Source organism: Gorilla gorilla, chromosome 15 (genome assembly GCF_029281585.2).
Source record: "Gorilla gorilla gorilla isolate KB3781 chromosome 15, NHGRI_mGorGor1-v2.1_pri, whole genome shotgun sequence".
In the NCBI taxonomy this organism is placed as follows: Eukaryota; Metazoa; Chordata; class Mammalia; order Primates; family Hominidae; genus Gorilla; species Gorilla gorilla.
The window spans coordinates 77,664,883-77,909,280 of NC_073239.2; the positions used below are offsets into that span (position 1 = coordinate 77,664,883).

General features: G+C 36.7%; 1 protein-coding gene and 1 pseudogene across 3 annotated transcripts; both read left to right on the plus strand.

Moving 5' to 3' along the window:
* Window positions 1–4,824: 4,824 nt before the first annotated feature.
* MNAT1 (MNAT1 component of CDK activating kinase) lies at window positions 4,825–241,101 on the plus strand. Of its 3 annotated transcripts, XM_019010011.3 has the most exons (8): window positions 4,825–5,136; window positions 66,487–66,639; window positions 68,361–68,434; window positions 79,635–79,738; window positions 83,296–83,436; window positions 90,034–90,159; window positions 151,091–151,212; window positions 239,443–241,101. In XM_019010011.3, the coding sequence occupies exons 1-8, from the start codon at window positions 5,048–5,050 to the stop codon at window positions 239,561–239,563; spliced, it is 930 nt and encodes a 309-aa protein (XP_018865556.2). In that variant the 5' UTR covers window positions 4,825–5,047; the 3' UTR covers window positions 239,564–241,101. The 3 variants fall into 3 exon arrangements, with proteins under 3 accessions (XP_018865556.2, XP_055217767.1, XP_018865557.1); XM_055361792.2 differs by lacking the exon at window positions 90,034–90,159 and having other exon boundaries at window positions 4,924–5,136; XM_019010012.3 differs by lacking the exon at window positions 151,091–151,212 and having other exon boundaries at window positions 4,927–5,136.
* LOC129526715 (mitotic spindle assembly checkpoint protein MAD2A-like) lies at window positions 39,772–51,931 on the plus strand (annotated as a pseudogene).
* Window positions 241,102–244,398: the final 3,297 nt, after the last annotated feature.

Below are 244,398 nucleotides of genomic sequence, written 5' to 3' on the forward strand. Positions count from 1 at the left end.
AACTGGCCTAGGGAAGAATTGTTCAAATTGGCAGTAAGGGAAAAGTAGCAGAGCCTCTTTGATGAAAATGTAAAATGTGAGCTTGGAGCTACTGGGAGCCATGTTTCTAAGGTTTTGGAGAAAGCTCCTTTGAAAACTAACCTGATGAGAAAGACAGAGGCAAGTGAAATGGGATAGCAGGTCTTCAAGTCCAGCCAGCTGCACTCCTGCTCTTCACATTGTTTGATATTGTGATCCAATAAATTCAACTTTTTGCCTAGGCCAGTTCAATTGGAGTTTCTGGTTCCTGAGGAAGTTCACAGCCAATAAAGGTGTCATGCCAACCCCTGTGCCAGGGGGCAAGCATTGTGATCAACAGACCTAGTAGAACCACATACATGTGGGGTGAGGGACTAAGGACTCTTTCCCAAAAGAAGTGGAGTAGAGATGCTGTCCTTAGTAAAGGGAGAAAACAGTAAGTATCCTCTTCCGATGAGGAAAGCCCAACCTGGGTCCATAGCCTTGGGGCTGGAAAAGAAGGTCTGCATTTGAGAAACACTGTCCCATTCCCATAAAATCTACTGTTAACTGAGGTAGGAATGCTAGAGGATGAGCAGACTTGGGAAGAGAAATAAGGGCCTCAATTTTTCCACTTTTGGGATTCAGCTGTCTTCAGAAATGTATAGACCGATGGAACAGAACAGAGGCCTCAGAAATAACACCACACATCTACAACCATCTGATCTTTGACAAACCTGACAAAAACAAGAAATTGGGAAAGGATTCCCTATTTAATAAATGCTACTGGGAAAACTGGCTAGCCATATGTAGAAAGCTGAAACTTGATCCTTTCCTTACACCTTATACAAAAATTAATTCAAGATGGATTAAAGACTTAAATGTTAGACCTAAAATTATAAAAACCCTAGAAGAAAACCTAGGCAATACCATTCAGGACATAGGCATGGGCAAGGACTTCATGACTAAAACACCAAAAGCAATGGCAACAAAAGCTAAAATAGACAAATGGGATCTAATGAAACTAAAGAGCTTCTGCACAGCAAAAGAAGCTACCATCAGAATGAACAGGCAACCTACAGAATGGGAGAAAATTTTTGGAATCTACCCATCTGACAAAGGGCTAGTATCCAAAATCTACAAAGAACTTAAACAAATTTGCAAGAAAAAAGTCAAACAACCCCATCAAAAAGTGGGCAAAGGATATGAACAGACACTTTTCCAAAGAAGAGACTTATGCAGCCAACAGACACATGAAACAATGCTCATCATCACTGGTCATCAGAGAAATGCAAATCAAAACCACAATGAGATACCACCTCACACCAGTTAGAATGGTGATCATTAAAAAGTCAGGAAACAACAGGTGCTGGAGAGGATATGGAGAAATAGGAACGCTTTTACACTGTTCGTGGGAGTGTAAATAGTTCAGCCATTGTGGAAGACAGTGTGGCGATTCCTCAAAGATCTAGAACTAGAAATACCATTTGACCCAGCCATCCCATGACTGGGCATATACCCAAAGAATTATAAATCATGCTACTATAAAGACACATGCACACGTATGTTTATTGCAGCACTATTCACAATAGCAAAGACTTGGAACCAACCCAAATGTCCATCAGTGATAGACTGGATTAAGAAAATGTGGCACATATACACCATGGAATACTATGCAGCCATGAAAAAGGATGAGTTCATGTTCTTTGTAGCGACATGGATGAAACTGGAAACCATCATTCTGAGCAAACTATCACAGGGACAGAAAACCAAACACTGCATGTTCTCACTCATAGGTAGGAGTTGAACACTGAGAACACTTGGACATAGGGCAGGGAACATCACACACCGGGGCCTGACGTGGGGTGGGGAGATGGGGGAGGGATAGCATTAGGAGAAATACCTAATGTAAATGACGAGTTAATGGGTGCAGCAAACCAACACAACACATGTATACATATGTAACAAACCTGCATGTTGTGCACATGTACCCTATAACTTAAAGTATAATAATAAAAAACCTAAAAAAAAAAATAGTAAAACAAAAACAATACATAGGAAGCATAAGTTTCATATGTATAGCATATAGAAAAATGCATAATTTTGAAGTTCAGAAAATGAAAAAAATTTGTTCTTAGTCAAGAAAAATTCATAAAGAAAAAGAATTTGTAAACATATGAAGGTTCACCTTGGATGAACACGTTGGAAGGAACTTAAGCATGACTGAATTTTTGTGTTGAGATGAATGTGTTTTTAATCTTTCAAAATTATATGTTATGGTTGATAAATTATTTTCTCCTAAAAAAAAAAAAGAAATGTAGGAAACTTGAGTTTGGTGGTTTTCTACATAGGCTGAGGTTCCATTTGAATTAGGAACCTGGTGCCGTCAGTGCTTTCCTCCTCAAAGCTCTCTGACCAGTCCATGTTATTCATCCCCACCAGTGATAATGATGTACCTTTCAGAGCTTCTGTAATGTATGAGGCATTGTATTAGGGCCTTTATATATGTCTATATCATGTAATTTAATCATTACAGCAATTTTATGAAGTGTATTATATGCAAGAAGGAAACTGAGGAACGGGAGGATTGGAAATTTGCTTCAAACACAGGTCTGACTGATGTAAAAGAAGGTTGGGCTCTTATTATTATATTGTCCTGCCTCTTTTAGATAATACTACTGCCAGTATCCTAATGCTACCATTAATAATGGCCAGCAGTTACTAAGCTCTTACTCTATGCTAGGTGCTTTAAATGAAGTATCTTTCATTCTTTACAAGTACTATCCTGAACTTAGAATTGGGAAAACTGAGGCTCAAGGTCATATAAATCATGTGATGAAGCCAGCACTTGAATTCAGCTCTCTTGGTACTAGAGACCAAATCTATAAGTGCTATTTTCTACTGTCTTTAGGTCCATAAGTAAAGCTTATCTGACAGATTTCCAAGTCAGCTGTTGCTACCATGCTTCCAAGTTAGTAGTTTCCCACCTAGGAAAAGGATAGAGCTTGTAGCAATGCTGCTTCTCACCATCTTTAGTGCTTTCTTTGCCTTAATCTTAAGTTTTGGGAGAAAGGAAAAGCAATTCACTTCACAACGTGGTTGGGGTCTCATCTTCAAAGACATAATTAAAACTGTCCTGGATAGCTGGGCATCATTACAGGCTCATGCCTGTAATCCCAGCACTTTGGGAGCCTGAGTTGGGAGGACTGCTTGAGCCCAGGAATTCAAGACCAGCCTGGGCAACATAGTGAGATCCCATTTCTTAAAAAAATAAAATAAAAAATTAGCTGGGACTGGTGGCTAGTGCCTGAGGTCCCAGCTACTTAGAAGGCTGAGGTGGGAGGATGACTTGAGCCCAGGAGTTCAAGGCTGCAATGAATTGTGATCGGGCCACTGCACTCTAGCCTGGGCAACAGAAGGAGATCCTGTTTCAAAACAAACAAACAAACACACAAAAATTGTCCTAGTGGCAATAAACTATAATGCCATCTGAGTGGATGACCTCAATGTAGTATTGGCTAAAAATTTTATTTGCACATATGACATATTCATTCTTTCACCAGAAGTTTCTTGTATGTTATCAGCTGAGCTTACATGACTATGCAGTTATAAAGAAGTATAAAGCACAGGCTATTAAATGGTCCAAAATATAAAGTACTAGAGTTGCCTTTGTTCTTGAAGAGCTTCACTCTGAATCATGTAACTGGTCTGGATGTGGTCTTTCAATAAGACAATAGCAGCAGCATAATAAGCCTCCGGGTCAGCATAGTAGCATAGTATTTGGTGTTACCTATTTTAGTAAATTTATGTTTGGTTAACTCCTGTTGAGGAACAATATTATGATCAAAGAGATGATATGGTTTATTAGATGAATCCTTGATGTCTTCATACTAATGTAAAGCTCTGTCACAGCCTGCTTTGATCTGCTGGTTCCTGGGTGTGGTATCCAGCTGTTTGTCAGCATCCCTCTCTATACCCATGGAAATCCCAACTGTATTTTTGGGTTTTGGGTTCCCTACCAGGTTCACTGTCTAAAAATGTGAATTGGAATGTTCCTTTTTATTGAAAAGAACACAAGTTCTATGATGAGTTAAAATTACTATAAATGTTTATAGCTTATACTCATTGTATCAGATTATTTGAAAAATCTTGTTTGCATGTTTCCTTCTGATGGAGTTTGGGTCAGATGAAGGTGGTTACAAAAAATGTTTGACACTAAAAATTTTCACATTACACTATTGTTTGATAGTCATTCATTAATTCTTCACTTAGTCTACTTACTCATTAAGTATCAACAAATCTTTATTTTGGAGATGAATAAGATGTGTCCTTTACAGTGGGAAAGCTTATTATTTAATAGAGCTGTTTACAGACTTCAATTTGCCTTCTTGATAAATGTGATGAACATGGTTTACAATTTACAAAGATATTCAGGCTATCAGATCTTGGAATTGCTGAACTAAATTTTTCTGTATGTATTCTTATATGATTTTTTCCTAGGTATTTGGGGAAATAAATACTGTCTGATGGTGGAGTAGATAGCTTTTTCATATTTTGTATCTGCGAATGCATATTGTCAGCTGAGCTGACATGACTATGCAATTATAAAGAAGTATAAAGCACAGGCTATTAAATGGTCCAAAAGAAAGTAAGTACACCGCTCATAAATCTTTGAAATCATCGGAATGTTTCCAGACAGAACAAGATGGAATTTATCTTCCTAATTGTGACACAGTACCTTGAAAAATGCAACTGGGTGCGTGGAGATAAGGCTTTGTATAATTTGCCATTTTAAAAGTTCCCCTGTCAAATTCAAGGTATTAAGTTGCTTTATGGAAGGCTAAGACCAAGCCCTAGATGCAAGACCGGGGGAACTGACTGCCGGAACGTTTGTATTGCAGCGCCTCGCCCCTTGCCGGTGCTCTTTCGCGAAGGGACCGTCTCTGCCAAGCGCCTGTTGGTAGGAACCTGCTTGGTCGCGTCTGAGGGGGCTTGTAGGTGGCTCTGGCTGAAACAGGCGCCTGGGAGAGTCTGTAGGAGGGAAACCGCCATGGACGATCAGGGTTGCCCTCGGTGTAAGACCACCAAATATCGGAACCCCTCCTTGAAGCTGATGGTGAATGTGTGCGGACACACTCTGTGAGTTGGGCGGCAGTGGATTCCCTGGGGGAGAGACGCGTTGGGTGGGAGGAGAGGGCCGGGAGATGCTAGGCCTCGTCTTGGGAGCAAAGGGCGTTGTTAGTTTCAACACTGGGGAGGAAAATGGGAAAAGAAGGCGTTGTGACTTTAAATAGACTGTAGCCGCTAGCCCCGAGCGGCTCTGGCCTGCTTTGAACTGCGGGTTCTCAGTGTGGCACCCAGCAGTTTGTCAGGTTCCCCCTTCCATAGCCAATGAGTATCCCGACTGTATTTCCAGGCTTTGTGTTGTTTACTGGGCTCTGGACATCGCTGATTAAAAGCGTGGGGGATTGGAGTGTTTATTTCATATGAAATGTTTTTATTGAAAAAGTGCGAAAGTGCTATGAAAACTTCAAATTTGCTTGAGTATATACTGCTGCTATTTATTGTATGAGTTAATTAAAAAACCCTGTGTGTATGCCCACTTGTCCTGATGGAGTTCGGTTAGACTCCCATCACTAAAATGAAGAAAACCCGGACTGTAGGTAGTTAATTTTGAAGATATAATAATGGCTGGCATTTGAGTGCACATTTTGTGCCAGACACTGTTCTAAGCGCCTTACCATGAATTATCTCAGTTCATTCCTACAACAGTCCCATGAAGTAGATACTGGTATTTCCATTTCACAGGGAAGGAAATCGAGACTGCTCAAGGTCCCTTATTAAGTGGGCCTTGAGAGAATTGGAACCCAGGAAGTCTGACTTTAGAACTCCCATTTTCAGGAGAAGGGGGCAGAAGGAGGGAGGTTGAGTTTGCGTATTTTGAAACAGGGATTGGTCAAAGTGTTTCTTGCCAGATTTCTTGTCAGATGTGGTTTAGTGAAGGTGGTTCTAGAAAGCACTTTGGGATAAAAAGGTGCCATGTAATGGCGAGCTTATATTCCTGTAGTTTCTTTCAGGTTTATTGGAGGCAAAAAATAATGGATAATCTACAGTGTGTAGACAAGGTCTCCTCCCAACCCCCCAAGTGCTGACAAAAATGTAGAGCAATGACAGGGTCTTTAGGTAAGCATAAATTACATAATTAGCTGTAGCTATAATTATTATATGGAATTTATTAGCTTACTTAACTTTTCTAATCTTTATTTTCCTTTGCTTTACTGTGCAAAGAAGTATAGTAGAGCTGTGATTGAATGATTTAAGATTAGAAGTAAGGTAAAAGTAATCAAGAAGAATGCATGGAAAAGGGAATTCTACATGGAAAAACACTGTAGATAGACTGTTTTTAGAGAGATTTCGTTCAATTTCTCTCCATTTTTCTTTATCAGGTTTGTTATGGTGGAACAGGAAAGAGAGTTTGTTTTTTTTTTGGGAAGGATACTAACTAAATGTAATTTACCAGAAGGATGCTAAATGTAATTTTCTGGCCTAGCAGCAATTAGCCATTCAGGGAAGATTATACGATTTCAGTAACATAAATGGCATTTTAATTGGGCAATTATAAAATATTTATTTTAATTGAAATTGCTTTTGTTGTATCCTCAGCCCTTTTTGTTAAGATCTAAGAGTTAAGACTTTTGTCTAATTCATTCTGGTGTTGCATTTAATGTGGTTAATTTGCTAACCTGTTAGATAACAGGCTACATTTTACAGTCCTTTTTTGACTTGAAATGTGAACAAAATGAGTGAAAAGCTGTAGCGTACTGGCTGAGAGAACAAGCTTTGGAATGAGCCTGTCTGATTTCACATTCTTTACTCTTACGGGCTCTGTGGCCTTAGGGAAATGACTAACTCTTTGTTAGCCGTTCTTGTTGGTACAATAGAGAAAATAGTGCTGCTTGTATCACGGTCCTTAAGTATTAAATAATATATGGAAAATATTTAGAGGTATTTAGTAGAGTTTCTGTCACATAATATTTGTTTACTATATATTGGCTATTTTATTATTATTATTATTCTTTGTGTGGCATGGGTGATAAGCAGAAATAAAATTAAAACAGGACTTATTTGGCCTGCTATGAAATACTTGCACAATAATGATTAGCTTTAAATGATTTCAGTACACTATGAAATGTGAAAATACAGCTTTAATTATAAGGACTCTGTTGTAATTTTCTTAATATGAACTCTTTAGCATGTTGTCTAATTAATCATCCTTTTAAAGAAGTACTTTAATCTAGGCTAACACACTGCTGTTTCTGAATGGAGGAGAGAACTCACTGATTTTTTTGGCAATCATTTTAAAAATTTAAAATTATATAAGCTATTAATAATAAAAGCAACGTAAGTTATTAAGTGAAAGGTAAAAATTTTTGTGGTTCACTTCTCCAGAGGTGACACCTTTTAGGTTGTTTGTGTATATTTTCGGATATTTTCTATGCATATACAAACATGAGTGTGTTTGGGTAGAAAACTTTTTCTTCCTTTAGCATAAACAGGAATATAGCATAAACATATATATATGTGTATATATATATATATTTCCTTGCTTTTTTCATTATGTATATTGGATAATCTCTCTAGATCAATATGCATATGTTTTCCTCTTTTAACAATTTGATAGTAGTCCATTGTTCAAATATAATTTATTTACCCCAATTTTTAAAATTAGTATTTGTTTATCCAGTTTTTCCTTGGAGTAAGCATCCATAAATATGCATATATATGTACATATATGTCTTTGAGCATTTAGGCCAGTATATCATAAGATATAACAGGTAAAAATCACAAGGTAATGTCCAGTAGTGGAATTGTTGGGTCAGAGTTTGTGGCTTTTAAATTTGATAAATATGGCCCAGTTGTTCTCAAAAAAGATTATGTCAAGACAGGCATGGTGGTGCCTACCTGTAATCCTAGCTACTTGGGAGGCTGAGGAGGGAGGATTCGAGACCAACTTGGACAACATAGGGAAACCCTATCCTTTTTTTTTTTTTTTTTTGAGAAGGATTGTCGCTCTGTCGCCCAGGCTAGAGTGCAGTGGCGCAATCTCGGCTCACTGCAAGCTCCGCCTCCCGGGTTCACGCCATTCTCCTGCCTCAGCCTCCCGAGTAGCTGGGACTACAGGCGCCCGCTACCACGCCCGGCTAATTTTTTTGTATTTTTAGTAGAGTCGGCGTTTCACCGTGTTAGCCAGGAGGGAAACCCTATCTTACAAAAAAAAAAAAAAAGATCTTGTCAATTATGTTACCAACAACTGTATGGAGATTCCTATTGCCACACAACTTTGCCTATATTGGCTAATATTATTTTTTAAAATCTTGCATTTTAAAAGATGTTTAAAAGCATCTGATAAGATGCATCTTATCAGATGCTTTTCTGATAAGAAAAACATCTTGGATTTTTTTTTTTTTTTTTTTTTTGAGACGAAGTCTTGCTCTGTCACACAAGCTGGAGTGCAGTGGCATGATCTAGGCTCACTGCAACCTCCACCTCCCAGGTTCAAGTGATTCTCCTGCCTCAGACTCCCGAGTAGCTGGGACTACAGTCGCATGCCACCATGCCCGGCTAATTTTTGTATTTTTAGTAGAGACGGGGTTTCACTATGTTGGCCAGGCTGGTCTCGAACTACTGACTTCATGATCCAGCCGCCTCGATCCTCCCAGAGTGCTGGGATTACAGGTGTGAGCCACTGCGCCCGGCCTGAGATGGAGTTTTGCTCTTGTTGCCCAGGCTGGAGTGCAATGACGTGATAGCTCACCACAACCTCTGCCTCCCGGGTTCAAGCAGTTCTCCTGTCTCAGCCTTCCGAGTAGCTGGGATTACAGACATGCGCCACTACGTCTGGGTAATTTTGTAGTTTTAGTAGAGATGGGGTTTCTCCATGTTGGTCAGGCTGGTCTTGAACTCCCGACCTCAGGTGATCCACCCGCTTTGGCCTCTCAAAGTGCTGAGATTACAGGCGTGAGCCACCGTGCCCAGCCTCATTTTGGCTCTTAATGAAAATTTTTTTGATAGTTTGTTGAGTTTTTATGGCATATATTTCATGGGATTGAATATAGGCATTTTTATAATATGCTTGTTAGTCTGAGAGGAGCAGGTATTATTTTGCTGAATGATTCTGGCTCGGTCTTGGGATGTTGTAATCAAGTTGTTGGCTAGGACTGCAGTCTAGATTTGACTGGGCCTGGAGTATCTGTTTCCAAGGTCACTCATGTGGCTCTTGTCAGGAGGCTTCAGTTCCTCCCCATGGACTCTTCCATAGGGCTACTTATGACGTGGCTTCTCCCAGAACTAGTGATATGAGCGGAGGTAAGGAAGATTGGGGAGATGGAGGGGAGAAGAGAGAAAGGGAGGGAGGAAGGGAACTGGAAGCTGTAGAGCCTTTTAAAACCTAATGATAGAAGTGATATACCATCACCTCTGGTGTTTTGTAGTGTTATAATGTGGGAGAGTACACACAAGAGTGTGAATACCAAGAGTGTGAATATCATTGGGCTATCTTGAAGGCTGGCTTCCGCAGGATTTTATTAACTTTTTTTTTTTTTTCATGTCCTCAAGTAGCAAAGACTTTTTGGAGGCAAGTGATAAAGTGAGTAGGAGTAGTGCTTCATAAAAGAGGAACTATAGGGTTATGGAAAAATTAACTAGGAGTTTTACTTATGGGAGAAAATACAGGAGCAGAGAGGAGAGAAAAGAGGTGAAACATTATTAAATACCTTTCTCTCTTAGCTGCTAGCAATTGAAGAAGCATATTTCCCTACTTATCAATTTAATCTAGCAAATGCACAAATGAATTGATTGTATGCATATAGAAGAAGATTGGATTTCATGTTCTTTTTTTAATTTTTTCTGTTCAAGGATGAACATTGTCTCAATTACAGAAAATGGTAATTTTTTTTCTTTATCAGGCCACCTATTTCAAGAAATGGGCCTTCCATTCTGAAGGCATATAGAATTAGATGGAGGCAGTGGTATCTAATTCTCATTTAACTACAGCCTTTAATAATTTAATTTCTGTCTGGGTGCAGTGGCTTACGCCTGTAATCCCAGCACTTTGGGAGGCTGAGGTGGGTGGATCACCTGAGGTCAGGAGTTTGAGACCATCCTGGCCAACATAGTGAAACCCCGTCTCTACTAAAAATACAGTAATTAGCTGGGTGTGGTGGCATGGGCCTGTAATCTAAGGTACTTGGGAGGCTAAGGCAGGAGAATCACTTGAACCTGGGAGGCAGAGGTTGCAGTGAGCCGAGATCACACCACTGCACTCCAGCCTAGGCTACAGAGCAAGACTCCATCTTAAAAAAAAAATTAATTTCTATCCCAACCATTCTTGGCAAAACCTGTCTCTGGAAATTTTACGTGCTAAATCTACTTTTTTCATCACGCACGAGATGCAAAGTACAAGATAAGCAAAATCAAGTACCTACCATCTTGATATATAAAGGCAGTGTTTTGTGATAGTTACTTAACATCTTTCTCTTTCTTTTTTTCCCTTTTTTTTTCTGTTCTCCTATTTCTCTCTCATTTACTGATGTTACTGGATAGTTTATCCTGAAGAGTCTGAATTTTGCTTATTGCATCTCTGTGATATTGTTAAATATGTTCTTCTGTTCTCAGTATTTCCTCTAAATTGTTAGTTATGTTTAAAAGTTTTATCAGATTAAGTTTGAATTTATTTGTTGATAAGAATAATAAGTGGTGTTAACTCATTTTATATACTGATCTTATTCAGTACCTTTGTGCAAATTGGGAAACAGAGCCCCCTCTGGGTAGAAAATTAGGAAAAGGCACTTATTTTAGGTGGAAGATTTAGAAAAGGAACATTCTAGATATATTAATTTATAATTTTCTGTTGTGATAAGAGGATATACTCTATAAAATTTCAGTTTTTTGAAGTTTTCTGAAAGCTTGCTTATGGTCCAGCATATGGCCTGTCTTTGTGAACAATCATTGTACATTTGAAAAGAAAATACATTCTGTGGTTGTTGGGTGTAGTGTAGTATAAGTTATAAACGTGGTACATACTACTATACCCGTCTTGGTTGATAGCATTACCAGATCTTCTGTATCTTTATTAATTTATTTTATCTACTCATCTTATGAATTACTTCACTATGATTATAGATTTGTCAGTTTTTCTTGTAAGTTTTGTCATACTTTATGCATTTTGGAACTCTCTTGTTAGGTACATATTTGGGATTGTTATGCCTTCCTAATACATTTCTCCTTTTATCATTATGAAATGGCCCTCTTTGTCTCTTGTAATACGCTTTTTCCTGAAGATTCTGTCTGATAATAATTTGGCACTGTCAGCTTTCTTGTGCTTACTATTTGATAGTGTGCATTTTTCCGTTCATTTACTTAAAAAAATTTTTTTAACCCGTGTAATATCAGTGGCACAATCATAAACTCCTGGGCTCAAATGATCCTCCTGCCTCAGCCTCTTGAGTAGCTAGGACTACAGGTGCATGGCACCACACCTGGCTTATTTATTTATTTATTTATTTATTTATTATTTTTTATTTTTTTGAGATGGAATCTCGCTCTGTTGCCCAGGCTGGAGTGCAGTGGCGCTATCTCAGCTCCCGGCAAGCTCCGCCTCCCAGGTTCATACCATTCTCCTGCCTCAGCCTTCTGAGTAGCTGGGATTACAGGCACGGGCCACCACGTCTGGCTAATTTTTTGTATTTTTAATAGAGACAGGGTTTCACTGTGTTAGCCAGGATGGTCTCGATCTCCTGACTTCGTGATCATCCCGCCTCAGCCTCCCAAAGTGCTGGGATTACAGGCGTGAGCCACTGCGCCTGGGCTTTTTTTTTTTTTTTTTTTTTTAATTTTTAGTAGAGATGGGGTCTTGCTATGTTTCCCAAGCTGGTCTCAAACTCCTGAGCTCAAGTGATCCTCCTGCCTGGGTCTCCCAAAATGTAGGTATTACAGGAGTGAGCCGCTGTACCTGGCCCCCATCCATTTACTTTCAATCAATTTGTGTCTATCTCTGGGAGACTCTACTTCATTGGGTCTTGCCATTTTATCTGGATTGACAATCTCTGCCTTTTAATTGGTATACTAGTCCATTATATCTAATTATTGATATCATTGGGTTTAAGTCTACATGTTTCCTTGTATTCCTTTGGTTTTTTTGTTGTTCTTTTGCTCCTTTCCTGCCTTATTTTGAAATAATTGGATTTTTTAAAGTATTGGCCTATTAGCAGGTAGCTTTTTATTTTTTATTTATTTTTATTTTTTTTAAAATAAGAGACAGGATCTCACTCTATCACCCAGGCTGGAGTGTGGTGGCTTGATCACAGGTCACTGCAACCTTGAACTCAGGGGTTCAAGGGATCCTTCCACTTCAGCCACCCCAGAATTTGGGACTACAGGTGTGCACTGACACAGCCAGCTAATTTTTAATTTTTTTTTGTAGAGCTAGGCTCTGACTGTGTTGCCCAGGCTGGTCTCAAACTCCTGGCCTCAAGTGATCTACCCACCTCAGCCTCCCAAAGTGCTGGGATTACAGTCACCTTTTATGGCCAACAATTAACTCCTTATTGTTATTATTATTATTAGTGGTTTCTTTCAGCATATCTTTTATTTGTATTTGTGATTTGTTGTTATTTTTGCTTTAAACAGTCAGTTGTCTTTAAGGAAAGGTAAGTTTTTAAAAAACAACTTCACTGAATATAATTCACGTACCATAAAATTCACACATTTAAAGTGTACGTTTCAATGGCTTTTAGTATATTCTCAGAGATGTACATATTACCCCACAAAGAAACCTCTCACCACCTAGCCGTCACACTCCTCAACTCCCCCCTCCCATAGCACTAGGCAACCAGTTACCTACTTTCTGACTATGTAGATTTTCCTATTCTGGACCTTTCATATAAATGGAATCATACAGTATGTGGTTCTCTGGACTGGCTTCTTTTACATAGTATAATATTTTCTAGGTTCATCCATGTTGTAGCATGTGTGAGTACCACATTTCTTTTTATTGCTGAATATTATTCCATTGTATGGCTATACTACATTTTATCCATTCATCAGCTGAAGAACATTTGAGTCATTTCTACTTTTTGGCTATTATGAATAATGCTGCTGTGAACATTCATGTACAAGTTTTCGTATGGACAAATGTTTTTGTTTCTCTCATGTATATATTTAGGAGTAGAATTATTGGATCATATGGTAACTCTTTGTTTAGTTTGTTTTCCAATGTGGCTGTACCATCTTATAGCAGTGAATGAGGGCTCTAGTCTATATAGTTGCCAATGCTTGTTATAGTTGTCTTTTGATTATAGCCATTCTAGTGGGTATGAAGTGGTGAAATATAGTCTCTTATTTTCACCTATTTACTATCTTTGATATTGTCCTTCTTCCTTTGGATCTGATTTTATAGTCATATTGATTTCCATCTGCCTAAAGAACATTCTTTAGCATTTCTTTTTTTTTTTGAGACGGAGTCTTGCTCTGTCGCCCAGGCTGGAGTACAATGGCACGATCTCGGCTCACTGCAGCCTCCGCCTCCCAGGTTCAAGCGATTCTCCTGCCTCAGCCTCTTGAGTAACTGGGATTACAGGTGTGTGCCACCATGCCCGGCTAATTTTTGTATTTTCAGTAGAGATGGAGTTTCACCATGTTGGCCAGGCTGGCCTTGAACTCCTGACCTCAGGTGATTCGCCTGCCTCAGCCTCTCAAAGTGCTGAGATGACAGGCGTGAGCCACTGCGCCCAGCTCCTTAGCATTTCTTATAGTGTAGGTCTGTTGGTGAAGAATATACTCTGATTTTGTTTATAAGAAAGTGTTTTTATTTCACCCTAGTGTTTGAAGGATATTTTTGCTGAATATAGAATTATGGGTTGGCATTTCTTTGACCATACAAAAGATATCATTTCATTGTTCTCTAGTGTTTCTGTTGAGAAGTTAACTTTACTCATATCTCTTTCTCCCTGTTCTTTAGATTATATATTTTCTATTGATCTATCTTCAAGTTCACTGTTGCCTGTCTGCCATTTCTAATCTCATCCAACTATGTTAAGCCCTTTGCATTCAATAGATTTTTCATTTCTTATTGTATTGTTTTGGTCGTAGAGTTTTCATTTTTATCTTTTTTATAGTTTTCATTTCTCTGATACTTCCCATCTATATACTCATCAAGAATATATTTTTCTTTAGTTCATTGAATGTATTTTCCTTTAATTTTTTGAACATATTTTCCATTAATTCCTTTAAAATATTTATAATAGTCAATCTTAAGGTTTCTGTCTGTAAGAGTTAACTCCTTGGCTATCTCAGGGTTGGTTTCTTTTTTGTTTGTGTTTTTGAGAGAGCCTCACTCTGTTGCCCATGCTGGAGTGCAGTGGCACGATCTTGGCTCACTGCAACCTCCACCTCTTAGGTTCAAGTGATTCTCCTGCCTCAGCCTCCCAAGTAGCTGGGATTACAGGTGCCTGCTACCATGCCTGGCTAATTTTTGTATTTTTAGTAGAGATGGGGTTTTGCCCTGTTGGCCAGGCTGGTCCCAAGCTCTTGACCTCAAGTGATCTGCGTGCCTCGGCCTCCCAAAGTGCGGGGATTACAGGTGTGAGCCATCACACCCAGCCATCTCAGGGTTGGTTTCTATTGACTGCTTTTATTTGACTGTAGGTTACAGTTTTCTGCTTATTTATTTTTGCATGTTTACTACTTTTTAATTGTAGGTGGTATATTATAGAGATTCTGGATTTTGTATTTTTGTGAAAAGTGTTGATTTTAAAAATTCTTGGAGGTAGTTCAGTTACTGGCAGATAACTTTGAACTTGTGTAGGCTTGGTTTTACTCTTTGCTAGAATGATATGTGGAGAACCCATTGTTTCCTTACTTTAGTGTAACTCAACCTCACATTTTTAATCCCTTCAAAAACTTGTTGGGGCTTGATTTTAGTCTTTGTTAGGGTGCACCTAGAATATGCCTTATTCTAGGATGTAGTTCTTACTCTTAGTTGAGGCATTTTTGATATCTCAGCTGGATATCTGAGATGTTAATAAGGTGTTAATGTGATTTCTCTGCTGTGGCTGGTGGGAACTCTAGGTATACCCAGTACTCCTCAACTCTAGTGTATTTTCCTCTCTTAACCACTCTCTTTTAAGCCTTGATTGGTTTTGCCCTACACATGTGCAGCCTATTTCTTGGCCAAGGATTTATGGGGGAATCCTACATGTCTTCTAGCCTCTCTGCCTTGTGGATTTCAGCCACATCAACTACCCTGCATTCTGATCTCTGCCTATTTGGCTTAGCACAATCACTATTCCCTTCTTAAACTCTTGCTTGCTGGGCCATGGTCATGGCAATTGTTGCCAGATAGAAAGCTGAGGCATTTGTAGGGCTCACCTTGTGAGTTTCCCATCTCTCAGGGATGTCCTGTCCTGCCTGTTGTCTAATGCCTGTAAACAGTTGTATTATGCACTTTATTTTATGGTTGCTCATGGTGGGAAGGCTAGTCTGGCATCAGTTACTCCATCATATTTGTTAGCAAAAGCTGGCCTTACTGTTGTTAAGCATTTACTTCCTCCTGTAGTCTTGCAGATTTTCTCAGTTCTATATGTACCTCTTGCTTTTCTTTTTTGTTTGAGACAGTCTCACTCTGTTGCCTAGGTTGGAATGCAGTGGTGCGATCTTGGCTCATTGCAACCTTTGCCTCCCGGGTTCAAGCAATTCTCATGCCTCAGCCTCCTGAGTAGATGGGATTACAGGTGTGTGCCACCACGCCTGGCTAATTTTTTGTATTTTTAATAGAGATGGGGTTTGGCCATGTTGCCCAGGCTGGTCTTGAACTCCTGGACTCAAGAGATCTGCCCACCTTGGCCTCCCACCTTGGTCTCCCAAAGTGCTGGGATTACAGGTGTGAGCTGTTGCGCCCGGCCCCTGTTTATTTTCTTTACCTCAAAATTGGCAGTACCCTGTTAACATTTTCTTTTTTGTTGTATAGTTCTGATTACTTTTTTGTTTTTACTACCTCAGCTCCTTCCCTAATACTTTTGTAAGCCTTCTTTTCTTTTAATGGAGTGTTTTGAGGTTGATTAGCAGTATAGTGCTGCAGAACAGCGCTTAGAGAATTGGTGCCTCCTGTCTTCTGACTGGTAATTACAGTGAAGATCTCAAGATTCTTCTGAAGGGGAGGTAGTTTGTGCTTTCACACTTATGTAAGAGTTGGTGTTGTATGTATCTTAATTATCCAGAGACAGGTTGAGGAGTAGAAAGAACACCAAATCTCAAGTTAGAAAATCTAGGCTCTAGTTTCATCATAGACTAGCGAGTTATAGACCAGCCATTTAACTTTGGTTTGTTCACTTGTTTATAATAGGTAACATCCAGCCCCCTGAAGCTCTTAAAATTTGGGTAATTTAATAGTTAATTAGAAAATTATTGACTGGGTGCGGTAGCTCACACCTGTAATCCCAGCGCTTTGGGAGGCCGAGGCGGGTAGATTACGAGATCAGGAGTTTGAGACCAGCCTGACCAACATGGTGAAACCCCATCTCTACTAAAAATACAAAAAATTAGCCAGGCGTGCTGGGTCATGCCTGTAATTCCAGCTACTCGGGAGGATGAGGCCGGAGAATCGCTTGAACCTGGGAGGTGGAGGTTGCAGTGAGCCGAGACCGCACCACTGCACTCCAGCTTAGGTGACAGAGTGAGACTCTGTCTCAAAAAAAAAAAAAAAAGAAGAAAAAATCAGTGTAGTCTGTAGTCTTTTCTTTGACCTTACAACATTAATAAAACTATTTGTATTAGCTGTAATTGTTTTTTCCCAGTATGAGGGATGGTGCTGATCACTCTGCAGAATATGAATACTTCATTACGGATTGCTTATTATATGGCTCTAACATATATTTTTTGCTTGATCAAAAATGACTATTAGTGTACTTTAGTCTTTAAGATGCAGTGTGCTAATATACTTAGTTACTTACTGAGCGTAACTTATAGTTCTTTAAAACTATGTTTACAAGATATTTACTAATTATATTATTTGTAATGTTTCTACTCTCCTCTAATTCCCTTCTATACTGGGAATCCTTTTTAAAGATTCATTTCATATATATATATATATACACACACACACACACACACACACACACACACACACACAAAATTATGTCTTTTTTTTTTTTTGAGACAGAGTCTCGCTCTGTCGCCCAGACTGGAGTACAGTGGTGCGATCTCGGCTCACTGCAAGCTCTGCCTCCCAGGTTCATGCCATTCTCCTGCCTCAGCCTCCTGAGTAGCTGGACTACAGGTGCCCGCCACCATGCCTGGCTAATTTTTTGTATTTTTAGTAGAGATGGGGTTTCACCATGTTAGCCAGGATGGTCTTGATCTCCTGACCTTGTGATCTGCCCGCCCTGGCCTCCCAAAGTGCTGGGATTACAGGCATGAGCCAATGCGCCCTGCCCAAAATTATGTCTTAATGATGGGTATCCATTCTGAGAAACTCATGTTAGGCAGTTTTACTGTGTGAACATCATACAGTGTGCTTATGGTATAGTACCTGGTATAGTCTATTATATACCTAAGCTATATGGTGTAGCTTATTGCTCCTAGGCTACAGGTCTGTATAGCGTGTTACTGTACTGAATACCGCAGGCAGCTGTAACACAATGGTAAGTTTTCGTGTATCTAATTATATATAAACACAGAAAAGTTACAGTAAAAAAGGATAAAAAATGATACGCCTATATAGGGCAGTTACCCTGAAAGGAGTTTGTGGGACTGGAAGTTGTTCTGGGTGAGTCAGTAAGTAGTGAGTGAATGTTAAGGCCTAGGATATTACTATACACTACTGTAGACATTATAAGCCCTGTACACTTAGGCTACACTAAATTTATAAAAAAATTTTCTTTCTTCAATAATAAACCCCAGCTTATGGTAACAATTTTACTTTATAAATTTTTATTTTCTTTTGAACTGTTTGACTGTTTTGTAATACCTAGCTTAAAACACAAATTATGCAGGTATACAAAAGTATTTTATTTATGTCCTTATTCTATAAGACTTAAGCTTTTTTTCTATTGAAAACATTTTAAGGCCAGGCGTGGTGGCTCACACCTGTAATCCTAGCACTATGGGAGGCCGAGGTCGGCGGATCATGAGGTCAGGAGATCGAGACCCTCCTGGCTAACACAGTGAAACACCGTCTCTACTGAAAATACCAAAAATTAGCCGAGTGTGGTGGCACCCACCTGTAGTCCCAAGCTACTTGGGAGGCTGAGGCAGGAGAATAGCTTGAACCTGGGAGGCAGAGGTTGCAGTGAGCTAAGATTGCGCTACTGCACTCCAGCCTGGGCAACAGAGCGAGACTCTGTCTCAGAAAAAAAAAAAAAAAGAAAATATTTTAAATTTAGGTTTTCCTTTTTTTTGAGACAGGGTCTTGCTCTGTCACCCAGGCTGGAGTGCAGGGGCATGATCACGGCTCACTGCAGTCTTGACATCCCTGGCTTAAGCAATCCTTCAGCTGTAGCCTTCTGAATAGCTGCGACTCCAGGTTGGCGCCACCGTGCCCAGTTAGTTTTTTGATTTTTAGTAGGGATGAGGTGTCATTATGTTGCCCAGGCTGGTCTTGAACTCCTGGGCTCAAGTGATCCTCTCACCTTGGCCTCCCAAAGTGCTGGGATTGCAGGCGTGAGCCACTGCACGTGGCCCTATTTTTGTTTTTACTTTTTAAGCTTTTTCATTAAAAATGAAGATACAAACATACACATTAGCACATACATTAGCCTAGACCTACACAGGGTCAGGATCATCAATATCACTGTGTTCCCTCTCCACGTTTTTTCTCATTGGAAAGTCTTCGAGAGCAATAACATGCATGAAGTTGTCATCTTCTGTGATAACAATGCCTTCTTCTAGAATACTTCCTGAATGATCTGCTGAGGCTGTTTCACAATTAACTTTTTTTTTTATTAGTAGAAGGAGTACACTATAAAATAACAATTAAGAAGTCACAGTATCGTAAATGCATAAACCAGTATCGTAGTCATTTATTATCATTATTAACTATTATGCACTGTGCATAATTGCATATGCTATATTTTCATACGACTGGTGGTGCAGTAGGTTTGTTTACCCCAGTATCACCACAAATAGGTGAGTAATGTGTTATGCTAAGATGTTAGGATGGCTACGAAGTCATTAGGTGATAGGAATTTTTCAGCTGTATTATAATCTTAAGGAACAGACATCATTGTATATGTGGTCTGTCTTTGACCAAAATGTCCTTGTGTAGTGCATGACTATATATAGTTTTGAATTTTGGAGGAAATCTATCCAGATTTGTACCTGCAGGTATCAGAAAGTTTCATAGCATCTTTGGCTTTGTGAACATTCTCTTTCCATGGAAGTTATGTTCTCAAACTTGTATTCCAAGAGTCAAACAGGTGAAGCTATCTATTGGACATTCAAACTTATTTGTTAAAATGCAAGTTATTTTATTCTGTAAGGATCTAAAGTAGTAGTTCATTAGTTTCCTTTAGGGATACAAATAGAAATAGAAATGGAATTAATTTTTTCTCATTGCTTTTTTTCTGCTGTGGGCATAAAAATATTATGTCTAACAAATATATACTGATAGTATGATTGCCTGGGTTGGAATCCTAGGTTTGCTACTTATTATTAGCTATGAGATTTAGGGAAAATTAGTGATTCTTATTAAAACTTTTTCTCATCTGTACAATGGGTTCACTAGCAGTGATACCTTACAGTTACTATGAAGATTAGATGAGGCACAGTTCGAGTAAATTTAAGAATTCAAGTAAATCTATGAAGTCAAGTAAATTTACTCTATAATCTATAAAGAGTTATTTTCAGTATTCTATGTGCAAAAAATATATAGTTTTTCAGCTTACGTTTCAGGAATCTTTTGGCAATTTATTTTCAGTTTACTTAGCAACTTGTTCCTGAGACAGCAAATAGAATGAGAATAATTGAGTGAAAATTAAATGAGATTTTAATGATTTTCTTCAGGTTTCAAATGTCTTAAGCCTATTTTCCAAGAAAAAAATAAGACAACAGTAATTTACTAGTTGTTGGTGTTTACTAATAAACGTATTTGCAGTCTTTCTCAGACACTCAATACATTTTCCAGGCCAGTGATTCCAAAACTTACCTCATCCTAAGAATCATCTGGGGTGCTTCTTTAAAGTACAGATTTCTGGGCCCTACCATAGTCTTTCGAGGTGGGGACCAGTATTTTATACTATCTAGGTAAATTTTGTGGTCTAAGAGGGTTGAAAACACAGTTTTGGGGAAACAACAGTGAATGTGGCAGACATGGTTTCTGCCCCCATTACTTTTATAGTGTCTTAGTTCTTCTTTTGAGCCATTAAAAATAAATTCGTTTTTCTTTCTTTCTTTTTTTTTTTTTTTGAGATGGAATCTCGTTCTGTCGCCCAGGCTGAAGTGCAGTGGCGCGATCTCGGCTCACTGCAAGCTTCGCCTCCTGGGTTCACAGCATTCTCCTGCCTCAGCCTCCCGAGTAGCTGGGACTACAGGCGTCTGCCACCACGCCCGGCCAATCTTTTTTGTATTTTATTAGTAGAGATAGGGTTTCACCATGTTAGCCAGGATCGTCTCGATCTCCTGACCTCGTGATCCGCTTGCCTCGGCCTCCCAAAGTGCTGGGATTACAGGCGTGAGCCACCGCGCCCAGCCTTTTTTTTTTTTTTTTAAAACAAGGAAGAAAAGGAAAGTTTATAGTTATAGAAATATTCTTTGTAGTTAAGATGTGAAAGTGGGCTTTATTGTTAAATAAGCTATTTTTTTAAAAAATTACTATTTGCTAAAGAAACATAAACCTGAAATCTTGCAGCCTAATTTTAGCTGTTCTGCTGATTTAGGAAAAGGTCCTTTGGGGAAGCAAATCATTTTGGTTGGTTGGGTACAGGTTTTGCAAAGTTAGTATCAAGGGAACAAAAATGTTTGGGTGATACCAAATATACAAATGTTGTACGTGGTTCCAAATATGGAAATGGTTTTGTCTAAAGCAGCCACTGGAGAGAAATTATCTAAATATTAGCCCCTTTAGGAAAGTGGAATGTGTTGTCTGATTTGGCTCTCAGGCTTAGTATGAAAGTTTGTGCAAAAGTACAGCTTACAAAATGCTATTCGTTTTATTAAAAGGATTGATAGGAAGTTGACATACTTAGTTAATTTAAATTTGGAAGGAGCTTAGCAAACATCTTTCTAGTTGTATTTTATGTCTCCCTCCACCTTCTTTTTTTTTTAATCAAATGGGGAAACTGAAGCCTAAGAAAGGATATATGGTTGCATAGCCCACCTGGACAGCTCCAGTCTCTTTTTTTGTGTGTAAATCCCATTCAGAAATTAAATTTCAAAATTAATTTTCAATTACATTTTGATTACCTGTTGGCTAAATACATTTTTTTTTACTGTAATGCAACTGGATTGTAACTCAAACTCATGCATAAGATGAAAAAACTACAATATTAAAAATCATTTTGATCTACTTAGAACAATTTTCTCTTTATATTTTATTCTAGGGTGCTAGCTTACGATAAAAAGCATCTTTAAATATTCAATAATGATATTTTTCCTGATATTGTATTTGCCACATCTTTATTTTTCATTGATGATATATAAGCAGTGACATAGTATTTGGTTTTTGAGGTATAATCAGATGTCAACTAGGAAGCCTAAATGAATTGTATTGTTGATGCGATGAAATAATTTGTAGGATAACTTATTTTATAGTATTTTTATTTTTCATATTTATTTTTAAAGAAATATATTTACATGTACAAACATATATATTCTCTACAAAAAGATAAGAAAATGTAAAATTTAACAGACTTTATCAGAAATGTTTGGAGTGTTAGGTTTTCTTTTCGTTTACTAAGTTGGAATATGTAAAAAAAAAAAGAATTTTGAGATGAGGACAAGTGATTGTATACCTCACTCAGTTTTTTTAGAACACAAATATGATAGTGGTTATATCATTGAAAATCAATGAAGCCTCCATCAATATGGTGCAGTGCCTCTGCACCACTGATTTATATATATTTAATGAACTTGCTGTTCTAATTTCAGGTAACTGAAGCAAACTGCATCTAGCACTAACTGGTTTACTTATAAACAATTCATCTCATTAAAATATAAATATCTTGAAATTTACCAATATTAAATATAATTTCTTTATAAATAGTTCTACTGTGTTTACTTCCTGGTGTTAACTGACATGTTTCTAAAAAAATCATCATATTTTGGTACTGTTTCAGATAATGTTACCAAAATATGTCGTTTTATTTGATCTTATTTCTTGCTACTGATCTAGAATGGATTTGGAATAGAAGATATGGGACAAAAAAGCTTTCAAAAGTGATGGGATTTATGAAGTATGACATGCCAGATGCTGTATTTTTGAGATCTATTGGAGCGTAAGTGAGGACCAGTTAAGGATCTATTTCTATATTCTTTGGGATTAGGAATATAATTTTTAATATTTGCATTTTTTAAAAAATTTATTTTAAAATAGATTTATTTTAAGCATGTCTATTATGTTTTATTGAAAAAATGCCACAAGATAATATTAAAAAATGTTTTGACAAAAGAAAAAAATTATACATAATACTTTCACAGAGGAGTTCTTTTAATTTTTATCTTCTTATTTGTATGTGTGTGTGCTGTGTAGTCTCAGCTGCTCTGGAGGCTGGGGTAGGAGAATTGCTTGAGCCCAGGAGGTCAAGGCTGCAGTGAGCTATGAGTGTGCCACTATATTCCAGCCTGGGTGACAGAGTGAGGCTCTGTCTCAAAGCAAACAAACAAAAAACACTTTGGAGAATGCTGTTTTAAGTTTTGACTCAGTAACTAATTTTGTAAGAAATTTCATATTACTCTACCATTGTACTACTTATTATTATTATTTTTTGAGATTCAGTCTCACTCTGTTGCCCAGGCTGGAGTGCAGTGGTGCGATCTTGGCTCACTGCAACCTCTGCCTCCTGGGTTGGAGCAGTTCTCCTGCCTCAGCTTCCCGAGTAACTGGGATTACAGGTGCGCACCACCATGCCTGACTAATTTTTGTATTTTTAGTAGAGACAGGGTTTTGCCATGTTGGCCAGACTAGTCTTGAACTCTTGACCTCAGGTGACCCACCCACCTTGGCCTCCCAGAGTGCTGGGATTACAGGCGTGAGCCACCGCACCTGGCTTGCACTAGTTATTTATTGCCGTCTAACAAATTATCCTAAAACTAAATGGCTTAAAATAACAAACATTTATTTTCTCACGGTTCTTGTGCATCAGGAATTTGGGCATGGCTGAGCTGGGTAGTTTCGGCTCAGGTTGTCTCATGAGATTGCAATCAAGTTTCAGCTGGGGCTCTATTCATTTGAAGGCTTGACTGGAGTTGGAGGATAGACAGTTGACCATTAAACAACATGAGTTAGAAGTGTGTGTCCACTTATATGTGGATTTCAAAAAACAAAACAAATAAGAATTGAAAATACAGTATTCACAGTATGCAAAACCCCATGTATATGGAGGGCTGACTGTATTAAGCTCACTCATGTGGTTTTTGTCAGGAGTCCTCAGTTCTTTACTGTTATTTTTTGGCTAGAGGTGTCAGTTCTTTGTCACATGGGCCTCTCCTAAGGATTTCTTCAGTGTTCGCACAACATAGTAGCTTTCTTCTCCTCGGGTGGATGATTCAAGAGAGAGACAAACAGAAGCCACGATGTCTTCTATGAACATCATTCCGACACCATCGTTTCTGCTGCATTCTGTTTGTTCAGAGTCCTAAATACAGCTCACATTCAGAGGAAGGGGAATTGGGCTTCACCTTTTGATGAAAGAAGTATAAAGAATTTGTGGCCATATGTAAAACCACACCAACCACATATGTATATTTATCACTGGAATACCTTGAATCCAAGAGGGCTCCCAATGATTTTTGTCTCCTACTTTTTATGTCCTTGCTTAGTTTCTGCCTGATTGTATCAGGGTTGCTTGTATAACCAATTGAATATGGTAGAAGTTTCTCATTTCCAAGGCTAGGTCTTTAACAAAGACTCTGTGGCTTTCCATGTGGTTACTGTCTATGTTCTTGGGCAACTTGCTTTCATGAAAGACAGTTTATGTGTCGTCAGCAGCCTTATGAAGTTCCATGTGGTTAAGAACTGAGACCTTCTACTAACCGCCAAGTGAGTGAGCCATCTTAGTCTTCAGTCCCAGTCCTGTCTTCAGATGACTGCAGCCCCAGCTGATATCTTGACAAATAAGCTGCTCCTGGATTCCTGACACTGAGAAATTTTGTGAGATAATAAATTGTTTATTGTTTTAAGCTGTCAAGCTTGGTGGTGTTTTGTTATGCAGCAACAGATAACTAATAGAATCCCTTCATCTTTATTAAAACAAAAGGCACATTGCCAAAAGCTGTACACATATTAGGGATTTTTTTAAAAAAAATAATAGGGAGAAATTTATTCTTCTTCTTTTTTTTTTTTTTTTGAGACCGAGTCTCGCTCTGTCGCCCAAGCTGGAGTTGGAGTGCAGCGGCACGATCTTGGCTCACTGCAACCTCCGCCTCCCAGGTTCAAGCGATTCTGCTGTCTCGCTCTCCTGAGTAGCAGGGACTACAGGCGTGTGCCACCACACCTGGTTGATTTTTTTTTTTTATTTTTAGTAGAGACGGGGTTTCACCGTGTTAGCCACGATGGTCTCGATCTCCTGACCTTGTGATCTGCCCGCCTCGGCCTCCCAAAGTGCTGGGATTACAGGCGTGAGCCACCGCGGCTGGCAATAGGGAGAAATTTCTAAGGGCCCATGTTCAACAAGCCATTGTCATTAGAGAAGTGGCTTTTGTTCAGAGGCATATGAACTACTTTTATTCAGAAGTAATCAAGGGGGAATCTAGTAGTATTGTAAAGGTAAACATTTTAATATCATGTAAGATGTGATAATAGTTTAGTGTTTTTAGTGAGAATCCTGTAAGCTTCCTGTCATTGACTAAGGTCTGGATTACATTCTATAACGCATGAAATAGCAATTTGAGGAACTAATTTTTATAAAAATACTTTCACCTTGTTAATAGATTTGTTTCTGTAAGTAAGAAATACAGTGGAGTTGAATCTTATGTGGAATTTGTATATATGTATTTTTTTTTTCCAGAGACAAAATCTCACTCTGTTGCCTGGGCTAGAGTGCAGTGGCATGATCATGGCTCACTGTAACTTCAAACCTCTGGGCTCAGGAACCCTTCTGCCTCAACCTCCCAAGTAGCTAGGACTATAGGTGTGTGCCACCATGCCTACCTAATTTTTTTTTTTTTAGATGCCCAGGCTGGAATGCAGTGAAGTGATCTCAGCTCACTGCAACCTCTGCCTCCCAGGTTCAAATGATTCTTCTGCCTCAGCCTCCAGAATAGCTGGGACTGCAGGCACGTGCCACCACACCTGGCTACTTTTTGTATTTTTAGTGGAGACGGGGTTTCACCACGTTGGCCAGGATGTTCTTGATCTCCTGACTTCATGATCCACCCGCCCTGGCCTCCCAAAGTGCTGGTATTACAGGCATGAGCCACTGTGCCTGGCCTAATTTTTTATTTTTTGTAGAGACAGGGTCAGGCTTTGTTGTCCATACTGGTCTTGAACTCTTAGGCTCAAGCCATCCTCCTGCCTCGTCCTCCCAAAGTGTTGGGATTATAGGCTAGTCACTGCACACAGCCTGGAATTTGTATTCTAAAGTCAGGTAAAGCAGAAAATATAGTGAAGATTACCCTTAATATTAAGGGTCAGAAATTGTCCATATGGGTAAATAATTTTTCATTAAACCTAGCGCAGCCAGTTTTCCTTCCAGCATAGTAATAAATCAGTATTCCTCACCTGAACAGCAGATGAAGTAATTGGCTCTTGTTTTGGCATTATACTGAAAAGACTTACCTTTAAACACTGTCATATATAGTCCAATAAGATGCTTGTCCTAGGAGAGGCATTGAAACTGAGTGCAACAGAGGGAACAGCAGAGTGACATCTCTCATTTTATGATTACTCTGGGGTATAGAGATAGTCACTGAGAGGAGAGGCTGGGGAAATGGGACCGCTTTCTAAAAACGTATCTCTGTCTCTTTTTGCTGAACATATATAAGTGAATTTGTGTAAGTATGCCCATGATGTGATGCCATTGTGTAATGCTTCTGACGTAAATACTTGTCTTTTTTTGGGAAATGTAGACTTTTTATTTCTTTCATTATGATGCTTAGATTATTTGATAGCCTATTTAATGGACTATGGGATAAGAAAGGTTGAGTTTTGTTAACTTACATATAGCACAATGTGGGAACCTCTGTTCATAACGAGCTGTCTATGTCATTAAGGAAAGTTTCAGTGATAGTACACAACAACCATACACATTTGTTGAACATATGCATTAAAGACAGAGTTATATTGAAAAAAGTTTAGAATAGAACTTCTGCATTTTGGAGTATGCTACACTTGTCTGGAAAAGTTACTGTCAGATAATGTTTTGTTACTCTTGGAACATGCGTTATTGTACATGAAATTCTGAACTTTTATAGAGTATGAGCTAAGAAGTGCTTTTCCCATTACTAAGGAGGCTGAATATTCAAGAGTGATCATGGAAGAATTTTTAAAAATAGTATATTTTTATACTTCACAGTGTCTTATGGATTGCTTACCATTTAACAGTTAAGCTGGAGGATGGAAAAATCTTGATGTAAGTGGTAGGAACTTCTGCCAACTGGAAATCAATTAAAATGAAAATAAAGCAAGTATAAAGTTTTAGTGTTACTGGGAAGATACCATTTGACTCACAAAGGTGTCATTCATGTGCTCTTTCTGGCTATATACCTGTGGCCTAAAGCTGTGGTCTTTTGGGGATTTAATTATTAATACAGAAATGTGTTTTACAAAATAGAGCCATGTCTATTTTGATGCCATATAGTTTCTTTTTAAAATGTATAAATGCCCTTGCGTTTTTTTGGGCAAAATCAATCATGCTGTCTTGTATTTGGAGGTAAATGACAACAGGATATTCACTTCCAGTTTAAGTAGTAGCCTACAGTTTCTCTTGAATTTAGTTTTTGGCTTGGTTAAACCATTAGTGTATTTGACCTAGACTAGAACTTGATTTTAAGATGTCATCAGCTGTGAGTTCCCAAGTGACTGGCTCTCAAATTTCACTGAGAGAGAACAGGCTATTTGACTTGTTAGTTTTAAGAAATCATATGCAACTTTCTGGTACTGCAGAAGTTGTTCAGAAACATAACAGAGTTCTAAGAAGCTAAAAATTTCCTGTTTAAAACTAATGGTGTATGGAGTAATTTATTTTGTGGAATCTGGAGGGATTGGTGTTTGAGATGGAAATACATACTGATCTGACAGTTTCTTAGTCTTATTTACCTCTTTCCTCAGTTTTTGGTGATAATTCCAAGTTATATTAATATATAGACTGTATTCAAGCCACTATGAAAATTTTATCTAAATGCAGTTCCAGATTTTGCAGTATTTTAGTGCATTTTTTTTTTATTGTCCACACACACACACACACACACACACACACACACACACAGGCTAGAATGTTTGACATTTTCTGGTCATCAATTGAGACACTGAAATGTCTTGTTTGATAAAGTTATAGTTTGTTTCAAAGATATTTTTAATAGACTGTTCCTAAGCATTTGAACCAAACAGCAGCTATGAGCTTAGGGCTTTAGGGCAAGATTTCCTAGAATATCATTCATGTTACTCCTAGTTTACATCAGAAGAACATAGGAGACAAACTATAATTTAGTTTCAGTTAATACTTTCCAAATTTTTACCCCTGTGGCATTTGTCTGAGAAATACTGATGAGTCACAGAGATTCCCTTTCTGTCCTCAACTAGAACATATGTAGAATAGGAAATAGGAGAAAACTGTTCATGCATTTCCGTGCTTTTAGGTTTTTTTCTGCTCTTGGCAGTGTATTGATTCTGATGCTTTACTTATTTTGTAATTTTTATTTTATGACTTCTTGTGTACAAGGAGTTGATGATGCAAAGTTGAATCAGAGGTAATTTTTGCCCTGAGGTCTCATAGCTAAGTGTGGAAGATAGACAAACAAAATGTTACAGTACACTACAATAATTGTTGTGATGAGTGTTGTTGGAACCATCTAAGGAGCATAATTTAGATGGTAGAGGGCAGTGGGACCAACAAATATACCAGATATTCAAATAAGAAATCTGAGGTCATACTATATGTACTAGGCTTATTTCTAAGCACTACGAAGTTGTGCCCATAACTGTCTCCTTAATAACTTCCAAATTACAGATTTTATCCTATTCCCCTTGTAGTCTATGTCTTCCTTATCTCTACTTGGACTTTTTTTTTTTTTCTTTTTGAGGTAGGGTTTTGCTTTGTTGCCCAGGTGAGAGTGCAGTGGCAAGATCATGGCTTCTTGCGGCCTTGACTTCCAGGGCTCAGGCAATCCTCTCATGTCAGCCTCTTCAGTAGCAGGAACTACAAGTGTGTGCCACTACACCTGGCTAATTTATCTTTTTGTAGAGACAGAGTCTTACTGTGTTGCCCAGGTTGGTCTCGAACTCCTGGGCTCAAGTGATCCTCCCACCTCAGCCTCCCAAAGTGCTGGGATTACAGGTGTGAGCCACGTTGCCTGGTCCACTTGGACTATTTCAACTGTCTCCTGGCCGAGGACTGCTTCAAGCTTAATAACATGGATACTGCTTACTACTGCCCACTCCTCCCAACCCTCCAAAAAAAAAAACCCAAATTCAGAAAACAAAACAAAAAATAGTCTTCCCCTTTAACCATGATACTTCCTGCTTAAACTTCTTTGGTGGTTTCTTGTGTCTTCCACCAATGCTTCTCACATTTTAAAAAGTAACATTAACAATGGAGGAAAACAAATTTGTACCCCTAGTTTGTCTGGAGGTGCAACTAGAAGTGTCGCTTTGAAAGTCCCTTTGAAGTTTTGGTTGACCTTAAAAATGCAAGTAAGATTTTAATTTTTTAATATTTTCTTTTAGTATTAAAACAAAAAGTATATGCCTTCCTAATTTTTTATCTCATACCCCTAACCTTTGCATAAAATTGATGTTTTAGGAAGACGCACCACGTTTTCCTCTGGCTTTATGTAATCCCTGACACACAGACCCCACATCATCCTGTAGTTCAGTATTTTCAAACTGTGTTGCCTGAGAGATTTCAAACTGAAACTCTGAGAGATTGTTTGAGGCAGCTGCTCATTGTCATCCCTTAAACTAGAGCAGTCTCCATTAAATGTTTACATATTAGGTTTCTGGGTAACATTTAGTATGAAGAAAGAGTTCTGTTATTAAAGAAATATAAGCCTGAAAAATGCTACTGTAATATATGCTAAAAATCCAAATTCCTTAGCTTATCATGTAAAGGTTTTTCTGGTCTGGTCTCTGCCTATTTTACTTTTCTTTCTTCTCTCTCTCTTCAGCTTCCAGCACCTTTCCTAGAGATTGAAACTTGAAACCTGAGGGTGAAATTAATTTTGTTTGGCCCTGAAGTGTTGGCTTGCACAGCATTTAAATTAAAACAAAACAAAAAATGAATTAGTTGCCAACATGTAAAAATGAGGAGACATCATGTAAAAATTTGGATCTCTCAGTTTTGTTGAAAAACTGCTAGATCTGGTAACATTTTGGCTCCATATTCTCAACAGCATGGAGTTGATGAGTAGCCATCATTAACATGCGGTGCATTCTTTAGTTGGCCAGTTTGATGAATGTTGGAAATTGTTGATGCTTTGAATAGAAGGTATACCAATAACCTTCTCAAAAGGAGACTTTTCCTGTTGTTGTTTAAAAAGTAACTTTCTACATGCCATACTATTTATTGCAGGTATACTGTACTTAATCTTTGCTTTGTAAGTGTTAGTTAGGCCTAAGTTAAAGAAATTAGACTTATAAGTAAAACTGCTTTATGCATAATAATTCTCTAGTGGATGATTGGTTAATAAAATCATATCTAGCCTTAGGTCAAATATTTATAATCATTCTATTATTTAAAAGAATTTTTTTTAGATTAAAAGAACAGTTTTTACTTATTTAGAGTTCTGTTCTGCCCAGAGAGCATAGTACAATATGGAAGTAGGTCTTCTGATTAGAATTTATTTAAGTAGTAGAAAATTCAAGCCAGCTTGGGTAGGGAGAATATGAAGTGAGAGAAACTGAAATGTGAAAGATTAAAGTTGCAAACAGTTTTGGTACAATTAAATATATCTATTCCAAGTGGACAATATAAACTTATGCATTAATGAAATGATATGGTCATATTATTTGAAATTTGCAGAAATGGAATCATACTACACCTTTACCTTTTTTTTTCAGTTAGTGGTAGATTTTGAGTATCAGCATATGCTTTACCTCCTTTTTAGCAGGTAATATTTCTTTATATGGATATTGCTTCTGTTGATGGAAATTTAGAAATATAAAATTTTGATAGCTGTTTCTAATTTTTTTTTAAAGTGCGCTGGTTAATTCCCTGCAACAGTGTATAAAAGTGCCTTTCCCCCACCACACTTGCGTAACATGCAGGATTTCATAAAGGCTCTATTAGTTTTAACTCACTGGGGTTACAGTTAACACCTCACTGCCTTTTATCTTTGTGTTTAGCAGGAAGTCTCCAATATGATTGTAAGAATACAGACATAAAGCATTTTTTTCTTAATGTTTGTGCTTTAAGCAAACACACAGGTTAAAGTTTTCGTTTAACATTATTTAACTTTCTGAGCAATAAAAGTCTGAAAGAAAATTTAGAAATACAATTGTATGAAATAGCTATTGTTTGTAAGCACTTTATCCACCTCTTATTTCTGCAAAAGAGTCATATTACAATTACTATGAGATCTATTCTTTGGGCAGCTGGAAAGCAGGACAAGGAAAAATCGTTCTCCTCTTGTCTGGTAGAAAGTACATTGTGCCCTCTGGTACCAGACTTGGGCTTATTCAAAGGCTAATGGATTCCACACAGGTGAGTCAGTCTTTTGTGTTCTTACCAGGTGCATTATTGATTTTCATGATGGTAGCCTAGGTGTTCTCATTCAACAGCAGCTTTAGCAAAGTCTCCAAAATATCACAAAGAAAACCAAAGATTTTGCACATTTTGGGTGCAAGAAAATGAATTTTTCTCAACTCTTTTGGCCATTGTACTTTTTTTCTTGCTAGACGCTTATGAGTAACTCCTTTGGAAAATGTATTAATATGTAATGTGTTTACTTCTTTGTTTTTGGGCATGGATTGTGTGTCATGATCTATTTATTTAATTTAGAATGTGAAGCAACGTGTACTGGCTTGTGGTACTTTTTTTTGCCCACAGACTGAGTTAAGTTAGGGTTGGAAGGGTTCCCTGTTGTAGAAGGTTATCCACATACCAGATTCTAGGAATAGTCAAGTTCAGATAGTCATCTGGGGTCACCAATCATTTGATATTCACTTGGCCCTTAAATCACAATACCACAATACATTTGAGTTTTAACTAAGACAAACATTTCAGGGTAACCTTCAAGTAGGAACTCTTTGAACAGTGTTCTCTAAGTGAAAACTATAATTTACCTGAGAGCCCTTAATAATTGAGGAGAAGAAAGTGACTTTTAAAGTTTGGGATTATCTAATTTTCAGGTTTTCAAATTGTTTATTTTTCAATCCTTAGCACTAAGGTAGTAGCTTAAACTATGACAGCACTGAAAATTTTATGTTGATGCTTATGAAATTTAGATATTTTCAAAAAGTTGCAAAGCAGCTCTCTTTGTTTAGGTTATATTTCCTTTATTGCATGTTTCTTTTTAGGGTTATGTTTTCCTTTTACAGTCTTCACTGCTGCTTTTATTCAACAAATATTTGGGTAAGACTATGTGCCAAACATATTCATAGTTACAGAATGATCTTATCTTTTGCCCTGGTAATTAGGTTTCTTCCCTTATCAAGTGTAACACTAATTAAATGTGTTATGAGCTGCTTTCCCTTTCTTATATCTTGTTTTGTAAATAATGGTTTTGTTTAAATGTGTTATTTAGTTATTTAACCTATTTTGTGTGGTTTGACAGTTTTTAGCACATATAAATTAATGTCCCGGCTGTAAGTGGGATCAAACTGTCTAGATCTGTGAACTGGTAAGTTCTAATTCTAGTGCTTTATACATTGCAACATTAAAAAATCAGATATTCATTTTTTCTTTTTCCCATGTTTTACTGATTCTATTTGTCTTCAAGTTTCTTCCTTCTTTTCCTATTACATCAATCATCTGCTCTTTTAACACAGCAAATTGCTGCTTTGATTTGAGTCAGTGACTTGAAGTTTGGGACACCATAATCATCTCTCTTTGTTTAGAAATCTCATCCCAAAATCTCAGGAGGAAAAAACCCTAAAGAATTATTTGATGTATTTATTGCTTTCTGGGCAAGACTCAGCTTCATGAAAAAATTTTTAGTGAATTCTTTTCTGTAATATCTTATGATGGATTATAGGTGGTTTCAAATAGATTATCAGGAGAGTGAATGATGGGAAGTATGTAAAGACACTGTGGCCAGGCACAGTTGCTCACACCTGTAATCCCAGCAATTTGGGAGGTGGAGGTGGGTGGATCACCTGAGGTTAGGAGTTCGAGACCAGCCTGGCCCACTAATGTCATCTCTACTAAATGACATCTCTACTAAATGTCATCTCTACTAAAAATACAAAAATTAGCCAGGCATGGTGGTGGTTGCCTGTAATCCCAGCTACCCGGGAGGCTGAGGCAGGAGAATCGCTTGAACTTGGGAGGCGGAGGCTGCAGTGAGCGGAGATCACACCACTGCACTCCATTCTGGGCAACAGAGCGAGACTCTGTCTCAAAAAAAAAAAAAAAAAAAAGACATTGTGTGGTAAAATGATTATGATATTCTTTTTTTTTCCTTCCCTTACATTATGGTATTTTGTCAGTAATTTTTCTATGATTTTTCTGTATGCTAAACCAAAAACTAAATTGTGACTACCACTTGGCCAGAAATTTTTACCGAGCTCAGTGGTAAATTTATATAAACAAAATAAAGAAAACATAATTTCTTGTAGCTCAGTTTGCAGTTTGGTTTATCAGTTGTTGTATAGAGATAGCTTATTATCATGTATGGACTTTAAAGCCAAAAGGAACCTTGTAAATCATCTAGTACAACTTCTTAATTTTAATAATAAATAATAGATTTATAAATAATAAATAATAATAAATAAATAAATAAATAATAGATAAAAGAATAGATTTTTCTTTTAAAGCTGTTTCAGCATTGAAACACTGCAGATTCATACCTGGCTTTTTCTCCAGTTAAACTAAATTAGGGAAGTTAAGAAAAAAGTCATGCGTAGGGAGTTAATTTACACAATTTTCATTGGTGCTAATGGAAATTTCTTACTGAGGTTCAGAATGATCACACTTATCTTTATCATTTATCTTTAGTTAATTTATAGATGAAATGGCCATTGCTGCATTTCTGGTTAGGACTTTTTAATAAATGCAACAGCTACAACCTATATCATTTTAAATGAATAATTAAAGTGGAGTGGTTTATTATTTTCCAGCATAGGTACATATAATAATTCCTTTGAATCATATGCTCTTTATGCTGGAAGAGATCTCAGAGAATATCTAGTCCATATTTTTATTTTATAGATGAATAAAATAGGGTACAGAGTGATTAAGTGACTTGTCTAATTTTCCCTGACTAAAGCATTTTATGTATTGGACTCCACTGTAATTTAGTAAGGTTAGAGACCTTAATGTTCTTTCGCTTCAATTTTCACTTGGTTAAATCCCAGTTTATGAATGTGCTGTGTGTATCGTCTGCCTTCCTACTCTAGTGTAAGTCATCAAGCAGTGAAAACTCAGAATTTTTGGTGAGTAATAATTGAGCAGAATTATTTCTCTAACCCTATCATTATCTTTAATTTGGAACTACAATGACCAGGAAGCAGTGTTAGTCTAAGCATAGTTTAATAAATCCATATTAATCCACCTGGCGGAGTATAACATTTTAACATACCTTTTAGATCCACAGTGATGGAAAAATGATCAAATTACTTATTGTCAAAACAAAGGGCTGCTTTAGATATGGTTATTTAATAAACTGTTTTGCTTCATGTAAACTAGTTTTGCTTAAGCTTCAGAGATATAGTCACATGGATTTATCTTTCCATGACAATTGCTTACTGTCTGGGTTTATGTTTAATGCAGGTATTGGTGACAGTTTGTAATTCTTGAGTCATTGCCTAGCATGGAAAATAGTTGATTTTGCTAGCTATACACAGTACTGTCTTTTAATGATCACTTTTTAATGCGGTTAAGCCTGACTTAATTGTTCTCTTTTTAGAGTGTTATGTAATAGTTGTTAATGGTATGATATATCTGTTAAACTACTTATATATGTAAAGTGAAAAGTTTATGTGTACATGTTATTTTCTGCAATAATGTTGAAGCTCAAAAATAAAAGGGGTTATATACTTATGTACTTAAAATACATAATCCTGGTGTAGCCCTCTTTTTCTGGAAGATCAATGCCATTTTTCTTCAGTACATTCTTTCTTTTCTCTTGTTTATGATTTTGTGTCTGCAATACCAGTGACTGTTTTTGTCTATCAGATAGTGAAGCTAATTGTCTTAAAGCTTATCACAAACAGCTAGAAGTTAATGGGCTATTTGGGTTTGGAACCCATACTTTTGGCACCTTGTTTTACCTTAAGTATGAAGAAGACATTAAGGCATTAGAGTTGAATTGAAGAAAGTAGGGAAGATTTGAGACAGATTTAGATGGTAAATTGAGAGGATTTGGTGATTCTGTGGCTGTGAGGGTAAGAAGAAGCGGTCTAAGATAATTCTCACATTCTGGATTTTGATGCCCAGGTGAAGAATGTAATTTTCAAGATTCAGTGAAATCTCTTCTGGAACAAGGCAAGGAATGTGTATACGTAAATAAATAGGCAAATAAATAAATTAGCAAATGGTAGTAGCTGAAATGGTAGGTCTTTGGAGTCTGGCCTGATTATAAAAGGAAGCGTAAGTAGGAGTAAGTTGTAATTAGGAGAAAAAGGAAATATAAAGGATTGGAGATCTGGATGAGATCAAAGGGGCAGTGTGTATAATGAGGGACTGAGAGCTCCCAGTTCAGAAGGTTGTGACCAGAGTTTGGAATATAGGCCAGGTGCGGTTGCTCATGCCTGTAATCTCAGCACTTTGGGAGGCCGAGGCGGGTGGATCACCTGAGGTCAGGAGTTCGAGACCAGCCCGGCCAACATGGCGAAACCCCTGTCTCTACTAAAAATACAAAAATTAGCCGGGCTTGGCGGCGCATGCCTGTAATTCCAGCTACTTGGGAGGCTGAGACATGAGAATCACTTGAACCTGGGAGGCGGAGGTTGCAGTGAGCCAAGATCGTGCCACTGCACTCCAGCTTGGGCAAGTGAGCCAAGATCGTGCCACTGCACTCCAGCTTGGGCAACAGAGACTCCATCTCAAACAAACGTCTCACTCATAAGTGGGAGCTGAATAATGAGAACACATGGACACAGGGAGGGAAACATCACACACTGGGGCCTGTCCGTGGGTTGGGGGCTAGTGGAGGGATAGCATTAGGAGAAATACCTGATGTAGATGACAGGTTGATGGGTGCAGCAAACCACCATGGCATGTGTATACTTATGTAACAAACCTGCACGTTCTGCACATGTATCCCAGAACTCAAAGTATAATTTAAAAAATTAAAAACAAAGTTTGGAATATAACTAAACAGTCTGATGCTATGTCTAGTGCTGGAGAAGCTAGTGGCAAGAAAGCTGTATAACACACACAAAAAATGTTTGGAAAATTAAAAAACAATAGAGCTTTCATAAGATTAAAATAATCATTGGAAAACAGAGGCCTACCCAGACTAGATTATTGATGATGGCTTCTATTTATGGTTAGACTGAATATAAAAATCTTATACCTCTAGGCAATCTAAGACATACAGTACTGTGTTAAAAATTTTGAGCTTTTATTTGTCATATGGTTGTGACTCTAGCGGAGGTTGGATATATTCTTAATTAAAGTGTAGAATCCTCAAAATCTGCCTCTATAAATTTAAAACCTATAATCTTAGAAATATATAAAATCTTGACTTATAAAAGTAAATGTATAACTTAAAGATGATTAATTCTTTTAAAATGAAAATTTTAACTTTCTAATTTCTCTTTTAAGTGATTTTTAAGAAGATGATACAGATAATGTAAAAGGATTGCATCTGTTAAATAACAAACTCCACTGGGTGCGGTGGCTCACACCTATAATCTCAGCACTTTGGGAGGCCTAGGTGGGTAGATCACAAGGTCAGGAGTTTGAGACCGGCTTGGCCAAGGTGGTGAAACCCTGTCTCTACTAAAAATACAAAAATTAGCCAGGCTTGGTGGTGGGCGCCCATAATCCCAGCTACTTGGGAGGCGTAGACAGAGAATTGCTTGAACCCGGGAGGCGGAGGTTACAGTGAGTTGAGATCACGCCACTGCACTCCAGCCTGGGTGACAGAGCGAGACTCTGTCAAAAAAAAAAAAAAAAAAAGAAAAAGAAAAAAAAGAAATACAAACTACTCTCCCTTACTCCTTTTTTGGGTATTCGTCTTGTTTTAAAAATCTTTTTGTGGCCTGGCGTGGTGGCTCAGGCCTGTAATCCCAGCACTTTGGGAGGCCAAGGCTGGTGGATCATGACATCAGGAGATCGAGACCATCCTGGCCAACATGGTGAAACTCCATTTCTATTAAAAATACAAAAATTAGCTGGGTGTGGTGGCGCATGCCTGTAATCCCAGCTACTCGGGAGGCTGAGGCACAAGAATTAGTTGAACCCGGGAGGCAGAGGTTGCAGTGAGCTGATTGTGCCACTGCACTCCAGCCTGGCGACAGAGCAAGACTCTGTCTCAAAAAAAAAACCAAAAATCTTTTTGAGAAACTTTTAGATATGGGACAATTAATTAATGAATATCTAATACTATTCATTGTATGACTAGATTTCATTTTGGGGAGGCTTATTAATATAATTTAATTATTTTGAACAACAAGATGAATTGGGTAGGTGTTTGTTAGAACTTCAAATACATTATAGTTGAAAACTTGAAACAGTAATACAAATGCAAGAATAAATATTATTTTAGAAATAGGAAATGGTTTCAGATAATATGGAGAAAATGTAAGGAAACAATTCAATAATAAAAACTATTCGTAAGTAAATCAAGTTTGAGAGTTTCTGCTTTAATAAGTTGTTAAGGTTTGGATTCAGAGATCTGTTTCTCTTATAGTAAACATTTTTAATATAGGAACAGCTCAGGGAAATGGTTTCCATATGCTTCTTGAGGTGTTAACAATACACTTTTGGATTGGAAATGCAATATAAACCTAAACTACATTCTGGAAGGCAAAGTGGAGGAGCATTTCAATGGTAATATGTACAAGAAACCCTTGTGCTTTGTAGATTTGTGACTTATGGTTTTGTGAGTTCCTGGAACATTCAGGTTACTCTGCAAACCTGTAGTCTAACATACCTTGCTTTGTCTGGCCAGCTTACTGCCTTAGTCTGGCTCAGTATTTCTTTTTACTACAATTTGTCCATCTGGGATCTTTTTTGGATACTCTACACTTGTGGGGAGAAGTGAGGCCAGTTTTGGGGCCTATTTTAAGGGACTTAAGATACATAGAGGATGGCTGAAGAAAGTAAATAAAATCCAAGTGGTAATTATATCTGTGAGACCCTTCTGGGTTTTCTAATTGATCTTGGAGGCAAGAACAGTTCAGTTTTTTTTTAAATTTAAATTTAAATTTTATTTATTTATTTATTTTGAGACGGAGTCTTGCTCTGTTGCTCAGGCTAGAGTGCAATGGCGTGATCTTGGCTCATTGCAACCTCTGCCTGCTAGGTTCAATTGATTCTTCTGCCTCAGCCTCCTGAGTAGCTGGGATTACAGGCGCATGCCACCACGCCTGGCTATTTTTTTTGTTTGTTTTGAGATGGAGTCTCACTCTGTCACCAGGCTGGAGAGTAGTGGCACAATCTCGGCTCACTGCAGCCTCCGCTCCCTGGTTCAAGTGATTCCCCTGCCTCAGCCTCCCGAGTAGCTGGGACTATAGGCACACGCCACCACACCCAGCTAATTTTTTTTTGTGTTTTAGTAGAGACGGGGTTTCACCATGTTGGTCAGATTGGTCTCGATCTCCTGAACTTATGCTGCCTCGGCCTCCCAAAGTGCTGGGATTACAGGTGTGAGCCACCATGACTGGCCTTATTTTTTGTATTTTTAGTAGAGTCAGTGTTTCGCCACATTGGCCAGGATGGTTTCAAACTGCTGACCTCAGGTGATCCACCGGGTTCGACCTCCCAAAGTGCTGGGTTTATAGGTGTGAGCCACCGCGCCTGGCCCAGTTTAGTTTTTTGAATTATGGCTAACTTCATTCCTGCTTGAGGTTGAGTGTATAATATTATTGTATTACTCATTTATTAAGAGCTCCAGAATGTGTCTGCTCATAAATAGGTGGCTGTCTTCAATAGTATTTGTAATTTTGAAGAGTTACATGTTTAATAACTTTCTCCCTGATTGACTTTTAAAGGTCTTGGTTGACTTCTTAAAAGTTTTGTTTTGGTTTTAAATGATATGTTCTACAGAAACACAAGGACAAATTACAAAGGTTTTAAGAGTTATATCTCTGAACAGGATTTTTCTAACCTTTCTTTCAGGTAATATCAAAATCTTTCAAATGGAGGTGGAGAAGAGGGAGATGAGAATAACCTGGGAGGGTTTTAAAAATTACTACTACTTATACAGAAATGTTTACTGTGTCCTAGGCATAATGCTGAATGCTCTTTATTTGTTATCTCATTTAATCTTTATAATAACTCTAATTGGTAGGTATTGTAAATATCCACTTTTTATGGATGAGGGAATTGAGGCTTAGAGATTCTAAGTAACTTGCCTAAGGAGACAAACTAGTAAATGGCTCAGCCTAGATTCAGCTAGGCCTCATTGATGACAAACCTTTGCTTCTGAATCACCATGCCATAATACACTTTGTATAAACCCTTTTTGTTTTTCTCCTTTATATCAGAATGTGGATGATGGCAACGCTATGTGCATTTTCAAAAAGTTACCCTACTCCTAAGATTATAATGTCGAGTTTACATTTTTAAGTTATTTTTTTGCATACAAAAAGTGTATATATAATATGTATAGTTTAATGAATAATGAAAACAAATCAAATGCTTGTGCACTAACCCCCTGGGTTGAGAAATAGGGTATTACTGGTAAGTTTGAACCCTCTATCTTTTTTCTATTATATTTTCTCCTCCTCCCATAGAAATGACTACTTCTTTGAATTTTGTCATTCTTTTTCTTTTCTTCATAGATTGGCCAGATATTGTTGGATCTCTAAACAGTATACTATTTAGTTGTGGATTCTATATAAGTGTATACATTATATATTTGTGTTCTTTTTTAAGATATATTTAAAAAATTTGAAACAGGATCTTGCTGTGTTACCCAGGGTAGAGTGCAGTGGGACAAACATAACTCACTGCAGCTTTGTTCTCCTGGGCTCAAGTGATCTTCCTGCCTCAGCCTCCCATGTAGCTGGGACCACAGGCATATGCCATCAGGCCTGGCCAATTTTTTAATTTAATTTTATTTTTTTTCAGATATGGTGGTCTAACTTTGTTGCACAGGCTGATCTTGAACTCCTGGGCTCAAGTGAGCCTTCTGCTTTGGCCTCCCTAAGTGTTGCGATTATAGGTGTGAGCCACTGCTCCTGGCTAAGAATTTTTTTACTGTGGTAAAAAACACACAACATTAAATTTACCATTTTAACTGCTTTAAAAATTAAAAAAATTTTTTTTTTTTTTTAGAGACAGGGCCTTACTCCATTGGCCGACTGGAGTGCAGTGGCACCATCAAGGCTCACTGCAACCTTGAATTCCTGGGGTCAAATGATCCTCCCGTCTCAGCCTTCTGAGTAGCTAGGACTGCAGGCACATACATGGCTAGTTTTTAAGATTTTTTTTTTGTAGAGACAGAGTCTTGATATGTTGCCCAGGCTAGTCTTGAACTCCTGAGGTCAAGCAATCCTCCTTCCTTGGCCTCCCAAAGCACTGGGGTTATAGGAGTGAGGCACCATTCCTGGCCACCATCTTAACCTTTATTTTTAAGTGTATAGTTCAGTAGTAAGTATATTTACATTGTTGTGCAATGAATCTCTAGAACTTTTTCATCTTGTAAAACTGAAATTCTATACCCATTAAACTAATTTTCCCTTCTTTTCTGCCCTTTGCCTTTGACAATCACTTTTTAACTTTCTGTTTCTGTGATTTTGACTGGATACTTCATACAAGTGGAATTATGTAGTATTTGTCTTTTTGTGACTGCCTTATTCACTTTGCGTAATATTCTTGAGGTTCATCCATGTTTTAGCATGTGACAGGATTTCCTTTTTTAAAAGGTGCATAATATTTCATTATATGTATATAGTATCCTTATCTATTCATCCATCAGTGGATATTTGGGTTGCTTCTGCCTCTTGACTGTTGTGTTAATGCTTCAATGAACATGGGTATGCAAATATCTCTTTGAGATCCTGCTTTGAATTCTTTGGAATATTTACCCAGAGGTGCTGGATCCTATGGTAGTTTTATTTTAAAGTTTTTTTTAGGAATCTTTATACTGTTTTCCATAATGATTGCACCATTTTATATTCCCATCAAAATGCACAAGAGTTCTTAATTTATATATTTGTTATTTTCATATATTCTGTTCCTTTCACATATTCTTTTCAAATATTCTGTTCTGCTCAAATATTTTTTGAAATATTAACCCAGCAGTGGGATTGTGGGATCATATGGTAGTTTTATTTTCAATTTTTTTTAGGAATCTTCATACTGCTTTCCAAAATGGTTGCGTTATTTTATATTTCTACCAAAAGGCACAAGGGTTCTTAATTTGTATATTTGTTCTTTTCAACTTACTTTGTTCATTCAGCATTGTGTTTATGAGTTATATTTTTGATATTCACAATGTTAATGCACATAGTTGTAATTTGTTCATTTCCACTGTTATATAGTATTCCATTGTAGGACTGTACTGCATTTTATTTATCCATTCTGCTGTTAATGGACATAGGTATTGTTTCCAAATTTCTTTTTTGCTATAGGAAATTATACTGCTGTAACATTCTTGTATATGTCCACTGGTGTATATGAGTTATGGTTTCTCTAGTATATATACATAGAATAAAACTGTTAGGTAATAAGGCATGTCCATTTTTAACTTTACTAGGAAATGCCATTTTGTTCTTCAAAGAGGTTGTACAGTTTACACTCCTATCAGCAGTATGGAGGTTTTTTTTGTTTGTTTGTTTTGTTTTTTACATCTTTGCCAGCATTTGGTATTGTCAGACTTTAAAATTAAAAAAATTCAGATGTGAAGTGGCATTTTACTGTGGTTTTAAAATGCATTTCCCTGATTGTTTCCCCTTTTCATGCTTTTTGGTAGTTTCTGTTTCCTCTTCTGTTAATGCCTGTAGAAGGTGAGAATTTGTCCACTTTTTACTCTCCCTTCTGTTACTTCTTTTTCACGAATTTATGGTAGTGGCTCATACATTAGTTTGCCTGCTTTTGGCTTTGTCCCTATAGTCTGCTTTCACACACAGTGGCCAAGAATGAGCCCTAAAATAAGTAATTTATGTTCTGTCACTTCTGTATTCTAAACTCTATAGTGGCTCCTCATTTCATGCAGAGTAGAAGCCAAAGTCCTTATAGTGTCCCTTCTGTCTTACATGATCATTCTCCAGCTTCTCTGATCTTATTACAATCCTTGCCTACCTCACTCTCCCTACTATCCTGAGCACTTTTCACCCTGCCCTACATTTTCTTCTTTCCCTAGCTCTTCTCTTCTAACACTACGTAATTTATCTGTCCATGTTAGTATATAGGCTCTATGAGGGCAGGGATCATTGTTTTGCTTATTGAAGTATTCCTAATGCCTCAAACAGTGCCTGCTACATGGTGGGCACCTAATGAATATTTATTGAATTGCTTTGAATTCGGTGAATAAGTGTCCATTTTCTACGATGGGTAAATTTTCTTTGAAGGTATTTTAGTTCTCTGAATAATAGGAGTTTTCTGTAAAACTAAACAATAATGGAGAGCAATTTTATGCTTGCTTTCAGTTGTACTGGAAGGTTTCATTTTCCCTTGTTGAACACTTGTTTAGATGAATTAAAGAGTGCATTTTTAAGGGCTCTAAGATTATTTTTTATTATGAGTTTTATTACAGGGTAATCACTAGGGAATTTAAAATTAAGATCAAAATCATACTCAGGAGGCTGAGGCAGGAGCATTGCTTGAGGCTAGGAGCTCAAGGCTGCATTGTGCTCTGATTGTACCACTGCCTCCAGACTGGGCAACGGAGTGAGACCCACACATCTCTAAAGAAATTGACATAAATAAATTAAAAGATGATGAATTGGCCGGGTGCGGTGGCTTACGCCTGTAATCCCAGCACTTTGGGAGGCGGAGGCAGGTGGATCACCTGAGGTCAGGAGTTTGAGACCAGCCTGACCAACATGGTAAAACCCTGTCTCTACTAAAAATACATAAATTAGCCCGGTGTGGTGGCAGGTGCCTGTACTCTACTACTGTAATCAGCTACTCTGGAGGCTGACACGGGAGAATTGCTTGAACCAGGAGGCGGAGTTTACAGTGAGCCAAGATTTGTGCCATTGCACACCAGCCTGGACAAGAGTGAAACTCCCCGTTTCAAAAAAAAAAAAAAAAAAAAAGGCCAATTCTTGGTTTTCCAAAAAAAAAATCAAAATCAGATATTTAGATTAGAAACTCAGATTGCATTAGTGGTTTCATCACAGGATAACCTCATTTCTTGTTAATCACGAAGTATACAATCTTATACGTCTAAAAGTAAAAAGCTAGTCTGAGATTTCTTGATTGTGTTGTAGTGAAAGAGGAAGAGTTCCAGAGTGCTAGGTAGAAATGAAGAGTAATCCCAAGGCTTTGAGGTGTCTGAATAAGCAAATGAAGTAAGGAAGGCAAAGTCCAAGAGCTGCTGTTTTTTTTTTTTAATTTTTTAAAACATTTATTTATTTATTTATTTATTTGAGACAGAGTCTCTCTCTGTCGCCGGGTTGGAGTGCAGTGGTGTGATCTCGGCTCACTGCAACCTCTGACTCCCTGGTTCAAGCGATTCTCCTACCTCAGCCTCCTGAGTAGCTGGGATTACAGGCACACGCCACCACATCCAGCTAATTTTTGTATTTTTAGTAGAGATGGGGGTTTCACCATGTTGGCCAGGATGGTCTCGATCTCCTAACCTTGTGACCTGCCTGCCTTTGCCTCCCAAAGTGTTGGGATTACAGGCGTGAGCCACCACGCCTGGCCTGTTTTTTATTTTAATAAATTGAAATTGTGATAGACTGTAGAGAAACTTTGAGAGTTGGAGTTGTTATGTTTGATGTAGTGAGTGGAAGTATTTTACTAAGGTGTTACATTCATTCAACCACTATTTGCACCAAAACACAGGGCTTGAGATACCGATAATGAGCATAACAAATGTGATCACTGTGTTCATGGAATAATATATTTGGGGAGACAGATATTAAACACAAAAATTAAGAAATATAAGATTCTTGATTTTGATAAGTGGGCCATAAAAAGCAGGATATATATCAATTGGGGTTTAGTCAGGAAAGCAAAAACCACCCTAGATATTTCAAGCCATGAAGAATTTACTTCAGGCAATTACAGGCTTACAGACCTGTTAGGAAGGGCTAGACAGTAATGTAAGAGAAACTGCCCCATTCAGAAAGTCAGAAAGAATAGGAATTGTTGAAAAACTGCTGCTGCTGATTCCACTTGTCTCTTATCTTTGAAGCAGGTACCTGAAAGTACCTGAAAAGCTGTGAGTGAAACCTAATGTGTCATATGCTGATGCCCATGTGCTGTCCTTTGCTGTTGAAGGAGCAGTAATGCTTCTGTTGTCTTTTTGCCTTCCAAAGCTTTTCAGATGTTTCTCAAGATGTTCTCAAGAGGTAGAAGCAAAACTGGAGCTTTGCTCTTAGGGATTTTGGAAAATGAATGTAGTTTTCAGATTTCTAGTCCCTGGGAAGAGCACAGAATGATGAAAGTGGTTTTAAGTTGCCAAGAGACAATCTGGCATAATTAGCTATGAGAGAAAATAACAGGGTCATCAATTTTAGATTGGATGGTAAAAAAGTCCTCTTTAAGGAGGAGATATTGTCTGATGGATAAGATCTTTTAAAAGACAGATCAATTTCTAACAAGAATTTTGGCTGTTTTGTGGCACAAGTGGAGGAGGACTTAGGAGTAGGGATAATTTTTCCAGTAAGAGTCTTTCTAAAGAGGTGACATTTGATTTGATACTTGAGTGATGAGAGGAGGCAGCCATAGGAAGATTGGGAAGAACAGAATGTATGGCTGAGAAGACAAATGCAGTTGCCCTAAGGCTTGAATAACCTTGGCATGTTGGAAGGAAAGAAAGAAGAGAGGGGTAGAATGATAGGAATGAAGCTGGAGAGTTAGGTAGGGGTCAGGTCATGTAGTATCTTCAGTGGTGTGGTAAGTCATTTGTATTTTATGCTAGTTAATATGAGACATCATTGGGTCATGAACAAGGGTAAGAAATGAGCTAATTTTCATTTTAAAGATATGATTTTGGCTGTTCTGTAGAGACTACATTTGGAGGAAGAAGGTGGGTAAGTGTTGGGGATAAGTAGTGGAAGTAAGGAGAGCAGTTGGGAAACCTTAGCAGTACTTTAAGTAATAAGTGATAGTGGCATATAACAGTGCAAATGGCCAAAAGCAGATGTATTTTAGATTGTATTTTAGATGTGGAGTCATCAGTCTTGGTATTAATTAGATGTGGGTAATTAGGAAGTGGAAAAATCAAGGAAGCCTCCTAGGTTTTTGGCATTAGCAACTATGTGGATTGTGTGACATTTAGTGAAATAGGAATAACTGGGGGAGGAGCAGATAGAGCAGCATGAAATAATCAAGTATCTGCTTTGGACTTGTTATGTTTTGTCATTGTTTAGGAGTCAAAACTTGTCATGTTTTGTCATTGATTAGGAGTCATTGATTAGGTGGTTGGTTGAGCTGAGGGATGAGATCAGGGCTGTAATCAGATTTGGGAGGCACATTTACAGCTGTTTAGACTGGATATGATCATTTGTAGGGGGAGAAGAATGCCCACGACATAACTCTGGAACGCTTCAACTTTTAGGTGGTTTACAGAGGAGAAGCAGCCAGAAAAAGAAACAGAGAAAGAGAGACAGGTAATAGGAAAACTAGTTAAGTGTGAGGTCACAGAAGTCTAGAGAATAAAGTGTTCCCAGATGGAGGAAGTGGTCAGTTAATGCTGCTAAGAGGTGGTATTGGATGAGGACAGAAAATTCTTCTCTGTTCATTAACTATTGGCTTTGGCAAGATTGAGGATATTGGTAAAATTCATGAGAATTGTTTCAGTGGAAGGTCAGGAATAAAAGACTAATCAGAATGAGTTAAAGAGAATGGGACATAGCAGTATAGACAACTCTTGTTTCAGGAATTTTGCTGTGAATGGGAACGGGGAAATTGGGTAGTAGCTGCAAAGGAATGTAGAGTCAATTTTAAAAGATGGTTGTTGATATTAAGGTATGCTTGCATTCCAATAAGAATGATTCAGAAGAGGAAGAAACTCATAATGCAGGAGAAAGGGGAGATAATTATAAAAGTAAAATACTTGAGTAGGGATTAGGAAGTGGGATATAGAGCATAACTGGAGGGGAGGTATTGACTTGTAGATAACAACAGAGATATTTTTTTCATTTTAACCTGAAGGAATGCAGTTAATATGGTTATAGAAACAGGTAGATTGATGGCATTGGTGTTTAGAAATGAGATTATTTTTGTCTCTATAGTATGAGGCTAGGTCACTAGCTATGATTGAGGTGAGAATGGGAAATGTGAGAAGTCTGAGGAGAGAGAAGAAAGTATGAAATGGTTCATTCAGGGAATGGGAAAATGACTTTAATTAAAAATTGTAGAAGGAATGTCTGGCAGTGTTGAGTGTTCATCTGAGATCTGTGGTGTTAATTTTAGTGTGAATAATTTTAGTGTGAACTTCAGTAAGGTTATGAGATATTTTTCTTCAGCAAAATTTAGCTGCTCAGATATAGTCATGGACTGGTAGATAGATGGCTTCAACCATAGATGGATCAGGTGGAACAACAGTGGAGAGGAGCAAGTGAGTTAAATGCATTTGCAAAGGATTGGTTTTAATTCTAGATGCTGTAATGTATGCTTGTGTAAGGATGAGGTTAGGACCTTGAGAGGGGTGATAAATAGGGAAAAGTAGTAGTGTCAGTAGATGGGAGCTCCTTGTGAGGTCAAAGGATAGAGTAGTGGTATTTAATGCAAGTCATCTGAAAGGAGAGGAAAAGGTGTTCAGAGAGTGAGATGCTAGAAACAGACAACCCAGCAGAGAGATATATATATATTGATAATGACAAGATTGCAGGCTGAAGGTATGAGAGTGAGTGACTTAAGTGGGATGGGGCAAGAGATCATTGGAGTGAGGCAGTCCAAGGAATTAAATGTCTAGGATAATGCCTGGCTTATTTATGAGGATGTTCAAGTTGCCAAAAATGATGATAGGTATAGTGGTGAACAGGGAGACCAGACCATATAAGCCAGACACTGAAAACTGTACTGGGTGGGGGGAGGAGCAGATACTGTTAGGGGAGGCCATAACTGAGGATAAAGATGGTGGGATTCCAGAACTAGTATCACTGGTTGAAGTGTCTGCAATATGAGTATGTATTACGTATTGAGAATACTTTGGATCATATTCACTATAAGTGGTTCCAGAGGGTGATGGGGAGGACATGAGAATAGAGTGATTGTGATCATGGCAGGAAAAAGGTGTACAACATTTAAATTTAAATGGACTTGTATAGTGTTGTGTTTTTTGTTGTTGTTTGTTTGTTTGTTTTGGTTTTTGTTTTTTTTGAGACAGAGTCTCACTCTCTTTGCCTAGGCTGGAGTGCAGTGGCATGATCATTGCCTGATGCAGCCTTGACTTCCCAGGCTCAGGTGTTTCTCCTACCCCAGCCTCCTGAGTAGCTGGGATTACAGGTGCACACCACCACTCCCGGCTAATTTTTTTGTATTTTTAGTAGAGACAAGGTTTCGCCATGTTGCCCAGGTTGGTATGGAACTCCTGGGCTCAAGCAATCCACCTGCCTCAGCCTCCTAAAGTCCTGGGATTACAGGCGTGAGCCACCATGCCCAGCCTTTGAATAGTGTTTTAGGAAGTTAATTTGAGTAGTTGGGGGAAGGGGAAATATGCTTAAATAGCTTTAGGAAACTAGCTCTCTAGGTAAGGTATGTGTTTCTCTTTGTATAATCCCATTATTGACACTCTACTACATATAAGATTTTGTTTTTGGATGGGTGCAGTGGCTCATGCCTGTAATCTCAGCATTTTGGGAGGCTGAGTTGGGAGGATCGCTTAAGGCCAGGAATCTGAGACCAGCTTGGACAACACAGCAAGACCTCGTCTTTACTTGTACCCCACCTCTCCCCCCCCAAAAAAATTTTTGTTTTTAAGTCTATTTTAAAATTTTGATGTAGCATAAGCAGTCCAAATAAAGGTATTTGATTTAATCTCATGCATTTTCTGCATACTTTTAAATTTACAATTGTTTTCTTTACCTTTATATTGGATGTTTTTTTAAATTGCTTGTATGGCTAACCTGTTGAGGTCCTCTTTTTGCTTAGTCCCCACATTCTCATTCCATAATACATATTGGGAAAAGATTATAATAAATATTGGGAAAAGGTTATCTCTATACTGATACCTTTCATGTTTACCTCCTTGTTTACCATAGAGTCTGCTCTTGTGCCATCAAAGTATCTAACTGAATATAAAACATAGCATTAGGAGTATCTATCTTCTATAGATGCTATCTATAGAAGCATCTTCTAGTGGAAAGATTAGGATGAGAACAAAGTAGACCATAACAAGTATAATAGCCATACAAATAGCTAGATGGTTATGCTTAGTTGGCTGAATTTAATAGGCTGGGTTCTGGAGCAAACCAGAGCAGTCTGAGAATTCATTTCTATTGGCAACAACTGAAGGAATGCCAGGCAGACTTTGAAATCTGTGCTGGGTCTAACTTGGTGATAGTGGGTTTGTTTTGATTCTTTGTAAGATTCTGAGTCACTATTCAGCCCAGTTACTACTTGGTGCTTGCTCTGCCTAGTCATCTTCAGTGATTCAGTTTTGGCTGCAAACCTATGAAGAACTATTGGTCAGAGTGAAATGACATTGAAATCTGGGGACCTAAAGTGCTATGACCTCCTCTTGTTAGAATGGGGAGGGGTGTATGAGACTGAGATAATTATAATAAATAGAGTTCTGGCCCAGATTTAACTCACAGTGTGTCTCTGTTATCAGAGTCCTTTCTCTGGTTCCTAGTTTTGTAATTGGAATCAACATACATGGTAGTTGGCAGAATTCTCAACTTGGCTCCTTGACCAGTTTGGTTAAGTGCTTTCCTAGTGGGGGAAGATCAAGTGGAAGCCTCTAAAACTGTACCTTCCCTCACCTTGGAAGGGACAGCATTTCTTCTAGTTTGGGATTAACACATATTCTGGGTCCACATGTTTGCTTTTTCTGCTCATAAGTCCACAGCCAGCACCACTATCTGAGGACTTACAGAGTGTTTGATCCACTAATACGGGATCTTGAGTAATATTGTCTCTTACCAAGAGTCGCACTTTACAGGAAAGATGTGTAGCAGTGGGCCAAAGTTCATGAATCCACTGGTCTTAACTCACACTGCTCCACCTATAATCCTCTGGATTGATAGAACAGTTGTAATGGGCTCATAAAGGTACAGCTGAGATGCCAGATTGGAGGTGATCCTCTGCAAGGATGGGTACCATCCCTCCAGAATGCTTGGCCATCATATGGATATTCATTATATTAAGTATCCTCAACAGGTAATATGTACACGGGTTCAACAACCAAGGGATGGAATAGGAGTGGTCTCATTTACTATCATACCCAATCCTTACTTGAGGAATTTATGCTTTCCATTCATATAGCTTTAGACCCTGTGGGCTTAGAGGTTCTTGTCTCCAGAAGTAGAAATGCCCTACTAGGGAACAGACACAATGAGAGTTCCATTAAATTTTAAGCCATGCCTGCTGTCTGGTCACTTTGGGCTCCTCTTGCCAAAATCACTAGGGAAGAAAAGGAGTCACCATCCTGGCAAGGGTAATTGACTCTGATCATTATCAAGGTATGGACAGAGAAGAATATGTCTGGCATTCAGGGGATCCACTGATATGTCTCATGGTGTTCCTAAGCCCATTATTTTAATAAATGTACAAATACAATAGCCATTGCCTAAAAAGGGCATGGTAACCAGAGTTTCAAACCTCTTAGATAAAAGGATCTGGATCGCTTTACTGGCAAGCTGCTTACCCCAGCATAAGTGCTAGCAGAGGATGAGGGGACTCTAAAGAGGGATGATGATCTGGTATGGCCAGGAAATCAACTACAGCATTGGGACTATAGTTTGTCTTCTTCTCTTGAAAGTTTCCCATGGAAACAAAATAAGTAGAATCCTTAAGAAGCTGTTTCCGGCTGGGCGCGGTGGCCCACACCTGTAATCCCACCACTTTGGGAGGCTGAGCAGGAGGATCATGAGGTCAAGAGATCAAGACCATCCTGGCCAACATGGTGAGACCCCGTCTCCACTAAAATACAAAAAATTAGCTGGGTGTTGTGGTGCACGCCTGTAATCCCAGCTACTCAGGAGGCTGAGGCAGGGGAATCGCTTGAACCCGGGAGGTGGAGATTGCAGTGAGCCGAGATCGCACCACTGCACTCCAGCCTGGCAACAAAGTGAGACTCCGTCTCAAAGAAAAAAAAAAAAGAAAAGAAAGAAAAAAGAAGCTGTTTCCTGCTAGAGTGAACTTACTCTAAGAAGCAAGTGGATGGTCGTTACTTTTGAAACTCTTGGCGGGGATGTGCTGTTGGAGCCGCTGTGGTTGCTGTCCGTGTAGTGAAAGCGCGTGCCTTTGTTTGTGTCCCTGGCCATGTGTCCCTGGCCATGGCGCTGCAGCTCTCCTGGGAGCAGGGAATCACCCTGCGTGGGAGTGCCGAAATCGTGGCCGAGTTCTTCTCATTCGGCATCAACAGCATTTTATATCAGCGTGGCATTTATCCATCTGAAACCTTTACTCGAGTGCAGAAATACGGACTCACCTTGCTTGTAACTACTGATCTGGAGCTCATAAAATACCTAAATAATGTGGTGGAACAACTAAAAGATTGGTTATACAAGTGTTCAGTTCAGAAACTGGTTGTAGTTATCTCAAATATTGAAAGTGGTGAGGTCCTGGAAAGATGACAGTTTGATATTGAGTGTGACAAGACTGCAAAAGATGACAGTGCACCCAGAGAAAAGTCTCAGAAAGCTATCCAGGATGAAATCCGTTCAGTCATCAGACAGATCACAGCTACAGTGACATTTCTGCCACTGTTGGAAGTTTCTTGTTCATTTGATCTGCTGATTTACACAAAGATTTGGTTGTACCTGAAAAATGGAAGAGTCGGGACCACAGTTTATTACCAATTCTGAGGAAGTCTGCCTTTGTTCATTTACTAGTACAATCCACAAAGTAAATAGCATGGTGGCCTACAAAATTCCTGTCAATGACTGAAGATGACATGAGGAAATAATGTAATTGTAATTTTGAAATGTGGTTTTCCTGAAATCAAGTCATCTATAGTTGATATGTTTTATTTCATTGGTTAATTTATACATGGAGAAAACCAAAATGATACTTACTGAACTGTGTGTAATTGTTCCTTTTATTTTTTGGTACCTATTTGACTCACCATGGAGTTAACATCATGAATTTATTGTGCATTATTCAAAAGGAACCAGGAGGTTTTTTTTTTGTCAACATTGTGATGTATATTCCTTTGAAGATAGTAACTGTAGATGGAAAAACTTGTGCTATAAAGCTAAATGCTTTCCTAAATCAGATGTTTTGGTCAAGTAGCTTGACTCAGTATAGGTAGGAAGATATTTAATTATAAAATACAGCAAAGGAAGTCTAAATATTCAGAATCTTTGTTAAAGTCCTGAAAGTAACTAATAATCTATAAACAATGAAATATTGCTGTGTAGCTCCTTTTGACCTTCATTTCATGTATAGTTTTCCCTATCGAATCAGTTTCCAATTATTTGACTTTAATTTATGTAACTTGAACCTATGAAGCGATGGATATTTGTACTGCTTAATGTTCTGTGATACAGAACTCTTAAAAATTTTTTTGTGTGTTTTATAAAATCAAGTTTTAAGTGAGGAAATAAGTTTGTTAAAAACAAAAAAAGAAGCAAGTGGATTTGTGTGGTGTAATTTGCCTGTTCATATAATCCACTCATTTTTCTATAGCATCATTTATTGATTTGTAGAACCTCTTTATATAGTATGAATATTATCTTTTACGTATGACGAAAAAATTGTTTTCTAGTTTGTGGCAAGTCTTTTAATAGTATTGTGTGTCCCCTCTCACTTACGAGAAGTTTTAAATTTAAAATTGTTGTTTTTAGAGATGGGGTCTTGCTGATCTCAAACTCCTGACCTCAAGTGCTTCTTCAGCCTTGGCCCCCACAAAGTGCTGGGACTACAGATGTGAGCCACCACACCTGGACTTAAATTTTGATAAAATGAAATTTATCAATTTCCTTTACATGGTTTAAATTTTTTTAGTTACTTTTAAGAAATTTCTGCCCTGATCTCGTAATTATATTCTCCTATAATTTGATAAAAGTTTAAAGTTTTCTCTTTGATCTTTAGTCATTTGTTCATAGGGGATTTCTTTTTGTGTATAGGGTGAAAGATAGGGATCTAGTTTTTTTCTCTCCTTATCTAGAAGCATCTCTCCTTATCTAGAAAGCATTTATTTAGTGTCTCAAGCATTTATTTAGTAGTCATTTCTTTCCACATTGATTTGTAATACTACCTCTTTCCTATGCCATATTTCCATGTATGCATGGATTTTGTGTGTGTGTGTGTGTGTGTGTGTGTGTGTGTGTGTGTGATTTTTTTTTTTTTAACAGAAGTATACTTGTTCCTTACAGTGTGCTGTTATGTTGGTGGTATGTGAATCCATAGACATCTTCCTGGAATGTCAATTTTACCTAAAGAATATGAAAAAGATTGAGTAATTTAATAACTGGTAACTATTTGAGGACATTTTTCAATGAAATAAGGCTGTTTGAATTATGGAGTCAAATAGAACTTTCATGAAGTTTTAGCTTTTTAAGCTAAAACGTGATACAATTTGAAGACATGTTGAGCTTATGGGGGACCATTTGAGGCCATTTCCCCAATTTTCCAGGAAGTTCATTCTTTATCATTTAAGAGTACTGTGGTAGAAAAGGGTGAGAAGGACTACCTTACATGGACTGTTTTTATTTTTTGTCAAAACGTTGTGTTTATTGTTCCATGTATACATTGTGTGTATTGATACCTTTATTTTTTTTGTGATCTCTGCTGGAATGTCATCCTTCTTTCGTATTTCAAGGCCGGCACATTTTTCATGGCCCAGCTCAATTCAACCTATTTCTTGAATCCTTTAACAGTTGTAATCCTTGTTACTGGCTCCTTTGAAATCTGGTCCTTACTGGGTATTCCTTGTATTAAGTAATATTTCTAATGGCTAATGTTTATTGAGAGTGTACTATGTGTCTGGTATATTTCTAAGCATTTTACCTGTATTAACTAATGTAAATCTCATCAGCTCTGAAAGCTAGGTTTTTACCCCTATGCAGGTATTATTTTTATTTCTCACAAGGAAGGAAACAGAGGCACAGAGAGGTTTAATAATTTAAATAAGGAAAAGCAGGCAAACTGGCTTCAGAGTCTGTGCCCTTAACCAGTATGCTCTGCTCCCTCTCAGTTGCTCAATAAATAATTGCTCAGGAATGAATTTACCACTTGTATTAACACTTAGCAGACATAACTTTGTTCTGTTGCTTTATGGGTGTGTTCTTTCCTAACTATATAATACATCCCTGAAGGCAGGGATAAAATCTTATACTTCTTTATAGTATGGCTTTATATTTCATACTTTCATTAGATGGATTTACTACTTATAACAAATCCCTAGTAGATGTTCGTCGGTGATAATAATGAATTTGGTATGACCTTTAGATTTGCCATAGAGTAACATAAACCTAATCATTCATTGTCAAGTGGGTCTAAGCTTTCTAATAAGACCTGTTGGTTTGAATACTCCAGAACCACAGATAAATAACACTATGAGATCTCCTGGTTCTGAAGCTGTGGGGTTTGGCTAGACCTGTAACATTCTATTCAGTTGGTAGAGAGATCCCCAGAGATTAGGTGACAGATTTCTGGCCTGCACTTAAACTATGACCTGGACAGGTCATTTTGTCTTGCTATCTGTAAAAGGAGAAAATCATATTTAGTGCAGCTTTTATTTTTAAATCATGGTCTTTATGTAGACCATGCTTTTTAGAAGCAAAGTTATGTACCTTCAAAGTAGCATATTCTCTTACTTTGTTATAATAATACATACCATTATGTTGGTACAAATTTGGAAGAATGTATTATTACCAGCAAAGCTGTGCTCTAGCCCAGGCTGGAGTGCAGTGGTGCGATCTTGGCTCACTGCAAGCTCTGCCTCCCAGATTCACGCCATTCTCCTGCCTCAGGCTCCCGAGTAGCTGGGACTACAGGCGCCTGCCACCACGCTCGGCTAATTTTTTGTATTTTCAGTAGAGACAGGGTTTCACCGTGTTAGCCAGGATGGTCTCGATCTCCTGACCTCGTGATCTGCCCGCCTTGGCCTCGACCTCCCAAAGTGCTGGGATTACAGGCGTGAGCCACCGCGCCCAGCCTTTAGTTTTACTTTTAAATAAAGAGCAAAATATTTACATATTTTTTGAGATAGGGTCTTACTGTGTCACCCAGGGTGTAATGCAGTAGTGCGATCACAGCTAACTGCATCTCCAACTTCCTGGGCTCAAGCAATCCTTGCACTTCAGCCTCCGAAGTAGCTGGGACTACAGACCACTATGCCCAGCTAATTTACTTTTATTTTTTATTTTATTTATTTAATTTGAGATGGAGTCTTGCTCTGTCGCCCAAGCTGGAGTGCAGTGACACAATCTCGGCTCACTGCAACCTCTGCCTCCGCCTCCTGGGTTCAAGCCATTCTCCTGCCTCAGCCTCTCTAGTAGCTGGGATTATAGGTACGTGCCACCATGCCTGGCTAATTTTTTTTTTTTTTTTTTTTTTTAGTAGAGGCGAGGTTTTGCCATGTTGGCCAGGCTGGTCTCAAACTCCTGACCTCAGGTGATCCACCCGCCTCTGCCTCCCAAAGTGCTGGGATTACAGGCATGAGCCACTGCGCCCAGCCACCCAGCTAACTAAAAACATTTTTTTTTTTTTAATAGAGATGAGGGTCTTGCTGTGTTGCTCAGGCTGGTCTTGAACTCCTGGACTTAAATGATCCTCCTGCTGCGGCCTTCCAAAGTGTTGGGATTATAGATGTGAGCCACTACACAAGGCTGAAAATATTTTTTCCCCCACAAGACAGAGTCTTGCTCTGTCACCCAGGCTGGAGTGCAGTGGTGCGATCTCAGCTCACGGCAACCTCCGCCTCCCGGGTTCAAGCAGGTCTCCTGCCCCAGCCTCCCGGGATTACAGTTGCCCGCCACTGTGCCTGGCTAATTTTTAGTAGAGATGGGGTTTCTACATGTTGGCCAGGCTGGTCTCGAACTCCTGACTTTGTGATCCGCCCACCTCGGCCTCCCAAAGTGCTGGGATTACAGGCATGAGCCACCATGCCAGGCAACGAAAATACTCTTTTTACAGTTAGTTTCTGGAAAGTGTAAGAATTCTTTGGTCAAGTGGAAAGGACTTGATAAATGTGTAGCTATAGCTAACACTTTTTTTTTTTTTGAGACCGAGTCTCAACTCTGTTGCCTAGGCTGGAGTACAGTGGTGTGATCTCAGCTCACTGCAACCTCTGGCTCCCAGGTTCAAGCAATTCTTGTGTCTCAGCCTCCTGAGTAGCTGGGACTACAGGTGTGTACCACCATGCCCAGCTAATTTTTGTGTTTTTAGTAGAGATGGGATTTCACTATGTTGGACAGGCTGGTCTCAAACCCCTGACCTCAGGAGGCCTCAGCCTCCCCAAATGCTGGGATTATAGGCATGAGCCACCACTCCCAGCCAGCTAGCACTCAGTGAACATTTACTATGTATCAGGAACTGATTTAAGTTCTTTTACATATAATAACTCATTTAATTAAGTTGATTGTTGGGTGGCCATTTGATTTTTTAAAAGGTTTCCATTTCCCCCTCTTTATTAGTGTAATTCAAAAATAATTGTCAATACTAATCAGAAAAATAAAAAATTACAAATATAAAATATGACTTAGGTTTTGAAACAATCTGGGGAATGGGTCTCAAACTTGTCAGTTATTTTATTAATTGATTTTCCCTAGTGTTTATTAGGGATTTAAATGATTAATTAAAAATGTTAGCAAATGTTGAGCAAACATTGATATACTTTGCTTTCAAGAAAACAAAAATGAGAACATTGTATTTTTAGAACTATTTCATCTTGAGTTAAGCATTGCTTGTCATAAACCAAATACAGTTCTTGCCTTCATAGCCCCACATTCTCTGTATGGATCTTCTGGAATTTTCTGTTGTTGAGGTAGGAGATGATAGTTTATTCTCACACATCTGCTTTATATAGCTTATATAATTTAGTCTATAATTATTTGCTAGTATCAACTGTTTTTTAATTGATTCACAAGAATGTATATTCTTGTACTCATCAAACATTTGAGGGTTCAGCTTTGCATTTGACAAGGCACCTGGCATAGTACTGAGATGGTAGCCAACTGTTTAGCTTAAATATTTGAGGACCTAATGAATAGAAATAGCATCTTGACTAGTTGTTATATTTTATTCTATTTAAAAGGTCATAATAATGGATGCTTGATAAATATTGACCTAGAAGAAATAGTTAAAAAAATGAATTATATATATTTTTTCATGGCCTCTTAAAAATAGTAGAAAAGTACAAACTGTTGTGGATGTGAAGAGTGAAATAATGAAAATAAACCCAGTGTTAAACTCTAAGAAATAGAAACAAAATATAATTAAGAAAAATTGAATAAAATAAATAATAGAAAAGTAGAAATTAGTAAATTGGAAAGCACACAAAAAAATTGTGAAATTCAAGTTTCTTTATAGTGATTCTTTAAAAGGGCCTTTATACAACTTAGACAAACATGTAGCATTTCTAATCAAGAGAAAGAGGTAGAAAAACAAAATAAGAAATGAAGAGAGAGCTAGAACAATAGAAACAGTGGAAAATTTAAAAAATATTTTACTCAGTACTAATAAATGAGAAAATCTTAATGGCTTGGGTAGTTTGGGGAACACTTAAATTATGATTGCATTCCTTTGAGTTCATTTGTTCATTATAAGCAATCTTTTATTGGTCACATGTAACAGTGGTTCTCAGACTTTTTGGTGTTAGTAACTTTTATAATTTTAAAAGTTACTGATGACCCTCAAGACCTCTTATTTATGAAAGTTATATCTGTTAACATTTATCATATTAGGAATTAAAATTTGGAAACTTTGAAATGTTCATTTATTCATCAAAAATTATAAACCTATTACATGTTACCACAATGTATTTTTATGAAACATAACTATATTTTCCAAAACAAAAAAATTTTGTGAGATGAGTAGCATTGTTTTACATTTTTGCAAATCTTTCAAAAATGCTTGGCTTAAGAGAAGAAAACTAGATTCTCACATCTGCTTCTGTGTTGAGTCTGTTGTATGTTTTGGTTGAAATAAATGAAGACTATCTGGCATCTGTAGATACCTATTTGGAAAAGGGATAAGCATTTTAATAATAGCCTTTTCAGGTAATTGCTGACATTGTTTTTGGACATACTTAGGTACATGTATTTTTAGCTCCTTTGAATCATGGTGGAAGTAAAGATATACCTTATTTAGTGCAGGACCTGCATTAATGGAAATCAGAGTATTAGTTGAATTTGCCCTTCCTTTCCCCGAAGTAGAATTATAGTAAAGGTCTCTATGCAAATGCTAGCTTGGTTTAGTGGGACATCGTTCTTTCAAGTCTCCAAAGTCCTGAATGCTCCTGTGGCCATGGTGCTTTCCCTTATTACTCGTATACAGACATACCTCAGAGATATTGCTGGTTTGGTTTCTGACCACCACAGTAAAGCAAATATCATAATAAAACAAATAGCACAATAAAGTGACTAGCACAATAAAGTGTGTCACACAAACTTTTTGATTTCTTAGTGCATATGAAAGTTATGTTTACACTATACTGTAGTATATTAAGTGTACAATATCAATATGACTAAAAAACAGTGTGCATACCTTAATTAAAATATTCTTTACTGCTAAAAATTGCTAACAATCATCTGAGCCTTCGAAAGTGACTATAATCTTTGTGCTAGTAGAAGGTCTTGCCCAGATGTTGATGGCTCCTGACTGATCAGGATGGTGATTGCTGAAGGTTGGGGTGGCCTTGGCGATTTCTTAAAATGAGACAACAATGAAGTTCGTTGCATTTATTGACTCTTCCTTTCATGAAAGATTTCCCTGGAGCATGTGATGCTGTTTGATAACATTTACTTACTGGAAAATTCCTTTCAAAATTGGAATCAATTCTCAAACCTTGCCACAGCTTTATCAACTAACTGTATATGTTATTTCTGAATCTCTTGTCATTTCAACAGTGTTCACAGCATCTTCACCAGGAGTAGATTCCATATCAAGAATCATCCCTAAGAAGCCCAAACTCCTCATTTGTTCAAGTTTGATCATGAGATTGCAGCAATTCAGTCACATCTTCAGGCTCCACTTCTAATTCTAGTTCTCTCGCTGTTTCTGCCATATCTGCAGTTATTTTCTCCACTGAAGTCAGACCCTGAAAGTCATCTGTGAGGATTGGAATCAACTTCTTCCAAATGCCTTTTAATGTTAATATTTTTTATCTTTTCACATGAATCACACATGTTCTTAATGGCATCTAGAATGGTGAATCCTTTCAAAAAGGTTTTGAATTTGCTTTGCCCAGATCTATCAGAGGAATCATTGTCTGTAGCAGCTACAGCATTATGACATATATTACTTAAATAACAATACTTCAGTGTCAAAATTACTCCTTGACCCATGGGCTTTTGAATGGATGTTGTGTTAGCAGGCATGAAAACAACATTCATGTCCTTGCACATATCCATCAGAGGTCTTAGGTGACCAGATTCATTGTCAATGGGCAGTAACATTTTGGAAGGAATCTTTTTTTCTGAGCAATAGGTCTCAACAGTGGGTTCAAATATTAAGCAAACCATGCTGTAAATAGATGCGCCATCATTCAGGCTTTATTCTTCCATTTATAGAGCACAGGCAGTATAGATTTAGCATAATATTTAAGGGCTTTATGATTTTTCAAAATGACAAGTGAACATTGGTTTCAATTTAGTCATCAGCTGCACTAGCTCCTGAAAAGACACCCTTGCCTTTGAAGCTTTGAAACCAGGCATTGGCTTCTCCTCTGTAGCTATGGAAGTCCTAGACGGCATCTTCCAATAGAAGGATGTTTCATCTGCATTGAAAAGTCTGTTTTTCAGTGTAGCCACCTTCATCATTATCTTAGATAGATATTATGGATAACTTGCTGAAGCTTCCATATCAGCACTTGCTGCTTCACCTTGCACTTTTATGTTATGGAAACAGCATCTTTCCTTGAATTTCATGAACCAACCTCTGCTAGCTTCAGACTTTTCTTCTGCAACTTCCTCACCTTTCTCAACCTTTATAGGATTGAAGAGAGTTAGGTATTAGGATCTGGATTAGGTTTTGGTTTAAGGGAATGTTGTGGCTGGTTTGATCTTTTATCCAGACCACTGAGACTTTCTCTGTATAAACGATAAGACTGTTTTGCTTTCTTAACATTGTGTGTCATTGGCGCAGTGCTTTTAATTTCCTTCGAGGACTTTTCCTTTGCATTCATGACTTGGCTAACTGGTGCAGTTGGCCTAGCTTTTGGGCTATCTCAGCTTATGATACACCCTCTTCAGGAAGCTTGGTCATTTCTGTCTTTTGATTTAAAGTGAGAAACCTGTGACTGTTTTTTTCACTTGAACATCTAGGAGTCCATTATAGGGTTATTAATTGGCCTAATTTAAATATTATTGTGTCTCAAGGAATGGGAGGTCTGAGAAGAGGGAGAGAGTTAGAGGAACAGTCAGTTGGTGAAGCAGTTGGAGTACATACAACATTTATTAAGTTTGCTGTCTTATATGGGTGCTTTTCATGGTGCCCTGAAACAATTAAAATGGTAACACCAAAGATCACTGATCACATAACACCATGTCAGATATAACGATAATGAAAATGTTTGAAATATTGTGAGAATTACCAAAATGTGAAACAGAGACATGAAGTAAGCACATGCTGTTGGAAAAATGGCGCCGATAGACTCATTCCATGGCAGCGTTGCCACAAATCTTGAATTTGTAAAAAATGAAATATCTACAAAGCCCAATAAGGCAATTCGCAATAAAATGAGGCATGCCTGTAATTGTCAGTTCTCTCAGTCTGCAGTATTATTTCTGAAGCCCTTCATAAAGTTAGACAGACTTTTCCCTCCAATTTCTAACTTAGCTTTTACCTTGTTTCCTCAACCATATCCCTGAAGGGGCTTTGAGCCTCTAATGTCTTAAATCTTAACATCTAGCACTATCACATGCACACCCTTTTTAGCTATCAGGATGAAACTATTCATCAGTGGCAGAAAGAATGGCTACAGAATAGTCCACATATTTCAGAAAATGTTCTTGGCTTAGAGTATTTGGAATATGATGTGTTATTAACACATGCTGGCTAGGAATATGTAGTATAATTTGTTGAGCTGTTGCTCATTGGCTGAAAGCTTACGATAGTATTCAAAGTATACTTTTGTAATAGAGTTACTTTTTCTTTCTTTTTTTTTCTATTTTCACCATAGTATATGAATGTTTATGCACAAAGTTGGTGTATCTGACAGACAGAAGAATATTGGTTTTGAGTATGTTGAGTTTGAGGTAACTTGTGGGATATCAAAGAATAATTGTGCAATAGGCAGTGTGTAATAGGAATTTAGGAGAGATTTTTAGGCTAGAAATAGATACTTAGGATGATTATTTTCATAGGTCATTGTAAAAATTGTAAGAATAAGATAGAAGGAGAAAGTGTAGAGTATGAAGAGGACTGTAAAAGGGAAATAAATCTTGGGACCCCCAAAATCACTAAGCTAAAGGGAAAAGTCAAGCTGGGAACTGCTTAGTGCAAACCTGCCTCCCATTCTATTGAAAGTCATTCCTCTGAGGCTCATCTGAGACAAATGAATCTCTGATTGCTTCCTCTGCCCTATTGTTTATGTAAAAATGCAGATTCACTGAGCCAGACTAAATTGTGTATTCAGTGGAAGGCTGATCAAGGACTCAAAATAATCCAACCTTTTGTCTCTCATCTACTTCTAACCTGGAAGCCCCCACTTCGACTTGTCCCACCTTACTGGACCAAACCGATGTACATCTTACACATATTGATTATTAATATAAAATGTATGTCATGATTATCAATATAAAATGTATAAAAGCAAGCTGTACTCGACCACTTTGGGAACATGTCATCAGGACCTCCTGAGGGTGTGTCCTTAACTTTAGCAAAATAAACTTCCTAAATTGACTGAGTCCTGTCTCAGAAATATGGGATTCACAGGGTAATGGTGAATTCTTACTAGTTATATGATTTTAAGCCAGTTATTCGACATCTCCATGCTTAGTGCCCTCATCTATGTAGTAAGGAAAATAATATCTACATCATATCACAAAAGCCCTAATGAATGTTATTTTCTTTTTATGTTCCTTCATATATTTCCAACCTCTTTGTAGAAAATATTTATAGTGTTATTCCATAAAGGATTTAAATTTGGCTTAGGAGTTTTCTGGCAAAGGGGCAAAAAGGAAAACTGGATAGATTCCATGGTCCTTGCTGTCTGTCAGGAGGATACAAACCCATTTTTTTGAAAGTGAGTTTTTCTGGCACAGCTTTATTTAATTATTAACTCTTTCCTTTTCCATTGAGTACAAATATTTGTTTTTACACAGCTCCGTTTTTCTGGCTCAGAATGGACTTAAATATACTATTTGAATTTGTACCTTATATTATTTGCTTGTTAGTTGAAAATTGCTATGCTAAATGATAATAGCCAACAGAAGATTGATTAGACACTAATTTTGAGTTCTAAGATAATGAAAAAATGGGTAAACATGCTTTTTTTAAATTTTGAGGGCAATATCTTTTCTTCTGAAAGTCTACTATCTCTTCATAATGTTTTAATACCTGCTCCCAGGCCATCACTTCTCTACCTGTGGATGAATTCTTTTGCATCATATTCCAAAAGCACTTCGTTGAGGTAGTTTATAAATTTTTTCTCAGGATTTGGAATACATAGATTCTGAGTTCCCTTTTAGGTATCAAGTGATTCATAGCAATTTAGCCTAAAGGTATGAAAGGACTGATGAGGAAATTTAACAGCAAATATTCCAAAGTTTAAATTGAGAATGCCACATAAGTAAATGTAACACATTCCTATTTTAGTTGCTGAGATAAGTGAGAAATGATTATCGTAGACAAAGTTAACTGGATCCCGTGGCTAATTGGCTTGAAATCCATGTATGCAAATAAGTAAGTCTCTACTTTTATTAAGATTGTATACCCCTTCTATCAAAGGTTATTCATTTTGAGGTCATAAGTGTTTTAAAATTACAAATATCTGGGCTTTAAGAAAATGTGAAACCTTTTTAAGGTGAAGATTTCAATTGGTTACTTTCTGGGGACTAAAACTTGTAGAATATTCTTTTAAAATTCCAGTTTAATTCCCACTTGAAAGCTGATATCATCAACTCATGGTGAAGGTTAGGAAGGAGAGAAAAATAAGAAAATGTCTAATATTTTGTTCATCTTCTTTGGGCCAGTTTAGTTGAAAACCCTAACCATCACATATAAGTAGTTTATTTGGGAAAAATGTATTTTGAGTTCCAAGCAGCTAATTTGTAAGCAAACTATTGGAACAAAGTCTATTTGTAAATTGACTGCCTTTTCTAAAATGCACCAGGTGTTATTTTTTTCATATGTTTTCCATGAATCCTTAAACGCATTTCATTATTGGATGTTGATAATATTTTAATTAACTGGTGATCATTTAGGTCATTTCTACCTCTAAAATTTCTATGATTCAGTTAGAGCAGAGATTTTTGTCAAATGATTTAGTTGAATTAAGGTTTCTAAAGTTTTAATGTTCAAAGATAAGGCACTTCAATCAATATTTTCTTGTATAGACAAGTTAGGTTTATTTTGGGAGGAAATTTTTTTAAAAATAATATCCTGCTTCTTTCTTACAGAATTTAGTACACATGGGCTTAAGGAAGAATTTATTGTAAAAATAAAATTTTTCTTTTACAATGTTATTACTTGTTTTTTAGCTTTCAAGACCATAGGTTTCTGTTTCATTTTTAAAAGCCAAGGGGCTAACGAAGAATGGAAAGTGCTGATAAAACTAGGTTACTTCACAGAAAGTCTTAAGTATAGAGTTTTTGACAAACTATGAATATTTATTTTAGTCCAGTATGTTTTAATAATATTTGAAATTTGACATGGAATATAGTTGCTCTTTATAAAGTGAACAATTGACTAAAATTTTGACGAGAATATTCTTGATAAAATAAAATCTGCTAAAAATATGTCATTCAGAGAGAAAAAGGATGAGCACCATTCTGATTTTTAAAAACAAAAACCATAAAAATATTTTTGGAAATGGATAATGACTGAAAATTTGGGCTTCTTCAGCAGATTTTTCTGTTTTCTGCAGAATGTAAAGTTTTATTTGAAAAAATTCCTAGCACTCCTAGAGGCAAAAGATTTCCCATATACTGCTGTTTTGGTTGCTCTGTTGCCAGATAAAATGAACTAGCAATTATCAACTACTACTTCTTCTTCTTTTTTTTTTTTTGAAACAGGGTCTTGCTCTGTCGCCCAGACTGGAGTTCACTGGCATGATCACAGCACACTGCAGCCTCCTGAATAGCTCCCATCTCAGCCTCCTGAGTAGCTGGGACTCAAGCGTGTGCCACCATGCCCAGCTAATTTTTTGTTGTTGTTGTTGTTGTTTTTTGCTTGTTTGTTTGTTTGTAGGAATGAGGTTTTGCCATGTTGCCCAGGCCAGTCTCAAACTCCTGGGCCCAAGTGACCTGCCTGCCTTGGCCTCCCAAAGTGATGGGATTACATGTGTGAGCCACTGCACCCAGCCTATTTTCCCTGTTATTTTATTTATTTATTTATTTATTTATTTTTGGATATAGGTCTTGCTTTCTCACGCAGGCTGGAGTGCAGTGGCCAATCACAGCTGACAGTAACCTTGAACTCCTGGGCTCAAGTGATTGTCCTGCCTCAGCCTCCTGAGTAGCTAGGACTACAGGCATGCACCACCACATCTAGCTAATTTTTTTTTAATTTTTATATTTTGTAGAGGGAGGGATCTAGCCATGTTGTCTAGGCTGGTCTTATATTCTTGGCCTCAAGCTATCTTCCTGCTTTGCCCTCCCAAAGCACTGGGATTATAGGCGTAAGCAACTAGGCCTGGCCTGTTCTTTTTTTTAATGATTAGTTTTTATATATGTATTTTGTAAATATGTAGAAAAAGATGTGGCCACACAAACACTAAACTCAACAGTAGCATATTACCCGTGGGAAGTGAGATACAGAACACAATGAAGTAGAACTTTGAATTATTTTTCTATATAATTCTATATTTTATAAGCTTTAAAGAAAAAATATTCTTTTCACAGTTAAAATTAGAAATGGAAAATGTTACATAGGAAAATAAACTGCAATAAAAAATTTTAATACTGTTTAAATTATTATGACAAGGCAGATTATAAAAAGTGGAGATGTACAATTGATTTTGGAAACAATATATTATGTCTAATATACAATATAACTTTTAGAAATATTAATGTTCTATATTACCTTGCTGACTGAACTATTGATTGAGTCTAATCTCCAAGACCTTGAGATATATAATGTTATTTGTGGCTCTGTAATTTTGAATATTTTGGATAGATGCTTGCTTATAAATATCTTTAGTTAGTATAGTTGTAAAGTGTGCCTGTTTTCACCTTCCATGGATGGGTTTAATTTCCTCTAACCACAAAGAACAGTGGAAATGCACCACTCTGAAACTTCCTAAGTCCAGAGTGGTTTATCTGGGGTTTAGTTGATCTTGCTAATGACACTATGATCTTTGGAATTTTTCCCTGTTATTTTTTAGTGACACTATTAAGATAGAAATATAGGCCAGGAGTGGTGGCTCATGCCTATAATCCCAGAACCTTGGGAGGTCAAGGCAGGAGGATTGCTTGAGCCCAGGAGTTCGAGACCAGCCTGAGCAACATGGGGAGTCCCAGTCTCTACAAAAAAATTAAAAAATTAGCAGAGCGTGACGGTGTGTGCTTGTTATCCCAGCTACTGAGGAGGCTGATGTAGGACGATTGCCTGAATCTGGGAGGGCAAGGCTGCAGAGAGCTGCAACAACTTCACTGCATTCTCAAAAAAAAAAAAAAAAATATATATATATATATATATGAAATATGTATGTATATATACATATGTGTGTATATATATGTCTGTGTGTGTATATATATATTTAAAGATCAATGTTAGTATTTTACTAATAACCTTAAAAATTCTTATTTTTCTTATTACTTTTCTTATTTAGCTTATTCTGTAAGTTAAATACACACTTGGAAGAAATCAGCTCTTCCCTATTCATTAGAATTTCTCTTTTTCCCTTTGTCTTGTATTCATTTTTTTGTTTTGTGAAGTTTACTTAGTGAGTACTTAGCGTTAGGCACTGCGGATAGAGAACAAGATAGGCAACATTCTGTCTTTATGAAATATACTGTACTTCCTTGTCTAGGAGACAGAACACAGAAATAAATAAGATGATGTCAGATATTGCCAACAAAAGGAGTGATTAGGACTGTGTGGTCCTAACACATATGGAGTTGGGCAAGATTACACCTGGAGGACTACAAATGTTTAAATATTTATCAAAATATTTGAATATTTAAAAGTTATAAATCAAGCCACATCCTTGGCCCAGCCTGATTTCCTACACAGCATGTTGAGTTGCCAGCAGCCTATACCCTCAAGACTCAGAGGCTAAAGGAACTGCTCTCTTCTCCCATCCATCATTGTAACCTGCCTGACTGAGTGGTAGTATGGATCTGTTGGGGTAGGGCAGGGATGATTGGGGTGGTACCTAGACCCATCTAAAACAGTATATTAACAGATCCCACCAAGTCCCCAGGAATCTGGTTATAGAGAGGTTTGCCTCTCCAGTTCATTGTTTTTTCAACTCAAGTCTTCTAGGAAGTTGTAAGCCCTTCTTAATGTTGCACTACCAGAAAAGGGGATGCAGGTATCTGGGAAACCTGGCTTGCCTGGGAATTCGGTTTGCTTTATTTGGGGCAATGAACTTTAACTGAATAAAGCTTTTATAAGCAGCCACTCTTTCTGGGATTTCTCATGGCAGAAGTTGTGTTCATTTTCTCCCTCACACATACTGGAGCACTCAAAGTTCTTTATCCTCTGGCCAGTGAGGCCTCATTCAGCTAGCACCTCTTTCTTGTAATTGTCATTTGCTCAGTTGATTACTGAACTTTCAAAAGACATTCTTACAAGGAAAGGAAGAAAAAAACATCTGTTTTAGTGCTTGGGGTATACAGGGCTCTCTAAAGAGCAGGCCCCTGGCAGAGGCTTCTCTTGCCCAGGTCTACGGATGATATTGGGACTGGGGATGGAGGTGACCATACACTAGCCTTTTACATGCTCTTTGACTTCTCCCTATCCTGCTCTTCTTCCTAGTCTCTCACTCAATTTGTTTTAATTTATAAATTTCTTTGATCTGTAAAACTAAACTGGTATCACTTGGGATACCTATATCTGAAAAGTAAGCTCCAAATGAAAATGAACATTTTCCAGAAAGTTTTTTGGTAAGATTTTAAATAGAAGTGATTAGTTTTCAAGTCTCACTCTCCTTATCCCATAGGGGCAAACTATTCAGATGTGTTGTAGATTTGAACATTGGCTTAAATGTTATGTTTTATTTCTGTCCTTACAGCTGTGAAAGTTGTGTAGATTTACTGTTTGTGAGAGGAGCTGGAAACTGCCCTGAGTGTGGTACTCCACTCAGAAAGAGCAACTTCAGGGTACAACTCTTTGAAGATCCCACTGTTGACAAGGAGGTTGAGATCAGGAAAAAAGTGCTAAAGATGTAAGTATTCCTGCTCGAATGATTCAGTCAACAAAGAGGACTTTAACAATTATGTCAGTAATTGATTATTATTTGCTCATAAATGTGGACAGATTAGCAAGTAAATAACTATAAATTCATTTAAGTTCTTAGAGAACCGAGTAATATTATTTATCTTTGTTAAAGAAGAGCCTCTTGATTGATGGCTTCATTATTCATTTGTATTTATTCTTTGATTAATAAACATGTATTGAGTACCTACTATGTATTGAGTACCTACTATGTGTAAACACTACTGTGTGTAAACATGTTATGCATGTTAAGCAGTAGTTATGAAGTGATGAGTAAAACAGCTATGAACTCTGTCCTCATGAGACTTACCATACGGTAGCATAGGATAGCAAAATGACAAAAAACAGGTAAACCAAAACAAATGTTATTTATTATAGATTGAGAATAGTGCTATATAGTTAGTGACTCAGTGTTGCTGTGGTCAATGATGTCAGGTGTGGGCAGAGGAGGTAACATTAAGTTGAAGTTTGAAGGCTATTAGAGAAAATTACGTGTTAGCTATAGTTTATTTTGGTATGTGTATTTTTGTGTATATAGACATACACACATGGGCATAGTATATATATGTGTGTATATATGTATATATATACCTATATATTATTAATCTGTCTTTTTCATTTACAATTTAGGCTTTACTCTTTACTCTTTGTTAATAGTTTTGGGTTTCCTTTTATCTATTATTTTATTTGAGAAATAATTGATATGTTTATTTTTATTTTTGGTGGTATACATTTCAACCCAGGTAACCAGTGTTTTAGCAGCATCCTTCTAGGTACATAACCAATAATACTTTATCAATCCGCCTAGCGGCTCTTTTATTGTTTGTATAACTTCTGCAAGGTAGTCTCTTAGATTTTGATCTTTCATTGGTAATTCCTTGCAATTTACTGATTCTTCACAGGTACATTACAATATTTACAGATTTTCTTGATCTAGTATTTTTTAGACTATGTCATGAAAAATGGAGGAGTCGCTTCAATTTTTTTGTGTTTTGGAAATTAGTGAATCCCTTAGAAGTAAATAATACCATAATTTCCAATGTTATGCCTTGCTTAAGCTCATTTCCCAATCTTTCAAGCTCCCAATTTATCTTTCCCTGAAGTCTTAACAAGGATTTTGCATATTGTACCATTTTCTCCTGATCCTACTTCTTCTCCATAGTCATAAGAATTTAAGAATTGCATTTTTGGTCTGGTTACAAACCTGGTGTCAAGAAAAACAGTGTTTTAGGCTGGGCGTGGTGGCTCATGCTTGTAATCCCAGCACTTTGGGAGGCCGAGGTGGTGGATCACTTGAGGTCAGAGTTCGAGACCAGCCTGGCCAACATGGTGAAGTCCCATCTCTACTAAATACAAAAAACATTAAGTGGGTGTGGTGGTGTGCGCCTGTAATAATCCCAGCTACTCGGGGGGCTGAGGCAGGAGAATTGCTTGAACCAGGGAGGTGGAGGTAGCAGTGAGCCAAGATTGTGCCACTGCACTCCAGCCTGGACAACAGAGCAAGACTCCATCTCAAAAAATAAAAATAAAAAAATAGAGAACGATGTTTTACACAGTAAGCAATTCTTTTCCATGTATCATATATGAATTAGGTCAGAACAAGCAAACCAGTTAGATAATATTAAAAGCAATGATATGTAATATGTAGATTTCTTTTTTCTTTTCTTAAAGATACAATAAAAGGGAAGAAGATTTTCCTAGTCTAAGAGAATACAATGACTTCTTGGAAGAAGTGGAAGAAATTGGTACGTTTTTAATTTGATGTATGCTAGCCTATAAGACCATGTGCTTTTATCTTTTAAATGCTTAGGAGAACATCTCACATAAAAACCTCTTAACAGGTTTTGTTGTGATAGCTAACATTTACCTGATTACTTTCTTTTGCACTTGAGTCATGTTTGTCAAATTGAAGGCATACTTAAGTAAAGAACCTATTTAATATTGTCTTTTAGGAAAAATATGTTTAATAGAGATAGTAACACTTTATAGCTGGGAGGAAGACTATATGGGTACATGCATCTGTGTGTTGATAACATATTAGAGTAGTTTAAATGAATGGAAAACATATTCTGATTTTTCAAAAATGGGGTTCCTATTAACCATATTTATAGTGACTAAAGCCATATGTTTATCATTATTTGTGCTTCTGTGGATATAGTAGTCTTAAAGTACTTTGAAGCAGTTGACTGTTGAAGTGGCATTCTATTAATCAGTATTATTCTGGAATCAGAGGTTGGAGTAATCTTTGTGCCTTTTCTTTCTGATGTGTTTAGTCAAAAGGAAGATTTTATCAAGAAAAAATGATTTCAGTTTTCTTAAATAAAATTTCAGAGATGTTAAAAACTTTGGAAGTTGTTATATGTTGATTTAAAAAATAATGCTGCTTTTTAAACTTGCAATAATTATTACTAAGTGCGGGTTTGGAAATGACACAAAGGTTATATACTGTGAACATTAGAATGAGACTATGAGGATCAAACAGCAATCATTTTTATTCTTTCAAACTTGATAGGTAACTGTACTCAATATTTACTATTAAAAATAAGATTATAATAAAATGGATCATTCTTTAGAAGATTTATATATGATAAACTTAAAAATTCAGATTCCTGAGGAATAATAAATATTCTAATTCCTTTCTTTACTAGAAAATCCAGAAAATCTTTTTGATTCAACTGTTACCTGAAACTTTTCTCATATATCTAAGTTCATTTGTTATGCCATAGCAAAAGCATGTGGAAAACATAATTTAGGGTTTCTCTGGGATCTTTCAGTGCCATAAGAGCCACTGCTTTTCCATTCTGCATCTACTCATCGCACTTTGTATGTTATCTTAGCAATCATGAGTGACTATGGATTTTAGCTGAAAAGATGGTAGAATTGGGAGTGACAAGGCAAAGTGGAAAAGTTAGAATGTAGACTGAGAAGAAAAACCAGAAAGAAATCTACAAGAACTGGGCAAGTATGAAGGTATGTAAAATCTGGCTCTACATAGATACTAAGTATAGGATAAGCTGTTGGATAGCAATTGGGAAGAAAAGTAGCTTACATATATTCTAAAGGTAATGTGATTAGTCAAAAGTCTGGTCAAGCAATAAAGGGAAAGGAAATTATAGGTGTTGCAGTACAAGTTGAATACATGGTCACAATTACAAGCAGGCAGTCAGGATAACTAAAAGAAACATATACAGAGAAGGTGAGGAATAGGTTTAGGGGATGAACTACAAGGAGATCTTGATTCTGGGATTAAGATTCTGACTGAGCTATGATTAAAAAAAAATATATATATATACACACACACACACACACTGCATATATGTGTGTGTGTGTGTGTGTGTGTGTGTGTGTGTGTGTGTGTGTGTGTATTGCTCCAAGATAAAGTAATTTGAAGGTGTGGACAACATGGGGCCCATAATTGGTACTAGAATTGATAGGCAAGAGCAAGTCTGGATATTGGGGGTATACAACGTGTAATGCTTTCTTTACCAAAATATAGAAGCTGTGGCTCAGACCATTTAATTTGAAAGTGATTCTGCTATTATGTGTATTCATGAAGGACTGTCTTCAGTTGCAGTATCGGGAAACTCTCTTAAGCAACCTCCACTTAATTGTCTCATTGAAGTAACTGTCATTCCCCAGTTCTTCCATAAAATGTACTCACTGATACCCACAGCATAATGAATGCATTGTGAATGCCATCAACCTTCTTATGCCAGTTGTACTTGTTATTGTAGTTATGTAGTTATGTAATTAAATACATATTTAATATTATATGTAATTTAAATATTTAAAGTGTGTAAGGTTGGGGAAAAAATTGTAAAACTCTAGAAGGATTCTGCTTCTCAGGTTTTTAAGTCACTTCTTAAAAAATGGAAATTGGCCAGGTGCAGTGACTCGCGCCTGTAATCACAGCACTTTGGGAGGCCAAGGCAAGAGGATTGCTTGAGCCCAGGAGTTTGAGATCAGCCTGGACAACATAATGAGATCTATACCAAAATTTTAAAAAGTAGCTGGGTGTAGTGGCACACGTTTGTAGTCCCAGCTACTTGGGAGGCTGAGGTGGATCTCTGAAGTCTAGGAGTCCAAGGCTACGGTGAACCATGGTTGCGCCACTGCACTACAACCTAGGCAACAGAGCATGCCCATGTCTCAAAAAACCAGAAAACAGAAAAGGAAACTGAACAATATAGATGACAGTTACGGCCTATATAAGGAAGAAGCAAAACTCTAAAAACTAGAATTTGCTCTATGTCATTAAGTTAGAGAATGACTATATACTTCCTATATATGTTTTAAGTTAAAGTATTTGAAGAGAGAGACAGGTGTATGTGTGTGTTTTTCTCCTTTAACAAACTTATTTAAATGGTCAACTATAAATCCTCATTGTGTTTATTAAAGAGTGGTTCTACTCTATTTAAAGATATTGATGCTTTTTGGGAAGTAACCTCTTGGATTTATAGTTTATTTTCTGAACTTCAGTTCAATTCAGCAAGTTTTTAAATTATGTTATGTGAACTGCTTTATGGATGGGGATATGTGGTATTTGCCCTCAATAAGCTCAGACTCTAAAGGGGGAGATAATTATGTTAACTAATAACTATAACGTAATGTGATAAGTCTTATAAATAGGCATTTATAAAATGCTATGGGAATACAGATAAAGCAATTAACCTAGCACTGGGAAATAGAGATGTGGTTTGGTGACATTCAGAGAAGAGATGACATGTGAGTTTGATCTTAAAAGAAGAAGAAGAGTTAACCAGATAGAAAGGGCTTGGAAAAACATTTGTAACAAAAGAAAAAGGCACTGAGTAGAAAAATGTTGAGCATGTTGGAGAATGAGCAAGTAGTCTGTTATAGGTAGGTAAAACATGAGGGATGACTAAAAATGGGGCCTGAAAAACAGGCTGGATTAAGAAGGCCTCAGTACCATAGACAACAAAAGCAAAAATAGACAAATGGGATTGTATCAAACTAAAATACTTCCTCACAGCAAAGGAAACAACAGAGTGAAGAAGTAATCTACAGAGTGGGAGAAAATATTTGCAAGCCAGAAATCTGATAAAGGGTTAATCTCCAAAATATATAAGGAACTCAACTCAGTAGCAAGAAAATACTTGATTAAAAAATGGGCAAAGGACCTGAATAGACATTTCTCAAAAGAAGACATACGTATGGTATATGAAAATGTGTTAAACACCACTAATCATAAAAGAAATGCAAATTAAAATCACAATGAGATATCATTTCACATCTGTTAGAATGGGTACTATCAAAAACATGAGATAAGTGTTGATGAGGATATGGAGAAAAGGGAATCCTTGTATGCTGTTGGTTGGAATGTGAATTAGTACAGCCATTTTGGAGAACAGTATGGAAGTTCCTCAAATACTAAAAACAGAACTACCATAAGATCCAGTAATCCCACTTCTGGGTCTATAACCTATAGCCCTATTCACAGTAGCTAAGATATGGAATCAACCTAAGTGTCCATCATTGGATGAATGGATAAAGAAAATGTGGTACATATGCACCATGGAATACTTCAGCCTTAAAAAAGAAGGTAATTCTGTAATATGCAACAACATGGATCAACCTGGAGGACATTATGCTAAGTGAAATAAGTCAGTCACAGAAAGACAAATATGGCATCGTCTCACTTATATCTGGAATCTAAAAAAGTTGAACTTATACCATCAGAGTGAACAGGCAACCTACAACATGGGAGAAAATTTTCGCAACCTACTCATCTGACAAAGGGCTAATATCCAGAATCTACAATGAACTCAAACAAATTTACAAGAAAAAAACAAACAACCCCATCAAAAAGTGGGCGAAGGACATGAACAGACACTTCTCAAAAGAAGACATTTATGCAGCCAAAAAACACATGAAAAAATGCTCATCATCACTGGCCATCAGAGAAATGCAAATCAAAACCGCTATGAGATATCATCTCACACCAGTTAGAATGGCAATCATTAAAAAGTCAGGAAACAACAGGTGCTGGAGAGGATGTGGAGAAATAGGAACACTTTTACACTGTTGGTGGGACTGTAAACTAGTTCAACCATTGTGGAAGTCAGTGTGGCGATTCCTCAGGGATCTAGAACTAGAAATACCATTTGACCCAGCCATCCCATTACTGGGTATATACCCAAAGGACTATAAATCATGCTGCTATAAAGACACATGCACACGTATGTTTATTGCGGCATTATTCACAATAGCAAAGACTTGGAACCAACCCAAATGTCCAACAATGATAGACTGGATTAAGAAAATGTGGCACATATACACCATGGAATACTATGCAGCCATAAAAAATGATGAGTTCATGTCCTTTGTAGGGACATGGATGAAATTGGAAACCATCATTCTCAGTAAACTATCGCAAGAACAAAAAACCAAACACCGCATATTCTCACTCATAGGTGGGAATTGAACAATGAGATCACATGGACACAGGAAGGGGAATATCACACTCTGGGGACTGTTGTGGGGTGGGGGGAGGGGGGAGGGATAGCATTGGGAGATATACCTAATGCTAGATGACGAGTTAGTGGGTGCAGCGCACCAGAATGGCACATGTATACATATGTAACTAACCTGCACAATGTGCACATGTACCCTAAAACTTAAAGTATAATAAGAAAAAAAAAAAAAGAAGTATCTTCCAAAAAAAAAAAAAAAAAAGTTGAACTTAGAGAAGTAAAGAGTAGAATGGTGGTTACCAGAGACTGTGGGATGGATGGTGGGTGGGGAAAGGGGAGCTGTATGGAGTTAATCAGGTAAACGTTGGAGAATAGGCAGTATTTTTTATTATTTTGTTGCCTAAGGATATGAAATTTCAATTAGGAGGAATAAGTTTTTGAGGTCTATTGCAAAATTATGGTGACCATAATTAATAATAATGTATTGTATATTTCAGAATTGCTAAAAGAGTAGATTTTCAATGTCCTTGCTACAAAAAAATAAGCATGTCAGGTGATGGATATGTTAATTAATTAGATAAAATAGTTCCACAGTGAATACATATATCAAAACATCACATTGTACCCCATAGATATATACAATTATTATTTGTCAACTGAAAAAAAAAGAGGGCTTTGTAAACTGGGCTGTCAGTTAAGATTTTATCTTGTGGCTAAGAGGAGATACTAAAGAGTGAGAAATGACTTTTCAAGGGGCCATTACAGTAATTTGGATGAGAAATAATGAGGGCTTGGAGTAGATAGTCACAGTGGGGATAGATAAAGAGGATATTTTAGACATAGAATATTCAAGTGGTTGATTCGATGTAGGAAGTGTGTTAGAGTAGGCAAAGATAAATTCAAATATTATGACCCGACCCCATGCAGTTGTATGGTGTTAATCAGGTAAACACGGGAGAATAGGCAGTATTTTCTATTATTTTGTTTTGTTGGGTGAAGCGTTGCAGAAATGAGAGATAAAGTGAAAACTTTAGTTTTAGACCTTTTAAGTTTTGTTAGAGTGTGGCTCCACCACTTAGTTGTATGGCATTGTTCTGTTTGTCATCATATAAATAAAACTTTTTTTTTTTTTTTTGAGACGGAGTTTCGCTCTGTCGCCCAGGCTGGAGTGTAGTGGCACGATCTCGGCTCACTGCATCCTCCGCCTCCCGGGTTTAAGCAATTATCTGCCTCAGCCTCCCGAGTAGCTGGGATTACAGGCGCCCACCACCATGCCTGGCTAATTTTTTTTTGTATTTTTAGTAGAAACGGGATTTCACCATCTTGGCCAGGCTGATCTTGAACTCCTGACCTTGTGATCCACTCGCCTTTGGCCTCTCAAAGTGCTGGGATTACAGGCGTGAGCCACCGCACCCAGCCAAAACTTCCTTTAAAAATCTTGTTTCAATAGCTTTCTATTTTGTGTTTTATTCATATTTTTAAAGATAGATGTCTGTGATATCTGTATTATTTGTGTTAATCAGAAGTATAAAATGTTAATTTAATGGACATTTACTAAGTACCAGACTGAGCTGTACACACATTATCTCATAATTTTTGAAACTCTAAGAGACAGGCATTTTTATTCCTATTTTGCATCTGGAGAAGAGGCACAGAGAGCTTAAGTATTGTGCCCAAGATTGCATTGCTAGTAAAGAATGGAGCCAAATTGTAAATATAGGATTTTCTTACTTTCTGAGTCTAGAACATGGAGTTCTATGGAATTATTAGAGATGAGAGAAAAAAAGTAGTTTGGGGCCATATTTTGAAGGATATTAAAGACATTTGAACTCGATCTTATAGGTAGAAGGGTGCTGTTGAAGATAAACGTTTAAATCTGGAGTAAGAAAACTAGAATTATTAGGGTGCCTCAGAGGGTCAGTGTTTGAGGATTCATAAATTGGAGATTGAAGTAATTTTGTTGTATAAATTTCATTATGAATCTTTTGAATATGAATATAAAAATGAAAACATTATAATTTTAATAATAGCATCAAACATTTTCAATAGAAGGGGCACACATGAAGATGGACTTTCTTATGGCATTAACAATAGACTCTTTTCTGTGGTTATGACAATCTATACATAAAATTCTTGTTCCTTATGGCTCCAGGGATTATCTCAAAGGTTTATTCTTAGTTTCATAATGAACAGATTATTCTTTTGGTGCAAAACAGATTATTCTTTTGGTGCAGAGAATACTTATCTTAAAAGGGTGAGAAAGTCCTAAGGGCTTTAATTATAAATTCTGGATGTCAAAAAGACTTCAAAATTGTACGTGAATAACATTAAATCTTTCAGAAAATACAATAGGCTTTTTGTTTGCTTTTAATACTTGACTCAAGGCAGGTCAACATCTAAGCTAAACCAGTAAACAGATAAAGGGTCAAATGATTGTTATAGCAAATTAGCTTCTATTCCTTTTTCTTCACGGCTATTGTACCAACCTGATTAACTGGGTATGAATGAGACCTGCTTCATCTGAAAACTTTTAAAATAGTAATTCACTTTTATGGTTCTTTTCTTACTTTTTAAAGGAAGAGATTTGTATTATCTGATTATGATTTGCATTTATTATTGCTGTTACCTTTGCTTCTAAATTAAAATACGAAACAAATTATTTTACTTTTTTTGGAATTCATAAAGTTTTCTTTTTTAAATTTTTATTTATTCATTTATTTTTTAGAGATAGGGTCTCACTCTGTCTCCCAGGCTAAAGTGCAGTGGTACTATCATAGCTCGCTGTAGCTTGAAACTCCTGGGCTCAAATGATCCTCTTGCCTCTACCTCCCAAGTAGCTAGTACTACAGGTGTGTACCACCACACTTGGTTAATTTAATTTTAAAAGTTTTTAATTTTATTTTTTTGGTAGGGATGGGGCCTCATTATGTTGACCAGGCTGGTCTCAAACTCCTGGCCTCAAGTGATCCAGAACTCATAAAGTTTTTGATAAGCATAAAAGAAATTGTTTATATAAAAACAGATTAATTTCACTTAGGATTTAAGTTTACCTATTTCTGGGCTCTATTTAATGGAAAAGTTAAAATCAGTAGTAAACTGTCTAGTTTGCTAATAAACAGTGTTTTTTTAAACTGTTTTGAACATACTAGTAGAGCTCTACATGGGATATCAATTTGACTGCTTACTTTTCAGTAGATTCATACTATAAGAAACCAAGATAATTTAGTCCTGTCCTTTTGAACCTTCCTCCTTTGCCATGTTCAAATCAGTAATTATAAAGGTTATTTTAATTAAATCTATAATTATAAAAGTAATTATAAATGTTGGGTATTAGTTTATTTTTTCTCTCATGATAATTCAACAAGTATTTCTTGAGCCCTTACCAGATGAGAAGTTTTTTCTTTTTTTCTTTTTTTTAAAAGCAGACTTTTTTTTAGTGAAGTTTTAGATTCACAGCAAAATTGAGCAAAAAGTATAGAGAGTTCCTATATATCTCTTCCCCTCTACATGTGCACAGTGCACAGCCTCCCTCACTATTAACATCCTGCACCAGAGTGGTACATTGTTACAATCAATGAACCTACATTGAGATATCATTATCACACAAAGTCTGTAGTTTACACTAGGATTCATTTTTGGTGCTGTGTACCCTATGAGTTTTGACAAATGTATAATAATGTGTATCTGCCATTATATCATACAGAGTCATGTTAACTGTCCTAAAAATCCTTTGTGTTTTTCTGTGTGTTTATTCCTCCCTACCCCAACCCCGACAAACACTGTTCTTTTTAGTTTTTATAGTTTTGACTTTTCCAGAATGTTATATAGTTGGAATCGTACAGTATGTAGCCTTTTCAGATTGGCTTCTTTCACTTAGCAATATGCATTTAAAGCTCCTCTGTGTCTTGGCTTTATAGCTGATTTCCTTTTAGTGCTGAATAATATTACATTTTTTTTTTTAATCTGCTGAAGGATGTCTTGGTTGCTTCCAAGTTTTGGCACTGATTAATAAAGCTGCTGTTACCATTCATGTGTGGGTTTTTGTGTGAACATGTGTTTTCAATTCATTCGGATAAATACCTAGGTGCTTGATTGCCAGATTATATGATAGAGTATGTTTAGTTTTGTTAGAAACTAGGAAGCTGTCTTCCAAAGTGGCTATACCATTTCACATTCCCACCAGCAAGGAATGAGAGTCCCTGTTGCTCCAGATCTGCACCAGCATTTTATGTTGTCATTGGAGTTTTGCCATTCTAATAGGAGTGCCTTAGAAGTAGTGGAAGTGATAATAAAGATGAATCAGACCTAGAAACTGCCCTCAAGGAACATTCTAATAGGTCAGACAAGATGTGCACATTGAAAATAATTATACAGGGTAGAAAGTGGGTAAATGCCAGCAGAGTGATATTAGACAATGTATTGTAAGCATTCAGGGATGGAGAGATTGTAACTGCAAAGTGTCTCATAAGGAGGAGCTGGTCATTAAAATGGGTATAGAAGGGTGAGTCATATGTGGATATTCACTGTTGTTCTGGGTTGAGGTTGGTACTGAGATGAGCCCTATGGGTAGGGAACAGTTTAATCACAGGTATGGAAATGGGAAAGTGTAGGGGCATACAGATGCAGAGGACTGCTAGGTAGCAGTGTTTTTCAGGCATTGAGAGAAATGACACAACTAGTTTTGTAGGCATTGTAGATAAAAGTTCAGGTTTGGAATCAGATAGTCTAGGTTAATGGCTGGGCATGGTGGCTCACGCCAGTAATCCCAGCACTTTGGGAGGCCCACACGGGTGGATCACTTGAGGTCAGGAGTTCAAGACCAGCCTGGCCAACATGGTGAAACCCTGTCTCTACTGAAATATACAAAAATTAGCCAGGCATGGTGGTGTATGTCTGTAATCCAAGCTACTTGGGAGGCTGAGGTTGGATCTGGTAGATGTTGAGGATGGTGAGAGTTGTGAAAGATCATTGGATTTGGTTGCTTAGAGGATGGCCTATTTAATACAAGGGGTAGATTGTGAGTGGTTGGTAAAGATAGTGGAATCTCCATTTTAACTAAGGATCAGAGGTACCTTTTTGAGAGTGCTGCTTGTCTGGAGCCTCCCTCTGACTGTTTTGTGTCAGGACTAGAGTGTGATTTATGAAGATTGTCCCACATTGCATCCTAGCCAGATTCCCTGACTTATTTTCTTTCCCACTTTATGTTAAAAAACTGGAGAAGTTGCTAGAGGATAATTGCTTCTCATTTTCTCTCAATTCTTCCAGATTTAAAATTGTGTATGATAAAACTGAATAGACTTTTGCCTTTATACCTAAAGGAGCCTGGATTTTCAACAGTGATTATGATAAATTGATGTTCTGAAATAAGTTGGCCTTTTGAGAAGAAAAAAATGAAATTATAGATCAAACTGGTCATTTGAGTCTGTTTGATGGCTTTACTCAACAAAACAAGCAACTCTGTGTTGGTCCTCCAGTGTTACTTTTCAACTCTTATAAGCTATTAAAGGAAAGAGTGAGATGGGGAAGCAATCTGTAGAAACCCAAGGGATAGAGCAGAGTTATTTAGGGTAGATCCGTCTTGTTGTAGGGCAAGAAGCAGGAAGCAGTGGTAAGTAATTGGAGAAGGGGTGGAAGGGCTAATAATGGATGTAGAAAGATTACAAGGGAAGCTAAAGGAGGCTTGAATTGAATTATGGAACAGGAGAGTCTTACTGATATGGATTCCTCCATATGAGTTTATATATAGCAAGAAGGTCTTTTTTTAATTGTTCAGAGTATTATAGTAACTTTGATTTACATATGGAAAATTAGAAGGGAATATGGCATTCATAATTCAAATTATTTTGAGTTGGAATTATAAAAAGAGAGTTCTAATTTACAGAAAATTTAGTAGTATCTAAAAATGTCTCAGTGGTTCTCTTAAGAAATTCTTTTACTTTAAGTTTTGGTGCCAGTTTATCCTTTATTTTTCTTCTTAAGTTCCAACTCGTTTATTTCATACGTTTCTAGAGCTAGACTACAAGGGAAGTAATTCAAGCCTGTGTCTACTCATGTTGGAGACAATTGGAACGGGGATAAAACCTGTCTTTTGTTTGATATAAATTATAAAAATATATGAATTTTTAACTCTTTTTTTTAAATTCTGATTCTTGTAGTAGATTCCAGACTTACTCTTTATATTAAAAAAATTTAAACAATTTTTTTATGCTTTTAAAGCTAGAGAGGGGACTATAAAAATCAGATCTAAGCACATATCTTAGGTTTTCTGGAGTGATCCTGACATTTAGGTATTTTGTGCGAGTCAGACAGTCTGTCCTTGTGTTTGGCTTGGAAAACATGTTTGCCGTAACTAGAGCTAGTCTCTAAAATAGGTAGCTGATTAAAAGGTCACAAATAGAGCTATAAAGAATGACAACCTAACAAATGAGTCACTGTGGTATTTGTTTTTTATTGTCTACTCAAGATTTATATTAAAAATATTTTTCATGTCATTGTTTCCTTTCTAATGCAGTTTTCAACTTGACCAACAATGTGGATTTGGACAACACCAAAAAGAAAATGGAGATATACCAAAAGGAAAACAAAGATGTTATTCAGAAAAATAAATTAAAGCTGGTCAGTTGCTAAGTATTTTCTTCTTCTTTTGTCTTAGAAACAAATGTTTCCACATGATACTTTAAAAAGCCATCTTCCTTTAAACCAGTTACATTTATAGAAAATTTAGCTGAAATTTAGACCAGAAATATGAATATATGCTGTATAGGTATGTAGGTAGGCAGGCACACATTACTGTAGCAAAAACCACTTTGACAGCATTATGTTAGACTGTGCTTTCTTAAGGAAGTGGATCCGTAAGATAGGTGATTGTTAACGCTAGTTTTATCTGCCCGTATAATCTTCTGGTAAGTGAGCATTTGGACAGTGGTCACAAAACACTGGAGGCTCATTTTTATCCTTGGACGTTAATTTCTCTAAAGGAGAGAGAAAACCCAGACAGATGGTGATGGAGCTACTAAGAGGGAGATAAAACAAAAACACTATTTATTAGAAACTAAAATGAATTCATGATTAGATCAGAGGAATACATTTGTAAACTAAGGTTAACTTTGGTTTCTCAGTTAGTTACTTTTTTTGTTTTACCGAAAGAGTAACATTGCTAGATATAAATATGATTTTGGTTTGTTTTAGTTGATCTCATGTTGAAGTTTGTTTTGAAAATATCTCAGGAGTCATTATTATTATATGTATTAGAATGTATTCTATAAAGAAAAAAGAATTGTATGCATGCAAAGGAGCAATTGTCTAATTTATACACTTTAGCTATCATTTCTATAGTACAGTTTGGCTTTCTAGTTGTAGGGGAAAGCAGAGGTAATTATGTTTGAGATACTTTATCAGGATTTTGTAATAATCAGTGGAAAGGATACAAGTATATTTGGATCACATAGCTTATATTTTCATTTTGTATTTAGAAGAGACTTCCTCCTTATAGTCTTATAGTGCTTTATATCAGCATTTCTTTCCTGCTGTAAAACTCTCAATGAATTGATACTACATTTTCATTCCATTCATAGCTAGCCTAGCTTTCTTTTAAAAGTATCTTATTTCTGAGAGCATCAGTATGTCATTAATGTTACTCTCTTTGCCTAGTAACCTTCTCTGGGAACATCAGAAGATACATGCAAAATAGGTATGCGTAGGTAAAATGTTTCATTAACCCCAGGTGTTGGGATTACAGATGTGAGCCACCACTTTTATCATGAAAGGGCGTTACATTTTATCAAAGCCTTTTCCTGCATGTATTGATATGATTATGTGATTTTAATTCTTTATTTTGTTAATGTATATTAATTGATTTTGTATGTCAAACCATCTTTCCATCCCAAGGATAATTCCTGCTTGGTTATGTTGTATGATCCTTTTAATGTGCAGTTGGATTCAGTTTATAAGTATTTTGTTGAGAATTTTTGCATTTTTGTTCATCAGGGATATTGGCTCACAGTTTTCTTTCCTTGTGGTACCTTTGTCTGGTTTTAGTATCAGGGTAATAATGCTGGCTTCATAAAATGAGTTTGGAAGTGTCTCCCTCTTCAATTTTTTAGAAAGGTTTGAGAAGGATTGATATTAATTCTTCTTTAAATGTTTGGCAGAATTCACCACTGCAGCTTTTTCTCTGTTAGGAGGTGTGATTACTGATTCAGTGGCCATACTAGTTCTAGGTCTTTTCAGGTTTCCTGTTTCTTCATAATTTGGTCTTGGTAGGTTGTATGTTTCTAGGAATTTGTCCATTTCTTCTAGATTAACTGAAGCGTAATATAATTAAGTGTTGGTGTATAATTGTTCATAGTAGTCTCTTATGATCCTTTTATTTCTGTGGCATCAGTTGTAATGTCTCCTCTTTCATTTCTGATTTTGAGTCTTCTCTCTCTTTCATAGTCTTGCAAAGAGTTTGTCAATTTTATATTTTGAAAAAACTTAATTTTGTTGATTTTTTCTGTCCTTTTTCTGTTTTCTATTTCATTTATTTTTGCTCTAATCTTTGTTATTTATTTTAATCCTTTGTTCTGCTTACTTTGAGCTCAGTTTGTTATTAAATTTCTACTCCTTGAGATGTAAAGCCAGGTTGTTATTTGAGATCTTTCTTCTCTTTTAAAGTAGGTGTTTATCACAAGAAACTTCCTTCTTAGTACTGCTTTTTCTGTATCCCTCAAGTTTTGGTATGCTATGTTTTTGTTTGTGTTTGTCCTGAGGTATTTTCTAATTTCCTTTTTGATTTCTTCTTTGACCCAATGATTATTTGAGTGTATTGTTTAATTTTCACATATGTGCATATTTGTGAATTTTCCAGTTTTCCTTCTGCTATTGATTCCTGGTTTTATTCCATTGTGGTCAGGAAAGATACTTGGTATGATTTCAGTCTTCTTAAATTTGTTAAGACTTGTTTTGTGACCTAACTTGTGACCTATCCTGTAGAAAGTTCTGTGTGTGCTTGGGAAGATCGTGTATTCTGCTGCTGTTGAGTAGAATGTTCTGTATATTTCTGTTAGTTGTTATAACAGAAATACACAGAATTATAAAGTTGTTTAAGACTCCTATTTCCTTATTGATCTTCTTTCTGAAAGTTCCATCCATTACTGAATGTGAGTTAAGTCTCCTACTGTTACTATATTGCTGTCTATTTCTCCCTTCAGTTGTCAATGTTTGCTTTACATATTTAGTTGTTTATAATTGTTATATCTTTCTATATGTTGATCCTTTTATCATTATATAATGTTCTTTGTCTCTTTTGACAGTTTTTTAATTAAAGTCTATTTTGTCTCTTATTATGCTCTTTGTTTCAGTGAATGGTGCCAGCATTCATCCAAGTGTTCAATCCATATTTGGTCAGTCTTTATATTCTGTTGATGATCACTCCTTATCATTTTTAAGCCTCATCCCCACTCTAATTAGATTATTACTTTATTTAGGGCTCTTATTTCTATTCTTTCTTTTTTTTTTTTTTTTTTGAGATGGAATCTCGCCCTGTTGCCCAGGCTGGAGTGCAATGGTGTGAACTTGGCTCACTGCAACCTTCATCTCCTGGGTTCAAGCGATTCTCCTGCCTCAGCCTCCCGAGTAGCTGGGATTACAGGCATGTGCCACCATGCCTGACTAATTTTTTGTATCTTTAGTAGAGACAGGGTTTCACCATGTTGGCCAAGCTGGTCTCGAACTCCTGACCTTGTGATCCACCCGCCGTGGCCTCCCAAAGTGCTGGGATTACAGGTGTGAGCCGCTGCGTAGGGCTCTTATTTCTTATCTGGGTTATTGGAATATACTTCTAACTAGTCCTCCTATTGTCGGTCTTGAACCCAATTGATCTTTATGTATACCTTACTGCCTCTAGTCATCTTTCTAAACTCATCCCTCAAATTCCCTTAATATGTTCCCAGCGACCTTAGTATAGCAAAATTCCACTAGTATGGTATAACAGAATAGTTGTTTTCTTTAATAGTAACGTGTCTACATGAAATAAAGTAAATTCTATTTCCTTCAATATGGAATTGCTACGTTATTAAATAATAAGTGACTAGTGTGTTTTATGCTTCCAATAAAGAAAGTATTAGAGTGTGGTATATGATTGCTCTTGGCTCCTAAATTTATTCCACGCCATATATAAATTTTTGTTTTAGACTCGAGAACAGGAAGAACTGGAAGAAGCTTTAGAAGTGGAACGACAGGAAAATGAACAAAGAAGATTATTTATACAAAAAGAAGAACAACTGCAGCAGATTCTAAAAAGGAAGAATAAGCAGGCTTTTTTAGATGAGCTGGTATGTATTAATGCTAATTGTGATTGTAAAAAACGTTCTTCAGGATTTACCTTTCCTAGTAGGCTGGTTGATGGCATTTAAAGGGCTTTTCCACAGTGTTTGTAATCTGGTTCACCTTTAGTTTTGTTGGTTATGTATTGATATCAGTGTATTTATTGCTGAATAAGAGGTTGCCCTCCATCCACACTGAACAATATGTTTTTATGCTCACAATTCTGTGGGTTAGGAATTTAAGTGGTTCTTTTGGGCTTTTCTGCTTCCCTAATGTATTCTCAGGACACCTCTCCATGTGGTTTTGATAGCGACAGGAGGCAGCCAAATGCCTAGGCAGATAGCGACGGGTACCCGGAGAAACCCCATCTCCATGTTGAAGACAGTTTAAAACCTGAAAGCCAAGCTACAAGTTAAATCCTTGGACCAGATTGAGAACTTGTCCTCCTGTTTGGTGTGCTTTCCTCTGATTGATCCCCACTCTTCACCTATTTTATGTATATCTACCCTTTCCTAATTGGTTTTCTACACTGTCATGCCCATCTGTGAGTAGTGTCTTCACTTCAACCTTTTTTGCTTACTCATAAGCTAATTCAGCACATTCTCCTCATCCTGTGCCTATAAAGACCCCAGACTCAGTAAGTAGAGGAAGAGACAACCTGACTTCAGGGAAGACGACTTGCTCTTCCTGTCCCTTCTCCAGCTCCCCTCTCTGCTAAGAGCTGTTTTCATCGCTCAATAAAATTATCGCCTTTGCCACCTTTTAACCATCCCTGTGACCTCATTCTTCTTGGATGCCAGACAAGAGCTTGGGACCCACCAAGTGTGGGTACCCAGAAAGGCTGTCACACTGGCACTTTGCCCTTCCTGGTGGAGAGCAGCTGCCCTAGGCAACAAGGCCAGAAGCCAACTGAGCTGCCAACACACTGCTGTCTGATGGCAGAACTAAAGGAGCACTTTAACACTTCCCCTGGGGCTTTGGGGTTGTGGGCCCCCTCACCTGGGCACTGCCATGTTCCCCTTGAAGCAACATGCCTGGTCTGGCTGTGGGCCCCATGTAGAGTTTGCTTCTGTGTCCGTGCCTGGGGCGGATGGCTGGGTCCTGCACTTGCTTGCTTGTGCCTGGTCTGACTGCGGGCCCCATGCAAAACTTGTTCCTGTATTGGTGCTTAGAGCAGCTGGCTAGATCTGCGCTGACTCACCCACGTGCTCCCTCTCACATAGGGTTGAGTGCAGTGGGTCTAGTAGAGGGGAGTCCTTACCGTGAATCTAGTGAAGGGGCTGACTACATCAGAAACTGCATCAATTTCTGTAACAGTGTGATTGTACTTCTCACGTGTTGGCTCAGGGTTACAAGAGAGAATATTCCAAGAATAAGGAGGTAGAAGATGCTAACATTTTAGGGCTTGGGCTAGGAAACTGGCACAGCACTGATTCCACCATATTAGTAAAAGAGCCCACTCAGTTACAAAGGGAATGGATATAGATCTCACCTCCTAATGGGAGGGTGATGGCCATCTTTAGTCCACACAGTATGTACTGGGGAAAAGTTTGTTTTTCTAGAATTTGGCATAATATAAATTCATTTGGGATACTCAGTCTCTATCCCAATGTAAGTTTAGTGATAAGAATTATGAAAATGACTTTCATTTTTATATTGTAGTTTGTCTTACCCTTATGCCTATTTATTTATATCATGCCAACTACTATGAAGGATTTAAAGTGATTTCCTAGATAAGAGTATTGTTTGTGGACATGGCACTACTTACTTTGTGTAACTCTAAGAACGATGTTAAAATGAGGTTCTAGTATATTTTACTTCTATATTTTTAAAAAGATTTTTGTTTAATATCCATTTTATTTTCAGATGAGAGAGTGACATTATAACTGAGATGAGCCAGTATATTCTTGATAGATTGTTTATATGGCTTTAAGCTAACTGACTAAAATACATTGTTTATGAAGCACTTTTCTCCTGATTAATACTATTTTTCTAATAATGAGCTCATTTTGGCTCCATGCTGAAGTTTATATTGACTGTTTACTTTGTGACAATATATTTTATATTTTTGCATAAAAAATAGTGTATTTTTGCTTGAAAGAAATAGCGGGGTTTTTGCAAATTATTGTTTTCCAGCAATTAGCTTCCTAGGTAGTCAACCTTGTTAGATAATGACAGTAATAATAACTAAGGTTTATGAAGTGTTTCATGGATTTGTTACTATATTATTTGATACTTATAACCCTGTATGATATTGATGACTTCACAAACCAGAAAATCTTCCTCTCCAGGAAAGTCTTTTTGCATTCTTCTCTTTCCCTTTATGTTCATATAATTTATTTCCCTGAGGCTTTTGTGTTTGTGTGTGTGTGTGTGTGTGCAGTGTTAATACACTTAACTTTCTTGTCTAGTTGATAATGCTATTATCCTATGATTGGGGAAAATATGTGTATATGTGTTCTTCTACTGTGCTTTTGCCAAAAAAGCATTTAAGTCAGTTAACCAGGAGTAAAAAAAGAGAAAGCAAGATTACTTAAATTATAAGGAGGTGAGAAACTAAAGGAAAAATAAGGGTAAGGGCATTAATGAGGCTTAGATAGAAAACACTGTCATAAAACTCTATTTTCTATGACTGGAATGTGAATTTGGCTCTAAAAATGAGGACATCAGCATATTAAATAGAATAATGACGCCTTCCCTAGCAACTTTCATTAGTTCTTTCTTGAAACTATTAAGTGGCAGGTATGGCTTTAACAGTGAAATGACATGTTGTATTTTATATTTTTGTAGCTGTTTGGTGAGAAATTAAAAACTTTAAAAATGAATTAGTAAATTGATGTTACTAATTATTAGTATATAGTTACTAATTATAATTGTTTTATTGAAAGATTCTTCCCCTTATCATTTTATACAAAGAGTTACAGGCTCTTTTTTGGATAATGCTTCTCTTCTATATAATTAATTGAATTAATCCCAAATATAGAACTTTGATAGAAAATATGCTTTTAACATTTTATGTTCCATCTAATAAAAAAAGTTTTTAGATTTTATTTTGAGGTTAGCCAGCTTTGCATAACAATTATTCTTGCATATTCTTTTTCCTTTTTTTTTTCTGAGATGGAGTCTTGCTGTGTGCCCCAGCTGGAGTGCAGTGGCGTGATCTTGGCTCACTGCAACCTCTGCCTCCCCGGTTCAAGCAATTCTTTGCCTTAGCCTCCCGAGTAGCTAGGATTACAGGTGCCTGCCACCATGCCCAGCTAATTTTTTTGTATTTTTGGTAGAAATGGGGTTTCACCATCTTGGCCAGGCTGGTCATGAACTACTGACCTTGTGATCCACCCGCCTTGGCCTCCCAAAGTGCTGGGGTTACTGGTGTGAGCCACCGCGCCCAGCCGCATATTCTTTTAGTCTTTAAAGTACTGTTGTGCTACCTCATTGAGCTGCTATTGGCATGAAGCTCCCCTTTGATTCAGTGAGGCATGAAGCAAGATGTGAAACTACCATTGTTGTACATTGTGTGTAATCTGGAGTTAATATTGATTTTTGTGAGTTCTTTCTCCCACTTCCTGTTTTCTTCACCTGCAAGTCATTACTGCACATACTTTCCTCACTGTTTAGATCATATAACATGATGATTAAATAATTCTTAGTAATTTACTGTATTCATTAGTGCAATTAATTACAACAGATTGGTTTAGAATACCACTGCAGTTTGAATTTCTGGTTTTCATTTTTAAACTTATTTTTAAAGATTTTGTTGTGTTTATTTTTCAGTCTTTATACAATGTTATAAATGTTAAAATACTTTAAATTTTTATGACTAATGAATTCATTAAATTTATTTTTATCCTCTTGAATCCTTATTAACTAAGTAAAAGAACATATTTCTTTTTCTGTATATGTTCATGTGTGAGATTTTGTTTAAAAAACAATAGCATTTGTAAATATGTCTAGAAGCTTAATTCTTATAATTAATCTCTGGACCTAATTTACACAAGTACTACTTATTAGAATTTTTTTCCTCCTGTTTTTGGCTCTGGTCTTTGTGCCAAAAGTCACTTTTTAACCTTTTAAAGAGTATTTGCATTATACTATACTGTATGTGACGGGATTTTAATGTTATGGTCTTAATGTTTATGGCTTAGTATTTGCAGTAATGTTGGCTAAAAGGTCCATTTATTTAATCCTAACTGTAAATTCAATTTTAAAAAACAGTTTGGAAAAAGATTTTTAAACAGGTCCTGGCTTATTAAATCTTTTTATATTCCTGTTTGAAAATTCGCTTCAGTTTATGTCTTAAATTTTGTATGGGCTAATATTGTTGTCAAACGCAGTAGGTGATTTTTATTAGAAATATTGTTTGCCAGATGGCTTGCTTAAAGTCAGTTAAAATAATCTTTTAAAAATGGTCATTATAAAGCTTTTAATGAGTATTACAGGCAGTTCTTATTAAAATTTCTTTAAATATTAAACAGTGTGCCTTCAGGCAATTAATACAGGTTAGGGAACCTTTTAAGGTAAAATGTAATGTAAAGAATGAAATAACTTGAAAGGCTAAATCTGCATGTTAGATATTCCCCAGAGCATGCATGTTTCACATAGTTTAATTTACTCCATTAATATTTTTTGTTGTTGGAACTCCTACTTAATTCTAGTTTAACACTTAGTAAGGCTTCCAGGCTTCAAAATTTGAGTGCTAAAATAGAATAAAGTAGGTTGGAACTAAATTCTGTGCTTCAGTATCAAAAGTGTTTTAGATCCTTAGAATGTTTGTTTTTATTAGATTTCAGCTGTTTACCAAGACACTTTAACATTCAGTTCCTTTTATGTGAATGTGAAACCAGGATTAAAACAAGCTAAAGTCTTGACTAGCAACTTTTTTTTTGAAGTTAATACATTGCTTTTATGTAAGAATTTTTGCTTTTTAAAGGAAATACCAGTTAAAGAAGAGCACTTGAATTGATTTAGAGTATAAATTGAAAAGCAATACTTTTAACTTTTTAGCTAAGGAAATTTATTTTTCTTTTGTTAGTTTCTACATGTGAAAAGATAGAATAGCTTTTAAAAGATTTTTTTTGGTCACAGCCCATTAAAAATGTTCTTTAATTTTATATTTTATTATAAAATTCTTAATGTAAATCTAGAATAGCTGCAAGAAATCTTAGCAATACAGTTACTCATGCATTACTAATGCTTTGGTGTAGAATATAAAAGGTATTCTAGTATATTCTCCTCGTACTATATTTCATCACTTTTCCTTCATTATTGTTAAAGCCAGGTCTTAATGATTTTGCTCCTTAATAAGTTTACATCTTGTAAATAAATAAAATTTGTGTTCTTCCATTTACTGTTAAAAGTTTTAATCTTTGTAACATTGCTCTTGCAAAACACTTCTATTATAAAATCTTGATGTGCAACTTTATTCTAGGACAATTCTATTGAATTAAGTTGCTTATTTGAGTTATTTCTATACTGTAACCTTAAACCAATTCCTTTAAGTCTATTAATTAACCATATTTGTGCCTAAAAAATTATTAAGTTTCTAGATTTGGAAAGAAAATTAAAATCTGTATGTTTGCTTTGTGCTGTGAAATGTTAACAATAGAGTTTCTTCAGGATCAAATTCTGTGTAGTCACTATTTTAACATCTATAGCCTCTTTGAACAATATGTTTTAGCACATTATCCTGGTATAGGAGATAAAAATGTATTTGACCTTCATCTCTGTTTATAGATACAGAAAATTCTCAATCTCTCTCTCTGCTTGTGTGTTTGTGTGTGTGTGTTTGTATGTGTGTGTAGGAAAGAGAGAGAGAGATCTCTTCTTCCTCCTGGTACGTCCTTCTGCATATGTTTTTGGATTCTTATTTAACTGAAAACTCAGAAAGGAAAATGTCTGGATATCATTTAGTTTAGACCTTAGCTCCACAGCACTTTAAAGATGTAAGAGGACTCCTTGTTAAACAGAATAAATAACAGTCTACATATAAAAATTAGTGATTTGCTTATGGTATTAAAATGTGTCTGTGTGCTTAGAATTAATATATTAAAATGTTTAACTGTCATTTTGCCACTTAAGTTAGAAAACATAGACTTAAATTTTAAAAGTAAGTTAGTAAAGGAGAAAATGAATATACTTTTGGTTGTCCTTACAATAGTTTCATTGTGCAAAATAGAACAAGGATCATTTCCAAACGGTCTCAGGTGAAATCTAATGGGAAACAATTTCAAACTGGTCTAAATTTACTGGTAAAAAGAATGCATCTTAGATAAACATCTGATCTAAGTTATAGTACTTTGTACTACTCTTTTTGTGATTAGCTTATTTTTTTCATTTTAATAAATGTGGTTGGTTTGCTAGTTGAAATAGGAACTTTTAATGTGGATTTTATAAAAGTACTTGTTTGCAGGTTATTTTGATTTATGAGTCTACAACAGCCTTTTCTTATTATGGAATGTTAATATTTTTTGTAAAGTGTCCTCCATAATGTGAATATTTAGTTTGACATGAAATGCTTATGGAAAAGACATAATTTAAAGTAAAAGTCTTGTTGTTTTTAGTTTTCCCTTTTTACATTTCTTATTGAACTTGAACTATTCTTACAGGAGAGTTCTGATCTCCCTGTTGCTCTGCTTTTGGCTCAGCATAAAGATAGATCTACCCAATTAGAAATGCAACTTGAGAAACCCAAACCTGTAAAACCAGTGACGTTTTCCACAGGCATCAAAATGGTAAGGCTTATTTTAATTGCTTGTTTGAAAGATATTTTTTCAAGGATTATGCTTTATAATTTTACACGATTTCTATAGTAAACCGAAATGTTCAGATGTTTAAGAACAGTGTCTGATCTAGTTTTAGGTGTCTGGAAATATGGATGGGTGCAGTATGAAGAAAGTGAAACAAATAATTTTCAGAGTATACAACACAATTTTTTTGTATGTGAATTGGGTTTGTATGACTTTCTTACTCTACTTACATTTTTAAGCTTGTAGTGTAGAAAAAAATTTATAAATATTGTTTGGAGAGTAGTTACCATCTGCAGATATGAAATGGGAAAGCAAATGTATCAATTAGTGTTTTCTTCTAAACAGTCTTCTTCACATATATATTTTTAAAAACTCTGAAAGCCATTTTTAGTTTCTAGACTGATGAATAGATTAATTTGGGTTTCAAAAAATTTATTTTATATTGTATTGTTATATTTTATTGTTTATTTTAGCGTTCGAGGGAAAGATTTTATAAGCCAATGATGTTTTTGTATACTTTTACAGGTTTTTTTTTCTTTAGAAAATATATACTTTGGCATATTAACTTTAATATGTGTTTAATATTTAGATGTTTGAGATGTAGCCACTCTAAATATGTAGCATTCAAATTCCTAATTATCTTTTAAAATAGTCTCATTAGAGTGGTATAAAATGTGGTTAGAAAAGATAAATGCTTGAGGTGATGGATATCTCAATTACCCTGTTTTGGTTATTACATATTGTATGCATACAGGTATCAAAAGTACCACAAAATATATGCAACTACTCTGTATCAATTAAAAACTGGTTTTAAAAAAGTTGCGGCAGCACTACAAAGTCATGGTTACGGATTTGAACTTTGAATCCAAACAGACCTGAGTTCAACTCTCAACAACCCATTTATCCAGCTGCTTGACATGAACAAATTACTTTGCCTTTCCAATAAGCCTTTTTTTCCCATCTGTGGAATGGTGATGATAATACTGATCTCATAAACGTGTTGGGAAATAATGTGAACAAAGTACACAGTATAGTACTTGGCTTATTGTAAGCTCTCAATAATTGAGGTTAGTTTTTATTGATAATAACGAGTTGATAACACAGATGGCTATACTAATTCCTTAAATCTTTACCTAGTTTTTATATACATAAAATTCATTTTTATACATAGTTTTAAAATTCAAGATGATGGAGGTTGCAGAATCTTTGTTTGGCTTTTATCATTGTATGCCTGCATTTCAAAGTCAGTGTTAATGACATGCAATATTGAAGTGGTGGGAGTTTACTGGTAAAAGACCAGTAAACTCAGTAATTTTCAAGAATAAAGTCTAGTATTCAGATGACACAATGTAGCTACAAGCCTCAGGAATGTATCCCTATTGTAAATTGAGCATGATGAGTATGCAAGAACGAATGCCTCAAAACATTATCAAAGTATATTTTAAATTAGAGATAATACTCTAATTTTAAGAGGCAAAGGACCGTTTCTTTCCTTTGACCCCAGTGGATAAAGTCATATTTAATTTTACTGTTGCTTCCACTTTAGCAAATGTGTAGCAGCTGCTCCTATTTTCTAGTTCTCTTCCTTTTATAGTATATATAATATTAAAATAAGATCTGGCTTACAGTCTAGGTAGAAGATACAAGAACTCATCTTAAGTCTTTTGCAACTGTTTTTTTTTTTTTCAGTTGCTGACTATAGAATTTGAAAATCTAGATACTTTGGTATTAAGTTGGCTCTACTTTTAACATTTATCTTGAATTTACCCACTTCTCTCCACCTTTTATCATCCTAGGATAATTGCCATCATTTCTTTACTGGACTATCACAGTAACATTCCACCTGGTGTCTCTATTCATCTGTGTACCCCATAATCTAGTCTATAAGCCTTTGGGTGGTTTCCTAAATAAATGAATGATGGTAAATAAACAATATTAAAAAAATCAGCTCATCACCTCCTTGCTTACTATCTTCCTATGTCTTCCCAGTACACTTAGAATAAAATTCAGAATATTATCTACTTTCTCACCTCTGAGAAAGTGACATTTGTACTAAGAAGTCAATGGTAAAATGGAGTTAGCCATGCAAAAATACAGGCAGAGAAAAGAGCAGTAAAGAAGGCCTAAGGTAAGAAACAGCATTTTCTAGAAACGGACAAAAGATACTGTTAAGAGAATACTTTCCCTACTCTGCCTTGCTCCTTATGCTCAATTCACACTGACCGTTTGACTATTCTATCTAAAGTATCTTTCTTCTGCCCCCATCCACATTAAGTTATGCTTTTTAAAATTTTAATATAGAGACAGGGTCTCACTATGTTGCCCAGGCTGGCCTCAAACTCCTGAGCTCAAGTGATCCTCCTGCCTTGGCCTCCAAAAGTGTTAGGATTACAGGCATGGGCTACCACGCCTGGCCCATGTTATGCTTTTTAACCCTTTATAACATATATCACTATCAGAAAGTGTCTTATGGGTACACCGTTTAATGTTTATCTTTACCACTGGAATATAAATTCTGTGTACCTAGAATGATGTTTGTCTCTAGTACCTATTTAATGAATGTTCACTGTGGACCTTCATTAAATATTTTTAAATGAATGACTGAATCTTACATATTAGGCTCACATTTAATAGAATGGAGATCCTGAAGTACTTTCAAGTTTCTGTGACTTTATGGTGTTTACTCTGTTTGGAATATACTTAACTGCTTATGAAAACTTTACTTATAATTTATGCATCGATCAAGTGTGATTTTCATGAACCCTCTTTTGTGTGGAATTTAATTGCATATTCTGATGCTTCCCCTAACATTTTATATGTACTTTTATTATATATTGTAGCTCCTGCCTTGTATTGCAATTGGCTATTTTCCATGCCGGTCTCATTTTAGATAAGCTTCCTTAAGGACACAATGTGTTCTGTGACATAACTTTATGTGTTCTTGTGGGGACTAAATATTGTACTATGTAATTATTCAAAACATTTTTTTGAATAAATTATTCTCATTTTTCTTAACTTCAGAGCATTTTGCTTTGCCATTGGGAGATTCACATTTGGGTCAAGAAGAATTTGATGCAATGTACAGCCAAAATAAAAAAATTATTTTTATAGATATATCTAAATTTCTATCACTCTATCACATTTTTACATTCCATTACCAATGAGAATTACAGATTATGTATTTCTCTTCTTCTGTGTTCTTATCTTTTAATTTTTACCTGTGATACGTTTTGAAATTTATATAACCTGGCTAGACCTCTTAGATAGTCTTAGTGCTTTTCTTTGGCCTAAAGAGAGGCAGCATCAGATCTACAACCTTTTTTCAACTAGACAGAATAGTTGCTGGTGGTCTTTCTGTGTTTCGTAATGTTCTATTTATTTAAAAATGAAATGAATTGGAATGGCCAGATGTAAAAGTTTTTGAAGATCACTGATTAATAAATCTGCTAACCTGAACATGATATGAACAAAATACTCTGCAATGTATTTCCTTGAGGAGATTAGGAAATATATCCATTGTGGCAAAGTTGCTTCAGCAGCATACTTTTTAAATTATTTATTTATTTTAAATTTATTTTTAGAGACAGGATCTTGTTCTGTTACTTCAAGCTGGAGTGCAGTGGTGAGAGCCTAGCTCACTGTAGCCTACTTCTGGGCTCAAGCCATCCTCCTATTGCAGCCTCCCAAGTAACTGGGTTTACAGGCTCACACCACCACTCCGGGCTAGTTTTTAAGAATTTTTTTTTTTTTTTTGTAGAGGAGGCAGGGTATGGTTATGTTGGCCAGGCTGGTCTTGAATTCCTGGTCTCAAGCAATCTTGGAACGCCTCAGCCTTTGAAAGTGCTAGGATTATAGGTGTGAGCCAGTGTGCTCAGGCAGGAGCCTACTTTATTTTTTTATTTTTTTTTTGAGATGGAGTCTTGGTCTATCGACCAGGCTGGAGTGCAGTGACGCAATCTGGACTCACTGCAACCTCTGCCCCCTGGGCTCAAGCGATTCTCCCACCTCATCCTCCCCAGTAGCTGGGACTACAGGTGTGTGCCACCACACCCGGCTATTTTTTGTAATTTTGGTAGCAATGGGGTTTCACCATGTTGCCCAGGCTGGTCTGGAACTCTTGAGCTCAAGCCACCTGCCTGCCTTGGCCTCCCAGAGTGTTGGGATTACACTGTGCCCAACTGAGGAGCACACTTTTAATGATGAAAGAAGTTTCAATCTCAGCTCGTCTTGGAGCAAATTTAATAAACCTCCCTCTACTCTGCCTTTTAAAGTATTGGATGAAGAGGTGGGTCTTACACCCTGGCTTTAAGGTCAACAACCTTGAAGACTGACAAAGGGATCAAATTCTAAAACTGAAAACTCACTACTTGGAGTACTCTCCCTTTAGCTATCCCTGAATTCTGTGAGAGCTTGTTAGCAGCAGTGCTCTCTGTTTATCTGATTACTTTTGAGTGGGGATTGGGGAGGGGTAATGTGTTGCACAGATTTTCTTTTTGCCTGAAGGGGTATCTTACCCTGAGTTTGTTTGTAATAATGTTTAACATTCTGCTGCAAGGCATATAGATTTGGAGAGGAAAAAAAATTTCTATCTTTACATTGCCTTTATGTTCTTCTGAATGTCTTTCTCTGAGTGGTATTTAAGACTTCTATTACCTTTACTTTTCTTTCTTGCATCATTACCTTTTATAGCTAAGAAATCATTGTACTTGTGGGCTGGGCATGGTGGCTCACGCCTATAATCCCAGCACTTTGGGAGGCTGAGGTGGGCGGATCACCTGAGGTCAGGAGTTTGAGACCAACCAGCCTGGGCAACATGGCAAAACCCCATCTCTACTAAAAATACAAAAATTAGCCAGGCTTGGTGGCAGGCGTTTGTAATCCCAGCTACTTGGGAGACTGAGGCAGGAGAATTGCTTGAACTAAGGCGGCAGAGGTTGCAGTGAGCTGAGATTGTGCCACTGCACCCTAGCCTGGGCAACAAAGTGACACTCCATTTCAAAAAAAAAACAAAAACAAGGCTGGGCGCGGTGGCTCATGCCTGTAATCCCAGCACTTTGGAAGGGTGAGGCGGGTGGATCACGAGATCAGGAGTTGAAGACCAGTGTGGCCAAGATGGTGAAACCCTGTCTGTACTAAAAATACAAAAATTAGCTGGGCACGGTGGCAGGAACCTGTAATTCCAGCTACTTGGGAGGCTGAGGCAGAAGAATCGCTTGAACCAGGGCGGCAGAGGTTGCAGTAAGCTGAGATCAAGCCACAGCACTCCAGCCTGGGCGACAGAGTGAGACTCCATCTCAAAAAAAAAATAATAAATCACCATTCTTATGAGATTGTGATAAATATAAAAATGCCAAGCTTTGATTTGTAATGTATGAATATTTTTCTTTTCCTTTTATGTATCTATTCATTTTTCTCCCCAACTGCCCATCCAGCTACTTTCTTTGAATTCTAAAATTGCCTACCTTGTTTGTCATATGTGTACTAGATATTAGGTTATAAACATCTTGAGGGCAGAGGCTTCATATTTTAACATAGTTTTATATGATCGTGGCTATGTAGGTACTTAAATAATATCAGATATTCATGATCAGTTTCAAACTTTCAAATGTTGGAAGTATTAACACATCTTGAAATAATGTAAAGACAAATACTACTCAATAAAGAACTACCAAAGTATTTGAATTAGGGGGCAATAAAGTATAGAAGAAAGAAAATGGGCATAACGGGATTAAATCTCAGATTTAACCGTTATTAGATATGTTTCCATGGGTAAGATATTGCTTTACTCTTCTGAGTTTGTTTTCTCATTTGGGAAGATGAGAAATGTTAACTTCATATGATTGTTTAGAATATTGAAATCTATACATAAAATGCTAAAGCTGGTGCCCAATGTATGCTAGCCATGTGGTAAATAGTAATAATTAGCAACCATAATGTTACCATTAATGTTTATTATTTTTCGTAGTTAGATATATAAATGAATTATTTTATAATGCCCTTGAACCAAATGCTGAATATTGTTATAAGTATTCTGTCACATACTTAAGTTATATTACTCTCAATGTGTGTTAAAATATTGGATCACTTACCCCCACCCCATTGGATCAATTCCAGATGGATAATAGAAAAGTAAAACAATAAAAACATCCTTAAGATAGTGGGAAAAAAACAAGCCACAAAGTGACAGAAGTTATTTACAACATATGTAACTAATAAAAGGCTTAGATCCAGAAGGTATAAATAACTCATATATGTGATCTAGAGTCTTGAACAGGCATTTCTAAAAATAGGATAGCCAATCCTCAGCCTCATTAGTGACTGGTGAAAGAATATGTAGATTAAAATCACAACACGGCACTAAATACCCACTAGAATGGCTAGACTGGAAATAAAAATCACAGTTGGTTCAAGGGAAAGGTAAAATTTAGAATGGCATAGTATTTACGTGAATTCATTAGTGTCAATTTTTTACTGAATGTGGAGACTGACACAGAATACAGATGAAAGTCTAAATGTTTATGAAGTTAAGTATTTTTATAGTCTTTAGAAAAATCAATCCTGAATGAAGGATGAAAAGTAACATTAAGCAACTATATCCCAGGGGTTGATTTTGTTGAATGCCTGCTATAAGCCAGCATAGTCTGGCTGCTGGATATGCAAGAATACAAGACATTACTTAAGAATTTGTGACCTATGATAGTTCTTTTTTATAGTAAGTATTACTTTCTGTTTTTATATCTTCATAAAATAGATGGTATTCCTATTTTTACAAATGTGAAAACTGAGTCTTTGAGAGGTTAGGTCACATTTAAAAGATGACACTGAAACTCATTCTCTTTCTATTACATCTCATATTTAATTAATGAAAATATTAATAAACTTACGCATTCTGATTCAGGTGTCCTCTGAGAGCTAAGATTTGAACTCTTGTTTCTAATAGTGGGCTGATTGTATGAACTAGGTAATTTAAGGGTCAGGAGTCAGCATAATAACTTTCTTTTCCTGATCTGCTCTACTTAAAAAAAGTCAAAACACAAAATGAAGTCGGATGTGCTCAACTTGGAGAGGAACCAAGGAAAGATATATAAATATGATTAAGGTTTCTGGAAATAGATCCTTTGAGATGTGACAGAAAAGACTGAATTTATTTGTTTAATAAACCTAGAGAAAGTTGAAGGGTTCAAAATGGGCATAAAATAATGACTAAGAAATGAGGATTTTATTATTATATATTCGCATAGGTAGGGTTCAGTCAGTCAGTGAACATATTTTGATTAGGAATATTATGAAGGTTGTGCCAGATTTATTATTTGAAGTATATTTTCTAGGAATTAAACTGTCAGGGGGTGGAGGAATGTTAGGCATAGGGTCTTAGAGAAATTAATGTAATCTGTGACTTCAGAATTTAAGAAGGTTCTACTTATCACTATTTTATGCATGAATAGGAGAAACTTTTTTTTTTTTTTTTTTTTTTTTTTGAGATGGAGTCTCACTCTGTCGCCCAGGCTGGAGTGCAGTGGTGTGATCTTGGCTCACTGCCACCTCTGCCTCCTGGGTTCAAGTGATTCTTCTGCCTCAGCCTCCTGCTTAGCTGGAACTACAGGTGCATGCCACCATGCCCGGCTAATTTTTTTTTGTATTTTCAGTAGAGACGGGGTTTCACCATACTGACCAGGCTGGTCTTGAATTCCTGACCTCATGATCCACCTGCCTCAGCCTCCCAAAGTGCTGGGATTATAGGCATGAGCCACCGCACCCGGCCAGAAACTTCATTTTGTAGATAATTGTGCCCTCTGTGTGGTGATAGCTTTTGAACTCTTAAAGTGAGAGCTACAACTTTGTTTCTTGGCCAGGTGTTAGTTATTTTGATCTATTCGGTTCAAATCCTGTCAATATAATTATGCAGCCTTCTATTTATCATTTTTCAAATAATTCTAATTATTTTTACTTAGCTTATCGTTATGGTTACTATTCTTCATTACATCATTCTTAGCTGAACCAGTGAACAGACCTCAAAGTTTTTTTTTTTCCCCTGATTCATTAGTAGATAATTTGTGTCAATAAATATCCATGCAAGTAAATCTTAGTCTTTTGGAAACAAGCGAAGCACATTGGTCATCTCATAAATTAGGAATGAGGTTCTACGGCTGAGGATCTGGTGCTTCTTCATTCTATTTTGTTTGTTTGCAAACTGAAAATAAACTGAGTCACAAAGATAACCTATGGATGTCAAAAGATAATTGTTTTTATGTCAAAAGATAATTGTTTTATGGATCACAAAGATAACCTATGGATGTCAAAAGATAAAAGTACTTGAAAACAAAAGAATTGTTTTTAAGTGCTTTTGATAGTCTGTGGTTGGTTTGGGGAGTAGTATGGAGAAACATACCATGCATTAACAAAGGGGAAAACTTTTTAAGTATTTTAACCCTGATGTTTGAAGAGTTTGAAAAAATGTTATCTATGGGTGAGCCAGAAGGGAGCAGAGTACTCATTTGTGATATAAATTGCCTTTTCTGAGTGCAACAGATAGTATTTAGCTGTTCGCTTTCAAGCATTGCATATTCTTCTGAACTCATTGGAAGATCTAACCTTGATAAAATATGTGAGTTATAGAAAATTAATACCCGTTCGTATCTGAAAAAGAAAATAAAAATTACATTGAGCAGTCAGTTATGTCCTATAAAGCCATAAGTTTGTGCCAAACAGCTTAGGTGCTTTACCATTTTGCCAAAGAACAAAAAACAAAACTTGACCAAGTGTTATTAATTTATTCTATTTTTAATGTATAATTTGCACTTAGGTAGTAAATCAAAGTATAACAGCTAAAGAAGTCATGTGCCCTTTCTCAAGTCTTGTGATATGCACGTAGCATTAATTTGAATCTATAAAGGTATTTTGAAATGTAAATCAAATTAATAATAGTCTTATCAGATCTTATTATGGCATATAATTAACTAGGTGAGTATCAGGTGATTACTTTCTCTTAGCTTTTAAATGTCTCCAGTTATGTTATTTCACTAAAGTTAGCAGTATATTCTAATTTTCACATGGATATCCCTGAAGAGTTACATGTAAGTAAATAGAAATTTGGTTAATTCCATTCTATTTTAAAGAAAATGGAGGTTCTTAAAACTTAAGATAATCCTTGGTGAGTATTTTAATGTGACCTAAACAAAATTTTTATGAAATGAATAGCTTCATGATTAAAACTGTAAATTTGAATTTTGTTATTTCAGAATTGTTTAAAACAGGTCGTCCTTATTATATTATTAGAAGTTTGAATTGTGGCTTCTCTACTGTATATACTAATTGTTTGGTCTTGGGCAAATCACTTTACCTCTTTAAGCCTTAATTACTCAACTCTTAAAAAAGAGATTATGCCTACATTATAGAGTTCCTGAGTATTTTGTGAAGTAATTTTATAAAACTCCCAGGATGCCTGTCTCGTTGTAAAGATACTAAGTATAGATAGGTATAGATACAAATAAAAACTATAATAGACCAGTAAATTGTGATTGAAGGTAGGGTTTGTGACTTATAACTATTAATTTTGTACCGTGTAGTTTTTACTAGTTATTTTATCTATAGACTCCTATATAGTAGGAAAAAAACAACTCATTTTCCCCTGCTGCACATACTCAGCACAGAACACTTTTGGTCACCAAAATGTTTTTTTTTTTGGTTGTTATTTTGTTTTCTTTTCTGTACCACACCAACCAGTTCTGCAGCAGACACCAATAGGATTTCCTACAGTTTAACCCAATTCTGACACTAATCGGAATTAGTGCAAACCCCACTGGGTAAGATCCCAGTACCACACAACTGCTCCCAACTTCAGACATCAATCGAAAGCTCCAGGTGGTAACCTGTGCTGTTGACTAACTGGCTATAAATTGAAGTTTCCCACGATCCCTTCCTGTGGTTCAGTTATTTGCTGGAGTGGCTCATGGAACTTTGGGAAACACTTATGTCTACTGATTTATTATAAAGAATATTACAAAGAATACAGATGGACAGCTGGATGGAAAAGATGCAAAGGGCAAGGTATGTGGGAAGGGACGTGCATCTTCCATGCCCTCTCAGGGTGGGCTACCATCGTAGCACCTCCATGTGTTCAGCAACCTGGAGGCTCCATGAATCCTGTCCTTTTGGGTTTTTATGGAGGCTTCTTTGTTATAGCCAAGATTGATAAATCACTGGCCACTGGTGATTAACTCAACCTGCCCCTCACCTCTTCCCAGAGGTTGGTGGAACTGAAAGTTCCCAACACTCTAATTACAAAGTTGGTTCCCTTTGCAATAAGCCCCTGTCCTGAGGCTATCCAGGACCACCCAGCCATCTTATTAGCATACAAAAAGACACCATTTTGGAGACTACAAACGTTTTAGGAGATGAGTACCAGGAAATGGGATGAAAACCATTTCTATTTCTTATCATAAATCACAATATTACAAGCCCCAAATGCCTAGTAACTCTTTCTTATATATTCCTATATTTCTAGGTAACAATTCAATTGTTCTATGGATATTTAAATGAAAAAACTGAAATATTTAGTGTCAATAGTTGGGAAAATTCACAAATAATGAATTATACTCTATGAGTTTTATGTAATATTCTTTCCTTTACCACGGTAAAGGAAAAATTGTTAATGGTCAAACTGTTGGCTTCAGAATTTATGGCAGTGGTTGAATTTATTCCAGAAAATTTGTCTCATGATCTGTCTAGACATGAGCATAGGCAGAAATAATGAGTCTGGATTTTCAGTTGTATCAGTTACTTTGTAATGAGGACAAGGTAAAATCGGTATTCTATGAGTGGTGGGAAGCTTTGATTCCTTTAGTCCCACTGAGGGTAACATTAAAGGTGCTTGCAAATGCAGAAATATTCTTAGCCTAGGATGTAGAAATAATGGTTTTCTGTTTAATTTATGAAACAAACATTTTCCTACAAAGTATTCTACATACTGTATACTGCATTGCTTAATGTAATGAGGCAGATTTTCAGCTTTATAGATAATTATATTGAGTGCCAATCTGTTTATCAGTAGAGTTTTATCAAGTTCCTATAACATTTGCAAAGCAGTGGTTGCTGTTGGTGTTGCGGATATAGTAATTTTACAAGAATTAGAATTAGGGAAAAAGAAGGAAGATGTGTTTCAATCAGTCTCTGAACATTAACTCACTTAATCGTGAAAACTATCCTGTAGGGTTGATAGTGGTATTCTCATTTATGAGGAGTGGAGTATGGAAGACTTAAATTAAACCTAGAGAAAAGTAGAGTTTCAGAAAAATGGAAAGGACGAAGGCATTTCACATTTAAAAATGAGTATGTGGGAGAATTGTTAGCAAAAGAATGGAGTGTATGAATTTAGCCAAGTTTATTCCATAGTTTTCAGTCAGGAATTTTCTTCTGATGAACTTGCACACTAATTTCAAAACACACATTCATTCTTTGGTTCCTAGAAGGTTATATGAAATTCAGATACATAGATTCACTTTGATGTGTTAGAGCTTTTTACTAGTTAGCGATCTGTTGAATAAGTTAAGGGACACTAAAATTTAGTATTTGTAAATGTTGAAATAAATTTTCTTTTTTTGGTGATTGCTTAGAGCTGTGATTCAGTATTTTCCTGAGAAGTCCGGCTGCCACAAATGTTTGGGAATCTTATAAGGCTCCATCTGCAAATGCTCATGACCAGATATTTCCTGCGATGATTTTTAATGTAATATTTTAATTTTTCAGCTAAGCAGACTTAGTTTTCCTTTGGAATTTTATCAATGCACCATCAGTATTGCCTTGAGTTAACTGCGGTTTTTGTGTTACTATTATGTAGGAAATAATATTAGGTTTTTCTTTGGTTGATCATTTTGTTATATAATTCCTATACAATTTTTATTGCTATTTATTTTGGTCCTCACCACTTCTTCTGCCTTTTTTTTTTTTTTTAAATCACAGATTGTTTATGTATCAGAATACAATTTGCCACAACTTCAGGGGCTGTGGTTAAGTTTGAAAACCAAGGATTACATTCAGTTATTTTTGCATACTCTCTAACTTTCTTAAACATACTCAACTGAATGGATACATTCCCATTCTGTCAGTGCCATGCCTCCTGTTAACATTTTTCTACACTAGAAGCTCTTCCCATTTTTGCTGAGAGAGTGTCTGGCATCTTCTCCCAGCCTCCATTCCTAATGGTGGCTAGAGCTAAGAATGTATTGCTGCTTTCTTTTGTTCCTTTTTTTTTTTTCAATACTTTTAAGTTCTGGGATACATGTGGAGGTTTGTTCTTGGGATACATGTGGAGGTACATGGAGATACATATGGGATACATGTGGAGGTAAGTTCTTGGGATACATGTGGAGGTAAGTTCTTGGGATACATGTGGAGGTTTGTTACATAGATATACACGAGCCACGGTGGTTTGCTGTACCCATCAACCCATCATCTACATTAGGTATTTCTTCTAATGCTATCCCTCCCCTAGCTCCCTGCCCCCAGCAGGCCCTGGTGTGTGATGTTCCCCTCCCTGTGTCCATGTGTTCTCATTGTTCAACTCCCACTTATGAGTGAGAACATGTGGTGTTTAGTTTTCTGTTCCTGTGTTAGTTTGCTGAGAATGATGGTTTCCAGCTTCATCCACGTCCTTGCAAAGGACATGACCTCATCCTTTTTTATGGCTACATAGTATTTCATGGTGTATATGTGCCACATTTTCTTCATCCAGTCTATCATTGATGGGCATTTGGGTTGGTTCCAAGTCTTTGCTATTGTGAATAGTGCTGCAATAAACATATGTGTGCATGTGTCTTTATAGTAGAATGATTTATAATCCTTTGGGTATATACCCAGTAATGGGATTGCTGGGTCAAATGGTATTTCTGATTCTAGATCCTTGAGGAATTGCCACACTGTCTTCCATAATGGTTGAATTAATTTATACTCCCACCAACAGTGTAAAAGCATTCCTATTTCTCCACACCCTCTCTAGCATCTATTGTTTCCTGACTTTTTAATGATCGCCATTCTAACTGGCATGAGATGGTATCTCATTGTGGTTTTGATTTGCATTTCTCTAATGACCAGTGATGATGAGCTTTTTTTCATGTGTTTGTTGGCTGCATAAATGTCTTGTTTTGAGAAGTGTCTGTTCATATCCTTTGCCCACTTTTTGATGGGATTGTTTGTTTTTTTCTTGTAAATTTGTATAAGTTCCTTGTGGATTCCAGATATTAGCCCTTTGTCAGATAGATAGATTGCAAAAATTTTCTCCCATTCTGTAGGTTGCCTATTCACTCTGATGACAGTTTCTTTTGCTGTGCAGAAGCTCTTTAGTTTGATTAGATCCCAATTTGTCAGTTTTGGCTGTTGCCATTACTTTTGGTGTTTTAGTCATGAAGTCTTTGCCCATGCCTATGTCCTAAGTGATATTACCTAAGTTTTCTTTCAGGGTTTTTATGGTTTTAGGTCTTACGTTTAAGTCTTTAATCCTTCTTGAGTTAATTTTTGTATAAGTTGTAAGGAAGGGATCCAGTTTCAGTTTTCTGCATATGGCTAGCCAGTTTTCCTGGCACCATTTATTAAGTAGGGAATCCTTTCCCTATTGCTTGTTTTTGTCAGGTTTGTCAAAGATCAGATGGTTGTAGATGTGTGGCGTTATTTTTGAGGCCTCTTTTATGTTCCATTGGTCTATATATCTGTTTTGGTACCAGTACCATGTTGTTTTAGTTACTGTAGCCTTGTAGTATAGTTTGAAGACAGGTAGCATGATGGCTCCAGCTTTGTTCTTTTTGCTTAGGATTGTCTTGGCTATACAGACTTTTTTTTTTGGTTCCATATGAAATGTAAGTAGTTTTTTCTAATTCTTTGAAGAAAGTTAATGGTACCTTGATAGGGATAGGATTGACTCTGTGAATTTCTTTGGGCAGTATGGCCTTTTTCATGACATTGACTCTTCCCATCCATGAGTATGGAATTTCTTTCCATTTGTTTGTGTCCTCTCTTATTTCCTTGAGCAGTGATTTGTAGTTCTCCTTGAAAAGGTCCTTCACATCCCTTGTAAGTTATGTTCCTAGGTATTTTATTCTATTTGTAGCAATTGTGAATGGGAGTTCACTCATGATTTGGCTCTCTGCTTGTCTATTGTTGCTGTATAGGAACGCTTGTGACTTTTGCACATTGATTTTGTATCCTGAGACTTTGCTGAAGTTGCTTATCAGCTTAAGGAGTTTTTGGGGTGAGATGATGGGGTTTTCTAAATATACAATCATGTCATCTGCAAACAGAGACAATTTGACTTCCTCTCTTCCTATTTGAATACTCTTTATTTCTTTCTGTTGCCTGATTGTCCTGGCCAGAACTACCAGTACTATGTTGAATAGGAGTGGTGAGAGAGGGCATCCTTGTCTTGTGCCAGTTTTCAAAGGGAATGCTTCCAGCTTTTGCCCATTCAGTATGATATTGGCTATGGGTTTGTCATAAATAGCTCTTGTTATTTTGAGATACATTCCATCAGTACCTAGTTTATTGAGAGCTTTTAGCATGAAGGGGTATTGAATTTTGTTGAAGGCCTTTTCTGCATCTATTGAGAAAATCATGTGTTTTTTGTCATTGGTTCTGTTTATGTGATTATGTTTTTTGATTTGCATATGTTGAACCAGCCTTGCATCCCAGGGATGAAGCTGACTGGATTGTGGTGGATAAGCTTTTGGATGTGCTGGTGGATTCAGTTTGCCAGTATTTTATTGAGAATTTTTGCATCAATGTTCATTGGGGATATTGGCCTGAAATTTTCTTATTTTGTTGTGTCTCTGCCAGATTTTGGTATCAGGTTACTGGCCTCATAAAATGGGTTAGGGAGGAGTGCCTCATTTTCTATTGTTTGGTATAGTTTCAGGAGGAAGGGTACCAGCTCCCCTTTGTACCTCTGGTAGTATTCAGCTGTGAATCTGTATGTTCCTGGGCTTTTTTTGGTTGGTAGGCTATTAATTACTGCCTCCATTTCAGAACTTGTTATTGGTCTATTCAGGGAATTGACTTCTTCCTGGTTTAGTCTTGGGAGGATGTATGTGTCCAGGAATTTATCCATTTCTTGTAGACTTTCTAGTTTATCTTCGTAGAGGTGTTTATAGTGTTTTCTGATGGTAGTTTGTATTTCTGTGGGATCAGTGGTGACATTCTCTTCATCATTTTTTATTGTGTCTATTTGATTCTTCTCTCTTGTTTATTAGTCTGGATAATGGTCTATCTTTTTCGTTAATCTTTTCAAAAAACCAGCTCCTGTATTCATTGATTTTTTTGAAGGGTTTTTCGTGTCTCTATCTCCTTTAGTTCTGCTCTGATCTTAGTTATTTCCTGTCTTCTGCTAGCTTTTGAATTTCTTTGGTCTTTCTTCTCTAGTTCTTTTAATTGTGATGTTAGTGTGTTGATTTTAGATGTTTCCCACTTCGTACTGCCATAAATTTCCCTTTTAACATTGCTTTAGCTGTGTCCCAGAGATTCTGGTACGTTGTGTCTTTGTTCTCATTGGTTCAAAGAACTTCTTTATTTCTGTATTAATTTCGTTATTTACCCAGTAGTCATTCAGGAGCAGGTTGTTCAATTTCCATGTAGTTTGGCAGTTTTGAGTGAGTTTCTTAATCCTGAGTTCTAATTTGATTGCACTGGTGTGTGAGAGACCATTTGTTATGATTTTTGTTCTTTTGCATTTGCTGAGGAGTGTTTAACTTCCAATTATGCAGTCAGTTTTAGAATAAGTGCTATGTGTCACTGAGAAGGATGTAGATTCTGTTAACTTGAGGTGGAGAGTTCTGTAGATGTCTGTTAGGTCCGCTTTCTCTAGAGCTAGTTCAAGTCCTGTATATCCTTCTTAATTTTTTGTGTTGTTGATCAGTCTAAAATTGACAGTGGGGTGTTAAAGTCTCCCACTATTGGGAGGGAGTTTGTGTGGCAGTCTAAGTCTCTTTGTAAGTCTCTAAGAACTTGCTTTATGAATCTGGGTGCTCCTATATTGGGTGCATATATATTTAGGATAGTTAGCTCTTCTTGTTGCGTTGATCCCTTTACCATTATGTAGTGCCCTTCCTTCCTTCCTTCCTTCCTTCCTTCCTTCCTTCCTTCCTTCCTTCCTTCCTTCCTACCTTCCCCCCGCCCTCCCTCCCTCCCTCCCTCCCTCCCTCCCTCCCTCCCTCCCTCTCCTCTCATTCATTCGTTCATTCGTTCAAAGTCAGTTATATCAGAGTCTAAGATTTCAAGCCTGGCTTTTTTTTGCTTTCCATTTGCTTGATAAATATTCCACTATCCCTTTATTTTGAGCCTGTGTTTCTTTGCACGTGAGATGGATCTCCTGAATACAGCACACTGATGGTTCTTGACTCTTTATCCAATTTGCCAGCCTGTGTCTTTTAATTGAGGCATTTAGCCTGTTTACATTTACGATTAACATTGTTATGTGTGAATTTGATCCTGTCATCATGATGCTAGCTGGTTATTTTGCCCGTTAGTTGAGCAGTTTCTTCATAGTGTTGATGGTCTTTACAGTTTGCTTTGTTTTTGCCTGTACCAGTGTTTTCTTTCCATATTTAGTGCTTCCTTCAGGAGCTCTTGTAAGGCAGGCTTGGTGATGACAAAATCTCTCAGCATTTGCTTCTCTGTAAAGGATTTTATTTCCTCTTCGCTTATGAAGCTTAGTTTGTCTGGATATAAAATTCTGGGTTGAAATTTCTTTTCTTTAAGAATGTTGCATATTGGCCCCCACTCTCTTCTGGCTTGTAGGGTTTCTGCAGAGATCCGCTGTTAGTCTGATGGGCTTCAAGTGTAACCTGACCTTTCTTTCTGGCCGCCGTTAGCATTTTTCCTTCATTTCAACCTTGGTGAATCTGATGATTATGTATTTTGGGGTTGCTCTTTTCGAGGATTATCTTTGTGGTGATCTCTGTATTTTCTGAATTTGAATGTTGGCCTGCCTTGCTAGGTTGGGGAAGTTCTCCTGAATAATATCCTGAGGAGTGTTTTCCAGCTTGGTTCCGTTCTCTCCGTCACTTTCAGGTACACCAGTCAAACGTAGGTTTGGTCCTTTCACATAGTCCCATATTTCTTGGAGGCTTTGTTCATTCCTTTTCATTATTTTTTTCTCTAATCTCGTCTTCACACTTTGTTTCATTAAATTGATCTTCTATCTCTGATATCCTTTCTTCCCCTTGATCAGTTTGGCTATTGATACTTTTGTATGCCTCACGAAGTTCTTGTGCTGTGTTTTTCAGCTCCATCAGGTCATTTATGTTCTTCTTTAAACTGCTTATTCTGGTTAGCAATTCCTCTAACCTTTTTTCAAGGTTCTTAGCTTCCTTGCATTGGGTTATATCATGCTCCTTTAGCTCAGAGGAGTTTGTTATTACCCACCTTGTGAAGCCTACTTCTGTCGATTCATCAAACTCATTCTCTGTCCAGTTTGTTCCCTTGCTGGTGAGGAGTTGTGATCCTTTGGAGGAGAAGAGGCGTTATGCTTTTTGGAATTTTCAGCCTTTTTGCACTGGTTTTTCCTCATCTTTGTGGATTTATCTACCTTTGGTCTTTGATGTTGGTGACCTTTGGATGGGGTTTTTGTGTGGACATCCTTTTCGGTGATGTTGATGCTATTCTTTTCTGTTTGTTAATTTTCCCTCTAACAGACAAACCCCTCTGCTGCAGGTCTGCTGGAGTTTGTTGGAGGTCCACTCCAGGCCCTGTTTGCCTGGGTATCCCCAGCAGAGGCTGCAGAACAGCGAAGATTGCCGGCTCTTCCTTCCTTTGGAAGCTTCGTCCCAGAGGGGCACTGGCTAGATGCCAGACAGAGCTCTCCTGTATGCCAGACAGAGCTCTCCTGTATGAGGTGTTGTTAAACCCCTGTTGGGAGGTGTCTCCCAATCAGGAGGCACAGAGGTCAGGGACCCACTTAAGGAGGCAGTCTTTTCCTTAGTAGAGCTTGAGTGTTGTGCCAGGAGATCTGCTGCTCTCTTCAGAGCTGGCAGGCAGGAACGTTTATGTCTGCTGAAGCTGCACCCATAGACTCCCCTTCCCCCAGATGCTCTGTCCTAGGGAGATGGGAGTTTTACCTATAAGCCCCTTACTGGGGCTGCTGCCTTTCTTTCAGAGATACCCTGCCAAGAGAGGAGGAATCTAGAGAGGCAGTCAGGCTACAGCAGCTTTGTGGCACCGCCAAACTTCCCTGATGCTTTGTTTACACTGTGAGGGGAAAATCACCTACTCAAGCCTAAGTAATGATGGATGCCCCTACCCCCACCAAGCCCAAGTGTCCCAGTTCGACTTCAGACTGTTGTGCTGGCAGTGAGAATTTCAAGCCAGTGTTTCTTAGCTTGCTGGGCTCCGTGGGGGTGGGATCCGCTGAGCTAGACCACTTGGCTCCCTGGCTTCAGCCCCCTTTCCAGGGGAGTGAATGGTTCTGTCTCGCTGTCATTCCAGGCACCACTGGGTTATGAAAAAAGAAACTGCAGCTAGCTCAGTGTCTGCCCAAATGGCTGCTCAGTTTTGTGCTTGAAACCTAGGGCCCTGGTGGCGTAGGCACCTGAGGGAATCTCTTGGTCTGTGGGTTGCAAAGACAGTGGGGAAAGCATAGTATCTTGGCTGGAGGGCACCGTTCCTCACGGTGCAGTCCCTCATGGCTTCCTTTGGCTAGGGGAGGGAGTTCCCTGACCCCATGCGCTTCCTGGGTGAGGCGATGCCCCATCCTGCTTTGGCTCACCCTCCATGGGCTGCACTCACTGTCTAACCAGGCCCAATGAGATGAACCAGGTACCTCAGTTGGAAATACAGAAATCACCCGCCTTCTGCATTGATCTTGCTCCAAGCTGCAGACAGGAGCTGTTCCTATTTGGCCATCTTGCCCTCTTTTGTTACTTTTAATCAGAGCCTCTCCTAGATGCTGCCATGGTAGTTTGGAGCCTCCACTGAGTCCCTACTTTGCTGTCTGTTTCCTTTTGGTCTCAGAGTGGTCTAGGACTTATGACTCTTAGGATATTGAGCTCAGAGGTGTTAAATATTCTTAAAAGGAATAAGAGCTTTTAGCTATACTGTTTAAGATTCTGTGGGTTAACAAAGCATTATAAGACGGTTCTTGAGATTGAGAATTTTTAGTAATAGGCTTCTAATGAACACATGAAAGACCTGTAGCCTTTGTAAGTTGGGAAATTCCTATAGGAATCTCTAGTAATGCTTCTCTTTTATTCCTGATATTAGTAATTTATGACCTCTCACTTTTTTTTCCCTCTGATCAGCCTGGCTAGAGGTTTATCAGTTTTCTTGATCTGTTCAGAGAACCAGTTTCCAGTTTTTGCTTTCATTGATTTTTTTTTTTTTCTTTTTTTTAGACAGGATCTCACTTTGTCACCCAGGCTGGAAGGCAGTGGGGGCAATCACTGCTCAATGCAGGTTCCACTTCCTGGGCTCAAGCAGTTACCCTTCCTCAGCCTCCTGAGTTGCTGGGACTACAGGAGGGCACCACCACACCTGGCGAATTTCTTTTGTTTTTAGGAGAGACAGGATCTCCTTATGTTGCTCAGGCTAGTCTCGAACTCCTGAGATCAAGCAATCTTCCCACCTGTCAAAGTGCTGGGATTACAGGCATAAGCCACTACACTGAGCCCTGATTTTTTTTTCCTATTAGTCTGTTTTCCATTCCATTGATATTTGGTTTTTATTATTTCTTTTCTTCTCTTTAATTAAGATTTAATTTGCTTTATTTTTCTAGTCTTTAAAGGTGGAAGGGATGGCAGCAGCAGTCACTGCAAAGACACCAGCTGCAGTGGGGAAGGTATGGCTGGCGCTGCCCTGTACATGGAGCCAGTGGGAGCTGGGAACAGGTGGGAGTCCCGCCCCATTCTGAGATGGTGGGGCAGGAGCCCTGTGCTCCTGCTGGTAGCTGCAGCTGCCCACCTGTGGTTGTGGATCTGGGCATCCCTGCACTCTCAGGGGTCTGGGAAGCCCCACTGCCCCTCCAGGCTTGGAAGCACCTGCTCCTGCTGCCTGGCCTTTTCCTGCTCTCCGTTCCAGGGTAGAGCAAGTTGGGCCAAGCCTAGGTGTGGTGGCAGCCCAGTGGGGTGTGCCCGTGCTTGGGGCAGCACTGACCTGCCAGCCCCCTGTCGCCTCAGCCCCCTCTGGACTTTGGGGAATGAGGAGCATGAGAGGGAGGCCGATGGGTCCCTCTGTGTGACCTTGCAGGTGCCCCTCCCACAAGCAGAGTGGGTACCCTGGACAACATGATTGATTGTGGCAGGAGGAGGAGGCAGATGGGCTTCTGGGTGGAAAGGGGTGAGTCCCTGATGAAGTCCTACATTCAAGCCAGGAACAGTCTGAAGCCTGGGGGCGGGCCTGTCAGTTCTGAGTGGAATCAGCAGCCACAGAGTGAGAACTTACTGTGCTCTTTATGAGCCTGCCCGTGGCCACCCATGGACCAATTAGCATGCACTTACTTCCTTTTGAGCCCATAAAAATCCCAGACCCAGCCAGACTCACACAGACACTGGGACTACCAGCGGTGGAAAGGAGCTCTCCACTCTGCTGAGAGCTGGACACTTGTCTAGATGACCTGCAGAGAGGAGCTACCCCCTTCCAGTCTCCTCAGAGCTGTTCTTTTGTTCAGTAAAGCTCCTCTCTGCCTTGCTCACCTTCCAGTTGTCCACATACCTCATTCTTCCTAGATGTGGGCTAAAAACTCTGGACCAGGTGAATGGCGGGACTGAAAGAGCTGTAACACAAACAGGACTGAAATATGTCCCCCTGCTCACCATGTTTGGGGGTGATGAGAAGGAGAGAAGAGCTGCAGCCCTGCAGGAAACCCAAACCTAGGAGCTCCCAGAGCCAGAGCTATGACACCCTCTTTGGGGCTCTGTGGTTTCTGTTATCTCCAAGCTTTCCAGTGTCACCATATTCCTCTTGTCCAGACGTGGGTGCCTGCAGTGGAAGCCACTTGCGGTGCATCTGATCCAGCCTCAGGGTTGCATGGAGAAAGTGCCTGGAGCTGCCCACCCTGCTGCAGCAGCTGGCATGCCTGGCTGTGCGCTCTTGCCAGACTCTGCACTCACTCATGCACCCGTCACTGCTCTGTGCCAGACTCGCCTTTGGCAGGTGTGGGATCTGGGCTGATGGCATGAGCCATGCACAGCGTATCAGGCCGAGGGGGTGGAATGAGCCCAGTGGGCCCAAGAAAACTTGGACAAAATGTGCCACAAGCCACAGAGGTTTCCACCTGGAAAAGCAGCATCCTGCGGATCCCTAGAAGGAAACTTAGATTATTGATTTGAGGTTTTTCCAAGTTTTAAATTACAGATATTAAATGTTATACATTTTCTTTTCCGCGTTTCTTTAGTTACATCTGCAAAATTTTGACATCTTGCAACAGTTTGAGTCCTCTGAGAAGCAGATGCCAACATGGGTTTAAATGTGCAAAAAATCTATTAGGGAAAAATGCCTGTGTGAGAAAATGAAAAGGGAGCTGTAGGAGACTAAGAGAGTCATCAGATTCTGATGTAGATTTGACCCCAAGTTAAGAAAGAACGAGGGTGGATAAAAGCATCTCATACTACAGTGTATTTCTAAGGAAAGTGGTAAGTTGACTGGGGAGTTCTTGTGCCAGAGTTTTCTGTCAGAGAAGTCTCATATCACCCAATCAGGGAACTACATTAGTATTCCTGCCTTACTCAGTCATTGGCTGGAAGCAGCCCATGGGAATCATGGCCTTGGTGTAAATGCAGAGATGGATTGCAGAGTGCAGCAGCTGGGACCCTTGATCCCAGTCCTTATACTCCATCATAGTTGTTATTGAGTTCTAGTTACTTTCATTATAGTCAAAGACCATATGTTAAAGGATTTCAAAAATCTTTTATTAAGATTTTTTTTTTGAGTCGGAGTTTCATTCTTGTTGCCCAGGCTGGAGTGCAAATGGCATGATCTCTGCTCACCACAACCTCTGCCTCCTGGGTTCAAGCGATTCTCCTGCCTCAGCCTCACGAGTAGCTGGGATTACAGGCATGTGCCACCATACCCGGCTAATTCTTTGTATTTTTAGTAGAGACGGGATTTCACTGTGTTAGCCAGGATGGTTTTGATTTCCTGACCTCAGGTGATCCGCCCACCTCAGTCTCCCAAGGTGCTGGGATTACAGGCATGAGCCACCGCACTTGGCCCAGATTTTTAAAAATTGCTCAGAGTGTGGTCTGTCTTGGTGAATATTGTTTTGTGAACTTGAAGATAATTTCTATTTGGCTCTTAGGCAGAATGTTTTGTAAATGTCAGTTAGGTCAAGTTACTTGATGTTAAAATTTCCTGTTTTCTTACGGATTCTCTGTCTCTTTCTCTCTCTCCCTCTCTCCCTTTCCATTTCCTTTTCCCTTCTCCTCCCTTTGTATCTCCCCTTTCTGTCCTCCCTCTCTCACACCTCTCTCTCTCACTCTCTGTCTCTCCTTTGTCTATTATTTTTCTAGTCTATATTTTATGTGTGTACTTTAGGTGGCTGCTATTATTAAGCCTTCAATTTCAGTGATCTTCTGTAGTGTCTAAGCTGTTATTTATCTTATTTGTTATGTTTTTCATTTTAAAATTGTGTGTGTTTTTAACACATACAGCACATAAAGTTGTGTGTGTTTTTAATCTTTAGATGTTCTGTTTGGGTCTTTTTTGCACCTTCGATTTCTCTCATCATATTCATATTTCTTCTCTACCTTCACGAACATGTGGAATGTATTTATGCTAGCTGTATTAATATCCTTGTCCTGCTAATTTCACATTTCTGTCCCTTCTGAGTCTGCTTCTATTGACTGATTTTTTTTTCCTGAGGTGTGTTATATATTTCTGTCTTTTTGGAATACCTGGTAATTTTTGGTATTCCATTAAATATTATAAGACTTTGGGCATGCAGTTAAGTTAGCTATAATCTATTATATCCTTGCAAGTCTTGCTTTTAAACATTGTTAGCATGTACAAGAACAGATTTTAATGTTAGGCTAATTTAGCTCCACTTTCATGGTGATACTATTCTGAAGACCCTATCTGATGCCATATGTATTTATTGAGAAGTCTTTTTACCTTGTTTATTGGGAATATATGAACTGTTTCTGTATGAGCTTTGAGAATTGTTTAATACGTTGCTTTCCAGGTTCATTTCTTGGTGTTCAGTAGTTTCCACTCATGTGCAGCTCAAAACCCAGGCAAAAGTTGAGGACATCACTGTGAAGTTCTCTAGAGCAGAGGTGGACAAACGGCAGCTAACTGACTAAATCCCACCTGCTACTTGTTACTGTAATTAAAGTTTTATTGTAACATAGCCATTCTCATTCATTTACATATATTTTTCTGCTTTTACATTATAATAGCATCATTGGATAGTTATGATGCAGATCATATGGCCTGCAAAGCCTAAAATACTTATCTGCTCCTTACAGAAAATATTTGTTAACTCCCACTTTAGAGTTTGTTCTCTGTGTGGCATTTTCCTCTCTGGTAATCTGCCCTGCAAATTATAGCTACCCTGGGATCCCTGAAGTCTGATTTTCATCTCCTTGATTCCTAGGCTCTGTTTGGGTTACTTCTCTATGTATTATAGCCTGGAAATGGCCCCCATGCAGGAAGCCAGGGCAATCAAAGGGTTCATTTCATTTGTTTTTCTTCCCTTGGGGCTCACAGTTCTGTACTGGCTGTTACTCAATTTCTGGAAACCATTGATTCTTATTTTGTTCAGTTTTCTAGTTGCTTAAGTGGGGAATGGTCAATCTGGTCTTGTTATTGTATAATGGTCATATGCAGGAGAAGCAGCAGAATATTTTGAGACTTGTTTTTGTTGCTTTGTATATCAAGAATTAGTTGCTTTATATTGCTATGTAATATTCCATTTGTTTGAATATAAATGCTCCTCAATTTATTTGATGGGGCATGTCTAGATAAACCCATCATAAGTTGAAAATACCAGAAGTCAAAAATTCATTTAATATACCTAACCTGCTGAACATCATAATTTAGTATAGGTTTCCTTAATACAAGTACTCAGAACACTTACATTAGCCCAGCATCATGAGAGAGCATCCTATTGCATGTTGCTAGCCCAGGAAAAGATCAAAATTCGAATTACAGTTTCTACTGAATGCCTGTTGATTTTGCGTCATCATGAAGTCAAAAACTTGTAAGTCAAACCGTCATAAGTCAGGGAATGTCTGTATATCTGTTTAGCAATTCTCTTCTTGGGGAATACCTGAGCTGTTTATAGTTTTTGACTATTACTAGTAAAGCAGCTGGCTGGGCACAGTGGCTCATGCCTGTAATCCTAGCACTTTCAGTCATATTTAATGTTGTCAATCTTTTTAATTTTAGTTATTTTGGTGATGATTGATAGTATCTCATTGTAATTTAGATTTTTATTTCCTGGAGAACTAATGGTTTTCAGCATTTTTTATTCATTCATTTGCCTTTTTTCTTTTCTTTTGGGATGGAGTCTCGCTCTGTCGCCCAGGCTGGAGTACAGTGGCACGACCTCAGCTCACTGCAAGCTCCGCCTCTCGGGTTCACGCTTTTCTCCTGCCTCAGCCTCCCAAGCAGCTGGGATTACAGGCACCCACCACCATGCCCGGCTAATTTTAGGTATTTTTAGTAGAGACGGGGTTTCACCGTGTTGTCCAGGCTGGTCTCAATCTCCTGACCTCGTGATCCGCCTGTCTTGGCCTCCCAAAGTGCTGGGATTACAGGCATGAGCCACCGCGTCCGGCCTCGTTTGCCTTTTTTATATCTCTTTTTGTGATGACTCTATTAAAATCTTATGTCCATTAAAAAAATTGAGTTGTTTGTGCTTTTACTATTGATTTGTAAAATGTTTTACAATGTGTTGACCACAAGTCCTTTGTCAGACATCTGTTTTATGAATAATTTCTCTTGTCTGTGGCTCACTTTTTCTTTTTCTTAATAATGTTTTTTGATGAACTGAAGTTATAAATTTTGATGAAGTCAGATTTATGAATGTTTTTCTTTTAAGGTAATTTTTGTGTCCTATCTAAGGAACCTTTTCCTTCCCCCAAGTCACAAAGATAATTCTCCTGTTTAGAAACTTTGTAGTTTTTGCATTTATAGTTGGGTTCCTGATCCATCTTGTATTAATTTTTATGTATGGTATACAGTACCTGTTTGGGTTTCTTTTTTGCATATGAACATTTAGTTGTATTTGTAGAGAATACTTTTCTTCATTGGATTGCTTTCACATATTTGGTGCCTTTGTTGAAAATCAATTGACTGCATATAAGTTTAGGTCTATTTCTGTTTTCTTTATTCTGTTTCAATAACTTATTATCTTGATTACTATAGTAATTCTTGAATTAAGGTAGTATAAGTATTCCAATTTTTTTCTTTTTCAAGATTGCTTTTTGCATATCCTTAACATTTTAGATTCAGTTTGTCAGTTTTTACAAAAATTCTTGGTAAAAGTATAATTGATATTCTGATTGGATCTATAGATCAATGTGGGGAGAATTAAGATCTAAAATACTGAGTCTTCCACTACATGTACATGGTATGCTTCATTTATTTAAGGCCTCTTTGTCTCAGCAATGTTTTGTAGTTTTCAGTGGTTTGTGTTAGACTTATTGTCATTTTTTTCCCTAAGTATTTTATGTGTGGGATGCTCTTTTCAAGGAAATAGTTATTTCAAATCTCATTTCCTATTGCTTAATCCTGGTATGTATATTTTTACATTGGGCTTGCGTGCAATGAGCTTTTCTATTTTACTTATTGAGTAGTCATTTTTAGATTTTTTAGGATTGTTTATATAAACAATTATGTTAACTGCATTTAGAGACAGTTTTACTTCTCTGCCTTTTATTTCTGTTACTTGCCCTATTGCAGTGCCTTATTCCCCACCTAAGGGAGAAATCATTTAGTCTTTTGACATTATATGTCATACTAGCTGTAGAATTTTCATGAATGTCTTTCATCAGATTGAGGAAAGTTCCTTCCATTTCTAGAGTACTGAAATTTTTGAAAAGTTATGAGTAGGTGTTGAATTCTGTCAAGTGCTTTTTCTGTGTTTATTAAATATCATTTTTCTTCTTTATACTGTTAGTGATTTAAATTGATTCATTTTTATATATTAACTTTGCATTCTTGTGATAAATTCTACATGGTTATGATATATGTGAATTCAATTTGATAATATTTTTATTAAGGATTTTTGTGTCTGTATTCATCAGGGATATTGCTCTATACTTTTCCTGTAGATGTCTTTGTTTAGCTTTGGAGTAATATAATGTTTTTATCAGTAATGCTAGCAATGGTTTTGTTAGGGTCATTGGCTTCACTTGAAAGTGGGGTCTACTACCTTATGTTTGAAAGAGTTTGTATGAAATTAATGTTTTTTTTAATGTGTTTCTATAGGGTTCAGTAGTGAAACCATCTGGGACTCTAATTTGTTTGTATATAGGTTTTTTATAAACTCAGTTAAAAAATATAATCTACTCAGCTTTTCTCTATTTTTTTTAGTAAGTTGTATTTTTCAAAGAATTTGAGAATTTCATCTAAAGTGTATTTGTTGACATAAAGTTGTTTATAATATTTTCTTAATTCTTTAAATGCCTATAAGAGTTACACTGCTAATTTTTAGCAAATTCCCAGCACTCTGCCTTTAATCATGATTAGTCTAGGTAGATGTTGTTGATCTAGTCACTGAACCGGTTTTTTCTTAAACAGTTATTGAAGTATAATTTACATACAATAAAATCCACTCACATTTAGTATATGATTTAATTATTTTTTAGTAATATTAAAGAGATCTGCAACCATAATCTTGTTTTAGAATATTTTATCACCTGCAGAAGATGCCTTGTGATAGTTGATAGTTAATTCTGCTTTCACTCCGAGCCCTAGGCAACCACTTCTCTACTTTCTGTTTCTGTATAGTTGTCTTTTTTGACATTTTCTATAAATGGAATAATACAAAATGTAGTCTTTTGAGCCTAGCTTCTTTGACTTAGTGTAAAGTTTTTGTGCTTCATCCTTGTTATAGTGTGGCTTTGTTAGACTTTAGTATGAGGATAATATTGACCCCATGAAATGTTTTGGAAAATATTCCCTTGTCCTCTGCTTTCTAGAAGAGTTTCTGAAGCATTGGTATTATTTCTTCTTGAAATATTTGATGGAATTTACCAGTGAACCATCTGGTTTTGGCTTTATTAATGAGAGGATTTCCAAATACTGTTTCAATTTCTTTACTAATAATAAGCCTATTCACACTTCCTTTTTCTATCCCCGTTTCTTTTTCGTTCCTCTCTTTTCCCTCCCTCTCTTCCTTTCCTCCCCTTGCCTCCCCTTCCCCATTCTCCTATTCCTTTTTCTTTTTCCTTCATTCCTTGTCTTGATATTTTGAGTATTCATATAAATTGGTCAGTTTCATCTAAGTTGAATTTCTGTAGGGTCAGGATCACGTTCACTCTTTTATTTCTTATTTTGGTAGTTTTGTTCCTTCTCTTTTTTTTCCCTTGGCACATCAACCTAGCGGTGTGACAGTCTTGTTGATCTTTTCAAAGAATCAACCTTGGTTTTAAGAATTTTTGAAAAATTTTTTTTGATTTCCATTTCATTGATTTCCATTCTAATATTTATGGTTGTCCTTCTGCTTATAAGCTTTGCTCTTCTTTTCCTAATTTCTTAAGGTGGAAACTTGGGTTATTTATTTGAGGTCTTTCTTCTTTTCTAAAAATAGGCATTTAAAGCTATAATACCTCTACATACTGCTTTTGCTACAATAATATGTTGTATTTTCATATTCATACAATTGGATACATTTTTAAATTTTTTCTTGTGATTTCTTGTTTGAACATGGATTATTTAGAGGTTGTTGTTCTAATTTAATTCCACTTTGGGTTTGAGGACATGCTTTGTATGATCCCAATTTTTAAAATTTACTGTTACTTATGTTATGGCCAAATATATTTTTTATTGTGGAAAATGTTCCACAAGTACTTGAAATTTTATTCTATATTTGGGAAGAATGTGTTAGATGTTAGTTACATCATGTTGCTTGATGGTTATGTTGAAGTCTTCTGTGTCCTTACAGATTTTCTGTCTAGTTTGTCTATCAATTATTGAGTGGAGTTTTGAAATCTCTGACTATTATTGTTGAATTGTTTATTTCTCTCTCAATTCTGTCCAGCGTTGCTTCATGTATTTTGAGACTCCTTTTGTATGTTTATAATTTTTATATCTTCATGATATTGACCCTTTTATCATTATGAAATGCTTTTGTCTCTAGTAACAGTTTTTGTCTTAAAGACTTGTTTTATTTGCTGGGCGCAGTGGCTCACGCCTGTAATCCCAGCACTTTGGGAGGCCGAGGCGGGTGGATCATGAGGTCAGGAGATTGAGACCATCCTGGCTAACACGGTGAAATCCCATCTCTACTAAAAATACAAAAAATTAGCTGGGTGTGTTGGCAGGCACCTGTAGTTCCAGCTACTCAGGAGGCTGAGGCAGGAGAATGGCATGAACCCAGGAGGTGGAGGTTGCAGTGAGCCAAGATCGCACCACTGCAGTCTGGCCTGGGCGAAAGAGCGAGACAACGTCTCAAAAAAAAAAAAAAAAAAGACTTGTTTTATTTTAGTACAGCTACTTCAGCTCTCTTATGGTTATTGTTTACATTGTTTATCTTGTTTCACACTTTTGCTTTCAACCTATTTTATATCTTTGATTCTAATGTGTGCTGGATCTTTTTCATTTGGATAGTCTTTGTTTTTATAGTGTTCAAGCTATTTACATTTAATGTTTGTTTTGTATATTTCTCATGGTGCTTTTTGTTCTTCTCTTCCTCATTTATTGCCCTTTTTTGTGTTAAATAGATATTTTCTTGTGCACATTTAAATTATTTTCTTTTTACTATGCATATTTTTAAGTGTTTTTGTATTGGTTGACCTAGGGTTACAATATGCATATTGACTTATTACAATTGACTTCATATTAATACTAATTCAGTGTTAGTAATATGTAGAATATTTAATTCTGTATAGCTTCATTCCTTTTCCTCTCCTGGAGAGTGCCATTGTCATATGTATTATATTTTATATGCTGTAAGATTAACCATACAGTTTTACAGGTTTTTTTTGTAGCTGTTTTGTAAATTCGTTAAGAGGAATAAAGAGAGAAAAGTTTTTATTCAGTCTTTTAGATTTGTCTATGTAATTACCTCTTGAGTATTCTTCATTTCTTTGTGAGAATTTGAGTTACTGCTTGGTATCATTTCCTTTTAGCCTGCAGGACATCTTTACTATTTTTACAGATTCCTCAGTCTTTACCTGGGAATGTCTTTATTCTGCCTCGGTTTTGTAGGGTAGTTTATTTGGATAAAGAATTCTTGGTTTAGTGTTTTTCTTTTAGCTGTTTGAATATATCGTTCCACTACCTTCTGACTTCTATGGTCTCTGATGCTAAGTCAGCTGTTAGTCTTATTGGGTCCATTGTGTGTAATAAGTATTTTCTCTTTTGCTGCTTTTAAGATTTTCTCTTTGTGTTCGTCTTTCTATATTTTTAGGGCCCAGCAGGGCTTTAACTTTACTAATTTTGTCACCCTTTTTGGACTTTAGCCTGAACTGGTAGTTTAGATTTTCATTGTGTTTTAAAAATAGTTACAGCCTGAATTTATTTTTATATGATTCCCTCAAGTTTTATATAATTTTCCTCAAGCTTTTATTGCCATGTAATTCAATAATACCTCTCTGAGGAATGACTACTTAAGCATCTTTGTTATAAGAAATGGTGATACCGTGTTAATTTTTTTGTTTTACTTCATGTTGTGGCGTTATGTACTGTTGCTTTCAGATTTTTTTCTTGCTTCATGGGATTTCATAAACATATCCCCTATAGATGTATTTTCTCTATATATGTCACATAAAAACACATATATAAAAATAAGGCTTATAATAATTAAAGTATTGACTTTTCTTGAGGACTATATAATCTTAAGATGTTTTCATTTTGATAAATATTGAATGATAATCTTTAAGACTAGGTAAAAGATACCATAGTATATTTAGTATTTGCATTGAGACATGTATTAGTCTCTTTAAGAGTTAATATCTATAAATATTTAACTCTGGACTATGTCACTGTCAAGTAATATTTTGGGCTAGAGTTCCCCACTGGGTATCTAATTTTGTTGCCTTATTCTTTTAGAAGTGTTACTGTGAGCAATAGCCAGGCAACTGAAAGAAAGAAGGTGAGTGGGACCCAAAAAAAGGGACAAAAACAGATGGAAAGGAAATAAAATAATAAGAAATTTCTTAAACAGTGTTTGTTTTGGATAGTTTTCTTGTTAAGCACATGGAAATACTTTGCACATTTGAGAATCATTGACTTACATGCTATTTTGGAGAAACAGCAAATCACTCATGTAATATAAACACAATTATAGATTTCTTTGCTGTAATTTTTTTATTTCTGGGGCTTACTTTTCCGTCAGATGCAAAATGTTCCTTCTTACAGATCATTGCTTAACAATATGTTTGGAGGGTTGTAAATTTAAATTGAATGGTACAATTAATGCAATAAATGATAGATATTCAAAATTTCTGAATCCTCATAGTCTTGTTGAGTTATAGTCTGCTCTAAAGATGAATGTTACTAATGAGAATGGACTTTTTAGTATACGCCTAAAGTCAATATAATGAAGTGTTTTGAACTGCCTGTGGTCCTAGATTTCTAATATGTCTGTTATTATACTAATAAGATCTTAAGACTGAAGAGCATTTTATAGTATTCAGTGAACTTGCATGTAAATATGCACTGTGGATATTATTAATTCCCTTCTTTTTTTTTACAGATATGATCACTAAGCACAGGTGGACAGTGGAAATCAGAGTGAGAGTATATGGCTGTAGATTCTATAATTCTTTTTCCATTGTACCACCAGTAAGGAATTTGATACAGAAAATAATGTTAGATACTGAACAAATAATTTTTTCTTCGGTAGGAGGTCCTATATTGCTGTTGTGTATCCTTAGTTTCTTTCTTTCTTTTTTTTTTTTTTTTAATGGGGTGTCACTCTGTCACCCAGAGTGGAGTGAAGTGGCATGATCTCAGCTCACTGCAACCTCCCCATCTCAGGTTCAACTGGTTCTCCCGCCTCAGCCTCCTGAGTGGCTGGGATTACAGGTGCCTGGCACCACACGAGGCTAGTTGTCGTATTTTTAGTAGAGATGGGATTTCACCATTTTGACCATGCTGGTATCAAACTCCTGACCTCAGGTGATGCACCTGCCTCAGCCTCCTAAAGTACTGGAATTATAGGTGTGGGCCACCTCACCTGGCCTTATTTAGTTTCTTTAATGAGGATTATTGATATGATATGGCTGTGTAAAATAGTCTTTTTATTTCTGTATTATTGATTTTCATTTTAGAAATTAGATCCATAAATGTAATTACTTCTGATGCATGGCCTTTTATCCTTGAAATGGTAAATAACACATACTTTTTCATTGCTGTTACCCATTCTAGCAAAGTTCCACTGTTTTATCAAAGGTATTCAAGTTCTTTTCCATGTTCTGCATAGTAGTAACATGTACTTTTCCACTAGGAGCATTTCAGTTGAGAATGAGAACTAATGGGGAGTAATTGTAGCCTCCTGTTACTATGTTTCATGGCACAACCAAGAGACTTTTTTTCTTGCCTTTATACAGAAGATAGGCAGAATAGCAGTGAGATAGGTGTTGGGTTTTAATGTTTGAGAGCTTCAAATTCTGGCTCTGTGAGTTATGCTTTTGGGACTTGGGCAAATAACCTTATTCATGCTTGGAATAACCTTACAGTGTATTGTTTGTGAGAATAAGATAATATAATGAAATGCTCAATCTTTGAGCAGCTTTCTTAGATGTTGTCAAATGCAGTGAGTTCCTCCACAGATAACATGGTAGATTAACTTAAAAACAAGCAAATAAAAAGAAACCAAGAACAGCAACAAAGTAAAAGAAAGAGAGTGATTAGGTGACTGGCTCCAAATATAAGATAAACATTTCTTAAATCTGGATGTAGAATCTGCCAAAATGTTAAGTTGTCGAAAAACAAAGGGAAAATGATCTGTTTTAAGCCATAAATAGGCTAATCAGAAATAATGACATGGTCTGGTAAGAAATATTAATGACTTTTTTAAAGTCATTAAAGGATTACTTAAAGGATAATTGCATTTTCCAGGTAACAGGGAACCTAAAACTAACTTTATTCTTTTTTGGGTTCATATTTTATGGGAATTTCTATTAAGCAGATTATCATCTAGTGAATACATGAAAAGACAAACATTGGTCTGGTCATCAAGTAGAATTACTGGGAGCAGTAGAATGTAAAGTAAGTCAAAGCCTTGGATGAACTCATCCAAGTTAAGAAACAATCTGGTGAGATCTTGATTAAAATTCTGCTGTTAAAGAAGCTGCTTAAGTACTTATGAATTTGTACTTCTTTGTACTACCATGGTGATTAATGTCAATGCATTTTTCTCAGCAAGGATACACAGGCATATCTGGTTTTCTTGTGCTTTTCTTTATTGTGCTCTGCAGATACTGCATTTTTAAACAAATTGAAGGTTTCTGGCAACCCTGTATGGGGCAAGTTTATCAGCACCATTTTTCCAACAGCATATTCTCACTTTGTGTCTCTGTGTCACACTTTGGTAATTCTCACAATATTTCCAACTTTTAAATTATTATTATTAATATTTTTATTTTACTTTAAGTTCCGGCATACATTTACAGAACAATGCAGGTTTGTTACGTAGGTACACATGTGCCATGGTGGTTTGCTGCACGTATCAACCAATCATCTAGGTTTTAAGCTCTGCATGCATTAGGTATTTGTCCTAATGCTCTCCTTCCCCTTGCCTGCCACCCACCAACAGGCCCCGGTGTGTGATGTTCCCCTCCCTGTGTCCATGTGTTTTCACTGTTCCGTTCCCACTTATGAGTGAGAACATGCGGTGTTTGGTTTTGTGATCCTGTGTTAGTTTGCTGAGAATGATGGCTTTCAGCTTCAACCATGTCCCTGCAAAGGACATGAACTCTTTCTTTTTTATGGCTGCATAGTATTCCATGGTGTATATGTGCCACATTTTCTTTATCCAGTCTATCATTAGTGGGCATTTGGGTTGGTTCCAAGTCTTTGCTGTTGTGAATAGTGCTGCAATAAACATACGTGTGCATGTGTCTTTATAGTAGAAGGATTTATAATCCTTTGGGATTGCTGGGTCAAATGGTATTTCTGGTTCTAGTTCCTTGAGGAATTGCCACACTGTCTTCCACAATGGTTAAGCTAATTTACACTCCTACCAACAGTGTAAAAGTGTTCCTATTTCTCCACATCCTCTCCAGCATCTATTGTTTCCTGACTTTTTAATGATTGCCATTCTCACTGGTGTGAGATGGTATCTCATTGTGGTTTTGATTTGCATTTCTCTAATGACCAGTGATAATGAGCCTTTTTTAATGTTTGTTGGCTGCATAAATGTCTTGTTTTGAGAAGTGTCTGTTCATATCCTTTGCCCACTTTTTGATGGGGTTTTTTGTTGTTGTTGTTGCTGTTTTTTCTTGTAAATTTGTTTAAGTTCCTTATAGATTCTGGATATTAGACCTTTGTCAGATGGGTAGATTACAAAAATTTTCTCCCATTCTGTAGGTTACCTGTTCATTCTGATGATAGTTTCTTTTGCCATGCAGAAGCTCTTTAGTTTGATTAGATCCCATTTGTCAGTTTTGGCTTTTGTTGCCATTGCTTTTGGTGTTTTATTCATGAAGCCTTTGCCTATGCCTATATGATGAATGGTATTACCTAGGTTTTCTTCTAGGGTTTTTATGGTTTTGGGTTTTACCTTTAAGTGTTTAATCCATCTTGAGTTAATTTTTGTATAAGGTGTAAGGAAGGGGTCCAGTTTCAGTTTTCTGCATATGGCTAGCCAGTTTTCCCAGCACCATTTATTAAATAGGGAATCCTTTCCCCATTTCTTGTTTTTGTCAGGTTTGTCAAAGATCAGATGGTTGTAGATGTGTGGTGTTACTTCTGAGGTCTCTGTTGTGTTCCATTGGTCTATATATCTGTTTTGTTACCAGTATCATGCTGTTTTGGTTACTGTAGCCTTGTAGTATAGTTTGAAGTCAGGTAGCATGATGGCCCCAGCTTTGTTCTTTTTGCTTAGGATTGTCTTGGCTATACAGGCTCTTTTTTGGTTCCATATGAAATATAAGTAGTGTTTTCTAACTCTGGGAAGAAAGTCACTGGTAGCTCGATGGGAATAGCATTGACTCTATGAATTTCTTTGGGCAGTATGGCGTTTTTCATGATATTGACTCTTCCTATCCATGAGCATGGAATTTCTTCCCATTTGTTTGTGTCCTCTCTTATTTCCTTGAGCAGTGATTTGTAGTTCTCCTTGAAGAGGTCCTTCGTGTCCCCCTTAAGTTATATTCCTAGGTATTTTATTCTATTTGTAGCAATTGTGAATGGGAGTTCACTCATGATTTGGTTCTCTGCTTGTCTATTGTTGCTGTATAGGAATACTTGTGATTTTTGCCCATTGATTTTGTATCCTGAGACTTTGCTGAAGTTGCTTATCAGCTTAAGGAGTTTTTGGGGTGAGATGATGGGATTTTTTAAATATACAATCATGTCATCTGCAAACAGAGACAATTTGACTTCCTCTCTTCCTATTTGAATACTTTTTATTTCTTTCTGTTGCCTGATTGTCCTGGCCAGAACTACCAGTACTATGTTGAATAGGAGTGGTGAGAGAGGGCATCCTTGTCTTGTGCCAGTTTTCAAAGGGAATGCTTCCAGCTTTTTCCCATTCAGTATGATATTGGCTATGGGTTTGTCATAAATAGCTCTTGTTATTTTGAGATACATTCCATCAGTACCTAGTTTATTGAGAGCTTTTAGCATGAAGAGCTTTTAGTATTGAATTTTGTTGAAGGCCTTTTCTGCATCTATTGAGAAAATCATGTGTTTTTTGTCATTGGTTCTGTTTATGTGATTGATTATGTTTTTTGATTTGCATATGTTGAACCAGCCTTGCATCGCAGGGATGAAGCCAACTTGATCGTGGTGGATAAGCTTTTGGATGTGCTTTTGAATCTGTATATTCCTGGGCTTTTTTCACATAGTCCCATGTGTCTTTGAGGCTTTGTTTGTTTCTTTTCATTCTTTTTTTCTAATCTTGTCTTCATGCCTCATTTCAGTAAGTTGATCCTCAATCTCTGATACCGTTTCTTCCACTTTACAGATTCAGCTATTGATACTTGTGTATGCTTCACGAAGTTCTCATGCTGTGTTTTTCAGCTCCATCATGTCATTTATATTCGTCTCTAAACTGAGTATTCTAGTTAGCAGTTCTTGTAACCTTTCGTCAAGGTTTTTAACTTTCTTGCATTGAGTTAGAACGTGCTTCTTTAGCTCAGAGGAGTTTCTTATTTCCCAGCTTCTGAAGCCTACTTCTGTCAGTTCATCAATCTCATTCTCCATCCAGTTTTGTGCCCTTGCTTGAGAGGAGTTGTAATCATTTGGAGAAGAAGAGGCATTCTGGTTTTTGGAATTTTCAGCATTTTTACGCAGGTTTTTCCTCATCGTCGTGGATTTATCTACCTTTGATCTTTGAAGCTGATGACCTTTGGATGGGGTTTTTGTGTGTGGGTCCTTTATGTTGATGTTGATGTTGTTGCTTTCTATTTGTTAGTGCTTCTAACAGTCAGTCCCTTCTTCGGCAGGTCTGCTGCAGTTTGCTGGAGGTCCACTCCAGACCCTGTTCGCTTGGGTATCACCAGTGAAGCCCGCAGAATAGCAAAGATTGCTGCCTGCTCCTTCCTCTGGAAGCTTTGTCCCAGAGGGGCACCGGCCTGATGCCAGCCTGAGCTCTCCTGTATGAGGTGTCTGTTGACCTCTGTTGGGAGGTGTCTCCCAGTCAGGAGGCACGGGGGTCAGGGACCCACTTGAGCAGGCAGTCTGTCCCTTAGCAGAGCTGGTGCACTGTGCTGGGAGAATTCCTCTTGTCAGGATCAGCTGCCCTCTTCAGAGCTGGCAGGCAGGAACGATTCAATCTGATGAAGCTGGGCCCATGGCCACCCCTTCCATCAGGTGCTCTGTCCCAGAGAGATGGGGGTTTTGTCTGTAAGCCCCTGACTGGGCTGTTACCTTTCTTTCAGATATGCCCTGCTCAGTGAAGAGGAATGTAGAGAAGCAGTCTAGCCACAGCTGTTTTGCTGTGCTGTGGTGAATTCTGCCCAGTTCAGACCTCCCAGTCTCCTTAACACTGTCAGGGAAAACCGCCTACTAAAGCCACAGTAATGGCGGATGCCTCTCCCCGCACCAAGCTCGATTGACCTAGGTTGACTTCACACTGCTGTGCTGGCAGCGAGAATTTCAAGCCAGTGGTTCTTAGCTTCCTAGGCTCTGTGGGAGTGGGACTTGCTGAATGAGACCACTTGGCTCTCTGGCTTCAGCCCCCTTTCCAGGGGAGTGAATGGTTCTGTCTTGGTGGGGTTCCAGGTGCCACTGGGGTATGAAAAAAACCTCCTGCAGCTAGCTTGGTGTCTGTCTGCTCAAACAGCTGCCCCGTTTTGTGCCTGAAACCCAGGGCCCTGGTGGTGTAGGCACATGAAGGAATCTCCTGATTTGCACATTGCAAAAACCGTGGGAAAAGTGTAGTATCTGGGCTGGATAGCACAGTCTCTCACAGCTTCCCTTGGCTGCGGGAGGGAGGTCCCCCAGCTCCTTGCACTTCCTGGGTGGAGCGACGCCCCACCCTTGCTTCTGTTCACCCTCCATGGGTTGGACCCACTGCCTAACCAGTCCCAGTGAGATGAACTGGGTACCTCAGTTGGAAATGCAGAAATTACCTTCCTTCTGCATTGGTCTCACTGAGAGATGCAGACTGTAGCTGTTCCTGTTCAGCCATCTTGGCCCCTCCCCCCAACTTTTTTATTATTATCATATCTGTTGTGCTGAAATATGATCAATGATCTTTGATGTTACCATTGTAATTGTTTTAGGCTGCCAGGAACCACACCCATATAAGATAGGAGACTTAATCAATAAATGTTGCGTGTGTTCTACTCCACAAATTGCCCCATCTCTCATCTCTCTCCTTCTCCTCAGGCCTCCCTATTCCTTTAGACACAACAATATTTAAAATAGACCAATTAACAACCCTACAGTGTCCTCTAAGTGTTCAAGTGAAGAGAACAGTCACATATGTCTGGCTTTAAATCAAAAGCTAGAAACGATTAGCTTCCTAAGGAAGGCATGTGGAAAGCCAAGATAGCCAAAAGCTAGTCTTCTTGTGCTGAACACTGAGACAAATTGTGAATGCAAAGGAAAAGTTAAAAGTGCTACTCCGAAAGAAACGTTCTTGAAGGAAATTAAAAGTGCTGCTCTAGTGAACACATGAATGATAAGAAAATGAAACAGGCTCATTGTTCACATGGAGAAAGTTTCAGTGGTCTGGGTAAAAGAGCAAACCAGTCACACCATATTCCCTTAAGTCAAAGTCTAATCCAGGTTGTAATCCCTAACTCTCTTCAGTCCTATGAAGACTGAGAGAGGTGAGAAAGCTGCAGAAGAAAAGTCTGAAGCTAGCAGAAGTTAATTCATGGAATTTAAGGAAAGATGCCATTTCTATAACATAAAAGTGGCTACCCGGAACAACATACTTTTCAGTGTAGATTAAACATCCTTCTATTGAAAGAAGATGCCATCTAGGATTTTTATCGCTAAAGAGGAGAAGTCATTGCCTGGTTTCAAAGTTTCAAAAGGCAAGGCTGCTGACTCTTTTTAGAGGCTAATGCAGCTGGTGACTTTAAGTTGAAACCAGTGCTCATTTGCTTTTTTCTTTTTTTTGAGATGGAGTCTCACTCTGTCACCAGGCTGGAGTGCCGTGGCACAATCTCAGCTCGTGGCAACGTCCGCCTCCTGGTTTCAAGCGTTTCCTCTGCCTCAGCCTCCTGAGTAGCTGGGACTACAGGTGCTCACCACCACGCCCAGCTAATTTTTTGTATTTTAGTAGAGATGGGGTTTCACCATATTGGCCAGGCTGGTCTCGAACTCCTGACCTCGTGATCCGCCCGCCTCGGCCTCCCAAAGTGCTGGGATTACAGGCTTGAGCCACTGTGCCCGGCCTCATTTGCCATTTTGAAAATCCTAGGGTCTTTAAGAATTTTGCTAAATTTACTCCACCTGTGCTCTAAAATGGGCACAACCAAGTCTAGGTGACAGCGTATCTGCTTACAGCATGGCTTGCTGAATATTTGAAGCCCAGTGTTGAGACCTACTCTTCAGAAAAGATTTCTTTCAAAATATTACTATTCATTGACAATGCATCTGATCACTCAAGAGCTCTGACAGAGATGTACGAGGAGATGAGGGTTGTTTTCAAAATGTCAACATTACTAGTTGATATTTTGGAAGTTTCGGAAGAAGTTAATTCCAACCCCCATGGAAGGACTTTGAGCAGTTCAAGACTTCAGCGGAAGAGGTAACTGCAGATGTGGTGGAAACAATAAGAGAACTAGAATTAGCGGTAGAGCCTGATGGTGTAACTGAATTGCTGCAATCTCATGATAAAACTTGAATGGATGAGGAGTTGCTTCCTAGGGATGAGCAAGGAAAGTGGTTTCTTGAGATAGAATCTACTCATGGTAAAGATGCTTTGATTATTTTTAAAATTACAACAAAGGGTTTAGAATATTACATAAACTTAGTTGATAAAGCAGTGGCAGTATTTTTTTTATTATTATACTTTAAGTTCTGTGGTACATTTGTACAATGTGCAGGTTTGTTACATAAGTATACATGTGCCATGTTGGTTTGCTGTCCCCATCAACTTGTCATTTACATTAGGTATTTCTTCTAATGCTATCCCTCCCCCAGTCCCCCACCCCCTGACAGGCCCCGTTGTGTGATGTTCCCCTCCCTGTGTCCACGTGTTCGCATTGTTCAACTCTCACTTATGAGTGAGAACATGCGGTGTTTGGTTTTCTGTCCTTGTGATAGTTTGCTGAGAATGATGGTTTCCAGCTTCATCTACATCCCTGCAAAGGATATGAACTCATCATTTTTTATGGCTGCATAGTATTCCATGGTGTATATGTGGCACATTTTCTTCATCTAGTCTATTACTGATGGATGTTTGGGTTGGTTCCAAGTCTTTGCTATTGTGAATAGTGCCTCAGTAAACATATGTGTGCATGTGTCTTTATAGCAGCATGATTTATAATCCTTTTGGTATATACCCAGTAATGGGATTGCTGGGTCAAATGGTATTTCTAGTTCTAGATCCTAAAGGAATCGCCACTCTGTCTTCCACAATGGTTGAACTAATTTACACTCCTACCAACAGTGTAAAAGCATTCCTATTTCTCCACATCCTCTCCAGCATCTATTGTTTCCTGACTTTTTAGTGATTGCCATTCTCACTGGCATGAGATGGTATCTCATTGTGGTTTTGATTTGCATTTCTCTAATGACCAGTGATGATGAGCTTTTTTTCATGTGTTTGTTGGCTGCATAAATGTCTTGTTTTGAGAAGTGTCTGTTCTTATCCTTTGCCCACTTTTTGATGGGGTTGTTTTTTTTTTTTTTTTTTTTTGTAAATTTGTTTAAGTTCTTTGTAGATTCTGGATATTAGCCCTTTGTCAGGTGGATAGATTGCAAAACTTTTCTCCCATTCTGTAGGTTGCCTGTTCACTCTGCAGTGGTAGTATTTGAGAGAATTGACTCCAATTTTGAAAGAAGTTCTGTGTGTTAAATGCTATCAAACAGCATCATGTGCTACAGAGAACTCTTTCATGAAAGGAAGAGTAAATCAATATGGCAGACTTCATTGTTGTGCCATTTTAAGAAACTGCCACAGCTAGTCCAATCTTCAGCAACCACCACCCTGATCAGTCAGCAGCCATCAACATCCAGACAAGACCTTCCACCAGCAAAAAGATGCAATTTGCTGAAGGTTCAAATGGTTAACATTTTTTAGTAATAATGTATTTTACATTAAGATGTGTGCACTGTGTTTTAGACATAATGCTATTGCACACTTACTAGACTATAGTAGAGTATAAACATAACTTTTACATGCATTAGGAAATAAACAAAAAATGTGTGTGACTCACTTTATGGCAAGGGTCTACAACCGAACCTGCAATATCTCCGAAGTATGCCCATATCTGCCTTTCGTAAGAATTGTGTATCCTAGAAAGTCTTAAGGGACAAGGAATCTGTAGAGAAGTAAAGTTCTGGTGAAGCTTTTGTGAGATTAATACTGTGTTTGTGTGCATTAATAGATACATTGAATTTTGTCCTTGTCACATACATTTCATCTGTCATTCATGTAAGGTGTATACTTCAGTGGATTTATTTGGAGACCCAGGCATATCTCTTGCCTATTTTGGTGCTTTGGCCTGTCTTGGTAGGTCATGAGATGTCTAGCCATAGGTAAGGATATTGGCATGGGGATTTAAAAATTCAGTGGTTAGTAGGATTGGAGATGATCTTTAATATTATGTCTACTTCTGAGATTCCATGAATTTCATTATTTATAGACATTCAGATTACCCAGGTTTTCTGTGCCTTTCCAAGTCCTCATGGAATTCCTCATGCTACTCTAATTTGAGTCATTGTGAAAGATGTTAGTGACTTTTGAGAATCAGATTTTTACATTGGGAAGTATGAAGATGAAAAAAATTGGCCCAGATAATCTCTGTTGACACTTACTAAAAATTTAAAACATTAATCAAGACAAAAAATGAGAAGTGAATGGTTCTTAGCTCATTTCTTTAAAGGCACTACTGTTTTGTATTTTGTTCAAGAAAAAAAGTTTCACAATTTTTTTTAAGCAATAGTATAATCAGAACCAGAGGTCTGCTGAGTAAAATCATGCAGTTCAGTCTCTTTCCTCTTGACACCTTACTGATACCAGGAAGTTTTGATTGTGTTATATGTAGGTTGGTGACTTAAGATCAGGCATCACTCTTAAAACTCATAGTAGGTTTGAGTGGAGTGTTTTCAATTAAGAGCTTATTGATACTATGTTATGGGAATATATAACGCCTGGGAAAGTTACTAAGTGCTGGGTAAGAATGCAAAAGACAAAATGCGAAAAAGCTATAATTTAAGAAATTTTAAATTTTTGCCCAAGGCTAGGCTTAACTTTAGGAAAGATAAAGTTTTCTCTCCTGAATTGTTCCCAGGGCCTGAGACTAAATTTATGATAATTAATGTGTTTTATATATTGTCAGTCTTAAACTGTAACATCATTTGTAACATTGTTTCTGCAGGAAGATGCCTTGAGTTCTAACTTTCAGGCTTTTGGAAGTTAGTGATTTTATCTTGTAATATTAAACAACAGTCTGTAGAGATGTGCAAAATATTCCCTCTCTTCCTGCTTCTCTTCCTGTTGATGATGATGATGAAGTAATAATAGTGGGTAGCATTTTGTAGACACTTCTTTTATATCCTTTAAATTTATTTAATTCTTTACAAGTAAAACTGAGACTTTTTTCTTTTTCTTTTCTTTTCTTTTTTCTTTTTTTTTTTTTTTTTGAGACAGAGTCTTACTCTGTCGCCCAGGCTGGAGTGCAGTGGCGCGATCTCTGCTCACTGCAAGCTCCCCATCCCGGGTTCACGCCATTCTCCTGCCTCAGCCTTCCGAGTAGCTGGGACTACAGGCACCCGCCACCACGCCCGGCTAATTTTTTGTGTTTTTTAGTAGAGACGGGGTTTGACCTTGTTAGCCAGGATGGTCTCCATCTCCTGACCTCGTGATCCGCCCGCCTCAGCCTCCAAAGTGCAGGGATTACAGGCGTGAGCCACCGCGCCCAGCTGAGACTTTTTTTTAAAGTTATTTTTGCTCAAGGTAGAGCTAGGATTTGACTGTTCAGAACTCTAAAGCCCCATGCTTTTAACATTGTGTTGGTCTAAGGGCACATTTAATATGGGGAGTCATAGGATGATAGTGTATATGCTTGTGTTCTTGCTGGTGAGAAGATATATAGATGGGAAAGCTGTTGTGGTATGAAGAAACAAAATAAATACAGAATAAGATTGTTCTTTAAGTTATTTGGTGGTTAACCTGTAGTTAACTCATTACTTCACCAAGAATAGTTTTGGGTATTATGGAAATCTTGAGGCACATATATTTCAAAATGAGTTAGAGGCCTTAGGCATTTAAAAAATACCACCAGTGCTGACATAATATGAGAACATAGTGTAGGATCTTGAGGCATTTTTTAACATATTTAATGAATCTTTTATAGATATTATCAATTTTTATCTTGTCTCATGTAGTGCAGATTAATATTATGAATATAGTTGGTTAGTAATTTCCATACTAATTTATATCTATTTAAAGATATAACACTTGAAAAACACTTAAAAGTAATTGCTTTTTTCCAAAAGATTGTATATTTCCAGAAAAAATGTTTTCTGTTTTAGTAATAAATGTAAAAACGTTCAAACTCATGAATATTTACATAAATTCATTGGATATAGGGAGACAGTATTAAGGATATAAATTATTTAAAACATTTTCCTTAGAACTGGAACAATAAGGTTATGTTGTTCAGAATGTTAAAGTTTAAAGAAAGAAATTTCTTTGTTAAGGGAAGACAAAGCATATTTGGCACTATGTATGAACATGCCTGTTTTGCTCACTGTGGAGCTCCTAATGCCTAAAATCATGTCATTAGGTTTTTTTCACCATTTAAAAAATCAGTTTAATATTGAATTATTTTTTTAAAAAAATTTGTGAAAAGGTCTACAGGCATCTTAAAAATTGTCTGTACACTTGCTATTAATGAAAAAAATTAGAAGAATTTCGAGCAAGAAAATATTCACCTGAATCAACATATTTTAGTGTCCTTAATGTTGAGCAATTAGCTGATATGCTAGTTTGAACCTGACTTTCAGGATAGAATACTTTTGAGGTTGTATTTGTTTCTTTGCTTTCAACAAGGCAAGTCTTGATGCTAGATCAATTAGCAAATCTTGAAGAATTAACTTAAATGGTGTGGTAATTCCTGTTATTAGAGATATTTCTTAGAACTCGTGAAATTCCTCCCTCCCACATGATATCAGATGTGTTGAGTTGAGAAAGTTGCTGGGCAGCAGTCTTGTATATCAGAGTCCAGTTCAAAGTTGTTAGAATGAGAAGTGTTTTTAAAATGTTATGGGAATGCCCGAATTACAATTGAACTTTGAAATTAAAAAGAAAACACAAGACAGTATAAAAATAAAGACCTATGAGAGTGCTGTAGCAAGTTGGGCTTTTTGTAACCTACTGTTTAAAATACAGATCTTTGAAGGCAGGTTTTTACTAATTATTTTATTACATTGCTCTTGCTAAAGACAGCAAGGCAAGTAATTATCCTCAGATCTGAAGATTAAAAGTCTTATGATTTTTAAATAAATATTAAGCAAGGAGAGTAATTTTTATAACTGTTAGCACATACGCTTTGTGTGCTAGCTTTTTCCTAATGTAAAATGAATCTGAATATGCCATATGATTGGTGACAAATAAAAAACTCTTTGTGCAATTAAGAGAAAATTTGTTTATTTAAGAGCTCTCAAAGGTTGTAAAAGATTATACTTGGCTGTATGTGAAGGATAAATGTTGTGAAATAATGCCCCTTAGTTCCCCTTTTATAATAAATCTCAGCTGTGTGTTCAGCACAAGGGCTCAGTGCCAAAAAGAACAGGTTCAACTTGTCCGTGAGGATTTGCACCACAGTAAAGTGCACAACTGCTTTTGTAGAGGTCATTGTGGAGGTCAGGGCATTTACAGTTGAATGAAAGCAACTTTAGAAACATGGTAGATCATAGAGTTACTTGAGATTCAAAAATCAATGTTAACTTAAAACATTAAAAAGATGGAAAATCATAAGAACCTTCAAATATATTTTTATCTTTATCTACATATGTTAATATGTTTTCATACAGATTAAAAATAATTTCTTTGGCATCTTGTGCTAGTATAGTTTTAAGGATCTTCAGGATATTTTATAATTGCCAAGATTTGGAAGCGTTGACTATTTTAATATTTGTTAAATTCTTTAGAGTGTTCAGATAATGAGGGTACGATATGATGGTGGTAGAACGAAGTGTGCAGGGATATGTGCATGGTGGGAGTAAAGGCAGGGGAGTGTGGGTGAGTTTTAATAAAAATATGGGTGTAATCTGGAAAATGTCTCTACAAGTCATATTTATCTTGAGTTTATGATCGAAAGATTCGAAATTTAACAACAACAACAACAACAAAGAAAATGCAGTCTTATATAGTATGATTCTTTTTCCTAAATATCTCAAAAATACTTTTATACATTTGTGATAAATAGAAATAAATGAGAAGTAGAATGTGGAGAGGCTGTAAGATCCCAGGACTCCAGCCAGTGCATTGAGTTTCATATAAAGAATACCTGAAAAGATATAACTAAGTAGATGCATAGCTTACCTGGGGTTATATTTTATCTAGAGCTGTACTTCATGACTCTTTTCTCGTTTCTTTTTGGTGACTATTTTTTAAAAAATGGTGATCATAGCAAAATGACAGGCAACCATTGGTTTCAGTGTGGGGATTAATTAGTAATCTTTAGAATGTGCTTCAGCAAATGCAGCTGTTTGGCAGTAGCACCTGTCTCAACAACTGACGGAATGTTAGTACTTTTATCAAGTAATTTTCAGAAGGGCTCCAAAGCTGTTTTACTAAATTCTCTCATATGAACTGCTTTCTTTGTCCTCTAGGGCATTGTTTTACTAAATATACCTATCCGTGAATTAACTAATTAGTGAAAGGAAGGCTATAAAATTGTTATTTTTTTAATTTTAAAAAATGGAAACAAATGTGATAGTCTGTGTATTCTTGTATTTGTGGGACCACCACTATGCTCACTGATCACACACCTATGTTCTCAGATGAAAAATTTATAAAGGATTGTGATTTTGCTGTATTGTTTTTGTAGTTCGTCTCATAAAACATGTCTCTTAATTATGAAGAGTGATTTGTTAAAGTACAATAAACTGTGATTTAAAGGATTGATTAGTATAGTCAACTTTCTAGAAAGGCGATTTACTTCTGCATTGCCAGGAATTACTCTTCTTAGTTGAAATAGCCTTTTTACTAAACTGGTTCATATTTCAAAGGATATGCAGTTTAACATTGATTCACAGACAAGCCATCAATTTTATATTGTTTGAAGAAAATATTATTTTTACTTGTTATGAAAACAAGACAACTTCTAAGTGAGTATCTAATGAGGTTGTAGCACATCTCAGTAAAGATGAAATTTGCCTTAATCTGAATGTGTTATGGAAAAATTGAGTGTAAATATTTTCTAAAAATGAATTGATATGCTTTAATGAACTAGAGTAGCTTTCATTTAAAAAGTACTTATATACTAATGTTTTTTAAACAAATGAGCACATTATATTTAATAATGTTTAATAAATATAATATATTTTAAATGAAAATTTAAATAGATACTGTTAAATGCTTGAAAATAGGGACAGTTATGGTGGTATAGTTTCTGCTATATCTTCACAGTGCCGAACATCCACCAAATGTTTAATAAATAAATTTTCATATTTTAGTTCTATAATAGAGAAGTGCTTTGTGGATTTTAGCAGGATAGGGTTTAAAATCTGAGTAGGTTACTTGGTCTTGGAGAGCTTCAGTTTCTTTTCCTGTAAAACAGGTAAAACATACTTACCTCAAATGTGTATGTAATGCCTAACACAGTGCTTGGCACATAGTAGATGTTCAGTAAATATTTCTGTATCATTTTAGTGCAATTGCACTGTTAGTAATCCATTCCATATCTGCCTGACTTTAATAAAAGACAATTTATGTGAAATTTCAGGTGAGAAGGGTATCAAGTCAGTGTCTTAAATATTCTGTTCTTTTCTGCATTTTAGAGTAGATTTAATTGCATGGTGGTTTTATGAGTGTGATAGTGGTGGTGGTGGTGTTTGTGTGTATGTGCGTTTGGTTTGGGGAAGTTAGATTGGGACGGTTAGAGTATTCGTAGTGTTTGTTGTTTCTTTTTAGGACAGAAGAAAGGTAAAATCAGTGACAGTCTAGCTTAGGTCTTCACTTATTTTCTACAATGGGAATGGCAAAACAACTACTCCTTCCGTTGTTAAATGACCTCAAATAGAACGAGGAGATTTGTTATGTAGGTTTTTTTGGAGATAGGGTAGATGATTAGAGGGATCATTTTAAAACATTTCTTCATTCATGAAACAAATATTCCTGATACATACCAACTACTGTACTAGGCGCAGAAGAGTCAAATCTAAATAAAATGTGGTCTCTTAAATTATTCAGTCTCTATAATGGCGTAAAGAAACTTCCATCTTTTCACAGAAAAATATTTCTGCTTTAGAAGACTACTAATCTTACATGGTATTTTTGTTTTGCTTATGTAATAGTAGTAGTATTTGTAGATAATTTTATATAAAGCCATTTCTATATTACATTAGGAAATTTGGACTTATGTATAAGTTGTCATTGTTGGATAAAGTTCACTTATAGTGCCAAGTTAGGAATTCTTGGAAATTATTTTTGAAATTAGTAAAAGAAAGTGAGCTAAAATGCTCTATGCCTGAAAGTTTTTACAGAAAATTTCTTGTGAATACTGTTTTTCTTAAAATTAATGCAGACTCTTTTAAAGGAGGCAGGTTTTGTCTAATCAGATAGTCTCCTTGATGTTTTTCTTTTCTGATCTTTTTATAGAAACAGATATGGTTTGCTGGACACTATGTCCTCTTGGCAACAAATGGTAGTTTGGTAATAAGACAAGCATCAGAGAAAGAATGTAAAAATAATACTCTTCAACATTGTATCACATTTATCAGTGCCCAAGGAAAAAATAAAACCTATAACAACAAAAACAAACAAAATAAACAAAATATTTTTCTTGTATTTTGCTTTTCCTTTAAGCTACTGGCATATTTCCCTATTTTCATTTGTCTTATAAGTTAATGAAAATAATGTTTGCCTAGTGTTTCTTCTTCCTTCCATTCCGTCTTTGTATTCTGGCTTCTATTTTCACTACTGTACTGAAGCTCCTCTGGGTATTGAAATTCCGTTCACTCGGAACGCTCTTTCTTCCCCTCCATTTCAGAGCTGTTTCAGCCTTCAGAGGTTCTCCCAAATTTCATTTCTTCCATGAACTCTGCTGAATGAAAATTCAAATGCTTGTCATATTCAGTAGAATCATATCGTACATGCATTTAATTTGCTTGAATTCAACTAAAGTTGAAAACAACAAAAGTAGCAAAAATGCCTCTCTTCTCCAAGGTAAAGAAAAATTTTGAAACAGCATAGATGCCAAATGTAAGCCACCTACTTAGGTGATCTGTTCCAATGCTAGAAGAGAAACTAGCTGAGTTGGATTTACATAAAGAGATTAAAATATGCACAGAACAATGTACAGTATACTTTATAGGCAATTTGAGGGATTTTGAGGGGTTATTTTGACCTTTTTTTTTTTTTGCCTTAATCTAACTTTAGAACGGAATCCTTGTGCATGTCACAGTATAGCTGTGTTGAACTAAGTCAGTCATATAATTTAGGACCCTTCTAGGTAACACTTTGATCTTTCTCAAATGTTTCACATGTGGAACTAACCGAGGGAAAATGACTAGCTTAGTTCCTTTCCTATTTTTATTTTTGCATTTTTCAGGGAGGGAAAAATTTGTACGAATGAAATTATAGTCAAAACAGTTTAAAGCAGAGGGAGACAATGCTGTTCCTTTTATGTTTTGTGTTCTCCTGTAGTTTGAGACTCATGCCTTTCTCAAAAGTAATTGCATGTGACCACAAATATATCGCTATAGTTAGTGTCTATATGAGCCTTATTAGTTCTAAGCCAATACAAGGAATTTATAGGAATGCTTATTAAATATCCAGAGTTTAGTTGTAATTATATATTATTTGAGAATCTTTAATGATACTAATCTTTTACTAGTGATCTTTTAATGGCAGATACTATTTCCTAATTTTTTCCAACCTTTTCAAAATTGGTTACTTTTCATTTTTGAAGTTCTTAAGGAAAAATTTATATTGATATAATAAGAATTCTAAAATTAGAGTTGAAATATTATTAAAGGACATTTTTCTGTGTGGAACACTAATTAGTGTATGTGTTTAAGGAGGAGATTACAAATGAATTTGGCTAACAAATCTTTAAGGAATTTCACTGTAGTAAACAGATTTTGATGAGTTTCCAGGGCTAATTTGCTAGAAACATTTTCAGAGACTTGGCTTGCCAAGTGAAGATGTATTTAGAGCCATTTTATTTCTAATGTTGAGCAAGAAACTTAAGCCCTTAGCTAGATAGTTATAGAAATTTTTCTTTGAAGTATTCAAGCATATCATATGTATTTGAGTAGAACTGAACATTGCTGAAGAGCTAGAAAAATATGGTGCTGTGTCTGCAGGATGAAACCTCTTTTTTTATTTTGAAGAAGCCAGTTTTAGAAGAAAATTTTTGTGAAAATTGGTAATCTAACTATTAGGCATCACATTTTAAAAGACAAAGAGTGCTCTTAAAGGCTAATTTGTGCAAGTATGTCATCATTAGAATGCTTAAAAGAGCCTACCATATATGTATCTTTTTTACCGTTATATTCTGCTTATTCCCAAACATACATTCAGAAAAAGAATGTAGTCTGATGATTCTAATAGAGTTGGGAATCTGGGTCTTAGTCTTGTGCATTTTTTCTACTGGCTGTTTCTTTAGTATATGTAGAATCAAATTACTTTACATTAAATTTGAGGGAAATTTTATGTATTTTTATGATACATTGTGAGTCAGTGGCTTATTTCCACTTAGTGCTCATGAAATGATAGCAAGTTAGACTACTGTTTCAGTCTCCTCACTTATAGACTCCCCCCTTCCTCATTGCACATGGTGAAAATGAAACATAGAGAAATTAAATGTTGCACCTCAGTTCATTCTAGTTTAGAGACAGTGCCAGGAGAAGTACATAGTTACATCTTAGCCTGTAGGCCCTGTCCCTCATTTGTCTTTTTACTGTTTACTTTACATTTTGAAAGAAATTAGAGAAAAATCATTTATATGGGGAAAAATGAATTATACTTACCATGAAATTGTGTGCTACCAGGAAGTTATTACCATGCAGCTGCTGCAGTGATGACAGGCTGACATCACCCTATAATGACCAGAACAGCATAGTATAAAAATCTCTCTGCTTGCTTCTAAAATAAATTGAAAACAACTGAATTACCAAAGAAATGTTACTCAGAATGAACAGCTTATAGACAGTGCCAGGTATATTCTTTAAGTACTCTATCCCATTGCAAAAATATTTGTAGGCACACACACTATTAGAAAATATATTCACATCCATATACATATGTACAAATAGACATATATGTATGTGTATATACATGCATACACAGCACACATATCCACACATATTTAAATTATTAGAACATTACCAAAACAGAAATAGTCATTCAGAATTACTTCAATTGATTTTCTAAAAGGCTGCTTGGAGATACTTTCTTTGGAAACAGTCGCTAGAATTACAGTAGTTTAAAGCTACCAGAATGAAATATTCTGGTTTCTGATTCCACTTAGTAAGGTAACATATTCTGTAGAATTTGACAGATTTAACATTGTGAGAGGACTCAGTTCATGAAACAAACACTACCATCTTTTTGTTGTTGTTGTAATTAAATGACCCTAAGAAATAAAAGTGGAATGCACAGTCTCACTGTAATGTGATTTACTAGGATATGAGCTCCCTGAGGGCAGGGGCTTGATCTGTTTTGTTCCCTGATGTTCTTTTCAGTTCTTGGCATGTAGTAGGTGGTTATATTTGTTGTATGAATGGATGATGAATGCCACAGAGTAAGCACAATGTTTTGTTATTTGAAATTTTGTTAAAATAACTACTAAGATGTCTGGAAAACACATTCACAGCCTAAGATGAAAAGCATTCATTGACTGTAATGAATAAGTGAAAAGAAAAAAATAATCAAAGTCTAGAGAAGGTAGAAATTTATTTCTTATGTACTCTCATAGTACACAAGACTATGTAACAAAATTCCAATTGTTTACGCTTAGTAAGAGCATTTTAAAATTTATGGAAACGTGATCATCTTACAGTTGCCTTAGTGTTCATACTATTACATCACATGACAACTTTTTTATATTGTGTTATTTTATACATATATATATATATATATATTTTTTTTTTTTTTTTGAGACGGAGTCTCGCTCTGTTGCCAGGCTGGAGTGCAGTGGCATGATCTCGTCTCACTGCAACCTCCACCTCCCGGGTTCAAGCAATTCTCCTGCCTGAGTAGTTGGGAATACAGGCACACACTGCCATGCCCAGCTAATTTTTTTTTTTTTTTTGGTATTTTAGTAGAGACGGGGTTTCACCATGTTGCCCAGGCTGGTCTCAAACTGCTGAGCTCAAGCAATCCGCCTGCCTCGGCCTCCCAAAGTGCTAGGATTACAGGCGTGAGCCACTGCACCTGGCCTATATTGTTATATTTTTATATTATTCGTTAATTCAACAAAATATTGAGCAGCTTTTTGGTGCCAAGCTGCTCAGTGAGGTGCCTATGACAGTGAGCATGAGCATAGGGCCTTACAGTCTAATGGGAGACAGATTCAAAACAGACAATTACACAGAGTTTAACAGGCTTACAGGGCTTATTGGCAAATATGTTGAAGATGAGGATAGTTTGGTGGATAAATGTCATTTAGCAAGATAGATCAATTAAAAGAGTTCTGAATTTAGAATTGTGTTAAAGGATTTGCAGAATCATTTAACCTATCGGCCTAAATTGTCAGCACTTTGTAATTACAACCTCTTCTATGGTACTTAACAGAAAACCATATACTGATTGGTATAGAACTGGATTTTCATGTTTAGTATTTTTATTATTGTTTATCTCAACAATCTATATACTAATTGATTATTTTTATTGCCATTATTTTCATTAAATAATAATGTATTTTCTTTAATAGTGTTATTCTAAATGGTTTGTTGCATTCTAAATGTGTGTTTCTATTTTAACATAGTATGTGTTTAGAGTTAACACAAAAGATACTCTGCTCTTTATTTGGAGAGAAAGCATAATGATAATATTTGTAGTATATAGATTAACAGACAAATCTTAGTAAATTATAAACTATTTTTTGTAGTAGCTTTTAAACTTTCTAAGAAAAGTTAAATAATACATTTCAGATTATTAAAAATACAGATTATTAAAAATACTGCCATGTGTAACTACCCGTGTCAGCATTTGCATTGTTCTTCCAATGTTCCTATGTTGCTCTATATGGAAATGAGCTGAATTTTAGAAAACCTTTTTTCTCATAAGCTTATATTTTTTGACTAGCAAATGATAGAAATATAGGGCTCTAAGCTATATTTTAGAAAAGAAACAGGTTCCATTTTGTTACATTGTAGAGGAATAAAAACACTAATTATATATACTACTGAATGTACAGTTTGCATGCATTTCCCCCCAGGTATGGGTATTACCTAAAGTTGCATGGTTTTCTGTGGTTCTTCTCACTACATTTTTACTTTTAAAGCCTTATTTCTTTATCAATTATATGACAACAGTAACAAAAACAGAAAGGGCTTTAGTTTTGTGCCGTACTTTTGAAAGTCAGGAAAATGTACCTGAATTACTTAATGGTATTTTTCAAGACTCAGTGCTAAGACCTCACTCTTTATATATTCCCCCACACCCATTTCTTATTCTTGTGACCTTGCCTATCATTTTGATGCTGATAGCAAAATTTCTTTTGAGTTTATTTTATATTTCTAGCTGCCTTTACTGAACATTTCTACTTGGATATTTTACAGGCAGCAATGGTGGATTGATTTAAACAACCATCTTAAACTCTTTATTTTTAACAGCTTTATCAAGATATAATTTACTTACCATAAGAATTACTTATTTAAAATATACAATGTATGGATTGTTAGTAAATTTACATAATTTTGTAACCATTTCAGTAATCCAATTTTAGGATGTTTTCATCACTCCAAAGAGGTCTCTGATATTCATTTGCAGACACAACACATTCACACTTCTAGCCCACAGCAATTGTTAATCTACTTTCTGTCTCTGTAATTTTGCGCTTTCTGGACATTTCCTAGAAGTGGAATCATGTAATATATTGGTCCTTCACATCTGGCTTTTTGTAGCATAACGTTTTTGATGTTCATCCATGTTGTAGCATGTACCAGTATTTCATTCATTTTTATTGTTGAATAGTAATAAAATTCAACATATTGTGTGAATGTTTAATAAAGGAATTCATATTCATACTATATGAATGTACCACCCCATTTTATTTATCCATTCACAATTGGTGGACATTTAGATTATTTCCACTATTTGGCTGCTATTAATAGCTGCTATGAACATTCATGTACAAGTCTTTGTGTGGTCATATGTTTTCATTTCTCCTGGGTAGATACTTATAAGTGGAATTAACTAAGTCATAAAGTAAATTTACTTGTCACTTTAGGAAAAACTACTGAACTAATTTTCAAAGTGGCTGCATCATTGTATACTCTCATCTGCAGTGTCCATGGGTTCCAGTTTCTTCACCTCTGCACTAACACTTTTTATTGTCTGTCAATTTGGTTGTTGTCATTCAAGTGAGTGTGCATTTAGTGTGCATTTTTCTGAATATTATTGATGTTGAGCATCTTTTCATGTTCTTATTAGCCATCTGGTCTTTTAAAATCTTTTGCCACTTTTAATTGGGTCATTTTGTCTTTTTATTAGTCAATTCTAAGATTTTTTTTTTTTTTTTGACACAGAGTTTCACTCTTGTTGCCCAGGATGGAGTGCAATGGTGCGATCTCGGCTCACTGTAACCTCTGTCTCCCAGGTTCAAGCAATTCTTCTGCCTCAGCCTCCCGAGTAGCTGGGATTACAGGCGCCGGCCACCATGCCCAGCTAATTTTTTTATTTTTAGTAGAGATGGGGTTTCACCATGTCGGCCAGGCTGGTCTTGAACTCCTGACCTCAGGTGATCCACCTGCCTCAGCCTCCCAAAGTGCTGGGATTACAGGCTTGAGCCACCGCACCCAGTCTCTAAGAATTCTTTATAGGTAGTATTCTGAATTTGATCGAATTATAAAATATGTGGCTTGCAAGTATTTTCTTCTGGTCTGCATTTTATCTTTTTAAAATTTTCTCTTTTTATTAGTATGTTTTGCATTGCTATGAAGGAATACCTGAGACTGGATAATTCATTAAGGAAAGATGTTTATTTGGCTCATGGTTCTGCAGGCTGTAGGAGGAAGCTTTTACTCATGGTGGATGGCACAGGGGGAGCAGGCACACGTGGCAAGAGAGGGAGCAAGAGAGAAGGAAGTACCTCTTAAAAACCAGCTCTCACGTGAACTAATAGAGAATTTGCTTATTGCTAAGGAAGGACACAAAGCCATTCATGAAGGCTCCAGTCCCATGACCCAAACACCTCCCACTAGGCCTCACCTTCAACATGAGGATTACATTTCAACATGAAATTTGGAAGGGACATGCATGCATCCTACATTACTCTTCCACCTTTCCCTTTCCTAGTTTTCCTGCCTCTGTTAATCAGCTCTCTCTGGTTTTCACATTTTGCTTCCCACCTGAGCTATACCAGATTGCTACCAATTCTTGCAGTTTTAATTATAATTATTATTCTTTTTTCTCTCCCCCCCCATTATTACTCAGATCTAGACCGTATTACTTTAACCTTAATCACTAAAATAGCTACCGACTTGACCTATTTGATTCTAGGCTCTTCTTTCTCTGGTGCTATTATATTTTTCTTTGCTGTAAATAGATAGCTATTTTTTTTCAAAACTAACAAAGATTCCATGATCTATTTTAAACATTTTATAATGAAAAATTTCAAAAATAGCAAAGTTGGAAAATAAGACAATGAGTACTCCACATGCCTAATACCTAGATTCAATAATCTGTAATATTTTGGTATTACATCACACACACATACACACACAGACACACACACACATATATATATGCACTTTTTTTCCCCTGAACTGTTCTAAAGTAAATTAAAATTTCCATGAAATTTTACTTTTAAATTCTTCATCTGGCATCTCTCACTGACGTTTTCCTGCATAGGACATTCTCATACATAAACATAATGCCATAATCACACAGAACAATTAATAGAAATTCTCTAATATAGCTTAATACCCAGTCTATATTCAGATTTCCCCAATTGTTGCCAAAATGTTTCATGGCTGTTTTTTCCCTTCCAAATTAGTAGTGAGCCAGTGACTCTCACTATGTTTATTAAACATCTTAATTCTGTCTTAATCTTGAATAGCTCCCATCCCACTTTATACTTTGTCATCTTTATTGTTGTTGTTTCTCGTGACATTGACCTACTAAAGAAACCAGGCCACTTGTCTTGCAGTATGTTTTTTTCTGATTTTTTCTCTGTGGTATTGTTCAATAGTAGTTTTTTTATAGCCATAAATATAAAATATACCCATTTTTATACCCATTTTGGACAATTCAGAAAATAGTGCAACAAAGATAAATAATTTCATCACCTAGGGATAGTTTTTCTTTAGTTTTCTTTTGCAGTTGCAGATTTACTTTATTTTATTATGTTTTATTTGAGACGAGATATTGCTCTGACACTCAGGCTGGAGTACAGTGGCACAGTCACAGCTCACTGCAGCCTTGATCTCCTGGGCTCAAGTGATCCTCCTGCTTCAGCCTCCTGAGGAGCTGGGACTACAGGTGAACACCACCCATGCCTGGCTAATTTTTTTTTTTTTTTTTTGTAGAGATGGCTCACTATGTTGCCCAGGCTGGTCTCAAGCACCTGGGCTCAAACTATCATCCCACCTTAATCTTTCAAAATGTTAAGACTACAGGCATAAGCCACTGTGCCTGGCTCTTAGGCAGATTTTAAAAATAGTTTAGAGCATAATGATCATGTACTTAACATTTTACTAATTTCTCTTTAAACATGATTTTAAATGGCTGCACACTTTTATGTTATAATTGAACTGATGTTTACTTAAACTGATGTTTACTTATTGATTGAACATTTAGTTTCCTTTTAGTTTTTGACAATATAAACTGTGATGAACAGACATGAATAAGAATTTGATTATATTTCTGATTGCTTTCTTATAAATTATTACAGATGGTATTACTAGGTCAAAATATGTGAAGATTTTAAAGGTTTACTAAATTGCTTTTCATCCAGAAAGCAATTCCATAATTTGCTCTCTTACCAGCAGTGTATTCACGCTCTCTTTTCACATTAAACATTATTTATTTATCATTTATTTAGTAATATGCTGGAGATAAAACATTCTGACATTGTTTTGACAGTTCTGATTTCTTACCCATTTGAGTTCAAATTAGCCTTGGAGTATTTTCTAGCTGTAATTTAAGCTATCTATACTGATTCATTCTCTGCCCACCCTTCTTTCTCCATATTCCTGTCTCTGCTCAGGTTTACTTATTGTCTCAGGACACAACATACTGCTCTGGTAATATTGCTGTCCTTCCCATTGCCTTGCTTTTGTAGACTTTGTCCTCTGAGGTCTGGCACAAGTTGCACTGTTTCATTCTTCCATCTTTTATTGATTCTTCCTCTCAATATTCTTCCTCTCAATATTCTATCTTTTTCTTCCTATTCTATCTTTTTTTCCCCCTTGATATTCTATCTTTTTTTCTGTTCTGTCTTTTTCATTCTTCCATCTTTTATTGATTCTTCCTCTCAATACTCTATAGCACTTGTCTATACCATACCATTTGGCACCCAACCAAATTTAATTCAAATATAACTTATAATTAGTATATCATGCACTTTGAGTTCCTTAATTTGAATCCTCCTTTTTCTGATAATTTAGAATAATATCTATCACCCTTACTGTTTGGGTGGAAATATCACCAATAACCACTTTTCATCTAAAAAACTTTTAAACACCCTTTTCCTCCCAGTCACTTAAAACCCTTAATACTTTCTCATGTGACCTGTTAAGCCATTATCTGCTCTGTTGGTGATTTTAAAAATTTAAAAAACATATCAATGAGTGTAAGTCATTGTTCTCTAAGTTCTTCCCCAGCTTTAGGTTTGAGAACCATGGCATCTATCTCATGAGTTTTTTCCGAGGGAAAGATAGATGGAATGTTAGAAGGGCAGTTTGTGTGTCATTTATGAACTTTATCTTATCATTCTTATGGCAAACAGAACTACCACTGAGTAATGTTTATTTCTCTCTAAATGTTATAGTTTTAAAAAATACTCCTTTTTGAGCCTATGGTGTTTTATGTACCTGAGCTACTAGAATTTATATAAAAAATTGGTTTAAACCACCTAGGATTTACTTACGGCCATTAAAACTTTTAAATTGAACAACCATGATTATATTATTTAAAAATAGGATATTAAAAGGCAGTGTGTGGAACCCACACTGGGCAGTAATTGAGAGATCTAACTCTATGTGACCTTAGAAAAATTTACATTTTGAGGATAATAGCTTCCATATCCACAAAATGAAGGTGTTAGGGGAAAAAAGCACAGGCTTTAGAATCTGACAGACTTGGCTTTTAATCATCAAACTGCCATTAACTACAGTATGATCTTGCTCAGTCACAATATCTAACCCCCGTTTCCTCATTCATAAAGTATGATTAAGTACCATTAATAGTACTTAATCATACTTTATTAAATAGTAACATTTCATGAAATTATTGTGGATGCTGAGATATACATACAAAACCCTTTAGCATAGTGCCTAGCACAGAATAAATAATGTTAACTATTCTTATTCAGTGACCTTTTTGGCTATTATAAATGATGTCCCCACAAACTTCAGAGAAGACTTTGAATTATAAGACATCATAACTTTAGTAATTTGGGTATTGTTGCTAATGTTTAGGTAATGATTAGTTTTAGTATGTTGTTTTCCAGTGCAATTACTTAAGAAAGCGTGTCTTCCTTAAGTATTATCTTCCTTGGAAGGTAATCCAGCTCTTGAAAATACCCATTCTTTCTGGACCTTGCTGTCTAATTTCTGAAATGCAAACGGAGTGTTGGTGAGACTGTAAGTGTACTTCTTTAATTGTCACAGTATTTTTCCTTTCCCTCACTTACCCTCCTCTCTTTTACTCCTCTCCCCTCCCTTTTACCCCCATAGCTAAAAATGTGACACCAATGCTGGACATTTTTTATCAAGCGGCAGGAGAATTTAGTGTCTGACAATTTATGAAGAAGACACTTTGAAATAGGGATGTCAGAACAAGTCTCAAAATATCCCACTCAGGCACTGTCTTCTTAACCTATGCAATGCTCTCTGAATCATTGGTCTGAAATTGGATTATTCTGTGATAGTATAAGATTTAGCTTAACAGTTTCATGTTTATTTAGAAAGGCTGTGGAACATGGAGGTTAGGGGTTAAAATACTATGAATGAAATTTCTGACATTACACTTTTTTTCTCTTTTTCCTGTGTATTTTAATTCTAGCAAAGCAAATGAGGAAATTAGAATATCCAAAACTCATTTAAAAAAATTGTGGTAAAATACATGTAACATAAAAGTTCATGTTTTAATCCCTTTTAACTGTACATTTCTGTGACATTAAGTACATCCAAATTGTTCTGCATCTATCACCACCGTTCATTTCCAAAAATTTCTCATCTTCCTTAACTCAACCTGTACCCATGAAACACTAACTGCTCTTTCCCATGTTCCTAGTCTATGGTAACCACTGATCTACTTTCTGTCTCCATGAATTTGACTACTTTGGAACCTTCTATTAGTGGAGTCATATACTTTTTGTCCTTTTATGCCTGGCTTATTTCATTTATCATAATATCTTCAGGTTCATCCATGTTGTCATATGTCAAAATTTACTTCCTTTCAAAGACTGAATAATACTCTACTGTATTTATGTGTATATACACACCACATATTATTTATTCATTTATTCCTTGATGGACACTGCGTTGCTTCCACATTTTTGCTACTGAAAATAATGCTGCTGTAAATATGCATTGGTGTACAAATATTTCTTTGAGACCCTGCTTTCACTTTTGGGTATACACCCAGAATCCATCCAATTGTTGGATCATGTGGTAATTCATTTTTAATTTTTTGAGGACGTGCCATACTGTTTTCCACAGCAGCTATACCATTTTACATTCCCACCAGCAATGCACTAGAGTTCAGTTTCTCTATATCTTCACAAACATTTAGCATTTTCTGTTTTTCTTTTTAATAATAGCCATCTTAAATAGCCATGGGTGTGAAGTGGTATCTCACTGTGGTTTGATTTGCATTGCCCTAATGACTAGTGATATTGAGCATCTTTTCATATACCTATTGGCAATATGTATATCTTATGTGGTGAAATCTCTGTTCAAATCCTTCGCCTGTTTTTGGTGAAGTACTTTTGACATTACAGTGTCAGAGGTGCCTATTACAACATGCCTGTAAACTAGCTAGGATGATGCTACATACTATTGAACTTGTTGAAGAGAGAAACTGTAATCCAGATGCAAGCATCTTCGATGGTTGTTTCTCACTGCTACAATTGTATTTTATGATTTTTAAGTCATGACTTTTACCTTTTTTTAAAAAATAAAATAGATAATGTGTACTGTGCATCCAACTTAGTAATTTAGGGGAAAAAGGAAACTAAGGGATGTAGCAACAAAAAAATTTATAAACTAGAAATTGGAGGAATTAATAACTGCAAGAATGGTTTATAAAAAGTTATGAAATAGAGAAATTGATAGAACTATACCAAGAAAAATAAGAGAACTAGGGTTAAAATCAGCAAACACAGACTATATAAAATATAGGTATTTTTATAAATTAGAATTCTATGCCCACGTGGATGATAGATATGTAAATCTCAATGTAATGGTATATACCTGAGTGGCACTTTATTTTGCTCAAATATGATCTGTAGGGTCTTTGTATTTTAGTTATCCAGTAGTTCTTTCTTCTCAGAAAAATAGAGTGGATGTTTTCATCCAATTTAGTTTTCAGCATAAAATTTTCTTATTTTATTTGTATATGTGTGTGTGATGTGAAATAAATACACATTTGGTAAGTTAGTTTGATATCATGTAAAGACTTCAGAGAATAGATATTTATGTGGCACAACTTTGCAGAGAATAATTTTATTAGCTTTCTTCCCTAATTTAAGCTTTCAAAAAAAAAAAACACTGATTACCAAAAAAACACTGATTACCAAAAATGTCAAAGTTGTTTAGTAAAAATAGAAAAATGTGAGGATAGACTATGCTTGTATACAAGGGAACTTTAAAAAGTTTGTGGAAAATGGAATTAAAAGATAAATATAAAAAATATAAACTTTATTTCTCAACATAAGCTCCATCAGGAACAAGACACTTTTGTAAGCAATGATACCAGGCATTTAGTTCATCCCTAAATAACTGAGGGTCCTAGGAATTTAACTATGTCAGCGAAATCTTTTAAAATTATTATTACTGAAGAAAAATGGGTTCCTTTTACAAATTTTTTGAGGTTAGGAAACAAAAAGAAGTAAGAAGGAGCCAAGTCAGGACTGTAAGGTGGACACCTAATGATTTCCCATGGAAACTCTTGCAAAATTGCCCTTGTTTGTTGAGAGGAAATGAGCAGGAGCATTGTTATGGTGGGGAAAGGACTCTGGTGAAGCTTTCCTAGGTATTTTTCTGCTAAAGCTTTAGCTAACTTTCTCATAATAATAAGCAGATGGTATTGTATTTTGGCCCTCCAGAAACTCAATAAGCAAAATGCCATGAGTATTTTGAATTGCGAGTTTTTTGAATTGTTGCTATGACCTTTACTTGTAGCCAGTCCACTTTTGCTTTGACTGGACTACTTCCACCTCTTAGTAGACATTGCTTTGATTGTTTTTGTCTTCAGTACTGGTAAAGGCATGTTTCATCTCCTGTTCTTTGAAGAAAGGCTTCAGGATCTTGATCACACTTGTTTAAAATTTCCACTGAATGCCCTGCTCTTGTCTGCAGCTGATCTGGGTGCAACAGTTTTGGCACCCATTGAGTGGAAAGTTTGCCCAACTTTAATTTTTCAGTCAGAATTGTGTAAGCTGATCCAGCTGAGATGTCTATGGTGTTGCCTATTGTTTCTGCTGTTAATCATCAGTCCTTTTCAATTAGGGCATGAACAAGTTTTTTTTTTTTCCTCACAAATTGATGCAGATGGTCTGCCACTGAGGGCTTCATCTTCAACATTTTCTTGCTCCTTCTCAAAATGAGTTATCCATTTGTAAACTGCTGATTTCTTTGGGGCATTGTCCCCATAAACTTTTTGTAGTGATTTTGCCATTCTTCCATCCAGTCTTCACCATAGATGTTTGTTCTTTTTTCAATTTAGTAGAATTCACATTGCTCTGATAGGAGCTTTTTTCAAATGGTCTTATGCTGCTTTGTGCTTCCAACTAGGTGCTGTTCAGACATGTTATAACAAGTTAGTACAAGTTTGTTTTGGTGCAAATGTTTTTAAAATCCATGCATAGTTTTTAAATAATATGTATTTTTCATAAACTTTTTGAAGTCTCTTGTATTTGATGACTTCTACCATTGACATTGAACAACTATACTGTTTAACGCTAAATCTGAATTTAATGATGGATTTGGTTTTCCTCTTTTAAATCATGTGTAAATGACTATTAATTCTATTATGTGGGTTTTGGTTATGCTGCAATGCATTGTACCCATGGAACAGCACAACTAATGGCTAATACTTCTAATGTGAGGAATTTAATTCATCTTTAAAATGATTATAAATAAGTAGCAATATGAAAATAATAATAAGAGGTATTAAGTTCCTTCATTTTTCTAACAGGGTCAACATATTTCACTGGCACCTATTCACAAGCTTGAAGAAGCTCTGTATGAATACCAGCCACTGCAGATAGAGACATATGGACCACATGTTCCTGAGCTTGAGATGCTAGGAAGATTTGGGTATGTGTCCTAAAGAACTTTACATTGAGGAGCTGATATGTGGGACTTATTGCTGTTCTTAACTGACATGTTAACATTCTTAGATTTTCAGTTTATAGAACTTTACTGTTTTGTGAAAAATGAACAGTGCTCAATACCAAATTGTTTTATTTAGTACATTAATTTTTCTGTGGACTTGTTAGGTCTCTTGAGATTGAGCCTGGAATACGTTCGTTCTTTTTTAAGTCTGTCCTTGGCAGCCATATTGAAATGGCGTTTATTTTCAGTCATGAGTGTTTTTTTCTTTTTTCTTTTTTAAAGAAATTGGGGCTTAATTTAGTTAGTAGTAAGCCAATAAAAATATGAGTTGGGCTCCTTGCCATGAAAAAGGGTAGATTTACTCATTGTGCACTGTCTACAGTGAAACTACATTTATGAGCCATGAGCCATGAAATATATTTTGTTGAAAGGTATAATGTAAGGCTGGCCCTGTGGTTCAACAGTCATATTATATATATCCATTCTGGAAATGAACCTGGGATCCTGGCTTTTGTAAGGGATGGAGAGATGGTTATAGTCTCTCTCATGGGAGCAAGTGGGTGTTTGTATACTTGAAAAGTGCAGGCACAGATGTTGCTAGATGGAGCAAATCATTTCTTGGTCTCATTTTAAAATGTGAACTATTGAATGAAAGGCTGATCCAGAAACTGTTGTTGCTTAACAAAAGAAAATAGTAGAAAGAATATACTATGAAAAAAAAGTGGGTAGATCGAGGCCAAGAAACTAAAAAGCAATAGAAAAAGTCAGAGACCCCAAGAACAAAAACAAGAAACGTGAAACAAATAATAAAACCTACATGCATCTTCAAAAACAAAACCAAAATCTGGAACATGTTGCATAATATTTTACATGTGAACATCAAGGCTCCAAAGTAAAGTTACATTTAAATGATATTTAATATCTTAAGGCTAAATTTTATTCAGTTCTTTATTCTCTTAAAGTCCTACAGCCTACAAGCATGAAGCCTACAGGATGTAAAACAACCTAAAACCCCCCTTTGAGATAACAGATTTATTAAACAATTGTCTTAAATGCTAAAATTGAAGTTTGAAGAGATAGACAATATTGCGTTTTATAATGTAAAAAGTTATACATGATGTAGACATTTATTTCTTATCTCTTACAAAGAGCCAGAATTGTGTATCTTTAAAATAAATTTACCTCAAAATCTTTACTTTTAATGTCCGTGAAGTTCACGTGTTTAAAATAGTACTCCTCTGTTACTAGGTTTTGCATTTTCCAATAATTTTGTCAAAATTTTTCATATACAGATTTTCTTATGTCCAGGTAGCTTTCTTCTGTTCTTAGAATGTTGAATTATTATTATTTTTTTCTTGAGACAGAGTCTCACTTTGTCACCCAGGCTGGAGTGCAGTGGTGCAATCTTGGCTCACTGCAACCTCTGCCTCCTGGGTTCAAGTGATTCTCATGCCTCAGCCTCCCGAGTAGCTGAGGCTGCAGGTATGCACCACCATGCCTGGCTAATTATTGTATTTTTTGTAGAGACAGGGTTTCACCATGTTGGCCAGGCTGGTCTCGAACTCCTGGCCTCAAGTGATCTGCCCACTTTGGCCCCCCAAAAGTGCTGGGATTACAGGTGTGAACCACTGCGCCCGGCCCATCTTTTAATATACTGAATTCAGTTTGCTGGTGTTTTGTCAGGGATTCTTGCATTAGTGTTCATAAAGGATATTGGCTCATAGCGTTTTCTAGCTTTATTAAGATATAATTAAAAAAGAAAAATTATATATATTTAAGATAGAGAAGATTTTTTTAAGTATTAATTTTTGTGGGTACATAGTAGGTATATATACAGTGGGCTATGGGAGATATTTTGATACAAGCATGTAATGTGTAATAATCACATTAAGGTAGATGGTATATCCATTACCTCAACATTTATTCTTTGTGTTACAAAGAATCCAATTATATTCTTTTAGTTATTTTCAAATGTACAATTAAATTATGATTGACTATAGTCACCCTGTTGTTCTATCAAATAGTAGTTCTTGGCCAGGCGCAGTGGCTCATGCCTGTAATCCCAGCTCTTTGGGAGGCTGAAGTGGGCAGATCACTTGAGGTCAGGAGTTTGAGGCAAGCCTGGCCAACATGATGAAACCCCGACTCTACTAAAAATACAAAATAATAGCTGGGTATGGTGGTATGCACCTTTAATCCCAGCTACTTGGGAGGCCGAGGCAGGAGAATCACTTGAACCTGGGAGGCAGAGGTTGCAGTGAACCAAGATTGTGCCACTGCACTCTAGCCTGGGTGACAAAAACAAAAACAAACAAAACAAAACCAAAAACTAGTTCCTATTCATTCTAACTATTTTTTTTTCTACCCATTAACCATCCCCACATCCTCTCCCACCTACTCACTATCCTTCACAACCTCTGGTGACCTTCCTTCTACTCTCTGTCAGTTCAATTGTTTTAATTTTTAGCTTCCACAAATAAGTGGGAACATGCTAAGTTTGTCTTTCTGTGCTTGGCTTATTTCACTTAACATAATGACCACCAGTTCCATGTATGTTGTTGGAAATGACAGGATCACATACCTTTTTTATGGCTGAATAATACTCCACTGTGTATATGTACCACATTTTCTTTATTCAGTCCTCTGTTGATGGACATGTAGATTGCTTCCAAATCTTGGCTATTGTGAACAGTGCTGTAACAAACATGGGAGTGCAGATGTCATTTTGAAATACTAATTCCCTTTCTTTTGGGTATATACCCAGCAGTGGGATTGCTGGATCATATAGTAGCTCTCTTTTTGTTTTTTGACAAACCTCGAAACTGTTCTCCATACTGGTTGTACTAATTTACATATCCACCAACAGTGTACAAGATTTTCTTTTTTCTACATCCTCTCCAGTACTCGTTACTGCTTGTCTTTGGAGAAAAGCCATTTAAACTGGGATGAGATTCTATCTCATTGTAGTTTTGATTTGCATTTCTCTGATGATTACTGGTGATGTTGAGCATTTTTACATATGACTGTTTGCCATTTGTATATCTTCCTTTGAGAAATGTCTGTTCAAATCTTTTGCCCATTTTTAAGTTGGATTATTACATTTTTTCCTGTTGAGTTGTTTGAGTTCCTTACATATTCTGGTTAATAATGCCTTGTCAGATGGGTAGTTTGAAAATATTTTCTCGCATTCTATAGGTTGTCTCTTTGTTCATCGATTTCTTCGCTTTGCAGAAGCTTTTTAGCTTGATGTGATCCTACTTACCTATTTTTGCTTTAGTTGCCTGTGCTTGTGGGGGTGTTCCTCAAAAATCTTTGCCCACTCCAATATCCTGGAGCATTTCCCCAATGTTTAATTTTAGTAGATTAAATAGTTTGAGGTCTTAGATTTAAGTGTTTCATCCTGATTTGATTTTTGTATGTGGTGAGAGTTAGGGGTCTAGTTTCATTCTTATGCATATGGATATCCAGTTTTCCCAGTACCATATTTTGAAGAGACTTTCTTTTCCCAAATGTATGGTCTTGGCACTTTTGTCAAAAATGAGTTCACTGTAGATGCATGGATTTGTTTTGAGATTCTCTATTTTGTTCCATTGGTCTCTGTGTCCATTTTTATGCCAGTACCATGCTATTTTAGTTACTATAGCTCTGTAGTATTTGAAGTAAGGTAATATAATTCCTGAAGTTTTATATCTTTAAAGTTTCTTTAAAGGTAGCTTTAGCTATTCTGGGTCTTTTGTGATTCCATATAAATTTTAGGAATTTTTAAATTTCTGTGAAGAATGTCATTGGTATTTTGATAGAGATTGCATTTAATCTGTAGATTGCTTTGGGTACTATGGCCATTTTAACATTATTGATTCTTCCAATCCATGAACATGGAATATCTTTTGTGTGTGTGTGTCCTCTTCAATTTTTTGCATCAATATTTTATAGTTTTCATAGTAGAGATCTTTCACTTCTTTGGTTAATTCCTAGGTATTTTATTCTAGCTATTGTAAATGGGATTACTTTCTTGATTTCTTTTTTAGATTGTTCACTCTTGGCATATAGAAATGCTGCTGATTTTTGTGTGCTGATTTTGTATTCTGCAACTTTATTCAATTTGTTTATCAATTCTAATAGTTTTTTTGTGAAGTCTTTAGGTTTTTCCAAATATAAGATCATATCATCTGTAAACAAAAATAATTTGACTTACTCCTTTCTGCTTTGGATGTCCTTTATTTCTTTCTCCTGTCTGATTGCTCTAGCTAGGACTTCCAGTTCTGTGTTGAATAACAGTGGTGATAGTGGGCATTCTTGCTGTATTCCAGATCTTAGAAGAAAGACTTTCAGTTTTCCCCCATTCAGTATACTAGCTGCAGGTCTGTTATATATGGCTTTCATTATGTTGAGGTAAATTCCTTTTATACCCAGGTTTTTGAGGGTTTTTACCATGAAAGAATGTTGAATTTTATTAAATGCTTACTCAGCATCAGTTGAAGTGATCATATGGTTTGGTCCTCATTCTGTTGATATGATATATCATATTGATTGATTTGCATATGTTGAACCATCCTTGTATTCCTGGGATAAATCACATGTGGTCATGATGAGTGAATGATCTTTTTAATATGTTGTTGAATTCAGCTTGCTAGTATTTTGTTGAGGCTTGCAAACACTATCTTATAACCCATTATTTTAAGCTGATGACAACTTAAGGTTGATAGCATAAACAGACAAACAAACAAATAAGCAAAATCAAAACTAGTAAAAACTCTACACTTTAACTTTGTCCCCTTGCTTTTTAACTTTTTGTTGTTTCTATTTATATCTTATTGTACTGTCTATGTCTTGAAAAGTTGTAGTTATTATGTTTAATTGATTTATCTTTTAGTTTTCCTACTTAAGAGTAGTTTGTCTACCATGATTACAGTGTGGGAATATTCTGTGTTTTTCTGTGTACTTACCATTACCAGTGAGTTTTGTACCTTCAGGTGACTTCATATTGCTCATTAATGTTCTTTTCTTTCTAATTGAAGAACCCCCTTTAGCATTTCTTGTAAGACAGGTCTGGTGTTGATAAAAACCTTCAGCTTTTGTTTGTCCGGGAAAGTCTTTATTTGTTTCTCCTTCATGTTTGCAGAACATTTTCACCAGATATACTATTCTAGGGCAAAAGCTTTTTCCTTCATGCCAGTCTCTTCTGGCCTATAAGGTTTCCACTGAAGAGTTCGCTGCCAGACATATTGGACCTCCATTCTATGTTATTTGTATATTTTATCTTTCTGCTTTTAGAATTCTTTATCCTTGACCTTTGGGAGTTTGAGTGTTAAATGCTTTGAGGTATTCTTTTTTGAGTTTAATCTGCTTGGTGTTCTGTAACCTTCTTGTACTTGAATAGTTGAATATTGATATATTTCTGTAGATTTGGGAAATGTTCTGTTATTCTCCTTTTGAATAAACTTTCTACCCTCATCTCTCTCTCTGTCTCCTATTTAAGCCCCATAACTCTTAGATTTGCCCTTTTGAGGCTATTTTCTAGATCTTTTAGGCATGCTTCATTGTTTTTTATTGTTAATTCTGTTTTGTTTTCTTTGACTGTATTTTCAAATAGCTTATATTCAAGTTCACTCTTCTGCTTAATCAATTCTGCTATTAAGAGACTCTGGTTTTGATTTGTATTTTCTTGATGATTAGTGATGTTGAGCAGCTTTTCATACACCTTTTGGCCATTCATATGTTATCTTTGGGGAAATGACTATTCAGGTCCTTTGCCCATTTTTAAATTGAGTTATTTGGTTTTGTTTGCCTTTGAGCTATTCAAGTTCTTTATATAATTTGGGTATTAACCCTTTATTGGATGTATAGTTTGTATAGTTTGCAAAAATGTTTTCCCAATGTGTAGGTTGGTTTTTCATTTTGTTGTTTATTTCCTTTGTTGTCTAGAGCTTTTTAGTTTGATGTAGCTCTATTTGTTTATTTTCAGTTTTGTTGCGTATTTGGTGTCTTATCCAGAAAACCATTGCCAAAGTTAACATCAAGGATCTTTCTCACTATGTTTTCTCTTAAGAATTTTATGGTTTCAGGTTTTATTTTTAAGTCTTCAGTCCATTTTGAGTTGATGTTTTTTGATATGGTGTATGATAAGGGCCAGTTTCATTCACTTATATGTGTATAGTTCTCTCAGTGCCATTGACTAAAAATATTAGCCTTTTTCCATTGTATGTTTTCATGTCCTTATCAAAAATTAGTTGACTGCAGATGTTTGGGTTTATTTCTGGGCTCCCTGTTCTGTTCCAATGTGTATATGTTTGTTTTTGTGTCAATACCATACTATAGCTTTGTAATATTATCTGATATCAGCAAATTTGGTGTTTCCAACTTTGTTCTTCCTTTTCAAGGCTGTTTTGTTTTTTGTGAGTATTTTGTGGTTTCATGTGAACTTTATAATTTTTTTCTATTTGTATTGAAAATGCCATGAGAATGTTGATAGGGATTTTGTTGAATCGATATACTGCTTTTGGTAGTATGGACATTTTAACAATATTCCTCTATTCTTACGGACATGGGATTTGTTGCCATTTATTTATGTTGTCTTCAGTGTTTCATAGTTTTCAGTGTGCACAGCTTTGACCTCCTTTGTTAAATTTGTTCTTAAGCATCTTAATCTTTTTGATTAATCTTTTGATTAGCCTTTGAAAAAGGCTAATGTAATGTTTTGATTATATTACATTAAAGGCTAATGTAATGTTTTGATTTTTTCAGATAGATCAATATTAGTATAAAGAAATATAGCTGATTTTTGCATGTCTGTTTTGTTTGATTACAAAAAAGCTAATGTAATGTTTTGATTTTTTTTCAGATACTTCACTATTAGTATAAAGAAATATAGCTGATTTTTGCATGTCTGTTTTCTATCTTGCTACTTTATTGAATTCATTTTCTAGTTCTAACTTTTTGGTCTAATCTTTATGATTTTGTACATATAGGATCATGTCATATGCAGAGAGGCATAATTTTACTTCTTGATTTCCTATTTGGATGTATTTTATTTTTCTTGTCTAATTGCTCTTTATAATACTCCCAATTCTATGTTGAATGTAATTGATGAAAGTGGACATCCTTGTCTTGGGGTCAGGCAGAAACTGAAAACTTTTCCTCTGTTGATTATAATGTTAGGCATAGGCCTTTCATAAATGACCTCAATTTTGTTCAGGACATTTTATTCTAAACTTATTTTGTTGACAGTTGTTATGAAAAGATTTTGGACTTTGTCAAATGCTTTCCCTGCATATATATTGAGATGATCATGTGGTTTTTATTTTTCATTCTATTGATGAGTTGTATAACATCGATTTGCATTTTTTTGTTGTTGTTACATATCAGAGCTGTTTTTTTTTCTTGTGTTTGTTTTTTGTTTTTATTTTATTTTATTATTATTATACTTTAAGTTTTAGGGTACATGTGCACAATGTGCAGGTTAGTTACATATGTATACATGTGCCATGCTGGTGTGCTGTACCCATTAACTCGTCATTTAGCACTAGGTATATCTCCCAATGCTATCCCTCCCCACTCCCCCCACCCCACAACAGTCCCCAGAGTGTGATGTTCCCCTTCTTGTGTCCATGTGTTCTCACTGTTCCCACCTATGAGTGAGAACATGTGGTGTTTGGTTTTTGTCCTTGCGATAGTTTACTGAGAATGATGATTTCCAGTTTCATCCATGTCCCTACAAAGGACATGAACTCATCATTTTTCACGGCTGCATAGTATTCCATGGTGTAGCAGAACTGAAGGAAATAGAGACACAAAAAACCCTTCAAAAAATTAATGTATCCAGGAGCTGGTTTTTTTGAAAGGATCAACAAAATTGATAGACCGCTAGCAAGACTAATAAAGAAAAAAAGAGAGAAGAATCAAATAGATGCAATAAAAAATGGTAAAGGGGATATCACCACTGATCCCACAGAAATACAAACTACCATCAGAGAATACTACAAACACCTCTACACAAATAAACTAGAAAATCTAGAAGAAATGGATAAATTCCTCGACACATACACCCTCCCAAGACTAAACCAGGAAGAAGTTGAATCTCTGAATAGACCAATAACAGGCTCTGAAATTGTGGCAGTAATCAATAGCTTACCAACCAAAAAGAGTCCAGGACCAGATGGATTCACAGCTGAATTCTACCAGAGGTACAAGGAGGAACTGGTACCATTCCTTCTGAAACTATTCCAATCAATAGAAAAAGAGGGAATCCTCCCTAACTCATTGTATGAGGCCAGCATCATCCTGATACCAAAGCCGGGCAGAGACACAACCACAAAAGAGAATTTTAGACCAATATCCTTGATGAACATGGATGCAAAAATCCTCAATAAAATACTGGCAAACGGAATCCAGCAGCACATCAAAAAGCTTATCCACCATGTGTCAAGTGGACTTCATTCCTGGGATGCAAGGCTGGTTCAATATACGCAAATCAATAAATGTAATCTAGCATATAAACAGAACCAAAGACAAAAACCACATGATTATCTCAATAGATGCAGAAAAGGCCTTTGACAAAATTCAACAACACTTCATGCTAGAAACTCTCAATAAGTTAGGTATTGATGGGACATATCTCAAAATAATAAGAGCTATCTATGACAAACCCGCAGCCAATATCATACAGAATGGACAAAAACTGGAAGCATTCCCTTTGAAAACTGGCACAAGACAGGGATGCCCTCTCTCACCACTCCTATTCAACATAGTGTTGGAAGTTCTGGCCAGGGCAATCAGGCAGGAGAAGGAAATAAAGGGCATTCAATTAGGAAAAGAGGAAGTCAAATTGTCCCTGTTTGCAGATGACATGATTGTATATCTCGAAAACCCCATCATCTCAGCCCAAAATCTCCTTAAGCTGATAAGCAACTTCAGCACAGTCTCAGGATACAAAATCAACGTACAAAAATCACAAGCATTCTTATACACCAATAACAGACAGAGAGCCAAATCATGAGTGAACTCCCATTCATAATTGCTTCAAAGAGAATAAAATACCTAGGAATCCAACTTAGAAGGGATGTGAAGGACCTCTTCAAGGAGAACTACAAACCACTGCTCAGTGAAATAAAAGAGGATACAAACAAATGGAAGAACATTCCATGCTGATGGGTAGCAAGAATCAATATCATGAAAATGGCCATACTGCCCAAGGTAATTTATAGATTCAATGCCATCCCCATCAAGCTACCAATGACTTTCTTCACAGAGTTGGAAAAAACTTACTTTAAAGTTCATATGGAACCAAAAAAGAGCCCGCATCGCCGAGTCAATCGTAAGCCAAAAGAACAAAGCTGGAGGCATCACGCTACCTGACTTCAAACTATACTACAAGGCTACAGTAACCAAAACAGCATGGCACTGGTACCAAAACAGAGATATAGATCAATGGAACAGAACAGAGCCCTCAGAAATAACGCTGCATATCTACAACTATCTGATCTTTGACAAACCTGAGGAAAACAAGCAATGGGGAAAGGATTCCCTATTTAATAAATGGTGCTGGGAAAACTGGCTGGCCATATGTAGAAAGCTGAAACTGGATCCCTTCCTTACACCTTATACAAAAATTAATTCAAGATGGATTAAAGACTTAAACATTAGATCTAAAACCATAAAAACCCTAGAAGAAAACCTAGGCATTACCATTCAGGACATAGGCATGGGCAAGGACTTCATGTCTAAAACACCAAAAGCAATGGCAACAAAAGACAAAATTGACAAATGGGATCTAATTAAACTAAAGAGCTTCTGCACAGCAAAAGAAACTACCATCAGAGTGAACAGGCAACCTACAAAATGGGAGAAAATTTTCACAACCTACTCATCTGGCAAAGAGCTAATATCCAGAATCTACAATGAACTCAAACAAATTTGCAAGAAAAAACAAACAACCCCATCAAAAAGTGGGCGAAGGATATGAACAGACACTTCTCAAAAGAAGACATTTATGCAGCCAAAAAACACATGAAAAAATGCTCACCATCACTGGTCATCAGAGAAATGCAAATCAAAACCACAATGAGATACCATCTCACACCAGTTAGAATGGCATTCATTAAAAAGTCCGGAAACAACAGGTGCTGGAGAGGATGTGGAGAAATAGGAACACTTTTACACTGTTGGTGGGACTGTAAACTAGTTTAACCATTGTGGAAGTCAGTGTGGTGATTCCTCAGGGATCTAGAACTAGAAATACCATTTGACCCAGCCATCCCATTACTGGGTATATACCCAAAGGACTATAAATCATGCTGCTATAAAGACACATGCACACGTATGTTTACTGCGGCACTATTCACAATAGCAAAGACTTGGAACCAAGCCAAATGTCCAACAATGATAGAGTGGATTAAGAAAATGTGGTGCATATACACCATGATTTGCATTTGTTAAACCAACCTTGCATCCCAGGGATAAATTTACGTACTCATGATGTAAAATCTTCTTGGTATGTTGTTGATTGTATCTCTTCATCTGAGATACTGGCTTTTAGTTTTCTTGTAGTCTCTGTCTGGCTTTTATATCAGAATGTATAGTCAGGGTTCTCTAGAGGGACAGAACTAATAGGATAGATGTATATATGAAGGGGAGTTTATTAAGTAAGGAGTATTGACTCACACGATCACAAGGTGAAGCCCCACTATACACCATCTGCAAGCTAAGGAGCAAGGGAGGAAGCCAGTCCGAGTCCCCAAATCTCAAAAGTAGGGAAGCCGACAGAGCAGCCTTCAGTCTGTGGCCGAAGGCTTGAGCGCCCCTGGCAAACCACTGGTATAAGTCCAAGAGTCCACAAGCCGGGGAACTTGGAGTCCAATGTTTGAGGACAGGAAGCATCCAGCATGGGAGAAAGATGAAGTCTGGAAGACTCAGCAAGTCTGCTCTTTCCACCTTCTTTTGCCTGCTTTATTCTAGCCACACTGGCAGCTGATTAGATGGTGCCCACCCAGATTGAAAATGGGTCTGCCTCTCCAGGCTCACTGACTCTTGTTACTCTCCTTTGGCAACACCCTCACAGACACACCCAGGAACAATACTTTGCATCCTTCCATCCAATCAAGTTGACATTCAGTATTAACCATCACACAGAGTATAGAATGAGTTAGGGAGTGTTTCTTCCTCTTCACTTTTTTAGAAATATTTGAGAAGGATTGGTGATAGTTCTTCTTTAAATGTTTCATCTAGGTTACCCAATTTGCTCATAGTTCTCTCATATAATCCTATAATCCTTTTAATTTCTTTAGAATTGGTAATAATGTCTCCACTTTCATTTCTGATTTTACTAATTTAAGTCTTCTCTCCTTTTTCCTTAGTCTATTTAGCATTTCTGATTTTACTAATTTAAGTCTTCTCTCGTTTTTTCTTAGTCTGTTTAGCTAAAGATCTGGTAATTTTGTTGATGTTTTTGACAGAATCACCTCAATTTATTTATTTTTCTCTTTTTTCTATTCTCTATTTTGTTTATTTCTGCTTTAATCTTTATTATTTTCTTTTTTCTGCTAGTTTTAGGTTTAGTTTGTTCTTCTCTTTCTAGTTCCTTAAGTGTAATGTTAGATTGTTGATTTAAGACTTTTCTTGTTTTGTTTGTTTTTTTTCTGAGACAAAGTCTCACTCTGTTGCCCAGGCCAGAGTGCAGTGGCATGATTCAGCTAACTGCAACCTCCGTCTCCCATATTCAAGTGATTCTCCTGCTTCAGCCTCCTGAGTAGCTGGAATTTACAAGCGTGCACCACCATTCCTGGCTAATTTTTTTGTAGTTTTAGTAGAGACCGGGTTTTACCACGTTGGCCAGGCTGGTCTCGAACTCCTGCCTTCAAGTGATCTGCCCACCTTGGCCTCCCAAAGTGCTGGGATTACAGGTGTGAGACACTGTGCTTGGTCAGATTTTTCTTGTTTTTTAATGTTAGCACTCATAGCTATAAATTTTCCTCTTAGTACTCCTTTGCTGTGTCCCATAAGTTTTGGTATGGCTTGTTCTTGTTTTTATTCATTTCCAACTATTTTCTAATTTTCCTTGTGATTTTTTTTGAAACATTGGTTATTTAATAGTGCATTGTACGATTTCTACAAATTTGTGAATTTTCTAGTTTTTCTTCCATTATTGGTTGCTAACCTCATCCTGTTATGATTGGGGAAGATACTTTGTATGATATCAATTTTTAAAAAATTTATTAACACTTAAATTATGGCCTAAAATATGGCCTGTCCTGGAAAATGTTCCATGTGCACTTTAGAGGAATGTGTAGTGTATTTTCTTGTAGTTGAGTATAGTGTTCCATATATGTTTTTTCAGTCTAGTTGGTTTATTCTGTTGTTCAAGTCCTCTGTTTTATTTATCTTTTGTCTAGTTTTTCTATCTATTATTGAGAGGGGAGTATTGAAGGCTTTAACTATTATTGTAAAACTCTCCCTTTGGTTCATATGTTTTGATGGTCTGTTATTAGGTAAGTAAATATTTTAACTAATATGTTATGTTCTTTTGTCTTATGAACACTTTAAGTTGAAAATCTGTTTTGCCTCATATTAGTATTTACCTCTGTTCTGTTTTTGTTACTATTCGCATGGAATAGCCTTTTTCATTCTTTTACTTTTAACCTATTTGTGATTTTGAATCCAAAGTTAGTTTCTTGTAGATAACATATAGTTGGATCATGGTTTTATTTATTTTTTATGTATTCTACCAATCTCTATCTTTTGATTGGAGGGTTTAATTAAGCTACATTTAAAGTTATTACTGATAAGGATGGTCGTCCATCATTTTTTATTTGTTTTACATGTGCCTTATAGCTTTTTCTCCCTTATTTCCTATATAACTGTTTTCTTTGTGTTTATTTTTTAGTGCCACATTGAAATTCTTTGCTTATCCTCTATTGTGTATATTCTTGAGCTATTTTTTTGTCATTATGATGATTACATTTATTATCCTAAGTTGTAGCACTCTGAATTTATACAAGCTTAACTTCAGTAACATGCAAAAACTCTGCTTTTAAACAGTTCTGTCCTCACCCCTTTTAGTTGTCAGCACCACAGAATTACATCTTTATATATTGTGTGTCCAAGATTATTAATAAATTATTTTTTTAAATGTGTTAGTTTCTTAAATTATGTAGAAAACAAAATGTGAGTTATAAAACTTAGTAATAATACTGGCTTTTAGACTAATTTTTTTAAAAAAGATATTAGTCTCTTAAGTCTTACAATGTTATACCTTTTGATTATCTTTTTTACTTACACCTCTTCTATGCTCTATTTTGTGCTTTTTAATTTTTTTAAAAAAGTTTGTTTTAAAAGTTAGGATAATTTCTCTTGTCCTATCTTCAAGTTCACTTATTCTTCTATTTTGCCCATTCTGCTGATAAGGCCATCAAAGGAATTCTTTTTAATATTGCAATTTTTATATCTAGTATTTTCATTCACTTTTTAAAAATGATTTTCACTTCTTAAATTCTCTACCTGTTCATACATATTATCCACCTTTTCCATTAGATCCTTTAACTTATTAATCATAGTATTTTCTTAACTCCTTCTCTTATCTTTGGGTTTAATTCTGTTGACTGTTTTGTGTCCTCATGATATATTTGTTGTTTTCCTGTTTGTTTTAGTTATTATTTGAATATTGGACATTCTGTATGACAGAATAGTAGAGACTGAGATAAATAATATTTATGCACAGAAATATTTACATGCCTTTTTCTGCTAGGCCATTAGTGTCGAGAGTTGAATATTCTGTATTTTGATCTTGGTTTTGGTTTTTTGTTGCTCCAGTTCCTATCAATGTACCACAGGCTTCAAATTCATCTAGTCACAATTTATTGCCACCTTGCTTTTAGTGTGAGGCCTGGAGTGCTGGAAGGAGTTTTCTAGGTTTTCTTGTTCTACCCTCTAGTTTTCAACAGGCTCTGTAAGCCTGAGCCACAGAGGGCTTCTCTCTTGGTGTTGCTCCCCTATAGTAGATTGCCCTTGCTTTTTACTTAGAATAAGTCTTATGGTGGGAAGAAGGGTTTTCTTGCTTCTCCTTTTCCAACGTTAGTCATAGGAGGACCTGTGTGCCTGAGGATCAGGATGGTGCTTTCTTAGTGTTCCTATTTGTTTCCCAGAGACCAACAATTTGTATCTATTACTTCAGGGTACAGGTGGCTTTTCTGTCCCTCCCCAGACTCGCAACTGAAGTTTGTCTTGTTTTGTTGCAGGTGGGGAATCTTGGGCACAGGGCTGTTTCCTGCCTCTCCCCTAGACTTATGCTTTGCATCAGTGTAGGACCCTAGGTATGAGTTGGTTTCCTGCCTTTCCTCAGTGGTTGGTTTCTTTTTCCTGTTTCAGTGTAGGACTAGGAATGCGGGCAGTAGGTTTTCTACCCCTCCTCCATTGGCACCCAATCTTTGCTCCTCCGTAGCAGTGGAGGCTTGGCTGGTTTTTTTTTTTTAATAATTTATTTCCTCTTGCATTTAGTGCTTCATTATTGCTGATTTTATTGGGTCTGTTTCATGGAATATCCTCCTCATCTTTCTTTTTTAATCTTCTATGGTGGTGGTACTTCTTAGAACATGAAGATTTAAATAAGGGTTAGAATTCCCTGTAAAGTAGGTTTAGCCTGATTGTCTATTTTTTCCCAGTAAGTTATTAAATTAAATAAACTTGGGCAACACTTTGTTTGGAGCCCTTTTTGTGTTTCTTTCTACCTTTACCTCTATGGGTTGGAGTTTTAAATGTAGGATGTGTCCTTTAGATAAGGTATAACCTTAGTGTTCTTACTTTTCCCAAGTTTTTCATACTTAACATCTGATTTGAAGGGAGGGAGGAGCACTTTTTGTGTGTTTGTGTGTGTGTCTGTTGGTGGTGGTGGTGGTGGTAGGGCTTTCATCAAGCATTGAATATTTAGAATATAATTAGTTCCAAGATCCTAGAAGTAGACTTTTGTCTTTGTCCATAAAGACTGTACATACATTTTATATCTACAACAGTTAAAAAGGCAAATTGTTACGATTACAAATAAACATGTATACACTTCAAGCAGTAAATCTTGGCCGTAACAGTTTCTTTTAGCCATCTGTGGCTAAATAGTGAAGGAATTTAGATAATTAGTAGTGATATCAGAATTGCTAAATAATTTGTTTTTTTTGTCCAGGAACTATTTATCTACCAAAATAGAATGTGTAACTCATACTTTCCTTCTCTTCAGTCTTCTACCTTGACAAAGGGATTAAATTCTATACAGAGGACTTTAGTTATTAGAGCCAGGATTAGCTCAAGCTTTCTCTTTGTTGATATATTGTGGCCTTATACTTAGATATGTGCCAAAGTAAATCCTAAATTGATTTCTTGTATCAGAAGTTAACTTTCTTTTCTGGAATTATTATCTGAAGCTATCTGCTTTCTTATTGTTTTTCTTATTACTGTAGACCTAAAAATATATTTTTACCTAACTAAATTTTTAGAAACATTTAGAAAGGAACTGAAGAAGTTGCTTTGTGAAGTGACTTTTCAAAGAATGATTTGAGGTGCTGTTCATAAGGTATGAGGATAAGGTATCAGTTTTGTAAAGCTGTAACATGCATCCTAACAGTTGTCCATGTCGTTGCTAGAAGATTACATCTAATAAGCTCCAGTTATCCCTTTACAATGGTCTTTGCCCCAACCCAAAACTTCTAGCCTCTAGTGCTCTCTCCTTTCCTTTCCTTATTGTAACAAAATTTCCATTTTATATTCTATTTTCCTACAAAGGGAACTAGTTTAATTTCTCTAGAGGCAAATAGAGAATACATCAATTATCTCAGCCATGTGTGGTAGCTCATGCCTATAATCCTAGCACTTTGGGAGGCTGAGTTGGAAGGATTGCTTGACACCAGGAGTTCAAGACCAGCCTGGTCAACATAGTGAGACTCTGTCTCAACAAAACAAAACAAAACAAAACAAAACAAAACAAAACAAAACAAATCATCTCGTTTCCGTTTTCCAATATCTGCGTTGAAACTATGTGACATGATGAAGTTAAGAGTAGTACAGTTTTTTTGTAGCTACACCTTATTTGTTTCTAAAATGTGGACACAGGCACTTTCAAGATAATTTCAATTATGTATTTTTGGGAGTGGATGACATAAGGTCTTGGGAGGCATTGGTCTCCCAAGAACTATATTTTTGTTCTTTTACAAAACTTTGATAAGGGATAAAACCAAAAGAATACTGCATTGAGATTTTTAGGTGATTGTTACTGAGATCTTTTCACAATGAAGTTAGTTAAACTAGAGAAATAGATGAAGAATATTTGTGAATTTCTCATTCACAGGGTATCATTAGTAAATAATTATAACTCAAATTGTACTGGCGGTACTCTTCTGGTGTGCTCAAAACAATACACAAACATGTTTTATTCTGTGCCAATGGGAGCAAGCAGTGGGAAAACTTAACTGCTAATTGAAATTCCCTAGATTATGGCCATAGTGGTTAGTTTAGGAAAGTCTAATTGATTGTCAATGTGAGACTCTCTTTTTAATAATCATCTAGCTTTCTAGTTAATATTTTACTACCTTCCACTCAAAGAAGAGTTTTTCCCTTAATTGATACAAATCATGAGCATTTGTGACACAACTAGATTCATCCATTTCAAGTTATTAATCAAATATAACTACTGTCTTCTTTTTTCTTTTTGAAATGGAGTCTCTATTGCCCAAACTAGAGTGCAGTGGCGTGATCTCGGCTCACTGCAACCTCCGCTTCCTGGGTTCACGCAACTCTCCTGCCTCAACCTTCTGAGTAGCTGGAAAAACAGGCGCTCACCACCATGCCTGTCTAATTTTTTGTATTTTTAGTAGAGACGGGGTTTCACCATGTTGGCCAGGCGGTCTCGAACTCCTGACCCCAAGTGATCCACACGCCTCAGCCTCCCAAAGTGCTGGGATTACAGGCATGAGCCACCGCGCCTGGCCATAACTACTATTTTCACTAAGTATACAAGTGATTTATTTAATGTGAGCTGTTCATTTGTGAATGATTATGGAAATTAAAAAAAAAGACTTTTTGGCAAAGTGTTGAATAGATAACTTTATTGTTATTATTTTATTTCTTTCATGTACTCCAGCAGATAAAGATAATGTACCTTCTGAACCTACTCTTAAAATTCCCAAGAAATCAATTGACAGATTAGTTATAAGTAAGAAATTTAAAACTTGATTTTAAACATTTATAATTTATATCTACATGATTTTTTGTAAATTTTGGTTTGGATTCTTAGAAGTTCATATCACATTTTAATGAATGTTTATGAGTAAATTTCTGTATTACTCAAATACTTGAATAGTGAAAAATAATTAAAAATTACAGAGTATTTAAGGTAGATATAAATTTGTCATATATATGGTTTCAGGCAAACTTTGGTACCAGCCATGAAAATATTACATGATGAAATATTTAAGTAGTTTCATATAAGAGTTACGGTTTTATTAAAAGCACTGCTACTTTATATTTATGTAAATATATGCATTATGTAAATACATAATTTATATATATCTTTAAATTTCTGTGTAAAATAATCATTTGTAAAGCTGAGAAGTAAGAATGACTTCTCTAATATGATATTTCAGAATGCCTTTCTCAGTTTTATGGGAATATCTATTACTTTCATTCTATGACATGTTGTGACATTTTTACGATAAAATATCTTTATTTAAGGTGTGTATTCTTAAATTTTCCTTATGCATGATTTAAATGAAGCTGTTTGCTACCAAAATTCTGCAGAATGAAATTTTTTTCTTTTACTAATACATAATATTTTACATGTTTATGGGGTACATGTGAGTATTTTTACATGCATAGAATGTGTAATTATCAAGTCAGGATATTTGGGGTATCCGTCACCTTGAGTATTTATTATTTCTATGTGTTGGTAACCTTTCAAGTCCTCTCTTCTGGCTACTTAGAAATATATAACATATTGTTACTAACTGTAGTCACCCTAGTCTCTTATTGAACATTAGAACTTATTTCTTCTATCTAACTGTAAGTTTATACTCATTCACTAACCTCTCTTTATTTTTCCTTTCCGCCCTCACACCCTTCCCAGCCTCTGCTATATTCTAGTGTCTATCTCCATGAGATCAAGTTTTTATGTGAGTGAGAACATGCAAAAGTTGTCTTTCTGTGTCTGGTTTATTTTACTTAACCTGATGAACTCCAATTCCCTCCATGTTGCTGCAAATGACGTGGTTTAATTCCTTTGAATGGCTAAATAATAACACATTGTGTGTGTGTGTGTGTGTGTGTGTGTGTGTGTGTGTGCACCACATTTTTTTAATCCATTTGTCCATAGATGGATACTTAGATTGATTCTACAGTTTTTGCTATTGTGAATGGTGTTGTGATGAACATGTAAGTGCAAGGTGTCCTTGATATACTGATTTCTTTTCCTTTGGTTAGATACCCAGTAGTGGGATTGCTGGATCATATAGTTCTATTTTAATTTTTTGAGGAATCTCCATACTGGTTTCTGTAATGGTTATACCAATTTGCATTCCAACCAATAGAATCCTCTTTTCTCTGTATCCTTACCAGCATGTGTAATTTTTTGTCTTTTTAATAATAGCCCTGCTAACTGGGGTAAGATGATATCTCATTGTGGTTTATATTTGCATTTCCCTGATGATTAGTGATGTTGAGCATTTTTTCATATACCTGTTGGCATTTGTATGTCTTCTTTTGAAAAAGTTTCTATTCATATTCTTTGCCTACTTTTTAATGAGATTACCTTTTTTTATTGTTGAATTGAGTTCTTTGTATATTCTAGATGTTAGGTCCTTGTAAGATGAATAGTTTGCAAATATTTTCTCCCATTCAACATCTTGTCTCCTCACTCTGTTGATTGTTTCCTTTGCTGTGCAGAAGTTTTTAGTTTAACATAGTTCCATTTGTCTATTTTTGTTTTACTTGTCTGTGCTTTTGAGGTCTTAGCCATAAAATCTTTGCCTAAACCAATGTCCTCAAGTGTTTCCCCTTTGTTTTTTTCTAGTAGTTTTATATCATCTGGTCATACATTTAAGTCTTTAATTCACCTTGAGTTGATTTTTGTATATGGTGAGAGATAGGAGTCCAGTTTCATTATTCTGCATATGAATATCCAGTTTTCCCAGCACCACTTATTAAAGAAGGAATTCTTTCCCCAGTGTACGTACTTGGTATCATTGTTGATTATTAATTGGCCGTAAACATGTGGCTTTATTTCTGGGTTCTCTATTATGTTCCACTGATCTTGTAGAATGAAATTTTTATCTTAATTTCATGTAGAGCTTGTCTTTATATTGCTTTGTGGTAGCTACAATGCTCTACCACAAAGCAATACAAAGATATAGATGCACATACTTATTTCTGTCTTATGTTGACATAACTGGCATAAGTTCTGTACTATCAATCAGCAAACTTTAAAAATGATTTTTAATTGTGAAGGTTTAATGTCCTGAGTCACAAGACATGAGAATATCTATTATTATATCATCAGTAGTGAAAATAATTGTAGTAGTTATGATGATATTGAATTAAGTCAGTTAATTAGAACCTGATGGTAATTAGAAGAAAATTTCTTGCTTGATCTCTATTAGCAGAGAATATCTAACTATTATTATATCATCAGTAGTGAAAATAATTGTAGTAGTTATGGTGGTATTGAATTAAGTCAGTTAATTAGAACCTGATGGTAATTAGAAGAAAATTTCTTGTTTGATCTCTATTAGCACTATTAATTTTGTTTTCTTGTGTGGCCATAGACTGCATTCATAAAAACCAACTTGCTGAGCAAAAGTAATTGATTATTACAAATCTATTACTGTTATTGGCAAAGCAATTAAAAAATCTATGACTCTTGAAGAAATAGAATAGGGTCCAGTTCACAAAAATACAGGTGTACCTCATTTTATTGCATTTCGTTTTATTACTTTTTGCAAATATTGCAAGTATATCAATGCTGTTTTTCCAACAGCATGTACTCACCTCATGTCTTTTTTTCACATTTGGTTAATTCTTACACTATTTCAGACTTTTGCATGATTTTATCTGTGTGGTGATTTGTGATTAGTGATCTTTTGCTGTTACTATAATTATTGTTTTGGTTGCCACAAACTGTACCCATATAAGAAGGTGAAGTTAATAAATGTGTGTGTTCTGACTGTTCTTCTGACTGGCTGTTTCCCCATCTCTCTCTCTCTCTCTCTTACCTTGGACTTCCCTATTCCCTGAGACGCAGCAATATTGAAATTAGGCCAATTAATAACCCTGCAGAGGGTTCTGTGTGTTCAAGTGAGAGGAAGGGTCACATGTCTCTCACTTTCAATGAAAAGATAGAAGTGATTAAGCTTAGTGAGCAAGATGTGTCAAAAACCGGAATAGGCAAAAGCTAGACCTCTTGTGCCAAACAGCCAAGTTGTGAATGCAGAGGAAAAGTTCTTAAAGGAAATTAAAAGTGTTGCTCCAATGAACACATGAATGTTAAGAAAGCAAAACAGCCTGATTGCTGCTATGGAGAAAGTTTTAGTGGTCTGGATAGATCGAAGAAGCAAGAACAATCCCTTAAACCAAAGCCTAACTTTCTTCAATCCTATGAAGGCTGAGAAAGGTGAGGAAGCTACAGAAGAAAATTCTAAAGCTAACAGAGGTTGGTTCATGAAATGTAAGGAAGGATGCCATTTCCGTAACGTAAAGTGCAAGGTGAAGCAGCAAGGGCTGATGTGGAAGCTTCAGCAAGATCTACCAAGATATTGATGAAGGTGGCTACTCTGAACACAGATTTTTCAATGTAGATGAAACATCCGTCTATTGGAAGAAGATGCCATCTAGGATTTTCATAGCCAGAAAGAAGTCAGCCACTTATGGTAGCTCACACCTCTCATTCCAGGATTTTGGGAGGCTGAGGCAGGCAGATAGCTTGAGCCCAAGAGTTCGAGAGCAGCCTGGGCAACATGGCAAAAAATACAAAAATTAGCTAGGCATGGTGATGGGAGGTAGCTACTCAGGAGGCTGAGGTGGGAGAATCACCTGAGCCTGGGGAGGTTGAGGCTGCAGTGAGCCATGATCATGTCACTGTACTCCAGCCTGGGTGACCCTGAGCTGGAGTGTAGTGATGTGATACAGTGAGAGCCTGTCTCAAAAAAAAAAAAAAAAAAAAAAAAAGTCAATGCCTGTTTTCAGAGCTTCAAAAGCAAGTCTGACTCTCTTTTTAGGAGCAGATGCAGCTGGTGACTTTAAATTGAAGCCAATATTTATTTGCCATTTTGAAAATTGTACGGCCCCTAAAAAGTATGCTAAATCTACTCTGCCTGTGCTTTATAAATGGAATGAAAAAGCCAGGATGACGGTGTATCTGTTTACAGCATGGTTTGCTGAATATTTGAAGCCCACTCTTGAGACTTACTGCTTCGGAAAAAAGAGATTTCTTTCAAAATACTGCTACTCATTGACATTGCATCTGGTCACCTAAGACTTCTGATGGATATGTGCAAGGAAATGGATATTGTTTTCATGACTGCTAGCACAACATCCATTCTAAAGCCCATGGATCAAGGAGTAATTTTGACTTTTCAGTCTTGTTATTTAAATAATATGTTTCATAGTGCTATAGCTGCCATAGATAGTGATTCCTCTGATGGATCTGGATGAAACAAATTGAAAACCTTCTGGAAACAATTCATTACTCTAGAAGCCATTAGGAGTATTTGTGCATTAGGAATATTTGTGATCCATGGGAGGAGGTCAGAATATCAGCATTATCAGGAATTTGAAAGAAGTTAATTCCAATTTTTGAGATTTTGAGGAAGAAAATCTTTTGTTTGAGATTTTGTTGGAAGAAGTAACCGCAAATGGGGTGAAAATAGCAAGAAACCTAGAATTAGCCGTGGAGACTGAAGATATGACTGAATTGCTACAGTCTTATAATAAAACTTGAACAAATGAGAAACTGACTCTTAGGGATGAGTAAAGAAAGTGGTTTCTTGAGATGGAATCTGCTCCTGGTGAAGATGCTGTGAAGATTGTTAAAATGACAACAAAGGATTTAGAATATTATATAAACTGAGCTGATAAAGCAGTGGTAGGGTTTCAGAGGATTGCCTCTAATTTTTAAAAAAGTTCTGCTGTAAGTAAAATGCTATTAAACAGCATTATGTGCTACAGAGAAATCTTTTGTGAAAGGAAGAGTCAATCAATGCAGCAAACTTTATTATTGTCTTATTTTAAGAAATTGCTATGACCTCCCCAGTCTTCAGCAACCACCATTGTGATCAGTAAAGCAGATATCAACATCCAGGCAAGAGCTTTCATCAGCAAAAAGATTAGGACTAGCCGATGGCCCAGAAGATCATTATCATTTTTTATTAATACATAATCTATTTATTTGGGATTTTAACTACATTCGCAAAATCATTTTTTATATATAATATAATCACAGCAATGAAGACTGTCATATTTATGGTCTATTTATACCCAAGGACTGAGAATTATGCAAGGAATGGATACAACAGGGTAGAATATTGAGGGCCATGTCTAAATTCTGCCTACTACAAGCGAGATAGGTCTTCTCTTGCTACTTATCTTTCTCAAAATATTCTAAGCATTTTTATACATTTATACTTTGAAGTAAACTTTGTTGGCAAAAGCAACAAAGCACTCCATAATTGTTTCAAAATTTGTGTACATTTGAAAATTTTTATAAAATACTGTGAATCAAGTAATGAAACACATCAAAAGCCACCAACAACTTAGCTAATAAGATACATCCATCCCCCTATATAGTAACCAAACACCAATCCTTTTGGGATTGTATCTGGAATTTAAACTTACAATCTGATCAGAGAAGAATGGGCATTTAAAATATACTTAGTTTTTATATATATCACACATGTCTTGGAAATTAATTTTCATTATATTGTACTTTTGATGCTGTTGTGATAAAGTTTTCATCATGCTTTCTAACTGGTTCTTGCTGTTATATATGAAAACTATTAAATGTAATTTTCTACATAATATTTTACTGAATTCTAATAGTTTCTATACCTAGTTCTATTAGGTAAATATCTGGGTTTTTATCTAGGAGTCAATCAGCTGAAAAAAATTTTTTTCTTTTAAATGCTATATTTGTGACTTTAGGTTTATATTTTATTGTATTTTGGCTAGAACTTGTAGAACTTTTAGACCAAGTATAATTCTAATAACTGTAGTTTCTTTCTGTTTTTTTTTCTGGTGAATGCCTCAAGTGTTTCATCATTAAGTATTATATTCGCTGTTTAAGTGTTTTTTTTGTATCACATAAATGTATTTTCTAAATCACAATGAAGGAATTGCATCATGAATATATATTAAATCTTCTTCTTCACGTTTAATTTTATTGAATGCTTTTATGCATCTATTGATGTAGTTTTTGAACCTAATGGTGTATAATATTATTAAAAATTTTTTCAATAGCAAGTACTTCCTATATTCCTAGATAGCTACCTACCTAAAATAGCGTTTGGGAAAGGTAGAATTTCAGCTGAAAACTGCAAGTTCAGGAAATTTGTTTTAAATGGATTAGTTTACGTTCTACCAGTGAAAAATAATTGAGGCAATCTATAATACTTTAAAAATCTTAACACTTAAGAAATTTAAATTTAATCAGCTATATGAAAGCATAATTCACATACAATAAAATACCTATTTTATTATATATTCCAATGAGTTTTGACAAACGCATCCAGTTTGTAACCACCAGCACAGTCACGATATAGAATATTTGTATAATCTGCTTTCACTGTGATTGTGCTTTTTTCTGGAAATCACTTAGAATTTTTACATATGAAAGTGTTACTTATATTCCAAAATTTCCATGAGAGAATGTGGCATTCTGTATACTGCTTTTTGGTCATAGTCTTTATCTTCGTCTTTACCTTATAATATTGACTTATTATATATGGATTGTGTAAGAATGGTGAAAACGTAGTTGTTTCATTTAAGTTTTGTTTTGTTTTTGATGCTACCCCTGTAAGTTTTTTTTTTTTTTCTTTTTAGATGGAGTTTCTCTCTGTCGCCTGGCTGGAGTGCAGTGGCGCAATCTTGGCCTACTGCAACTTCTGCCTCCCAGGTTCAAGCAATTCTCCTGCCTCAGCCTCCCGAGTAGCGGGGACTGCAGGCACCCGCCACCACATCTGACTGATTTTTGTATTTTTTAGTAGAGATGGGGCTTCACCATATTGGCCAGGCTGGTCTTGAACTCCTGACCTTGTGATCCACCCGCCTCGGCCTCCCAAAGTGCTGGGATTACAGGCATGGGCCACTGTGCCCGACCTTAAGTTTATATGTTAGTTTTACAGAAAGTCTTGGGGCATCAGAAAATCAAAGAATGTGGAAAAATACAAAAATCACAAAAAAAACTGCAATATGCATGTGTATATAACATATAGTTTATACTATACTTGGTGGTAATTATGAAAATATTACTAAATTTATTTTTTTTTCTGGTCATGACAGCAAAATGTCTTTAGTATTTGTTTTTTTGTTTGTTTGTTTTTGGGGGCATGTAAATTAGAAATGAACTCACATATCTAACATGAATCTTTGTGCTTAAAATTCTAGCCTGGCTCTAGTCTTGCAAGTTTTAAATCTTTTTTATGCAATTATGGAAAAAATATGTTTCTGCTTGAAGCAGTTGTCAAACAAGCTTCTTTCATCAACAGTCAGACACAGGGCAGCTGAATGAGGCTGTTTAGTCTAGAGTGAATGCTCATGAGATTACAAGGTCACTGAGGAAATATAATTGTGTAGTTGGTTCCAGAATAGTTTTTTGTAGTGAGGACTTAAATTATAACATCAATTTAAAAATATATAAAATGAGATATATTCTAAAATTAATCTCAGAAAGAAAGCACTAAGTTAAAAAAAGTAAATTATTACAATAAAATGTTTTAATTTATATTTTTACAGGACCCTTAAAAAAGCAGATTCAATTTATTATTGGACTTTGTTTATTTCTCCCGTATCATGGTAGAATTCAGTAGATCCCGTGGATCTTATATAAAATTGTCTCCATTGGGAAATGAAACCTCATTGTATAGCTCAGGTTAACTGAGAAAACAATAGATTGTTTAGCAGTTCCTTTTTTTTTTTTTTTTTGACGGAGTCTCGCTCTGTTGCCCAGGCTGGAGTGCAGTGGCATGATCTTGGCTCACTGTTCAGCAGTTCTTTTACTTTTGTTATTCATTTGGTTGTCGGTTAGCAAATAGTTATGAAGTGCCTACTGTGTGCCAGTTACTGTTCTGGGTGCTGAGAAAACAGTAGTGAGCCAAACAGAGGAGTAAATGTCTACTATCATGAAGCTTAAATTCTCCTGTAATAAAACCAACAATAACAGTACATTATTGAATCTGTTAAGATGCTGTTAGATGTTTCTATGAAAGATCTAACATTTGAGATGAAACTTAAAATTCAACTCTAATAAAACCAACAATAACAGTACATTATTGAATATGTTAGATGCTGTTAGATATTTCTAACATTAGAAACACCTGTTAGATATAGCAGATAAACCAGGGTTTTCCAGAGAAAGAATCAATAGGACATTTAGAGATACATAAGAGGATGTTCATGTTTGGAATTGGCTCACGTGATTATAGAGGCTGAGAAGTCCCATGATATGCTATCAGCAACCAAGAGAACCAGGGAAGTTCATAGTATAACTCACGCTGAATCCAAAGGCCTGAGAATTAAGGGAGCCAGTGATGTGACTCTCAGTTTGAGGTTGAAGGCCTGAGAATGGAGACTTAGCGGGGGTGGAGGTGAAAGTCATGGAGTATGAAGGCCCAAGAACCTTGAGTTATGATGTCCAAGGACAGAGTAAATGTCCCAGCTCCAGAAGAAAGAGTGAATTTACACTTCCTTCGTTTTTTTGCTGTGTTCAGGCCCTCAGCTGGATTGGATGACATCTATCCACATTGGTGAGGGTGTATATTTTGTACTAAGACTTTTGATTCAAATGCCAATCTTTTCTGGAAACACCTTCACAGACACACCCAGAAATAATGTTTTACCAGCCATCAGGAGATCCTTTAGCCCAGTCAAGTTGACACATAAAATTTCATATGATAATTAGTACTTTGAAGACAAATAAAGGATAAAAGGATGGATAGTGATTGGAGTAGTGTGCTATTTTTGGTGATTGGAATCTTTTGTAAGATGGTATTTTAGCAAATACCTGAATTAGCAAAGAAATGACTCATTTGATATCCTTGGGAGAGTCAGAAGGAACTGTAAATGCACAAGTGGGAATGTGAATAAGGAAGAGGAAGGAGTCCAGAATGTCTGGAGCAGGAGTAAATATAGGGAATGGTAGGAGAATAGGTTCAGAGAGGTAGCAGGTTTTTATGTAAGGGGGCAGGCTAGACCTAGTTGATGATACAGGTCTTTATAGACCATGGTCAAGACTTGGGTTTTTACTTTGAAGGAGATGGGAAGTCATAGGAGAATTTTGAACAGAAGTTGCCATAATATTACTTTCATCTAGAAAGGTCTGTCATCGGAGAGTAGATGGTGGGCAATGGTGGTAAGGGGCAGCGTGAATGCAAGAAAATTTGCAGTAGTCCTGCTAAGATGGTAGTGGCTTGTCCCAGCATGGTAGCAGTATAGTTCATAAGAAAGTGGTCAGATTATGGATATAATTTTGATAGCAGGGGCAAAATAATTTTTGATGGATTGGTTAATGGGGGTATGAAAAAGAGAAGATTACTTCCAAGGTTTTTATCTGAGCAAATGGTTGCTCCTAGGGTTTTATCTGAACAACAAAGCTGCAAGCAATAAGGGGTTGTGTTGTTTGTAGAAATTTTTTAAAATAATAAAACTGAATAAAAGTCTTTTTAAAATGAACATGTACTGACAGTTCTAAACGATGTTGGTTTTCAAATACTCGTTTCTGAAAAAATCTTTTGTTGGTCCAAGTTCTCAAAAATCACTGTAATTACTTTTAAATCTAATAGTATATATGTAAGCTATTAACATCTTTATTTCTCGTTCTTTGATAACATTTTATGTATGCAGAAATTAGTTCAGAGAACTATGAGTTTTACAATCATCCCCAAGCTCCACCTTTCCACCCCCCAACCCCAATAGCCACAAACTTAGCTATATTTAGCCTCACTCAAGAGTAAATTTGTATGGTTTTGGAATTTTTCAAGCTCCTTTCTAACAAAATTTCTATTTTTAACTCCCCTATGGTACTACATATTGCTGAGTTAAAACAGTACATTTGAAGTAAACAGTGTTAGCTCAGTGATTATAAAGATGAAGAAACAGCTGGGCACGGTGGTTCACGCCTGTAATCCCAACACCCTCGAGGCAGGTGGATCATGAGGTCCGGAGTTCGAGACCAGCCTGGCCAACATAGTGAAACCTCATTTCTACTAAAAATACAAAAATTAGCCGGGTGTGGTGGCATGTGCCTGTAGTCCCAGCTACTCAGGAGGCTGAGGCAGGAGAATCGCTTGAACCTGGGAGGCAGAGGTTGCGGTGAGCTGAGACCATGCCATTGCACTCCAGCCTGTGTGACAGAGCAAGACTCTGTCTCACCAAAAAAAAAAAAAAAAAAAAAAAGATGAAGAAACAGAACTTAGGTTCTGAGAAGTTTTATTTCTGTTTAAAGTTTTCAGTTGTGGGGACATTTGAAAGTTCCTAGAATCAGGCCTAAGCGGGCAGATCACCTGAGGTCGGGAGTTCAAGACCAGCCTGACCAGCATGGAAAAACCCTGTCTCTATTAAAAAAATACAAAATTAGCAGGGCATGGTGGTGTATGCCTGTAATCCCAGCTACTCACAGGGCTGAGGCAGGAGAATTGCTTGAACCCGGGAGGCAGAGGTTGCAGTGAGCCAAGATCATGCCATTGCACTCCAGCCTGGACAACAAGAGCGAAACTGTGTCTCAAAAAAAAAAAAAAAAAAAAGTTGCTAGAATCAATTTTAATGAAACAAAGATTGTAACAGTATTGCACTTTCTAGAATTAATTGTGAAATAAAATTTTTTATATTCTGCCAAACTCATCCTTATCACTAAGATATTTCCTAGTTATTTGAATATCTGTTTCTTCAGATAAGAAACTTTTGTAATTAAAATTAACAAAAAGTATTCTCCAGGTGACTATGAGCAGAGATAAATTGATAAATCTAACTATAACATCTATTGAACATAACTATGTAAAAACAACCAATTTTAACGCACTCATTGACAAATCTGCAGAAGTCAAAGCTCAAAACAAATTATAATGTGATAGTCCATTTTGTGCTTATAAATTGTGCCATTTTTAAAAAATTAATAGATATTTTAGTTTGTTACTTATTTCTTTCATAATATAAACATTATTTTACATTTAAATTTTTTTATTGGAATAATTATGTGTACAAAGTGCTATAAAAGAAAAGCCTCACTGTGTGCTTTTTCTGGATTGTTATTTTTTTCTTTATTTTTTATTATACTTTAAGTTTTAGGGTATATGTGCACAACGTGCAGGTTTGTTACATATGTATACATGTGCCATGTTGGTGTGCTGCACCCATTAACTCGTCATTTAACATTAGGTATATCTTCTAATGCTATCCCTCCCCCACACCCCCACCCCGCAACAGGCCCTGGTGTGTGATGTTCCCCTTCCTGTGTCCATGTGTTCTCATTGTTCAATTCCCACCTATGAGTGAGAACATGCCGTGTTTGGTTTTTTGTCCTTGCGATAGTTTGCTGAGAATGATGGTTTCCAGCTTCATCCATGTCCCTACAAAGGACATGAACTCATCACTTTTTATGGCTGCATAGTATTCCATGGTGTATATGTGCCACATTTTCTTAATCCAGTCTATCATTGTTGGACATTTGGCTTGGTTCCAAGTCTTTGCTATTGTGAATGGTGCCACAATAAACATACATGTGCATGTGTCTTTATAGCAGCATGATTTATAATTCTTTGGGTATATACCCAGTAATGGGATTGCTGGGTCAAATGGTATTTCTAGTTCTAGATCCCTGAGGAGTCGCCACACTGACTTCCACAATGGTTGAACTAGTTTACAGTCCCACCAACAGTGTAAAAGTGTTCGTCTTTCTCCACATCCTCTCCAGCACCTGTTGTTTCCTGACTTTTTAATGATCACCATTCTAACTGGTATGAGATGGTATCTCATTGTGGTTTTGATTTGCATTTCTCTGATGGCCAGTGATGATTAGACTTTTTTCATGTGTCTGTTGACTGCATAAATGTCTTCTTTTGAGAAATGTCTGTTCATATCCTTCACCCACTTTTTGATGGGGTTGTTTGTTTTTTTCTTGAAAATTTGTTTGAGTTCATTGTAGATTCTGGATATTAGCCCTTTGTCAGATGAGTAGGTTGCAAAAATTTTCTCCCATTCTGTAGGTTGCCTGTTCACTCTGATGGTGGTTTCTTTTGCTGTGCAGAAACTCTTTAGTTTAATTAGATCCCATTTGTCAATTTTGGCTTTTGTTGCGATTTTTTTGGTGTTTTAGACATGAAGTCCTTGCCCATGCCTATGTCCTGAATGGTATTGCCTAGGTTTTCTTCTAGGGTTTTTATGGTTTTAGATCTAACATGTAAGTCTTTAATCCATTTTGAATTACTTTTTGTATAAGGTATAAAGAAGGGATCCAGTTTCAGCTTTCTACATATGGCCAGCCAGTTTTCCCAGCACCATTTATTAAATAGGGAATCCTTTCCCCATTTCTTGTTTTACTCAGGTTTGTCAAAGATCAGATAGTTGTAGATATGTGGCATTATTTCTGAGGGCTCTGTTCTGTTCCATTGGTCTATATCTCTGTTTTGGTACCAGTGCCATGCTGTTTTGGCTACTGTAGCCTTGTAGTATAGTTTGAAGTCAGGCAGCGTGATGCCTCCAGCTTTGTTCTTTTGGCTTACGATTGACTTGGCAATGTGGGCTCTTTTTTGGTTCCATATGAACTTTAAAGTAGTTTTTTCCAACTCTGTGAAGAAAGTCATTGGTAGCTTGATGGGGATGGCATTGAATCTATAAATTACCTTGGGCAGTATGGCCATTTTCACGATATTGATTCTTCCTACCCATGAGCATGGAATGTTCTTCCATTTGTTTATATCCTCTTTTATTTCCTTGAGCAGTGGTTTGTAGTTCTCCTTGAAGAGGTCCTTCACAACCCTTGTAAGTTGGATTCCTAGGTATTTTATTCTCTTTGAAGCAATTATGAATGGGAGTTCACTCATGATTTGGCTCTCTGTTTGTCTGTTATTGGTGTATAAGAATGCTTGTGATTTTTGTACGTTGATTTTGTATCCTGAGACTGTGCTGAAGTTGCTTATCAGCTTAAGGATATTTTTGGCTGAGATGATGGGGTTTTCGAGATATACAATCATGTCATCTGCAAACAGGGACAAGTTGACTTCCTCTTTTCCTAACTGAATGCCCTTTATTTCCTTCTCCTGCCTGATTGCCCTGGCCAGAACTTCCAACACTATGTTGAATAGGAGTGGTGAGAGAGGGCATCCCTGTCTTGTGCCAGTTTTCAAAGGGAATGCTTCCAGTTTTTGTCCATTCAGTATGATATTGGCTGTGGGTTTGTCATAGATAGCTCTTATTATTTTGAGATATGTCCCATCAATACCTAATTTATTGAGAGTTTTTAGCATGAAGCGTTGTTGAATTTTGTCAAAGGCCTTTTCTGCATCTATTGAGATAATCATGTGCTTTTTGTCATTGGTTCTGTTTATATGCTGGATTACGTTTATTGATTTGTGTATGTTGAACCAGCCTTGCATCCCAGGGATGAAGTCCACTTGATCATGGTGGATAAGCTTTTTAATGTGCTGCTGGATTCCGTTTGCCAGTATTTTATTGAGGATTTTTGCATCAATGTTCATCAAGGATATTGGTCTAAAATTCTCTTTTTTGATTGTATCTCTGCCCGGCTTTGGTACCAGGATGATGCTGGCCTCATACAATGAGTTAGGGAGGATTCCCTCTCTTTCTATTGATTGGAATAGTTTCAGAAGGAATGGTACCAGTTCCTCCTTGTACCTCTGGTAAAATTCGGCTGTGAAACCATCTGGTCCTGGACTTTTTTTGATTGGTAAACTCTTAATTATTGTCTCTATTTCTGAGCCTGTTATTGGTCTATTCAGAGATTCCACTTCTTCCTGGTTTAGTCTTGGGAGGGTGTGTGTGTCCAGGAATTTATCCATTTCTTCTAGATTTTCTAGTTTATTTGTGTAGAGGTGTTTGTAGTATTCTCTGATGGTAGTTTGTATTTCTGTGGGATTGGTGGTGATATCCCCTTTGTCATTTTTTATTGCGTCTATTTGATTCTTCTCTCTTTTGTTCTTTATTAGTCTTGCTAGCGGTCTATCAATTTTGTTGATCTTTTCAAAAAACCAGCTCCTGGATTCATTGATTTTTTGAAGGGTTTTTTGTGTCTCTGTTTCCTTCATTTCTGCTCTGACTTAGTTATTTCTTGCCTTCTGCTAGCTTTTGAATGTGTTTGCTCTTGCTTCTCTAGTTCTTTTAATTCTGTTGTTAGGGTGTCAATTTTAGATCTTTCCTGCTTTCTCTTGTGGGCATTTAGTCCTATAAAGTTCCCTCTACACACTGCTTTGAATGTGTCCCAGAGATTCTGGTATGTTGTGTCTTTGTTCTCGTTGGTTTCAAAGAACATCTTTATTTCTGCATTCATTTCATTGTGTACCCAGTAGTCATTCAGGAGCAGGTTGTTCAGTTTCCATGTAGTTGAGTGGTTTTGAGTGAGTTTCTGAATCCTGAGTTCTAGTTTGATTGCACTGTGGTCTGAGAGACAGTTTGTTATAATTTTTGTTGTTTTACATTTGCTGAGGAGTGTTTTACTTCCAACTATGTGGTCAATTTTGGAATAGGTGTGGTGTGGTGCTGAAAAGAATGTATATTCTGTTGATTTGGGGTGGAGAGTTCTGTAGATGTCTATTAGGTCTGCTTGGTGCAGAGCTGAGTTCAGTTCCTGGAGAGTCTTGTTAAGTTTCTGTCTCGTTGATCTGTCTAATGTTGACAGTGGGGTGTTAAAGTCTCCCATTATTATTGTGTGGGAGTCTAAGTCTCTTCGTAGGTCTCTAAGAACTTGCTTTATGAATCTGGGTGCTCCTGTATTGGGTCCATATATGTTTAGGATAGTTAGCTCTTCTTGTTGAATTGATTCCTTTACCATTATGTAATGGCCTTCTTTGTCTCTTTTGATCTTTGTTGGTTTAAAGTCTGTTTTATCAGAGACTAGGATTGCAACCCCTGCCTTTTTTTGTTTTCCATTTTCTTGGTAGATCTTCCTCCATCCCTTTATTTGGAGCCTATGTGTGTCTCTGCACATGAGATGGGTTTCCTGAATACAGCACACTGATGGGTCTTGACTCTTTATCCAATTTGCCAGTCTGTGTTTTTTAATTGGAGCATTTAGCCCATTTACATTTAAGGTTAGTATTGTTATGTGTGAATTTGATCCTGTCATTATGATGTTAGCTGGTTATTTTGCTCGTTAGTTGATGTAGTTTCTTCCTAGCCTTGATGGTCTTTACAATTTGGCATGTTTTTGCAGTGGCTGGTACTGGTTGTTCCTTTCCATGTTTAGTGCTTCCTTCAGGAGCTCTGGTAGGGCAGGCCTGGTGGTGACAAAATCTCTCAGCATTTGCTTGTCTGTAAAGGATTTTATTTCTCCTTCACTTATGAAGCTTAGTTTGGCTGGATATTAAATTCTGGGTTGAAAATTCTTTCCTCTAAGAATGTTGAATATTGGCCCCCACTGTCTTCTGGCTTGTAGAGTTTCTGCCAAGAGATCAGCTGTTAGTCTGATGGGCTTCCCTTTTTGGGTAACCTGACCTTTCTCTCTGGCTGCCCTTAACACTTTTTCCTTCATTTCAACTTTGGTGAATCTGACAATTATGTGTCTTGGAGTTGCTCTTCTCGAGGAGTATCTTTGTGGCGTTCTCTGTATTTCCTGAATTTGAATGTTGGCCTGCCTTGCTAGACTGGGGAAGTTCTCCTGGATAATATCCTGCAGAGTGTTTTCCAACTTGGTTCCATTCTCCCTGTCACTTTCAGGTACACCAATTAGATGTACATTTGGTCTTTTCACATAGTCACATATTTCTTGGAGGCTTTGTTCATTTCTTTTTATTCTTTTTTCTCTAAACTTCTCTTCACGCTTCATTTCATTCATTTCATCTTCCATCGCTGATACCCTTTCTTCCAGTTGATCGCATCAGTTACTGAGGCTTGTGCATTCATCACGTAGTTCTTTTGCCTTGGTTTTCAGCTCCATTAGTTCCTTTAAGGACTTCTCTGCATTGGTTATTCTAGTTGTCCATTTGTCTAATTTTTTTTCAAAGTTTTTGACTTCTTTTCAGTTGGTTTGAATTTCCTCCTTTAGCTCGGAGTAGTTTGATCTTCTGAAGCCTTCCTCTCTCAACTCGTCAAAGTCATTCTCCATCCAGCTTTGTTCCGTTGCTGGTGAGGAGCTGCATTCCTTTGGAGGAGGAGAGGCGCTCTGATTTTTAGAGTTTCCAGTTTTTCTGCTCTGTTTTTTCCCCATCTTTGTGGTTTTATCTACCTTGGGTCTTTGATGATGGTGACGTCCAGATGGGTTTTTGGTGTGGATGTCCTTTCTGTTTGTTAGTTTTCCTTCTAACAGTCAGGACCCTCAGCTGCAGGTCTGTTGGAGTTTACCGGAGGTCCACTCCAGACCCTGTTTGCCTGGGTATCAGCAGGGGAGGCTGCAGAACAGTGGATATTGGTGAACCGCAAATGCTGCTGCCTGATCGTTCCTCTGGAAGTTTTGTCTCAGAGGAGTATCCAGCTGTGTGAGGTGTCAGTCTGCCCCTACTGTGGGGTACCTCCTAGTTAGGCTACTTTGGGGTCAGGGACCCTCTTGAGGAGGCAGTCTGTCCGTGTTCAGATCTCCAGCTGTGTGCTGGGAGAACCACTACTCTCTTCAAAGCTGTCAGACAGGGACATTTAAGACTGCAGAGGTTATTGCTCTTTTGTTTGTCTGTGCCCTGCCCCTAGAGGTGGAGCCTACAGAGGCAGTCTGGCCTCCTTGAGCTGTGGTGGGCTCCACCCAGTTCGAGCTTCCTGGCCTCTTTGTTTACCTACTCAAGCCAGAGCAATGGCAGGCGCCCCTCCCCCAGCCTCGCTGCCGCCTTGCAGTTTGATCTCAGACTGCTGTGCTAGCAATGAGCGAGGTTCTGTGGGCGTAGGACCCTCTGAGCCAGGTGCGGGATATAATCTCCTGGTGTACCGTTTGTTAAGCCTGTTGGAAGAGCGCAGTATTAGGGTGGGAGTGACCCAATTTTCCAGGTGCCGTCTGTCACCCCTTTCTTTGACTAGGAAAGGGAATTCCCTGACCCCTTGCGCTTCCCGGGAGAGGCGATGCCTCGCCCTGCTTCGGCTCATGCACGGTGTACTGCACCCCCTGTCCTGCACCCACTGTCCGGCACTTCCCTGTGAGATGAACCCGGTAGCTCAGTTGGAAATGCAGAAATCACGTGTCTTCTGCATTGCTCACGCTGGGAGCTGTAGACTGGAGCTGTTCCTATTCGGCCATCTTGGCTCCCGAGCTTCGAATGGTGTGTCTGGATTGTTATTTTTAATTTCATGGTTATTACAGAAAATAATTTAGTTGTTTAGAGGCACAGATATGGTAAAAAAAAAAAATCTGTTCTGGCTGTCTAATATGCTATGTATGCAGCTGCCTAATAGAGTCCACTCTGGGGATGGACTTCTGTGTTGTAGGTAGCTTCTGTGTTGACCAAATTATCTTAATTTAGTCATACAAAATTCTACATCCTATTTGGTTACATTATTTTAAGAAAGCTATAGAGCCTTAGGGAGATTTAAAAAAAGATATCCATGAACTTAAGTAGTGGTCAAGATAGGTCCTATATAGAAGGTTAAAAGAAGTGTGATTATTGAAACTAGAATCGAATGGCTATACTTTGGGAGTGCAGAGTGAACATGGGTAGCAAATCAAATTTTAGTTTATGAAGGATTTTTGAAGGGAATAATGTTTTTGGAAGGAAAATTACCAATAAGATGGCAAAATGTGGATTAGATGACCAGCCAGGGTTGGCTCATTATTCTGAAATATTTCAAGGTGAGAGAAGATGCTGATTGATTCTATGTAGGTTTGTTTTTTATTTGACCGAGAGCAAGGTGCTATTTCAGGTAATTTTTAAGGCAGATTGCTGTTCCTCGATTCTGCTTGTCTCAATGTAACTTTTTTTACTCTGCCCAGCTTCTAAATCTTAGCTTTTTGTTCTACTATTTACCTCTGTATTTCTAAATAACATCATCATACTGCAGTTCCTTGGTTTCCAATTTTATAGCTGTCTCTTGACTTCCTAGTATGAGAAATGAAGATTTAGCTGTCTAAAACCTCTTCTCTACCCTTATTTCACTTGCCCTATTATCTCTTAATGCAATTATATTACATTTTGAAAATTGAGTCATATTCCCTATATTCATGGTGAGTATGAAAATCTTATTTTCAGCTGAGCCACATATTTTAAACTTATTGTGTTTCTTAGATTCCCCATAATAATTGCCATGTTTTTGGTGTCTCTTCACATTTTTCCTTTGGCTTTAATCGGCACCTTGTTCACCTCATCAAACCCTAAAATCTACCCTATCTAGGGCTACGGAATGTGAAAAGAAAATAGAATCTCACCATTTGTTGCCTCTTGCTTTGTTTCAGCCTCCTTACCCAATGTAGGTGTTACTTCCTGGTAGTTTTATTAATAGCTCAGTCTCTCCTGTCCTTGTGTTTGAAGGCATGCAGTGTAGCTGCTTTGCTAATTTGTGATGGGTTTAGCATCAGATTTTTTGGAATTGGTACTTTTAAAATGTTTTAAAAATATCCTGCCAAAGAGTGGTTAGCTGTCTTTAGATTTAAGTGAAATTCAGTCAACTTTCATATTTCCTGCCTTGAATTTTACCTCAAACTTAACTTAAAAAGAAAGTAAAGGAGTCAGAAGCAATAGTATTCTTACTGTCCTGTTTACTGCATTCATCGGTTCCCAGCTCTGCATACCAGAGCGGGAGAGGAGTTGCAAGACACATTTGGACAGCTCTCATCTCCCAACACCTGAGTCAACAGCAGGAGGGTATTTCTTGGAGCGCTGTGGTAACTTTTCCATGAAGCAGGTCTTCTTCCTTAGGAAGGCTTAGTTGTTGCCTTTATCCCCTCATTTGTTACAGTTAACATCTACAGCCTGATGTTGGCTGTATCACTTCCATCTGTTTTATGAGCTTGCTACTGTTGTTGCTTTGAAAGGTGGTTTTGTTTATTTGTTACAAATAATTTATCCTTTATCATCTTAACCCTCAACTTTAACATTTAAAAATGACATATTGAAGAGCTGTATTATCAGTGTTTTTTAGACTGTAGGTTATATACATTTTTAAAAATAGAATAAAATAAAAAGTAAACTCACCAAGGGCATTATATAAATGTAAGCATTGGGCCAGGTGCTATGGCTCACGCCTGCAATCCCAGCACTTTGGGAGGCCAAGGCACAAGGATAGCTTGAGCCCAGGAGTTTAAGACCAGTCTGGGCAACATATCAAGATCTCGTCTTTACAAAAAATGTAAAAATTAGCCAGGGATGGTGGCATGCATCTGTGTTCCCAGCTACCCAGGAGGCTGAGGTGGGAGGATCACTTGAGCCTAGGAATTCGAGGCTGCAGTGAGCCAAGATCACACCACTGCACTCCAGCCTGGGTAACAGAGCGAGACCCTGCCTCTAAAAATTTAAAACAGGCCAGGCGCAGTGGCTTATGCCTGTAATCCTAGCACTTTGGGAGGCGGAGGCAGGCGAACTGCCTGAACTCAGGAGTTCCAGATCAGACTGGGCAACATGGTGAAACTGTGTCTTTACTAAAATATAAAAAAATTAGCCAGGTGTGGTAGTGCATGCCGGTAGTCCCAACTAGTCAGGAGGCTGAGGCACGAGAATTGCTTGGACCTGGGAGGCGGAGGTTGCAGTGAGCTGAAATCCTGCCACTGCACTCCAGCCTGTGTGACAGAGCAAGACTCTGTCTCCAAAAAATTTTTAAAAATTATAAAACAAAAATAAAAACAAAAAATAACCTGTAAGCGTTGGCTTGTAAAACTTTTGTAAAACCCACTTGTAGTGGGTTTTTATGTAAAGTATACTGTTAATTATGGTAAGAAAAGTTTGAGAAATGCTGCTCTAAACACATAGTAGAAGTCACCGCTCAAATTGTTTCTAAAGTTTAGGAAACATAATTTTAAGGTCTAAGGGAAATTATGTATGAGCAGAGGTTGGCGTAGCCTCAGGCAAATGGAGAGGTCCTCTAACTTCTTTCTTAGGGTAGGTACAGTATTATAATGCGTCATGGAATTTTCAGTTTCTAACCCTCATTTTACCAGGAAAAATAATCATTCCTATTTATTATCTAGGTCCAATGAACCCCTTTATTAAATAATTTTATGTTGTTTTTATGAATAAGCAAAGTGTATAAAACAATTTTATTAGGAAATTTAACAGAGATTTAAATATAGCGCAATCAAATTTTTATTCCATATATTCTTGGTTTAGAAGGTGTCTGTACTCAAAATTGGCAGTGCCCTTCAAATGCAACTAACCACTGATCAGTGGTCACACATGAACATGGGATATATGCAACTTGTATATGTTGAATCCATATTTCAAATACATCTCTAATAGATTTGAGTTTTGTTTTTTTTGGGTTTTTTTTGTTTTTTTTTAGACGGAGTCTCACTTTTTTGCCCAGGCTGGAGTGGAGTGGCATGGTCTCGGCTCACTGCAACCTCCACCTCCCGGGTTCAAGTGATTCTTCTGCCTCAGCCTTCCAAGTAGCTGGGATTACAGGTGTGTGCCAACACAGCCGGCTAACTTTTTGTATTTTTAATAGAGACGGATGGAGTTTCACCATGTTGGCCAGGCTGGTCTTGAACTCCTGACCTCAAGTAATCTACCCGCCTTGGCCTCCCAAAGTGCTGGGATTACAGGCGTGAGCCACCGTGTCTGGCTGAGCTTGTTACTTCTTCTGGTTCCACTTGCATTTGTATCATCAAAATTCAGTTTGGATTCAGGCTTTCAAATACATCAGCAGGTTTAAGCTTATTATTATCTCTTACTCTTTTTGTCTTTGCTTGATCAAAATTTAAAACCTTTGAAAACTTGGATGGCTTGTAATTTGGTTGAAAAGAGGACCGCCATCTTTTTTATTCCATAATTGCAAAAGATTCTCACTTTTAGATTTGTGAACACCAGTTAGAAGGATCAATCCAATTAATTGTTCTTTTTTTTTTTTGAAATGGAGTCTCGCTCTGTCGCCCAGGCTGGAGTGCAGTGGCGCGATCTTGGCTCACTGCAAGCTCCGCCTCCCGGGTTCACGCCATTCTCCTGCCTCAGCCTCCTGAGTAGCTGGGACTACAGGCGCCCGCAACCATGCCTGGCTAATTTTTTGTATTTTAGTAGAGACAGGGTTTCACCGTTTTAGCCAGGTTGGTCTCGATCTCCTGACCTCGTGATCCACCCACCTCGGCCTCCCAAAGTGGTGGGATTACAGGCATGAGCCACAGCGCCCGGCCAGTTGTTCATTTTTACATGATTTTCTCCCTTCCAAATACCTTTATGTGGACACTTGCCAATATCATTTATACACTTAAAAAATGTATCAACTAAATTATGGTGCACAAACATCATAAAAGATGAAAGGATGTTGACACACGTACTTTTAGCAAAATGGATGGTCAAGGTTCTTGTTCCAAATTATTGTGGAATGAAATCTATCTTGTTTAATGACTATCCAGATGAGAATATATATATATATATATATATATATATATATATATATATATATATATATATTGTCCTTAAAAATACATACTTGAGTGACTGCAAATGGGCATGAGGGATCTGCTTTGAAGTGATGAAAATGTTCTGAAATTGGGTTGTGGTGATGATTGCTTAATGATGTAAATTTACTAAAAATCATTGAATTGTGCACAATATATTGGTAACTCATAGATTTTTGAGTTTGGGAAGTTTTTTGTTTTGTTGTTTAGTTACATGTTAGGTGAAACTAACCAAGTGAAGGGGCAAGAGAAGGCAGAGAGATGGTGCTATACACAGCTGATACAGGGTTGGAGGCTGAATGCTACACACCGAGAGAGACAGACACACAGTCTGCTCAGCATGTCAGCCAGGCAGCATTCTGGGACTTGGACAGTTGGTTGGTGTGCCAGAGCCGGCAAGAGGTCTGGCTCAGAGCTGGAGAGGACCAGGAACCCTGGAGGCTCCCTGGTCCAACGTCCTGGCTGGCATCTGCAGCAGCACCTGGGCTCAGCTCAGATCATTCAGGGTCTTGTGGGCAAATTTGGGCAGCAGAAAGGCTGCCTCGTGCACATCTGATTTATAGTATTTCAGTTATGTATGTTCCACCAGCTTCTGTGTCAGCTGTCGCACGGACTCCCAGAACTTGGTGCTTGGGTTTTGCTGCACATCATGAAGTTAATCTGGCCACTGCGGTAGGTGGGGATGGTGCAGTAGGTGCAGCCCACCATGGGAAAGAGTGGCATGCAGAATTGCTGCATCTTTTTGGTGAGGTCCAGGTACAGCCACTGGCAGTCACCTGGGCAGCAGAGAATGCCATGCTTCTTTAGGGCTGCCCTCCTGAGGACTGTCTTCATGAGCTGGTAGTAGGATTCCTTGAAGATGTTTTTAGCAAGGCAGTGGGGTCTGAGGAGTCATTGATAACACTGAAGGCATCCTAATTCTGTTTCATGAATTCAAACCCATCACCCATGTGTAAGGTCAGCTTTGAGCAAAAGTAGCCAAGAGCTTTGCCTGGCAGGAACTTCTGAGAGACTTGGATGACATCCTTATCAGTCTCACATTGGACCATAGACTTCACAGAGGGGTACTACCTCACCTTGCACAGGATGCCCTTGTTCCTGTCCTCAATAATCACCACCATTTGTAGGTTGGGGTGGCTGCAGAGAGGCAGGTTGACTATAATCTCCTGGTAGGAGAACTTGTTCCTCTCTGTATACTGGATGATGCCATCCAACGCCATCATGTTGCCATAGGTCTTACTGCAGATGACAAAGGTATCCTAGTACTGTGAGCACTGGTGGGGGGCAGCTGCTCCACCTGCAGTGACAAGGCATGGGTGGGCCACAGACTGCATGTCTTGCAGAATCAGTCCTATAAATGGCAGTGGGGCCACAGGCTGAGGGGGGCCATTGGGGCTGGGCTTCATGGCAGGTGATCCACAGCACTGTGGGACCAGCAGAGCCCAAGGCCACCAATAGAGTTTGGGGAGATTAAAAAAAAAAAGTTTGAAAAGATTAATCTAGGCTATCATTATCTGAGATTTTACTTACATGATTATTTTTATCATCACAGTTAGTGTCTAGAGGGCTACTTTCTGCATCTGTACACTCTTATGATCCACCTTATATTCACCTAATAATAATGAAATGTCTTTGTCTTTTTTTTCCTTTCCATTATGGATTGAAAACAGAAAAATCTTGATTTTTTTTTTTGGAACAGTCTCGCTCCGTCGCCCAGGCTGGAGTGCAGTGGCGCGATTTCGGCTCACTGCAACCTCTGCCTCCTGGGTGCAAGCAATTCTCCTGCCTCAGCCTCCTGAGTAGCTGGGATTACAGGTGCCCACCTGTAATCATTACAGGCCCACCACTGTGCCCAGTTAATTTTTTTGTATTTTTAGTAGAGACAGGGTTTCACCATGTTGGCCAGGTTGGTCTCGAACTCCTGACCTCAAGTGATCCACCTGCCTCAGCCTCCCAAAGTGCTGGAATTATAGGCGTTGAGCCACGACGCCTGACCTCATATTCTCTTAAGAACTACTTTCAAGTAGAGATGACTTTATTTTCATTAGGTTTGTAGAAATTGTATTTCTATTTAGAGAGACTAATTTTTGTTTTTAAAAGGAAAAACAAGAGATTGAGTTGTTAGGAAATTATTAGACATGTATAGCTTGGTGACTCTTTCAACCTTTCAAATGTAAAACATGTTGGCTTTTGGGTTAAAGTACTCTGGTAATTTATTGTTATCATGTTCTATGATTGTAACCTAAGTCTCTCTTCTTCTGTCTCCTTATTAACTGAGATATAATTCATGCTTTTAATTTCTCTAAGTCCTTCTACCGTGAATTTTCTAGCTAAATTAAACATAGGAAACACTACAATAAGGAAAACATAAACCTAAGAAATATTAGATGTTATATAAGCTGTTGGAGATTGTCATTCACTCCTATTTTCAGAAATAGAGATTATGATAATTTAAATTTGAAGGAGAATTCATACAATATAATGTATTAAGACATGTTAGCGTTTTCTCTTGAGGTCTCTCCCAGTTATCTTGGAGTCACATGTATCTGTTAAAATAAATAAATTCATTGGGTATTCCCCATTGTAAAAGTAATATATGTTCATTATAGAAAAATTTTGAAAATATAAGCAAACAGAAGAAAAATTACCATGTTTCTACTGTTGAGTTATTGATTTTTATAATATAGAAAATCATAAGCCATAAGTGGTCTCTGTTCTTAGGAAATATAAACCCATCACCCCTATGCTTTTTTTCTTGGCACTTTATTAAATGTCACCTCTCTTCCTCCTGCTTTGGAGTGGCACTGTCTTAAGTTAGGAAGCCACTGTTACTACTCCCCAAACAGTTCAGCAGATGAAAACTAGATAGTTGGTTCTGTTGGTACAAAATAAAAATATATTTAAACTTTGCTTCTAATAATATTAAATTATTTTAACACGATCAGAATGCCCAAAGTAGTCATTATTCTGACGTGAAGGTAATGTTGCCATGGTTTTGTGTTTCTCTTTATAACTGGTTTTAAATGTAAAAACATAAATCCTAAAGAACAGGAATGGAAAATGGGGATGGTTTTCATTTGCTACAATTTCCTGTGAGACATGGCTCTAAACAAGACCCATATTTATACAACTCAATATAGTTTTACATACAGTGTTGTATTCAGCACATTTTAAAATTCTTTAATTTCACTTTTCAGTCATTGGTTTAATACTTTCATAGTAAATTTGTTTAATAACACTAGGTGAAGTTTGAAATAATTTTTGAATAATTTTACAGTAGAAACACCAGTTAAATCACCCTTTTGGTAATAAATGTCGGAAAAAAAGTAATTATTTTTGCTGCCACTGCAAAATCAATTGTGTAACTGTTCTTTTTAAACTGACTTTTACATTACTAAATTTTAAACACTCCTGTAACTTGTCAGAAGCAGGTTTTGGTTAATAGATATTTTCAGTGATGTAATGGGAACTTTTGGCAGTGAGTCAGAATATAATGGACTGTGATTAACGTTTTAATAAGTAGTTTTCTATTGCTCATGATGTAAAGGAGAAATGGTTTCCTGCTTGGATGGATAGGAGAATAGCAGGTGTGCATATAGTGTTTTTAAAAAAGAATTCAGATACTTTTCTTAGAGTAACATTAACATTTTTATTCGGTTAAAATTTATTATAGAGATGCATATGTTACCACAGAAATCTGAAATTGATTTGGAACAATAAAATTAGGAGATGATTACCAATGTTGTAGTTACATCTTTTATTTTTTGGCCTTTTGTTTTCTTTGAAGCTTTAACTTGAGGTCTCTGTAATTTGATCTTGGTTCTTACTATAAGCTGTAAGGAAATCAGGGATCTCTACAGGATTTGATGTTTCTGAAATAAATTTCTTAAAACTTCTAGGGGAGGGAGAGGGGACAAAAAGAAAAAAAAAAACTTTCTCTCAAGTTTTTCTCTTAAGGCTAGGAAATACAGATTGTTAGTCAAATGGAATAGTGATCAAGTAAGATTTCTCCATTGCAAGGGCCACAAGTTCAACGTATAAACTCAGTAGTTCAGAAATTTGGAAAGTTAAACCCAGGAGATTTTGTGTCAGTCTTGGAATCTGAGAAAGTTTATAAAGACAAACTGGAAGAAATATTAGTATACCAGACTTGAAGGTTTGATTCACAGTTTGCTTTCATTTTTTTGTCATTTAATTTTGGCAACTTATATGCAGTAAGTATCTGTTATTTTGTTGTAGGTGAAGAGTCCCAGGGCTCAGTAGATACATTCTACTTGGGAATGGTACTTTACTACCATAGATACTTTCTTTCCCATATTTGTGAATAAAATTGAGCATTTGTTCAAATGTACACTTTCCTGGAATAAAGTTTATGGTTTTTATTCCCGTCTCAAAGGGATCCTGATTCCCAATAGAGGACCTAGAGTAGTGGTCTCAAACCATATATCAGAATCACCTAGAGGGTTTTCTAAAACAAAGATTGCTGGGCCCCACCTTCAGAGTTTGTGATTCAGTAGGGCTAGAGTGAGACCCCAGAATTTCATTTCCAGCAAGTTCCTAAGTAATGCTGATGCTGATGGTTAAGGACTATACTTTGAGAACCACTAGCTTAATCTTGGTTAATACCCTTCTAGACCTTTTTTGTTATCTTGCATATTTTTGTTATTATACATATTTAACAAAAATGCTTCTGTTACATTTGCTACCTGTCTTAACCTACTATATCTTGACTATCTTTACATTTTATACTTTACATTAATACTTTAAATGATACATGTTTATCCATTGCATCATTTACAGTATTTCATAACATAATTTATTTAACCAGTCTTCAATTAGACATTTAGGTCAGTTTTCATTTGTTATTTTTATAAATAGAATCTTGCTAAATTTTTATGTGATCTTCTAATTATTTCATTAGCAAAAAATCCCTGGATTAAAGGATAGACATGGTATGGCACGGTGGCTCACGCCTGTAATCCCAGTACTTTGAGAGGCTGAGGCAGGTGGATTACTTGAGGCCAGGAGTTTGAGACCAGCTTGGGCAATATGGTGGAACCTTGTTTCCACAAAAAATAAAAAAATTAGCCAGGTGTGGTGGTGTGCATCTGTAATCCCAGCTACTTTGCGGGCTAAGAACCCAGGACTGCAGACTGGGATGACAGAGCGAGACTGTCTTAAAACAAAACAGAACAAGATAAAAACAGTAGATATATTTATAAGGCCCATTTGAGGTGTAAGTGACTTAACATCCCTGGCACTTGAACACTAATGAATATTATGACTGCCACTTTAAAGGAGGCAGAAGAAGTTTAAAAAGTAAAACAAAAAGTTTGTTTCAGAAAACAAGCATTTTACCTCTGTTTCAAATAGTCTAATTTTTTTAGTGATGAAAACTTCTGAGACCAGTAGATGTTTGTAAATAAAAAACATTTATGGCAGTCTTTGTAACTGTAATGAAACTGGTAGAGAGTAATAATAGCCTGTTTTTTGTTTGTTTGTTTGCTTTGGGGGATATTTGCAATACAGTTTATTGGTATGTCACATACATGTAAAGTTTATAATTCACCCCAGAATTTATATTACTAAGTTTGTGCTAGTATTAAAGAGCTTTTCAAATTCAGTGCCTGTTTAAAAAAAAAAAAACAAAAAACTGTACTCCATGCCTTGAAAATAGCAAAACTGTGATATAGATTAAGGTGGGGAAGCATTTTTTTTCTATTTAGAGCTATAATAAGAAAAAATAAATTGAGACAGTGGTTTTTAATTTGAAAAAGAGAAATGAAATATTTATTCATCTACTTTTAAAATGAAGAAACAATAATATATTTGTGAAATCTTTCTTCTGTACTGTAAAACTAGCTACACAAATAACATCACCCTTCCTGACTCTCAAAATAAAATACTAAACCCATGCAGAGAAAACTACTCTGAAAGACAGCTCCACAGATGAGGTCACTGAAAGGTGTCCAACATTGTTGATGTTGGGTAAAGCAAGGCAGGGAATGGGTGAGTGAGGGCAAAAGCTGACAACTTGGAAACATATTAAAAGTAGGTACTAGATCAAATTCAGGCTGTCCTGTTGCAGTGCCTATTTCTAGAAGGCATATTTATAACATGAATTAGCTCACACATGAATGGTAAATAGTGGAATGATATCTCTATAATGTAGATTCCATATTGTAGAAGCTATTTTGTTTGCACATGATTTTTCCCAGTAAGTAAATGTGTTACATTGTTAATTAATAATAGCAGCTGAACTCAGATACAGTTGGCTGTCCATTCATGGGGTCCACATCCATAGATTCAACTAACGGCAAATTGAAAGTATTTGGGGAGAAAAACGATAGTTGGGCCTACATTGAATGTGTACAGACTTTTTTCTTGTCATTATTCCCTAAACAATACACGACAACACCTATTAACACAGCATTTATAATACGTCGTATTAGGTATTATAACTAACCAAGTATATGCTCCCTGGTGTCCAGGGGGATGAAAAATAAATTAAATAAATAAAGTATATGAGAAGATATACACAGGTTATATGGAAATACAGTGCCATTTTATATAAGGGACTTGAGCATCTGCAGATTTTGGTATCCTGGGGGTGGGGTTCTGGAAGCAATCCCCCACAGATGCTAAGGGATGACTGTATATGGAAACAAAAACACAATGGGATGCATGAAGCCACAGAGGAGTAAAGAGAGTGCTGTACAGGATGTCTAGTTATACCATGTTCTTCCTTTTGGCTTAGTTTTGCCATGCATCCTGTCTTGGAAGTGCTACTTGTGGAATTCTTCCCAAGTTTTGCTCATTTTGCTTGTTTTCATAACTTAGCAACCTTATCCCTTCCTTACAATTCCTTCCATCAGGTTACATTCACTTTTTTCTTATGTTTCTTATAAAACCTATATTTACTGTATCATCTATTTATTTGGAACTTAACCAAGCTTTAAAAAATCAACTGTGTTAATACTTTTTGGAGGAATAATTAATGTTTTTGTTGGGTCCCTGGTTATGTTATCTTTCATGTCTGGTTTCTTTCATTTATTGTAGATTTTGTGTGGACTGTCCCCTATTTCACTTCTAACTTTTAAGTTCACATTTGGCAGAATATAAGATCTTTCAAGAAAAATTATGTTATCACAGAAATGCCAGAGTAATGTTATAGAACTCTGGATCATAGAGTAGGCTCAGTCAGAAGCACTTTAGCACATAGAATTGCTCAGTGTAAGAGGAGATCTTTTGATGGAAATTCAGTCATGATGTGGACTTTCATCACAGTACTGTTCATTTGGCCCTACTCTCTGGTTAGAAATCCCTAGTAGTTAAAAGGTCTTCTCCAGTTATGAGGTAAACTCATTACCTCAGAAATCACCCTTATTCTACCCACAAAGAGTTGTTAAAAGAGATATGAAAAAAACAAAATGCGTTTCCTACTCTCACACACCACACAGTCAATACTTCTGACGACAGGTGTTGTGGGGTTTTCCCCCCACACACCAACCAAAGCAGTTCTCCAGTAGACACCAACTGGGCGTCCTCTAATTCAGTTCTGTTCTGACACTGTCTATCTGAAGATAATATCATATACCACAGGTTAAGGGCTCAGTCCCATAAGACTGCCCTCCACTTCAGATGCCAGTCACCAGTAGTAGGTTCTTACCTATACTTCTGACCAAACCAGATATAAATTGGGGGTTCCCACAAACCCTTCGTCAGTTTTGATTAATTTGCTAGGGCGGCTCACAGAACTCAGGGAAACACTTTACTTATGTTTATCCAACTATTATAAGGGATATTACAGAGGATATACGTGAACAGCCAGATGGAAGAGGTGCATAGTTGGGGAGCACAGAGCTTCCATGCCCTCTGACATGCCACGCACCCGCCACGGACCTCCACAAGTTCAGCTGTGCAGAAGCTCATCCCAACTCTGTCATTTTGGATTTTTATGAAGGCTTAATTATGTAGGCTCTGTTGACTATATCATTGGCCATTGGTGATTAACTCAACCTTCAGCCTCCTCCCTTCCCCAGAGGTCAGAGGATGAGGCTAGAAGTTCCAGCCTGCTAACTGCATGGTTGGTTCCCCTTGTGAACCAACCCCATCCTGAGGCCATTCAGGAACCCATAAGATTTGCTTCCTTCAAACAAAAGATGCTCCTATTACCCAGGAAATTCTAAGGCATTTAGGAGCTCTGTGTCAAGAAATGGAGTCAAAGACCAAATATTAGAACAAAAGATTCTCCTTGCCACCCTATCTATAAGTTTATTAGCCCTGTGCCAGGGACTGTGGGCAAAGACCAATATGTATGGTTCTTATTATTTCAAAGTTAATTTACATGTTCAAAAGGAAAACTATATCTTCTGACTTGATGTGGGCCTTTTTGAGATACATCTCCTTTATCAGAGGTCATCCTTTGGGACCTATTGCTTATTTGGCCCTGTAAAAGGCACCCAGCCTGGGATACTGTTTGAGGTTTAGACTCAAGACAAGGGGTAGACATGCAGAGTCTATGATGCTCTACCCAATTTCGTTAATTTTAGTGTGCTACTACCAAAGACTTAAAGCTACTTTTAAAAACTTTATTGAAGTAGAATTTACATACCACAAAGGTAACACATTTTAAATATATGATTCAGTGATTTTTGGTAAATTTACCAAGTTGTACAACCATCACTACAATCAGGGCCAACTTCACGTATGTGTAACCAGTAGTCTCACAGGGCCCCATGCCCAGAAAGGAGCCCTGAATTCACAAGGGTGCCCTGTACTTGGAGTTTAATACTCTGTGGTTGTCATCTTGAATTCTTAATAATTTTATGTTTAGATTTATTGTTTTGTAAGTAAAATCTGATAGGACAATTGAACATGCTCTAGGGGCTTTGAACCACGTGTTCTTCCCGCCTTGAGACATGTTTTCGACCACCTTCTTTCTGTTTCTGCTCATTGTTGCTGCCTCTACCCACAGTGAGGCTGTGGACACAGGGAAAGTCAGGACTGGATGTATGTGCCTTGTGTGCCTCTGAGGGTCTGCATTTACCCAATGAGTATCTCATGACTGAGGGATACAGCATTAAATAGCAAATAAAGTACCATAACAGGTCGAGAGAGACCCTAGAAGAAAGGAAAAAAATGTTTTCCTGCTTTTTAAACAAAGTGCCTGCATTTTATTTTGTACCAAACCTGACTACAGTCCAGTTTTAGAACCTTTGACAACCCCAAAAGATCCATCATGTTAGTTTATAGTTAGCCCCCTTTCCCATCACCAGACTTGGGCAACCACTTAGCTCTTTTTTGTCTCCACAGACTTGCCTATTCTAGACATGTGATATAAATAGAATCATAAGTATGTGGTTTTTGTGTCTGGTTTCTTTCATGTTTCTGAGGTTCATATTGTAGTATATATATCCATGTTTCATTTCTTTTTATTGCTGAATAATACTCCATTGAATGGATATACTACACGTTATCTATTTGCTTATCCATTCATCAGTTGATGGACTTTTTGATTATTGCCACTTTTTGGACACCATTAATAATGCTGCTATAAATATTCATACTGTTTGCATGTATGTTTTCATATATCTTGGATATATACTTAGGAATGAATGTTGGATCATGTAACAAATTTGTATTTAACTTTTCAGAAACTGCCAAACTGTTTTACAAAGTGGCTGTACATTTTACATTCCTACTGGGATGAGGGTTTCCATTTTCCACATCCTCAGCAATGTTTATTATTATCATTTTGATGGTAACCATTGTTGCGAGTAAAAATTGGTATCTCATTAATTTGTCTTTCCCTCATGGTTAATGATATTGAGCTTCTTTTTATGTGTTTATTACCCATCCATATATCTTCTTTGGTATGATGTCTGTTCAGATCTTTTACTCATTTTAAAGTTGGGTCATTTGTTTTATTATAAAGTTACAAAAAGTTATTTTTTGATTATGTGATTTTTTAAATAAAAAAATTAATAGTTAAAAAAAGAATGTCATTTTACAAAGCACTTGCCATATATATATATATCTTATAATTCTTCATATATTCTGGATATCAGCATTTTATTAAATATAATTTGTGGCTGGGCACAGTGGCTCATGCCTGTAATCCCAGCATTTTGGGAGGCCTAGGTGGGCGGATTACGAGGTCAGGAGATCAAGACCATCCTGGCTAACACGGTGAAAGCTCGTCTCTACTAAAAATACAAAAAATTAGCCAGTGTGGTCGCATGTGCCTGTAGTCCCAGCTACTCAGAAGGCTGAGGCAGGAGAATCACTTGAACCTGGGAGGCAGAGGTTGCAGTGAGCCGAGATCATGCCACTGCACTCCAGCCTGGGTGACAGAGCGAGACTCCATCTCCAAAAAAAAAATATATATATATATATATATTTTGTAAATATGTTTTCCTAGAGTGTGGTTTGTTATTTTATTTTTTAATGATGTTTCTTGAAGTATAACACATTGAATTTTGATGAAATTCAGCTTACCAATTTTTTCTTTTATGGATCATGTTTTTGGTGTTGTATCTAAGACACTTTTGCCTAACCAAAGGCCAAGAAGATTCCCTCTTATGTTTTCCTGTAAAAGTTTTGTAATATTACCTCTTACATTTGGGCCTCAGATCCATGTTAAATTAATTTTTGTATGTGGTGTGGGGTAAAGGTCCAAGTTCATCATTTTTGCACAGAGATACCCAATGGTCCGAGTACCATTTGTTGAAAAGAATATTCTTTCCTCACTGAACTCCCTTTAAAACCATGTGTTTTGCCTATTATCCCCAGTAATTCCTAGTATAAGCAAAGCTTTTTGATTATCGAGTCCTGAACGTTTTCTTGACCTGGGGAATATTGCCTTTTCTTTTCCTGAATTACACATTTAGCTGTGAGCCTATCTGTAATAATAATAGTGAGCATTAGACAGAAGTGTTTGTTAACTCTGAGGAATTTCTAATTTTAAATAAGAAAATTATGAGGAAACATTTTATATCTTTCCTGTCAATTTATAATTAAATTTCAAAATAAGTATTTATTATTACTGTTTTACATCTAGAAGGGTCTCTGATTCCCAAGCCATGAAACATTCTGACAGGAACCACCCTCTTTCAACCTAAAACTAACAAACACCTAACCTTCTAATGCCAAAAGGTCTTAATTTTATTTCACTCTTTAAACTCAAATTGTTTGCATTCAGAGGTCAGAAAAATATAACATGCTTTGGTAAAGTAAAACTGGCTTCCTTAATTACTTTTCCAGGTCAAAAAGTAGAGGTCATTGAGGCAGTGTTTAGTTTTAGTTGTGTTACAAACACTATCATCAGTCAATTCCAGAGTATTTGCTTAAGAGGATATCCTCCTTCGACATCTTTATTACTAAAGATTCTTCTTCCGTCTTTTTTATTATTATTATTATTATTATTATTATTTGAGTCTGTTTCCTTCTCTAGATAAGCTTTTCTAAGTCTGGGAACATCTCTTGTTCATTTTTGTTTCTCCATCTCACTATACTCTACCCTGTCCCCTCATACCTCATTCCACAATGCCTTGATGGCACAGATGTTCTGAAATGACTTTTTAAACTGAAGAGAATTTAAGAGATATAATGGCGAGAAGTATGATATTGCCAAGTGCCAAGATTCTCCTTCCTTCTGAAGTATATTAAGTGTAATTGTGCTGGGTGGAAGAATTATGAAGACCAATTAGCCATAATTCCTCTTTCAAAAGCTGACAGTCTGGAAAAGGGAGATTGTCACGTAAACAAGACATAAGAAGAGAGGGTCAAGGAACATTTCATAGAGATAGGGACATTCAACTTCATTTTAAAGGATAAATAAGAGTCTCCTAGTAGCATGAACAGACCATTCCGTCAGAACAGAAGGATTCAGAGATTTGACAGAACAGGGTGCCTTGAGGGAAATGTAAGTAGTTCAGTCTGACTGGAGCACAGGGTTTGTAACATAAAGTGACAAGAAACTAGTTAGGATCAAATCATGAAGAATCTTATTTATCATATTAAGTATTTTGAGTAATACTCCTTTCCCCCTTTTTGTTCCTGTGTGTCTTAAATCAAGGTTGAAAACCACTGCTATCTCAGTAACTAGGCTCTGAACCATACACTCTTAGTAATAGGTAGCTATGGAAGAAGTTTAAATAATTGAGATATTCAGATTTATATTTTAGAAAAAATACTTCTGAAGGCAGCAGTATGGATCATGTATTTGAGAAGCCTGAAGTAAAATAAAGTGCCAAAATAAGAGAGTTGTAAGCAGTGAGGATGGAGTTCAGGGAATGGATTTGAGACTGAAGGGATAGAATTGAAAGGACTTGGCCACTGACTTCAGGTGCAGGGTAAGGAATGAGTCTAGGAAAATTCCAAGGTTTTTGGCTTGAGTGTCTGGATGGCTCTGTGATGACTTTCATAGGGTTCAGGCTTCCTTCAGAGTTTTGCACAGCCTATAGAATATGCCACTGAGACACAAGTCTTTGTGTGAGAGCTACAGCAGGGATCTGAATGATTAAGGCAGCTGCTCAGGCTTGCTTTCTCACTACTCACTTTTGTTGCCTGTGTCAGGGAAAGGCCAGGGAGAGAAATAATTGGGGACAGGGACTGCATTTATTCTGCTGCCAGAGAGTATGTGCAGCTGCCGCTTCCTTCTGATTCACCACTACCACTTGCTACAGCAGCTGGGCTGGACCAAAATAGGTAGACTGTAAAAGATTCTGTGATAACAAAGCCCATTGCAGCACTGGGTGTAACTTGAAATGTTTTTTATTCATATTTCTCTAACTTTTTTCTTATTTCAAAAATATGTCTGTAGATACATATCGTAGACCTGAATTGTATATTTAATATGTAAGACCCTTAATATTTTTGATTTAGTCAGTGTGGGAGAATAGTACTACTTACTTTAATGTATATATATATATGTGTGTATATATACGTGTGTGTGTATATATCTATAACCTTTGACACTCTGAAAAGAGTTGCTTAATTGTCAAGGTAGAAGATTTTAAAAACATCCTCAAAGTTTTTTTTTTTAAAAAAACAATGGTGAATTAATTATATACTCCCTTAGATACTGAGCCTACTTTTTAAATTTTTTAATTCAGTCATTTTGAGAATTAAGTGTGTTATTTGTCCATTGAATTAAGTTTGTGTGTAAATGTTTGCCATTTCTAGAATATTCATACTTCTTACTCTTACTAATTTTTTCTGATAAAAACTTCATATTATAAGGATGTTAGTTTTAATCAATTTTATATTATCAAGTTTTCTAGTATATGTCTTTAATTTTTGCTTGTACAAACCTATAAGGTTACATTAGAGTTCTGTTATCTTTTTTCTTATGTAAGTTTAGTCTAAAATAAGACTGACATACTAGTTTTTAATTCACTCATATTTCTTAAATTTTTGTTTCATTTGTAGTATAAAATCACTTTTTTAGAGAATAATATTTAGTTTTTCTTCTATCCTTGTAAAACTACAGCAGCCTTAAATTATGCTATAGGTGTTCATTGTTGCTTCATCATAAAATAATTAACACTTGCGTTCCAGAACTGTAATTCCACTTAGTACAGCATTTCATTTCATTTTTTTTAAAGAGGTTTCCATTTTTAGAAAATTTGGAGGTTTTTTCCCTCCTTTAAAGACATGGTTAAATAATGATTAATATAGTTCAAGAAACTATCTTACGTGGAGTGTGCAGATATTTCAGCTCTGTTTTTTTCTTTTCTTTATTCTTTAAATGTTAGATAGATTTTAGTTTACCACTTTAGAAAACTATTTTTAACTGTTTTTATATATTTATATATCTCATATTGAATGCCAGTTAAGAATTTTATTCTGCACTACTAACATTAATTCCCAACAGTTAAACATAATAGATGACCATACAGTTGTTATCTATTTCTTATCCTGTGCTCTAGGATTTATCATTTTTAAAGCTACGTGTCAGAGATCATACTTATTTCTGAATAGCTAAATATCAGTGTTTTTGCATCATAATTTGGTGTATACTGTGTTACATTTTCAGAAAATTTGATTTGATAAATATCGTAATCTTAAAAACAAAACTTTGAAGATATATGAATCACTTTGTAAATAATAATAATATGCAGTACAGTGTAGGAGTTGAGAGAAGAATTTTTGGAATTATATTGCCTGAGTTCAAATCTTGGCTGTTTTGCTTGGTTTATAACCCTAGGCAGGTAACCTACCTAACATTCTGTGTCTTTGTTTCCTCCTTTATGAAATGGAGATATCTAATGGGGTTGTTTTGAGTACTAAATGAGGTAATATATGGAAGAGCCTAGAATACTGACTGGTAGAATATTGAAGTATAATATAGAAAGTCTGGTCCCTTAGAATCTATTTGTATTATACTGTTTTTAGGTCTATTGAGATTTTCTACCTTTCCTTTCTCTCCTTTTTTTCTTCTCCTAATTTGATCAATTAGGCATATCGACACAATGATAAATTGTTGTATTGCCATTCTTCCTTATAATTTTGGCATTTAGTTCAGTGTAGCATTTATTTCCTAATTATTGAAATAAAAATTCAGTTTATCTTTAAGGAAGACTACTTGGTTTTCTGATGTTTTGAAGCAAACAAAGTAGCAGGTAAGATGTTTTGTCCCAGTGATTTTATTTGTGCTCTTAACACCAAGGGAAAGTCACAGGTTAAATTCTTAAAAAGAATTTAAGGAAAAATGTAAAGAAAATAAGGGAGTACATAATTGACAAATTATCCCATTTATTTATTTAATAAGAATTTTAGTTTTTAAGAAAATGAGATGTCCTTCCTTTGTTATTTAAGTAAAAAGCATAATCACATCTAAAACATGGATCTAGACAATCCCATAGCTATTGACAGTCTGAAGTCCTACCCATAATTGTTTGTTTTCCTTGTTTACCTCCCTGCTCTAATTCCGTACTATGGTATTCCTTTGAGAGGCTCTGTCCCACCCTTTGTTACCTTGTATATAGAATTGTTTCACTTAAATGAATTCCCCAGAAAATCTACGCACATTGTCTGGAAGATTTAAGGGTTACAAAGAGGGATCATATTACCTATGTTAACCTAAAAAAAGACACTAGAGAAAATTATCTCTAAATATGTTTAGTTTTCTTGGGAATGAGAAATAAGGATTATAAAGTGGAATGCATGAAAGGGCAAGCTACAAGTGCATTCAGTGAGGGAAGAGTAAAGGGAAGCTTTTATTAGCCAAAAGGTAGAGATGAACATAAGCTGCTTAGAAAGAGAGTTTATTGGTTTCAGAAGTTCAAAGTCCAAGTTGTTGGCAATTCATTCGTAGAGATGCTGTTACTGGGCAAGTGTTCTTCCAAGAGCAACTTATCTGAGTTACTGCCGTCCTAAAGAATATACAGTGATAAACCTTGTCAAAGGCAGGAGATGCATATTTCTTACAGGGATTTTAGGACATCATTGGAAACAGACATGTAAGCATGAGCCTCCTTTCCTTGGTGCCTTCCTGGCCCTATTTTGTCTGGGTCTGAAAATTGATTTCATCCTGGTATCTGCACCTTTACACCCAACTGTAAACTATGACCATGATATGGTTTGGCTGTGTCCGCACCCAAATCTTATCTTGAATTTCCATGTGTCGTGGGAGGGACCCAGTAGGAGGTAATTGAATCAAGGGGGCGGATCTTTTCCATGCTGTTCTCCTGAGAGTGAATAAGTCTCACGAGATCTGATGGTTTTAAAAAAGGGAGTTTTCCTGCACAAACTGTCTTCTCTTGTCTGCCGCGATGTGAGACATGTCTTTCACCTCCTACCATGATTGTGAGGCCTCCCCAGCCATGTAGAACTATAAGTGCAATTAAACTTCTTTCTTTTCTAAATTGCCCAGTCTTGGGTATGTCTTTATCAGCAGCATGAAAATGGACTAATACAGACCATATGTCACATTGCTCATTTCATCCCTTCTGTCTTTTTCCTTCCTCTCTTTCTGGAACATAAAGAAATTACTTCCCTTGCCTGTGGAAGGCAATTTCTCCCACATTTAAATGCTCTCGGGAGGGGCAGAATGCCTCACTTTCCCTAGTTTATCAAGGGTTTCCTTCTAAACAAAGAGTGTAAACAAAATAGAGGTGCTTTCCCTAAATTAAGGAATTCTAGTGAAGTAGATTTTCTGTACCTTAGTACCTTTATATTTGTGGTTGTTTATTATTCATTTTCCATTTAACATTTCACAAGTAGCCTAACTTCTTTAATTTTAGAGAGGCTTTAAATGAAGAATTTTAAATGAACCTTAGAGATTATCTAGGTAAATGTGTTTTCCTTTTCCCTAAGTTTTTGTTGATGCTGTCAGTTAGTTTCACTATATGTAGTCAAAAAACTCTTGAAGAGGACCATTTGTGTTATGTAGATAGGGGCCATATTTCAGGCAATTGTCACCTTCCCCACCTCTCTCCCCCTCTCTTTTTTTTCTTTCTTTCTCCCTCCCTCATCTATCTACCTAGCCCCATCCCTCCCTCCCTCCCTCCCTCCCTCCTTCCTTTCTTCTTTCTCTCTTTCTTAGCATTATAGTTGATATTGAAATACTTTATATAAAGTGCAAGAATGTACTTAGGTGTGACATTGATAAAAAGTTGCATTTTGATTCTTACTGTTGCTTATTCATTTTCCATTAGTTGAAGGAACTAGAAATTACTTCCAGATGTGTTGCTTTATTCCTTGTCTTCAAGAGGTAGTATCTTCTCTTATTTTTAGTATTTTAAATTCATTTAACAAATACTGTGAGTGTGTTATGGGCACATAATGTATTTGGATATTGTGAAAAATTCAAAAATATATTATGGCTTCTGCTCACAGAATGACAAGTGATGGAGAAATGCCAGGAATAAGAGTATGATGCAGGGTAGGAGGAGAAATCAGAAAGCAATAGATTCTATATACATAGATTTGGGCCCTCACAGATGCTGCTCTTTTCAAACATATAGTTGAAGATGCAGTATTGGATTTGAAATTCCCTGTAGATAAGGAAATTGACCATCAAGCTGTTGCCGAATTTTGCTCCTTAGTTCAGCTAAAACCGGGCTCTTGTCACGCGACCAGGGAAATTTAGGCATGCAGACACATTGAAAGGTGAGTAGAACAGGATATTATTAGGCGAAAAGGGAAAAAAAGAAACAAAAAACCCAGCACAGTGAGATGGACTCCTGCTAACAGGCCCCCAACCTCACAGGTTGAATCCCAGGCCACCACACAGGGACTGAAGAGGCCAGGATCCTCCTTGCTACCGGTGGCTCCACCCCGTTCCCCCAGTGCGCATGTGGGCATGCTCAGACAAGGTCATGGGCAGGTTCCCTCATCTGCAGGAAAGCATCTGACGTAAACACTTGTGGGGCTGTTCGGAGATTCTCCGGAGACCCCTTTTTTGTGTGTGTGCATTTTTTTTTATTATACTTTAAGTTTTAGGGTACATGTGCACAACGTGCAGGTTTGTTACGTGTGTATACATGTGTCATGTTGGTGTGCTGCACCCATTAACTCATCATTTAACATTAGGTATATCTCCTAATGCTATCCCTCCCCCCTCCCCCCACCCCACAACAGGCCCCGGTGTGTGATGTTCCCCTTCCTGTGTCCGTTTGTTCTCATTGTTCATTTCCCACCTATGAGAACATGCGGTGTCTGGTTTTTTGTCCTTGCGATAGTTTGCAGAGAATGATGGTTTCCAGCTTCATCCATGTCCCTACAAAGGACATGAACTCATTATTTCTTATGGCTGCATAGTATTCCATGGTGCATATGTGCCACATTTTCTTAATCCAGTCTATCATTGTTGGACATTTGGCTTGGTTCCAAGTCTTTGCTATTGTGAATAGTGCCACAATAAACATACATGTGCATGTGTCTTTATAGCAGCATGATTTATAGTCTTTTGGGTATATACCCAGTAATGGGATGGCTGGGTCAAATGGTATTTCTAGTTCTAGATCCCTGAGGAGTCGCCACACCGACCTCCACAATGGTTGAACTAGTTTACAGTCCCACCAACAGTGTAAAAGTGTTCCTATTTCTCCACATCCTCTCCAGCACCTGTTGTTTCCTGATTTTTTAATGATCACCATTCTAACTGGTGTGAGATGGTATCTCATTGTGGTTTTGATTTGCATTTCTCTGATGGCCAGTGATGCTGAGCATTTTTTCATGTGTCTTTTGGCTACATAAATGTCTTCTTTTGAGAAGTGTCTGTTCATATCCTTCGCCCACTTTTTGATGGGGTTGTTTGTTTTTTTTTCTTGTAAACTTATTTGAGTTCATTGTAGATTCTGGATATTAGCCCTTTGTCAGATGAGTAGGTTGCAAAAATTTTCTCCCATTCTGTAGGTTGCCTATTCACTCTGATGGTGGTTTCTTTTGCTGTGCAGAAGCTCTTTAGTTTAATTAGATCCCATTTGTCAATTTTGGCTTTTGTTGCCATTGCTTTTGGTGTTTTAAACATGAAGTCATTGCCCATGCCTATGTCCTGAATGGTATTGCCTAAATTTTCTTCTATGGTTTTTATGGTTTTAGGTCTAACATGTAAGTCTTTAATCCATCTTGAATTAATTTTAGTATACGGTGTAAGGAAGGGATCCAGTTTCAGCTTTCTACATATGGCCAGCCAGTTTTCCCAGCACCATTTGTTATTAAATAGGGTATCCTTTCCCCATTTCTTGTTTTTGTCAGGTTTGTCAAAGATCAGATGGTTGTAGATATGTGGCATTATTTCTGAGGGCTCTGTTCTGTTCCATTGGTCTATATGTCTGTTTTGGTACCAGTACCATGCTATTTTGGTTACTGTAGCTTTGTAATATGGTTTGAAGTCAGGCAGCGTGATGCCTCCAGCTTTGTTCTTTTGGCTTACGATTGACTTGGCAATGTGGGCTCTTTTTTGGTTCCATATGAACTTTAAAGTAGTTTTTTCCAATTCTGTGAAGAAAGTCATTGGCAGCTTGATGGGGATGGCATTGAATCTATAAATTACCTTGGGCAGTATGGCCATTTTCACGATATTGATTCTTCCTACCCATGAGCATGGAATGTTCTTCCATTTGTTTGTATCCTCTTTTATTTCATTGAGCAGTGGTTTGTAGTTCTCCTTGAAGAGGTCCTTCACATCCCTTGTAGGTTGGATTCCTAGGTATTTTATTCTCTTTGAAGCAATTGTGAATGGGAGTTCACTCATGATTTGGCTCTCTGTTTGTCTGTTATTGGTGTATAAGAATGCTTGTGATTTTTGCACATTGATTTTGTATCCTGAGACTTTGCTGAAGTTGCCTATCAGCTTGAGGAGATTTTGGGCCGAGGCGATGGGATTTTCTAGATATACAATCATGTCATCTGCAAACAGGGACAATTTGACTTCCTCTTTTCCTAATTGAATACCCTTTATTTCTTTCTCCTGCCTGATTGCCCTGGCCAGAACTTCCAACACTATGTTGAATAGGAGTGGTGAGAGAGGGCATCCCTGTCTTGTGCCAGTTTTCAAAGGGAATGCTTCCAGTTTTTGTCCATTCAGTATGATACTGGCTGTGGGTTTGTCATAGATAGCTCTTATTATTTTGAGATATGTCCCATCAATACCTAATTTATTGAGAGTTTTTAGCATGAAGTGTTGTTGAGTTTTGTCAAAGGCCTTTTCTGCCTTTATTGAGATAATCATGTGTTTTTTGTCGTTGGTTCTGTTAATATGCTGGATTACATTTATTGATTTGTGTATGTTGAACCAGCCTTGCATCCCAGGAATGAAGCCCACTTGATCATGGTGGATAAGTGTTTTGATATGCTGTGCTGCTGGATTTGGTTTGCCAGTATTTTATTGAGAATTTTTGTATCGATGTTCATCAGGGATATTAGTCTAAAATTCTCTTTTTTTGTTGTGTCTCTGCCCGGCTTTCGTATCAGGATGATGCTGGCCTCATACAATGAGTTAGGGAGGATTCCCTCTTTTTCTATTGATTGGAATAGTTTCAGAAGGAATGGTACCAGTTCCTCCTTGTACCTCTGAATTCAGCTGTGAATTCAGCTGGTCCCAGACTTCTTTTTGTTGGTAAGCTATTAACTATTGCCTCAATTTCAGAGCCTGTTATTGGTCTATTCAGAGATTCAACTTCTTCCTGGTTTAGTGTTGGGAGGGTGTATGTGTCGAGGAATTTATCCATTTCTTCTAGATTTTCTAGTTTATTTGCATAGAGGTGTTTATAGTATTCTCTGATGGTAGTTAGTATTTCTGTGGGATTGGTGGTGATATCCCCTTTATCATTTTTTATTGCATCTATTTGATTCTTCTCTCTTTTCTTCTTTATTAGTCTTGCTAGGGGTCTATCAATTTTGTTGATCTTTTCAAAAAACCAGCTCCTGGATTCATTGATTTGTTGAAGGGTTTTTTGTGTGTCTATCTCCTTCAGTTCTGCTCTGACTTAGTTATTTCTTGCCTTCTGCTAGCTTTTGAATGTGTTTGCCCTTGCTTCTCTAGTTCTTTTAATTGTGATGTTAAGATGTGAATTTTAGATCTTTCCTGCTTTCTCTTGTGGGCATTTAGTGCTATAAAGTTCCCTCTACACACTGCTTTGAGTGTGTCCCAGAGATTCTGGTATGTTGTCTCTCTGTTCTCGTTGGTTTCAAAGAACATCTTAATTTCTGCCTTCATTTCGTTATGTACCCAGTAGTCATTCAGGAGCAGGTTGTTCAGTTTCCATGTAGTTGAGTGGTTTTCAGTGAGTTTCTTAGTCCTGAATTCTAGTTTGATTGCACTGTGGTCTGACAGACAGTTTGTTATAATTTCTGCTCTTTTACATTTGCTGAGGAGTGCTTTACTTCCAACTATGTTGTCAGTTTTGGAATAGGTGTGGTGTGGTGCTGAAAAGAATGTATATTCTGTTGATTTGGGTTGGAGAGTTCTGTAGATGTCTATTAGGTCTGCTTGGTGCAGAGCTGAGTTCAATTCCTGGAGAGCCTTGTTAACTTTCTGTCTCGTTGATCTGTCTAATGTTGGCAGTGGGGTGTTAAAGTCTCCCATTATTATTGTGTGGGAGTCTAAGTCTCTTTGTAGGTCTCTAAGTACTTGCTTTATGAATCTGGGTGCTCCTGTATTGGGTGCATATATATTTAGGATAGTTAGCTCTTCTTGTTGAATTGATCCCTTTACCATTATGTAATGGCCTTCTTTGTCTCTTTTGATCTTTGTTGGTTTAAAGTCTGTTTTATCAGAGACTAGGATTGCAACCCCTGCCTTTTTTTGTTTTCCATTTGTTTGGTAGATCTTCCTCCATCCCTTTATTTTGAGCTTATGTGTGTCTCTGCACGTGAGATGGGTTTCCTGAATACAGCACACTAATGGGTCTTGACTCTTTATCCAATTTGCCAGTCTGTGTCTTTAATTGGAGCATTTAGCCCATTTACATTTAAGGTTGATATTGTTATGTGTGAATTTGATCCTGTCATTATGATGTTAGCTGGTTATTTTGCTCATTAGTTGATGCAGTTTCTTCCTAGCCTCGATGGTCTTTACAATTTGGCATGTTTTTGCAGTGGCTCCGGAGACCCCTTTTTATCTGCCTAGGCATTTGGCTGTCTCAAAGGTTTATTTTTTGTTGTTGTTGTTTTGAGACGGATTTTCGCTCTGTCGCCCAGGCTAGAGTGCAGTGGCACGATCTTGGCTCACTGCAAGCTCCGCCTCCCAGGTTCTTGCCATTCTTCTGCCTCAGCCTCCCGAGTAGCTGGGACTACAGGTGCCTGTCACCACGCCCGGCTAATTTTTTGTATTTTTAGTAGAGAGGGGGTTTCACTGTGTTAGCCAGGATGGTCTCAATCTTCTGACCTCGTGATCTGCCCGCCTTGGTCCCCCAAAGTACTGGAATTACAGCCGTGAGCCACCACGCCTGGCCAGCTGTCTCAAAGCTTTCTTACTTATTTATCTCAATTCAATGGCTTAATAAACTTATGATGAGATATCTAAAAGGGTGGGTTTAAAATTCAGTTCTTCCTTATTCCTTCTCACAAATCTCTCAACATTACAGAATCAGAATGGTCAAAATTAGAATAGCCTGAGAAGCTCAATTTAAAAAAAAAATTAGAGTGAGATTTGAACTTTAGTCATATATAGTTTCTACTGAAATATTTGAAACTGTAGATAATGTTAACTGTATGACGTTCCCACCTAGTGTTAATATTTGAATTATTCTTTAAAAGTTTTTGGGAAATGCCTGTGTTAAGTATTGGTAATTTAATAATATTCCGTTTATTCTCATAGTATATGGAAGTTTTGTTATTTCTAGTTTTTATGGTTTTTAGTGATTATGTGGTATTTAAATAATAAACAGTGGTGAATTTAACAGATCAAAAATTCATTTAATTGTATTACTGTTTTGTTCCTCATCTGGAAATATTTCTCTGGCTAGTCCATTTTTCCCTTGATCTCTTAGTCCCTGTGATTCAGGAAATTGTATTAATGAATATATGGTCAATACTACTGACTAGGATGCTTTCAATAACATAGTTTAAAATGTAGTCACACTTATAGCTAGAATGATGAAACAAAACTTTGTTCTCCTTAAAGATTTACCTTGTTAAGAAATAGTTTCTGATGGCTCGGCACACTGGCTCACACCTGTAGTTTCAGCCTTTTGGGAGACCAAGACAGGAGGATTGCTTGAGGATAGGAATTCAAGACCAGCTTGGGCAACATTGCAAGAACCCATCTCTACAAAAATTTAAAGAACAAAACTTAGCCAGGTATGGTGGTATGCGCCTATAGTCCTAGCTACTCAGGAGGGAGAGGAGGGAGGATCACTTGAGCCCAGGAGTTCAAGGCTGGGGCTAAGATTGTGCCACTGTACTCCAGTGTGAGCAATAGAGTTAGATCTTGTTTCTTAAAAAAAAAAAAGTCAATGGCCGGGAGCAGTGGCTCACGCCTGTAATCCCAGCACTTTGGGAGGCTGAGGCGGGCAGATCATGAGGTCAGGAGATGGAGACCATCGTGGCTAACATGGTGAAACCCCGTCTCTACTAAAAATACAAAAAATCAGCCGGGCGTAATGGCGGGCGCCTGTAATCGCAGCTACTCGGGAGGCTGAGGCAGGAGAATGGCATGAACCTGGGAGGTGGAGCTTGCAGTGAGCCGAGATCGCACCACTGTACTCCAGCCTGGGCGACAGAGCGAGACTCCATCTCAAAAAAAAAAAAAAAAAAAAAAGTCAATAAATGAAAGCTGCTTCTCTATTCAAAGTTAGGGATTGTTGGTTCATATATTCTTTTCCACACTCCACTAAAAAAATTTTAAGCTGATGAAAATACTTTTAGGGAAACATACTTTTAAATGGAATAGTTTTTTCTGATATAAATGATTACCATTAAGTTGTCTGTCTTAAAGAGTTCAGCCAAAAAGCACATCTATCTTCATTTAACCATTTGTTGCTGCTGCTGCTTATTCCAGTAGTGTTAGCACAGGAAAACTTGTCATTCTGGACTGCTTCCGTCTTGCCCTCAAGCAGTGCCCAGAAGGAAAACCCTAACTTGGGGATAGTAAGCTTTACTTACAGTGCCAAAAATCCTATCACCATTTGCTGTCACAAGAAAGGGGCCCTTACTGTTATTTCTCTCTTAATTTTTTTTTTTTTGTAAATTTGTACTCTTTTAGTCTTATTTAAAATAGTGATATTCATATAGTAATCTCGCAGTACTGACATTTGTTTTTTCCACTATCAGTGCCTAAGACAATCTTTGACAGTTATTAAAACAGTAAGGTTTTCTTTGACTTTGTTTAAGAGCCTCTGATTTAGCGCCCTTCTTTTGCAGTGATATTTATATTAAATCGAAAATTTGTAAAAATCAGCCCATTTTTATGAATAAAAAAATAGTAGATACAAGTTTGCAATATAAGAAATGACCACTACAATGCATTTTAGGAATTAAATTTAAAGCTTCTTTAACATACGTTAAAGTAAGCAAGAAATAAGCCTCTGGTAAAGCTACTGAAATTTTGGGATTATTCATTACTACTGCAAAATCAGGTTTAACCTCACTGTCACAGTGCTTTTGTCAGTAGAGCTAAATCATAATTCACTTTATTTATAGATGTATTTTTAATGGGCTGAAATCTCTTAGTTATCTTGTCATTTGACTTTCCACAAGTTTGTATTAATTGAATTAGAACCACGTGTAGTGTGTTTGTGTGCGCTTTTTTTTTTTTTTTTTTTGAGACGGAGTCTTGCTCTTGTCACCCAGGCTGTAGTGCAGTGGCGCAATCTTGGCTCACTGCAACCTGCGCCTCCCAGAGAACCATGTGTATTTGTAAATCAACAATTGTGGTTCCTCTGATGCATACTGAATAAATTATTCAACTTTCAGATTTAACTTCTATAGATCTGAGTCACTTTCTAAATTGTTACTGGAAACAGTAATTGTAAATTAGCTGAGTAAATGTGCCTTTGCTAATATGAACACTCATAAAATTTCAGAGCACTTCACAGTTTCAAAGCATCGTTTCATTGATTCTTAACTACAATTCTAGGAGATAAGCAAGGCAAGTATAATTATTGCTGCATTCATTTTACAGGTGGGGAAATTGAAGCAAAGTCATTTGCCCCAGGCCATATGGCTTATAAACAGCAGAATTAGGGTCATCTTCTGGCTAATCTTTCAACTGTTTGTTTTTGTTTTTCATATCATCTCATTAGAGTCAATTATATGTTCAGGCAGTGGGCAGTGAGGGAGTGGGGAGAGGTGGAAGGATTTGTTTCTCTTTTTTTTTTAATTCCTAAACATTTCCACCAGAGACATAAAATTATCCAAAACAATTAAATGCATTATTTTGCCCTCCATGTTGCTGGTTGCTAGGGCACCCATGCCTAATTTAAAATATATACATCTTTTGAATGTAGCATTTTAAGTTTTCAAATTTATGCAAGGTATGGAGAGGAAGGGAGACTGTTAGCATGTTTTAAAACAAGGTTAACTCCATATGGAACCCTGCCTTCTCAAGCAATGAATTTTCCAGGATTAATTATAACCGAAGCAAGATTTAGTCATGGACTAAAAGTAGCTGCATTATCATAGAATTCTTAAGTGTTATTCGTATAAGTTTTGTATATAGGATGAACAAATTATAGGTTTCTAACTAGAACTGCAATGTCATTCCAGAAACTATGCAAGGGTATTAAAATGCTTATTTTACAGTTGTTCCTGGCATTTCTATAATTAACTAATGATTTAGTACATCTGGTGATTTGGACCAGGAATGTGAGCAAATCAGAATATATTAACTACTAGAGGAGGTAGAATGTTTCCTATTTTGTAGTGTTAAGAAAGTAGACAGTTAACTGACTCTTACCCTGAAGAAAATGACAAAGGGTCAGCCAGGTGCCCTTCCTTATCAGAGACCGTAAGTTTCTATAGTCCTTTTGTAGGGAAGTGATAGTATTTGGAAATGGGGCCTTTGTGAGGCATTCAGGCTTATATGAATTCATGAGGGTGGAGCCTTCATGACTCTATTAATGCCTTATAAGAACAGCTACCAGAGAACAAACTTGCTGTCTCTCTGCCACGTGAGGACACAGATAGAAGGCCAGGAAGAGAGCCCTTGCCAGCAACCAAGTAAGCCAGGACTTCCTAGACTCCAGAATTATGAGAAATAGACTTCTATAGTTTAAGCCACTGAGTGTGTGGTATTTTGTTATAGCAGTTGAAGTAGACAAATAGACTATTACCATATAGCTTTAGAATCAAACATTTAATGTTAAATCCTACCCCCATAGTACTGGTCTCAGGAAAGGTATGTGGCCTGTTCAGGGTTGTTATAAATTATCAGGAACAATATACAAGAAGTGCCTAAATTATAAAATTTTATAAACTTATAAAACTTCAAATTGTCAAGATTTTGGTAAGCGAGGCACTTTAATTTCACTTTCTAGAACTCATAATTTTCTAGGAGAAATTATCTCTGGTTTTAATTTTTATTCCATTTTATTGTCTGAATTATTCATAGATGTACAAATAATGAGGAGAGGACTCAAAGAGTTTTCATGCAAACATAGCTCTTAAAAAGTGTTAACTCTTTGCTCCAAGGAAATAAATATTTAGAAAATTCTTACTGTAAATATGATTATAGCAGTTTCCCAAAGCTAATAAAATATTTCATCAGCTAATGAAAAATTCAGTCAGTGCAATTAAGCAGCTAATGTGAAGACCTGAATCAGAGTTTCAAAGCTACTAAGAACCACTTACCATCATCATGTAGGCTCAAGTGCTTTTCACTCAAAGCTTAGTAGTATACTTTCTTGTTCAAGGCATACTTCAGGGGTTAAGAATATTTCCAAACCTATAGCTTCCTATTGTGTCCCAAAATGTTTTTTTGAGACACAGGCAGCACTTTCAGTTTTTTTCTAAATCCATCTTTTGAGTCTATAATGTGTCATGATAATCTTTTTATTATGTAAGAGGGGAGTCAGGTAATTTTATCTCTATCCAGAGCCCTTTGCCAGAAAAAAAAAAAAAAATAGAGCATCTTTATATAAAGGAATTCTAACTATGTATTTTCTTTGTTTTTCTTTGGAATAAATTTGAATACCAAATAGATTCCTTATAGGAATCACTTTACAATATGGGCCCAGTCTCAAAGTTGAATAAATCTTTGGTCATTTTTCTCTGTTACTTGAGAGAAGGGCTTAGGCCACTGGGGGCACTTTCTAAAATTCCTTTATAATCACATCTTTTCTTCCTTATGAACACATTAGTATTTTTACTGTTTTAATTATATTAAATACATTAGTATTTTAGTGTTTTCGTTATATTGTGACAATATATAACATTTGAATACAAATAATTAGAAATTTTAAAACATGTATGAATTATTGTTAAATTAGTTCTGCCGAGAGAAGCTGGAGAAGATCCCATAAGCAACAGATTGGTGCCATTCAGGTATCATTTTGCACACAGATACGGTGGCTTCTTCTCTCACATCCCACAGTGGCTTTCCCACATCATCAGTTTCCCAAATCTCCCACTCCACCTTCCCCTTTGTATACTCAGCAACTAACTTTTCAACATGCTACACAGAGAAAACGTATGTATGAATACATTCTCTCCAAAGCCACACTCTAACTATAAACTCATCCATACTTGTACACATTGCTAACTCCTTCTGTCCATTCTTATTGGCAGAAAGGCCTGTCCTGCTTTTGAGGCCAGTCCCACCACCTGTGTTCCATGGCCTACTTTTGGTTCAGCTCAGGGATATTAGACCATCAAATTGGTCTCCCTCCCTCTTTCAGATTGAGATCATCTTCTCTGTGTTGAAATGTTTCCTTTACCACATGAACATATTCAAATTTCCATCTTAAAACCACATAGTCACTTCATCAACCCTGAATCTTCCTCTGACTACTGCCCTTTCTTCCATATTCAATGAAAAACCATTGAAAAAAGTCTTATGCTTGCTCTCTCTACTTCCTTATTTATGATTCATCCACCAAACCTAGTGGAATTTGGCTTTTACTTAGAATCTGATTTTGCTGATTCACAATCGACTTGCTAATTACAAAATTTGGTGGGTAACTTGCGGTCCTTTTCTTATTTTACCCTTCTATCGAACCATTCTCTTATTCTTCAAACTGTATCTTTCATTTGCTTTATGACACTACTTCCTTTTTGTTTTTGTTTTTTTTTTTTCTTCCTCTGATTTCTTCTGAATCCTTTTGGCCAGTTCTTCTTCCTCTGCTAAAGTTATTGTGTGAAGTCATTCCTTGACCTTTTGTTCTCATTCACTATCACTAATTGAGTACCTGTGCGTATGGTAGGCTCTTTTTTAGGCACTTCTTGTATATCGTTCCTGATGATTTATAACAACCCTGAACAGGCCACATACCTTTCCTGAGACCAGTACTATGGGGGTAGGATTTAACATCAAATGTTTGATTCTAAAGCCAAATGGTAATAGTCTATTTGTCTACTTCATCTGCTATAACGAAATACCACACACTCAGTGGCTTAAACAATAGAAGTCTATTTCTCATAATTCTGGAGGCTGGGAAGTCCTGGCTGATTTGATTGCTGGCGAGGGCTCTCTTCCTGGCCTTCTATCTGTGTCCTCATGTGGCAGAGAGACAGCAAGTTTGTTCTCTGGTAGCTGTTCTTGTAAGGGCATTAATATAGTCATGAAGGCTCCACCCTCGTGAATTCACGTAAACCTTAATGCCTCACAAAGACCCCATTTCCAAATACTATCACATTGAGAGTAGGGGCTTCAACAGAAGAATTTTAAGGATAGAGGTAACACAATTCAGTACATAGTAAATCGTTTTCAGACTTTTTAAAGGAACACAGCTGTTTTTTTAAAAACAATATCTTCCTAGGACCCCAACATATAAAATAGTCAAAAGCAGAACTACTCCGTTACAGTGGGAATGACAGGTCCAGAGTCCTGATAATTTGGACCTCCCTCCCAATTCTAACCCCATAGTGCTCCAAAGGTATTTGCTCAGAACCCAAGGGCTCTGAGAAAACAGTTTAAAAGGTACAATAATTTATGTTAAATTGGCCAGGCTCACACCTGTAATCCCAGCACTTTGGGAGGCCGAGGCGGGTGGATCTTCTGAGGTCAGGAGTTCGAGACAAGCCTGGCCAACATGGTGAAACCCCTTCTCTACTAAAAACACAAAAATTAGCCAGGCATAGTGATGCGTGCCTATAATCCTGGCTACTCTGGAGACTGAGGCAGGAGAATCACTTGAACCCGGGAGGCAGAGGTTGCAGTAAGCCCAGGTTGTGCCACTGCACTCCAGCCTTGGCAACAAAGCGAGACTCTATCTGAAAAATAAAAATTATGTAAAATTGCAAGCCTAGATTTATTTTTTAGTTAATTTGAAAATCAGATTTCCAAATGGATCCTGGACACTTCTGTCATTCTACCTGTGTCTGACCAGTACTTCACTCAGTTCTTTATGCTCCAAATGGAACTTACCTTCATTGTTAACTTCTAGCTATTGTTTTAGTGAAACTTCCTACCTCAGCAAATCTTCCAGGCTCCAGACCTGCGATGACAGGTGGAAAGATTTCTTCTTGCTGCTATGTCATATAATTGGACAGTTAAGGCCTGTAGAGCTGTAGCCCCATAGAGGCCCTCATAATCTTTTCTCTTTGCTTCCTTTTTTACCCTCTCTTTCTCCAATCTATCTTTTCTACAAAGGTAAATTTCTAAAATTCAAGCCCAATCGCATTATTCACCTGCTGACATTTTTCGTGAGCCCCCATTGTCTGTTTTAAAAGATACTGAAGGGGCTGAGCATGGTGACTCACGCCTGTAATCTCAGCGCTTACCAAGGCCAAGGCAGGAGAATTTCTTGAGGCCAGGAGTTCGAGAACACCCTGGGCAACTAAGTGAGACCCTGTCTCTACAAAAAATTTAAAAATTAGCTGGGCATGGTGGTGCATGCCTGTAGTCCCAGCTCCTCAGGAGACTGAGATGGGACAATCACTTGAGCCCAAGGAGTTCAAGGCTATGATTGTGGCACTGCACACCAGCCTGAGTGACAGAGCAAGACCCTGTCTCTAAACAAACAAACAAAGATATTCGAGGCATACAGAACCCTCAGGATTTGACACTGAGAATACATCATATTCTCTCAGGCCTCAAGTCATTGTAGAGTTTTTTCATTTCTAGAAAACCCTCTTTGCTTCTTTACCTACCTGGCAAATTATCATTTTCCTTTCATGTATCAACTTACTCATTATGTTTTCTGTACTTGCCTGACTTCTCCAGGTGACCAGTTCTCTTATCATTAAAAATGGTTTATTTTTATGTTTTTCTTCCTATTAGACTTATATCTCCTAGAAAACAGGGACTATTTGTCTTCTCATCTAGCACCTAACATAGTAGTTGGTACATAGTAAGTGTTCAAGATATGTTAATTGAATAGTTGAATTCTTTTCAAGAAAATTAATTTTTTAGCATATCTAGGTATCAGCCATTTTATCTGTTAAAGAAACAGCAAGATAAGATGATTTCAAAATTTCCTTCCAGTTTTAGGATTCTGTGTTACTTCTCTTACTATAATCTCCTTACTCATGATTCTTCTCACTTATTTTACAAAGCATTTAAAATTTATTTTTAATAATCACATGTAGAATTAATTTTAAGTATATCTTTAAAGAAGGATGGACTTTTATCCTCTTGATATTTATTTTATTTTTTTTTAATTATTTTTAGTTCCATAAAAAATTAGTTTTGGCCAATGAGTCCAATTAGGAACAAAATATATCAAGAATAAACTTTGGATTTTTTCCTCTTCTTTACTTCCTATTGACTAATTGTAGCGTGTTCTCTCCAAAGCGTGTTCTTGGCGTAGGAAAACTGTGTGGCCTGTTTTGAACCTAAGGATGACAGGTGGAAATAATTTTTCTCTCAAAAGTAGAATTCAAGAAAACAGGAGGGCTTTTTTCTTTCTTTTAACCTTTTAAAGTGATGAAATAAGAAGTCTACATTTTTAACGATAAAGCATTTTTGTAATGTACTGAAGCAGGTTCTGTAAAATTTAACTTTTAAAACTTATGATTTTAGAAAAAAAGTCATATGTAACTCATTAGAATGTATTTTTATTTAAAATATTATACCAGCATGTGCATAGTTACAAGGCATTGCCAAAAAATGTAGTCTGGAAGCAAAACAGAATACTGAAAATAATGCTACAATTTTTAAAATAAGAGGAAAATATTTTCTTTACACATGAAATTTTTGGTCCAAATGATATTTAACCAACTAACTGGCTAATCTATTAAAGCATTCTATTTCAGAAAAGCTTCATTTTTGGTACCGTTGATTGCATTAGCATATTACTTCTGATAGTGGGCATAGATTATTTTTTTTTCTAAAGTGATGTTTTTTCCAAAGTGATATTGTGGTTTTACTCTTGGAAGAAAGTACAAGTTTTCTGTGGGCCTAAGTATTAAAAATGTTTTTTAAAAACTTGAAATTGTTATACATTAAACTAGAACTCTTGGAACTTTTTCTGATTTTGCTGCTATAGTCACTAGTCCTTTGACTTAGATATTTTATGAACCAATTTTTACTGGCTGGAAAATAGAATTTTCCATCATTAAGAGAAAACATCAGTTATTTTTTCCAGTTGACTTTGTCTTTGCTTGTTATTGTTTGCTTTAGAGATTTATCTAAGTTGTTGACATGATTCAGATTCTAGTGTATGAAATAAAGCTTTTGAGGAGAAGTTGCTTTGAATGGAAAAATAAATACCTTAAAAAATATCTAGCTTTGAGTGTGTCTAGTCCTGTTTGAATTTTTTGTTTTTCCTTGCACTCATAGTTGTATTCTATTGTAGTATATATATTTGAGTATAAAATTGGTTAACACACTAAGAGTTCAGTTTATGAGATGGGATAAATTTAAATCTCAAAGCAATTTTCAAATATACTCATTAAGAAAATACAAGTATTTATATTTTAAATAAAGTCATTTTCCACTATATACCCTATCACCCTTTTATTATTATAGACATTTTCTAATTTCCAGGAAAACCTTGTCCACCCCAGTGACTGATACATACTCAAGCTTGTTCAACCCATGGCCTGCAGGCCACACGCAGCCCAGGACAGCTTTGAATGCAGCCCAACACAAATTCGTAAACTTTCTTAAAACATTATGACTTTTTGTTTTGTTTTATTTTTAGCTTATTAGCTATCGTTAGTGTTAGTGTATTTTATGTGTGGCCCAAGACAATTTTTCTTCCAATGTGGCCCAGGGAAGCCAAAAGATTGGACACCCCTGATGTATAGCTTACCCTTCATTCAACCCCCTTTCGTCTTTCGACGAAGCTTCATAATTTGTGGTGATAATTGTTTTCATATCCTATTTTTATTTGCCAGCTATTATCATGGCTGCACTTTAGAGCTATATCTTAACTAATCAGAACCTAATTTAGTTTTAAAAATTCTGTATTTTCTGATTAGAAGTTAGGATGATTTTTTAAAATGATGGCAAATAAATATTTATGTTGCTATCAAGAAACTTATCTAGTGGGGAATGTATAACATTTTTAAGTAGCCATGGTACGTAGAAGAGAGGTAGCAATAAAGTGCTTTGCGAATTCAGAGGAGGAAAGAAGTAATTCTATCTGGACAGTCCAGAAGAGGTGTAATCTAAAACAGTTGTTAAATATTTCAAACATAGAGAAGCACAGAGAGTAATATAATAACATAATAATTGTGCTACCCAGAATTAAGAAATATCATTTGCAAACATCAAAAAATTCTAAACTTAATATCTTGCCTCCTTCTGAACAAAACAAAGACCTTAGAATGCTTAAACTCAGGCTTCCCCTCCTTTTTTTTTTTGCTGTTTTTGTTGCTACTTTGTTTTATTGTTATTGTTGTTTTTGGCTCATCTTTGCTCCTTACATTCTGCTTTTCCCATTGGAGTTTAATTTGCTTCTTGCTGAAACATTTCCTTTAGTGGTTCTTTTTCACATTTTCCTTTTTTTGTGGGGGAAGGGCTCTACTGTATTTTGTGTTTTCCTCACATATGTCTTTCAGTTTACTATTTTGTGTCCTTCTGTGGATAATCTAATGCTTAACCTGTCCATTGAAACTTTTATTCCAAGATTCCTGTTTGATTCTTTCAAAAAAGAAAATGCCTATTCTTTTCATATTGTCCTTTCCTTGCCGTATGGCAGCTATTCCTTTCGTGGTTTCTTTTGACATTAAATATACTTCTTTTAGAATTTCTTTCAGTTTATTATCTATGATTGTGGATGTGTCAGTCCTGCCATTGGTCATGTCTTCTGACTCTTTTATAAGTGAGGTTCAAATTTTTTTTTTCCATTTTACTGTGAATTTTTTTTTAGTGGGAGTTGTTTTCCTGCGGGTCTTGGATCATGAAGGCATACTGTTATAGAGATTCATATTTGCTTCTGACAAATTCCTGTTGGCTTCACTGAGTCTGAACCAGTTGTTATTCTTAATTTTTTGAGGGTGGAGCAGGCTTGGGTAGTCTCATTCCTTATGTGTGATTCCTTTTCCACCCATGCCCCAGATGGGTTGCAAGCTTTCTTGTGACTATACCCAAGCTAGTAAGCAAAATTTTCCTAGGAGCTGTTTCATAGACAGAACAGTATTTTGTAGATCTAGGTTACATGCAGGGCCGCAAGCCCAGTTTCAGCTTCCTACCTCTAACAGGACTGAGACCTGTCTCCTTTAATAGAGGATAACAGAAAACCTCACAGTTGACTTTGGCTTAAGTTCAGGGTACATGGAGATGGTTAATGGAAAATATGTTTGGAAAGGTGGGTTGGAATCAAGTACAGTAGGCCTTGAATGGTAGGCTAAGGAATTTGGACTTCATGCTACATATAGCAGGAATCCAATGAATGTCTTTTTGCGTGAGAGTCATGCAGAGCTTTGCTCTAAGAAGATTAATTTGGTAACCATGAATAGCTTGGAATGGAGAGAACATACTGTAAATAGGGAGATCAATTAAGAGACTATTCACATTAGTCTGTGAAAGAGGTAATAAAGACCTGAAATACGGTAACAATAGTGGCAATGAAGATGATGTGAGAGGTAAATAGATGTTTATAGAGAGATTATGATACAGGTTTCACACTGGTATTCGGGAGAAAGAGCATTCCAAGATGACCCCAGTGAGGATGCTGAAACTATTAAGGAAAGTCAGACACAGACAGAGCGTTAGGTTTGTAAAGAAAGGTGAGTTCGATTATGAAAATATTATCTTTGTAGTGCCAGTGGGACACCCAGGTACAAAGGGCCACCCATGCAGATAAACATATTGGACTATAATTAAGATAGAAGGACAGACCAAAAGAGATGTGGGGCTTAGTAGAACAGAAGCATTAACTGAAGCCATACATTTCAGAGACAGAATCAAGAATCAGGAAAGAGAGGAGGTAAACCAAGAAGAAAATTAGTAATTAGGAAATAGAAAAAGAGAATTGTGGGGAATGATATGTCAGAGTAGTAGGAGTGTGGCCCGGGGCATAGACTGATATTATGGAAATCAGAAACTGGAAGCATTTCACGGCCAGGGGCTATCACTATTAGAGAGGTGGAGGAAAATGTTGAGGAGGATGAGGTCCAAGAAATGGCCATTTAGTGGTAACCAGAGTCAAAATACAAGGATATGAGGAACAAGTGGAAGGAGAGGCAGTGAGAGTGGAAATAATGTAGTAAATTCACTTCTGAAATAAAACTTATAAGGGTATACATAGTATTTGTGAAATATAGATCTGTATGTATATGTTTGAATCTATACAAATGTATTATATGTATGTATATATGTAAATTTTCCCCCATGTCTGTTAGTGTGTAGGTATTGGCACCCTTGGGTTACTCTATTACCCTGTGATAAAAGATTAGCAAGCAGGATTCTTCTTATCCTTTGAAATCTCCACTTTGATCTTCATAATAGAGGTACAGTAAAAGGGGAAAGATAGAAAGCAACAATATTATTGTTGGAATAGACGTGGGAGGTCACAGGGTTGGGAAAGGAGGGGTACATACTATTAGCAGAGGGTAAAAGTGCTTTGGAAATTTGGGCTATGGAAGATCTATCTTTTTGTGAAAGCATGCTTTGTATTGAAATTATCAAATAGAAGATAGAGGGTGGACAAGAGCACTTACACATAATTGAACGTACCAGATGCTTTACATAAATTTTCATGTTTCATCTTTCAAAACACTAATAAGGAGTGCATATGGTAGTTCTGTTTTTAATTTTTTGAGGAACTTCCGTACTGTTTTCCATGATGGCTTTACAATTTACATTCTCATTAACACTGTACTAGGGGTTCTCTGTTCTCCACACCCTTGCAAACCCTTGTTATATATTGCCTTTTTCATAGCAGCCATCCTAACAGGTGTGAGGTGATACCTCATTGTGATTTTAATTTGTCTTGCCTGGTGATTAGTGATGTTAAAGTTTTTTCACATACCTTTTGGCCATTTGTATGTCTTCCTTTGAGAAATGTCTATTCCAGTCATTTGCCCATTTTTTAATCAGGTTATTTGTTTTCTTGCTATTGAGTTGTTTGTGTTCCTTATATATTTTGTATATTAGCCCTTTCTAGGTTCTCTGTTCTGTTCCATTGGTGTATACTGTTTTTATGCCAGTACCAGGCTGTTTTGATTACTTTAGCTTTGTAGTATACTTTGAGATCAGGTGATGTTTACCTGCCTCTTTGTTCACTTCCTTAAGCTTTATTTGCCTATTCAAGGTCTTTTGTTATTCCACATGAATTTTAGGATTCTTTTCTCTATTTCTGGGAAAAATGTCATAAGAATTTTGATAGAAAAATGTGATTAGAATTCAGTGATGGAATCATTGAATCTGTTGATCACTTTGGATTTTATGGACATTTTATCAATGTTAATTCTTCCATTCCATGAATAAGGATTATTTTTTCATTTACTTTTGTCTCCAATGTCTTTCATCAGTGTTTTATAGTTTTCAGTGTATAGATCTTTCACCTCCTTGGTTAAATTTGTTTTTAAATTGTTGGGGTTTTTTGTTTTGTTTTTGTTTGTTTTGGTAGCTATTGTAAATGGGATTGTTTTCTTGATTTCTTCTTCAGACAGCTCCTTGTTAGTGTATGGAGGTGCTACTAATTTCTGTATGCTGATTTTGCATGCTGAAGCTTTACTGAATCAATTAGTTTCAACAGTTTTTTGGTGGAATTGTTAGGGTTTTCTATAAATAAGATCATGTTGTCTGCAAACAGAGACAATGTAACTTTTCCTATTTCTTCTTTTGCCTAATTGCTCTGGCTATAACTTCCGGTATTATGTTGAACAGAAATGGCAAGAGTGGGCATTCTTGGCTTATTCCTAATTTTAAAGGAAAAGCTTTCAACTTTTAACAGTTTAGTGTGATGTTAGCTATCGTATTTTATATATATATGGCCTTTATTGTGTTGAGGTACATTCCTTCTATATGTAATTTGTTGATAGTTTTTATCATGAAAGGATGTTGAATTTTGTTAAATGCTTTTTTTATATTTATTGAGATGATCATATGGTTTTTGTACTTTATGTTAATGTGGTGTATCATTTTCATAGATTTCCATATGTTGCATCCCTGTGACAAATCCTACTTGATCATAGTGTATTGATTCTTTTAATATGCTGTTGATTTTGGTTCGCTAATATTTTGTTGAAGATTTTTACGTCTGTGTTCATTATAGATATTAGACTATAATACTTCTTTTCTTTAATATCCTTGTTTGGCTTTTGTATTAGGGTAATGCAGGCCTCATAAAATAAGCTTGGAAGTATTCTCTCCTTTTCAGTTTTTAGAAAAATTTGAAGAAGGATTGGTATTAATTCTTTTTTGAACGTTTAGGAGAATTCAGCAATGAAGCCATCAGGTTCTAAGCTTTTCTTTAATGAGATTAAAAAAAAAATTATAGATTCAGGCCAGGTGCGGTGGCTCACACCTGTAATCCCAGCACTTTGGGAGGCCGAGGCAGGTGAGTCACCTGAGGTCAGGAGTTGAAGACCAGCCTGGCCAACATGGTGAAACCCCATCTCTACTAAAAATACAAAAATCAGCTGGGCGTGGTGGCAGGTGCCTGTAATCCCAGCTACTCGGGAGACTGAGGCAAGATAATTGCTTGAACCCAGGAGGCGGAGGTTGCAGTGAGCCAAGATCGCACCATTGCACTCAAACCTGGGCAACAAGAGCAAAACTCTGTCTCTAAATAAATAAATAAATAAAAGATTCAATCTCCTTACTTTCTGTTGGTTTGTTTACAATTTTTATTGCTTTATAATTCAGTCTTGGTAGGTTGTCTGTGTCTAGGAATTTATCCATTTCTTCTGAGTTCTCCAATTTATTGGTGTATAATTGTTTAGTGATTTTTTTCATACCTATGTGGCCTCAATTGTAATATCTCCTCCTTCATTTCTAATTTTATATATTTGAGTCTTCTTTCTTTTTTCTTAGTTAATCTAGCTAAAGGTTTGTGAGTTTTATGTTTTTAAAAAAACCAACTTTTAGTTTCATTGATTTTTTTCTTTCTATTGTATGTCTAATCTCTATTTTATTTCTACTCTGATCTTTATTTCCATCCTTACTGTAACTTTGGGCTTCCTTACACTAACTAGTTCTTTAAAGTGTAATATCAGGTTATTTGAGATTTTTTTTCTTTTTAAATATTGTCTTTTATTAGTATAAATTTCTCAGGACTGCTTTGGCTACATACCATAAATTTTGGTGTGTTATGTTTACTTTTTCATTATTCTTAAGATATTTTTCTTGAGAATCAAAACTTCCCTTTTGATTTCTTCTTGAACCATTGATTGTTCATGAGTGTGTTGTTTAATTTCCACGTTTGTGAATTTTCTAGTTTTTCTTCTGTTACTGATTGCTAGTTTCATATCATTGTGGTTATAAAAATTACTCAATATGATTTCAGTCTTACTAAATGTGTTAAGATTTGGTTTCTGGGCTAGCGTATGATTTATTTTGTAAAATGTTCTTTACACTCAAGAAGAACGTGTATTCTGCTGCTGTTGGCTGGAATTTTCTGTATACGTCTGTTAGGTTTATTTTGTCTGAAGTGTAGTTCCAGCTTAGTGTTCCTTTACTGATATTCTTTCTGGATTATCTATCCATTGTTCGAGGTGAAATGTTGAATTCCCAACTATTATTGTATTGCTGTCTATTTCTCCCTTTAGATCTGTTAATATTTGCTTTATATATTTAGGTGCTCTGACTTTGGTTCACATATATTTACATTTGTTATATCCTCTTGATTAATTGATCCTTTTATCATTATCTAGTGACCTTCTTTGTTTCATGTGATGGTTTGACTTAACATCTGTTTTGTCTGATGTAAGTTTACCTGTCCCTGTTCTTTTTGGTTTCCATTTACATGGAGTACCTTCACTTTCATTCTGTGTGTGTCCTTAAATGTGAAGTGAGTCTCTTTCAGGCAGCATATAATTGGGTCTTATTTTTTTTTATCCATTCAACCACTCTATGTCTTTTGATTGGCAAATTTAGTCTATTTACATTTAAAGTAATGATTGATAGGTAAAGATTTACTTTTGCTATTTTGTTAATGGTGTTGTAGTTATTTGGTTGTTTTGGAGACCTTTTGTCCCTTTCCTCTTTTCTTGCTGCCTTTCTTTGTGATTTGATGATTTTCTATAGTGGCATGTTTCTATTCCTTTCTCTTCATCATTTGTGTATCTACTGTAGGTTTTTGCATTTTTGTTACCATGAGGGTTACATAAAACATCTTATAGTCATGCTAGTCATACAAAAACATACAAAAACTTACTTTTACTCTTTGTATTAGTCTGTCCTCATCCTGCTAATAAAGATATACCTGAGACTGGGTAATTTATAAAGGAAAGAGTTTTAATTGACTCTCAGTTCCACATGGTTGGGGAGGCCTCACAATCATGGCTGAAGGCGAATGAGGAGCAAACACATCTTACATGGCAGAAGGCAAGAAAGCATGTGGCAGGGGAACTCCCCTTTATAAAACCAACAGATCTCATGAGACTTACTCACTATCATGAGAACAGCATGGGAAAGATCTGCTCCCGTGATTCATTTACCTCCTACTAGGTCCCTCCCATGACAGGTGGGAATTATGGGAGCTACAATTCAAGATGAAAATTTGGGTAGGGAAACAGCCAAACCATATCATTCTTCTCTTATATTTTATGTTTTCTGTGCCAGCGTATGTATTTTTACATTATATATCCATTAACAAATTTTTGTAGCTCTAGTTCTTTTCTGGAAATGCTTTTGTCTTTCAACATTTATATTAGAGTTATAAGTAATTTACACACTACCAGTACAGTGTTAGGGTATTCTGAATTTGACTATTTATTTACCTTTGTCAGTGAGTTTTATACTTTGATGTTTTTTTTTGGGGGGGATGGCGTTTCACGCTTGTTGCCCAGGGTAGAGTGCAGTGGCATGATCTCAGCTCACTGCAACCTCCGCCTCCCAGGTTCAAGTGATTCTCTTGCCCCAACCTCCCGAGTAGCTGGGATTACAGGCATGCACCACCACACCCAGCTAATTTTGTATTTTTACTAGAGACAAGGTTTCTCCATGTTGGTCAGGCTGGTCTCGAACTCCCGACCTCAGGTGATCTGCCCGCCTCACCCTCCCAAAGTGCTGGGATTACAGGCTTGAGCCACCATGCCCACTCTATACTTTCATGTTTCTAAGTAGTGGCCTTTTGTTAAAGTCTGAAGAACTCCCTTTTGCATTTCTTGTAACACAAGTCTAATAGTGATGAACTCCCTCAGTTTTGTTTGTCTGGAAAAGTCGTTGTCCCTCATTGGTGAAGGATAGCTTTGCTGCATAAAGTATTTTTGGTTGGCATTTTTTTTTTCTTTCACAAACTCTTCCCACTTACTCCTGGTCTGCAAGATTTTTGCTGAGAAATTTACCAGTGGTCTTATTTAGGTTTCCTTGTATGTGATATGCTGCTTCTCTCTTGCTGCTTTAAAAATTCTCTGTCTTTGATTTTTGAAAATTTGATTATAATGTGTCTTGGTGAAGTCTTCTCTGGGTTGAATCTGATTTTACATCTTTATGTTTCATGTACCTTGATGTTTATATCTTTCCCCATATTTAGAAAGTTTTCTGACAGTATTTCTTTCTCTTTCTCTTTCTTTCTTTTTCCTTCTTTCTTTTGAGACAAGGTCTTTTTTTTTTATTTGAGATGGAGTCTCGCTCTGTTACCCAGGCTGGAGTGCAGTGGCGCGATCTCAGCTCACTGCAAGCTCCGCCTCCGGGGTTCACACCATTCTCCTGCCTCAGCCTCCTGAGTAGCTGGGACTACAGGCGCCCACCACCACGCCTGGCTAATTTCTTTTTGTATTTTTGGTAGAGACGGAGTTTCACTGTGTTAGCCAGGATGGTCTCGATCTCCTGACCTTGTGATTTGCCCGCCTCGGCCTCCCAAAGTGCTGGGATTACAGGCGTGAGCCACTGCGCCTAGGAGACAAGGTCTTACTCTGTTACTTAGGCTGTACTGCAGTGGCATAATTATGACTCACTGAAGCCTTAACCTCCCAGGCTCAAGTGACCCTCCTGCCTCAGTCTCCCAAGTAGTTAGGACTACAGGCACACATCACCACTTAGGCACCTGGAGATTGGGAAGGCAGAAAACTGTGGGATGCCCAGTGGCCAAACCTGCAGGGCGTCTGTTGTAGCTATGCTGACTGCTAGATTCCTCAGCAGCCAGCAAAAGCCTGTTAGAGTCTGCTGCAGAGCAAGCTGCCGTGGTCCACCTCAGTGAACACCGTGGTATCCTCAGGGGTGAAATCTCTTGTGGTAGCCACAAGGGCTGTTGAGGTCCTCAGCAGAGAAGGCTGCTGGAATCCTGTGCAGAGCAGGCCACTAAGGATAATAATGATTTCTGCTTATATGGCTGATACTGATAGCCCCCATCCTTCTTTGTTTCCACCCATGCCAGTCTCTTCAGCAATCTGGGTGGGGTATAACTAATGCTGGTTGCTGATTTCTCAGGCAGTACCCTGAAAGTCTGGGGAAGCTGCTCTTTCATCCTGCTCTCCATTGCCATGCCAGTGATACTTACAAACTTGGGGGTTCCTTTTCTATGCTGATCAGTGCTAGCCTTGGGAATGGGATGATAAAGGCAGAATGAACTGTTTCTTTCTTTTGTGTGGTTATGGAATTTTTGTGTCATTACTTATGGGAGTTTTCTTCCAGTGTATTGCTGTAGTTTCTCAAGTAGATTCCTGAGCTCTTCCAGTTATTCCCATTCATGGATAGCTGTCCAATTATTGTTCTTTGTGAAGAAAACGAAGGCTGGGTTTTCCTACTTAGCCATCTTTCTGACATCATTCCTTGCTTTTCTTTATAGCTTTGTCATATTTACATATTCCATGTTTAGCTTTGCATGTTCAGAATTTAATATGAATGGAACCATGCTCTTCATATTCTTATGTAACTTGGTTTTTATGGGTTTTTTTAATTTGCTAAGCATTGTTTCTGAGTCAGTCGTATTGATGCACGTACATAGCTGTAACTTATTTATTTTCACTTCTGATAGTATTCCATTGTATCAGTAACAAGTTTATCCATTCTCTTGTCAATGGACATTTGTTTGTTTCTGTTGTTCTTTTGCTATAAGAAACACGACTGCTGTAAATACTATGCATATGCCCTTTGGAGTCCTTAGGTGGGGGAATCAAATAGGTTACCTTGTCTCTGTTATTATTATTTTCCTCCTTTCCAGGTGGCTTACACCTCCCTTGTGTCTACATTTTTTGCAAGTCTAGAAAGGAGGGGAAGAGAGTTTACGAGGTATTGGGGATAGCAGGGGATAGCTGCATTTACTACCCTTTACTTCAAAATAGCTTCTTTTGTCAGACCATTACACATTGTAGTTCTCTAGGCCTCTGCCTTAGGCCCTCCTGTTTTCTCGTTCTATCCCTTCTTCTTAAATATTAACATTTACTTTTATGGTTTCAAATACCATCTAAATTCTGATAACTCCAAATTGGTATCTTCATTCCATAACTCTCTTCTTTTCACTTGGCCCATATATCCAGCTACCATTCCTCATCACCATGCATATGTCTCTACTATAATCACTTCAGACTCAAGTCCAACACCAAAGTTGGAATCTTTCCCTTCTTTCCTCTCCCACCCTTATTTGCTTCTCCAGTTTTCTATTTCTCTGTGAGGGCATCTTCCCTGATCTATGTGACTATGTGACTAGGTACCTGGAAGTTGACCTTGACACTGCTTTCTCCTTCCCACCCTCATATTCCCACCCCCATATCCACCCACTCACTCACTGAAATATTTCTAAACCAGTAGTTTTCATTATTTTCACTGCCACCACCCTAATTCAAATCACCATTGCATCAAGCCTGGACTAGAGAAACATTCTCCTAAGGAATCTCTCTGTATCTACTCTTGCTTTTCTCTAATCCATTGGGCAGCCAAAGTGGACCATTTACATTATCAGGTTTCCTTTTTACTTTCTTTTTTCTTTTTTTTTTTTCTTTTTGAGACGGAGTGTTGCTCTTGTTGCCCAGGCTGGAGTGCAATGGTGCGATCTCAGCTCACCGCAACCTCTACCTCCCGGGTTCAAGTGATTCTCCTGCCTCAGCCTCCCGAGTAGCTGAGATTATAGGCATGCGCCTCTGTGTCCAGCTGATTTTGTATTTTTAGTAGAGATGGGGTTTCTCCATGTTGGTCGGGCTGGTCTCGAACTCCTGACCTCAGATGATCCGCCCACCTCGGCCTCCCAAAGTGCTGGGATTACAGGCATGAGCCACTGTGCCCGGCCATCAGCTTTCTAATAATAACTTTTCAGTGGCTTCCCAGTGCCCTTGAATAAAATTCACAGTTTTTAAACATTTTCTATAAGGCCATCTTTTGTGTACTTTCTGCCTACATCTCTAGCCTCATCCTGAGCTGAAACCACCTGTCCCCTATATTCTCAATATGTACTGTGTCTCCTTACTCCTTCATATATGTTCTTCCCTCTCCGTTATACTCCCCTTGCCTTCCTAGCTAATTTTATCTCTTTGGATCTAAGCTTAACTGTCATTTTTTTAGGGAAACCTGTTCTGATCTTATTCATGTTGGCTTCTCTTTTTATCCACACTCATCAAGCCCTACTTTCTCATTTGTAATATTCATTATTTAATATGTTTATTTTCTGCTGGATTATATGGTCAATGAGATCATGAAGGCTTTGTTCTCTGTTTTATTATCAGGGCTACTTCAATACCTGGCAAATAGTAGGCTCTCAGTAATTTTTTTTTTGAGAATGAATGAGCTGCATGTATCTAAATTTCCGCATTTTTGTCCCCTCACTCTTGGAGATAAATTACTCATCCTGCCTTTATAAAGATATGATGAAAATTCTGGCACATATCTGTTACTAACATGGAATTTCTAGTAAAAAATTACGTTAGACAAACCAGAATCAGGCACTAGGTTTTTTAAGGAATATTACCAAAGAAATTCAGAAGCTAGTACATTTATTTTTATAATATCTACTGAATTTCCAAGAAGTGACACTTGTCCCTCACTGGGATACACAAAATCTAGGCTCATACTACTTGCTATTTTTAGATTTTTTAATGAAACTTTGCCTTACTCTGTCTCTTCCAGTCATTATTCTGAATAAATTAATAGAAATGAGTATCATAATGTTTTAAGAATCAAAAAATAAAAACAATATTTATGCCATTTTTCTGTGTAATCTCATCTAAGCATATAATGGCAATACTGAAATTAGACAAACATTGTGTTAATCTCTTGTGGAAATAAACATCTGACTTGGAAGAATATACTTAAAATTTATCAAATATCATTTGGCCTATTAGCTACTGTTTATTATCTGTTTTTCATGGCTCTATCTATCTCATAGCCCATGTTCCTGAGATGTTCCTGTGTTTAAATGTATGTAGTATATAGACAGAATCTATCCTTAGAGGTCTATCCTTTGAGATAATCAGCACTACCAACAACATCGTTCATAGAATATATTATACTTAAGTAGCTGTATCTTCTGTGTGTTCTATAGTTCACACTTAAATCAAGGAAGTAATCCTTTCATTATGTAATTATATTAACTGTCAGTAATAACTGTTCTATCCAAAATACCTGGTGTGCTCTTTGATAGCAATAAATTACACAGTTATAGTATAACTGGACTTATACTTCAGTTATAAGGCAGAAAGTCTTCTCCGAGCAATCTATATTCAGTTATTAAATATGAGTAATAATAAAGCATTGTGTTCATTTGGAAACCATGTGTCTTTTAATTTCCAAATATGAGTTTTGGTGTTTGATTGGTCTAAATGTCTGGCATAATTATTCACTCTCTTTCCAAGTGTATTGATGTAAATCTGAATTCAGTTTTATTATTACTTTATTCAAATTGTATTCTCACTAGCTGGCTAGATGGTAAAGTGTAAGAGTAACATATGACTGCCTGTGGAAGTTTGTTACATTTTTGTTTGGACTTCATGAAGCCATATGTTTTTTGTTTTTAGTTTTTTTTAAGATGGAGTCTCGCTCTGTCACCCAGGCTGGAGTGCAGTGGCGTGATCTTGGCTCGCTGCGACCTCCACCTCCCGGGTTCAAGCGATTCTCCTGCCTCAGCCTCCTGAGTAGCTGGGATTACAGGTGTGTGCCACCACGCCCGGCTAATTTTTATATTTTTAGTAGATCCGGGTTTTCACCATGTTGGGCAGGCTGGTCTGGAACTCCTGACCTCGTGATCTGCCCACCTCACCCTCCCAAAGTGCTGGGATTACAGGCGTGAGCCACCACACCCAGCCGGCCATGTATTTTTATAACCAAGCTGCCCTCAGAATTATGAATAGTATTTCTGACATGTAGTGTCTTTTCTCATTTATCTTAGAATATATGGTTACCACTCTATAAACAGTTTGTCTATTATTCTGGTACTGTGCTTAGTTTAAGACACCTAACCATTAACTAGTTTTCAGAATGTTTTTGCTTTTTATTGATAGTTGTGTGAGCGCACTGTTGCTCTGGTTGTTTTTAAATCTCACTGAGGTAGGCTTCAGGTTGTTAATGTAAATCTTTATAGCTTTGGCTGAACTTCCTACAAGAGCTGTGGGTCTTGATAGCTGAGATCAGCTGGCTGATCTCTCTTAATGGCAGTTAGATTTGAATTTTGTGGGCTAGGACACAGATCTGTTTGGAAATGGTCTGTTTAATGCATGATGGCTTTAAATGAAGACTAAAAAAACGGGCCACCTTGTAAAAACGAAGTCTTAGTCTCTAGAGTTCACTACCTTTCTTAGTTTGAACCAATCCAAGTTTTTAACTCTCCATAGGGCCCGGTAATTTGAGGTGGAGGAAACTAATATGAACTTTACGTTTCATTTCAATATTAATTCCAAGCCAGTGTGCTTTAAGGATTGTCACAAACATATTATGACTGGACAGGAAGAGTGCTTGCCTCTTGGTCTTGAGTGACAAGCCCTGCCCTCTGCCCCTAGCTGAGAACTCAAAGCATTGTTAAGTAGCACTAAAATGAGCTGAGTCCAAGACTTCAGCCAGATGGTCAATATAGTGCTTTTAAAGGAAGGGAAACAGGAAAAGAGTAATCTCAGAAGCACTCCTATGTTAAAGAACTAAGAAACTGAAGTCTTTCTGAAGCTAAGTGTAAATTATCCCACTTTCTTTGGGAGCAAAAGCTGCAAAATATAACACAAGAAAATGACAGTGTAGGAAACCAAAGTTCAGGAACAAACCTTCAAGTGTGGTTTTCTAATGCTTAATCGTATCTTATGCCCTTCTCAGGATCCATTGCTCCTTTTCCCTCCCTCTTCTGCAAGGTCTGTTTGAAAGGGATTTTGATGAGATAGGAAGGCAGCTTTAGACAGAGCATAAATTAGGGCATAAGATGTCCTTTGTACAAGAATTATCTTAGACATGCTTTCAAAAACATACTTTTTTTGACCTTGTTAAGAAAATAATCAAAGATATGATTTTTTAAGTCTTTGAGTTTAGTCTGCTTTCAGTAAAAATAAGGTATAGGTACCAAAATAAGCAAACCTCGTTTTTACTTTCCTGGTTTCTGCTTATAAGATTTACACATATTTAAAATAAACCCATGAAAAACAGGAATAGTGTCATGGGATTGGCTAAATAGTCAGAGCAATTACCTCCAGGCTCCCAAACCCAACTGAGCTTGACTTTTGGAAGTAAATTTGGCTAAGACTTCTTCCTCATTCTGTTTTATAAAGGTATACATGAAATGATACTGACTTCTGCCAGAAACCCCAGGAATCCTGTTCAGTGATGTACTTGTAATGGTCATGAAAGAATAAAAACACAGATGTGGATTAAGGTAGAAAAGTACAGAAAACACTAAATTTTCATTGTGCTGTTTCAATGTGGCAGATTCTTTAAAATACTTTGACATGCTACAATAATTAAAGGGTTTAAGAACATTAATATACTTAAAAAATAAAAGCCCACAATTGAATAACAAAAATGAACTTTGTTTTATTTTTTATTGGCATTAATGTAGGTTGCCGTGGTGAAAATAGTTTGAAATACTTCACAGTAACAGTTTTGTGCAGCCCTAGAGATCAAAAACAGCAAAGTAAATAAGCAGGACTCTTAACGACTCATACTCACAGACATGTTTAATGTAAATGATTGCTAGAAGGGAAGGGCATTTTCTTCAGTGCTGTGCAAAGAAATTTTAATTGACTTGGTTTTGGCAGTGAGAATTATACAACTTAGCATTAATAAGTCAAATTTAAAAATATTTGCTCATTACTCTGGATTATGACTATGTTCAAGAAATACTATTTTCAAGCACTAATCATTTAGATAAAACTTTTTTTACACATTTATGGCATCAATGAGTATGACTGTTTATAACATTTTACCTATAAAGCTGAACTGTTTTATATACTCTTTATGGAAACACGGCCATAAATTAAAAGATGCAACTGTTTTGAATATTTTACTGGTGGTCCTCTGTTTTCCTGCCAGCAGTGCAGCTGTTTCAGGTTTCTCAGGATAACATATAAAAAGCTGTATGCACACTGCAAGTTTATGCTCAAATTGCCAAGCCAGATATGGTATGACTCAACTTTCCCAGAAGCAAGCTGTACCAAAATGTGATGAATCAAAACAGTTAGTTGCACAGTGGTTTGTATTACAGCTACGAAAACCAATTCTCATTTATGATGTTTGGCTTTTCAAGGTTGACAAACATTCTACTGTGGTGCTTGAATTTTACCGTAAGTGAACATCTATTGAAGCTAAGACTATGCTTTTCTTTTGAGGATCTGAGGAAAGGAAAGGGTGATACATCATCATCTGGTGTGTGGATAAAAATTAGCTGGAAACTTGTATCAGGAATGGAGCATTTCATTTCCAAGTTACCTATAAAAATATTACTCACTTATTATTTGTATGATAGTTATTGAATTCCCTGTGAAGCCAGGTTAATTTTTAGACCTTTCCGAGGTAACTTAACATTTACTTCATTTCTCATGCATCAGAATCTTAACAGTTGATACTTTATTGTGTCTTGGAAAGTAATAAGCAGATAACTTTATGGCCATGGGGTAGGTGTGATGAATCCCTATTTCAATCCTATGCGACCTAAGGTTCTATCAAGAGTTTAACAACGACTATTTTTCTTTTTTTTTTTAAACAGGGTCTCACTCTGTTGCCCAGGCTGGAGTGCAGTGGTGCGATCTCCGCTCACTGCAACCTCTGCCTCATGAACTGAAGTGATTCTCCTGCCTCCCGAGTAGCTGGATTACAGGCACCTGCCACCATGCCTGGCTACTTTTTCTATTTTTAATAGAGATGGGGTTTCACCATGTTGGCCAGGCTGGTCTCAAACTCCTGTCCTCAGGTGATCCACCTGCCTCGGCTTCCCAGAGTGCTGGGCTCACAGGTGTGCGCCACCACACCCAGACAACAATGACTAATTAGTAACAGTAGTCTCTAAAGTGGGATGTGTCCCATGAGGATATGTAAGATACAGTATATGGAGAAAATATTAAAACATTCATTCATTAATTTATTTAGAGATGGAGTCTCACTCTGTCACCCAGGCTGGAGTGCAGTGGCGAAATCTCGGCTCACTGCAACCTCCACCTCCTGGGTTCAAGTGATTCTCCTGCCTCATCCTCCTGGGTAGCTGGGATTACAGGCATGTGCCACCACGCCCGGCCAAGTTTTTGTATTTTTAGTAGAGATGGGGTTTTGCCATATTGGCCAGGCTGGTCTTGAACTTCTGACTTCAGATGATCCGCCCACCTTGGCCTTCCAAAGTGCTGGGTTACAGGTGTGAGCCACCGTACCCAGCCAGAACTTTTATTTAAATATTTTTATTTCATCCTTTTTCTATTTATATTTTTATACTACACTTACTATATTAGTATCTTATGTATATAATTATATATAGTAACATATAGTACATTAGTATTCTACATAAAACATATCTGAGATATGTTTTATGGCTATAAAATACTATCAAAAATGTTTTTGTTTTTGTTCAATAAATATTCTCTTCTTCCTTCCGCTTTCCCCTTTCGCCCTTGGCAGAGAAGCAAATAATTGAGTTAAAACCTTGATTTGTGGCAATGTGAATAAATTATAGCTAATTCCAGGAACTTAGCTGCATCCTACCTTGACCCATTTTTTCTACTGGACTCTTATATTGCTCTATATGTTTTAGCTACACAGGTTTATTAAACATGGATACAAATGAAAAACAGACTTGTTATGTTAGAAGTTATAAGTTGCTCATGCATTAAGATTTTGACACACAGGAAGTTTGAATGAATGAGTGAAAAAGGTTCCAAGTTATTAAAATGTTCTGGTACCTGATTTATTCATTTGCTATACCAGTAATTCTAAGGTGGGTGAAGCTCCTTTACTTCCTGAAGAAACAAGTTAGTTTCTTAAACTAAGCATTAAAAGAAAGCTGGAATTATTTGTTTCCAGAAGTGTTAGTAGTCATGCTAAGTTGCCCTTCTTTGGCTAGATTGTCCAATTTTTTTTAGGCCTGTTTTGTCTATTTTTGTCAAGATATAAATGTTTAATTGCTTTAAAAAAACTGTGTGTGGTTGCAGAAAAAAAATTGTACTGTTATATTGTTGAGATCAATGAGACTTTTCTGTATTTACTTTTTCAGACATTATTTTGAACTCAGGCTCAGTCTCAGAGATTTCTTCAACATGTAATTTTCTAATGTTTCCTTTCCTGCAAGGAATGAGACAGTATATTCTTGGAATATTAAAGTACTTTTGAAATAACTCATACGTTTTCTCCCCTCTTCCGTTTGTTTAGCTATTGAGGGTTTGCTTTAAAACAAATTTATGTAGAAATATCAGTACTATAATAGTATTGTGATACTGTGTATTTCTTAAGCATATGCCAAGAAGGAGAGCATTAGTTAGGTGTCCAAAAAACAGCCAACAAAACAAATCAGCTCTGAAAATTGTGAAGCAGTGAATATTTTAGAATTATTTTTGAAACCTCTTTCAGAACTGTTTTAGACCCCGTGGTAATTTGCTATGTAATTTAATACTAGTTTAGGCACTCCATGTACAGTTGGTATGTTTCCTTTTGAAAGATAATAATCTATTTATAATAAAAGTCTGAATATTTCAATCTCAGAATTTCTCTTTAAAACTTGAATCAGTTTTACTATTGCTTTTTAAAATGTTACCTATTTATATTTGCTTTGTATATCAATGCTACACTTCTTGTTTTGTTTTAGGTATTTAAACCATGTCAGAGCTGCCTCACCACAGGACCTTGCTGGAGGCTATACTTCTTCTCTTGCTTGTCACAGAGCACTACAGGATGCATTCAGTGGGCTTTTCTGGCAGCCCAGTTAACCATTTATAAGATTTGGACCTTGGAGCTGAACCAGGGAGCTAGCAAAAGTAAAGCAGACTTATAAAATTATAGCTATGTGCAGCTGCACAACACAGTCCTACCACTAGCAGCTGTGTTAAAGTATTTATAAGGAGAAAATTTCAGAACTAAGTTGAGTAATATAGGGGATATATATTTGTGAAAAAGAATTTTTACTTATATTTTTCAGAGGATTTGACACGATAAGCCTCATCTGATGGAAGAGAGGAATAAATAATTCACCTGTATGTGTTTGAGGTTGTGACAGACTTACAAAATCTTTTTAAAAAATAAAGCTATAATTTATATTAAGTTCTGTGGTTTTTCTATTATTACAGTGTTTTACTTGAACACATTTTAAATACCATTTTGATTACAACATTTACTGTTAATATCCAAGTCTATTATTTCTTCTCATAAAATGTTCCCCTTTTTCCTAATGTCTTGTTAATACTAGTCCAGACAAGTGGATATATTTCCTTTGACCAAGTTATGGCAAGAAAAACCTGACCCATGATAATGTCATTCCCTCAATACTAAGGACTCAATGCCTGTATTAAGCAGTGGAAAATGAGGCAAACCTTGATTAAGGTGTTATAGTTCCCAGCTGTGAGCCACACTCAGGATAAAACAAAACCCAGCATTAACCTGCTTTAGTGACACATTCAAAGAAGTAAGTTAATAAAATTTAATACTTAAATGATACCTTTCACCTCCAATGTAAGCTCATTTTATGATGGATCCTTTGGAGACTGGAGAAGGTACATTTTAAGTACAGTTCCCCATGTATAAATTGTATACTGATACAGTTTTTTTGTTGAAACTTCAAAGGCTTTTATTACCAGGGTTTTGCTTAAAGAGTTTAGATATGAATAGGATGATATTGCAGCATCTCAACCTTGTATGAGTCTGTTACATAGAGCATTGGATATGGGATATAGTTTCTTAAGGAAATTAAGGGATTTCCTATCAAATCTCTATTACAACAGATGTTAGTTTTATGGGTAGAAACTTAGGTGAAACAAGACTTGTGGTTACATTAGGATGGACTATCCATCTGTAACAACTCCGTCTTATTTTACTAAGCAGGTATTAATTAATTTTAGCAATACATCTTCATCTTTATTTTACTTATATCTTTGTTAAATGAGAAAACCAAGGCATCAAATAATTGAGTAGACAAAGATCATATTCACAAGTTAGTAAAAAGCCAGAATTAGAATGCAGGTTTTTTTTTTAATCAAAGTCCAGTTCCATCTACATTCTACCAGACTGCATTCCTATTCCTGTATCTATTAGGTATTCCCGAACTGAAGATTAGTGTTTTTAAGTACAGTCTATAAATCTGTTCAAAGAATAGTTAGAACATTGAATGTAGAGTTAAGGCTTTGCAGCAGCCAATTGCAAAAATAAAGAATCCAGTCTTTTGAAAAGAAACACTACTGCTTGTTCTCATACCTTTTATATATGTATTTTAAAAAGAATGAACTAATTAATAAAACATATCAAAGGCTTTTAAGACTTGTTTTGAGCCTGCCTTATTGTGGAAATTGCATGCACCTGGTTTGGCAAATAAATTCCAAAACCTTTATACATTTGTAAATATTTTGTAGTTGCTATTGCTGTACTTTGTTCAATAGGCCAAATTTAGAAGTTAACTGACCTTATTTGATCAAAGGGAATGGTGAAAAATAGCTTAGTGACAATTCACTGAGGTTTAGTGAATCCACTGAATCTACTAAACAACAGAAATATTCTAAATTGATGTGCTTATCCCCTACCATCCAAGTGATTTACTCTCAAAGGCTGTACATATCTTTCATCTACGTGAGTTAAGTCTTCAAGTATTTTATGAGTACAGAAGTAACAATTAACAACTACTGTACTACCTGTGTCCCAGGCACTGCTTCATGCTTTGTGTATTACCTAATCCTCAAAACAGTTCTACTAGTATTTTCCCCATTTTAACAGATGAGGAAGCTGAGACAGTGGTTAGGTAAGTTGCCAACAGTCATATAACTTAAAAATAGCAGAGCTGGGATTTGAACTCAGGCAGCCAGACTCCAGAAGCCATGCTCTAGAGATGACTGTCAAACAACTGCTGTGCTAAAACTAGTCCTGGTAGTCGAACTTCATAAGACTTCCAGGAAGTTCTACAGATCAAGTATCTAGATCTTTTATGAGATATAAATGACATCATAAATGATCTTGTTGATGTCCTAAGAGAAGTTCTGAGAAATTCATGATGTAGAAAATGATTTTACTAATAACTATACTCCCTCTTAAGTAGATATTAATGGTACAGAATACATTTACATCATAGTTAGTATACATGATTACTTAGTATTCCTTAATTTGATTCAATGAATATTTCAACTATGCTTCTCTTAGAAGTTGTCTTTAGGCTCTCAACAGGTTGTCAGATAATTATTTTAAAATCCAATTAAGGTGGTAGAAAACCTGTCAAAAAGTTAACAAAATTAAAAATTGTATCTAATGAGCTTTCCAGCTTTCTAGCTGTCATTTTCTAGTAGATTCATCAGGAATTCATTTACTAGGTATCACATCTGAAAGTTTAGGGTGGACCTAGATTTAAATAATGAATAATCACTTATCCACTCTGAAAGGGGGAAGTTAAAACGTTAATAGATACATCTAGTTCTGTTTTCTTTACAGTTACATATTGCATATTTTGTCCAGAGTAACTAAATGGAGACAAGAGTCTTACCACTTTACATGTATAAATAAGAACATCATTTGTACACATACTTTATAACCTAGGACATCAGTGTACAATACTTGGGTTGTTTCAAAACAATTTGAATTAAGTAAGGAATGAGTGTTCCAGTTCATTACATCCCTATACTGCTTACCATTTATTGCCTTCATTTGTTTACATGACCTGCCAGACTTCTGAAGCCATTTGAATTTGTAATTAATGATCTAGATTAGGGTTCTTAAACATTTTCTGTAGGGCCAGATAGTAAATATTTTAGGCTTTGCAGGGTAACAAGCAAAATCGAGGATATTATGTAGGTACTTACAGAACAAGCTAAAACAAATTGCCACACTTTTTTTTTCTTTCAAACTGTATCCAGCTTTATTAAAGATACTTTCTATAAACAATCATGGTATTTCAGGCAGGACATGGGCAGACAGTCATTAACAGTATACAACTTTCAAACTCTCTTCTTCAATGGACTACCAAAAATCAGCCACTATAAAACCCAATGAAGTCCTCATCTGATGCTCTGAACAGGGAAAGTTTAGAGGGTTAACATTTCACATTTAGCATGTTGTTTAACAACTTTTCACAAGCCAACCCTGACTTTCAGGAAGTGAAATGAAAATGGCAGAATTTATCCAAAGATCCACAATCTAGAAATTGAACCACTGCTCTTTTGACAGGTGCCATCTCAGTGGCATCACTGGAAAGTCCAGATTGCCAGACACACTGGTAACCAATGACTGGGGGTCAGGTCCCAACAGATGTCTGGGCTTAAGGGGATTAAGTCTATGCTGAAAGATGGAAAGGGAAAAGAAGACATAAAAACGAATTTGTTTTTCCATACCACAAAGCTTTTGTGCCAAGGTGGCCATGTGTGTCAAAGTCAGGAAATCCCTCCTCCTGGGAGCCAAGAGGAAGTCTCTCAAAACTAGAAGGGAAAGATGTTTTCCCCACATCAATCCAGCTTCAGAGATATTCTATTAGTGACACATACCCCTTCTCCCAAAAACAACAATGAAGTGTTCTGTGTGCTAACAACATAGCTTAAAAAAAGTAAAACAAAATTCTGCATTTTTATAAAACTTGATAAAGAATATTTCAAACTGTACAGTCACCAGAAGTACAGTTATAAAAAATGCACACACTTCACTTGGGATCTCCAGCACCTTCCCCCTCCTTGCCAGCATCAGCTTTTCCCTTTTTCCCTTTGGGTCCCTTCTTTGCAGGGGCCTTTTTAGGCTTGGGCTCTGGCTTTGGAGGAGCAGGTTTAGCAGACAACCTCGCAGATCTTCTCTGTGGTTCATCCTTCACCTTGGCTTTATCTCCTTTAGCATCCCCTTCAGTCTTTCTCTTGGGCATGGCGGTGGCGGTGGCGGTGGTGGCGGGATGTGGGCACCGGGTGTGGGACGCAGCAGCGCGCGGGCTTTGGTCAGTCCAGGGGTTGTTCTTGCCTCTTCTCCTTCACACTGCTCCCACGCTTTTTTAATTGACAAAATTCAAAATATAGCCCAATTTTTTGTAATGCCTTTTTTGGTGAGAATAACATTGCCTCTAATCAGGGTTCTAAGTAAGTGTTCCCTGTGATCAAAATCAGTTGTAAATGATTGCCTATTAATGGTTATCATTAACCATCATTAACCATTAATACTAATGGTAATAAGATTTTACACATTTCATCTTTAAAAATGTCTTCTCATACAGATAGGTATTGCCAAATACTGCTATCAATCCAGGAGCATATGAAATTAACTAAGCATATTCATCACTTGGAAAGCATTTGTAAAATTCTTTTTTTTTTTTTTTTTTTGAGACGGAGTCTTGCTTTGTCGCCCAGGCTGAAGTGCAGTGGCGCGATCTCGGCTCACTGCAAGCTCCACCTCCCGGGTTCACGCCATTCTCCTGCCTCAGCCTCCCGAGTAGCTGGGACTACAGGCACCCGCTACCACGCCCGGCTAATTTTTTGTATTTTTAGTAGAGACGGGGTTTCACCGTGTTAGCCAGGATGGTCTCGATCTCCTGACCTCGTGATCCGCCCGCCTCGGCCTCCCAAAGTGCTGGGATTACAGGCGTGAGCCACCGCGCCTGGCC

Bases quoted from the DNA above. Each gene is read 5' to 3' on its own strand.
- MNAT1 (XM_019010011.3), top strand. From the start codon at position 5,048: ATGGACGATCAGGGTTGCCCTCGGTGTAAGACCACCAAATATCGGAAC. The intron at 68,435-79,634 runs GTACGTTTTTAA...TTTCTAATGCAG, and splicing joins GGAAGAAGTGGAAGAAATTG to TTTTCAACTTGACCAACAAT. The intron at 83,437-90,033 runs GTATGTATTAAT...CTATTCTTACAG, and splicing joins AGGCTTTTTTAGATGAGCTG to GAGAGTTCTGATCTCCCTGT.